The 228130-nt window shown below is 38.4% G+C and overlaps 1 protein-coding gene and 1 long non-coding RNA gene across 18 annotated transcripts; both read right to left on the minus strand.

Moving 5' to 3' along the window:
* Positions 1–55901: 55901 nt before the first annotated feature.
* On the minus strand, positions 55902–83090 carry LOC145522652 (uncharacterized). The gene is made up of 2 exons (XR_014066089.1): positions 82971–83090; positions 55902–56709 (listed from the first exon to the last, which is right to left on the minus strand). It is a non-coding gene; the product is annotated as an uncharacterized LOC145522652 (long non-coding RNA).
* Positions 83091–91103: 8013 nt separating this feature from the next.
* On the minus strand, positions 91104–224988 carry TBC1D19 (TBC1 domain family member 19). 17 transcript variants are annotated; one of them, XR_014066298.1, is made up of 23 exons: positions 224772–224988; positions 218495–218654; positions 203064–203136; positions 202063–202108; positions 194810–194885; positions 180005–180079; positions 178895–178958; positions 177661–177707; positions 174054–174164; positions 165962–166034; positions 161744–161782; positions 159806–159918; positions 150948–151022; positions 147602–147664; positions 130456–130540; positions 125296–125340; positions 107932–107964; positions 105891–106000; positions 103737–103828; positions 103460–103651; positions 97137–97252; positions 92319–92389; positions 91104–91311 (listed from the first exon to the last, which is right to left on the minus strand). XR_014066298.1 is itself a non-coding variant. In XM_081532353.1 (22 exons), exons 5-22 carry the CDS (start codon positions 194822–194824, stop codon positions 91237–91239), a joined length of 1302 nt encoding a protein of 433 aa, XP_081388479.1. In that variant the 5' UTR covers positions 194825–194885; positions 202063–202108; positions 202520–202710; positions 203064–203136; positions 224772–224988; the 3' UTR covers positions 91104–91236. The 17 variants fall into 17 exon arrangements, 11 of the variants coding, with proteins under 11 accessions (XP_081388479.1, XP_081387801.1, XP_081387724.1 ...); XR_014066238.1 differs by lacking the exon at positions 218495–218654 and having other exon boundaries at positions 103460–103482; XR_014066228.1 differs by lacking the exon at positions 218495–218654 and having other exon boundaries at positions 103460–103513.
* Between the last annotated feature and the right edge of the window lie 3142 nt (positions 224989–228130).

Genomic DNA, 228130 nt, shown 5'->3' on the forward strand with positions numbered 1-228130 from the left:
CACACGGAATTTATCCCGTCCGCCTGTGATCTGGATTTCTCAGCTTCCATTCCTTGTCGCTGGAATATCGGGGACTGACTGAACATCATCCGAGAGCTCACTTCATTTGCTCATCCTGGTTAAACCCCTCAGAGAAATTCAAAGAGTTTCCGTTGATGGAAGCCCTTTTGCATAACAACTCTTTATGTTTTCCCACCGACTCCCCACACTAGCTTGCAAGGGAATCGATGTCCTGAGAACTTTGGAAACATGTCCAAAGTGATACTGCTTATGTGATGGCCCCAGAATCTGATCAGTGAAGCCTCCGCATATAAACATGGGCTTCAAATTGATCAATAAATTAAAGCACTATAAAAAAGGGAGGTAACTCGTTAGCAAGATCCTTTCTTTCTAAAGTCAATAAGGCCAATAAGCCAATAAGGCATGGAGTATTACTCAACTAGTTCAATGAAGGCGGTAAACCTCATTACATCTTTCTCCTTGAGTGGAGGAAGGAAGCCTCCTGAAAGGTGTCAAGCATCCAGAGTAGAAAATCAAAAGCTAAGAACTGTTAATTTATTAACATTTTTTAAAGCCACCCATCAGAGCAAAGGGACGACAGAGGATGAGATGGCTGATGGCATCACTGACATGAGTTTGAGTAAACTCCGGGAGTTGGTGATGGACAGGGAGGGCTGGCGTGCTACAGTCCATGGGGTCGCAAAGAGTCGGACACGACTGAGCGACTGAACTGAATCAGAACAAAAGCAAGTCAGCTTTCCCCACCAAAGCCACGGGAGTCAGCGGGCTCTAGAGTCATTTTTTATTAAAGATGTTTGCTCTGTTGCTGCTTAATTTGAGGCGCTACATGAATAATAATGATCACATAGTATCTGATAGATACAAAAGCAGCAGGAGTGCTGATAGGTCCTGTAAAAAAGAGGAATAGAATTATGATGGAGATAAAAGAGGAGATATTCACAATTGAAACTGATGAGAATGAGAATTGCTTCATTTGCACACAGATGACTTCTTCATAGTACTGACAATTCTGAAAAGCAAATCATGCAACAGGTAAAACATGATATGCCTATGCTCTTGACAGCAGGAGACTGGGAAAGTGATTGATGGAATGGAAAATCCTTGGAGTATAATCCAAGAGATAAGCTTCTAAGTCAGATGCTTACTAACCTAATCTGAAGTTAGTTAAGACCAAGTATTGGTTCTAGATCTAAAGTTTAAGATGGTAAAATTTGTGTTTTGGGGCAAAATGTGGTTTCATAGGCTCAAAGCACTAATCAAATGTTCAAAATATCTGTGAGCACAAAGCTGCTAAACAGTTCCTCTTCACGCTTGAAGAGATTATCTAGGAGGGAATTACCTACCCTCAATTTCAAAGTATACAAAACATGTCTCCTTTAGAAAGAGACACTATAATACTTCCCTGGTGGTACAGTGGTTGACTTCTTGCTCTTGCTGCAGGCGGCATGGGTTCAATCCCTGGTTGGGGAACTAAGATCCCGCTTGCCACATGAAGTGACCAGAAAAAAAGAAAGAAAGGGATGCCATAGGACATACATGAGCAAGGACGAGAAAAGTTGACATCTTTTAAAGTTTCAGAGGGTTGCCCATCTCCCTTTCCTTTTGTGGAAAATTCATCTGGAGACTGGAAATGTAAACCCCTTCGTGTTAAGTTTGAATGAATTAAAGCCATGGCCATAAGTATAGCCATTTGGACTCTAAACTCTTTGTAAAGAGAGAAGGTTCTGTATCTTGGTTCCAGGAAAGCCAGGTCCTCGATGGAGGCTTATTTGAGCTATGATGTCTTTAAGAATATGAATTCTGGAGTTCACATAGCCATTTACTAACTGTGTAGCTTTGACCAAGTCACTAAACACCTTAATCTCAGTTTCCTCTTTTGTAAAAAAAAAAAAAAAAAGTCATAATGCTAGTACCTAGACAGAGCTGTTTCGAGATAAAAATGGTTGTAAAGGTGCCTGGTGCATAATTAGCTGTTATTATCTGGGCCAGTGGTCCCCTACTTTTTTGGCACCAGGGACCTCTTTTGAGGAAGACAGTTTTTCCTCAAACCAGGGTGAGAGGATGGGTGGGGATGACTCAAGCACATTACATTTATTGTGCTGCTCTGAGAATCTGGTGCCACTGTTGATCTAAAAGGAGGAGGAGTTCAGGCAGTAATAAGAGTGATGGGGTGCAGCTGTGAATACAGATGAAGCTTGCTCACTTGCTGCTACTTACCGCCTGTTGTGCAGCCTGGTTCCTAACAGACTGGTAGTGGTCCGTGGCCTGGGGGTTAGGGACCCCTGATCTAAGCCCTTAAGGGTGTTAAGGATAAGAGCTTGTTTTCACTTGAATTGTGCAAAAGAGGAACATGGAAAGAAAGAACACAAGAAACATATGAGAGCACATACCACAAAAGTAAACACATAAAAATCTTTACAAGGCCTATGCCTGAGGAGATGTTCAATGGTGATATTTGAATCCTGGTTGTCTAGAAAACAGAACCTGAGGTAAGGGCTTATATAACAATTCCTTAGGGAGTGCAACCCCGGGAAAGCAAGAGTGAGGGGAAAGGGGAAATGAGGTAGGCAAGGAGGTTAAAAAAAGAGAGAAAGATAACCACGGTGATGAACTGAGTTGGCCACAAAGAGGTCTGGCTGCTCAGTCTCATGTGATTTCTCCATGGCAGACCTGGGAGACTGCAGTGTTCTGGAACAGAGGAAGAGAGAACAGAGGAGCTCCCTTTGGGCACAGGTTACTGCAGGAGCTGTGGACTACCCCCTACTTCTGAATCATGCCTCCTGCCTCCCCAGGCAGCTCTAGGGAAGCGAGACTCTGAACAGCAGTGGCATTATCCATGCATGAGCTGAGCCAGCAAGTGAATGAGAGCCAATAGCACTCCCCAGCTGTCCACCCGCAGCCTGCAGCTTCCAGCAGTGACTATCACCGCTGTAGCAACAGAGAAATTCCAGGAAAAAAGGCTGGGTTTTCAAAGTATTAAGTAGAACATTACTAAGTCATGTCCAAAAGCAACATGAGGAACCTGAGCAAGCAGAGCATCAGAGTATCTTGGTCACTATCACCAAGGCAGCCAAAGATTCCAACAAGCCTCCTTCCAAGGAAGACTGAAACATCCTTTTCGCAACCTAGAAGAGTGCTCTACAGTGGAGTCATATTACTGGATGGTAAGCATAGCATCAAACAGAAGACTTTGGCCAAGCAACCTCAAGGAGGCACATAACCTGGATTAGACATAATAGTAATGGCAGAGACATAGGAGGACCAAGGCTTAAAAGGCAATATGAACTAACAGAAGCCCTTCATGATTCATGCATCAAACACTGAATTTATTTTAGGGGTTAGATGATAAATTAAGTGCTAGAATCAAAGATGAATAAAATAACCCTTAGGTCCAGGACTGAAGGAGCTCACAGTCACATAGCAGCAATAAAAAATAGATATTTCACTCATTTATCCATGCTTTGTTAACTGTTTAATAATATCTGCCATCATTAAATGCTGGTTCTACAATATCTGGTGTGGTTAAAATTCCCAAGAAAACAATTTGTTTTTAAAGTTCTTCCCCCCAAAAATTAATATCAAGGGAGTTTGTGAATGATCTCATACTTCACATAATACAACTGCCAGGAACTGGAAAATTAGGCATTTGTCTGAAGGTTTTAATGTTTACACAAAGGTGTTCCAGAATGTGTTTGCAATCAGGTGAGTGGAATGATAAAAGCAGAGTTTGGGAACAAGCCGCCTGACATGGAAAAGAATGAAAACAGCCTGAGATGTGGAGGTTCAGATTATGGAGGAACACATTCTCATAGCATTATTGCAAATCCAGAAGGAAGAAGATGAGAGTTCAGTGTTATCTCTCTAAACAGGACAAATTAGTGCTGTTTGTCCAAATTTTATTGAGTCCTTGAAATATAAGAGGAAAAGAAAAACACACCTCATGGGAATTATGTTCTAGCTGGGGAAGCTGACGATATGTGAGATAAATAATAACATGTCCAATGTTAGATGCTAATAAAGATGGGGAAAAAAAGTGAAAGAAGATTTTTGAGTGAAGTCTCAAACAAGGTGAGATAATCACACAGATATCTGGGGAGAGAGGATCCTGAAGCAAAAGGTTTGAGGGAAAACAATACATGTGGCTTGTTCCAGGAATAACAAGGACATAACTGTGGTAGAGTAGGCTTCCCAGGTGGCTCAGTGGCAAAGGATCCACTTGCCAATGCAGGACACACAGGAGACACAGATGCAATCCCTGTGTTGGAAGATCCTCAGGAGAAGGAAGTGGCAACCCACTCCAGTATTCTTGCCTGGGAAATCCCATGGACAGATGAGTCTGGCAGGCTGCAGTCCATAGAATTGCAAAGAATTGGACATGACTGAGCATGCATGCATGCACACACAAGTGTGGTAGAGTAGACATAGGGAGAGAATAGTGGAAGATGTAAGAGAAGTAATAGGAGCCAGAAAATGCAGGGTCTCTCAGGTCGTAGTGAGAATTTTAGCTTTTCCCTGTGAATGAGTTCAGAAATGAGTGGAAGGTTTTGAATAGCATGATGAGATCCAATATACATTTTTATAGGATCACTCCAGTTGCTTCATGGCAAGAGCAGGGACAATAGTTTGGAGTCTCCTGCAACAACCCAGACAAGAGGTGATGGTAGTTTGGGCCAGAAAAGAGGCAGATGTGGTGGTAAAAATGGTGAAATTCTTGGTACATTTTGAAAGTAGAATCAGCTGGCATTATTGAACCAACTGAAAATAATGTATGACAACAAAGTCAAAGATAACACTGACATTTCTGCCTTAAGTGACGAAAAGAGTAGAGTTGTCATCAACCAAGATGGTGAAGACTATTGAAAGATCAGGTGGTGTGTGTTGGAAAAGATAAGGAGCTCAGTTTTGGATCGGTTCAATTTGAGATGCTAACTAGGTATCTCAATAGAAACACCAAAGAGCAGTTGGATATACAGGCCTGGAGTTCAGAGGAAAAGCCCAGGCTGGAGACCTACCTTTAGTGGTCATCAGCACATAGGTTGACCATAAAACTGTGAGATTATCCACACACACTTTACCAAAATATATCCATCCTGTCTTTTGTGTGTGTGTGCACTAGCCAGGTACAAATCAAAGAAAAATTACTTATTACAGCAAGGAATGCATTTATAGACTGTACTGCCCTTAGAAGCAGTATGAAATAAGTACTAAATAACTGCAAAAACTTTGTTAAATTAATGGCCAAATGGTCCAAAGTGAGCTTATTAAAGAAAATTCAGCAGGTTAGGTTTATATTCTTGTACCACTCACCTAAAGTTTGAAATGCCGAGGAGTATATTTCACAATAAAAGAAAAAGTTTTTGAAACTAATCAATCCTGGAATCAGTCTACTCTGTTTGTCATTGAGAAAATAAATACATTTCTGTATTTGTTCACTTGGGCTACCATAACAAAGTACCACACACTGGCTTAAAAAACAGAAATATGAGTTCTGGGAAAGAATTCTCAGAGTTCTAGAAGTCCAAAACCAAGGTGTTGGTAGGGCTGGTTCATTTTGAGGACTATGGGAGAAAGATCTGGCCAGTCCTCTCTTTGACTTGTGGATAGACATTTTCTCCATATGTTTCTTCATGTTGCCTTCTGCCTATGCATGTCTGTCTCCAAATATCCCCCTTTTATAAGGACACCAGTTATACTGGATTAGAGCCCTTCCTGGAGAAGGCAATGGCAACCCATTCCAGTATTCTTGCCTGGAAAATCCCATGGACAGAGGAGCCTGGTAGGCTGCAGTCCACGGGGTCGCTAAAAGTCGGACACCATTGAGCGACTTCACTTTCACTTTTCACTCTCATGCATTGGAGAAGGCAATGGCAACCCACTCCAGTGTTCTTGCCTGGAGAATCCCAGGGACAGGGGAGCCTTGTGGGCTGCTGTCTATTGGGTCGCACAGAGTTGGACACAACTGAGGTGACTTAGCAGCAGCAGCAGCAGAGCCCATCCAGTAACCTCACTTTAACCTGATGACGTCTGTAAAGACTTATCTCCAAATAACGTCACATTCTGAGGCACTGGGCATTAGGACTTCACCATATGGACTAGGAGGAGGACACAGTTCAACCCAATGCAGTGACTATGAAAATAAGAAACCTAGGTTTCAATACTATTTTGAAGTTTAAATAAGTCCAGTATCTGATACAATACCTGGCATATAGTAGGCTATCAAATATTTTAGGGTAACAGAAATTACAGTTTGGCAAACAATACTGACTTAAGTACAATCCCTGAAAAACACACACACACATCCGAAATATTAACATAGCACTGGTTTCCTTTGTGGCTCAGTGACAAAGAATCCTCCTGCCAATGCAGGAGACACAGGTTCGATCCCTGGGTTGGGAAAATCCCCTGGAGAAGGAAATGGCAACCCACTCCAGTGTTCTTGCCTGGAGAATCCCATGGACAGAGGAAACTGGCAGGCTGCAGTCATGAGGTTGCAAAGATTCAGGCACGACTAAACAACAAACAACAATTAGCATAGTACCAGACATGAGCTGGCTTTAAAAATAATGAAAATGTCACTGTCCTTCAGAGCCAACCAGTAATTGCAGCTATAAGTGTGTTAGGTTATCCTAAAACTTGGGAAATGATTTAGAAGCCCACTCAACAACAAGAGAACTTTAATTTTTCTGCACAGTCATTAAGCTTTTTGATTTGCAAAGGGCCTTAATTTTGTCACCATATTTGTATTAACTGATTACTAATGCCAGTCATTGTGCTCCTAGCTGAGTATCAGAGGTTAAAAAGATAGACTGCCTGCTACAAAAACTTCCTATCTAATGATAGAAACATATGAATAAAGATTTATAGTAAAAAGTGATAACAGGGGTAAAAATGTAGTAATAGGTGTAAGAAGAGAATGCTGTATAACCACAGGCCAATTAGGGCACTAAAAAAATACAACAGAGGGACAATTGTCCTACAGGAGACAACAATTGAGATGATTTTGAAGGTCAGGAAGCTGTTACCATACCATCTAAGGGTAACAAGACGAAAAGAAAGGAGAAGACATTCCAAACAGAAGTACTAGCAGATAAGTAAAAACTTCCTTATAGAAGAGTAAACATACACTTTTTGGAGAACCATTTCACTCAACATTAGCATATAAATAACTGAATAATAGATTTTGACATCATGATGCCTCAGATCCATGATGCGCACACTCACACACACACATGCATATTTTAATATTGAGCAATTTGGGAAGTTCTTAGAATACCACATTTTAAATGACAAGATCTAAACCTAAAAAAATTAGTGAAATTGACTTCCCTGGTGGCTCAGAGGTTAAAGTGTCTGCCTCCAATGCGGGAGACCTGGGTTCGATCCCTGGGTCGGGAAGATCCCCTGGAGAAGGAAATGGCAAACCACTCCAGTATTCTTGCCTGGAGAATCCCATGGACGGAGGAGCCTGGTAGGCTACAGTCCACGGGGTCGCAAAGAGTCGGACACGACTGAGCGACTTCCCTTTAAACTTTAAACCTAAAAGTTTATTTCTGCCTAATAAGCAATGAAAACCACAGTCGTGTACACCCACTGGAGCAGAAATGGGTGGGAAAAGATCTTTAGAAAAGCTAGTGGCTTATCATTGCAAAGTAAAAGAAGTAACAATGGCAATAAGACTTCTGAGAATTTGATGAGCAGTGTTATTCCTTGGCTGCCAGGAAGCTCAAAGAGAAATGTGCTGTGAAATTTCAATAATCATATAGAAACTTAAACCTATATAACAGCTTGCTGTTTCCTCTCAGTTTTTATTCCTCTGTTCTATGAAAATTGTGATTTTATACATATACAGAGTGCCTGGAGCTCAGTGCGTAGAACGCTTCTCTAGCTATATTCATTCTTTAATAATTTCATCTAGTCTCATAGCTTTAAATGCCATCATATTTTAATGAATCCCAAATTTCTCCAGCTCAGAGCTGTCTTGTGAACTCCAGACCCATACTGACATCTCCACTTGGATCTCTAATTAGCATCTCCAGTCCACATGTTCAAAACCCATGCTCCTGACATTCTCCCCAATCCTGCTTCTCTCTAGTCCCTAGCTCAGTCAGTAACTGAGATCCTTCCTCACACTCCCACATCTAAGCACTCAGTAGATCCTGTTGACACTGCCAATTTCTCATCGCCTCAACAGTTACCACTCTGGTCCAAGCAATCATCACTTCTCACCTGGATTATTGCAACCAATTCTTAACTGGCTTCGTTGCTTTGCCAATGCTCTCCTAAAGTCTATTCTTGACACATCTGCCAGAGATCATGTTATTTCTCTCCTTAAAACTCTCAAACAGACAATTTTGCTTGGAGTAAAAGCAATAAATGACTGACAGGTCCCAGCGTGATTTGGCCCCAATTGCATCCCTGCCCTCATTTCCTTTTGCCTTTGGATTCAATCTGTATAAGCCTTTCAGTTCCCTCACTCCTTCTGGAACAAACCAAGTACGACACGCCTCAGGCTTTTGTATTTGCTTTTCCTTCTGCCTGGAATTTTCTTCTAACAAATGTCCTCAATGATTGTTCCCTCATCTGTCTCCTTCAACTCCTTGCATATACGTCCCCTTCTCAGCCATGCATTCCAGGACCACTCAATTTAAAACTGCAACCCTCACATCCACCCACAGGCACTTTTGAACTTGCTTGCCTGCATCAGTTCTCTATAGCCCTTAAATACTGTATATTGTATGTACTTAGAATATTGTCAGTCTCTCCCTTGTAAGTTCCATGAGAGAAGGCATTTTATCTCTTGAGCTTAAAAAAGTGCCTGGTAGAGTAAATGTTCAAGTAATATTTGGTGAATATTAAATGATCTAATGACTGAACTTATAGATCTGGGCAAGAGTTTCTGCCAAAGAATTAGAAAAATGGGAAGAGGTTATCATTGACATATGGGTCCAAGAGGCTAATTACTCAGAGAGCATGTACAGCATGAGAAGAACAAATGATTGAAATCAATCTTAGGAACAGGTAGGAAAAAGGTGCAGGGAAGGAGCCTGAAAACCAGTAACAAGAATGTGGAAGAACCAGGAAAACAGTGAGTAGCAAATTGTAGGCATAGTTTCAGAAAGAGTGATTAGCAGCCAATGTAGCAGAAAGATAAGTAAGAGTGGCCATAAAAAGTGCCCACAAAAATTGCTTAGATCATCTTACATCATATATCCAACTCCAGATGGATAAAATGTTGAATGAAAAAAATCAGTGAAGAAATATGCTCTTGATGGGGAAGACTTCTCTAAGCTTCAAATAAATTATATAACTTACAAATGTACTAAATGATTAATTTGACTACAATAAAATAAAAAATATTCTCATTATCAAAAACAAGCCTAATCAAAATGAAAAGGCTAAAATAAACTGAGAAAATATATACAGTAAATTTGACATTGGGGAAATATTTTTAAATTTAAAAAACTCTTACAGTTAGAAAAATCTTAAGATTCTAATATATATATATATAAATATATGGGTGAAAAACATGAACAGACATTTCACAAAAGTGGAAATATAAACCATTGAAAATGCTCTACTTGACCAACAAATGGAGACATATCAATTAAAACAACGCTAAGACATTTTTCTTCTATTAATTAACAAAGTTTTAAAATATTATGGCAACTAAGCTGTGAAAAAAAATTACTTATATACTGTCAATGGACCTAACCAGGTATAATTTATTTTAAAACGAAATTTAAAAAGAAAATGAGATATACACAACAGCCAAAAGGTAGAAGCAATCCAAGTATCCATCAACAGATGAAGGAATAAACAAAATATGGTATATATACACAATGAAATATTATTTAGCTTTAAAAAGGAAATTTGATACTGCTGTATTGTGAATGAATTTTAAAAACATTATGCTAAGTGAAATAAGCCAGACACAAAAGAACAAATATTATATGATTCCACATATACCAAGTACCTAGAAGAGCCAGATTCACAGAGACAGAAAGCAGAATGGTACTTACCAGTGTCTTGGGGATAAAGTAGTGGGAGATTGTCATTTCATGAGTAGCTTCAGTTTGGGATGAGAAAAGCTCTGGAAATGGTTAGTGATGATGGTTGTACAACACTGTGCGTGTATCTAATACCACTGAATTGTACATTTAGAAGTAGTTAAAATGATGTTTAACATGCATTTTACCACAAAAGGCTCAACACATATATACCAGACCCTGATAGGAAATGCTGCGATATAATAAGTGAAAAAAAGCAGAGTAAAACTTGTATATACAATTTGATTTCGACTATGCAGAAACAAAGATTCTTGTTATGTGAGATAATGAATTCCCCTATTGTTTAAGTCGATCTGAGTTGGGGCTTTTTATGACACCTGAAAGCATTCCAGCAGATCTTTACACCCACACAAGAACTTTACTCATCTAGAATTCCTCATGCTTTCCCAGAGCTTATTAAAGAGTGATGTGGAAAGTAAAAAAAGTAATGGTACCATTAATAAAATTACCTACCAGCAAGGGAGAAAACTGAAAAAATACCTAAACAAACCACAAAAAAGTAAATGTAGTATCATAAAAACACAGCTGGCTGTAGAGTTTAGGGCAGGATCAGACGGTTTTATAGACTTCATAATTTTTAAGCTATTCTTATAATAATGGATATTTGTAATAATGATCCTGAGTCATCCATAACGCTGCCTAATGTGTATAATATATTCTGTTTGAGAAGATGGTGCATTATATAACACAGTTTAGAAGGATTTTCATTAAAATGTTTAAAACACTGAAACATTTGGGGGTAAACTGAAATTAAATTCTTTTGGGAAACTCGGCTGGAACTTCTCATTTCCCCAATATTGTTAAAGAGAAAAGAAAATTTATTTTATTTGACAATTTAAAATTCTTGTGTTCATGTTGGAAATCGGGTTTTCCTAAAATCTGGAGTGCCTAATGATCACTTGAGATGGTGGGGAGGGCTTGTTAAAAAGGCAGTGTTCTCAGTCCTTCCTCCAAAGTCCTAATTTAGCAAGTCTAGGATGGGACTTAAGTATTGGCATTTTTAACAGACACTTCAAATGATGTGATCTGGACATCCTGAAGCAGTGGAATCAAGCTATGAAGACTTAGCTTAGGAATTACTAGTGAGTTCTCCACTTTATCAGGCCTCCAGCTGAGAACATATCAATGCTTGCTGCTCTGCGCAGGAAGAGGTAGAGAACCTCACTTGTTAGATTAAAGGAAAGTACTAACCTACCCAGAATAATTGGCTGCATTTTTCAAGGCAGTTGAAGACCACACTTGCACTGCCTTTAATTAAGGTTTTATAATTCTGGGTTTTGCTAACTGAAGTACAGTTGATGTACAATATTATATAAGTTACAGGTGTACAATATATTGATTCATAGTTTTAAAGATTATATTCCACTTATAGTTACTATAAAATATTGGCTATATTCCCTGTGTTGTATAATATTTTTATAGCTTATTTTATACACCATAGTTTGTACTTCTTAACCCCCTACCCCTATATTGCCTTTCCCCACTTCCTTCTTCCTACTGGGAACTATTAGTTTGTTCTCTATATCTGTGAATCTATTTCTTTTTTGCTTTATTCTCTAGTTTGTTTTTTTTTTTTTTTTTGGATTCCACATATAAGTGACATCAGGCTTCCCAGGTGGCTCAGTGGTAAAGAATCCGCCTGCCAATGCAGGAGGCACAGGAGATGTGGGTTTGATCCCTGGGTCAGGAAGATACACTGGAGAAGAAAATGGCCGCCCACTCCAGTATTCTTGCCCTGGAAAGTTCCATGGACAGAGGAGCCTGGTGGGCTATAGTCCATGGGGTCGCAGAGTCGAATGAGCAGACACGAATGAGCAACTGAGCACACATGCGCACATAAGTGATGTCATACAGTACTTGTCTTTCTCTGACTTATTTCACTTAGCATAACACCCTCCAAGTCCAAATTGTAAATAATGCTGCTGTGAGCACTGAGGAGCATGTATCTTTTCAAATTAGTGTTTTGTTTTTTTTCAGATATATATGTATCCAGGAGTGGAATTGCTGGGTCAAATGGTGCTTTTATTTTTAGTGTTTTCAGAAACCACCATACTTTACCAATTTACATTCCCACCAACAGTGTATGAGGGTTCCCTTTTCTCTGCACCCTTGCCAACAATTGTTTCTGGGTTTTTTTTTTTTTTTTTTTTTTTTTGAGGATAGCCATTCTGACAGGGTACAGATGTACGCAGAGTACACCATGAGAAATGCCAGGCTGGATAAATCACAAGCTGGAATCAATATTGCTGGGGGAAATATCAATGACCTCAGATATGTAGATACTATCACTCTAATGGCCTAAAGCGAAGAGGAACTAAACAGCCTCTTGATGAGGGTAAAAAAGTAGAGTGAAAAAGCAAGCTTAAAGCTCAACATTCAAAAAACTAAGATCATGGCATCTGGTCCCATCACTTCATGGCAAATAGATGGGGAAGATGGTAGAAACAGTGACAGATTTTATTTTCCTGGGCTCCAAAATCACTGTGAATGGTGACTGCAGCCATGAAATTAAAAGGTACCTGCTTCTTCGAAGAAAAGCTATGACCAACCCAGCATATTAAAAAGCAGCAACATCACTTTGTCAACAAAGGTCCATATAGTCAAAGCTATGGTTTTTCCAGTAGTCGTGTATGGATATGAGAGTTGGACCATAAAGAAGGCTTAGCACCAAAGGCTTAGCATCCAAACTGCGATGCTGGAAGACTCTTGAGAGTCCCTTGGCAAGGAGATCATACCAGTCAATCCTTAAGGAAGTAAACCCTGAATATGCATTGGAAGGACTGATGCTGAAGCTGAAGGTCCAATATTTTGGCCATTATGATGCAAAGAACTGACTCATCTGTGGGGACCCTGATGCTGGGAAGGGTTGAGGGCAGGAGGGGTGGGGACAACAGAGGATGGGATGGTTGGATGGCATCGCTGACTTGGTGAACATGAGTTTGAGTAAACTCTGGGAGTTAGTGATGGATGGGGAGGCCTAGTGTGCTGCGGTCCATGGGATCTCGGAGAGTTGGGCATGCCTGAGTGATTGAACTGAACTGAACTTATATGAAGAGCCGACTCATTGGAAAAGACCCTGATGCTGGGAAAGATTGAGGGAAAGAGGAGAAGGGGGCGACAGAGGATGAGATGTTTGGATGGCATCATTGACTCAAGCGACATGAGTTTGAGCAAACTCCTGGAGGTAGAGAAGGACAGGAAAGCCTGGTGTGCTGCAGACCATGGGATCACAAAGATACACAATTTAGTGACTGAATACCAACATTCTGATAGGTGTGAAGTGATATCTCATTGTGGTTTTTATTTGCATTTCCCAGGTGATTAGTAATGTCGATCACATGATTTTCTTTTTAACTTTAAAAAACACTCACTCTGCTATTATTAAAGTTTAAAGTTTCAGTTAACAACAGACCTTGTCCCAGAGTTCTTAGTTAATGTTGATGAAAATATAATAGATGCTAGCAATGGTCTTTGGTGTCAGTACAACATTTTATCATAGTGTTTTCACTAGAATGCTTTTGCACCATATCACTTTTCCCTAATTCCTTAATCCTAACATCTGGATTTGTAAAACACTCAGTAAGACTACGTACTGAATATAGAGAACTTTTGATCAAACGTATGCTATGACTAAGATGTCTGGGGAGACATGAATTTACTTGTACACGGGATTGATATTTTTTCCTTGTGTGGACTTTGAATAAGCATGAAGCTTTAAGTGTCACAATACCAATTATGAGATGAATATAAAATAGTCAAACTCTTAGAAACAGAGAGTAGAATGAAGCTTGCCAGAGAAACAGGGAGGTATTAGCCAAAGGGTATAAAGTTTCAGTTATACAAGATGAATCAGTTCTAGAGACCTCCTGTACAGCATAATACCTAGGGTTAACAATATTATTCTGCATACTTCAAATTTTGCTGAGAAGGTAGATCTTACATCTAGTGTTCTCATCGCATAGTAATAGCAACAACAACAGTAATAAATACTTTTCAAGATAAGGGACATGTTAATGCACAGATCATGGTGACGGTTTCATGGATATATGCATTCGTGTTCAGTCGCTTCAGTCATGTCTGACTCTTTGTGAACTTATGGACAGTAGCCCACTGGGCTCCTCTGTCCATGGGATTCTCCAGGCAAGAATACTTGAGTGGGTTGCCATGGTCTTCTCCATCACAGATATATACTTATCTCCAAACCCATCAAGTTGTATACATTAATTATGTACAGCTTTCTCTATATTAAAATTTTTTAAATGTCATATTAACATGATATGCTTTCCAAAAAATTTAATACAGGAATATTTCATTACTGATTGATTTTCATTATATAATGCCCATCACTTCACAGCAAATAGATGGGGAGACAATGGAAACAGTGACAGACTTTATTTTCTTGGGCTCCAAAATCACTGCAGATGGGGACTACAGCCATGAAATTAAAAGACGCTTGCTCCTTGGAAGAAAAGCTATGACAAACTTAGACAGCGTATTAAAAAGCAGAAACTATTACTTTACCAACAAAGGTCTGTCTAGTCAAAGCTATGGTTTTTCCAGTAGTCATGTATGGATGCAAGAGTTGGACAATAAAGAAAGCTGAACGCTGAACAATTGATGCTTTTGAACTGTGGTGTTGGAGAAGACTCTTGAGAGTCCCTTGGACTACAAGGAGATCCAATCAGTCAATCCTAAAGGACATCAGTCATGAATATTCATTGGAAGGATTGATGCTGAAGCTGAAACTCCAATACTTTGGGACCTAATGAGAAGAACTGACTCACTAGAAAAGACTCTGATGCTGGGAAAGATTGAAGGCAGGAGGAGAAGTGAGGCGACAGAGGATGAGATGGTTGGATGGCATCACCAACTTGACCGCCATGAGTTTGAGCAAGCTCGGGGAGTCAGTGATGGCCAGGGAAGGTTGGCATGCTGCAGTCTATGGGGTCGCAAAGAGTTGGACATGACTGAGTGACTGAACTAAACTGAATGCTTTTGCAAGTAACAAATTTTTTTCTTGCTTTTTCGCTTTTTCTTCTTCATGACAAGTCTGTGTTTGAAATGAACCTTTAGCTATGCAGATATGGGGTCTGCCTCCATCTTCTGTCCACTGAAGCCCAGGTATTCCTAGAGAATAGCTTTATTCTGTATAAGATTCTGCTTTTTCTGTCGCCCATAAATTCTGTCATATTTTTCCTGTGCTATCTAATCATTTTCTGAGAGTGTCCAATATACTATGACATAAAAAGTATGAGTGTGTGTGTGTGTGTGTGTGCTCAGTTGTGTTCAGCTCTTTCTGATCCCATGGAATATAGCTCACCAGGCTCCTTTGTCCATGGAATTTTCCAGGCAAGAATACTGGAGTCGGTCACCATTTTCTACTCCAGATGATCTTCCCAACCCAGGGATAGAACCTGAGTCTCTTGCATCTCCTACATTGGCAGGTAGATTCTTTATCACTAGCACCACTTGGGAATTTAGAGCTAAATAAATATATCCTGTCTTTGGCTTGCTCCCACTCCAGTAAGGGAGACAGATATATATACACAAATAATCATAATATAGCAAAATAAATGTAAAAGCAGGCTATAGGATTACAGAAAAAGGAATGACAGATTCTTCCTGGATGGTTATGAAAAGGCTTCCTGGAGAAGGTGATATGTGATCTGGGTTTCAAACCAGAATTAAACAGATATTGTGGGCAGCATGTACCATATGTAGGCACAGAGACATGAGAAGGAATGGAATGTTTGGTTAAACTGATAGAACTTGATGACCAATGGCATACTGGAAACTGAGACAAAGGAGAGAACTGAAAATGCTTCTAAGATTTGATTCATTCATTTAACAATTTTAGGACTTCCCTGGTAGTGCAGTGGATAAGAATCCACCTGCCAATCCCTGGTCTGGGAAGATTCCACATGCTGCAGAGCAACTAAGCCCATGCACCACACCTACTGAGCCCTTGTGCCTAGACCCTATGCTCTGCTACAAGAGAAGCCACCAGAATGGGAAGCCTGCATACCCCAACAAAGAGCAGACCCTGCTCGCCACAACTAGAGTCTGTGCCCAGAGAAATGAAGACCCAGCCTAGCCAAAATAAATAAATAAATATATCAAAAAATTGTATTACCTCCTCTGTTGTAAGAGAAGGAGTGGATTAACAGAAAAAGGAAATGTAAGGGGAGAAGCAGTTTAGGGGAATGAGATCAGATGAGAATATGTTGAATTTGAGTTGCCTGCAAAACCTCCAGGTGAACTGACCAATTGTGCCCTCAGAAATGTGGGTCTGAGAGGAGGAGGGGTGCCCAGGCTGAAGACATAGGGTGGAAGCCATCAGCAAATGAAGGCCTGGATAGGACCAGATTTACGATTTGCAGGGCGTGGTGAAAATGAAAACGTGGGCCTCCTTGTTCACAAAGCAGGGAAAGAGTGCCATTAAAGTTATTAAATAAACTTGTACTAAAACACAAAGCATTTTCTTTTTTCCAGTCTCTTAGTATGTCATGGTGATTTTCATTTGCTATTTAATGTTCTTCTAAATAAATAAAAATTTAAAATCATTGGCATGAATTTTACCATTCATCTTTATATTGTGCGATGCCAGTTCTAAGTGTAGATATCAGAATGTTTAGCTTACATGGAATCACTGAAATTATGCAATTTATATTTCTGGCTGGACCCTGGAGGGTGCCTCAAGCTGCTCAGAAAAAAATAAATACTAGCCAGATTAAGGAAAGTTAAGAAGAAAAGGTTCCCCCAGCACATCGTGGACCCTAAGGATCTGGAGGTACTTGAAGGGTAAGTTCAGTGCCTCAAAGGTCCTGGGGATTCTGCCTTGGGACTGGAAAGTTCTGTGTCATGGCTACCATATTTCCCTTCCCACCAGTGGACCCTCCCATCCCCCTGCTTAAAGGCCATGCCTCAATAGAGAGCTGGGAAATCAAGTCAGGCATCTCCCATTTCCACAGACCAACCCACGGCAGAGAGGGTACCACTGCGTTAGTGTCAGGATATGCTGAGTATTTGAATTTCAGATGGCAAGAGGTTGGCTCTGGCCAATCACCTACTGAAGGAGCTGCAGAGCCACCAGCCAGGCTGTACCCTCGAGATACCACTGATTGTGACCCCAACCCTCTTACACCTGTGCTCAGATCCCTGCCAGGGCGGAGGGCAGTAGCAGTTTGGGGAGAAGGGGAGGAAGAGGAGAGCAAGCAGGACCCAGGGTGTAAGGGTAGGGAGCCGATGGCCAGGAACCCTTCCTAGGGAGGCAGAGGAGGAGAGAAGGCACCTAAACTGAGATGCCAAGCCCTCAGCACAAGTTCTGTTGTCCCCTCAGACTTCACTCCCAAACACAAATTCAAAAACGGCATAAGATTCTCAAGAGAGTAGCATGAAACCCCAAGTGGGGGACTCTTTGCAAATGTACGATTAATAACTGCAAACCTGTAGAGCCAGCCCTAGGCCTGTGGCATCACCCAAGAGGACGAGAAAATAGAAGAGGCCAAGAAGGAAGACTGGGGAGCCCTGACATGAGAGAGTAGATGAAAATCAGACACAGAAACAAAAGTGGAAACAAGGCAGAGATGAACAAGGAGAGAAAGGTAAGCGCAGATGCCAAGAGCAGAGGAGGACCATCTCCAGCGGAGGCTTCTCTCGGGAGGTCTGCTGATATGGTTGCTTGTTCCACACTCATTTTAAAATTTTGAGCCAATATTTAGAAATGGGAAGCATTCTCATAACAAACAAGTTTTTCTTTAACAAATTTAGAGCTTTAACAACACCGTGTCTCCACTCCACCATAGCCAAAATCAATCAACGATGAGCTGAACCTGCCTCCGGCGACTCACTGGGCTCTGCTTGTACAACCTTGCCAGGACCCACTTCTCCCAACCAATCACCGTGGGCGCTGAGATCAGAACCTCGGCTCCCACATCCTGTCCAATCTGCAGAAAGGTCAAGTAGGAGGGGGCCTAAAAATGGGTCACTGGATTCGGCAAGTAGGAAACCACTAGTGACATCTGCATCAGAACAGTCTGAATGGGGCCATGGGATGGGGGCCAGATGGCAGTGGGTTGTGAAGTGAATGGGAGGTGATGAAGTTGAGTCAGCAAGGCTAAGAACTCATTTTTCAAGCACTTCTTTTTTTTTTGTCATAAAGGAGGGTGATAGAAAAGTGGTTTGAACCCACCCAGCTCTCTATATCCCTCCCTCCTCCTCCTTCCCACACACTCTCTATATCTAAATAAAGAAGGAAAGCAACATGACATGAAGCAAGATCTCTGTTTGAAATTTTACACTTGGGGAAAAAAAAATCACTTCAAGACCATAAGTGGAAATTAACTGAGATTTTACTGCTCAATGTTAAAATGTCATCCGCAAAGATACCAATCGTGAGTGTTTATTGCTTCATATTGGCAGTTAGAAAAAATAAAATTATGCCATTTGAGAGGAATGCAGAGGTTGTGTTTTTTTTTTAAGTTACTTTAAAATATTTTACCCCATGGCAACATAGTGTTGTATGGAAAAACCTGATTTTCTTTTTAATATGGCAGGACAACGCAGAGTCTAACATTTAGGCACTGCTTTAAAAATCTAGAAAACTATTTGATAGCCCTGTATTAAAAAAAAAACAAAACAAGTAAACTACTCAAATCTTAAGCTGTTATGTAGAATAAGCAACACTCTCCGTTTCAATTGCTGAATAAACTAATCTTAAAATAAATGATGACATCTGTTTCCACCTACTGCACCATTGTTGGGATATTTTGCAGGCTTGTTTTTCCATACAGAATGAGTCTTAGAGGCTGATATTTTACCATGAACTAGTTAGGTTTGGATTTAGTGGGTTCTACATTTCATGAAAGGTCTAACTTGGGCAAGTATACTTTACCCCTAAAGCGGAATTTACCAGAATCATGAGGATTGAATACCTCTGGCTCAGTGTTACTGGAGACGCTCTGATTTGTTAATGGACTTGTGTGAGGTGATTTAAGTCAAGTTTTGAAATCCTTGAAAAGTAATCAGATTTTAACCTTGGCTTCCTCTAGTCTCAAAATACAGGAAGCCTGCTCACTCCCTCCGTGGCCTCCTGTCACCAAGTATTTAGAGTGTATTCTTCAGAGTTCAGCCGGGTCTTGTACACAGGCAGCTTTCGGCACTTAAAAGTGTGCGTTGATGAGATTTTTGTGACTTTGAGTGGATGTCAAGTACATGAGACAAGCTACACTTTAAAAAACAAAGGAGGGGAGAGGAGAGCTGCATAATTCTTCTGTTTGTTTTTAATGAAGTTGTAGAAGGCAACCAGTCTTTATTTAATAAACTACTAGTTATCTTTAGGGAAAACCTCTAAGCATAATTTTAAGGGTCATTAATCTACAGCTTTGAGCACCATTCTTTGATGCTAATAAATGGCTTTGGTGGTGGTGGTTTAGTTGCTAAGTTGTGTCTGACTCTTCCGACCCCATGGACTGTAGCCTGCTACGCTCCTCTGTTCATGGGATTCTCCAGACAAGAATACTGGAGTGGGTTGCCATTTCCTTCTCCAAGGGATCTTTCCGACCTGAGTCTCCTGCATTGCAGGCAGATTCTTTACCAACTGAGCTATGAGGGAAGCCCAATAATAGCTTTGGCTTCCACAATAAGCTGATACTATCTACATGAAGTCTAAAGTTGAAAGTCAGTGAGCTGACTTCGTATGCATAATTCCAACAGTTGACCCATCCTAGACTTGGATGAAGGTGGTGTGGCGAGCTGTGGGCAAGGGGCTGAGGTGTGAGAGACAATGGTTTTGTGGTAGACAGAGAAAATGGATGCAGAAGGGGTCAGGAGGATGCTAAATACGCATTCTCACTGTCTTACTTCCTCATTATTCAACCACTCTCACCATTAGAAGTGGGCTTTCCCAGTGGCTCAGTGGTAAAGAATCCACCTGAAATGCAGGAGCCGCAGGAGATGCGGTTTTGATCCCTGGGTTGGGAAGATCCACTGGAGCAGGGCATGGCAACCCACTCCAGTATTCTTGCCTGGAGAATCCCATGGACAGAGAAGCTGGTGGGCTACAGTCCATGGGGTTGCAGAGAGCGAAACGTGACTGAATCCACTTAGCACACACACAGCCATTAGAAATCTAGATTCTGTCTCTGCTATATCACTCAAACTGATATGTGCAAATCCCAAGGATTTTTCTTCAACCTTTATGCTTTTTAACACTTTGCAGGAGGTAACAGTCTTGGCAAGTCCCATTTTTCATCAAGCCTTCTTCTTTCTTGACTTGTGTGGCACAGAACTGCCTTGGTCCTCCTGCCATCTACATGCCAACTACTTCTCTACTTTGCTTCTCTCACATCCAACAACTCATTCTCCTACCCACCGGCCCACAGGCATCCTTGTGGGTCTGGTTTCTCCACTCTCACTCATCTTTAGTGATCTCACCCAGCATTAGGTTTTTGATTCTCTCTCCTGTGCAAATGACTACCAAGTCATGTCATGTAAACCCAACCTCTTTGTCAAGCTATAGACTAAGATCAACAAGCAGTATAGTGGAAGATCAACGAAACTGGAATTGAAACCAAATGCGACCACAGGTGAAAACTCAAACTGCTTTACAGATGCCAGTTGTTATTTTCTGCCTTCTGCAGCTTCCCAGTCACTTTAATTCTGTCTTCTTGACTCACCTAATACCTCCACTTTTCTCTTAATTAAATAGGGGGAAATTGTGGTGCCATTTGGTTTTTCCTCTCTCGTTCACCTCATCCAACAAAGCCTCACAGCCTATAAATACTACGTTTCTGCCAGCTTTTGGAAATGGCAACCCACTCCAGTACTCTTGCCTAGAAAATTCCATGGATGGAGGAGCCTGGTGGGCTACAGTTCATGGGGTGGCAAAGAGTTGGACACGACTGAGCGACTACACTCACTCACTTCTTTCCAACTCATCCCACCCACCACTAAGCAGAACAGTTGTCTCATGCCCATCTCCAATCAGAGCACTTGACTCAAAGCCTCAGTGAAACTCCTTGCTCACCAGACCCAGTGCAGACGTTTCTACCAGTATCTGAGTTCTTCCACGCCATAGGCTTTGTATGCCTCTGTGGCTTTTCTCCTTGCTATTCTCCCATTTAATCACTATACCTCAGCCAAAAGAAGTGAAAGTCACTCAGTTGTGTCCGACTCTTTGTGACTCCTTGGATTGTACAGTCCATGGAATTCTCCAGGCCATAACACTGGAGTGGGGAGCCGTTCCCTTCTCCAGGGGATCTTCCCAACCCAGGGATCAAACCCAGGTCTCCCGCATTGCAGGCAGATTCTTTACCAGCTGAGCCACCAGGGAAGCCTAAAAATACTGAAGTGGGTAGCCTATCCCTTCTCTAGCAGATCTTCCCAACCCAGGAATTGAACCGGTGTCTCCTGCATTACAGGTAGATTCTTTACCAGCTGAGCTATACCTCAGCCAAACTGGACTATTTTGTGTTCTCCAAAAGTTCCTCCAAACTCTTCCAACTCTGGACTTTTGCTCATGGCAATCTCTCCCAACAGAATACCTTTCTGTCTTCACCCTCATTCTGATTTTTAGGCAATATTGGTCTGGATCCAGCCAGGAGAATGGGAACTACTCTAGGTGTTTCAAACACAAGGAATTTTAAAACAGGGCACTGGTTGCAAAAATGCTGAAAGTGGTGGAAGAGCAAAAGGTGAAGTGGGGGAAGCTGAAGGAATGAAAGAGAAGCCACAACTAGGCACCCTTGGTCTCAACCCCTCAGTCCATACCTGCTACTGTGCTGCTTGTCAGTTGCGGGTTTGCCAAAGGGGTGCTGCCTGGACCAGTCTGGAACTGCTGAAATGATGCTGCCTTCGTCTGGGCTGCCACAGTCTGGACCTTCATCCCTGCAGTGACCCCAGCAACTCACTCTCAGATCCAGAGCAAGACTCCTCTCTCTCCTGCCTTTGGATTCCCTTCTGGGCCCTGCTTACAAGAGAGTCTAGGAAATAAAATTTTCAGGCACTGAAACTTACCTCTCTGGAGCAGAATGGGGCTGTGAGAGCACAGGCAATAACTGGACAAGAGCCCTGTGCAAACTCCATGCATTTCCTAAAGGAGTTCTTAATTTCTACCTCTCTGCCCCTTCACCATCCCTAGCTAAAAGAAACACTCCCTCTTCCAAATCTTTTCTGCATTGTATTTGTCTCTTTGACTCAACTTAAAGTATATCTATTGAGAAACCACTCTGTGCCAGGCACCATGCTAGATGCTGAAGATACAGTTATGAGTAGGACAGCCTGCACTTTGGTTCCCCTGAAGCTCCATAGAATGTAACGTCTCACTGGGGAGACACACCGTTAAATCTGCACTTATCATACAATGTGGGCTTTCCTGATAACTCAGTTGGCAAAGAATCTACATGCAATGAAGGAGACCCCAGTTTGATTCCTGGGTCAGGAAGATCCCCTGGAGAAGGGAAAGGCTACCCAGTCCAGTATTCTGGCCTAGAGAATTCCATGGACTGTATAGTCCATGGGGTTGCTAAGAGTCGGGCACAACTGACCGTCTTTCACTATCATACAGTGTAGCTTGATGAGCACTAAGATAGGGGAAGTTCAAGTGTGGGAGCCCACACAAGAATGGTGTTTAAAGCAAACTGGGAGGGTCAGGAAGTGCTTCTAGAGGAAGCCAAAGTCTGAAGCCAAAGAGGTAGGAGTCAGGGGAAAAGGCTCTTGATAGAAAGAAACTCACGCACAAAGGTCCAGAGGTGAGAGAGAGTGGACTGCGAGCGAAAGAAAGAGTATGTGGGCAGAGTGGACAGCACAGAGATTCTGAGGTGGAGAATGGAAAAGAGGAGAATGGGGAAAGACGGGGCTGGAGAAGGCAACAAATGTCATTATCAAGGAAGGCCTAGTAAGCTACATTCTAGAATCTGGATTTTATCTTAAAAGACAATGGGAAACCATTATGGTGGTATTCATTTTAGGAAGTTTGTGTGGAAATAACATGCCTGCTGAAGTTCCATTATCCATGGCAGATTTTATGGCACAGGATACCTTTACCAATTGCTCCGTCTGTCTTAAGATGTTTTATAGACATTTGATCTCTAAAATACTCCTCTTTGCTTGAGATTAAAATTTCACTTTTTCTGCTACCCACTGGATGTTCCCATTTATCTGATATTCTGGAAAAGGCAAAAACAGAGACCCCATATATATGTAGGGACACAAATCAAATCAGTGTTTGGGAGGGGCTGGGACTCCGCAGAGGGGTTCACTACAAAGGGCACAAGAGAATATTATATGTTTCCTGGTTGTATGTGCTTGTCAAAACTCACAGAATTGTACTCTCAAGAGGGTGATTTAACTGCTTGTAAATCATGCTTTAATAAGCTTAACTTAAAAAAATCTTTCCTTTCTACTGACTCTTGCACCCACATTGCACCCCTAATTTCTCTCTTGTACCCCCTTCTACTTTGGCATGTGTGAAGTCTGGCTACTCATGTCAGCTTAAATCTGTTATTGGGCAGTGCATTGTAAAAATCGGGCTTCCCTGGTGGCTCAGACAGTAAAGAATCTGCCTGCAACGTGGGGGACCTGGGTTCCATCCCTGGGTTGGGAAGGTCCCCTGGAGAAGGGAATGGCAATCCACTCCAGTATTCTGGCCTAGAGAATTCCCATGGACAGAGGAGCCTGTCAGGCTACAGTCCATGGGGTTGCAAAGAGTTGGACACAGCCGAGAGACTAAGCACAGCACAGCATTGTAAAATTCTCCCTTGTTTGTCTCTTTGTGTGTTTGCAACTGCTGTTTGCTCCTGTAGACGATGGGCGGAGCTTACATATATTTGGTTGTTTTTCCTGTAGGTCAGTTAGCACTCACTCATTTTGAGGGAATCTGTTTTCCAGAGAGAGTGATTTCATTTTTGATGGGCTCTGTGATGGTCTTTCGATTGACTTGCCTGTGATTCATTTGGTGCCCATTTCAGCCCTTTCCCTTAACCTCTTAGCTCATTTGTTCAAACCTCACAATCTGATACTGTGCAGGTATGAAATGTTCTAACCAGGCAGCATGCAAAACTAAATATTAAACAGGAAGATAAAATGACTCATTATTTCGAATGCAAAAAGTAAAAAGAGGTCCAGGGTTTCTGTCATCTTGCTTTAGAAATGAAAGAAACTGCAGACTTTGGGAGCATCACAAGGATTTCCTTTCTCCCCTGTTGGACAAGCAGCAGCCTGAAGCCTGGCAGGCGCTGTCTGCTTGTGTTTGTGATGCCAAAAGCCTGTGATTCTAAAGGATATCAGGTTTCTAGAAAAAACAGAAGTCTACCTGTGGAGGATCAGGGAGGGATTTCCCACCTGGAGTGAGGCCTGAGGGTAAACCGGTTATTTTACTGTCATCATTTGCCAACAATACAATTTCCTTGAGGTGCATGGAGACAAATCATGGTTTAAAGAATCCAGTTTTATTTTTGTCTTGTGCCCCGGAAAAATCGGACATGTCTAAATCTTTTGTTCTTTTTAAGCTATGTCTTTTATTTATCTTTTTTTTAATTGAAGTGTAGTTGATGTACAATGTTATATTGGTTTCAGGTGTCCAATGTGATGGTTCAATATTTTTATAGATTCTACTCTATTTAAAGTTTTAATAAAATATTAGCTATATTCCCTGTGCAGTACAATATATCCTTGTAGCTTCTTTATTTTATACACAGTAATTTGTACCTTTTAATCCCCTACCCCTATCTTGTTCCTCCCCTCTTCCCACTCCTCACCGGTAACCACTAGTTTGTTTTCTATATCTGGAAGTCCATTTCTATTTTGTTATATTCATTCATTTGTTTTGTATTTTGGATTCCACACATAAGTGATATCATGTACATAATATGTATGACTTATTTCACTTAGCAAAATAATTTCCAGGTTGCTCTGCATTGTTGCAAATGGCAAAATTTCATTCTTTTTTCTGATTGTGTGTGTATGTATGTATATCTTCTTTATCCATTTATCTCTTATATCTCCTTTTAGTTTTTTGAAGAACTTCCCCATACTGTTTTGTACAGAGGCTGCACCAATTTACATTCCCACAAACAGTGTATGAGGGTTCCCTTTTCTCCACATCTTCATCAACACTTGTTATCTGAGCTCTTTTTGATGACAAACATGAGGCATGTCATGAGGTATGAGATGATATCTCATTGTGGTTTTGATATGCATTTCTCTGATGGTTAATGATGCTGAGCATCTTTTCATGTGCCTGGACTTCCCAAGTGGGCTAGTGGTAAAGCCAATACAGGAGACGCAAGAGATACGAGTTTGATCCCTGGATCAGAAAGATCCCCTGGAAAAGGAAATGGCAACCCACTCCAGTATTCATGCTTGGGAAATCCCATGGACTTAGGAGCTTGGTAGGTTACAGTCCATGGGGTCGCAAAGAGTCAGACACAACTGAAGTAACTTAGCATGTACGCATGCATGAGTTGTTTATATATTTTGGATATTAACCCCTTATTGGCCATATCATTTGCAATTATTTCCCCCCACTTGATAGGTTGTCTTTTTGTTTTGCTGATGATGGCATGTGGAGTTATAGATTTTAATTGTCAGATGTTTAATGTAATGCATAGCTTGCCTGACTTGCAGAATAATTTGTTGAAATTATTTTCTTTCCAATGCAACAATCAATATAATAATATAATCAGACATTTCATTTTTTGCAAAGTAGCTTGACATTGGTATATATCATAAACCTGGCAAATATGTGAGCCTTATTATTTTCATTCAATAGCATCTTTAAACCTTTAAGATAGGAATCAGCAAACTGCTGCTATGGGCCAGATCTGGTCCACCACTAGTTTTTGTAAGTAAAGTTTTATTGAAACATCACCACTTCCATTTGTTTCCATATTGTCTATGGCTGCTTTCCACAAAGCAGCACAATTGAGTAGCACAAAGCAGCAGAGACCACAAGGCCCCAAAAAGCGGAAAGCATTTACTACTGACTCTTTACAGAAATTTGACCACCTCTGTTCTTAGAGATAACATTTTCCAGAATCAGGTTCAGAATCCTCCTTAGTCCTGTACTCAGGCCTTACTTTTGAAGTGAAGAATGAAAAGGTCACATCTGTGTTGTGATCAACTCTCTCAAGAATGCAGATATTTTGTTTTGAACAAAGAATGAGAGCAAAGCTAATAAAATCATTGTTTGTTTTTCTAGAAAATATCTTAGGCAAAGTTTCCAGTTGGCCCTCTTTGTGACATATAAAATTTATGATTGTCTTTTCATTTATGTGTTTTCCAGAACATTCAATAGTAAATAACTTAAAACATCTTACCAGAAAAAGCAATTATTCTTAAACTTTTGGGGGAGTTACCGATACTTTTGAGAACCAGCAAAGACCTAAAGTGCCTCTCTTCAGGGCTAAAAATGGGCAAATGCATACAAACTCTGTGTATAACCTCAAGAGCTTACAGAGGTCTGAAGTCTACCTGTACAGTCCAGGTAAGTTACTCCTTTACTGACCAATGAGTCTCGACAGGCAGAACTCCAGGCATAAGCTGGTTTGAGGAGGGGTATGTGGAGGCTCTTGGGCAGTCCCAGCATTAATGGAAAATCACACCTCATAGGCAGTCACTTTGTTTTATGAAACTAAAGCCTTAAAGGGTTTTTAAGCTGCAGATACTAGAATTTGAATGGTTGTGCTATGTGATCTGAGGTACAAACAAAAACTTTTGTGAGCCCCTGAATTGCAGAAGTTGCAGTTTGGTGGTTAGGGAATCCCCAGTAATAGAAGGCAACTGCAGAAGTCAGAGGTGATAAACATCCCAGAAATATGCAAACACTGCACAGTTCTGAGAGTTGCACATGGGCCCCATGCTTAACTGCAAAGACCTATCTCTCTCTTATCTCTTTCAGTTTTGTCTACCCATTAGCATACCAGGGAAGTCAGGTTGGCAGAAACATCTAAGCAGGGGTAGGATGTCGCATATATTTAAAGAAATCAGAGTAACTGGATGATAACCCACCAAGTTAAAGATGGGAGACGGAAACCCTCCAGTGAAGTCTCTACTGGCATGAGAATTTACTGGCATAACATTTACTCAGGAGTCTTGGTCAAACACAGGGTGTTCACCATTTGCATACAGGCTTTATTCACAGAAGGAACAGAGCAGGTGATTTGCAAGTACCTGCTGAGTAAACAGTTATGTGATCTTCCCCATTGATATGTGAGACTGAGTGCTCTATGATAGGGTCTACTTCTTACAGAAATCTCTTTTGTGGATGGTGGACACCTGAGTTTGGGAAGCCATAACTTCCTTGGGATGGAGCGACCCACATTTTCGAGTCCCTATTCCTCAAGTCCCTATTCCCTGAGTCCAGCTCCCATATGGTTCCTGTAGGGTTTTATGAGTGTGGTAGGGGTGCAGAAGGAATTGCCAAAGATAAGCTATAACCACCCATAGAGCTCTATTATACCTGTGTCAGGTTACATTGTTCGCTAGAGTAATTCCGAGAGAGTGAAACCTCACAGCTAGCTATGCTGTTTGTCCACAGGCATCTCAAAATGCTCAGGTTTTTGTCCTGAAGAAGTAAAAATCAACAAACAAGAAACATGCCTGCGGCCAATAAACTTGCTCCTTGAATGCTTGTTGATCATTGCTTAGCCTCGACACTTTTTCTGGTAAACCATAATTGTTCCTACAGGTATGTGATCAGTTTATCCTTTTTTCTGTGTGAAAGGGAAAAACTTGGGGTGCTCCCCATCTGCAAGTTGCAGCATCCTCTCCCCTCTACCACACCCTCTTTCCTTCCTCTCCTCTCTCCTGAACTAAGAATTAAAGAAAGTGGGGGTTGACTTTAGCTTCGAGGTTGAAGGTTGCCGAGTTGCCTCAGGCAAATCCTTTAACCCTGTTGGGTTTGTTTCTTTAGCTATAAAAAGAGAGCTTAGAAGGAGATGGTTTCTAAATTTCCTCCTGTTATAGCTCTGAAATGTGATTTTGTGATTGTTTTGGAATACCTTGAGACAGTCAAAGAAATCTTTGACTCCCATAGCGGGAACAAAGTCTCTCAGAAAGAACATGGCCTGTGTATTATTTAAACAACTGAATTGCAGTAAGGTTTTTCCCATTAAGGCATTTGGTGCAGGCAAGCATTTTATAATAAACTTCCCATGAGCTCATTTAAAGCTCCATTAAAAAGCAAATTTTTTTTTTAAGTGAGCTCCTTCTAATTACCTGTTATTAGAGCTTCATGTTTGCTTCCAATTTTGAATTCTGGGCATCTCTGGATGCCCAGGCAAACGTTGCTCTCAAGAAAGGTAATTAGTTTGATAAATGTTGTACATACAATGGCTAAAGTGTATTAACTAAATGGATTTGTTCTAATCTCCCTTCTTGAGCTCTTCCCACTCTCCTGCATCACAGTCTCTATCATTTAAAACAGTAATATAAAAGCTAACATTTACTCAGTGCCTGCTAATTGCCAAACACTGTTCTAAGGGCTAACACTAAACACAGCGCTTACAATATTCTAAGTATTCTACATTTGTTAATTTAGCAAACTCTCCCTACAATCAATCCTATGAGGTGACAGTCACTCAGTTGTATCTGACTGTGTCCCCATGGCCTATACAGTCCATGGAATTCTGTAGACCAGAATACTGAAGTGGGTAACCTTTTCCTTCTCCAGGGGATCTTCCCAACCCAGGGATGGAACCTAGTCTCCCACATTGCAGGTGGATTCTTTGCCAGCTGAGCCACAAGGGAAGCCTATCCTATGAGGTATATACTTTGATTCATATTTATTCATATTTTATTCATATTTAACAACAAGGAAACTGAAGCACAGAGAGCTTTAGTAACTTGTCACACAGCTAATAAGCGGCAAAAGCAGGATTTGAAGGTGGTAGGACTCCAGAGCTCAGACTCTTAACTTCTTTAGCATAGTGTATTGTACTTGGGCATGCATGAATTTGGGGAGAAATGTTTTATAATAGAAGTTGTAAAAATGTCATTTCATCTAGTGTTTTATCATCCAAACAAAGGCTAATCTAGAGATGATTTGGAATGACAAAATGGTTCCTATTAAATCATCTTTCAGTATAAAAGCAACAGCTCCAAGATTGTATGAAACAGGCAAAGATGTTTCAGTACTTTCTGTCTCTGATCCCACCGTGAATTTCTGAAAAAGCAAAACAAAACAAAAATCTACCAGAAAGAGTCTTCTTTAAACCAAGCTAGGGTTCACAGGTCAGGTTTCTTCCTTTTAAGGCAGTTGAAGCTACAGTCTTGGAGGCCGAAGTTTATTTCCCCAGGTGATGAACATTATGTCTCCCTCAGATGTAATAAAATAATGGGTATCCTTTATGTTTACACATATAGCCCATGGATCCTCTGCTGAGCCCATTTTAGAGAGGAGGAAACCAAGGCTCAGAGGACTTGATATCTCTCCTGGGACCACACACAATGTGAGTCAGAGCTGAGGTATTCGGACTTATGGTGTTGGGGAGTTTCCATCTTACCCTTTAAACTCACAGTCATCAAAGCTTCTGCCATACTAGTTCTTGGAGGAGTCGTTACAAAGTTCTTTGTTTTACAAATCTTCGGGTGTGGATTTGTCAGATGGCCTCTGTCCATCTCAAAGCCCAGTGAAGTGGTCCTTTCCTCAGAACACATTAGCTTGGATTTAGGGCTGGATAGATGGGTGCCAGCCTAATGTTTTTGACCCAGATGATGGGTTTAGTGACTAAGATGAGAGATCGTTTGAATAGTAATACATTTAAAGCTGAGTATTTTAATCAAGTGAAAGGGAAAATAAACTGTGTTCAATTTTTGTATTTATCATGTATTATGAAGGAATTTGTGATGAGGAGTAAAAAAAGGTTATGGAACAGTAACCCCCATTGGTCCACCAGAGTGATCATGGAAAGGTCAAGCCATCCTGGTTAAAGTTAAAAATTAGTTACCTTTCCCCATGATACGACTGAATAAGCACATTAACAGTTTATAAAAGAGGTTGTGAAACTTCCTAAGGGGAAAAAAAATATTATGTAATCGGTTTAGGAGAGAGACTTGCCTGACCCCACCTCTCAGTAGGGGGTTGAACTGACTGGGAGGTTCATTCCTATTTCAAAACTATTATTATTTCTCTGGAAGAGCTTGTCTTTTATCGCTAATAACGCTTCACTCTCCACTTTCTCTGCTCTCTCCTCTCAATCTACATCACCACTCACACCCTGAACCAATATAAATATCTACCCAACATTGGAGCACTAATCTTTATTAAGTAAAAGCAGTGCCGTCTTTTCTGCCTACCAACACGGTTATAAACTGAAATGTCATAAGGCCAAGCTTTCCTGGACTTTGTGGTTAGAGGACTTGAGTGTCTAGTTGAACCCAATCTGACAAAATGCACACAGACATCAATTACAGCAATGACTCCCAAAGGTATATTGAAAAGCCACAATAAGTCTGCTAAGAATTTAAAACATTGAAGGAGGGGAGAGGAAGGTGGGACAAATTGAGAGAGAAGAATTGACATATATACACTACCATGTGTAAAATAGACAGCTAGTGGGAATCTGCTATATAGCACAGGGAGCTCAGCTTTGTGCTCTGTAATGATCTAGAAGGGTTGGATGGGGGCGTGGGAGGCAGGATCAAGAGGGAGGGGATATGCGTATACATATAGTTGATTCAATTTGTTGTACAGCAGAAACTATCACAACATTATAAAGCAATTATATTCCAATTTTTAAAAGTTTAAATTTTTTTAAGAAATTAGAAAAGAAAACATGGTTAATAGTGTTTTCCATTCTTATATTTTTTCTACAAAATGTTCACTGTAACCAAACAGCATATATATATATGTATATATATATATATATTAGCTTTATATATATTATATATTACATACATACATGTATTATGTATATGTATATATATGTATTAAAGTTTCATATGTACAGCTATATATTATATATATATTAGCTTTAAACTGTTTAAAATTTTCCTGCCTTTTGTGATACTTGGCATCATTAAATATGTATTAGGTTGCTGGGTAAAAATGCTCTAATGCTAGATTTAAGTGATAGGCAGACAGAATGCAAAGTTTTACCTGCAAGTGGGAATTCAATTACACTTTTATAACAAAAGCACTGCTTTCAAATTAAAAAAAAAATTTAAATGTGAACCACCTGCCCTCTATATTCTCCCAGAGGTAATGTAGATGAATTTTAGTCCCAGTTCCACATGTTAACAAGGAGATTTTGGCTAAGTTATTTAACCCCTCTGCACCTTAGTTCGTTTGTAAAATGAATATAACAAAAGAAATTGATTCAGAAAGTTGATGAAGATAAAGTTGGATTTTTTTTCTTTTGTATCACAGAAAACATTCAATATAGTTTAGCTATAATTATATTTCAGCACTTATGGTTAATACTTATTGAGGGCTTAACTTTTATCAGGAGGTTTTGTTACAAGTACTTTACTCACTTTACCTTAATGATATAATAATCCTAAGAAGCAGGTAGTATCATTCTAAAGATACGGAAAATGAGGCACAGAAATTTGGAGCGATGTTTCCAATGTCACACAACTGCTGTCATAGGGCTGGGATTTGAATCCAGAAAGTCTGGCTCCAAATCCCTTTTTCACAAGTAGTGTGCCTAAACAATAGTGCTTTTCAAGTCATTGTACTTAACTCATGGCAGGTCAGTAATACAGAAAATTGTCAGAAAAAATTTGAAGCTATGGGCAATGGGTATTTCCAACCAAAATGCATCCATTAGAGCCTTGAGGGTTTTTTGTTTTGTTTTCACCTCCAGAAAAATAACTAAAATAACTGAATAATGAGGTATTCCCTTATCTACCCAGTTCCTCCTGAAAAAAAAAGTAAAAGAATTCCAAATTTTGTGTTGCAAAGAGGCAAGTCAAGAAAAATCAAAACATGGATTTATTTACAAAACAGAAACAGACTCACAGACTTAGAGAATGAATTAATTGCTACCAAGGGGGAAGAGTGAAGAGGCGGGTGGGAGGGATACTTGGTTTGGGATTGACATGTACACACTGATCTATTTAAAATGGGTTACCAACAAGGGCCTACTGTACAGCACAGGGAACTCTGCTCAATATCATGTAACAATTTACATGGGAAAAAGAATTTGAAAAACAATAGATACACATATATGTTCAACTGAATCACTTTGCTATATACCTGAAACTAACACAACATTGTTAATCAACTATACTCCAATATAAAATAAAAAGTTAAGGAAATATCAATGCAAATAGCCAACCAACATATGAAGAATATGTTCATCTTGATAGTAATGAGGTAATAGTAACATGCAGTGTGTGTGATCATGGGGAGGAGCAGCAGAGGAACAGGGTTAAGTAAACTTCCACAGGGCGATTTGATCAAAACCTTCACCAAGCATGCCCTCTACCTGGTAATTCCACTTCTAGGAGTTAATTCTGTACGAAAGAATACATAAATGTGTCTATGTAAGCATTATATATAATAAAAACTGGGGAGCAACCTCAGGAGAAATTTATTATGCATATGGCAATGTAATTTTTTCTAAGGAAATGGACATGGATGTGTGCAAAGATTTACTAAGATAGACGTTTATGTTAGTAAATAGTAAATAACGGGAAAAAGAGAAAGAAGGAAAGGAAGAAAGAAGATTACTTCAGTTTTAAAAAGAAGAATTAAAGAAATTACAATGTAACTGCATAATTTGGAAATTATATTGTAGAATACCATAAATATGCATATGAAAAAGACTCAAAGAGCATATGTGAAGAGGTTAGCAGTCATTACAGAGTTGTAGTATGAAAAGTGCTTTATTTTCTTTGCTTTTTCTTTTCTTTTCCAGATTTTCTGCATTAATCATGTATTACTTTTGTACTAGGGGAAAATAAGAATATTATAATAAGTAAAAATATTTTAGTGTGAAAAATCAGGTCTATATAATCAATATTCTAAACTTGAGTGACAGAAAATGCAGATCAAACTGTTGTTAACAAGAAGGAAGTTCTTGCTGAACATGCTTCAGGCATGGTTGGACCAGGCCTCAGACAATGAATGTTAGGACTTGGTCCTTCTCTTACCATCTCTTTATCTCTTGTTCTTCTTTTCTTTCTATTGCTTCATTTTTAGGAATATTCTCTCCATGTGGTGGCACATATGTCCCCTTCTCCCTAGGCATACCCAACAATTGCCTTTTTAATAAGACCTAAAATTCCTGGATCTTATTTTCATTGGCCATCCAGGAATACCACACCCATCTGTGATCCTATCAAATAGCCCCGTGAGCTGAAATACCATTTTATGCCTGGGTCACAGGTTCTCAACTGGAGCCAGGATGTGGGGTTAGCTAGGATGGCTGGAGTGAGAGTTTGGGAAGTAAGAAACAATGGGGTTCCATGTGAAAAAAGAAGAGTGGAGTATGCTGGTGAGGTAAAAGTCACAAATGCAAAGAAACAAAGACACAGTCACCACAAGATTGCCATTTCTTCAGAGGCTGGCTGGGCATGGCCAGGAGTAGCTTTAGCAGCCTTAAACCATTTAGATTTCTTGTGGTTGCAAGTGACAGAGAATTCAATTAGACTTGGCTTAAACAACAGAGAGAATTTATTGTTTTATATAACTGACAAATCCAGAGGTAGGGCTGGTTTCACTGAGGCTAAGTGAAGTCAAGTGGGCCTTAGAAAGTATCACTACGAACAAAGCTAGCAGAGGTGGTGGAATTCCAGTTGAGCTATTTCAAATCCTCAAAGATGATGCTGTGAAAGTGCTGCACTCGATATGCCAGCAAATTTGGAAAACTCAGCAGTGGCCACAGGCCTGGAAAAGGTCAGTTTTCATTCCAATCCCAAAGAAAGACAATGCCAAAGAATGCTCAAACTACCACACAATTGCACTCATCTCACATGCTAGTAAAGTAATGCTCAAAATTCTCCAAGCCAGGCTTCAGCAATACGTGAACCGTGAACTTCCAGATGTTCAAGCTGGTTTTAGAAAAGGCAGAGGAACCAGAGATCAAATTGCCAACATCCGCTGGATCATCAAAAAAGCAAGAGAGTTCCAGAAAAACATCTATTTCTGCTTTATTGACTATGCCAAAGCCTTTGACTGTGTGGATCACAATAAACTGTGGAAAATTCTGAAAGAGATGGGAATACCAGACCACCTGACCTGTCTCTTGAGAAACCTGTATGCAGGTGAGGAAGCAACAGTTAGAACTGGACATGGAACAACAGACTGGTTCCAAATAGGAAAAGAAGTACTTCAAGCCTGTATATTGTCACCCTGCTTATTTAACTTCTATGCAGAGTACATCATGAGAAACTCTGGGCTGGAAGAAACACAAGCTGGAATCAAGATTGTCGGGAGAAATATCAATAACCTCAGATATGTGGATGACACCACCCTTATGGCAGAAAGTGAAGAAGAACTAAAGAGCCTCTTGATGAAAGTGAAAGAGGAGAGTGAAAAAGTTGGCTTAAAGCTCAACGTTCAGAAAACTAAGATCATGGCATCTGGTCCCATCACTTCATGGGAAATAGATGGGGAAACAGTGGAAACAGTGTCAGACTTTATTTTTTTGGGCTCCAAAATCACTGCAGATGGTGATTGCAGCCATGAAATTAAAAGACACTTGCTCCTTGGAAGGAAGGTTATGGCCAACCTAGATAGCATATTTAAAAGCAGAGACATTACTTTGCCAACAAACGTCCATCTAGTCAAGGCTATGGTTTTTTCCAGTGGTCATGTATGGATGTGAGAGTTGGATGGTGAAGAAAGCTGAGCAGCGTAGAATTGATGCTTTTGAACTGTGGTGTTGGAGAAGACTCTTGAGAGTCCCTTGGACTGCAAGGAGATCCAATCAATCCATCCTAAAGGAGATCAATCCTGGGTGTTCATTGGAAGGACTGATGTTGAAGCTGAAACTCCAGTACTTTGGCCACCTCATGCGAAGAGTTGACTCATTAGAAAAGACCCTAATGCTGGGTAGGATTGGGGGCAGGAGAAGGGGATGACAGAGGATGAGATGGTTGGATGGCATCACTGACTCGATGGACATGGGTTTGGGTAGACTCCGGGAGCTGGTGAAGGACAGAGAGGCCTGGCATGCTGCAATTCATGGGGTCACAAAGAGTCGGACACTACTGAGCGACTGAACTGAACTGAAGCCACCCAAGTATCTGGCTCTTTCCATCTCTCCAGTGGTGACAGATTCCACATCAAAGCTGCCTGCAGCTTTGGGCTCTCTCCGCAGGGTTGAAGTTTCTCATCCTCACACCACACTAGGTGTGATCCCGGGAGAGAGAAACTCTTTTAATATTTCCACATAAGTCCTGTGATTGTCACCTCTCTCACTGGCCCATATGGGAGGAGTCTGGGAAGGATTGGTATTAATTCTTTAAATATTTGGTAGAATTCACTAGCGAAGCCATCTGCTCCTGGACTTTTCTTGTTGGAGGTTTTTTGACTATTGATTCAAACTCTTTACTAGTAATCAATCTGTTCATATAGTCTCTTTATTCAGGATTCAACTTTGGTAGGTTGTATAGGGCTTCCCAAGTGGCTCAGTGGTAAAGAATTTTCCTGCCAATGCAGGAGATGAAAGAAATGTGAGTTTGATCTCTGGGTCCGGAAGATCTCCTGGATCTTCCTGGAGTAGGAAATGGCAACCCACTCCAGTATTTTTGCCTAGATAATCTCATACACAGATGAGCCTGGCAGGCTATAGTCCATGGGGTAGCAAAGAGTTGGACAGGACTAAGTGACTAAGCATGCACGCATGCGTGCTTTTAGGAATTTATTCATTTCTTCTAGGTTGTCTAGTTTGTTGACATGTGATTATTCCCAGTGATCTCTTATAATCCTTTGTATTTCTGTGGTATTACTCTTAACATCTCCTCTTTCACTTCTAATTTTATTTATTGAGTCCTCCCTCTTTTCTTCTTGGTAACTAGTTAAAGTTTTGTCTATTTTATTTACCTTTTCAAAAAACCAGCTCTTACGTTCACTGATATTTCCTATTGTCTTTTTAGTTTTTATTTCATTGAAAATCTCTTCTCTGATCTTTGTTATTTCCTCTTTCCTAGTAACTTGGACTTAGCTTGTTCTCCTTTTTTATTGTTCCTTGAGGTATAAAGTTAGGCTGCTTTTTTGAACTCTTTCTCTTTTCTTAATGTCACTGTTTATCACCATGAATCATTGACCTAAATTGAATCATGAACTCATCCCTGACCAACCCATACGGCCTGAGGAATAGGATACACTGATTGGTTTCAGTCAATCATAGTTCATTCCTGGAGCCAGGGCTGGGGTCAATCCCAACTAGACCACCAGTGAAGGTGGAATATGTGTATCCCCAGAGTATATCAACATGGAGAAAGGAAGACTCCATGCTGGATGGGTGAGTAGCAAATGTCTACAAAAATTCTTTAGGAGTCTGATGTGTTTAAACACTATCTAGCTTTCTAGATAGTGTTTCCGAATAGGAAATATTTGTTAACTGTATCTATCATATTTTAACGCATATATATGGAACCTAGAAAAATAGTACTGATGAATCTATTTGCAGGGCAGGAATAGAGATGAAGACATAGAGAACTGACTTGTGGGTACAGGGGGAAAGAGAGGGTGGGTCGAATTGAGAGAGAAGATTGACATATATATATAGTACCATGTGTAAAGTAGCTAGCTAGTGGGAGGTGGCTGTATATCACAGGGAGCTCAGCCTGGTACTCTACGATGACCTAGAGGTGTGGGATGGAGGGGTGGGAGGAAGGCTCAGGAGAGAGGGGATACATGTACACGTATAGCTGATTCCTGTTGTTGTGCAGCAGAAACTAACACAACATTGTAAAACAACTATGTGTGTGTGTGTGTGTGTGTGAAAGTTGCTCAGTCGTGTTCAACTCTTTGTGATCCTGTGGACTGCCAGAATTCTCCAGGCCAGAATACTGGAGTTAGTAGCTGTTCTCTTATCCAGGGGATCTTCCCAATTCAAGGATCAAATCAATGTCACCCTCACTGCAAGTGGATTTACTGTCTGAGCCACCAGAGAAGCCCCAAAGCAACCATACTCCAATTTAAAAAAATAAATTGAAAAAACTGTATCTTGCTTGCAGCTTAGTTGCAGAATATTGCTTATCTACGTGTCTAAATGAAAAAGCAGTCAATATATGGCAAAAACCACTACAATATTGTAAAGTAATTAGCCCCCAACTAAAATAAATAAATTTATTTTAAAAATAAATAAAAGAAAAAAAGAAAAGAAAAAGCATACATGGATCCCAAGTCTTCAAACATATCTCCATTTTAAACCTTTTAAACATGCCTGCTGTTTACCAAGAGAGGTAGAGAGAATCAGAGCCTCTGTAAACTACCTTCCACAGCCACAGGCAGTCAGCCTCTCTCCTCTTGGGTTGTAATAACCTAAAAACCATTGTATTATTTTTTAATACATATTTTCATGAAGCTTTGTTTAGGGAAACATGGGAGGATGAGATGTTTAGATGGTATCACAGGCTTAATGGCCCTCTGAGCAAAACTAAGATCATGGCATCTGGTCCCATCACTTCATAACAAGTAGATGGGGAAATAGTGGAAACAGTGGCAGGCTTTGTTTTTTTGGGCTCCAAAATCACTGCAGATGGTGACTGCAGCCATGATTTTAAAAGACGCTTGTTCCTTGGAAGAAAAGTTATGACCAACCTAGACAGCATATTAGAAAGCAGAGAGATTACTTGGCCGACAAAGGTCTGACTAGTCAAAGCTATGGTTTTTCCAGTAGTCATGTATGGATGTGAGGGTTGGACTATACAGAAAGCTGAATGCCGAAGAATTGATGCTTTTGAACTGTGGTGTTGGAGAAGACTCTTGAGAGTCCCTTGGACTGCAAGGAGACCCAATCAGTCCATCCTAAAGGAAATCAGCCCTGAATATTCATTGGAAGGACTGATGCTGAAGCTGAAACTCCAATACTTTGGCCACCTATACGAAGAACTGACTCATTAGAAAAGACCCTGATGCTGGGAAAGATTGAAGGCAGGAGGAGAAGGGGACGACAAAGGATGAGATGGTTGGATGGCATCACCGACTCAATGGACATGAGTTGAGTAAACTCTGGGAGTTGGTGATGGACAGGGAGGCCTGGCGTGCTGCAGGCCATGGGGTTGCTAAGAGTCGGACAGGACTGAGTGACTTAACTGAACTGAACAGACTCAATGGACATGAATGTGAGCAAACTTCAGGTGATAGTGAAGGACAGGGAAGCCTGGTGTGCTGCAGTCCATGGGGTCACAAAGAGTTGGACAAGACTGAGCAACTGAACAACAATAACATGGGGTTTTGAAATGTCAGCATTCTGGGAGGAAAGTAGGAAGTGTAAGGAGTTTTGTGCTCCTGTCTCTTTTATTTATGGAGTAAGTTTAAAGTCATGCAGGGTTAGCAAGAGAAACAAACAAAATGGTCCATGCCTACTTTAGATGACATCTGTCCCCTAGGACAGTCACTAGTTTTGGGTTTGAGAAGGTTTTCAGTGGATGGCACAGGCTGGGAATGAGAAGTTTTCTTTTCAGCTCCAGAAGGAAGTTTGCACAGATCCTTTCAGAGGCAGGCTCTTCTGTGATAAATAAATGTGCCTCTGCCAGAGAAGGCAACAAGAAAACCTCAACCATTGACAGCTTAACACCAGGCAAAAAATTCACCCAGGCTAACGTCATTGCAGATGAGGAACAATTTTGAAAGTTACATGATTAAAAATGCCCTGCACAGACAACAGCCAGGCTTGGCAGACGATGTGACTAATAGATCTGTTGCCCCGGGTGGCAACTGCTGCAGAAAAATCCCCCATCTTGTCTCACATGAGTCAACAATTCTGCAGAAGAAGTGTCATAAAACGTCAGTGAAAATATTTCCTTCGCCAGAGCCCAGGAGGTGATGGAGACAAGGGTCAGGAGGGAAGTGGTCTGCCTGGCCACCAGAGGTCTGCCACACATCAAGAATGGGTGCCCGGCTCGTGCATGACAGCCTTCTAGGAAGACTCCTAGCCCAACCACGACGAGCCCAGCCACAGCCACTGGCTCCTCACCATGCTCACAGAACGTCTCCTACCAGCCAAGGACTCACATTATCAGGCAGTAAAGGGACACTTCCATTTTCTAATCTTTGATTTTTGCCATGACTATTTTATCTGTTGGATTTTCTAGGTCCAAGACCTGGGTGCAATGAGATTCCAGGAGCACGTAAACCTGGCTGAGTCCCCAAAGAAAATGATTATCTGCTCTCATATTGTAAAACCTGAATTCACAAGGCTTACATAAACGCCCACAAAGCATAGCATTATCCCCATCTCATTAACTGTTGAATTGATTATTCAGAAAAATTTCATGACATTTGGAGACCATTTGAAGGTTAGATTTTCCTTGTTCTGAAGAATTCCCAAGTGCATAACTGCTGAAAGTCAGAGCCAAATGTAAATTAACAGTGTCACTCGCTGCCAAATGATTTCAAAAGCAAAATTATAATAGTCCTTTAAAAAAATTTAAGCCAAAATTATGTTTAATGTGGAAGGTAGGTGTATTTAAATAGATTTTCTAAGATGTAAGAATTTTCTAAGATGTGGGATCTTCAAGAGAAAGGGTAGCTAGGACTTGAAGACCTTTCAAACACTCTGAAGCTTCTGAGTATTTAGTCACATGCATGCTTAAGTCCAGAGGTCCTCTATTCTATACTCCACATCAGGACCAATGCATTCCTACATCAAATTCAACACCAGGAGCAAGACATGCAGAAACCTGAGTAGAGTGATTCTCGTCCATTTAGCAACCAGTCAACAGACACTTATATGTCTACTGTATTCCAGGAGATATTCTGGGCACTCAGAATACAGTCTTGAAAACAAATAAATCCATTTACTGATGGAGCTTTCAGTCTAATGGGGTCAAAGATTATCACCAACTAAGTTAAACATATAATGTCAGTATGTTAGGTTGTTGTAAGTGCTAAGAAGAAAAGTCAAGCAAAGGAAGTGTGCTGAAGGTTGCAGTTCTAGACAGACATAGTGGCAAGAGAAGGTTTCGCTGAGAAGGGTTATTTGAGCAAAGAGCTGAGTTTTAAAAGGAAGAAAGTCAGGCAGATATGTCAGCCCAGGAAAAGCATTCCGGGCTGAGGGAAGGGCAAGCACAGATGTCCAGAAGCATGAAATGTTTGGGTAGCTTGAGGAAGAGTAGGAGGTCAGCACAGTTACAGAGAAATAATCAAGGTGGGGACTAGTACTGGTTAGTTTAGAGAGGCATCTGAGTACCAGACTGGGAAGGGTCTCATGAGCCATTGTAAGGAGTTTCAACTTTACTCTGAGTAAGATGGGAAGCCACTGGAGGTGAGAGTGTGGCATGATCTGATTTCTATAGTATTAACAAGATGACCACAGCATCAGTGTTGAGCACAGAATGAAAGTGACAAGAGCAGAAGCAGGGCAATCATGGGTATTGCTGTTGCCACTGCCAAATCTATGGCCATCGCAGTCATTTAGATGAGATGACATGGGCAGCTTCCACCAGTGTGTGTGTGATGGAAATGAGAAATGGTAAGGTGATGGGTCCATTTAGACTTTATATCTTTCCTTCTTTTCATATTAATATGTATTCCTTCTTTTCTGTGTGTGTGGTTCCCTCCTCTCTCCATCATTCCCCACTCTGTTCAGGAAGCAAATCAGAGCAGGAATGGGTGACCCAGAAGCTCCAGCACCCCTTCCAGGCACTCCCAATGGCAGAGATTCTGACCCAGCCATCTTGATCTCCAGGTGCCATCTCTGGTTCCTAGAATGTCCGTGGGCCACTACCTTGGGAGAGGAAACAGATGCCCAAGTTTAGAGCAAGTTGCAAACACTAAGGAAAAAAATCCAGTTATTCTTTCTTCTAGGAACAGTTAGTTGCTGGGGATTTCTTTTGTCCTGGCTTCCAGCAGCTGCCCTGGGAGGTCACAACCCGCCTTTGTTGTACATTGGCCTCCCTGGCATCCATTTCTTTGGAGATGCCACAGCTGTGGCTTCCAGAAGTTCTGATGTGTTTTCTACATATACTTTAGCCCCTGGGCTTATCTTAAGCCTGGTATCTGGAAAGACTCACTTTTACAGGATGGTCTCACAGTGCTCTGGTTCCCCTGGGATCGGAGTCTCCACTGCCAATAATGGGCTGGTCTTGAGTCCTATAGCTGTCAGGTGGCTGTGGGGTGTGGTCAGAGGACTGGGGTCCAGGCAGGGGTGAGAAATAGATTTTAAATGTATAAGAGTGATATATGCCTGTTTAAAAAATATTTACACAATACGAATTTTTAAGTAAAAAGTAAAAATGCCTACTCTCCAGGCATAAAATATTAGAAATATTAGAAATAGTTTGACAGCTTTTCAAATTCTAGGTGCTTGTTGGAAATGCAGATTCATGGGTCCCCTCCTGGGCTACCAGGAACAGAGTGTGATATTAATACACAGTTTATTAATATCAAGTTCACCAAGTGATTCTTATGAATGCTAAAGTTTGAGAAGTCTTTGGTCATTTTTATTAACACAAAATGTGTGTATTAATATGTTATTAATATATTAATATATATTAATATGTATTAATATATAGCTTTACACACACAGTAGTCATGTATGGATGTGAGAGCTGGACTATAAAGAAAGCTGAGCACCAAAGAATTGATGCTTTTGAACTGTGGTGTTGAAGCTCTTGAGAGTCGCTTGGACTGCAAGGAGATCCAATCAGTCCATCCTAAAGGAGATCAGTCCTGAAGATTCATCGGAAGAACTGGTGCTGAAGCTGAAGCTCCAATACTTCGGCCACCTGATTCGAAGAACTGACTCATTGGAAAAGACCCTGATGCTGGGAAAGATGGAAAGCAGAAGGGGATGACAGAGGGTGAGATGGTTGGATGGCATCACTGACACGATGGATATGAGTTTTAGCATGTCCGGGAGTTGGTGATGGACAGGAAAGCCTAGCGTGCTGCAGTCTATGGGGTCACAAAGAGTCGAACATGACTGAGCGACTGAACTGAACTTAACACACACACACACACAGATTAAACATATACCTGCATGCGCAAAGGGATTCACATAACACAAACTGAATGTAACTCGATCAACTAATTTAACTCAGTAACATCATCAACAGCCTTCCCATGTATCATTATATGCAGCAGTTGTTCATATCTTTAAACAGCCACTTTCTATTCCCCTGTAGGGATTGACTTGGTACAGTGTTTAACTGCCTACCCCCGCCACCACCTCATCTAGCCCCACTATTAGGCATTTGTGTTGTCTTCTGCTTTTACACCTGGTTTTCATCCCTCTTGTAGCTTGTGTTCCATTAGTTAAGTATCTAACTCTTTCATGACGTTTTCCTTTCATTTGTAAAAAGGTTTCTGACAGTCACTGTTGGGATTGTTCTGAGGACTGAGAGAGTATACCTGAAGGAAAGTCTTAGGAAACTATAACACAAACTGAATGTATAACACTTTCAGTTATTTTCCAACTTGCCTCTAACTCTTGTATCTAAAAGCATGGCATCAAAGACAGGTTTCTAGTGTGTTGGCTAGGGTGCTGCAGGGCTTCCCTTCCCCTGAAGTCAAGGTGGCTGCTATTTGAGTAACACTCCACAACCCAGAGATTCAGATCACCATGGCTCCTACATTGGGCCGATGTATTTACTGCATGCGTGCTTGGTCCTGTCCAACATATTTATTCCTCCGACAGCAAAAACACATTTGAATCTACCTAGGAGGACATTTCTTCAAATTGCGCCTGCCATGTGGGAGACCTAGGTTCAATCCCTGGGTCAGGAAAATCCTCTGGAGAAGGGAATGGCAACACACTCCAATACTCCTGCCTGGAGAATTCCATGGACAGAGGAGCCTGGCAGGCTACAGTCTATAAGGTCACATAGAGTTGGACACAACTGAGCAACAGACACTTTTTATTTTCTTTCAACTTTTTAATTTTGCTGTAATTTTAGACATACAAAAGTGGCAAGAATAGTACAAAGGTTCTTCACTCACATCCCCCAAATGTTAACATTTACCACATTTGTTTTATGTGTGTACATACACCCAGACACATACACATAGACACACCCAGACACACACACATACACATTTTTGTTCTGAATCATTTTGAGAGTCCACTGCAACTGGGGTGACCAAATCCTCCCAGTTTGACTGGACCTTTACTGATTTTGGTATTAAAAATCCTATGTCTGGGTGGGGAGGGGCTTCGCTGGTGGTTCAGTGGTAAATAATTCTCCTCCCAGTGCAGGAGACATGGGTTCGATTCCTGGTCTGGAAGGATCCCACATGCCTCAGAGCAACTAAACCCATGTGACACAACTATTAAGCCTGGGCTCTAGAGCCGGGGAACTGCAACTACTGAGCCCACACTCCACAGCTACTGAAGCCTGCACGCCCTAGAGCCTTTGCTCTGCAACAAGAGAAGCGACTGCAATGAGAAACCTGGCACCGCAACTAGAGAGTAGCCCCTGCTCGCTGCAACTAGAGAAAAGCCCACATAGCAATGAAGACGCAGCATAGCCAAAAATAAAGAAATAAAATTAATTTTTAGAAAAAGGCTTACATCTGGGAGCTCCTTCGGTCCCAGGCAAACTGAGACAACTGATCGCCCTTGTTGCAGCTGTGATGTCCTTTTACTTGTAAACACTAAAGTGTGTATTTACTAAAATCAAGAACATAACCACTGTACAATTATCAAAATCTGGAAATCAACTTTGATGTAATCTGCAGAACTTTTTCAGGTTTTGTCAGTCTTCCCAGTAAGAAGGATTTTATAAGGATTTTATTTCTTAATAAAAAGAAAACCCTGGATTATGTGTCACCTTCACTGATCGTGTTTCTTTTCTCTTCTTCAGTCTGAACCAGTTCCTCAGTCTTTGTCTTAGTGGCACTGACATTTTGGCAGGGGGTGGCGGTAGGGAGTGGTGAAGCAGTAACAGATAGCTTTATTGCTTTGCCAAGCAAAGGGAGACACACGACACACCAGGCTTCTGCCTCGAAAAATTATGTCTCCTGAAGCAATGATATTTAGAAGGATACAGTCCAAGTATTACGCAGAATGCCCCTCAGTATGGATTTCTTTGATATTTTCGCACAACTGGACTTGGATCATTTCTTTTTGGCAGGAATCCAGATTATTTCTTTTTGGAAGGAATCACACAGAAGTGAGACATATGCTGTTGATTTACCCCATGACCAGGTATTTTAACTTTGATATCACTTGATTGAGGAGTTTTTTGTCAGATTTCTCCTTGGTAAAATAACTATTTTCCCCTTTGTAATTAATAAGTATGTCGTGGGGAGATATTTAGAGACTATATAAATATCTTGTTTCTCATTAAACTCTCCCACTTGTTTTAGTATCCACTGATGACTCGCCTGAATCAATTTTTTTTATGAAGGGTTGTCCAAAGATTGGACTTTATTTTTGAAAATGTTTAACAGGGGAGAATCTGCATTAGAAGTATATAGGTTTATGGAGGAGACAGACAAGTTTCAGATAATTATAGTACAACCTAGCAATTGCTCTGAAATAAAGCAAGGGACGGCAAGCTAAAAGACCCCAGGTCAAATCTAGCCCAACACCTACTTTTGTAAATAAAGTTTTATTGAAACACAGCTATGCCCATTTACTTGCCTATTATTTCTGACTACTTTAACACTATAATGGCAGAATTGAGAAGATGCAGTGGAGACCACATGGCCCTCAAAACCTAACATATTCACTACCTGGCCCTGATAAAAAAAGAGTCTGCTGATCCTTGATAAAAGGGCCTATGGGGACAGCTCTGCTGAATTGGACTTCTGTTTAACTTACAATAGGCAATATTCATTCATTCTGTGGCCCTGAGGGGTATAGCAAGTCTAGGAGGTGGGGGTACATGCATTCCTGCCCTGGAACCCAGGCATGTGTAGGACTTCCCCATTTGGGTTACCACATACACTACAGAGGTGTCATGCAATGTCTTACCAAAATAGAGATTAATTCTGGTCTTTTGTTTGTTTGTTTTTGGTATATAACTATAAATTCTCAAGAAGGAAAAGTTTATTAAGTCACAGAAATTAAATATAATTATCATAATTAGCATGATTAAAAGTTTTGCATATCAAAGTGTTTCCAAGTCCTGTAAGAATGTCCTCTTTATTTCTACTAAATTTGGTAAAAGGAAACTCAGGGATCAAAAGAATTTGAACAACACTCAAAGCTGTTTTGACACTAGATTTGGTAAAGATAAATAATAAGGGTTGTGAAAGTCACTCAGTCACGTCCGATTCTTTGTGACCCCATGGACTGTAGCCTGCCAGGTTCCTCTGTCCATGGAATTCTCCAGGCCAGAATACAGGAGTGGGTTGCCTTTCCCTTCTCCAGGGAATTTTCCAACCCAGGGATCAAACCCAGGTCTCCCACATTGCAGGCAAACTCTTGACCAGCTGAGCCATAAGGGAAGCCCAGGAATACTGAAGTGGGTAGCCTATCCTTTCTCCAGCGGACCTTTCCGAACCAGGAATCGAACCGGGGTCTCCTGCATGGCAGGCAGATTCTTTACCAACTGAGCTATGAGGGAAGCCCCATATAATAATAAGGGTTATTGGGAGGTTAAAAGTGTCAACTGGTCATCTATATGTGAAGTCACTTTTATTTCCAGAATGTATCCTGTTCACTGAAGTTCCAGGCAGAATTAGGCAAAACTGAATGTGCTGCTCAGGCTATGTTTTGTGATAGGAAGAGGAAGTTCTGGCAAACCAATTAAGAACTCAAAGTAGCTTAATCTTGTTGATTGTTCCCTTTTATGGGGAACACCCATGTAGTGCTGGAATGACCAACTCCAGGAAAAGAGCAGATTTTTAGGCCAAGTCTATATGACTAAAGTACAGAGTAAAATCTTTCTGATGAATTTTGGCCACACACAAAAAAATTGATCTAGATTTTTCTAAAGCCAAAGCACAATTTCTTACTGATTTAAAAAAAAAAAAAATCCACAGGAGATTCTTGTCTGAAATAGTTTTGGATTAAGGTGGTAAAGAGAATTTCAGTGAGTGATAGAGGTCTTTTTTTTAAAGAAAATTATTTATTTATTTATTTATGACTGCACTGGGTCTTCCTTGCTGTGCGTGCTTTCTCCAGGTGCGGAGATTGGGGGCTACGCTCTGCGTGTGGTGCCTGGGCTTCTCATTGCAGTGGGCTTCTCTTGTTGCGGAGCACGGGCTCTAGGGTGCAGTCTTAGCGCTCATGGCCCACGGGCTTAGTTGCCCGGTGGCATGTGGGATCTTTCCCGACCAGGGACTGAACCCATGTCCCTGCATTGCAAGGCAGATTCTTAACTACTGGACCACCAGGGGAGTCCGATAGAGTTCTTACTAAAGATTATTACTTTATACTCTAGGGGACATATGTGACTTTAAAACAGATAGAGAAGTCCCTCAAACAGGACAAAATATTAAAGATCATAAAAATGAAACCCAAATAATTACAAAACGGCAAAAGATGGACAAGAAGAATTAGATTTACCCTTGTAAGATCAAAGCACAGAAATTTCTGCCTAAGACACTCACTGAAGCTGGATGACAAAAATTAAGTTTAGGCAGCGAAGAAGGTGCACAATTAGGAAGAGTGAGGACAGGCTGGGAACTTTCCTTTTTCTGGTCACCTCAGTCTCAGCACAGGGCACAGGTAGACTTTGCTTTAACGAAGTGCCATGAACTTAATGTCTGTGTTCCACCACCCCCACCCCCCCTCACGCAATTCATAGGTTGAAACTCTAACCCCAGTGGGATGGTAGTAGGTGGTAGGGCCTTGGAAGGTACAGAGTTAGGTGAGATTATAAGGGTGGGGCTCCAGCGGTGGATTCATGCCTTTATGAAAAGAGGAGAAGATATGAGATCTCTCTCTCCATCAGCTGAGGATATAAGGAGTACATGACTATCTGCAAACCAGGAAGTGTCCCCTCACTAGACACTCAATCTTCCAGAAACTTGATCTTAGACATCCCAAGATGTTTGCTGCTTAAGCCACCCATGCTGTTTTTGTTATTGCGGTCTGAACTGACACAAAGCAGACATTCTTATCCAGAAGATCTGAGAGATTAGGCTATTTGGAATAACTGCATGTTCTAGTTTCCTCAGCATTCTTGAATTCTTAGCATTTCTATAGAGTTTCCTGGACACTTTTACATACACTGATCTGTCTTATTACCAAAGAATGCTCTTAAAAAAGCATTATCAGCCCCTTTGAAGATAGGAAAACTTAGGAGCAGAAAAGTGAAGTGACTTGCCCAAAGTCAGTCAGCCCTGAAACTTGAGCCTCTTGATTCCAGATCAGTGTATTTTACAGGGCATTACGGGGACTCTGATTTGTCAGTGTATTGGCTGGGGTACAGCAGGAAACAGCGTTCACTCCAGATGGTTCAAATGGAGAGACTCTAATAAACGGCTGCTTGTGAGGTGTGGGCAGGGTACAGAGAACAAACACGGAGGTGGGTGCATTCACTTCCTGCAAGAGTAGGGAGCGAATACTATCTCTAAGACCTGAAGGAAGGAGTGAGTGGGGGATTTTAGTGGCTGGAGCTGTGACTGTAAATTGGGCTACCCAGCAGGAGCTGACTTGGGGAGGGAGGCAAGTAGTGCCTGTGATCGACACTGAAGTGGGAGGAAGTGGGGAGAAGACACTCCAACCTCCCTCTCCTTTGGTTCTCCAGCCAGCCCCTGACACTGGCCACCCAGAGGCCATCAGAAATGAGGCCGTCCGCATGGCTGGCCACCTGTGACAAAGAGCAGGGTGCTGAAGTATGGGTCCAGCAGGGGACAGGAAAGTGGCGGGAATTCAAAGGGAATGCCATTATTTCCACTTCACAGAGTCGAAATAAATGTCTAACACTAAAATAAACATGAGTACAATTTATATGGGTTCCGGTTCGTAATCCCTTATCTGAAATCCTGTGGGCCAGATGCATTCGGGAATTGAGAGTATTTTTACTCTCATGAACTATATGTTACATTACGCCCCCAGCAGAGTCGAGGGCAGCACCCTGTAACAAAATACATTCATATGCCTTCAGCAAAAGGCATGAATATTTACTCTAAGTGAGACAACGAATATAAATAACTTATCATTAGTTCAAGTCAAGTTTTGCTACCAAATGGTTTTTTCGAACTGTAGATAAGAAATTATAACTAGTAGTTAAATTTTTCCTGGTAATTCAGCAGTAAAGAAGCTGCTGCCAATGCAGGGAATGTGGGTTTGATCCCTGAGTTGGGAAGGTCCCCTGGAGGTGGAAATAGCAACCCATTCCAGTACCCTTGCCCGGGAAATCCCATGGACAGAGGAGCCTGTGGGGCTACAGTCCATGGGGTTGCAAAAGAGTTGGATGTGACTGAGCAACTGAGCAAGTTAAATTTTCAGAAGTCATCCTAAGAGTTGTAATATTTTATTGTCATTATCATGAATGTTGGTTTTTTTTAGTCTTTCTTTTACTGCATAGTTTTATATACATACACACACACACACACATATATATACATATATATAGTCTGGATTCTAGAAAAATGGAAATTTACCTTATATAGGTTTTTTTTTTTTTCAAATTATTAATCAAAAAATAGAAAAGAATGGCAATTCACTTTACAAGAGTCTCTGTCCTGGAAATGATTCATAGCAGGATTCCTTTAAATAGCAAGCATCCTGGTCATTACAATTTGGCTTTGGGCAAAAAGTGGAGGGCACAGAACTCTTCCTTAGTGGCCTTGAATTCTCTATCAAGGATGGACCGCCACAGTGAGGAGATCAGCTTAACCCCCTGGAAGGCTGGTGCTCCCTAGAGTGCCCAGGTTAGCAGAGCGAGGAATTGTATCTTGGAATTCCTGGGGATCTTCAGTGGTGATTTTGCTGGCAGGCATTCCTGGTCTCCGAAGCTATGAAAACCGCAATTCTCAGAACGACTAACAGGAAACCTCACCCACTAACAGAGGAAGCTGAGGAAGGAAGGAAAGATGGCAGAGCCGGGGGAGGGTCAGTATATGAAACAATAAGTAAAGTCACACGTTTGGAGACAGTGTCTACATGGTCAGAGGAAGCACCCCCATCTGCACCTTCCTCACTGCCCCCCCCAAAAGCTCTCCTGAGTGCTGGCCTGGAATCTCAGGCCATTTGTGCTCAGGGCTCCCTCTCTCTGGAATGACTCCTCTCCCTTCTCCTCATCATCTCCAGTTCCGCTGCCTGTTTATCACCATCTTTGATGACTTTCAAAGCCAAAGTTCACCTCTTTTACAACAAAGTCATCACTGCCTTGTCTCTATGCTGGCTGCCCACAAAGTGGTTTAGACTTTCCTCATGATCTCACCATATCATACCTTGTATTAGAGGATTTGTCTTATTCCCTGGCCAAAATTAAAAACTTTGTTCATTTACTACTTTTTTCCGTATTAATTCATCAAGCATTTTTCAAAGCCTATTCTGTCTAGGTATGGTGCTCGACTTTGGGATTTGAAGGTACATAAGATGAGTTCCTGCATGCCAGAAATTACAGTCCAGTGGGAGAAAACAGGCAATATGAGGATAGAGTGGTCTGGGAGCACAGAAGAGGGACAGGTCACCCAGCTTGTGGGAGGTGGTCAGGGAAGCCTGCAACCTCTCACTCAGCCTAGTGAGAGGGAGACTAATGAATGGTGGGGATGGGTGTTCCTGGCAGAGAGACTAGCATGGCACAAGACCAAAGGCTTGAGGATTGGAATATTTTCCAAGAACCACACATAACTGAGCATAACTGGTATGTGGGAGTCAGGCGGAAGGATGTGGTGGGGAAAGGATTGGGGAAAGGTGAAGCTGGACAAGACCTTGATAAGATCTTGGAGGACCTTATCCATCTTGCTATGGAATTTAGGCAGTTCAGTCCATAGAGCCATCACCCACACAATGATGCTGGGGTCAGTACCTGATTACTTGGGGTCCTAGGTTGAGTCCTCACAGAAGCAGATTCTGAGACAAGGGTTCAAGGGCCAGCAGGTTCACTGGGAGATGATCCCAAGACAGACTGTTAGGGGGTTGGCAAAGTGGACAGGGAGAGGGATGGCGGCCAACACAGGGAGCACCAACCAGCAGTTACCGCCCTGAACATTTCAGCTCAGACCCCCGGACAACTGAAAAACGTGCTTCAGAGTTATTCCACTCCAGGGGCGAGGAGGCCAGGGGACTGTCCTCTGTCATTGCTGGAGAGCGGCTCCCAGGGGCTTTGATTCCCGACACTGTGGCTCCGAGTGAGTGGGAGTCACAGCAGAGCCTGCAGCCTGAGAAGCCGGCAGGCAGAACCGTGGGTGCGCAGAGCTGCGGCTGTCGGAACTTTAGTGACCGACCGAGGGCTGGCCGGGGGCGGGGGAGCGAGGATCTGAGCCCTCTGGTTATTAAGATAGAATGATCTGGAGAAACAAGGCGAGTTTAGTCAGGGAGGGAAGATAAAGCGCACCCAGGGGGTAAAATGCAGAGAACTGGATGAAGGGACGGTCGGGCAGAGGTGTGGGCCGGTCAGGCTGGTGTTCCTGGGCAGCCAGTGAGCCCTTGCATACCCGAAGCAGGACCCCAGCCTACTCACCGTTCCGCGGGACAACTCTGAGGCCCTTGGACCCTGTTTTCAAAGGTCTGAGCCCAGTAGCTCATCAGTGCTCCCTGCATCGCTGCCTTCCCTTTCCTGGCTCACCTCCCCACTCGCCTAAAAGTCTTTAACCAAAGAACGTTCTTTAGAGAGAAGAAGGGAGAGCTGGAGCCCAGGGAAAGTGGTTGTCTGAGGGCAGTGTGGTCTTACCTAGAAAACTGCAGCCCCGCCAAGGGACAGCTTGTTAGACTGGGAGCTGAAGGCAGGAGCTCCCTGGTCCCTTCACTTGCCCAGTCCACCAGCCAAAGAGCCAGGAAGCCCCAGCAACCTGGTGGGTCTCAAAGGAAGGGTCTCCAGGGCACAGAGCAGGGAGGGAACAGGGAGGGTGAGACAAATAGAGGATGTCCAGTACACCTGTCTCCCACCAGGATGTAGTCCATAACTTTCACTGTTCAGATTGATGTCTGTGCTGCTGGAAACCTCACCATTTCATGACACAGCTTTATCCAACAATGCCTTATACTTATGAGCTTCTTAGAGCTGCAGTTACTTTACCTTGAACTCAGACTTCTTTGTCTCAAAATAACTGGGCCAGCTGGGCAGAGCAGGTATCAATACCCATTCCCTACTGAGCCAAGAGCCTAAATCTAGTCTGCTTCAACGTCCAGGGTTCACTCCAGTACACTATGTCTTCCCAGAAAGTAAGGTTATTGGTGCTCAGCAATGACTACATTCTGAGTGTTTACCAAACACTTTTATAATTGTTTAGTTGGTGTTTAGAATCAGTAACCAAACTTCCTGATCTTTGGTTCCTGGAGGTCACTTTTAGATTCCAATATCAGTTTAATGGGCTTCCCTGGTGGCTCAACTATAAAGAATCTGCCTGCAATGCAGGAGACACAGAGACTCGGGTTTGATCCCTGGGTCTGGAAGCTCCCCTGGAGGAGGAAATGGAACCCACTCCAGTATTCTTGCTGGGAAATCCCACGGACAGAGAAGCCTGGCGGGCTACAGTCCATACAGTCCTAAAGAGTCAAACTTGACTGAGTGACTTAACAACAACAGCTACGATCAGTTTAATAATAATCTCAAATTAGATGTGAGCTAAGGTAGTTTTATGGATGGGATGTTTGCACATGCCCCCAAATTCATGTGTTGAAATTTTAACCCCTAAGGAGATGGTATGAGGAGGTGGGACTTCTGGGAGGTGATTAGATCATAAGCATGAGCCCTCAGGAATGTGATTAGTGCCCTTAAAAGTGTCTGAAGAGACTGGAGTTCTCCCTTCTGTCCTGTGAAAATATACCAGGAAGCAGGCTCATGCCAGACACCCAACCTGCCGGCACCTTGATCATGAACTTCCCAGCCTCCAGAACTGTGAGAAACAAATTTCTGCTGTTATTAAGCCACCTGGTTTGTGGAATTCTGTTATAGAGGCCAAAATGGATTAAGACAGTGGGTATATCATGTCTCCTAAACTGTGGGATTTCATGTAAAATCTACCTAGGCAGAGTGAGCTGACAGAACTTTAAGCTGAGTACCTACCATGTGCCAGGCAACTTGTAAATGCCATCATTTTACAGGTGGAGAAACTAGGGTCCAGAGAGACTAAGTAACTTGCTCAAGGCTACATATCTAGTGAGGGCAGAGCCAGGAATGAAATCTATGTCTCCCTGACTCCACATTCAATATTCTTTTGTGCTTCAATACAGGTTTCTAGTGGATTATTGCTAACAAAGTTGATACTAGCTATTTTAAGAAACACAGCAAACAAGGTAAGGACTCTGAGGAATCATTTTTGGGTCCTCAATGATAGCATGATATGCTTCTTCCAAAGAAGTGTCCTTCAGCTCTGCTATCAGCAGTGGCTCTGGGGCCAGACCACCATCATCACACTCTGGCTTGTTACTTGTCCTTTATTTACTGCGTAACTTTGGATAAGTTTTTCAACATCTCTGTGCTCCAGTTTCTGCATCACCGAAGCAGGGTTAATAATAGTCCTTACCCCTATGGGGTGTAATGACAGTTAAATAGAGTGCATGGTGCCTGGGTATGACTAACTGTTATTATTTTTTATTAATCTCCATTGTTCTATCAACCTGATATAGTCTATAACCATGTCTCACCCTGTGACCTGCCCTAGAGAATGTAGGAGTTGACCTTAAAAGGCCAAGAATCTATGATCCAGAGAGAGAGAAAAACCCACTGGACTGTGTGCTCTTGTGTCCTGTGTGAACTGATGATGTCCCACCATGGATGGGAGAAAGAATGGACTTACCCTGCAAATCACACATTGAGGGGTGGGCAGTTCTCATCAGAAACGTATTTTGGTCTGTGGTTTTTGCCAAGCCATTTTTATCTTTGCCAAATGACCCCCTTGGGAAAATGAGGCAGCTCAGTTTATATAAATAGCCAAGATTCAAGAGAGGAAGTGAGAGGTTTCCCAGGAGAGAGCAGAGCAGTGTTTGTGGGATCCAAGAATCAGGCTCAGTACCTGGCACTCAGGGGTACTCAATCGATGTCACCGAACAAATGGATGGGTTTTAACCACTTTTGTTGTGGAAGATCCTCCTCCCACCTTGGACAGAGGCCATTGTCTTGATGGCAGGTGGTGGCTCAGTTTATGTTGGGCTAACCTTGGCTGAAGCAGGGCAGTTACTGGTCTCCCCACTCCAAGTGGAAAGTGGGAAGGACTCTAGGTCCCCAGCTCTATATCCCAAAAGGACTGCCAACGCCCTGCAGAGCTCCCTGGTAATGTTACAGGGAAAAGGAGAAGAGTAGCCTTTGCCTTCTCTTGGGAGTCAGTGTGCCAGGGGAATCTGAACAGTGTGTCTTCGAATTATTCTCTCTCAGTCAGCAGTTACCAGCAGTCGTAATCATTTCCTGGGACTGCCATAACAAAGTACAATTTTGGGTGGCTTAAAACAACAGAAATTACTCTCACAATTCTAGACGATAGAAGTCTGAAATCCAGCAGGAATAATCCTTCCGTGCCTTGTCCTAGATCTCTGGTGTTCCTTGGCTTCAAGTTTCATCAGTCCAATTTCTGCCTCTGTCACCACATGGCTTTCTCCCTCTGTGTCTGTGCCTGTATGCATCTTCACGTGGCCTTTTAGGAGGACACCAGTCATTGGCTTTAGGGCCCGCCCTAATCCAGTATGATCTCACCTAGTTGCATCTGCAAAGACTGTTTCCAAATAAGGTCCCTCTCTGAGGTTCTTCATGAACATGAATTTTGGGGTATATTATTCAACCCAGTAGAGATGTCTTTATGCCAGACACTCTGCCAGTTGGCCCGAATATTAAGATGAGTAAGACCTCCTCATAATCTTATAGTCTGCAGAAGAAGTTGGCACATAAATAAATTATTGTAATTCAGTGAGACAAATATGAGCTCACATCTGACATTTATTGAGCAGTTACTAAGTGCCTGGCACTATTTCAAACAATATACATTTTCCACTGAGGAGTGAATAAGGAAAATGTAAGATATGTAATTGCTTATCTATAAAACATTATACTATTTAATTTATTTATATAAAATATATTATTAGGTATATAATATTATGTGTGTGCTCAATGTTATTGAGCCATAAAAAAGAAGTGAATCCTGTCATTTGTGACAACATGAATGGAACTTGAGAGCATTATGCTAAGTGAAATCAGTCAGAGAAAGACAAATATCACATGATCTCACTTATATGTGGAATCTAAAAAATAGTACACATGAACTTACTTACAAGACAGAAACAGACTCACGTACAAAATAAACTTATGGCTACCAAAGGGCAAGTGGGGGGAGGGATAAATAGAGAGTATGAGATTAACATTCAGTTCAGTTCAGTCACTCAGTCATGTACGACTCTTTGCAACCCCATGGACTGCAGCACGCCAGACTTCTCTGTCCATCACCAACTCCTGGAGCTTGCTCAGACTCATGTCCATAGAGTCGGTGATGCCATCCAAACATCTCACTCTCTGTCATCCCCTTCTCCTCCTGCCTTCAATCTTTCCCAGCATCAGGGTCTTTTCCAGTGAGTCAGTTCTTTGCATCAGGTGGCCAGAATATTGGAGCTTCAGCATCAGTCCTTCCAATGAACACCCAGGACTGATTTCCTTTAGGATGGACTGGTTGGATCTCCTTGCAGTCCAAGGGACTCTCGAGTCTTCTCCAACACCACAGTTCAAAAGCATCAATTCTTTGGTGCTCAGCTTTCTTTATAGTCCAACCCTCACATCCATACAAGACTACTGGGGAAACCATAGCTTTGACTAGATGGACTTCCCTTGTGGTTCAGCTGGTAAAGAATGCACCTGCAGTGCGGGAGACCTGGTTTGATCCCTGGATTGGGAAGATCACTTGGAGAAGGGAAAGGCCACCCACTTCTGTGTCTGGCCTGGAGAATTCCATGGACTATATAGCTTATGGGGTCACAGTCAGACACGACTGAGTGACTTTCACTTCACTAACAGATGTTCACTACTATATATAAAATAGATAAACAAGGATATATCTATTATATAAAGCACAGGGAACTATATTCAATATCTTGTAATAAACTACAATAGAAGTGAAATTTTAAAAGAATATAGATATATACCTATATATGCATAGTTGAATCACTTTACTGTATACCTGAAACCCACACAATATTGTAAATCGACTATACATTAATAAAAATAAATAAATACAGAAAACAGGTTGATGGTCACTAGCAGTGGGAGATGGGAAAGTGGAGGAAATGAGTGAAGGTTGTCAAAAGGAATGAAATTCTAGTCATAAAATAAATAAGTTATGTGTAGGGATGACTATAGTTAACAATGTGTGTGTGCTGAGTCTTGTCCAACTCAAACTGGAGTCACCTTCATCTCCTTGCTTTGGCAGGCAGATTCTTTACCCCAGAGCCAACTGGGAAGCCCATAGTTAACAATGAGTATGTGTGAATGAAAGCTGAATTGAAATGAGGACCCCTGGGTTAAGAATCCTGCTGGCATCCACTGTAGGGGCTGGGGCCACTTCTGTGTGAGGTCATGAGACCCTGATCTCCAAACCTGGTTACCTATAGAGCATATTCAAAATGCAGATCCCTGGGCCTTTTCTCCGACAAACCGAATCTTCATATAAGGGGGAGCCAGGAACCTGTAGTTTCCTAGGCCTCTTGTAGAATGAAGTAATAATAGCTTACTTTTATTAAGCACTTCCTCTGAACCAGCACTTTACATTCCTGTTTTTTTTTTAATCTCACAAAAGTTCTATGAGATAGGTACTTTCCTGTCCATCTGTAACAGGTGCAAACAGCAGGGTTGTGAGCTCCTCAGTAATTCTCCCAGAGTCTCATGGCAAGTCCAATGAAGCATCTGTGGGCTGCGGAGCTGGGCCACATGACCTCTGACTGTACCTTGATTTCCTTAATCTCCTGAATCTTCATGCTTTCTTCCTTTCTACCAGTGGGGTTCCTCTGTGGCCTGTGGTTGACTGCAGAAAAGCAGTCTTCAGCCTCTTGTCCTGAGTCTATGTTAGAATGCTTCAACTGTCCACAGATCTCCTCTCTGAGTAAATATTTAAATCAGGTTTAAATTTTTCCTCTTCAACCTTTCTAAATAAAAATAAATCTTGCCCTCTGGACTGTGTCTGCTGCTTCCCGTTTATTTAAGAGCTCCATTTATCGCACAAAGAGCGAGCACTAGTGAAGTGGATGGCTGAGCTCAAGGAAGGGGAGAGCGGCCCCCAAACCTGAGCTGACCTCTGCTGCAGCTGCTCAGGCCACGCTGGTCTCCGTTGTGCCTGGTCGTCATGGTGATTAGAGCCGGCGCCCCTCTTAGTGGACCAAGGTTGGAAGGTGGCTTTCTTGCTCGCTCTTTCATGATGCTCTAGTTTAGCCAAGGTCTACCAGCTCCCCCAAGAGAAAGGCTGGGGAGGAGTCAGATCACATGTAGACTTTCAGATGCCAGGGTAAGTACCCACGACCTGCTGTCAGAGATTACCAGTTATTAATTTTTTAATAATGCAGAAAAATTCAGCTAGCTACTTGCTTCCCCTGCTCCCCATCCCAATTTAGATCGGTGGGTCCTCCCAGACAAATCAACTGAAAGAGAAATTGAGCCTGCCTATTGAATTCCATCTGAATTCATTAGAATCCACTGAATTTCAGAAAATTTCACGTTTCCTAACTTAACTCCCCCCTACCCTTTATTTATAATGTAGCTGCATTTTACTGAGGGCAGGCAGAAAAATTATTCTTCAGAAGGCCTTGCAAAATCAAAAATGAGAGAGACATTTCCATCTCCTTTCCCCAACCATCCTCTCTCCACTGTTCTGCCAGAAACCCCTCCAGTTTGCCAAGAGCCACCCAGGAACAGATTTCCTCTCTAATCTGTTGCATCTGTTCACCCACTCCCACTCCCTGTTAATCCCTCCAAATGCACCGTTTGCCACAAATGGGCCGGAGACAACTGGGAGCGGGACTGTGGGGCTGATTCACATGGCTCCCCAGCCACAATCGCATTTGTTCTATTTCTTTCGGAAATGCAGAGAGGCAGCCACCTTCACCTCCACCTCCACCCCCGCCAAAGGACACTGGATTACTCTCTTAAGTCATGGGGCCAGATCCAAACTCCCAGGCTGTAAAGCCAAGCCTTTGTCATTTATATGTTTATGTTCATCGATTTCATGCTAATGACTTGGTTATATTTATCTGGGAATGGTTCCGATTCAAGTCATGGGAAAGTCAGGAGCCTTGGGTGGTATTTATGGTTCAGTATTTGCCTCGCTGTGGGGCCCTGGCTCAGGAAATAATCCTCTCTGAGCCTGCCTTTCTCCACATTGAAAACAGGGAGAAACTTTCCATGCCACAGCTGTTGGTCAGGTGCACTGAAATCTGCTGGTGCAAGATAAAACTTTATTTTAACAGATAATTCCTGTGATTTATTTTCTTCTTTATCAACGCTTCTCCTTTTTAGTTGTACTGAAGCATCCCCAATGCATCTTTGGTACCCTAGGCAACCTGTATAGACAACTTAGGCCATACTTGTTATTTACTGTGTGTATGTCCTTCCAAATTCATGTTTTGAAGTCTCAACTTTGTGTGATGGCATTAGGAGGTGGAGTCTTTGAGAGGTGATTAGAGCTAAATGAGAGTGCTTACCAGGAACCGAATCTCTTGATCCCTTGGTCTTGGACTTCAGCCTTTAGGACTGTGAGAAGTCAATGTCTGATGATTAAGCCACCCAGTCTATGTATTTTGTTATAGCAGCCCTAGCTGACTGAGATATTATCCTTTCACTATTGTGTCCATGTTCATATAATCATCTGTAAATATCCATGTATACTGACACAGGTGCCCGTTTGTTTATCATTGTTTTATTATTTTTATATTTTTCTGTATCTTACCTTCAAAAACAATCTTCAAAACCTAATGGGATCTCTTTTAATTCACCTGCTTTATCTTCAATTTATTATTTTTAATGGCTATATACAACTTTATGGAGTGACAGAACTATAACTTATTCAACTATTCCCATATGGATGATACTCACTTTATTTCCAGTTTTAGGTTTATTTTTTTACCAGTGTTTACAATGCAGTCCACTTTTGTGTAAATACGTTCTTAGGTTTGGAAGCTTTCATTCCTAATAGATAGATTTCTGGGAATAGGATTTCTGAGTCAAAGATGTATGTATTTTTAATAATTAACAGATGTTGTCATAATGCTTTCCAAAATGACAACATTAATACATATTTCCAACCAGAAATGTAAAAAGTCTCCACAGCCCCTTTAGCAATATGGATTGTTGGTCTCTAATTTTTCCACCTGACCCATGTAAATTGATGTCTCTTTGTGATTTTATTCACAAAGAGATTTTGTGATCTCTTTGATTGCATGCGAGTTTGAGCCTCTTTTCACATATTTGTTTGGCCACCTGAAATTGCTTTTTTGTGAATTTCCTATTCATATCCTTGGCTTAATTTTCTGTTGTGGTGTTCATCCCTGCTTTATTTATTTGTTTTGTAAGAGTTCTTTGTATATTATAGCCATTTACTCTCTGATCTCTGGGTTGCCAGCCCTCCCCTGCTCCCCGATCTAGTATTTATCTGTTGACTTAGTTCCTGGTGTCTTTTCCAAATGTTTCTCAATTTCATTTTATCTGATATATGTATATGTCCTTTAAGGCTTTCGTGTTTCCAGTCTTGATTAAAAATCCTTCACCCACCCTAGATTTTACTTGTGATGGTCTAGTATTATTTATTCTATTTAATTTTTTACATTTAGGTCTTTAATCCACCCATAATTTATTTTTGCATATGGGTAAAAGAGAGGTTCATTTTTATTTTCTTCTGGCTGGAGAGTCAGTTGTTTTAGCATCCTTATTTAATACCTAATCTTTCCCTACTGGATTGAAAAATCACTTTAAAAAAAAAGCTTTTTGAGGTATAATTTACACACCATAAAATTCACCCATCATTAAATGACTTTTAGTATATTTAGTGTGTTTATAGTGTTTGGCAACCATCACCACAATCTAGTTTTAGAATATTTCCATCACCTCAACATGTTTTTTTTATGCCTGTTTACCCTCCAGCCTAGGCAACCACAGGTCTGCTTTTCGTGTTTATAAATTTGCCTTTTTGATTGGTGAAATCTCACTTTTGTCCTACCTGAAACTGTAAATATATGGTTAAATCCATTCAGGACCCTGTTTTATTCCATTGATTCATTTGTCTATCCTTCAACCCAGTAGAAATACGAGCAAAGGATATGAAGAGTTTTGAAAAGAAAGCACAACTGTCGTTTAAAAGATGCTCAATCTTACTCAATAAGAAAAAAATACATGCTGTGCCAAGATACTGTTTTCTACCTCTTAAGTTGGCAATAATTAAAAAGCTTGCTAACCCTCTGTGCTGGTGATGCTATGGGCAAATGTATTCTTACTCATTTCCGGTTAAGAGCATAACTCCTTGGCATAACCCCTTTGTAAGGCAACTTGGCAATATGTCAAATGTATATTCCCAGCAGTTGTACTTTTGGGAAGTTATTTTACAGATACATTTTCTTTAAGGAGAAAAGGTGTGCATATACACACACAGAGACACACTTTGCAACACTGTTTTTGGTAACAAAATATTAGAAACAACCTCAACTTTTAATAGTAGAGGAATAGTTAAATAATTATGGTATATTCATACAATAGAACATGAAGCAGCTATATAGTAACGAATGTGCATGCATGCTTAGTTGTGTCTGACTCTTTGTAACCCCATGGACTGTGGCCTGCATGGCTCTTCTGTCCATGAGATTTTCCCGGCAAGTATACTGGAGTGGGTTATCATTTCCTCCTCCAGGAGATCTTCCTGATCCAGGGATCAAACCTGAGTCTTCTGCATTGGCAGGCAGATTCTGTACTACTGAACCACCTGGGAAGCTCATACAGTAAAGAACAGAAAAGCTGTTTTTATACTGCAAATACCTTGGAGTCTTAGTAAACAAAAAAACATGATTCAGAATGAATAATATGCAACTCTTTATGTAAAAGATGTGGGAAAAAACAAGATTCTGTATTTGCTTCTGCTTATACATATACAACCTGGAGAAGGGAATGGCTACCCACTTCAGTATTCTGGCCTGGAGAATTCCATGGATTGTATAGTCCATGGGGTCACAAGGAGTCGGACACGATTGAGCGACTTTCGCTATACATATACAAAGAAATTCTGGAAGGATATGGTGGGGGGTGAGGTGGACCTGGGCAGATAAGGGACAAGGATGGGAAAAAATTTTTCACTGTATAATTTTCCCCTTAATTTTAATTTAAAATTTTGTCTATTCAAAATTTTTTCTTAGCTATCCTAAGGCACTTATCTTTCTGTACGAATTTTAACATAATTTTAGCCAATTCTCATCTTCCCAATACTGCTGGCATTTCAATTGTAATCACATTAGATTTATATGTTAATTTTGGGAGACTGGATTTCTAAATTATGTTGTCTTCTCAGCCAAGACTATGAAATATTTTTCTATTTGTAAAGATTTTGGCTTAGATACTTTGATTTATGGTTGTGTTTTCTTATTAAATTTATTTCTAGAAAAGTTTTCACTTTATTGTGGATGAAACATTTTTCCTCATTTTGCTTTTCAAAAGTTTATGTTTATTGCTTGAAGAGAGAATACATTCGTTCTTTTATTAATTCCTGTAATATTTTATAAGATTATCTTGGGTCTTCTAAATATATAACCATATCATCACCAGAGATCATTTAGACTCTTTCAACATTTATATCAGTTATTTCATATTCTTGTCTCAATGAGCTTGTTAGAGCCCTAAGACATTGTTAAATAATAATGATGATGATTTTACTTCCAAATTCCTAGTTTTCTTTTTTCTTAACTAATTTATTTTAATTGGAGGATAATTACTTTACAATATTGTGATGGTTTTGCCATACATCAGCATGAATTTGCCACAGGTATATATGTGTCCCCCCCCACATCCTGAATCCCCCTCCCACCTCCTTTCTCACCCCTTCCCTCCAGGTTGTCACAGAGCACTGGCTTTGGGTGCCCTGCTTCATGCATCAAACTTACACTGGTTATCTATTTTACATATGGTAATATATACGTTTCAACGCTATTCTCTCAAATCACCCCACCCTTGCCTTCTCCCATTGAGTCCAAAAGTCTGTTCTTTACATCAGGTTTCTAGTTTTAATGGAAATAGTTTCAGCACTTCACATTTAGGTTAATATTAGGTTGAATCATTCACACCTAATTTATAGGTCTAAAAGAATTAAAAATTAGTTATTTCACATGATTCAATATAAATATTTGTTCTTGATTTCCACACCTCTTTCACACCTCTAGCTTTTTTTTTTTAATGGCTGCTAAATTTTATCAAATGTGCTTTGGCACTCTTGGTAGGGTCCTATGATTTTTCTGTTTTAATATTGCAATACTGTTGCATTGGTAACCCCAATGAATACCCTTCCCAATATTCCCACCCCTGTGTAGTTCTGCATGCGACTTCAGCCAATTGGACATTAGCCAGCATGCTGCAATTAGAGCTTGATAAGCACCTGCACAGTGGAATTGGTCCTCTTGAGAACTCCCTCTTAGAAGCCAGGCACTGTGCTACAATAAAGCGGAGACTAAACTACTGCATGATGAGTGTCCATGCTCCAGGCCCAGCTTAACTCCCAAAGACAATCACATGAGGGCCTCAACAGCTCCATGGGAAACTGAACCACCCCTCTGAGCCCAAACTACAGAATCACAAGCAACACTACATTGTTATTTATTTAAGCCACAGGTTTTGAGGTTATTTGTTAAGTATTAATAGATATTGGGAAAATATAGTAATGAATTATGTTGATAGATTTTCTGATACTAAACTAGCCTTGAATTATTAATAAAAACTCAAGTCATGAGGCTGTTATTCTTCTGATTCCCTGCTGGATTATATTGACTGATTCATTTTCAAGTTTTGCATTTAAGTTTAATTGATTAATTTTATCTTTTAATACTAAATTAGAGAACTTTTTACCTTTTTCTATGACTTAGAACTATTTAAGTAACATTTAATTATCCATTTGAGTCAGTTCTAATGAGGTGGATGAACCTAGAGTCTATTATACAGAGTGATGTAAGTCAAAAGAGAAAAACAAATATTGTATATTAACGCATATATATAGACTCTAGAAAGATGGTACTGATGAACCTCTTTGCAGGGCAGCAGTAGAGGTGTAGACATAGAGAACAGACTTGTGGACACAGTGGGGAAAGGAGAGGATGGGACAAATTGAGAGAGTAGCATAGAAGCATGTACATTACAATATGGAAAATAGATAGCCAGTGGGAATTTGCTCTATGACTCAGGAAGCTCAAACTGGTGCTCTTTGTCAACCTAGATGGGTGGAATGAAATGGGAGATGGGAGGGAGGTGACACGTAAATACCAATAGCTGATTCATGTTCGTGTATGGCAGAAACCAATACAATATTGTAAAGAAATTATCCTCCAATTAAAAATAAATAAATTTTTTAAAAGTTTAAATTTTTGATGCCATCTGATGCTAATGTCTATTTCAATGGTGGTTTTAAAATCACCTTTTCTATCTCCTCTATGGTAATTAACATTTGACTTTTCTAGTTATTTTATGATTAATTTTGATATTTTTTATTTTGCTTAAAAAATCATATATTTCTTTCATATTTTTCATTGTACATCCATTTTATGACTTTTAATCTCTTCTGTACATATTGCTATGTTTCCTTTCTATTTTCAAATATATATTTTCTCTTTTTCATCCTTAATAAAGCTCATAAAGTCTGATTATTAGTCTTTGCAAGTAAGCCAACTTGGGATTTATTTATCCTTTCATTATTTTGTTTGATTTCTTTTTCTATAATATTAGATTTTGTCTCATTAATTTCATCTTCCTAGTTCAGTTGGCTTATTTTCTTATTAAAAAAATTAATTTTAAGCTTCAAAGCATTAACAAAGCGGGATGGAAAATGTGAAGAGCTAAGCAACAATACTTCCTAACTAAATTAGGTATTTTCCCTTCAAAAATAAATTGAAATTGGTAGTGTAGAATGGACCTCAATATTTATTTTTGCTCCTATAATATGCATCCCCGTTCTTTTTGGCAACAGAACATCAATTTTCTTTTGAGGACAACATCTCCTTCATCCTTAGGCAATGAGATCTCACTGCTAAGCTCAAGGATGGAAGCACATGACTCAGGTCTAAGCTAATCAGAGATCCGTATCTACCCGATCACGTGACTGGTTCAGGAATGTGCAGAGGACACAAGATGAGCCAACTAAATATCTTCCCAGGGCTTGCTAGTACTATTGGGAAAGAGAGAGCCTGTCTTTCTGAGATTTCAGGTGCTATGAAGCAAGAGAGTCTGGAGCTGCGGGTGACTGTCTTTGTTGCTGCAAGAAAGAGCCTGAGAATGAAGTCAACACAGAGGAACACAGAGACAAAAGCAATGGATTCTTAATGACACTGTGTCATGTCTGAGCTGATTCAGCTCCTTCTAGTTACAATAAGCGAGTAAATTCACACTTTTGTCTAGTGAGTCTGGATTGGACTTCTGACACACACCACATGAGGACTCCTGATAGACGCAGTCTGTGTCATCACTGCATGTCGCTTGGTAGAAAGGGGTCAAGTTGCCACTGGCAGAGATACCCCATATACTCGAGGTTTTCTGGGTTGCATCCCTCGCTCTTCCTGCCTCCCTCTTTCTTGGCCCACTCCCTAGGCCTCCTTAGTGTGTAACTTCTACGTTGTTTTGGTTCCCCAAGTCTTCTGGTTGTCTGTTAAACTCTGGTATTTTTTAAGGGTAACAGAAAATAAACTCTTTTATTTAAAAGCTGGCTAGAAGTTTAAATGTTTTGGCTTGGGAGAAAGGTAGAATGGCTTACTTTTTTGGGTCACAGAACTGCCTCCTTAATGGACCCATTTGCCTGGATAGTGTGTGTTGGTGTGAGAGTGAGGGAGGCCAGGAAAGGAGCTGTGTTCATGGGGGATAGAAGTCCTGGAAAGCCAGGCTAAACAGCCGGACTTTGGTCTAAATTCAGCTTATCATAATGGAGTATGTATATCTTTTGAGTACTTGAGTACTTGCAGGGCAAAAGGGCAGACACAGAATTTTTTTTTTTTGGAGGTTCAATTTTACTCAAAGATTTTGAGAGGGTAAATTGCTTGTAAATTAAAACACATTCTTCAGAATAAAAGGGAAAGTTGATGTGAATCTTTAAGACTTCAAAGAAGTTTAGTGCTTATGGCAGGCTGCTTCAGCCAATGTACTCCCAATTTTCTGGTGTCACACAATTAGGATGCAATTTCTCCCATGTTCAGGAAAGCCCTCTCCTGATCCCATACACTCTTCCAGCTCTAGCCCTTTTAATTGACTTCCTTAATAGCCAAATTCACTCAAAATGCTGTGTCTAAATTCATTGTCTCTCCTTCTCCTAATCCTAGTCTCTCTTGAAACCACCTCACCAGTGATTTGCTCCCACTTCATCTTGCCTAGCAGCTTCCACGTCACTAAAATCCAGCAGTCAATTATCTGCCCTCAGCTCCCATGACCACAGCAGAGTTGAATATAGTTTACCAGCCTCTCCTCCTGGAAGCACTGTCTACAGTTGGTTCCCAGGACCCCACATTCCTTTGCCATCTCCCTTGCTGGTTCTTTTTATTTCCCAGACCACTTTGCATGGAATTGTCAGGGGGCAAGTGGTGGAGCATTCCAGGTCTCAGTCCTTTGATGCCTGCTCCATTCGCATGCTTTGGTGTGGTGACCTTAGTCAGTCTTATAGCTTTAAATGTGCTTCCCTGGTAGCTCAGATGGCAAAGAATCCATCTGTAATGCAGGAGACGTGAGTTTGATCCCTGGGTTCAGAAGATCCCCTGGAGAAGGAAATGGCAATCCATTCCCATATTCTTGCCTGGAAAATCCCATGGACAGAGGAACCTGGTGGGCTACAGTCCATGGGGTTGCAGAAGAGTTGGACACAACTTAGAGACTAAACAACAACAACAATAGCTTTACATACCATTTACATGCTTGTTCACGTTCAAATTGCAGTCTTCAGCTTGGACCTTTCCCCTGAATTCCAAATGCTTACTTAACCTCTCTGCTGCTGCTGCTGCTAAGTCGCTTCAGTCATGTCCGACTCTGTGCGACCCCATAGACGGCAGCCCAACAGGCTCCTCCGTCCATGGGAGTCTCCAAGCAAGAACACTGGAGTGGGTTGCCATTTCCTTCTCCAATGCATGAGAGTGAAAAGTGAAAGTGAAGTTGCTCAGTCGTGTCCGACTCTTAGCGACCCCATGGACTGCAGCCTACCAGGCTCCTCCATCCATGGGATTTTCCAGGCAAGAGTACTGGAGTGGGGTGCCATTGCCTTCTCTGATTTGCATCTAATATACATCTCATATTTAATGCACCCAAAAAGGAAATTCCTAATCTTCCCACAATAAACCTGTTCTTCTCCCATCTCATTAAATGACAACTCCATCTTTGACATTTTTAGGCTTCAAACAATGGATTGGTTCCTCTTTTACACCCCACATCCAATCAATCAGAAAATTGTCTTGCCTCTGTGTTCAGACTACACCCAGAATTTCCACTGGTGCCACCCTGGTCTAAGCTGCATTGATCCATCGTCTCTTGCTCATGCTCCCTTAGGCTTCTTACTGATCTCCTGGTTTCTGCCTTTCCTCACTTTAGGCTATTTTTCACCTAGCAACCAGAGCTATCATTTCACTGTGTAAGTCAGACCATGCCATTTATTCCTCTGTTTGGAACCCTCCAATGGCTTTCTAGTTCACTCAGGGGAAAAGCCAAACTTCATCTGATGGGTTTCATATCTTCACTTGATCTGCCGTCTTCTTTCTCCCCACTCATTCCATGCCAGTCCTGAGGGATTCCTTGTTGCTCCTCAAACAAACCAGGCCTGCTCTAGGCTCAAATTTCTTCCTTTTGGAATGCTCTTCTTCAGCTCTGTACATACCTTGCTCCCTCATCTTCTCAGATCTTGGCTTAAACATCACTTTTCAGTGAGTCTTTTCCTGATCACCTTATTTAAAATAGCACCCTACTACATCTACACCTTGTACCTACTATTATTCATCTCTAACTTTTTTCCTTCTGCTCATCACCATGTAATTTGCCATGATTTATTTTATTCATTTATCCTCTATCTTCCTGCACTCTAATGTAAGCTCGCTGAGGCCAGAGGGTTGTTTTTTTTTTTTGCCTTTTTTTCCCCACTGTTGTATCCTCTGGTTAGTAGCAGGTACTTAAAAGTGTTATTAGAATGAATTGACTCAATGACTGAAGAATGGGTGACAGAGTTTCTTCTCTTCTACCACTATGGCTATATGGCTCTTCTTTAGAACAGTCTGAGAGAGGATGAGATGGTTGGATGGCATCACTGACTTGATGGACATGGGTTTGGGTGGACTCCGGGAGTTGGTGATGGACAGAGAGGCCTGGCGTGCTGCAATTCATGGGGTCGCAAAGAGTCGGACACGACTGAGCGACTGAACTGAACTGAACTGATAGGAGGCAAGAGCCGTGCAGCGTTAGAGCAGGAGAGAGAGAAGTGACAGGTGAGCACTGGGGGTAGTCGTCTCGGGGAAACTGTGACGGACGGATGTAGGGGCGGGCAGGGTGGCGTGGGGAGGAAACTGGGGGCAGGTTGGCCAGAAGAGTGTCATTTTTATAATCAAGAAAAGAACTAATGATGATTTTGGGGTTTAAGCCTTTGTGACTGGGGCAGAAAGACAGCACTGCAAGGGAAACACCAACATTTGGAAAGGGAGATATTTCTGAGGTATGCTCAGTTATGATGTGGCTTCCTTCTTATTTCAATAAGCAAATGATTTTAATAATTATTTGAGTTGAAAAGTAAAAATACTGCTTTTTCATAAATATCATATTTGGTTGAAAAAAATCTAATTGTCTCATCCATACTAGATCTCTTTGAGGAAAGCAGTAGTCTTTTGTATTTCTTCAAGAAACATAAGAATGTACTAATAAATGCCTCACCGTATTTTTCTACAATGCCATCTTTTGCCCCCAAATGCAAACTCTACAGTTGTATAGTAAAAATATATTTTTAACATTATCTTGGCAATAATATATGAAGATTCTGGCCTAAATGAAATAAGGCAAATAGAGAAGGACAAATACTGTGTGATCTCATATACTGCATCTACCAAAAAAAAAAAAAACCAAAAAACCCCCAACCAAAATTATAGAAAAAGAATCAGATTTGTGGTTACCAGAGTGTGAGGAGGGGGAGGAGGAATTGGCGGCACTAGTGATAAAGAACCTGCCTGCCAGTGCAAGAGATGTAAAACATGTGAGTTCATTCCCTGGATCAAGAAAATCCCTTGGAGAAAGAAATGGCAATCCACTCAAGTATTCTTGCCTGGAGAATCCCATGGAGAGAGGAGCCTGGTGGGCCACAGTCCACAGGATCACAAAGAGTCGGACACGACTAAAGTGACTTAGCATGCACGCACAGTCAGCTGGTACAGGCTTCCAGTTATAAAATAATTAAGTTCTAGGGATATAATGCTCAACATGATGACTATCATGTTCAATACGGAAATCAGATTGATTATATTCTTTGCAGCCAAAGATGGAGTTCAATACAGTAAGCAAAAACAAGACCGGGAGCTGACTGTGGCCCAGACCATGAATTCTTTATTGCGAAATTCAGACTTAAATTGAAGAAAGTAGGGAAAACCACTGGACCATTCAGGTATGACCTAAATCAAAGCCCTTATGATTATACAGTGGAAGTGACAAATAGATTCAAGATAGACAGAGTGCCTAAAAAACTATGGCGGAGGTTCATGACATTGTACAGGAGGCAGTGATCAAGACCATCCCCAAGCAAAAGAAATGCAAAAGGGCAAAATGGTTGTCTGAGGAGGCCTTACAAACAGCTGTGAAAAGAAGAGAAGTGAAAAGCAAAGGAGAAAAGGAAAGATATACCAATTTGAATGCAGAGTTCCAAAGAATAGCAGGGAGAAATAAGAAAGCCTTCCTCAGCAATCAATGCAAAAAAAACAGAGGAAAACAACAGAATGGGAAAGACTTGAGATCTCTTCAAGAAAATTAGAGACACCAAGGGAACATTTCATGCAAACATGAGCACAATAAAGGACAGAAATGATATGGCCTAACAGAAGCAGAAGATATTAAGAAGAGGTTACAAGAATGCACAGAAGAATTATACAAAAAAGATCTTCACAACCAGATAACCACGATGGTGTGATCACTCACCTAGAGCCAGACATCCCGGAATTCGAAGTCAAGTGGGCCTTAGGAAGCATCACTACGAACAAAGCTAGTGGAGGTGATGGAATTCCAGTTGAGCTATTTCAAATCCTGAAAGATGATGATGTGAAAGTGCTGCACTCAATATACCAGCAAATTTGGAAAACTCAGCAGAGGCCACAGGACTGGAAAATGTCAGTTTTCATTCCAATCCCAAAGAAAGGCGATGCCAAAGAATGTTCAAACTACCACACATTTGCACTCATTTGCTAGCATCACACGCTAGCAAAGTAATGCTCAAAATTCTCCAAGCCAGGCTTCAGCAATACGTGAACCATGAACTTCCAGATGTTCAAGCTGGTTTTAGAAAAGGCAGAGGAGCCAGAGATCAAATTGCCAACATCCATTGGATCATCGAAAAAGCAAGAGAGTTCCAGAAAAACATCTATTTCTGCTTTATTGACTACATCAAAGCCTTTGACTGTGTGGATCACCACAAACTGTGGAAAATTCTTATAGAGATGGGAGTACCAAACCACCTGACCTGCCTCCTGAGAAATCTGTATGCAGGTCAAGAAGCAACAGTTAGAGCTGGACATGGAACAACAGACTGGTTCCAAATCAGGAAAGGAGTACGTCAAGGCTTTGTATTGTCACCCTGCTTATTTAACTTATCTGAAGAGTATATCATGTGAAGTGTTGGGCTGGATGAAACATAAGCTGGAATCAAGATTGCCAGGAGAAATATAAATAACCTCAGATACACAGATGGCACCACTCTTATCGCAGAAAGTGAAGAAAAACTAAAGAGTCTCTTGATGAAAGTGAAAGAGGAGGGTGAAAAAGTTGGCTTAAGGTTCAACATTCAGAAAGCTAAGATCATGGCATATGGTCCCATCACTTCATGGCAAATAGATGGGGAAACAGTGGAAACAGTGAGAGACGTTATTTTGGGGGAGCTACAAAATCACTGCAGATGGTGACTGCAGCCATGAAATTAAAAGACATTGGAAGAAAAGTTATGAGCCACCTAGACAGCATATTAAAAAGCAGAGACATTACCAACAAAGGTCTGTCTAGTTAAAGCTGTAGTTTTTTTCAGTGGTAATGTATGGATGTGAGAGTTGGACTGTAAAGAAAGCTGAGTGCCAAAGAATTGATATTTTGAACTGTGGTGTTGGAGAAGACTCTTGAGAGTCCCTTGGACAGCAAGGAGATCCAACCAGTGCATCCTAAAGGAGATCAATCCTGTGTGTTCATTGGAAGGGCTGATGCTGAAGCTGAAACTCCAATACTTTGGCCACATGATGTGAAAAACTGACTCATTTGAAAAGACCCTGATGCTGGGAAAGACTGAAGGCAGGAGGAGAAGGGGACGACAGAGGATGAGATGGTTGAATGGTATCACTGGCTCAATGGAGATGAGTTTGAGTAAACTCCGGAAGTTGGCGATGGACAGGGAGAGCTGGTGTGCTACAGTCCCTGGGGTCGCAAAGAGTTGGACATGACTGAGTGATTGAACTGAACTGAACTGATGATGACTATATTTAACACTGATATGTGGTATATTTAAAAGCTATTTAAAAAGTGGACCCCAGGAATTCTCCTCAAAAGGAAAAAAGTTTTTCTGTTTCTCTTTTTATATCACTGTGAGATGATGGATGCTAACTAAACTTACTGTGGAGATCATTTCACAATATATGTTAGGCAAATCATTATGCTCTACACCTTAAACTTATACAGTGCTGTGTGTCAGTTATAGCTCAGCAAAACTGGGGAAAGACTCTTTGCAACCCTTAAATGTAATTCTCTGGCTCTCTCCCTCACTCTCAATGTCTAATTATCCATCCATCCATCCATTCATCCACCTATCATGATAATAGCAATCATGTATGTAGCCTATTTATATATATTCCAGGCATTGTTTTGAGCTCTGCATACGTTACTTCATTTATTACAACCACCTTATGAGGAAGGCTAACTGCTGTAGAAACCTACTCTAAATTCTCAGCTTCTTAACACAGTAAAAGTTTGTTTTTCAAGGCAATGGCAGCCCACTCCAGTGTTCTTGCCTGGAGAATCCCAGGGACGGTGGAGCCTGGTGGGCTGCCGTCTACGGGGTCGCACAGAGTCGGACACGACTGAAGCGACTTAGCAGCAGCAGCAATAGTTCATGCAGGTGTTTGGCAGGCAGCCTCCCCTCAGTGACTCAGGGACCCAGGCTCCTTCTTTCTGGAAGTCCATCACTCCCAGTGCCTCAGGGTCCTCTTAGGTACCTTCAGCTAGTGGATGGGATAAGAAAGAATGTGGAGTATCACTCAGGAATTTTCCCTGGCCCGGGCCTGGAATCAGAGCACATCACTCCCCTTACAATCCATTCACTGAAGAATTCAGTCCCACAGCAGGCCTGCCAGGAGGGAGACTGGGATGGAAACAGTCTGGCTGTGTGTGAACAGTGGGCACTGAGCTTTGCCAAAGGTGGGCACTAGTGTGTTGTTTTACATAGGAGAAGACCACAGTCTAGAAGGTTAAAAAATCTCCCAAGATTATATCAGTAAATAGTGATGGAGCCAGGATTCAAAACCAAGCTGTCAGTCCCCAGAGTATATGCTCTTTATCACTATAGCTATAATGATGCTCCATGGAGGTTAGGGCAGAGTGACAACTAGCCACCCACATAAATGAAGGGGAAAAAAAAAGCAACACTGACTCCTAGATCCCCAGAGTGCTCCCATGTTTCTGCTTACTCTCAATCTGCTGTTTTCTCTGAGTGTACAGTCAAGAATGCCAGAAACCCAGCAAGGATCCCATCCCCCACCCCCACCCCTCCTGTCCCCTCCTCTCCCTGCCAGGTGCTTAATAGTCAGGGAGGCAGCCTCAGCAATTCTCCCATCACAAATGCTTGTCAACGAGAGCATGCTGTCTTCTTAATAAGAAGCCAGCCTGACAGGTGGGTGGTCTGTGGGAAGAGGGGTTCACCGGAAGGGGGAGAGGCCACATTTAAAGTCCCATTAAGACTTGCAAAGTAGTCCTTCTTCATACGCATAGTTTCCATCCAGGGGGCCCTGTTCAAAACATCACAGGCTGTCCTCTTATTTTTGGCTCTCTCTTGGGGCCAGGGAGGCCCTGGAGACCTCGCTTCCACCCTTTTTCTCTGCTGCCCACTGGTGGAGTAACTTTAGGAAGTCACTCATTCATGCTCTCTGGGCAAAGTGAGGAGTTGAGATGTGATCAAGACTTCCAGGGGGGATTTAGAACCAAAAATATCTAGCTAAAACTAGGGGTCCCCTCCCCACAAAATGCACATAATCACCTAACTCTGCAGGAGCTGACAGACTTCCTGAAGGGTGTCCCTGAACCGCTCGTTAAGATTTGCTGACTCTGGGCACTTTGTAGCTTGCTGAAAGCAGTGAAGGACCGCTGTCCCTTGACTCTGTCTCCTATGGAAGGAAACCTCCCTAGTACCTTCTAGCTCTGGGGTTGGCCCCCAGGAGGTCTGCGTGGCCCTGTCCAACACAGCCCCTCCCAACAAGCCGAGGCCTCTGGTTGCCTGGCAGCAGGCCCAGATCTGCTGGCAGACGGCCTTCTTCTCCACCGAGCCTCGTCTAAGAGTCACCTCAGGAGCTCTTCTGATTCACAGGGTGCATTTATTTGACAAAGGAGGTGTAAGGGGCCTTGTTTCTCTTTGTGGTCACTAATCTTTAAAAATCATTTGCTTCTTCACTGTCAGGGGAGGGTTTGTGTGGTAAGCAGCCTGTCAGCTGCTCCCCTGGAGATGGAGAGGCCGGCTGCTACAGTCCTGCAGCTGTGCTGGGCACAGGAAGTCCAGGGGCTACTGGTAAAAAGTAAGGGGAACTATAAATACTGCAAAAACCGAGAGCCTCCAAGTTCAAAGGCAGTCCGGATGTTGTCAAGGTCGGGCTGACGAAGAAAGGAGGCCCAGAGGGAGCCTTTCTGCTTCCTCTGAACATCCGGTATTCCCTGCCAACCTCCAGGGAGAAGCCGGAACTCCTTAGCATGGCAAATCCTCTGAGCTTGGGCCTCAGAGCACCTTTGCCATCTCAGGAAACTATGACTCCAGGTGGCTTCCTTTAGTGACGCTGAACGTGCTCCAGCTTTTCGAGGTACAAGCTCTCTTCATGTGATTCTTCCATCAGAGGGTCCTTTTCCTCCTGTCAATCCATCTCAACCCCATCCTTTCTCCAGGCCTGCCTTTATTCCATGTTCACCTAGAAACATATCTAGATCATTATGAATACAAATGTCACTTTTTATTGTGCTATGTCGCTTTAGTCATGTCCGACTCTGTGCGACCCTATGGACTGCAGCCTGCCAGGCTCCTCTGTCAATGGGATTCTCCAGGCAAGAATACTGGAGTGGGTTGCCACACCTTCCTCCAGGGCATCTTCCCAACTCAGGGTTCGAACCCACATCTGTTACGTCTAACCTGTGTTGGCAGGCGGGTCCTTTACCACTAGCGCCATCTGGGAAGCTCACTCTTTATTGAGTGTCTACCATATACAAGCTGCTTTACAAACCTTAGCACATTTGATTCTTTCCACAATCTTGCAAGGTAAGGATTGTCATCTTATTTTATAGGTGAAATAATTTGAAGCAGTTAATTAAATCTCCTAAGGTCATGTCACCAGTAAATGACAGACCAGCCACTCTGGCCTAGTTGGCTTTAAAGCCATTGTTATGCTGTGATACCCATGCCTGTATGCAGGCACCCATCTGTCTGCCCACCCATCCACCCTCCCATCCACCCATTCAGCTGACCATCTGCTAAGTCGCTTCAGTCGTGTCCCACTCTGTGCGACCCCATAGACGGCAGCCCACCAGGCTCCGCCGTCCCTGGGATTCTCCAGGCAAGAATACTGGAGTGGGTTGCCATTTCCTTCTCCAGTGCATGAAAGGGAAAAGTGAAAGTGAAGTCGCTCAGTCGTGTCCGACTCTTAGCGACCCCATGGACTGTAGCCTACCAGGCTCCTCTGTCCATGGGATTTTCCAGGCAAGAGTACTGGAGTGGGGTGCCATTGCCTTCTCCAGCTGACCATCCACCATCCTTCTATTCCTTCCCCCGAACACCTGTGTGAAGGAAGGCAGTTCTCTGCCACCTCCAGTATCCCGTGACACTCAGTATCTGCTCCCCACCCCCCACAACAGCTCAGTGTGATACTAATTCTTTCCTAGTGTAGACATTACCTTTCTCACTGCACTGGAATCACGAAGGACAGGGCTCAGGTGTCCTTCATAGAGACTACCACAGCACTTTGGACATTTTGAATACTTACTAACAACTGGATAATGATTGAATATTTACCCTGCCCTTTTATGGGCAGGTTGTGAAGATAAAAGCCATGTTTCCAGATGACCAGGAGCCAGGAGGCCAAGTCTTCAAGTGATTAGGGCCAGGGAAGTCCATTCAAGAAAGGTCAACAGACAAGAGTCCAGAGCAAGAGTCTCCTGAAACCCAAAGAACCCTAGTTTTATATTTTTTCAAAAATCTTTTGATTGGTATACCCTGATGTCAAGAAAATCCCACAGTGAGCATGAAACTTTAGCCTTGAGATTGTAATCACAGGAAAGAGTGCTCTGTCTCCTAAGCAACCATAATTCTTTTTCTTTCCATCCTGCATGCCCCTTTATATAACAATGAAAGCTCTAATGACTGGAATACACATCCAAACTACTCTTCAATAGCATCCTAAAGTGGCATTTTTTAAAGCTCCTGGGATCCTGGCCTTATGTAGCACAAGGAAGAGGAAACAAATAAAGCAGCAGTTGTCTAAACCCAACTCTGTTCCTGTTTACACAGACAGATGGACAACCAAGCGATCGTTTGACAGCCGCTCATGCACATCCACACTGCACATCTGTGTGTTGATTGAATGGTGTGGTTCCCACCTGCACCCTTGCCCCCCATTCTTGGTGGATTTCTCTCTTTAGTCCTGATCACCCTTCATGCGTAATCTCGTTGCATCATATTATGACCACCTGTTTACTAGAATGCTCCCCTAGACTGTGAATGTCACCATGTCATCATCACCATTGTCATCATCACCTTCACGGTGATATTAACATCTTTCACTGCAAACTGTGCAACAGACATTGTGTTAACTGCTGTGCGTGCATTATTGGAATTATTGACGATTGCATGGAATCTTGGGGGGAGCTTCCTGGAGATGCCAACCACCAGAAGGCGTGCTCTGGGAACATTTCTGCCACTGCTGGTGAGCCATCCCTCTTAGGGAAAGTATGAGGAACACCCATATCTCTAAATTAACCCAATTGATTCACCCTGCCTCCATTCTGCTATCTTATATCCCCCTCAATGAGCTATTGTTTTGACATTGTATTGCCAGCCTTTACACTTTAGTTCAGAAAGCATACCCACTTTATTTATCAGGGCTGACAATTTCTTTTGCATTAAAGGGGGAAAAATAGGATTGGCTAATATTTCCACCAAATAGTTTCTTTTTTAAAAAGTGCTTTTTTTAAAAAAAAATCTTGGAATAAGATATTCCAATTTGTTCTGCTCTTCCTGGTCTGTTCAAAATGTTTTCAGTAGACCTTCAATCTGAAACCAAGATTTTCTTCCCTCACAGATTTCAAAGGTTTCTCTAATGCATGGCAAGTCATCTTCCCTGATCAGCATCTAGAATCCATCACTCCTCATGCCCTTAATTAAATCTTCAATTTGGGGCTTACGTACTAAGATTCTTTATTCAAAAATACCAAGGGAAACATAAGCAGGCTTCATTTCTTGTTGTAACAATGCCAGTTTTCCATAATCTGACCTTCACTTAACACCAGTGGACCAGAACTTTTCTTCAAAGTAGTGTATATATTTTTATAACCTAGATGCACATGATGACGACAGAGGATTATCTTCGGTCATTAAAGATGCTGGAACATTCTTTATTACAGATGGAAAAAATAGCCCTGCGGTTAGTTTTGATTCCTGTTTGAAGCTGACTTGAGCTGTCTTTTGTTGTCACAAGGTGTGGACTCCAACTGTAGGATTATAAGTACCTATGGTCTTTAGGCCCAATATTTAAAAGCAGATTAGATATGTGACTCACACATTCTGTAGAATGTAGGATGTGTGATCATAAAAATGCAAATATACTCACAAGCAAGAAAATTATTTGTATTCTCTTCCCTGGGCAAGCTGTATTCATTTTCAAGGAAAACTTATTAATGTCTTGTTTTCAGAATACATGCTATGCTTTATTCCTTAATGATTTTTTTTATTGTTTCAATTTGCATCTTATTTTTTATTTTTAATCAATTTTAATTGAAGTATAGTTGATTTACAATGTGCTAGTTTCAGCTGTACAGCACAGAGATTCAGCTTTATGTATATGTATATTCTTCTTCAGGTTCTTAACCCATATAGGTTATTACAAAATATTGAGTGTAGTTCTTCCCTGTCCTGTACAATAAGTAGGTCCTTGTTGTGCATCTATTTTATATATACTAGTGTGTATATGTTCCATGATTTTTTAAAATTTGTTTTATAAGAAAAAAATCAATGTTGTTTTTAACCTACAGATCCTTCTGGAATATGGGTAAATAAACTATCAGTTATATGGAAAACTCTCATTGCCACAAGATACCAGTGTCAAGAGAAATTTGACAATAAAGCTTTTGGTCTCTGTTAACCGTATAATACACAATGCTGAATTTAAGACAGAGATACAAACCTGTGAGAGTGATGGAGTCTAACTCCAGTTTTGAGGTTTTTGTGATGCCAACATGCAAGTCCCTCTCACCTTTTCCTGTTTGGCCCCAGGCTGGGCAAATGGAGTAACCCAGCCCAGGTTCAGCCTCCTTTGGCACCAGAGGGAAGTTTAAACCATTCAACACCCCAGTCTCTATACAGGAACCCTGACACAGCGCCACCTTCCAACCATACAAAAAGCCCCCAAGCCAGTCTCATTTCCCTGCTCTTTCGAGCCATTTTTGGACCTCATTGGCAGCCTGCCTTGCATTCCCCAGAAAACCTCATATGTGAGTAATAAACCTTTTCATATCCTTCTGGTGTGTTTGTGGCATCATCAGTTTTGACGCTGAAGCAAATTTTGAGAGGGAGGAGTCCCTCTTCCCTGTAGGGTGACCACAACAGCACAGTATGATCCTAAGAAAAAGTTTTTCTATATGCCCATCTATTAATAATTACAGTTGCAAGCAGAAAACCAAACCTTGGAGAAATATACTGAAACCTTAACAGTGATTAAGTGGTAATCTCTAAGCAGTAGGATATGGGTGTTTTTCTTTCTTTTTGCATTTTTCTGTATCTTCTAAAATTCTTGCTATAAAGATATGTAAGTAAAAAATAATGTGGCATGCAATGAAGAGTCAAAAGTATGGTGCCTTAAGTAAGAGAAAAGAAAAATGCTTCAATCAAATGCACAAATTAACTTTGCCTGAACCTGAATTACATATACAAAAAGCCCAAATCAAGCCTCGCATGATCTGGCCTTCTCTCTCTTAAAATGAAGAAGAAGAAGAAGAAGAAAAAAAGGAACATCATTGTATAAAATTAAGTTTCGATTTTTAGGAAAATTTTAACCTAAGCTTTGAAACTAGTTGCATGAAAGTCAGCATGAGGAAATTTATTTCTCAAAAAAACAGGCTTTCCTCAGGATTCAAAGGCTGAACTGAACTTTTAAACCTAGAATCATTAAAAATGTTAATTAAACAGTATTATTAGTACCCTGTACTATCTTACAGACTTTTACTCTAAGGACAGTAGTAGGTCTTGTTCTGTAAATTTCCTATCAGACACATAGGAATGGGAAAGAGAAATTGTTGTGTGCTCATGGTCTCTTGTGGAAGAACTGTTATTTCCCCCGTCTTAAGCGCCAAGAGACCCATCTGCAGGGTCACATGACTAGGAAGTGGCAGAGCTCATATTCAGACCTTGACAACTTGACCCAACTCCCTTACCTCTGGATGGTCCCAAAGCAGCCTGATTTCAAGGGGCTGAACTAATGATGAGCAGTGGTCCTCAAACCTGAGCCTGCACCAGAATCACCTTGTTAAGTCAGGGATTGCTGGATGCCACCACCAGCGATTCAGACTCAGCAGGTCTGGGACAGTGCCTGGGAATGCACATTTCTAACAAATTTCTCCTTAGTGACACTGAGAACCAGTGGGTGCAAGTAGAACCTTAATTCTGGGACTTTCCAGTGAAGAGGGTTCAAGACCTGGGTCTTAGAGCCCTTAAGGAGATCCGCTAATTTATTGGCTACTTAGGACTTCCCTCGTGGCTCATCTGGTAAAGAATCCGCTGGCAATATGGGAGACCTGGGTTCAGTCCCTGGGTTGGGAAGATTCTCTGGAGAAGGGAAAGGCTACCCACTCCAGTGTTCTGGCCTGGAGAATTCCAGGGACTGTACAGACCATGGAGTCACAAAGAGTCGGACATGACTGAGTGACTTTCACTCACTAAGGCTGTCAGAGGGTCCCAGCGGCCAGGCTGAAACCTCCAGTCCCATAGAGGCCAGTCTTCACACACTGGGCTGTTTCTCCATGATAAGGACTTACAGCTTCCTCCTCTATTCTCTGTTGGTTAATTCGCTACCCCTCAGGTGAGATTTCACTAAGCCAATTACTCACCTACCAGCCAGGAAATTTCTTTTGTTTCCACCCTCCAATGCCCTATATTTCAACAGTGCCCCTGAAGGGGTATTGTTAGGCTTGAGGAAATGACAAGAGAAACCTGTCTACTTAGATTAGTTGTGGGAGACCAGAGGCCCTTCTGAGAGGATCTGGCCGGGATGTGAGGTGGGTATCTGGCCACTTAGTAGCTAGGGCAAGAGCCTAGGGGAGGCTGCTGAACCCCCTCCTCTGGGGAATGAACCACTCCATTGGCTATCCTTCAGGGAACAATAAAGATTAATTATGCTGTCAGCAGAGAGGAGAAACCTGCTCCTCCTTTGCGCTACATTAACTCTTTTAGGTCCCAGAGTGGTTTTCTTTCAACGCTTAGAAACTGACAGGAAATTAAAGAGAGTCTCAAGAATCTGGGGGTGGGGGTAAACGTTGTTGCAGAGGGTAAACAGGTTGTGTTCTGACGACGAGTTTTGCATGGCACGTGGTTGCCTTGTAAGTAGGGCTTAGAAAAAAATGTCAGTGAACAAGCCCCAAATAAAAAAACCCCGGGATAATCCCAGTTAGAAAGAAAGAATGCCCTGCTTGGCTGCTTTGGACCTACACATTCTGAGGTCTCAGTACCCCCCTTCCCTTCCCACTGTTCTTCCTGTCAACCCCAGAGGAACATGAACTAGTTTGCTCTAATGTATAGGTTAATTTGAAGGCCACTGGAATTTGAAGTAAGCGTCCTGTCGTCTTAGAAACAGGGCCAGTTAAGGTTGTCAGGGCCTTCCTCTGCTGCAGCTTGTCCAGAGGGAAGCCCTTACTTAGCCTTTGTCTCACAACCATCCCAGCGCTGACTGCTGGAGGCCAGGGAATTTGAGTCAAAACTGGGCCACAGCTGAACCCAACACAGGCCCGCCTCAGACTCAGCTAGTCCCTTCCGACCTGCTGATGACAGTGTTTGGATCTTGCCAAGGGAGAAAAATATGTAAATTATAAGCTGGAGAAAACACGGTGCATGTTAAGTCCTGCCAACTACAATCATCAGACCAAATCTTGCCTGCCGTGCGTGGAGCTAGGATGAACCGCAGTCAAGTTCCGTCATGCTGAGTGTCTCAGGGACCCATCCCTGTGGCCCTTGTTCTGGCTGGAGTTCCTTGGTGTTACGGCCTGAGCTCTTGCAGCTTTGAATTGGTCTAAGGCCTGAGTAAGCACACAGCAGGGCGAGCAAGGCCTCAGGGGCTGTGGTAAGGCTACACAGAGGCGCCTAGGGTGAAATGAAAGGATAGGCAGGGGAAGACAAGGGAGACAGCCCATGAAGGCATGGGCAACTAGAAAGAAGAAGTGTGTGTTTACAAGAACTCTGCCCTGAAGCCCAAGTGCTGCACCCCGATGCTGGCTGGCCCACTCAGCCTGGCTAGGCATAGTGGCCCTGCCCAGCCTGGCACCAGGTGTGAAGCAAGTTGGAAGGCCACGGAAGAGCCTGCGGCACCCCACTTCCTTTCTTCCAGAGTTCCTTGTTTTATCTCACTCAGTGATCAGCAGGCCAAGGCTGTGCCTTAGATAAGCTTGCCTTGATTCTGTGCTATTTGCATTTATTGGTATTATTGAAAGAAACCCTAGGTAGTTTCATTTTGCTCCAGAAACTCCTCAGACCAGTAGCACTTGCCATTTGGGAACTTATTGGAAATACAGAATCTCAGAACCCCTCACCCCAGATCCTCTGAATCAGCATCAGTTGTTTAAGATGCTTCCAATTGATTCCTAGGACCATTAAGGGCTAAAAAGCTCTGCCATAAGCACTGGTTTCTAAACTGGGCTTTACTTTGAGGGAGTTTTAAAATACAATATACTGATGTGTGGGCTCTATTCCAAGAGATTCTGACTTGTTAGGAGTTGTGGCCTGGTTATGGGATTTTTAAACGTGTACAAGGGGGGGCTTCCCAGGTGGCTCAAGTGGTAAAGAATCCACCCACCAATGCAGGAGAGGCAGGAGACACAAGTTTGATTCCCTGGGTTGGGAAGATTCCCCTGGAGTAGGAAATGGCAAATCACTCCAGTATTCTTGCTTGGAAAATCCCATGGACAGAGGATCCTGAGGGACTGCAGTCCAAGGGGTCGCAAAAGAGCCAGACATGACTGAGTGACTGGACATACCTAAGATGATTCTAACATACAGTAAAATTTGAGAACTACTGAATAAAGTGCCCTCAGACTTTTTTCCTAGATCAGTGCTTCTCAAATTTTAATGGCTCAGGAATCACCAGGGAATCTTGTAAAAATTCAGATTCTCATCCAGTAGTCCTGAAGCAAGGGAGATTCTGCTGTTCTAATGAGTTTCCAGGTGATGCTAACACTGCTGGTCCAAGGACCTCACTTTGAGAAGGAAGGTTTTGAGACACATGAGAGTGACCATGGGAAAGAAAGTCAGTGAAATAAACACAGAGAAAGGCCAATTGTGTAACATCTGGACCCTAGCAGCAGGGTAGTGCTGCTCAGGATTGAACGCTGAGCAGGCCAGAGGTCTAGTTCTCTTTCTACAAGCTGTGGAGACTTGACGAAATTGCAGAACCTTTCTGATCATCAGTTTCGTTAACTGAAAAGTAGAGATAAGATGGCCTGTCTGGTAGAACTACATAAAGATACCATGTGACCTACTTCTCCAGGGTTTCCTGTAGAAGAAAACCAAAATAAGGAAACAGAACAAATACTAAATACTGTTTGCCTATTTTTCTGTAAGTAATTGACAGAGGAGTGCTAAAATCGCTGTGGTTTTAAACTTGTCTCTTTCCTTGTACTTCTGTCAGTTTTGCTTCTTATTTTTAGAAACTGTTTTGTATATAAATGTTCAGGACTGTTGTATCTTCTTGATGAATTCACCTTTTATCATTATACTAATATTCTTTTTTTGCAAATATACCTTCAGAATAATGTCAGTTAATTGAAAGGTCTTCATTTTTATTAATAAATAAAATAGTTCTTATTAAAAAATAATTGTTCAATGTTTTTTAAAAATCCAATCTGACAATCTCTCTCTCTTGATTGAAATGTTTACATTTACCATTGCAGCTTTTATTTTCTTGGCTGTGCTGGGTCTTATTTGTGGCATGTAGGATCTAGGTCCTCACCAGGGATTGAACCCAGGCCCCCGTGCGTTGGGAGCACAGAGTTTTAGCCACTGGACCACCAGAGAAGTCCCTGAATTGTTTACATTTAAATCTTACATTTTAGTGTGATTATTGATTTGGCTGAATATTTTGCTATTGTCTCCATCTGTGTTTTATATCTTTTCTACTCCTTTTCCTGGCTTCTTTTGAACTGCATATTATTATGATTACACTTTATCTCCTTTGGCTTATTAATTATAACTTGGTGATTTTATAACTTGGTTGCTTTAGGATTTATTGTATACCTCTTTAATTTATCATAGTATCCCTTCCAGTGATATTCATACCACTCGTGAGGAGAACTTTAAACTGCATGTTCACTACATTTCTACCCTACTTGATGTTGTGCTATTGTCATATATTTTACTTCTATATAACTTCATAATTTCTTATTATTCTTGCTTGATACGGTTTATTTTAAAAAACAGATAAAAGAAAAAGGTTTTATATTAACCTAAATAATTATTATTTCTAGGGCTCTCCATTACTTTGTGTAGACCCAGGTTTCCGCTAATGTCATTTTTCTTCTGTTTGGTTCCATTTACAACAAAAAGATCCTTTTGTCTGAGTAATTAAAATAATCTCTCCACAAGCCATGAATAAGTTGAAACATGAACAGACAAAAGCCCACAGAAGAAGAAGAGAACCAAACTCTCTGGATGCGGGAAAAGATAGCTCAGTCACCAAAGCAGAGCAGTACTAATGCAGGGGCAACCACAAGTGTTGCTGTCTGAAGCAGCAGCTGACTATAATTAGACCATACCAATCTCAGGCTGCCTGAGGAAGCAGCTGCCCCACCACAGAAAATAGTCTGGTACAGAGCAATCACCACTGAGAGGATTCCCTGTTTGTTCTACTCTCCATCAGAATATGAAGCTTCCCAGTTGTCACTTTCTTACCTAAACTTTCTTTCCTTATTCTGACCTAATTCCCACCAATCCTTCATTCCTCTCCCTCTTCTGTCTCTAAAATTCCCAATGCCCTGTGAAATCAAGGAGCTCTTATAATTTTTAACCTCCTCTCTGAAGAATGTATTCACTTCCTAACGAAAAGCAGGCTGTTTCCTGGAGACATGGTTTCTATGCAGCCCTCTCAAATGGATTCTTTCTTTTCTCTCAGACCCAAAGTACTTCTGCACCAGCCTTATTCCTCAATGCTAGTTGACTTTTACTCCCCTTTCCTTCTTGCAACCCCCTTCTGCTCCTGAGGCTCACACCATCTGATTATATACCACTCTTCTTCCTCCATGGTAGAGTCACTAATTAGTAGCCTGTGGATCTTTCTTCCTCATTCTCAGTAAAACGAACTTGCAGTTCAATTTTCTTTTTATCTCTACCCATGTCATCTTTGTCAATTTCAACATGTAGGCTGATTGATTCATCCAGTATCACAGACTCCTGGTTTCTTGACTTCCCACATATTCAATGATGTGTTCTTTTACTCCACCTCAGATATCTACCATACCTTAGGTTTTGGTATCAATTAAATTGGCACAATCTCCAAGATTTCAAATGTAAATATCTCATTTGGCTACAAAGATTACCCTTCCAAGCTACATGCTGAAGTACCCTTTCTTCAAAAGTGCTTTTACTTTTTTGTTGTGACTTTCAGTCCATTCACCTCTCTTTATCCATACTTATTGTTAACCCCTCCTTACCTCTCACTTCTTTCCTAGTTTATATTCCATGACCCATTGTTATAGTTTCTGCCTTGCAAACCTTGACTTCTTTGCCCTGTTGAATGAAGTTTGGAGGTTCAGTAAGCAGCACCTTTCTTCCTGCCTGAGTTCTAAGTAGTTAGATAAAATCTAGGCAATAAAAACAGATGAAGATGATGCATCATCTTTCTTACTGATAAAGTTAATCCGGGGGAATGTGACTTAGTTTTGCCACAAGGATAGGTTTTTCAAAACTGTGTCTTGGACCTATCTGCCCAGCGATGAACTGAACAACTGCAGCTGCTCCCCTCACCCCGCTTCCTCCCATACCACGGGATCCAGACTTTCTAAAGCTAGGGCACAGAGGAACAGTAAAGAACATATGTTTGCTCTGGGCTGCTGGATCCCCAAAGAAAGGTGAGAGAAAGGGGCTGGCTTTATTTACATGGCCACTCATTGATCCCAACCTCATCAATAATACAATTCACTCCTCTCCACGGGAAGAGGGAGTGAGGGGTGTTACACCAGTGAACTCTCTCTACAGGGAAACAAACATTAGGATTTGGCAATGCATATCCCTTGAAACCTCTGTCTATTACACTTGCCTTATAAAAGTCCAACTTTGGGGAATCTTTTCCCTGTCAGCACCAGAGTGGTAGAAGGTAGTGTTCAAAATACTTTACAAGTTTTATCTTATTTGAATACTATAAAAATCATGAGAGGAATTGGACAGGTAGAATCATAGATCTTATAGGTAAGATAATTCAAGTAATGTGGACTTATTGTCATAGGTAACAGTCAATATGATAAACCCAATTCATCTGAGAGGAGGTGGACTAGGTTTCTGTTGTTGCTGTATTAAATTACCACACACTTAGAGGCTTAAAATAACACAAATTGATTATTGTTCTGAGAGTCAGAAGTCCTAAAATGTGTCAACAGGGCTGAGTTCCTTCTAGAGGCTCTAGGGGTGAATCTATTTCCTTGCCTTATGCAGCTACTAGAGACCACTTGCATTCCTTGACTCATGGCCCCTTCCTCCATTCTCAAAACCAATAGCAAAGCATCTTCAGACCCTTCTCTGACTCTGAGACTCCTGCCTGCCTTCCTCTTTCCCTTATAAGGACCCTTATTACACTGAGCTCACCAGATAATCCAGGATAAGAGCTCATCTCAAATTCCTTAAGTTATTCACACAAGCAAAGTGCCTTTTGTCATGTAAGGTAGCAGATTCACAGGATTCAGGGACTGGGACATGAAAATCTTGGCAGGACCATTATTCTTCATAGGAGGGATAGCACCACTACTTCAAAAAAGAGGTGTTAGTATTCTAATTCCATAAGAAGCAGTCTCTTACCACATTTATTACTGAAAAAGCAAACATACAAATACATATAAACATTGAGCACTCAGAATAGTCTCATGTTCTGAGTAAGCATTTAATGCTTATTGAATAAATATATGCATATCACATATCTAATAAAAAAGTTTTAGGGATAAAGAATAGTTGAAGTAACATGAAATAATTACCTAATTAACATAACAAAGACATTAATACCTGGGGCCAATTGCTTAAGAATTTGAAGAAGCCATTTGGATCATCAGCAACATAAAACTTTGAGCAAAATTATCTTGACTTTGCATGTCTTCCCACCTCATCCTGAATCTGTTTCATTCCTTTCCATTATTTTATCCCTAAATTGGTCAAACTAGTAAATTGACATATATTGAGAATATTTGTTGCATTTATTCAAGAAAGAAGTATATGATGAACTGCAGCGCTTCTGTATTCTATTGCAGGTTCTAGTCAGTGAACTCGGAGAAGGCAATGGCAACCCACTCCAGTACTCTTGCCTGGAAAATCCCATGGACAGAGGAGCCTATAGGCTGCAGTCCATGGGGTCGCGGAGAGTCGGACACGACTGAGCGACTTCACTTTCACTTTTCACTTTCATGCATTGGAGAAGGAAATGGCAACCCACTCCAGTATTCTTGCCTGGAGAATCCCAGGGACGGCGGAGCCTGGTGGGCTGCCGTCTATGGGGTCGCACAGAGTTGGACACGACTGAAGCGACTTAGCAGTAGCAGCAGCAGTCAGTGAACAAAGGAAGAAAAATAAATAAAAACATAGATTTGAAAAAAATGTAAAAGCATCTTTATTTATAGATGACATTGTATGTGTAGAAAAGCCTAGGGCAGCTACAAAAAGAGGTACTAGAAGTGGTAAGTTTAGCAAGATCTCAGGATACAAGGTCAATATTTAAAAAGCAATTGTATTTCTGTATATTAACAAACCATTGGAAATTGAAATCAAAAATATCATTTACAATAGCATAAAAAAGTAAAATAATTTTAACAAAATATGTGTAAGAACTCTACATGGAGAACTACAAAATACTGCTGAGTGAAACTAAACAAGACCTAAAGAAAATGAAGACACAGTCCATGTTCATGAATTGGTAGACTCAATATTGTTAAGATACCAATTGTCCCCAAACCTATCTATAGATTTAATGCTATCTAAATATAAAAAAAAAATTCCAGCAGCCTTTTTTTGGTACAAATGGAAAAGCTGATTCCAAGAGTTATTTAGAAATCCAAATAACTTAAAATAGCCAAAATAGTTTTGACATAGGTGAGCAAAATCAGAGAATTTATACTACTTGATTTCAAGATTTACTCTAAAGCTACAAAAATCAAGACAGTGTGGTGTTGGAATAAGTACAGAGATAAATCCATGGAACAGAGTAGAGAGTACAGAAATAAGCCCACAGATAATATAGTCAATTGACTTTATACAGAAGTATGGACGTAAAGGGATAGTTTCTTTAGCAAGTGGTGCTGGAAAAAATTGTGTATTCATATGCAAAATGTGACCCTCAACCTTTACTTTGTACCATACATGAAAGTTAACTGAAAAAAGGGAATCAAAGGCCTAAATGTAAGAGCTAAAACTATAAAGTTTCTAGAAACAAGTATAGGAAAAAAAAATTTTGTGACCTTGAGTTATACAAAGATTTTGTAGATGGGAGACAAAAAATATGAACCATAAAAAAATTGATAAACTGATTCAACAAAATTAAAACTTTTGCTGTTTAAAAGATGGTTAAAATGAAAAGACAAGCCACAGGCTGAGAGAAAATTTTACATAACAGAAGTGTAAACAGAATAAAGAATTCTTACAAGCTCAGGTAACTGATTAAAAACTGGCAAAAGATTTAGACACACTGTGAAAGAGTATTATAAATGTCACATAAGCATAAAAAGGTGCTCAACATCCTAAGTAACTAGAGAAATGCAAATTAAAACCACCTATTAGAGTGACTAACATGATCATATCAAGTGTTGGTGAAGATTTGACGCAACTGGAGCTCTTATACACTATTAGGAATGTAAAATGGTAGAACCACGTCAGGAAAAATTTGGAGGTTTCTTACAAAGTTCAACTTATGCTTACATATGACTCAGCAATTCTACTCCCAGGTATTTACCCAAAAGAAATGAAGATATTCCATGTAAAGGCTTGCACACAAATGTTTTTAGAAGATGTATCCATAATACACCAAAATATGAGAACAACGTGGATATCACTAACCATGATGGGTAAACAAATTGTATGAAATCCTACCAAGTCATAAGAAGGAATGGAAAACTAATCAAATAACACCACGGATGAATCTCAGAACATCATGTTAAGCAAAAGCTGTCAGACACAAAAGAGTACATATGCATGATTCCATTTACATAAAACTTAGAAAAGACCATTCTAATATTTAGGAACAGAGCAGATCAATGGTTGTTTGGAGTGAATGTGCATATGGAAGATCGAATGGGAAGGAGCATAAAGAGAATTGTTCCAGGTGATGGAAATGTTCTGTAACTTGACTGCAGTGGTGGTGATGTGAGTATATACATTTGTCAAATTTTACAGAATTGTATAATTAAAATGCATACATTTTATTGTACAAAATTATATCTTAATAAAGTTGATTTAAATGAAAAAACTTGAGTGACCCCAAGCATTTACATTTTTTTCTCTCAAAATACTCCTTTTTGGATTTCCAGAGGCAACTCCACAAATCAACTTAGTAGGTAAAACAGCTGAGTGACACTGGAACAAGCAAGTTATTCCTCTGAACTGAGCAATTTTCCTCATCAGTAAAATGAGTGAATTAGGTTAGATGATTTCATTTGTTCATTCAATAAGCATTTACTAAAGCCCACTATGGGCAAGCACTATGCCAGGTTCTAGAGATATAAAGCTGAAAAAGAAACCAGCTTTCCCCCTTAAGGAAACAGAATGAGTCTAGTGGAAAAGAAAGACAAGCTAACATATGATTAGGATATTGCTTATGTATAATTAAGATATGAGGAGAATTCATAAGAGAAGCAGTCTTCCCTGATGATTCAAAACCTGAGTTGGGTTTTGAGGTACAAGTAAGAATTAGGTAGAGACGAGAAGGCATTCCAAGCAAAGAGTGCTGTGTGGGCAAAGAGCCAGAGGTGAGAGAGACATGGCAGGTGTGTAAGGTACTGCAGGTAGCTTAGTAGGTCTGGAACACAGAATTCATCCTTGTAAGTTCACGGAGTGTCTTGACTGAAAAAAAGTTCTAAAAGATTCCTCTAGTTTAACCAGCATGCAGATAGGAGTCCTGTACCAAATAGTGATACTCAGGTTGTAGAGGATCTCCTAAAAGGTAAAATTACTACACCGTCAGTTAGGATCCTTTTTGTGGCAAAGATAATCTTTTGGCTCATGTAACAAAACAGTCCAGGGGTAGATTGGTGGAGTGTGACCTGGGAATTAGCAAGGTCAACAAAGCAGCTTCTCACTCTTTGCACTCTTAGGCCACAGCAGCTCTAGATCTTATATCGTCTTTTTTTCATATCCAGTTTCCTTGAAAGATTAAACCAAAGCCTCATAATCAAGTTTCACTAACTTTGCACAACCTTAGACTTTGCACTGGATCTCTGTAGCCAGAGGGATGATACATAATGATGGTTTGGCCAGGACCCAGAGGCCCTGGAAGCAGGAGTCAGCCTCATCTGAAGTACATGGAGGAACAGATAGATTTCTGGATAAAAATTAGAGTCTTTGTAGAAGAAGGGAGACTATATGTCCTGAGGAGGAACTAACAGATTCCAGCAATTTTTAGAACAAGGCAGGGGGTACAAATACATGGTCAGATTTCTTCTTTCATCATCCATTCCTAGCACTAGTCAATGAAAACTGACTTCAGAATAAAATGATGTGAGACAACATATATGCAAAAAACTATCACTACTCTAAGCACTGTATTATTAAATGAGAAGTTTTATGAGAATAAAGAGAAGGGTGTAATTAATTCCAGTTTATAGGCTCAAGGTTATCTTCACGGCAGAGGAGAGCTTTTTTAGTGGGGCCTTGAAAAATGGAGGTCCACTGGCAAAGATAATGTACGTGGCCATAGCTGGTTGAGGAGCAGCATGTAATCTGGTGAGAGTGAAGCAAGGATAACGGATCAATGTGAGAACACAGGAATGGAAAGATCAAGTTGTGGCAAATTCCCCCCACTCTGCTACAGAGCCTGAACTTTATCCTTTAGGCAATAGGGTATTGTTTAATTTTTAAGCATGTAAGTGACACAATCGAACTTGTATTTAGAGAGCTGTAGGAACAGATTAGATACTTCCTGAGACTGGGAAGAAGGAGATAAGTATAGGGGAATAAAGCTAAGTTGTGAAGTGGAAGGCTGAGGGAGTTCAAGCTTAATGTTCTCTATTTTCTCTAAGAAATAGGTAGAGAGAGGATGTGCTAAATGTAAGGGGGTACTATGCAGTTAAGACACTCCGGAAATTTCAATTAGCTAGAAGGTTGCATTACCAAAACATTCTGATCAAAAAGGTTATTCAATAAACTCTTCCATAATATAAGGTCACACGTACTACATTAATGGGCGAATTGAAATCCAGAAGAGCCAAATACAATCTATTAGGCTATTTCACCCCAAGTGAGAACGCCACAGGTAGAATAACAATGTAATTATCACTTGTCACTCAGATCCTTGTGATCACTGGCAGAGCCTATGTGAGGCAGTATCAGGGGTTGGTAGGAGATGGCGTGGGAGAATTCTGGAGGGAGGAGGCAAAGAGAAGCAGCAAGAGGAGTACAGCGAGACATGGAGTGGGCAAGGCAACCTGTCTTCCATGCAGTATTTTAACAAGCAGCCAGGAGCAGCACATGGCTGAGAGGGTATGTGTGGCAGCCTATCAGGTTTGGCTTTCGGATTCAGAACCACTGGCTAGAGCCACCCCTTCCAAATGAAAGGATCTGCTATGCCATGGTTCATTAAATTATTTTTTCTTATAGATATAAGGTCTCAAACTATCAAATGAAGTCACACAAATGCTAATGAAGCTGGGCACTCTTCACATATTATTTTCCACAACTTGACCTTAAAATGTCATATGTAAAATCAATTATTGACAACCTCTTATATTTGTGTGGTGCTTTGAGTACTATAATAATAATAAAAAAATAACTTTCAAATATATTTTCTCATTTGGTTTTACTCAACTCTGTCAGGTAAACAGAGCAAATAAAAAACTTCTGGTTGCCTGTCCTGTCTCCCATATCCCACAGCCAAATTACAGATAAAAGAGATTAAATTATCTAGGGATTTAAAGCTAGGACAAGAACTCTCCAGTCGAATGTTTCTCCTAATAGATTACTACATTGCTATGTTTAAAACAGCTTATGAATATTCTCCTAAAGAAAGAAACCAAAGGTAGGTGTATCTGTACACATTTGACCTTCATCATTCAGAACTCGCTTCCTAACAGTCACAGGTGTGTGCTTGTCCTTGTGATGAAAGTGCATTTGTGTACATAGAATGGCAAAGCATATGATCATAACCATATTGCCTTCAAAAGCAATAAAGTGGATCTTATTAAGAATCAATTACTGAATAAATGGTTATATACTTCTTCTAGTCGTTATTTAGCCCTCAAAAGTCAACAAGTACCTGATGAATAAAAGCATTTATATAGAATTTCAAATTAATAACGAGTAGTTATATAAAACTCCACCACACTTGTGGTGGTGTGCTAAACCTCATACATTTCCTAAAATATACTCTCTAAATCAAAGACTCGGGAAATAGATTTGGATAAAACTTTATATAATTCTAGACATTTAGTAAGACTATCAATATATTGATTCAGAATTTTATTGAAATGATTAGAATTTTGAATTTGAGAATAAAATTGAAAGACATTGATTTCTGGACTTCTTCCCCCCACAATCTATTATTCCATATTACAGAAATGCTAGGTTTATAAGAAGTAATATAAAATAAGACCCTCCACTTATAATAGAACCAAAATAAGATTGATGCCGTGCACAATGTCTTTAGTCTCTACTTCTGGTCTCTCTAAGCTGCTCTGCCCTAGAAGTAAATCTTGTTAAACCAAGCTTCAGCCAAAGCGCACATGGTTTTGATTTTTCATTCCCTTCATTGAGTTCTTGGGTGTCCCTTTGGATACTTCCGAAGTAAGAGAATTTGGCAACACACCTCAGCAGTGTCAAGTCTTCTAACCAAAAGATGGAAAGTTGAGAAATTTGAAGGGATCATTCCATAATTTTTTTTCAGAAAATGATGACTAAAACACCGTCAGGTGCAAACAATTGTATTTGACCTTCTCCAAGAGAGACCTTTAAGGGAGAAATAAAATGGAGGGAGATCTAGAAGACCTCTGATGAGAGGCAAGTTGTTAAAAACACCAAAGTACTTTTGCATTCCTACTAAAGAGTATTATCGCATTATCTTTTTCAAGTTTTCTCACATCTTACCCCACCCCTGCTCTGAGTGAACAGCAATTTATAAGACAAAGTGATTCATTATCTAGAGATAAATTTACCAACTGACATAAGAGAATTATCCCAGAGGCTACATTACCTATTCAAGTTTATTACAATATCTTTAGTTCTTATTGCATATATAATTACATGCCTTTTACAAGTCAGGATTATCTATATAGTAGGCTCAATTTAGCAGAAGTTATGTCTATTGCTTCTCTCTTGAAAATCAACAGCATGCAGTGCAATACATGGTGTGCAGAGTTATCGTTTCAAAAAGTGAAAAACTACTTAGGTTTAACTGAGAAGGGAACATGATCTTTATTGGCTTATACGCGAAGTTTAATTTTGGTTTTATGCAGAGTTTGCATAGTTCATGATTACTTTCTAATGAAAAACTAGATATATTGTCAGTGACCTTGTAGAAGATCAGGTGACAGTAGCAAACAGAAAAATCTGAAGAAGAGGCATAACTTTTAAAGTAGAAAGGTCAGCAAGAACTGCCTGAAACAAAAAACAAAAGGAATGATTAGTATTGGCATTCTGATCAGCAAAGTGAAGCCTCTGAAATAAACACAGAAAAACCATTACAATGCACTTCTGACATCAACACACTCTAAGTGTTTCAGATTGGTCCCAAAACTGAAGCTACAACCTTCTTTCTCTTTTCTGAACATCTTAATGTTAGAACGTGTGCAAAATGCTCAAATGTGCAGTAGAAAATAACCTGGACTTTAGCCTTGAGGCTTCTTCAAATACACAAAGTAGCAAGAGTTTATAAGAGGTCTGATATTTCAACTTGCTTCTATAAATAAACATACATTATGAATCCTAGTCTTGTTATACTAGTGTAAGGAGTAACTGACTTTAGGAAATCATTTTAAGAAGGAATTAATGCTTATTCAGTTGCAAGATGCATAAACATCCTCTTCTCTTTAAACAAAGAATGTAGGCAGCTATTTTAAGGATAAAATTGCATTTCTATGAGAGATAAAAAATAGAGTAATATTGTAAGTCACTACTTAATTGAACCATGTTTCAGGTATAAGTTATACTATCGAAAAGAAACCAGCTTTAATAATTAACTCACTACTAAAAATAACCAAAAACCATTTATCTTTACTGTATCAACCAAATGTATGCTCTTTAATTCTTTCAACTAGTGTGTGTTTGTTCTATGAGCATAACACATGGATGTGAACAATTATAAGAAAACACAATACAAGCCTCAATAGTTTCTATCAAAATTACTAGGTATCTTGTTTCCCATAAAAGTTATAATGGTTTCTCATAATAACCTTGTTTATGACCCCTTCACAAGAACATTGTTTTCAAGTAATTAAGGAATTCTGAATATTTAATATTACTTAGCTTAAAACTTATAGGCATTACTCAAGTTAAAAAATTAGGCTATGAGTAATGTGTGTCCTATGCATTGGAGACTGAAGTACCCAAGCCTGGCAATCTCTCAGAAACTATTTCCATCCCATCTCAGCGAAACTTATCCTTACTTCAGCTGCAGCCAGTGATGTTACCTCCATCAGGTTCACTGCTCGGAAAGAAAACACAGCAGCTGCCAGGACTGGAAAAGAATGAACACTATTTTAACTGCTGGCCTACTCATCAGCTTGACAAGTTTACTGCTATACCCAAAACCCACAGTGAGAACTCAGACCTAGTGCTTAACACAACTGCATTCAGTTAAGGTGTGGTGAGGAATGGAAATTTTCTTCTCTGGAGATCAGTATCAGAGGGCATTTCATTTTCTTTGGAATAAATGAAAAGTTTAGTGGTCTTTAAAAAGCCATTTTATAAATTGTTTCTTTTGTACCTACGGCTTCAATTATAACAGTTTTTTAATGGTAGATATAATGACTGCCTGATGAAGATTTATTTTGATGCTGCTGCTGCTAAGTCGCTTCAGTCGTGTCCAACTGTGTGTGACCCCATAGATGGCAGCCCACCAGACTCCCCCATCCCTGGGATTCTCCAGGCATGAACACTGGAGTGGGTTGCCATTTCCTTCTCCAATGCATGTGTTTCTTATTGATGCAATGGAAAGGCTTCTGAAAAGTTACAAGTAGACTGAATTTTTAAATATATCAGATAATATTTCATATGTATCAAGGTGGTATCTATATAAAAATGTGGCAACAAGTATGTCTTTCCTTAAAAATGTTGTTATCCTATTTTGTTATTTATTGACTTTCTTAGAGTGTCATAAATGGGTATGTCTGTTGGGTGGGCTACTGTGGGGATTGACCCTGACATTTACATTAATGTTGGTTATAGGAAAAGAGAAGTTGAAACTTTGAAAAAAAAAAAATAAACCAAACCATCATAGAATATCTTGAAGGTCAATAATATATACTGAGTAGAAACATCTAGATTTTTGTTCCCATTAGTCATATGCATATGAAAAGAGAGTAAGGCTGATATGCATTATGTCTTATTATATAATCTACCATAAAACCTCACGAAAGGGAATGAGTCATCATGAACAATGGAAGGACCCATGTAAGAGGTTCTGGCAACTCTGATAAGGAAACGGTACTGCCCGGAGGTGACCTGACGTCTCCCTATTATTTTCATCATCGTAGTGGTAGTGCATTCCCTACCCAACAAGTCCTTGAAGTTTAGGAAATGAATGGTAAGGAATCTTTAAAATTATTTGGAAGACTGGTTCCTAAATATATTGCATAGATAATGCAAATAATTGTTAAAAATACATTTCTACTATGGAAATAATAATCATAAGAGCAGTTAATTCTCATATCAACTCTATGTGTTTATTGCCATTGTTAGCCCCATTTTACTAATGTAGAAACCAAGGCACTGTGAGTTTGGATGACATATTCAGAGTCATAGAGGTAGAAAATAATAGAGAGAAAACTCAACTCTGGTCCCAGAGGCCAAGCACTTAACCATCGTGTGATGAAATTTTTGAGACTGAAGGTAAGCAGTAATGACTCATCCCTGACATGGAAATCAGTGTGCTTTCCTAAGGACTGTCTTCTCTTCTGCCCCTCACAATGGCTTTCCCTTGGGATAAACCATAATGTAGAAGAATATAAAAAAGAATGTATATCCATGTATAACTGGTCACTTTGTTGTACAGTAGAAATTAACATAACACTGTAAATCAACGATACTTCAATTTTAAAAAATAATGGTTTGCCAGAGATGGACTGAGGATGGTGCATGGTGATCCATGGTCTGGACCACCTGGTAGGTGGCTGTTCCTGCGGAGTAGATGTCAGGATCCAGGTTTCTTAATTTCCCCAGGTAGAGGCTGACTGACTGGGAAGCACAGGTAATTTTTGAGGGGACAACAGGTTTTGGAAAGCTTGTCAAAAAAGCATTAGAACTAGTTAGGAAAATTCTGGAGGAAAAAAGATGGTTGTGGTAAAATGAATAAATTTATTTAAAAAGTCAAGTCAGCTGGAATTATTTAATATATAAAGAGGGATACAAAAGATCTGGAACAAAGAATTTACCCTTTAATTGCGAATGGTGAAAACTTGAGTACTTTAAAGTCCTTGAGCTTCCATTTTTACAAGAATATCCAAGAAAACCATTTCTGTGGACCAGCAACTTCTTTATAGTTTTCTAATATCTAGAATCATATTTGACAATGGAGACATTTTATAAGCTAAGGGATGTGGTCACTATTTCCTTTTTTGTGTGTAATTTAATGGAGTTGGTGAAAGCTTGACAGGATGGTCAAATTTTCTGCTGTAGCAGGAAAGAGTTTTACATGCTGGGAAATAGTTTTTCCAAAGGTAGATAAGAGGGAGAATAAAAGAGTAGTTACTAATTAACTTCAGCATCCAAAATGCTTATGTGCTCATAACCTTTATTTATCTTGGTGTCACATCACAGAAGTTCCTTTCTGTCTACTTCATGTTTGGATTGCCCAGCCCTTCTGCAGAGCAGGCTTATCTGCCAAGGAGAAAAGCTCTATACTTTGGGATATTTTCAACTGAATTCATGCTTTATATTAAATATAGAAGCTCAAATACTTACTTTTGGTCTTTTAAATTGTTCTCATTAATTTTAAGCAACTCTATCATGAACATTAAGATATCCATGCTTTAAACTATTCTTCAAAAGGCCCGAATAAGTTCACAGTTGAAACCAGTAATATTTACTAACATACTGCTAAAGATTATATAAACTCACTTGAGCAAAAAAGTTGGTCCCAAAATATTCTATTCTAATATACTCAGATGAAAAAAATGTATAAAATGATCAAAACTAACTTGTACACATGTGTGCATGCAGTGCAGCCCACAAGGCTCCTCTGTCCATGGAATTTTCCAGGCATCTACATGCAATTATTTGCCTTATGTCTCTTTATCTGAATTCCATGGAAGGAATTCCCATTAGTCTAATTTCATTTCTAGATGTTCTACAATTCTTCCCTGTTGGTTTTTTAAAACACACTCTGAGAAAGTGAATGGATGCAACTGCGGATTGTCTTTCTACCTATGTATCAATAACTTATTAACATATTAAGCATGCAGCAGAGTGCCTGGCTTAGAGCCAATGCACCATTCAACATTCATTTCTCTTTCACTTCAGTTTGCTGAGGGCATGATAAGTCACAGAAAGGGAGAATTTAAATTGGAAGAGGCTTTGAGGGCTTCTAGTTTAACATTTCTTTCATGATAGAAAATCTCTTAACCCTTCAGATGACAGTTAAAAAGCCCATTCTACTTTTGTAAAGTCCTAATTATTAGAAAGTACTTTCTAATACTTAGCCCATTTCTTTAACATGCTCTAATATCTTTTTGAAGTGATACAAAAAGTTATATATTAATACAATCCTCTTCAAAATTTATGAACACCCAGAAGAATTATTTGGTGGAAAATCTTAAAATCCTGTCACCTGAGAAATGTTAGCAAAAAACAAGACTACTTAACCTGGAAAATAGTAGACTTTGAGGAAAGAAGCGGGTGAGAGAGTAGAAAAAACATGATGATGATCCTGGTGCAACAGTAGTACATTTTAACAAGTTATATTATCCAGAAATGAAATAGGCCACTTAGTAAGACAGGGATTACCCAACACTGAATGTTCAAACACAGGATAAGTATTACCTGCCAGAAATATTTAAAAGAAGCTATACTTGATGATCTCTAGGATTCCTTCCATCTCTAGATGGTATGTATCACAGCCATTCAGCCAAAAGAGGTGATGACAGACCTTTTTTTTTCCCCTAACTCATATTTATATTGGCTTTAAAAACAATTGAGATGGAAGGATACTGGGAGTTATTAAAAACTTCAGTAAATGATAACTCTGATTACACCAGGGACAATGGTTATCTTCATGGCACTTTATTATTACACTAACTTTCCTTTCAAAAATACCACCTAATTACTCTAGACCTCTCAGCACTCAAAAATATCTTCATATGGTACCTAGAGAATCTTTTCCAGGAAAAGAGTCTTCAATTAAGCATTATTTCCAAGTGGCCAGAGAGGTGACTTTACAATGCTGTCACTGGGTAAAGAAATAAAGGCTCTCACAGCTTAAATAATTTGCCCAGTATCACACAACTGGAGAAGGCTGGAACCAGCACTCTGGCGACCTTTCAGCTCTCCACCCATGTGAAAACCCTGTAATATTTATTTGAATTCCCTGATAATCCTGGTGATGGAAACAATTGAATCTATTTTACATGCAGAGAAGCAAAATAATATAATAAGAAGTCTGTGCCATATGTATTGTCATACAGTTGCCCTCTGTGTATATCTGTTTTAAGAACTGCTTAATTATTAAATAAGAGATGAGTTTGTGGCTTTCTGAAAAAATGTTCAATTTTTTTGACTTAAGAGAATAAGTAAAAGGGGAAACTTTTATGTATTACTCACAGACAGAGATTTCAACTATGCAAGGAGGCTCAGTCTTGGTTTGGCTTTTGGGTAGTAGCTGAGAAGGGGCACAGAACAGAACTACTAGATAATCAGAGGAGTCAGGAGAAGAACGGAAGTAGACCTACATTCTGCTGCACAAACCTCATAGGTGCTGAGACTGAATAAACACCCTGGCTGGACTAGAAGCAGGGGAGGGGAAATCGACATTCCTGGAAGCAATGAAGAAAGACTAGGAATAGACTGGTGATGGGCAGTTCCACAGGCATATTTAAATTGCAGAACATCAGTCCTTGTCTTCTAAGGCAGATAAATCGACTAAATGTTCATGAATTAGAAATGACAGACAACTGTAGATTCCAATTCCAATTATAGATGGTAAATGTTAGAAGAAAAGAAAGGCTTTACTATAGAAACAGCATGTTTTATAAACAAGCAATTCCTCTTACCAGCAAGAATTTCCAGAGAGTTGTATCCTAGGATTCTGTCCCACAAAAGCAAGAGTTGATCTGTAGCTAAGTATCCAGAGAAAGCTCGAACCATCCATTTAAATGATATGCGAAGTCTATAAACAAAGAAAAACAAGATATTTTACCAGTGGAATTTTTTCTCATCAAAAAGCAATTATCAGAAGATCTCAACGAGTTACAATGACAGTAACTCCTTTGTGGGTTTTAAAAATCACAGTCATTTAAAACTCAAGTACTCTACACATATACAATGAAATTCTACTCAGCCTTAAAAAAGAAATAAAATAATGGCATTTGCAGCAACATTATTAGAGATTACTATACTAAGTGAATTAAGTCAGAAAGAGAAAGACAAATATCATATGTTACCACTTATATGTGGAATCTAAAATATGAATCTTAAATGAACTTATCTACAAAACAGAAACAGACTCATAGAGAATAGACTTGTGATTGCCAAAGCCAACAGGAGAAGGATGGATTGGAGTTCAGGATTAGCAGATGCAAACTATTATATTTTGAATGTATAAACAACAAGGTCTTGCTGTATAGCAAAGGGAACTATATTCAATATCCTGTGATAAACCATAATGGGAGAGAATATGAAAAAGAATATATATATGTATAACTTAATCGCTTTGCCATACAGTAGAAATTACCACAACATTGTAAATTAACTGTATTTCAATAAAATAAATTTTAAAAAACTCAAGTAGTCTATTAACAGCTGTAAAAATTCAGCCTAGAAAACTTGAGTTCCCAAATTACTGGTCTCAAAAGTATTAAGAGAAAGAATTATATTCCCGAGCCCTACTTTATGTTGTAGTTCATTCTTTAGAAAACTCACTTCTACATTTTGTTTTTCAGAGTGTGTACTAATTAGCTATCAACGAGGTGATCTTATAGTCTTAACAGTTTCAGGCAAGCCAAGATTATTTGAATTTTTATTCAAGATACTTAAATAAATACTTATAGCTGCATATTTTTCCAATTCAATAAATTATATTCCTAGATTTCACTCAAATGGCTACTAAGGATACAAAAAAGACAAGGAAAAATAGTTTTAAAGCTATAAGGGCTTCCCAGTGGTGCTAGTGGTAAAGAACCCGCTTGCCAATGCAGGAGACATAAGAGACATGGGTTTGATCCCCGGGTTGGGAAGATCCCCTGGAGAAGGAAATGGCAACCCACTGCAGTATTCTTGCCTGGAGAATCCCACGGACAGAGAAGCCTGGCGGGCTGCAGTCCATGGGGTTGCAAAGTCAGACATGACTGAAGCAACTTAACAAAAGAAAAATAAAATAGAAAAGCTATCAGGGAACTTAGAAACAGATTTCTGATTTCAACCCTTTAGTTTTTAAAAGGAGGTCATCAGAACTCTGAAAGATCAACCAGAAAATTCAATTAAATTCTATTTTGTGAAAAAAAAAATCCTAAGAAGTATGAGATCCTACTGTTTCATAACAAGGTTATGTTACAATAATATTTTATCTCTAGAATCAGGAAACAAATCTGGCTTTGGTGCCTGAAGACATAAAATACTCTCTGATATTTCTCTACTATCTATTTGCAATTAAATATCACTTGACTTTGTTCAAATTGTCATAATATTATATAAATATTGGTACTTTTTCTTAAAAGAGAAAATGGGATCCAGAGATTGCCTTTGTGGATGTATTAATTTTCCTAAGATTGAAAAAGGACCCTCAAGTTTCAGAAATTCCTCAATATTATATAACTATTCCTCTAATATAAAAAAGTACATGTAGGCAGTAGTATTATAAGTCAAGTTTCTTGGTTGGTTTTAGAATATCAGTTTATAGATGCCAAAAAACTTTTGGCCAGTGAATGTTTTAAATTTAAAAAGTTCACTAATTCCCTGGCATGCCATTAGGACTCCATGCTTCCACTACAGGGGACCTGGGTTCGATCCCTGGTCGGAGAACTAAGATCCCACAAGGCATGCAGCACAGCCCAAAATAAAACAAATTCATTTTAAAGTCTAAATTATTAACTTCAACTAGTTTCATTTTATGGATCTCTCATAGCGTCTTATTAAACCAACAGTACCACATACCATGCCTCCCTGCTCCCTAGTATATCTAGCAAAGAATCAGTTTCTTAGAAATAAAGCTTATTGAGGTATAATTCGGAGAAGGCAATGGCACCCCACTCCAGTACTCTTGCCTGGAAAATCCCATGGACGGAGGAGTCTGGTAGGCTGCAGTCCATGGGGTTGCTAAGAGTCGGACACGACTGAGCGACTTCACTTTCACTTTTCCCTTTCATGCACTGGAGAAGGAAATGGCAATCCACTCCAGTATTCTTGCCTGGAGAATCCCAGGGACGGCGGAGCCTGATGGGCTGCCGTCTATGGGGTCGCACAGAATCGGACACGACTGAAGCGACTTAGCAGCAGCAGCAGTAGCAGAGGTATAATTTATATACAGTGGAATTTGCTTTTATTAATGTACAATTCTGAGTTTTGTTAAAGCCAAATAGAAATTTTAGAACTAAAAAATACAAAAACAATAACAACAACAAAGCAACTCTCACTGGATGAATCCAACAGCAAAATGGAAATAAATGAGAGAGCCAGTGAATTTAAGTATAAGTCAATAGAAAGTGTCCAATCTGAACTACAAAATAAAAAGAATTGAAAATAAAATGAAAACAGCTTTAGAAACCTGTGGGATGAGACCAAAAGTTTTAATATTTGTGTTCCAGAAGAAAAGATGAATGTGAGTGGTACAGAAAGAAAATATTTGAAGAAATAATGGTTGCGGGAAAATGGATACATGTATATGTATGGCTGAGTCCCTTCACTGTTCACCTGAAACTACCACAACATTGTTAACTGCGTATACCCTAATACAAAATAAAGTTTAAAGTTTGGAAAAAAAAAACAAGACATGAAACCTAAAAAAAAAATAATGGTTGAAAACTTCCTAAATTTGACAAAAGAAATAACCCTCAAATTCAAGATGTTCAACAAACCCTGAACAGGATAAACCCAAGAAATCCATGTCTAGATATATCATAAACTGCTGAGAAACAAAGACAAAGACCTCGATAGCAGTCAGAGAAAAACAATAATTGATATTATTTCTCCCTGAAATGTTTGGCTGAATTTGCCTGTGAAGCCCTCCAGGCTTGGAGTTTATTTGAAAATAGAATGTGATAAATTAAAGATGTATATTGTAAATCCTGGATAAAGTATTTTTTAATTAGGGCATGTACATTTTTTAGTGATAATGCTATGGGATTTCCCAGGCAAGAATACTGGAGTGTGTTGCCATTTCCTTCTCCAGGGGATCAAACCCATGTCTCTTGTGTCTCCTGCACTGCAGGCGAATTCTTTACCTGCTGAGCCATCAGGGAAGCCCAAGGCACTGTCATAGCCTGAATGCTTGTGTCCCCACCCCTACCCCAAATTCACTGAAACTACCCGCAAAGTGATAGTATTAGGAAAGAGATGTGAGCTTTGGAAGTTAATTAGGATTAGATAAAGTTATGAAGTAGGTTCTCATGATTGAGATTAGTGACTTCATAAAGTCATGTGACAGCTTGTTTTTCCTCTCTGCTCTCCATCACATGAGGATACAATGAGAAGTCAGCAGTCTGCAACCTAGAAGAAGGTCCTCTCTGGAACTCGACCATACTAGCAATTTGATCTTAGACTTCCAGTCTCCAGAACTGTGAGAAATAAATTTCTGTTGTTTATAAGCCATACAGTTTATAGTAATATGTTGTACCAGACTGAACTACAACAGACATTATCAAAAAATATTTTTTAAAAGGTATAAATAATAACTCAATACTGGAGATAAAAATGGAATAAAAAATATTCAAAAGTAGGCAGGAAAAGAGGAAAAAAAAAGAATAAAGAGCACATGGAACAGACAAAAAAGTCTATCAAAATAGTAAACAGTATCAACTGTTATTATTTTAACCCAACATCAATTACATTAAATATAAGTGGAATAAACACACCAATTAAAGATACATTGCCACAATGAAAGACATAAATAGACTTTTGATAAGAAAGCCACTTGAAAAGTAGAGACATTGATAATCAATACACTAAAAGTAGGACAGAAAAGAATACACTATACAAATTCTAATAAAAAGAAAGCTGGAATGGCTATATTAGACATAGTACAGTCATGTCCAACTCTTTGCGACCCCATGAACTATATGTAGTCCATGGAATTCTCCAGGCCATAATACTGGAGTGGGTAGCCTTTCCCTTCTCCAGGGGATCTTCCCAACCCAGGGATCGAATCCAGGTCTCCCACATTGCAGGCGGATTCTTTACCAGCTGAGCCACAAGGGAAGCCCGAGAAGTAAAGACATCAGTACACTAAAGATAATACAATAAAGATAATCAGTATACTAATAGTAGAAGGACAGAAAAGAATACACTATATAAATTTTAATAAAAAGAAAGCTGGAATGGCTATATCAGACATAGATTTATTACTAGGAGAAGACATTATATAATGATAAACAGATCAATTCTCCTAAAAACAGTATCAAATACATGAAATAAATATATATATGTAGCAATGTAGAAACAAAAAGACAAATTCACAGTTATAATTGGAGACTCTAACACTTCTTTCTCAATAATTAATAGAAATAGTAGACAGAAAATTAACAGTGAGAAGTCTTGAACATTATAAAAAAAAACTTGACTTTATTACCACTTATAGACATTCTGCTCAATGCTAGCAGAAAATGAATTCTTTTCAAGTATACATTAAAGATTCATTAAGATAGCTCATATTCTGGGTCATAAAACAAACTACAACAACATTTAAAAGAAGTAAAATCTTAAGAAGCACATTGTCTAATTGTAATAGAATTAAAATAGAAATCAATACTAGAAAGATATCACATTTTTTCAAATATTTGGAAATTAAACAATGTACTTTTATATAAACTATGGTCAAACAGGAAGTCACAAGAGAAATTAAGAAACATTTTGACTGAATGAAAGTGGAACCATAAAATATCAAAATTTGTTGAGTGGAGGTAAAGCAGTGCTTTGAGGGAAATTTATAACATTACTGTTGCTTATATTAGGAAAGAAATATATGAAATAAATTCTCTAAATTTTACCTTAAGCAAGAAAGATGAGCAAAACAAAGCAAAAACAAGCACTCAGAAGGAAAAAACAAACAAAAGAGGATAAATCAATGAAACTGAAAATAGAAAAACAGAAAATCAATGAAACCAAAACTGATTTTTTCAAAGAATAAAATAAATAAGCCTCTGACCAGAATAATCAAGAAACACAAGATACAAATATCAATCTCAGGAATGAGACAGGTAGTGTCACTTTGATTTTAAAGATAGTAAAAGGCTAATTAAGAATAATTATGTAATATTATGAATAATTTATGTCCATACATATGATAACTTAGATAAAATGCACAAAGTACTCAAGTAGAAGGAGATATCCTGAAAAGTCTTATATCTAGTAAAAAAATTAAATTCTAAATTAAAACTTTCCAATAGCATTAGTTTTAATTCATGAAAGTCTTTTAATAATTGATTTCTAGCCTGACAACTGAATTTTTATACTTTCCTTTCATTAGAATTTTGATGTTTACCATAATTTATTGAAATAAGTTTGTTCCTTTTAATGATTAAAGTATATGAATAGACTAGGAAAATAACAGGATTTTAGTTCTAACAGTAAACTAAATGTCTAGTACAGAAAAGCATAGATATATATAAATATTCGTTTCACAGTAATAAAAAATGAGGTCAGTTTACCACAAGAAAAAAGTACATGTGTAATATAAGATATTTCTGCCACAGTTTTGCTTTATGATAATGATTATTAACAGAATTCTATTTTTTTATTGGCTATAAAAGAAAAATTGTCAGGTATTATCAGTAAATGATATGAGGTACACAGAGAGGAAGGCAATAACAAAACATTGATAAATCATTTGGAAATTTCTGTTGCCATGGACATTGTTAATTGAAAAAGAGAAAAGAGAACCAATAATAATGAGGTCCACAGGTACCCGACCTATTAAATGATAACTCGTACTGGGATATTTACTGATAACTCATACTCAGATAAATAAACAAAAATTCAAGCTTTTGGAAGGAAAAATCACAGTGTACCACCATTGATAGATAATTGATTTAGTTTTTATTTAATGAAAGATAGCAAACTTTAACCGATCTGGCTTTCAAAGTTGTCTTCTGAAAAATCTGGCCTAAACTGACAATTTTAGTATTATCATATTTCTCAGTTAGTATTTGTTTCCACAGATTTTTACCTCAGTTTGGTCACCATCTTTCACTATGAACAGGAATTAGTTCTTCTGGTGATTCTTGTACCAAGCACAAAAATCCAAGCAAATAAGAATTTATCAGGAATTTGGTAAGTCTTCCAAGAATTTCTGGCACAATGTTGAGTTATAATTTACTACTTGACAATTATTGTTTTACTGGGGGAAATGTTAATTTCTCTGAAAAAAATCACAGCATCTTTGATGATTAAAAAGAGCCTTCTGATGTCGATCTATTCTTCAATTAGGAGAGAAAAATACTCACGGTTGAGCCCCAATTTCTCGCAGATGATAAAAGAGTTGGGGGAGATAAGTTTGCAGAAGAGTTTCAAACAGCAGACAGAGTGACACAATACCCTGGATACAATAAGTCACAAGAGAAATGCATAACTTAGTATTCAAAAATGAACTCTGCCATCAAATTACTCAAATAGAAATGAGAAAAAGATTACGAGTATCAGTATTGTTTAAGAGCCAAAGATGCACCAATGATCTCTAAAACATTAAAAATAAGTTTATCCCTCTTTATGGATACTCACTCATAAATATGCTAAGGAGCCTCCTTTTTAACAACAAGAGGCTCCCTGCATAAGCTGGCATATAGTAATGTTCAGAATTCAAGAAAAACATCATTTTCTAGAAAGCCTGCTACTCTGTAAGTCACACATTTTCACATAGGCTCAGCAAAATTAGTTTTTTCGGGATGCAGTCCAATTTCCAGGTATTTCTCTAGCGCTGTAGCCACACCCTTCAGTTTCTTCCTCCATATGTTCCTTTCTTTCAGCTGCCTCACCCTTTAGGGAAAATATTTCCTGCTTTTTTTATTCTTTCATTGAAAACCATCCCCAGGGAAAGATTGACTGCTTTAAATTTCTGTCAGGAAGTCATCAAACAAGAATGTTTGATTACTGAGTATAAGGATGGTTTTTTAAAAAAATGAAATCTACTTTTTTTAAAAGGGCATTGTGGAGTACAAAGCAGATGGGTTTTCAAGTGCATTAATTACTTGACAACTCTGAATAAAGTCTTTCTTGCAGTTCAGCATTCCTCAGGGTTGTTCTTTGTAAGGAAGTTCTAATCCTCTTTTTGAGTTTCTGAAGAAGTAAGGCTGTGGTGGTTCTAAACAGTTCAGTCTGGCTGCAAGCCAGAAAAGGAGATGACCGCCTGTAAGTCTTTATTTCACTGAATAAAGAAAGGGCAGAGGCAGGGCTGTCCCAATCAGTTAGCTGGAAGAGGACAGCTTAGGGTCAGCATGGAGGCACAGAAGGAATAGCCAGAGTTTTAAAAATTAAAAAAATATTTTTTTTAAAGTCTGAAGTGTGAAAATAAAACATGAGAGTAAGAAATATGATGCTAGGTATGACTTATTAGAAAAGAGAATTATTAATATATTTTTGGTTATTCTAGATTAAACATTATTGCAATATAAACACTAAATCAAGTTATCGCAGAAAGATGAGACCCATGATAATTTGGTAGCACTTCATTTGCTCATCTGTAACATGCTGGATTTCTGTTATTTGCCAGCTTTCATCAGCAGTGTTTGAGAGCAACGCTAGAGACAGAGGAAGGTGGACTAGGAATACACAGGATTAAAACGGGGAGGAGGTATGATGAACTGCTATTTAGTTTAATAGCAATGTGACAATCTTCTCTTTCAGGAAACTTGGTAGCCCTGACACATTCCAATTTTAATGTTTCTTTGGGAGTGTCAGTCAAGTTACTCACAAGCAGACCAAAGCAGGCCCAAAGGCAGAAAAAGTATAATTGAAATAACTACTTGTTTTTACTCAGGCTAAGGGGGTAGGAGTGGGGAGGGAAGACATGATAAAGGATCGGCCAAAATAAAACAGATACAAATATTCAATTTCCAATATGTTTCTCCTTGAATTTCTTGTTAAGGCTAAGGAGCCATCTATTGAATAAGCACAAAGAAAATATCTAGTTTCATAAAGGATAATTAGTTAAATATGATATTGAAAAATAAGGGACAAATAAATGTTTGATTTTCATTAACAAAGATGATGATGATGATCATAATGACAATAAAAACAACAGCCATCTATTTACTGAACACCTGCCACAAGCCAAGTAGTACCCAAGTGCTTCATACTCTTCTTTACAGCACCACAGAAACTCAGCATTAACCTCATTTCAGAGATGAGGAAACCAGTGTTCAAAAAACGTAGCCATCTTTGTCAAAGAAAACAATACAGACATTGCTATGTTTATTCTTTCAATATATAAAAGATAATTTAAATGCAAGTGATAAAGGACTTTTTCTTATTACTAAAACTATTTAAGTATCAATTAATTCTTTCATTTTTTCCATAGGAAAGTGATGCTTGACAATTTGTTTTTCTTAAGGTAAAAAAGAACAAATCAGAGTCTGGTTTGATCCAATTTTTTATGAACTTACAGAAGGATGAGAAGAGATGGAGTGAAGCCTGAAGAAAAAACGTACATACATCTCACGGAATATCTGATACAGTTTGGAAGGTTCATGGTATAGAAAACAAAGTGGTGCAACTGAAAGAACAAAAAAAATTAATTGATAATATTGCAGAACTTCTATAATTGAAAAAATAAGTTCACAAAACATAAATAAATATTTTATAGTAATAATATTCATTCAGAGACAAGTTTAAAATCATATATATTCTTTTTTCATGTTGAAAAGGGAATATATGCACATGTAAAAACTGTCATTAAAAATTTAAAAAAATGGAGTAAATTATAAAATGTTTTGTAATCCCAACAGTAGAATAACACAATGGAACCATATAAGGGTATTAAAAATTCAAAGTAACTTTTAAAAATTACATAAAATCTCTCTTTTTTTAAATTGAAGTAATAAGAAAGTGACATCCAGGCAATTCGCTTTTACTTTGTCCCACAAAGGATCTTTCAAAATTTTTAATTTTTGACATCAGCTAAGTAAAATATAAGATGATTTATGACTAGCTTTTAGAAAGTTGGTCTTCAACTGATGGAATTTGAAAATTAAAATTCTGATTAACAGGCTATTGGTCAACATTGGCATATCCCAATATATTTCTAGATAGTTTTCATAGGCTTAAAGTAAAACAACTTTAAGAATTTATCTCTCTAATGAATTTTTTTGTGTTTGTGATAACAATCTCTATTTCTCTAATGAATTTGAATTCAGTTTTCGTTTGCAGTTTGTGGCAATTAAGCACAGGTGGGTCAGCTCAACCAGATAGCCCACAGCTGAATGTCAGAAAGGCAGATTTTAAAATCAGATGCCAACCTGACAATATAATTATTTCATCTGTGAATAGGCAGGAGTCAATGATGTATTTTGTACCCTGAGAATTGTTAGAAAATTTAAACTTCCTGACATCATTAACTGTTCTCTAAATCGCTCAAGTACACCTTTTAAAAACTATTTACTTGAAAAATGCTTGCAGTTGCGATAATTAAAATAAAAGGATTAAAGGGCTTATATTTTATTATTAGAGGTAAAAATTTATATTCTTAACCTTGCTAGGTTTTCTATTTTAAATTCCTCACATATTTATAAAAGAGAAATATACTGGAACCTCACTATAACAATATGTATTATGTTATGAAATTTTGGTGGCTCAAGAGAATAAAGCCAAGGGAAGCATAATGCAAAATTCCTAGACACTCTGAATCCTTTTCATTGTATTCTGGTTTCAAAAGTTTTATATTATGTCATTCACCATGACGGTCTGATGCTGAACACTTGACGGTTTGTTTTTTTTTTTTTTACAAAGAAAAGTGTTAATTTATTGCTGATTCTTTTTACAAAGGTAAACTTTATATTTCTGTTTAGTCTAAAGGTTGGGGAGGAGGAATAGTTGGGAAAAGATCTCCCACAAGTTCATATGTAATGCAGATAAATAAAAAATTTAAAGGCATTAAGGCCGAGAGTGTTCTCCCTCTTGCTTATCTTCGTGACGCTTCCTGCATTCCTCATTCAAAGACACATGAGGCAGAAAGGTGCTCAGGGCTCTCAAACCTGCACACGTGTTTGTCACGTGTGCTTCAGGATGACCGCGCGCTTCAGTGTAACTGTTGCTCTGCATACCAGCCAGTCGGAAGAAATCATGAGCTCACTTGGTGTTGTCCTTCCCTTTGCATTTTTTCTGATCTAGTATTTTTTAAAAAGACTTACGGGAATTAGTTTAGGAATTTTTACAGCTATTAAAACTAAATATCAGCGTGTATTTCTAATTTCTACTGAATTAGAAAATGGTAAACCATAGAACCATTTTCATGGTATGTTTAATTTGACAAGCAATCATCATCTCAGCAAAATTTTAATTGGACATATAAACAAATACCAAACCCGATGTTTAAAAGTTCACAATAACATTGTTGAGTGTGTGGGTGATGCAATATAAAGTGTGAGGTTCATGTTTAAATTTTCTAAAGTGTAATAAAAACAGTGAATATTTTAAAGCCTAACTTACCATACATTGAAAATCCATGAAAAGGGATTACACCTAAAAAAAAAAAAAGTATTTCTTTTCAATTAGAATACCCACTGAATTATTTATTAGGTAAACTTTAGGGGATTAAAACCAAAAATAGAGAGCTTTCCTATTTTTGCTTCAACTTTGTTCATGAATGTCAGAAAGACTTAGTGATGGTAACCAACAAAATGATGTGCTTTTTAATAGCTTTAGAGAAGCAATCAAGAGGTTTTCAATACATATCCAGTTAACTTTCTATTGATAAAGCTGGAAATTAAGACTATGAATATATGTGTTACAAAAACAGAACAAGGCAGATCACAGAAGCAAGTTTAAGAATTAACTAATGGTCTCAGGAAGTCAATAGATTAAGTCCTTCTTGAAACAACTTCAACCTGTATATTAAATTTGTTAAAAGATAAGTGACCATTTCAAGGTACCTCTTGTATAGATATATTCCCTTTAAACTTACCAAAAGTTACATCATAGGATGTGATTTGGAAAAAAATATTGGTAGGAATATAGTACAAATTCAGTGTAATCGTTGGCAAGAATTATACAAAAGAACACATCCGTTTAAAAGAAATACTTGAAGACTGACTTGGTGTGCTAAACATCTTGTCACATTCTAAGTGAAAAATTAGAACTTGGACAGCTTAGGTTCAAAACAGAAGTTCTGTAATATATACACCACCATATAGCTAACACAGTATTAGATCAGGCTGCAAACACAGAAGAAAAATGAGTTTACTATTTTGAAAAATAGTACGGAAATGCTTTATTCATCTGACATTTTCAGAGGCAAAAACATGGTATCGGCAGAGCCTTTAGAGGTCATCTAGAGTAAGTTCTAACAAATGTTTGTTCAGTCTCAGTTTAAAACACATTCAGCCATAGGGGACACATTAATTCCCATTGAAACCAGTTAAAATTTTGAACAGGTTTAATTTAGGGGGAGTTATTTCTCATACAGAGTCAAACTCTGGCTCCTAGTAATCCCCACTTAGTACTCCTAGTTCTGACCACAAAGGTCACATGGAACAAGCCTAACTTATCTTCTATGAAAACTTTCAGAAACATTGGAGGACACTGACTGTTCTTTCCCCCGCTCCCAACACCATCACCACCAGGTTGGGTTTTCTGTGTGTGTTTTTTTGTTTTTCTTGTTGTTGTTCTGAGACTTTATGAGTTCCTCTAACAGTTCCTCAGATGAAGTGGCCCTGAATAGTTTCTCTATTCTATTCTTCTCTAGACAAACTGTAGTTCACCACAGTCAAAGTGAAGTGACAAAAGCCTTCAAGCATTTTTCTTCCCTACACACCCTAGAGCTAAAGCATAGCACACTTGTGCAGTTGTTTCTGACATAAGTAAAGGGCTGTATTATTATATCTATTACATTTCCTCTTTGGTGAACCATTCCAATTTGAGACAATCCTGGATCCTCATCCTGTTATCTAATGTATTCCCTCTTCTTTCTGGGTGTGCATTGCTGGAAAGTTTGATAAATGCACTACCTATGTCCTCATCTAGACCATCAAAAAATGCTGAACAAGATAGAGGACAAGACTTGTCACTAGAGACCTCCTTCCACACTGACAGTAGTCCATTGATCAACACCCTAATGAGGTACATTAAGAGCACAGACCAGGTGTCAGACAGACTTGGTTGGGTTCATATAGCTCTATCATCTAAGAACATTGTGTGCCTTGTTTCTTAACTCCCCTAAAAACCTAAGATATGCAGATGACACCACCCTTATGGCAGAAAGTGAAGAAGAACTGAAGAGCCTCTTGATGAAAGTGAAAGTGGAGAATGAAAAAGCTGGCTTAAAGCTCAACATTCAGAAAACTAAGTTCATGGCATCCGGTCCCATCACTTCATGGCAGATAGATGGGGAAACAGTGCAAACAGTGGCTGACTTTCTTTTTCTGGGCTCCAGAATCACTGCAGATGGTGACTGCAGCCATGAAATTAAAAGATGCTTCCTCCTTGGAAGGAAAGTTATGACCAACCTAGATAGCATATTAAAAAGCAGAGACATTACTTTGCCAACAAAGGTCCATCTAGTCAAGGCTATGGTTTTTCCAGTGGTCATGTATGGATGTGAGTGTTGGAGTATAAAGAAAGCTGAATGCCGAAGAATTGATGCTTTTGAACTGTGGTGTTGGAGAAGACTCTTGAGAGTCCCTTGGACTGCAAGGAGATCCAACCAGTCCATCCTAAAGGAGATCAGTCCTGGGTGTTCATTGGAAGGACTGATGTTGAAGCTGAAACTCCAATACTTTGGCCACCTGATTCGAAGAGCTGACTCATTTGAAAACACCCTGATGCTGGGAAAGACTGAGGGCAGGAGGAGAAGGGGATGACAGAGGATGAGATGGCTGGATGGCATCTTCGACTCAATGGACATGGGTTTGGGTGGGCTCTGGGAGTTGGTGATGGACAGGGAGGCCTGGCGTGGTGCAGTTCATGGGGTCACAAAGAGTCAGACATGACTGAGCGACTGAACTGAACTGAACTGAATTCTCAATTTCCTCATCTTGTAAATCAGATAATACTAGAACTACATAAATGAGTAAATGAGAGATAATGACTACAGTTTGGGCTTCCCAGGTGGCTCAGTGGGTAAAGAATCCACCTGCAATGCAGGAGATACAGGAGATGAGGTTTCGATCCCCAGGTCAGAAAGATCCCCTGGAGAAGTGCATGGCAACCCACTCCAGTATTTTTGTCTGGAGAATTCCCATGAACAGAGGAGCCTGGTGGGCTACAGTCCATGGGGTCGCAAAGTGTCGGACATGACTGAAGCGACTGAGTACACGTGCATATACAACTATAGCTTAGCCATTCATAAATAAAGAGCTTAGACTCTTAATAAAAGGCAATTATTGATATTATTATTCACAAATTAACTCATATTTCTATGATGATTCTAGAAGTAATTTTATCAAAAAAGAGTATAAGGAAAACAAAATATTATTCTGAACTAATATGCCAGGCCAACCACCTTTAAAATTTTGTGCAGCATCACTCAAACTTCATAAGCTATAATTCTCAGGATCTACCTTTTCCCATTTTCCCCTTGTCTTCCAGAACACAACACAGATTCATGTTGTTCAACTCTGTCTGAACCCCACCATGTTTATCATTTTCCTTATTTACCTCTATGAAATTAGCTGTCCTGTTCTCTCAGAACTGTCCTACTCTTCAAGTGCTTCACATCCAACTACAGAATTCATTTCCCCCTACGCTGAGGCTGATGCCACTGAAATAAATTCTCTTGCTTGTCTGTTCTTTACCTCAAAGGTTTTGCACATGTTTCATCTTTTTTCTCATTTCTCTTTAGGGAGGTCTTCAGAGGGAGACATCTCCTTTCCCTTTTTCAGAGCTACCATCTTCACCTTTGTTCTTAATCCTGTTTCCTTCACTTTTTCTCACAGAAGTTAAGGTCAGATCTGTGGCTTGTCTATGTGTGGTCTGTGGGCTAAGAATGGATTTTACATTTTTGAAAGATTATTTTAGAGAACAATAAAGAGTATTCAGAAGTAGAGACTGTTTGTGGCCAGCAAAATTTTAAATATTTACTATTTGGCCTTTTACAGGAAAAGTTTGCCAACCTCTGCTTTGGAATCCTGTCCCACCGATTTTCCTCCCCCCTCTCTTATGTTCATCATTTAACAAATATGTACTGAGTTTCTACTATGTGCCTAACACTGCTCTGAGATTTGGAGCTTACTTTTTATCAAGGACAGGAAAGTCATGATGAAATAAGAGCACATGTCAGACAGTGATAAGAGCCATGAAGAGGAATAATGGAGGCAAAGGGGGTGGAGAGGACAAGGCCAGGGGAGGGAGGCGGTCTTAAGAGGCACTGAAGCTCTGGAGGTGAGAGTCACCAGGTAAGGGGTGACCTGGAGGCCCTGGGCTTCGTGTGGTGATTGTCATGAACTGGGATAAGTTTCCTGAGGTGGATGGCCCGAAGGCAGAGAGTGGTGGCATCGGCTCTCACTCCTACTAGTGGAAGAGCAGAGGAAAGGGGTGGCTAGGTCTTATGGAAGTACTCCTTTCTCCAGTCTCTATTTTCACTGCAACCTTTCAGCCAAAGACAGTATAAATGCCTTCACTAATAACAAGAAGATGAGGAGAAGGAGGACTTGTCCATTTTTTTCCTGGACCTTACATTCCTGTCGAACAAATGTCCAATCTCTCTCCTCTTGAAGTCAAGCTTAATTTTAAAAACACGATCTGAATTAACTTCCTTTACCTTCCTCATTATGTATCCCCAATTCCTTATAATCTGGCTTCCCCTCCTCTCACCCCAACTTCTGATTGCTAACGTCTCCTCTGTGTGTATGTGTCCTGGCCCCCAGCAACTGAAAGTCCCTTCTCTAAATTGAGCCTGCCAGGCCCCATGAAGATCAGGCTCCCTACCTCAGAAGCTTCCACTGCTCAGTTTTTGGTTTTGTTTTGTTGTCTTTCGGGCTAGTTCTCTCTTTGGCGCACTTCTTAAATATGGCTACTTTCCAAGACTCTGTCATACTTGTTTTCTCTTTCCTTCCACTAGCATTCTCCTTATTAACCCACAATTCAAACAGTAAAAACCCAGTTTCCTGCGCCTCCTTCTGGACTGCCTAGTTCTGTAAACAACTCCATGCCTCCCTAGGCTTCAAGAAAGAATGCCTTGCTTTCTAGTCCTCCCTCAGCCCTTATGTCTAAATGTGACTGTGTTCCTTTCTTGTCCCTTTACGATAAAGAAGGCTTAACTCTTCCGGATTCGGCCACTGTCTAGCACAGCTTCATTTTTCTTCCCTATGAGCACAATTCTGATCCTGCCAAACTGACTGCCACCCTTTCAGCCTATGGACCTTAGGAAAAGGGCTGTAAATGCTCCTCTACACTTGCAGCCACATCCCAGCCCCACCCCTTAGAGATCTTAAACAATACTCCTTCTAGAAGTATCTAGAAAGATCTCTCTGACAGACTCCTACTTTCCATCCACAATCATTCATTAATCAGTACTCTTGTATCAGCTGATTTGCCCTGACTGATTGAGGTGCCCCTTCTCCTCTGTGCGCCTAGACAACCCTGCACAATTCTGGCTCCACTTCCTACCTATGTATACTTAGGTTGCTTATTTCTCCTTTTTCCTTATCCAGTACTGTTCTTAGACCAAGGCAGGGGGACTTGGAGTAAGAGGCCTGTTATGGTCCTCCTCTGACTATACCCCTCACCCAGAATCCATGTCCCTCCTTTCAGACCACAACTCAGGTACCCACGACTCTGAAATCCCCAGCTCAAAAGCCCTTAGCCAGCTTCCAGGGTCTGCACAGCCTCTTCAGTGGAGCCACTCTTCTGATGGATGCTGTCCTCAGGATGGAGAGGTAAAGGGTGGTCATTTGTGGGGGATGTGAACAGAGCTTGGACCTGTCTGTCCAGGTATGGGGTAGAGCCATGGTAAGAAGTGGGTGGGAGATACCACAAGCTAGGGACTTCTGAGGAGTCTTAAGAATTCTGAATTTGAAACTCACCTCCCAGATTGTTATAAAGGTATATTTTTCAAGACAAGAAAACCAAGTAGAATTTACTTAGCAGTTTATTAGCTTGACTTACAACTTCTGAAAATCTAGACTTATAGTAGGTGGGCTTCCAACTGTACTGGGCTTCCCTGATAACTCAGTTGGTAAAGAATCCACCTACAATGCAGGAGACCTGGGTTCAATTCCTGGGTTATGAAGATCTGCTGGAGAAGGGATAGGCTACCCACTCCAGTATTCTTGGGCTTCCCTTGTGGCTACCCATTCCAGTATTCTGGCCTGGAGAATTCCATGGACTGTACAGCCCATGGGTCGCAGAGTCAGACACAACTGAGTGACTTTCACTTTCACTTTCCAATTGTACTCATTGGAGGGCCTGGACCCTTCAAGTTAGGAACAGACTTATCTGCAAGAGGAGGACAATATCAGTGAGGCTGTAAAGATTAAATAAGAGGATGTATGTTATATGCCTAGCACAACACTTGATGCAAAGTCAGAACTTAACGAATGATGTTTTTGTTCTCTTATATTATAATTACTTTTGTTTTTCTCTCTTCCAATGTAATAAATCACTTGAGTACAAAAACTATTCCTTATTTATCTCTATCCCCAGAGGCAAGCTTAATGCCCAAAATATAAAAGGTATTCATTCAGTGTTTGTGGAATGAATATATGAAGTCCTCGAGAATCTACCTCTACTGTTTTTCAACTGTTCACTTCCTTCTGACTGCCAGGACTGAGTTCAGGCTCTGATGAACTCTTACCTATAGTCTGTAAGAGCCTCCAAAGTGGTAACCCTTTCCCAAAACTCTTTGCTTTCCAACAAACTTTTGTAATGGTTCAGATTATCTTCTAAAATGTTGATGAGATCATGAAAAAGACCTCTACATCCATTGAGGATTTTCCCCTGACCATTCATCCACACACCAAATATTTGCTGAGTTTCTACTCACTCAATTAGCCAATGTTTAAAAACCTACTCTGTAGCCTCTGGAGAAATTAAACTGAATATAACATTTTTTCTATTTATGGAATTAACATTCTAGCCTTATAATATAGGTTAAGTGTCTACAGAGTGAAATTCAAAAACTTTGATCTGGTCTTCACCATTCATGATGGCAATCTGAGATTTATCTGCCTCTCCTTTGTCATCTTGATTCTGTACCTACTGTGGTACAGCCATGCTAGATTACCCATCATCAGAACACATCATGCATTTTCATACTTTGGTAGCTTTGAACTTAGTAATTCTGTACCATAAATTGCTTTAGTGTCCATCAAAACCTTGCTAAGAATAAGAATAATCTCAGAAAAACATACCACAATCTCTTAATCCTAATTAAATGCTGATTCTTCTGCAAAAATTCTTATGGCACTTTGTTCATATTTCCATCACTATAATTTCACTGTATTTTGTGTTATAATTAACTGTTTAACAGATTGCTCCAGAGGGCAGTAAATACATTTTATTCATCTTTTATGCATTTTATGGTGCCACAAACATGGTTAATAATGAATATACTTTTGCTGAATGCTGCTGCTGCTCCTAAGTCGCTCAGTCATGTCTGACTCTGTGCGACCCCACAGATGGCAGCCCACCAGGCTCCTCTGTCCACGGGATTCTCCAGGCAAGAATACTGGAGTGGGTTGCCATTTCTTTCTCCCTTGCTGAATGAGTGAAGGGTAGATGAATAAGTAAATGATGAATAGAGAAGGAGCAAGAAATTTATTGGTCTCTAGTTGGGAGATGAGGATTCCATTGTGGGCTTATCAAACTAGCTGGATAACTTTAGGAAAGTCATCAAACCTCATGAGCTTCAGTAATTGATTGTCATTAAAAGGGACTAATTGGAAGGCCTGATGTCATTGGAAGGACAGATGCTAAAGCTGAAGCTCTAATACTTAGGCCATGTGATGCAAAGAGCCACCTCATTGGAAAAGACCCTCATGCTGGGAAAGATTGAGGGCGGGAGGAGAAGAGGATGACAGAAGATGAGATGGTTGGATGCCATCACTGACTCCATGGACATGAGTTTGAGCAAGCTTTGGGAGATAGTGGAAGGACAGGGAAGCCTGGTGTGCTGCAGTCCATATGAGTCACAAAGAGTCAAGCCAGACTTAGCGACTATACAACAAAAAAAGGGACTAAGATTGTCTCCGAAATATCATCAGACTCTAGAATTCTACATTTAACAATTATGTCTAGGGAAAATACAGAAAAATTTGTGAGATCTGAAGAAAACTGAACATATAAGGATCGTACCAGGAGAATGGTAAAGATTCTTTACCAACTTAAAGGTCTTTTAAGGACTTCCCTGTAGCTCAGATGGTAAAAAAAATCTGCCTGCAATGCACAAGACCCAGATTCAATCCCTGGGTCAGGAATATCCTCTGGAGAAGGGAATGGCAATCCACTCCAGTATTCTTGCCTGGAGAAGCCCATGGACAGAGGAGACTGGCGGGCTATAATCTGTGGGGTTGAAAAGAGTCGGATACAACTAAGAGAGTAACACTACTACTACTACTAAAGGTCTTTTGCTTTCTAAAAACAAAAAATTGAAAACCAGATTAGATACACGCTGAAAGTCAATATTCTTATTGATACTATAGCCACCAGCTTTAGTTCAAGGGAACACTTAGGAGGGCTCAAAGACAATTTTTCTTCTTTAATCTCTCCCTCTGTTTATATCTTTGGTTAAGTCTCTTTTTTCTCTTGTGAACACCCATCTTTTTCTATCTTTCCTAAATGCAGCTTCATTTTATTTCCTTTACTGACTATAAACTTAACAAATAATTTTAAAAGTTCATCTTCGTCTAATCATGTTAACATGTGAAAGAAAAACTAAGCAAGAAAAATAAGTTCATAAATAGAAGGCATATTTTGATACCTTACAGAAATAGAAGTATGTATTATATCCTTCTAAAAACTAGATATCATACAGTATACTAACACATATATATGGAATTTAGAAAGATGGTAACGATAACCCTATATGCGAGACAGCAAAAGAGACACAGATGTATAGGACAGTCTTTTGGACTCTGCGGGAGAAGACGAGGGTGGGATGATTTGAGAGAATAGCATTGAAACATGTATATTATCATATATGAAACAGATCGCCAGTCCAGGTTCGATGCATGAGACAGGGAGCTCAGGGCTGGTGCACTGGGATGACCCAGAGGGATGGGATGGGGAGGGAGGTGGGAGGGGGTTCAGGATGGGGAACACATGTATACCCATGGCTGAGTCATGTCAATGTGTGGCAAAACCACTACAATATTGTAAAGTAATTAGCCTCCAATTAAAATAAATAAATTAAAAATATAAAAAAAATAAAAATAAAAACTAAATATCAAAGCCGGCTGCTATTATACAAAACCCCTATATTCTCACTGAAAAAACACTTTTTACTTCCCCTGTTCAGTACTGCAGAAACATTTGAGCAAGCAAGTTAAGGTAGAAAGAAATGAATATGTTACTATCATTATCTTTGTCTTCTACAGGTAATAATTAAAGATGTCCTAAGTGTAGGAATACCTTAATCAGGACAGAGCACTTTTCATTATGAAGCTTAGAGTGAATGAATTAGTCAACTGCCAAACAGAAAAAGGAATGCTGTTTAAGATGACTCATGATTAATCACACTTTTACCACATTTCCCCCAAGTTCTGAAATCTATAGCTGCTGTATAAACAGCTAGGTAATAACATATTTGAGGCAAGGGCCACAATTCATACTGTGTATTATCTTCAGCATCCAGCATACCGTCTTCTACAAGCGAGATTCTCAATATATGCTGTTAATGATGGGAATTTAAGCAATTATAATCATGGCTTATATATTATATTAAAGTATAAGATTCATTTATGAATAAACAATTAATATATAAGACAAGAGGCTCTCAATAACTCAGTGTTGAAATTACAAATGGCCCACAAAGTCATACAGACATGAATTTGGGTCTTGTGTGTCTCCAGGAAAGTTATTAACACTCTGAGTCTCTATTTTCATTTTTAAAAGTGAGGTTAAATAATACTACCTTCCCTGGGCTGTATAATACTAAAGCACCAACGAGTTAATGTATTCAAAGTGCATCACAGTATAGTATTTAGTATAAAGCCAGTGCTCACTAATTATAGTATATTGTATACTATAAAGGGAGAGTACCGCATTTGAGCATCAGCTTAAACCTAAGAAAATCTTTCTTTCATCAGTATTAAATAGAGGTTCACTTCTGCTTAATCAAGATTAACCTGGGCTTAAGATTCCAGAAAAGTGTACATAGACTGCTCTGTTGAAAAAGGACAAAGTCAGATTCCAACAAACAAAAGTAGGAGGCATAAGAAGCAATGAAATCATTAACACTCTAGGGCACATACCACCTAAAACATTTCTTTGATCTCAAAGCCTGTCATGTCCTTGGCCAATTTTTCAAAATCCTTTCCCTTGTCTCTCACCACTTCAGTGCTTCAGTGGTCAAGTGTCATCCACCTGGCCTTCATCCAAGAGTGTACTTCTAACCAGCATCAGGATGCTTGGGACACCATCTCTAATCTGGCCTCAGAGTTCTGCAAGTCTGCTATGAATGGTTATTTTAAGATCCTAGCCTACCTTTATCTAACTGAAGAAAGCCTAAATTATTAACTGCCTACTCCATTCAACAGAAATAACTTTATGAAGTAATGATTCAATGGGCCTTTGACATAGCCCAGAATGGTAAACATCATCAACAAAAATAAATCTTGAACCAGATGAGATATAAATAGTAAATATGACTCAGAAAATACCCCAAATTATTAACATGCTTTGTACTTACTAAATATTTTCCCATAATTTTCTCATTGTCTCTATTAATATTTAGCATTTATAGTTGTACCATAACACTAACATCCAATTCACTTTAACATCACTTCAGTTGAGAGCAAATTTTCACACTCTTTCATTTGGGATTACTTAGTACAGTTTATTTAATTCATTCACTGAAATAATCATTTCCTTTGTTTATTCTCATTCCACATGGAGCCTACAGGTCAGTAAGTGTAAGCACTAGGACAGTGGTCAAATTGTTTTCTACTATTTCTGCTATCTTTCTGAACTGGAATTTCAGAATATGATTTTGTTACTTTATTTTAGTAGTTAAAATTTCCCAAAACATCAGAACATAACCATATTTAAATATACATCTAGAAATCATATTTTAAACAACCAGTTTTTCCATTAATGTCCAAAATTACACGTGAAATTAATTTGGATTATGAGATGTTTTTAATTTATTTAATTTAGATAACAAAGTATATTGCTATTTATCAACCTGACAAGATTTAAAATGATATGTTTTTGTTATTTCTTCCAAGAATCTTTCCTGAGAAGACTCAGTTTTTGTTTCTGCCTGACTTCTGGGCTCTATGCAAGTAGGAAGTGAAAGCTAAGGAAGAGCTGTAAATGGCCTAAGCCTTGGCAGACCCTCTACACGGTCTAATCAGCAAAGGTTGGGAAAATTTTTTTTGGTTTGAGAAGGAAATCTCTGTCAAATTTCTAACTGGTCACTAAGCTAACAGAACAGAGACTTCATGGGGCACTCAATACCAAAAAAGATAACCTTTACAAAAGCAGTTCAGAAAAGGCATAAACGACTACATCCCACAAGAGCAACAAGTTCTGGGAGGGGAGAAAATCTGATTTTCAGAGTTACCACATTGTAATAGTCAAGATATCCAGTTATCAACAACAAAAAAATTATTATGCATGCAAACAAATAAGGAAATATAATCCATTCACAGGAAAACAATAAATTAATAGAAACTGCCCCTAAAGAAGCCCAGACATTGGACTTACTAGATAAAACTTAAGATTGACTGTCTCCCTACCTGACCTGGCCCCTGGCCCGTTTACCTCTCCTACCTCATCTTGTACCAATTTCTGTTTTGCTCACTGTCATCAGTCACAGTGAACATCTGCTGCTGTTCTTTAGATCATCGAGTATGCTCCTCTCAAGGCCTATAAAAATGCTGTGCGTTCCCCGTGGGGTGTGCTCTCCTTCTCCTCTGCGTGGCTCCCTCTGCGTATTCTGGGTTCTGTTCACATTCTACTTCCCCAGAGGCATTTCTCCTGACTCCCTTCTCTATAACAGCTGTACCCTCCCCACCTGCCTACCTCCTATCAATTTCTATTCCCTTTAATTGTTCACGCCATCACTCTCTGAAATTATTTTCAGTTATTTATTTACGTTAGCTACTTGTTCCCTTATGGCAGAAAGTGAAGAGGAACTAAAGAGCCTCTTAATGAAGGTGAAAGAGGAGAGTGAAAAACCTGGCTTAAAACTCAACATTCAAAAAACTAAGATCATGGCATCTGGTCCCTCACTTCATGGCAAATAGATGGGGAAACAGTGGCTCACTTTATTTTCTTGGGCCCCAAAATCACTGCAGATGGTGACTGTAGCCATGAAATTAAAAGACACTTGCTCCTTGGAAGAAAAGCTATGACCAACCTGGACAGCGTATTAAAAAGCAGAGACATTACTTTGCCAACAAAGGTCCGTCTAGTCAAAGCAATGGTTTTTCCAGTAGTCATGTATGGATGTGAGAGCTGGACCATAAAAAGAAGGCTGAACACTGAAGAATTGATGCTTTTGAACTGTGGTGTTGGAGAAGACTCTTGAGAGTCCCTTGGATAGCAAAAAGACCAAACCAATCAATCCTAAAGGAAATCAACCCTGAGTATTCATTGGAGGGACTGATGCTGAAGCTGAAGCTCCAATACTTTGGCCACCTGAAGCAAAGAGCCGACTCATTGGAAAAGATAGAAGACAGAAGGAGATGACAGAGGACAAGATGGTTGGATGGCATCACCAATTCAACGGACATGAGTTTGAGCAAACTCTGGGAGATGGTGAAGGACAGGGACGCCTGGCGTTCTGCAGTCCGTGGGGTCACAAAGAGTCGGACACAACTGAGTGACTGAACAACAACAACAACACTTGTTGTACTGGTTTATAGGCTGTCTCCCTCACTAGAACGTGAGGTCCTTGGTAGCAGGTACTTTATCTGTGCCCTTTACTGTGGCTCACCCACCTAGACGAGGGAGCCAGAACAGGGCCAAATAAGTATCATTAAATGAACAGGGACAAGTTACACATGTTGAACTAAAAACAAAAACAAGAAAGGCTTAAAAATTTCCCATGATGAGTCTCCTTCAGCTCAGAAATTTTTGCTCACTAGTTGTCTAATGAACCTACTAGAGAAAGTCTTTCCACCGTAATGTCCAGTGCCACAGGCGCCTGTTATTTATTTCCATCCTAGGAAAGGAGACCACAGGAGGGGAAGCGAGTGAGCAAACCTCTGCCCCCTGCCAGGTCAGGGATAGAGGGTGTGTCTGTGAGCTGCAGACAAAGCTCTCTAGGTGAGGCCTGTGACCATGAAAGCCAGGCCACTTTTGGTGGTGGTGGTGGCAGAGGTATCCTTGAGAGTTCAAAGTAACCCTGTCTTTGGCAGAGGATGAAAAACAGGGCGGGTAATATAAAAATGTGGCTTAATATTGTCTTAAGAGTAAACAGACAGTGACTGATTGCTCCATGTCTCTTTTTATCGGAAATTTCAGACTCAATCCTCAGAGAAGAGTCCTCTCTGATTCTGGTAAGTTTCTAAAACAACCCGAGAAAAGAAGTGATCCTTAAGTATTAAGTTTATGAACAGCTGTGGGTTTATTTCATTAAGCATTAAGCTATTTTTTTTTTTTTTCTGGATGAGACTGTTTCTAGAACCTATTACATACACTTACCTTTTCAGTCTCAGTTCCCTGGTGGCTCAGACGGTAAAAGAGTCGGCCTGCAATGCAGGAGAGCGGGTTCGATCCCTGATGCTGACCCTGATGCTGGGAAAGACCCTGATCCTGGGAAAGACTGAAGGCAGGAGGAGATGGGGACGACAGAGGATGAGATGGTCAGATGGCATCACCGACTCAATGGGCATAAGTTTGAGCAAGCTCTGGGGGATGGTGAAGGACAGGGAAGCCTGATGTGCTGCAGTCCATGGGGTCGCAAAAAGTCGGACACGACTGAGCGACTGAACAACAACCTTTTCAATGGGGCTTCCCTGGTGGCTCAGGTGGTAAAGAATCTGCCTGCATACAGGAGACCTGGGTTCGATCTCTGGGTCTCAAAGATCCTCTGGAGAAGGGAATGGCAATCCACCACAGTATTCTTGACTGGAGAATTCCATGGACAGAGGAGCCTGACTGGCTACAGTCCATGGGGTCGCAAAGAGTAGGACACAACTGAGTGACTAACACACACACCTTTTCAATATATAAACCCCTTAATTTTCTAAAAGATACTCAATGAATTCAGTAACATTTTTCTGAGGCAGTAGGACATGATGATTAAGAATATTGCTTCTGGCACTTCCCTGGTGGCTCAGTGGTAAAGAATCTGCCTGCCAATGCAGGAGAACAGAGTTCAATCCCTGAGCTGGGAAGATCCCACATGCTGCAGAGCAACTAAGCCCATACGCCACAGTTACTGAGCCCATGTGCTCTAACTACTGAAACACCTAGAGTCTGGGCTCTGCAACAAGAGAAGCCACTGCAATGGGAAGCCTACATATCGCAACTAGAGAGTAGCCCCCACTTGCCGCAACTAGAAAAAAAAAAAGCCCACACAGCAATGAAGACCCAACACAGCCAAAAATAATAAAAAAAAGAATATTGCTTCTGAAGTCAAAGAGCTTGTGTTCAAAGCCTGGCTTTGCCACTCACCAGTTGGGGAAGTTAACATTCTGTGCCTCAGCTCCTCTATCTGTAAGTAGGGATAATGCTAGCAGTTGCCTGAGAAGGTTCTTATGAAGATTAAATGAATTAATACACGTAATGTACTTAGTGCACTCCCTACTACATAGTTCTGCATGGAAAATGTTAGCTGATCCTGATGACTGCTATTACGATTGTTGCTATAACAATATTTTTTTTCTTGGTGCCTTAAGCTCACTATAAATGTCTCAAATTACTATATAATATGTTACAACCTAATGATACTTTTTTAAAGGGAAGAGGGTTATTGGCTTTTACATAAAATGGTCCCAGACTGGTTTGCAGGTGTGCTTTTATATTCTGTTTTATAGCTTTTCTATTTTCCTTTGTGAGGTCTCTGATTTTCATTTCTACTGTTGTTAGTCATTTTCCTATCTATATCAGCTTCTTTTCACTCTTCTTTTTTTTTTTTTTACAGGGGCATAAAAACCTATAAACCAAGTTTGTTAGGCATGTGTGTCAAATAAAAGCTAATATATGCTAAACTAAGTTGGAAAAGCTCTTCTATGAATGGAGGAAAGGAACTTGATTCCATGGACATCTCATTTGACCCTTCAGAGATAATTATTTTTTATTTCTTAATTCTTATATAACTGTAAATTAAGTTTCTGGGGAGACAGATGTAACAAAGTTTACACATACATGTTAAAATTAAAAAGCCTCTAATTTGGCTTTTTAAATACTCATTAAAGTCCTACTACAACGAGATCCTGGAGGAACAAAAATGAACGCCACAGTCCTGAACCTCACAAGGCCTGCAATGTAGAGAGGGTGATAAAGCATAAACAACCAATGCCAAGAAAATATAATAAGAGATAGCAAAGATTTTCACAGTGGGTACTATGAGAGTCTAGAATAAGAGCCCTTAACCTCACCTGGGGATCCAGGAAAAGTTTCCTGAAGAGGATCATGCCTGACCTGAACCTGGAGGACAGCCAGGTGAAGAAAGTTTGAGTGGGCTATTGCAAGCACAGGAACAGGAGAGGTAATGAGGAAGGAAGCAGCATACTGCTTCTGTAAGAGTATGTTTGTGTAAAGAATTACTAATTTGATATTTTGTGATTTTTAAAAAAGTAAAATGGGAAATTGAGAGAAATGAAGCTAGGAGTTAGATTGAATAGGGGCCAGAATCAAGAGGGCCCTTCTTATGCTTGCTGAGAGGCTTGGATATTGCTTACAAAGAAATGAGGAGCCATTAAGAAAACTTTAGAGAGAAAAATGACAAGTTTCAGATTTTCCTTTTAGACATATAACTCAGACAGCACTGCAAAAAACAAAACAAGGCTAGAAAAGCCTGGAGGAAGGGAAACCAGTTAGGTGTCTGCTGCTGCTGCTGCTGCTGCTAAATCACTTCAGTCGTGTTCGTGTCTACTGGTGTCTAAAGGCTGAATGAGGGCAAGGTAGTAGTTATGATGATGCCACGAGGGTCCCAGATGGGTTTTGAAGATAAAATTGGAATATCCTCATGATTTGTTGGAGGAAGAGGATCCAAGACTGAAAAGAATCATGATGACTACCAGATGTTAGGCCTTGAATGACTGGCAGGCACACTTAACTGAGAGAGAAATAGTTCAGTATTTGCGTTTTTGTTGTTGTTGTTCTGTTTTTTTTTTTAATTTAATTTTGCTTTTTTTTATAAATATGAAAATTAATTTACTTCAGCTTAAGATATGTTAAGTTTGAGTTAAATAATGTAGAAGTCAGAACTGAATTAACAAATAGAAGAGCAATTAACAAACAGAAGCAAGAGAGCAGATAAGAAGTCCTAGGAAAATCTGTGAAAAGAAGAGCTGCACAGGGGAAAAAAAAGAAGAGCAGAAGAACGAGGGTGGGGTGGGCCATTGGAACTCCAGTGCTCAAGGAGGGGCAGAGGAGGTTGGCCTGGGACAGAAGTGGGACAGCCACACTGAGAGGTACAAGGAGACAGCCGTGTACTTTCTCAGCACTGTCTGGGAGTTTCATGTGGGCTGGTCAATAAAGAAGCTAAGCACAGCTTTGTAAGTCGCATTTGTTGAGCATTCACTACACATCCAGCACTGTGCTGTTTCATAAAGTGTATCTCCTTTAATCTGTTACCCATGTGCTATAGATGATGAATCTGAAGTCTGGCGAAATGCGTAAGTTACCCAAGGTCATAGGGTGAGCTGAAAGAACTGGGATCTGAACCCAGGTCTACAGGATTACAAAGCCCATGTTAACTCTGCTGGAGTAAAAGAACTTCTTCAGGATGCCGCTTTATATTATCATAATAAGGACTGCTATATAGTGCTTTTCCAAGGAGCGTATCTTTAAAACTAAGAATTTCAAAAGGAAGTCATTATACATTTGATCACTTTAATCAAAATACACGTTTTTGGAGTTACATTTCTTGAAATATCTTTTATTTCATAAATACTACACTTGTCAAGAGGTTTCCCTCCTAGCTCAGTCGGTAAAGAATCTGCCTGCAATGCAGGAGGCCTGGGTTTGATTCTTGGGTAGGGAAGATCCTCTGGAGAAGGAAATGGCAACCCACTCCAGTTTTCTCACCTGGAGAATCCCATAGACAGAGGAGCCTGGCAGGCTACAGTCCATGGGATCTCAAGAGTTGAACACGACCTAGCGACTAAACCACCATCGCCACCACCACACTTGTCAAATCATGAGAACAACAAGGTATAACACACGGCAATCCACTCATTAGGGCACTACTTCAATAAAGCCACAAGGAAGGTATTGGACAGATGAGTTAGTGTCCTTCAGAGGAAAGCTAAGTGCCCTGGACTTAGAAACCTGAGTCTTCTTAGCTTGCTCACAAATGCTGTTACTGGTCTCAAGGGAAATCAGAAAGGATATGCACAGTTCAGCACAAACCTACCACAAATATGGAAAAATTTATTAGAATAGTTATTCTACAGAAGGTTTATTTTAGATGATAAATTATTGCTCACTTAAAGACAGAGAATAATCAAGTCACATTCCTATTATAAAAGTTGTAATTTTCCTATTTTTCACTAGAGGAAGCAATAACATTACTCTTACCATTTGGTGGATAAAAGACAGCATATTCTTCTAGTCCTAGTTTTCCTGTAAGAGAAAAAACACACAGAGTTCCAATATTGTTAAATAAAATAGAAAAAACTTTAAAAATTAACTAATTTTGTGACAATACTAATAATTAATAGAATTTTAAAAACTACTATAGTACAATCTCCTTTCATTTCAAGATAAGAAATTAGTCTGAAAATATGCCAGCCAATCTTTTGGTATCAGCAAATCCTTTCATCAACGAAGGTTAATAATGAAAACTTAAGTACAAGGTAAGTGATGCAAATAATTTAAAAAACAAATGTTTTCAAGCTCCTTAAGCACTTAAGAAGAGCACCATCTATTTGTAAGCACAGAATTGTTATATTAATTATAAGTAATTCTATTTTTGTCATTAAGTCTAAGCTTTGTAATACCTCATTAGTTTATCATTTTTATGGTATAGGCAGAAGAGTTTAAATTAAATATCTATCACTGGACAGTGGTCATATTTTCTGAGTCCTTAAACAATTAATATGGTCTGAAGTGTGAAAGTCACTTAGTCATGTCCAACTCTTTGTGACTCTATGGACCACAGTCCTCCAGGTTCCTCTGTCCATGGGATTCTCCAGGAAAGAATACTGGAGTGGGTTGCTATTCCCCTCTCTAGGGGATCTTCCTGACCCAGGGATCAAATCAGGTCTCCTGCACTGCAGGCAGATTCTTTACTGTCTGAGTCACAGAATAAATATTTGAAATCAAGATTGTCTCAGAAAATTAAAGTATATTCACCACAACTAAATGTTTAAAGGAGTTTAAAAATTGTTTTCCTCAAAACATTTAAAGGTCTGAGGTTTTTCCCACCTTCCACTGAAGTGTGAAAAAGTAGGTAATGTTTATCTCAACAGTTTTTCCAACACTGTTGAGTCTACTGAAAAGACATATGCATTTTTGCATTTGACTTGAAGGCAAGATTTTAATTAAAACAATTTTTGTATTTCTTGTTGGGAATGGTGGCAGAGAAAAAATGGAGAACTAGACGAGCAGTTTAGGTTAAGGTGGAGACAGGGATTGATTTTGTGAGGAAGAAGAAAATGAAAAGATAGATAGATGGTAGGTTGACAGGTATCTAGAGAGACGGATGATAGAGAATACCTGCTGAGTACTCAATACTGGGCTAGGTGCCAAGAGGCAAACAGAGTAGGTGTAAAATATGGTCCTTGAACCACAGGGTGTATAATCCAGACTAAAACAGGGAACATTAAGATATGTTTGCTAAATGTTCTGGCACAGGCTTTAAGTGTTTTAGAGGTTTAGAGGAGAGGGAAATTGATGAGAGATTAGTGGACTTGGTGAGTAAGAGATAATAGAGAATGTATAATTGGTCTCTGCCTCTGGTTGCTGGCACAGAGCTCCTGAAATCCTTATTACCTAGGTTTGATAAGAGCATTAGGAGCATCTCTTATGCTAGTATTTGTCTTTGATACTGTCGCTGATACAAGGCTTCTGAAACCCTTGTCAATTCCTAAATGAAACTAGCATTAAGAGTGTCTTTTGTTCTATTGGGGTGACCTGAGTGAGCTCCTGAATGGGGGCTTGTCACCAGAAAGACCAAGCTATGATCAGAAGCTAGGAATTTTCAGCCTCACCCTCTCATTCTCTAGAAGGACTGGAATGGTATTTAATAATTGATTATGCCTATGTGGGCTTCCCTGGTGGCTCAGATGGTAAAGAATCCACCTGCAATGTGGGAGACCTGGGTTTGATCCCTGGTTGGGAAGATCTCCTAGAGAAGGGAATGGCTACCCACTCCAGTATTCTTTTTTTTTTTAATAAGTTTATTTATTTTAGTTGGGGGCTAATTACTTTACAATATTGTAGTGGTTTTTGCCATATATTGACATGAATCAGCCATGGGTTTACATGTGTTCTCCATCCTGAACCCCCCTCCCACCTCCCTCCCCATCCCATCTCTCTGGGTCATCCCATTGCCCCAGCCCTGAGCGTTTGTCTCATGCATCGAACCTGGAACGGTGTTCTGTTTCACATATGATAATATACATGTTTCAATGCTATTCTCTCAGAACGTCCCACCCTCACCTTCTCCCTCAGAGTCCATAAGACTGTTCTATGCATCTGTGTCTCTTATTCTGTCTCGCATATAGGGTTATCGTTACCATCTTTCAAATTCCATATATATGCATTAGTATACTATATTGGTGTTTTTCTTTCTGGCTTACTTCACTCTGTATAATGGGCTCCAGTTTCATCCATCTCAATAGAACCGATTCAAATGTATTCTTTTTAATGGCTGAGTAATATTCCATTGTGTATATGTACCACAGCTTCCTTATCCATTCGTCTGCTGATGGACATCTAGGTTGCTTCCATGTCCTGGCTATTGTAAACAGTGCTGCGATGAACATTGGGGTACAAGTGTCTCTTTCAATTCTGGTTTCCTCGGTGTATATGCCCAGCAGTGGGATTGCTGGGTTGTATGGCAGTTCTATTCCCAGTTTTTTAAGGAATCTCCACACTGTTCTCCATAGTGGCTGTACTAGTTTGCATTCCCACCAACAGTGTAAGAGGGTTCCCTTTTCTCCACACCCTCTCCAGCATTTATTGCTTGTAGACTTTTGGATAGCAGCCATTCTGACTGGCGTGAAATGGTACCTCATTGTGGTTTTGATTTGCATTTATCTAATAATGAGTGATGTTGAGCATCCTTTTCATGTGTTTGTTAGCCATCTGTATGTCTTCTTTGGAGAAATGTCTGTTTAGTTTTTTGGCCCATTTTTTGATTGGGTCGTTTATTTTTCTGGAATTGAGCTGCAGGAGTTGCTTGTATATTTTTGAGATTAATTGTTTGTCCGTTGTTTCGTTTGCTATTTTCTCCCATTCTGAAGGCTGTCTTTTCACCTTGCTTATAGTTTCCTTTGTTGTGCAAAAGCTTTTAATTTTAATTAGGTCCCATTTGTTTATTTTTGCTTTTATTTCCAATATTCTGGGAGGTGGGTCATGGAGGATCCTGCTGTGATTTATGTCAGAGAGTGTTTTGCCTATGTTTTCCTCTAGGAGTTTTATAGTTTCTGGTCTTACATTTAGATCTTTAATCCATTTTGAGTTTATTTTTGTGTACGGTGTTAGAAAGTGTTCTAGTTTCATTTTTACAAGAGGTTGACCAGTTTTCCCAGCACCACTTGTTAAAGAGATTGTCTTTTCTCCAACACTCTTGTATTCTTGCCTGGAAAATTCCATGGACACAGGAGCCTGGCAGGCTACAGTCCATTGATCGCAAAGAGTCAGACATGACTAAGCGACTTTCAAAAAATGTGAGGAAGACTTAAACCCCAATAGTAGGGGGTTCGAAGAGCTTTCAGGTGGGCAAACAGGTCAACACTGGGAAGATAACACACCCCAATTCCACAGGGACAGAAACTCCTGTGCTCATGACCCTCCCAGAGCCTGCTCTCTGTATCTCTTCACCTGGTTGTCCATTTGTATTCTTTATCATATCCTTTAACAAGCTGGTAAATACAAGTACACGTTTCCCTGAGCTCTGTGGGCCACCCTAGAAAATTAATCAAACCCCAAGAGGGGTTTGTTGGAACCTCCAACCTATAGCCAGTTGGTCAGAAGCACAGGAGACAACCTATGCTTGTGACTGGTGTCTGAAGAGTGTGAGTGTGTGTGTGTGTGTGTGTGTGTGTGTGTGTGTGTGTGTGTGTGTGTGTGTGTGTGTGTGTAGGGGGGGCAGTATTGTGGGACTGAGTCCCTAATCTACGGGATCTGACACCATCTCTAGGTAGACAATGTTAGAATTGAGTTAAACTGTAGGATACCAGCTGGTGACAAGACTTGCTTGTTATTGTGGGGCAAAACTCCCACATACATGTAAACAAAATTGTCAGAAGTGAAGTGTTTTGTGTGAGTAGTAAACACATTACTGGGAAACACAGTAGAAAGAACTGGGTTTTTCCCTACATAGAAGGAAATAATCTCAGTTTTTCTGATACTGTGAGATATAGACTAGTTCTTTAAGAACCTATGATTTTGGAAGTGATGGAAAAGGAGTCCTTCCATGTGTAGGGAATATATAGAGATTTAGAATGAATATGCGGTAATGTGGAATAAACAGGGAGTCAAAGTTTGTTAGGTTAAGCTGCTGCTAAGTCGCTTCAGTCGTGTCCGACTCTATGCGACCCCATAGACGGCAGCCCACCAGGCTCCGCCATCCCTGGGATTATCCAGGCAAGAATACTGGAGTGGGTTGCCATTTCCTTCTCCATGTTAGGTTAAGACAGGGCCTTAAAATCCTGGCTGAATTTAGAGGTGAGTCCATTACATAATTAAGTTCTACAATCAGTTTTTCAGCAGATGATGTTAAAGAAACAAACAAGCAAACCAAATGTTTCTATCAATTCAGTGTAGAAGCAATGTAACTGAGAGAGCCCCCAAGTTTGGGGGGAGCCTGATCCTAGCAGGGAATGTGGGCTTGTCTTAGGGCAGGGGTTGTGGTAATCAGGCAGACAGTCGGACTTAGGAGATACAGGCAAATAGCTTCTTTCTTTATGGGAACAGCAGAAAAACCATACACAATAGGTTAACAAGCTTTCAGTGCTGGGAGTTCACTACTTAATAAATATGAGAAATCAGGGGAAAGTCTTTTAGCTGACAATTAGCTCAGTTGTCAGGTGACAGCAGGATACTGAAATAGTATTATCTTGTAGGTAGCTAGTGATGAAGATAAGAAAGCACTAAATAGAAATCAGAATGCTAACTGCATATAAATTATATCAAACTTTTAAGTGTGGTATAACATTGGGAGAAGGAATAAAGAAGGCAAAAAAAAGTAGAAAAAGCAAATCCAAATGATAAAGTCATAGTGAGAAGGGGGAATAAATGTCAACATACATGACAAAAACTGCAACAGAGGATAGAGCAAACAGGAAAAATAAAGAAGGTAACTTTAAACGCTGTTTTGGGGATCCACTTTCCTGTGATTTGTAATAAGTTGCTTGGGAGTAAAAAGATGGTTACAATAATTTGAGAGACATCTTTTTAGATAATTTACAATAAAAAATCTTGACAACATAATATATGCTATAAAATGAACAGTCTTGGTATGATTATGTAAGTGCTAAAGAATACTTCCTTTAATTAAGTAAAGTTTACCTCTTATGTATGATTTCGGTGGTGAAGCACTGTTGTATGCAAAATGACTCAATACAGATGTATCTCGGGAAAAACAAAGTAATACCTGGGTACAACATTGGAAAAAACAAACAATTAAGCACTGTTTTATAACAGGTAATTCATTGCTATGTCTGCTTATGAGATACTGAGGTAGATAGACTCCCTTAAGTTCAGTACAGTACCTGCCAATGGGAAGAGTGCCCTCTACTGGTACACCTATGGTAAGTGTTAAAGTAGATAACCAAGTGTGATGGCCCAAGTTCATCGAAAGGTTTCTCACTGTTAAGTCACCTAAACCTTGAACAACAAGAGACAATGCTAGCTGTTACCTACCAGTTGATTCTGTATTATCCAGTTGATTAGTGTATTTTCTATCTGGAAAAAATAACCAACTGGGAGAAATTTAATAAGATAAAGAATGTAGAGGGGGGACCCTTGGTAACCATAGTGGCATATAGCAGTTTGGAAAGTGCAGGAAACTGGAACTAGGCTCGTTGCTGGGATGTGGCAGCTGGCAGTGGACATGTCAGAGGTCGGGGGAGGCAACTCAAGGTATATAGAAGAGATTAGCAGCTGTAGAACAAGTGGCAGTTCAACACACGTCAGAAGCTGGCTGTCCTGACCACTCTACCTGGAGGTGGAAACAGGTAGGACAGACAGTCAAAATTAAAGATGTCCCGTAGAGGATCTGAACTGTTGATTTCAGCTTGGAATTTTGGCACAGGGGACCGTGATAGGAAATCTGGATCCTGGTATTGAAAGATGTTGGATTCAAAAAATGTCACTGAGAAAAGAATTCGGGAATAACAGAAAAGGCAGAAGCCCAGTTAACAGAACATAGGCACAAAGTAGGGCAGGACTAGCAGCAGGAGCGAATGGAGAGAGGAACCATGGTTTCAAGACACGAGGAAGGGGCTCAGCTTTAGAAACAGGATAGATATGGAGACTGGGCATCAGTCAGGCCCAAAGGCAAGACGTATACTGACCACTGCCACTAATTTATTCTTATTTTAAAAGACTATACGAGCAATACATGTTTATGACAAAAATCAGAAAAAGTTAGAAACACAAATAATCAAAGGAAAGAAAAAACACCCACAATCCCACCAGTGTTAATATTTTAATGTATATCCTTTCAGATTGTTCTTACACATACACATACACATTTTCAAACAAAATAGGATAATGCATACTGTACTCCATTTCAATATTATAAAATAAGTATTTTCTATCCACATTTTCAATGCTGCAGAATATTCCACTGTGCAGATGAATAATATATAACCTTTTATTGTTGAACATTTAATTATTTCCACTTTTCCCCAGCGATAAACAATGCTGCAGTGGACTTCTTTACAGCTAAATATTTATGTACAACTTTAAATTTCTAAAATTGGACTAGCTGTCTGGTCAAAGTGATGAGCATTTTAAATCTAAAACTCTTCAGACACATAGCAAAACTGCCCTTCAGAAAGATTTTGCTTTTGTTTTTAACATGGACAGCAGTAAGATAGTACACATTTTCTCTTACTCTCATCAAAATGGTTTATCATCATCTTATAGGTAAAAAATGGCACCATGCTTTAGTTACTAATGAGGCTGACCACTTTTCCATTTGCATTTCTTTCATTATTTTCCAGTTCATTATCTTAGTCCATTTTAAAATTGATGTTTTTTAAATTACTGATTTGTTTAAATTTTTACATATTAAGGACACTAACACATGGTCAAATTATATGTTATAAATGGTTCTGCTCAATGATTTCTTAATTATCTTTGACACAGGTATTTTTAACTTTTATATGCTCAAATCTACCAATACTTTCATGCTTGGAAAGTCCCTTCCCGCATTTATAACAGTCTACTATACATATTCACCTAAACTATGAAGTAAATGGTGTTTATCATCAAATATTTCTGGTTCTTTCCCTTTGAGAACATATGTCAGCTTATATTTTTCGTCCACTTTGGTGTTAGGTATGGCCATGAGATTTGCTCTTTACTCAAATCTCATATGTGTCATTTGAAAGTTCCCAAATGGAAGCTCTAAGAACCAGAGTAGTTAACCAGGTCCCTCTTTCCCTCTGCACAAAAACCATCAGTGTCCCAGACAGCGGTTATGCCGTTAACCTGGGTCCTGGAGTGAGGATGACAGAGCTACATCCCCGTCTTATCTGGGATGAAAATGACCATGAGCAAGAAATAAACCTCTGGTGTTTTAAGTTGCTGAGATTTTTGGATTCACATGTTGTCACAGTATCCCAGGTGGCTCAATGGTAAAGAATCTGCCTGCCAGTGCAGGAGACTTGGGTTCGATCCCTGGGTTGGGAAGATTCCCTGGAGAAGGAAATGGCAACTCACTCCAGTATTCTTGCCCGGGAAATCCCATGTACAGAGGAGACTGGTGAGTTACACTCCATGGGGTCACAAAGAGCCGGTCATGACTTAGTGACTAGCCAAACAACAACCAACAGAATAATCTAGTGCCTCCTGACAAAATCAGGAAGTTTTGTTTAGCAATTTGATAAAATCATTTGGTAATAAAATCATTAGCTCATCTGAAATTTATTTTGAAACTAAGTTGCTGCAGTCCAAAATATAGCCCCACCACTTACTGTATGTGTGATACCAGGCAAGTTACTGGACTTCTTAGAGTCTCAGTTTCCTCTATGTCATACATATACAATATTAATACCTACTTATAGATGGGGAAACAGTGGAAACAGTGTCATACTTTATTTTTTTGGGCTCCAAAATCACTGCTGATGGTGATTGCAGCCATGAAATTAAAAGACGCTTACTCCTTGGAAGGAAGGTTATGACCAACCTAGATAGCATATTGAAAAGCAGAGACATTACTTTGCCAACAAAGGTCCATCTAGTCAAGGCTATGGTTTTTCCAGTGGTCATGTATGGATGTGAGAGTTGGACAGTGAAGAAAGCTGAGCGCCGAAGAATTGATGCTTTTGAACTACGGTGTTGGAGAAGACTCTTGAGAGTTTCTTGGACTGCAAGGAGATCCAACCAGTCCATCCTAAAGAAGAACAGTCCTGGGTGTTCATTGGAAGGACTGATGTTGAAGCTCAAACTCCAATACTTTGGCCACCTCATGAGAAGAACTGACTCACTGGAAAAGACCCTAATGTTGAGAAGGATTGGGGGCAGGAGGAGAAGGGGACGACAGAGGATGAGATGGTTGGATGGCATCACCAACTCAATGGACATGGGTCTGGGTAGACTCCGAGAGTTGGTGATGGACAGGGAGGCCTGGTATGCTGCGATTCATGGAGTCGCAAAGAGTCAGACACGACTGAGCGACTGAACTGAACTGAACTGAACTACAAAGTCTACTGTAGGACTTAATTAATACACATAAAGTTCTTAAAGCAGTGCCTAGCACATGGTGAGTATTATTACCATGTTAGTTGCAGTCATTACTACTACTCCTACTACTTTAAATTTTATCCCATATTCTGTAGTTTTCCCCCCAGTATATTTAATTTTGGGTTTGTTTTTATTTCTATGGCTTAAGACCACCATGTTTCTTCTTCACTGTGAAATTTTGTTTATCCTCATTTCTGGAAAATTCTCAGCCATTATCTTTTTGAAAGATGCCTCTCTCGTTCTCTAGTCACTCCTACCTGACTCCTACAGATCGAAGACTGACCAACACTTATTCAACCTGCCTCAACTCTTAATCAGTTTCACCCCTCTGTGCTCTGGTGCTTGGGATATGTCAAAGGAAACAGACAAACAGATAAACAAAAAACCTCCCTTAAGGAGCCTGATTGGGGTGGGCGGGTTGTGGGGGGGGAGATAAATAGCAAACACTGTATATAACATATTGGTTGCTAAGTGCTACAGGAACAAAGTAAAGGGGGGATAAGGAAGGGCAATTGCCATTTCAAAGAGAACAATCAGGATGAACTTCATTGAGAAGGTAACATCTGATGGAAGACTTGAAAGAACTTGGGGACATTAACATTTAGATATCAAGGGGAAGAGCATGCCAGGCAGAAAAGCCAATAATCGCAGCGGTGCTAAGGTAGAAGTGTGCCTGATGTGCTGGAGAAACCAAGTGAGGCTGGAGCAGATAAGTGGAAAGAGATATGTGAGAGAGGAAAAGAGGCCAAATTATACAAGGCATTGTCAGGATCTTGGCTTTTATTGGGAGTGAAGTGGAGCTCCAATGCAAAGTTTTCGGCAGAATAGTGAAATGATCTAACTTAGTTTATAAGGATTCCTCTGGTTACTATGAAGAGAACTGGCCATGGAGGGGAAAGGGCAGAAGCAGGGAAGCCCTGCAGAAGATTATGACAATGATGGGAACTAAAATGGTGGCAGTCTGTAGTGGCCACTGGAATGTGCGGCCCAGACCCTCTTCAGGAATAAAGGACTTGTGTTGCCTGGCTGTTTACTTTCCATCCAGTTGAGCTATTTCAAATCCTCAAAGGTGATGCTGTGAAAGTGCTGCACTCGATATGCCAGCAAATTTGGAAAACTCAGCAGTGGCCACAAGACTGGAAAAGGTCAGTTTTCGTTCCAATCCCAAAGAAAGGCAATGCCAAAGAATGCTCAAACTACCGCACAATTGCACTCATCTCACATGCTAGTAAAGTAATGCTCAAAATTCTCCAAGCCAGGCTTCAGCAATACGTGAACCGTGAACTTCCAGATGTTCAAGCTGGTTTTAGAAAAGGCAGAGGAACCAGAGATCAAATTGCCAATATCCGCTGGATCATCGAAAAAGCAAGAGAGTTCCAGAAAAACATCTATTTCTGCTTTACTGACTATGCCAAAGCCTTTGACTTTGACTGTGTGGATCACAATAAACTGTGGAAAATTATGAAAGAGATGGGAATACCAGACCATCTGACCTGTCTCATGAGAAACCTGTATGCAGGTCAGGAAGGAACAGTTAGAACTGGACATGGAACAACAGACTGGTTCCAAATAGGAAAAGGAGTACGTCAAGGCTGTATACTGTCATCCTGCTTGTTTAACTTATATGCAGAGTACATCATGAGAAACGCTGGGATGGAAGAAACACAAGCTGGAATCAAGATTGCTGGGAGAAATATCAATAACCTCAGATATGCGGATGACACCTCCCTTATGGCAGAAAGTGAAGAAGAACTAAAGAGCCTCTTGATGAAGGTGAAGGAGGAGAGTGAAAAAGTTGGCTTAAAGCTCAACGTTCAGAAAACTAAGATCATGGCATCTGGTCCCATCAGTCCATGGGAAATAGATGGGGAAACAGTGGAAACAGTGTCAGACTTTATTTTTTGGGGCTCCAGAATCACTGCTGATGGTGACTGCAGCCATGAAATTAAAAGACGCTTACTCCTTGGAAGGAAGGTTATGGCCAACCTAGATAGCATATTTAAAAGCAGAGACATTACTTTGCCAACAAAAGTCCGTCTAGTCAAGGCTATGGTTTTTCCAGTGGTCATGTATGGATGTGAGAGTTGGACGGTGAAGAAAGCTGAGCACCAAAGAATTGATGCTTTTGAACTGTGGTGTTGGAGAAGACTCTTGAGAGTCCCTTGGACTGCAAGGAGATCCAATCAATCCATCCTAAAAGAGATCAATCCTGGGTGTTCATTGGAAGGACTGATGTTGAAGCTGAAACTCCAATACTTTGGCCACCTCATGCGAAGGGTTGACTCATTGGAAAAGACCCTAATGCTGGGTAGGATTGGGGGCGGGAGGAGAAGGGGACGACAGAGGATGAGATGGTTGGATGGCGTCACCGACTCGATGAACATGGGTTTGGGTAGACTCCGGGAGTTGGTGATGGAAAGGGAGGTCTGGCGTGCTGCAATTCATGGGGTCGCAAAGAGTTGGACATGACTGAGCGACTGAACTGAACTGATATATACCAAATGATTATTTCTCATATTTAAAAGAATAAATGATTTCAATATTTTATTTACTAAACAGGTATTTAACTGAATTATAATTCTAATGGTTTTCAGTTAATTCCTTTGAATTTCTATATACCTATATTTGATAATAATTTTGTATCCTTTCTGGTATCTATAACTTTATTTTTCTTATTCAAAGAAAGGTACTCTTTTCCAGAGCCTCTGGAAGAAACACAGACAGCCCTGACAACAGCTTGATTTTAGCCCACTAAAGCCCATTTCAAAAAACTTCCAATCTTCAGACAGAACTGTAGGAGAATATATTTATTTTGTTTTAAGCCACTAAGTTTACGTTAATTTGCTATAGCAGCACCAATCAGCTAATACAACTAGTATAACTAATAAAATTATACAATTAATGTAATAATAAATAACTACTAATACTAATACAAATAAAATAAATAAATACAGATAAATAAAATAAATAATGCAAAAGGAAGTATACTTACAAATATCCTTCTATCATTGCCTAGAGAGAAGACAGTTCTTAAATAAACATTTGTATTAACTTTCCCTTTGAAACTGGTGGGGACATAGTAATGTTAGGAGAAGCTCTGTGCTTAAATACATACCCCTCAAATCCCTATTGCTTAGAGAAGACAAGATATCTGAAACTGCTCTTGAGAGAACATCAGTGACAATAGCGTGACTCTGATGATAAGCCAGAGATGGGATGTTACACATTATGTACTGACGTGCAACCCCAGCATGCAAGCAACGAGCTGCCAACTCCTATCTTAAACTAAGCTGTTTTAACTTCTGAGATCCAATTTTGTATCTGTAATGAAGTTATAGTTCAACTGTAAATTTTCTAGAAATGTTGTGACTGTATGAAGATGACAGTTTCAATCAAATTAACTAGAAAATTCAACTTTGATTACTCACTAAAATTAAGTAAAAATTGAACTTTATGTGGATGAGATTACATATGTAATGATTCACTTTATTTAGAAAAGTTGGGAGTGTAAGTATAAGCTGGATGTATAAGTCTAAACTACAGTTTTATAGCAGAATTATACCTAACATTTCTACATACAGCTGCAGAAGATTTACATGGACTAAAGCTTCCTTTAGTTTTTGAAAAGATATTTATAATGAATGTTTCTGAGAAATAAGTTATTTATGTAATAAAAAGCGTTTAAGAAATGATGTATGTCTGTTGGAAAAATCACTTTAACTTACATTTATTGTGCAATTGTAAAATTTGTGGTGCGTCTTGTATTTCTATCCAAACTAATCTGGAGAATTTTAAAATGATAAAATTTCAAGAATCACTTTTTGAAACCCTCTGCCTGATTTAAATTTTCAAAAACCAAAGAGCAATTAGGCTTACAAGGCTTTGAAATGGAATAGATCTAGCCTGGGTCCTGGTAGCTATAAGGCATAGTTTGAACTCTGAGCCTCTGCTTCTTCATCTATAAAACAGAAATAAAGCTACCTGTTGTAAGAACTGGCTATAAAGTACATAAAGCATCTAGAGCAGTTCTTGGCACCTAATAAGCACTCTCTAAGTAAATGATCAAGATAGTGCTGATAATCTCACTTCCAATCAGAGAATACTGGGAGAAAACTAAACAAAGACTTGTTCTGGTTTAGTTTCATGCTTGGCTAAGGACTCTCATCTTCTTATCACATTCTTACAGAGAAAAATACACTTTAAAAATCCTTCTCTGACCTGCTCCTTGATTTTCAACCTTATACATTCTTCCTGTGTTTCTGATCTTAACTTCCATGCATGCTAAGTCACTTTAGTTGTGTCCAACTCTTTGCAACCCTATGGACCATAGCCCATCAGGCTCCTCTGTCCATGGGATTCTCCAGGCAAGAATACTGGAGTGGATTGCCATGCCCTCCTCCAGGGGATCTTCCTGACTCAGGGATCAAACCCGCATCTCTTGAGTCTCCTGCACTGGCAGGAGAGTTCTTTACCACTAGTGCCATCTTGGAAGCCCAAGACTTATAACTATCCAAAACCTGCAAACTCAGTCATTCTTGATTCTTCCTTCTCGCTCAACCTGCATATTTAGCCAGTCACCAAAATCCTCGTGATTCTACCTTTGACAGTTCTTCCTTCTCTCCTCTCTCCCTCCCTTCCTTCTTTCCTTCCCCTTCTCTCCATCCCTATATCCCTCCCTCCTTTCCTTCCTTCCCTCCTACTTGAACATCTACTATGTGGCAGGAACGGTTCTAAAGACTGAGAATACAGCCATGAATGAAAAAAAAATCCCAAATCCCTGTCCTTACAGTGTTTATGCTTTTGTGAAGGGAGACAGAGGGGAAAAAAGTAAAATATATTGTATGTTATTTGGTGGTAAGTGCTACAGAGGAAAATAATGTGGACAAGAGGGATAATGCATGCTCACATGTATATATTAGTAAAAGTTTGATGTGTACTTTAATTAGGAACCTAAAAGTGGTCAGGAAATGGGTCTAGGGTAATAATAAGAGTTTGGGCAGACTGGGACTAGGTACACAAGCCTGGAGTTGAAGGGAGAGGTCCAGAAAGACCAAAAAGACAAGACAAACATAAATTTGGGAGGTGTCAGTGTATCAGTTCAGTTCAGTTCAGTCGCTCAGTCGTGTCTGACTCTTTGCGACCCCATGAATTGCAGTACGCCAGGCCTCCCTGTCCATCACCAACTCCCGGAGTTTACCCAAACTCATGTCCATCGAGTCAGTGATGCCATCCAGCCACCTCATCCTCTGCCGTCCCCTTCTCCTCCTGCCCTCAATCCTTCCCAGCATCAGGGTCTTTTCCAATGAGTCAACTCTTCACATGAGGTGGCCAAAGTATTGGAGTTTCAGCTTCAACATCAGTCCTTCCAATGAACACCCAGGACTGTTCTCCTTTAGGATGGACTGGTTGGATCTCCTTACAGTCCAAGGGACTCTCAAGAGTCTTCTCCACCACCACAGTTCAAAAGCATCAATTCTTTGGCGCTCAGCTTTCTTCACTGTCCAACTCTCACATCCATACATGACTACTGGAAAAACCACAGCCTTGACTAGATGGACCTTTGTTGGCAAAGTAATGTCTCTGCTTTTTAATATGCTATCTAGGTTGGTCATAACTTTCCTTCCAAGGAGTAAGCGTCTTTTAATTTCATGGCTGCAGTCACCATCTGCAGTGATTTTGTCAGTGTATAGATGGTATTTAAAGTCATGAGAATAAACGAGACCACCAATGGCAAGAACAGGGGGGAAAAAAGAGGTTCAATGGCTTATCTTGAGGTACTCCAGGGTAAGACAGGAAAATAAAGAGAAATCAGCAAAGGTGAATGAGAGTGCCAGCTAGTAAGATAGAAGGAAACCAGAAAGCATGATATCCTAGAAGTCAAGTGAAGAGAGAGAATCCAAGAGAGGGTGTGATTGAGTGACCAAACAGATAAAGTAAGGTGAGAACTGGGAAATGACCACTGGATTCAGCAACATGAAATAAGTTTAATGGGATAGGTTGGCAGAGAAAAAGACTCACTAAGGAAGGTTCAAGAGAGAACAGGAGGATAGGACTTAGAAACAATATCTACAGATTTTTAAAAAAGAACTTTCACCAACTCAGAGAATAGGGGAATGGGGCAGTAGCTGGAAGCGATGAGGAATCAGGGAAGATTTTTGTTTCACTTTATCTTGCCTTTTTTTTCAGATGAGAGAAATAATAGCACATTTGTATAGTGAGAGGAGTGATCCAATAGAGATGGGAAAACTGACTGGAAAAACTAACAATTTCATTGCTTTTGAGTACCAAGGGGAAATGAGTTTCAGTGTCCAAATGCAGGAACTGGTTTTGTTATAAATTAAAGAATGGACAATTTATCCATAGTAAGAGGAAGGGAGCTGAGTATATTGGTGCAGATGCACGTATGAGGAATAACAGGTGGTGGTGGGAGAATGTGTGTGTGTGTCTTTGGGGGTTGTTCTCAGAGCTTTTACTTTTTTTCAGAAACAGGACTCAGAGTCATTAGCTGAGACAGAAGAGGTGGAGATTTGAAGAGAGATGAAGTATGAGAAGTCTTCCAGGAGAATGGATGAAAATTGGACTAGGGAAATGAAGTAGAAATGCCAAGGGAAAGTAAGGATTTTCTTGAGGTTCTTAGTCATGAATTTAAATAAAACCAATTATCATGGTTGCCATGTTTTTCTCCAGCCACTTTCAAACGCACACTGTAGCCACAGAATTGGTGGATAGCTGTACTTAACCAGGATTAAGTTTTTGTCAGGTAATTACTACTAGAAAGCAGGAGAAGGGCAAGGGAGTTGAACATGCATTCAAGATGAAGTGATTATAATGATAAGTCATGGTACTGACATGTCTCACATTTGTTCTCTCTGTTCACACAGGCCTCACTCTACATCAAGTGCTCGTTAAGTCTAGCCTGAACTGCCAGAGCTGTTCACCACCATGCGAAGCTAATCTCTTCTCATTAATCACCATGTGCATATGGCTCATGCTTATTTTTGCTTTTCCATTCTCCTAATTCTTTGTCTTTTAAGAACCAGACATTTCCTCAGAGGGAAAAAAATACCAAATGATTTCATTTATATGTGGAATCTTAAAAAAAAAAAACCCACAAACGGACAAATAAACAGCAATAGATTCATAGATACACAGCCAGAGGGGAGAGAGGTGGGGGGGCTGAACAAAATAGGTGAAGAGGATTAAGAGGAACAAGATTCCAGTTATAAAAATAAATAAGTCATGAGGATGTAATGTATAGCACAGGGAATACAGTCAACAATAATTGGAATAACTTTGTACAGTGACAGATAGTTACTAGACTTATTATGGTGATCAATTTGTAATGTATATAAATGTCGAGTCACTATATTGTATACCTAAAAATAATATAATATGTCAACCACACTTCTATAAAAAATTACAAAAAAGTTTAAGATAAAGGAAAAAGAACGAGACATTTCTTATAACATTTCTATTCTAAAGCTACCACTAAGCTGAACTACTCCCAGAATTTATTTCCCCTTTAATTGTATTTGCATGGAACATTGCATAAACCTCTATCAGAACATTTATCAAATTATATTATAACTGTGTATTTGCCTTTCCCTCATTTTTCACTAAAATGTGAGCTTAATAAACATTTTCTTATGCAGTGCCTGTATCAGAAGAGACACTCAATAATTTGACATGAATACATGAATAAAGGATATCTGACTGCACCTGGGCCTTTCTTAAACTCCATTCAATGGCATTAAAATATTTATAACTATGGCATATTCTAGCTTCCATGGTGGCTAGGTGGTAAAGAATCCACCTGCCAATGCAGGAGAAATGGGTTTGATTCTTGGATCAGGAAGACCCCCCTGGAGAAGGAGATGGCAACCTACTCCAGCATTCTTGCCTGGGAAATCCCACAGAGGATCCTGGTGGCCTACAGTCCATGGGGTTGCAAAAGAGTTAGACATGACACCGACTAAACAGCAACAACAACAAAATGGCATATTCTAATATGTCAGTATTTCTACTAAGCGTATGCAAGATAAGCCAAGCATATGATAGAGAATTTGTCAGAAAACAGAAAGAATAATTCCTATGTCTTCTCTTTACTATTTAAAAGTTCTCCCCTATAAATACTTTATATACTTTGGACAATAAGTTAACTTTTATAGGTTGTCACGATATCATTAAATACTCAAATCTTAAACTAAATTGTCAAACAACCCAATTTACTTACATGGAATAAAGGGTTGTCTTCTGTTTGAACACATTTTAAAACTGACATAATTTAAAATTTTCAGCACAACTGAGTATTTTTAAGAATTTCACGCAAAATAAATGCTAAACTTTGGAATACTAAAAAGTTGACTTATTACTCAAAATGTTATTTCTATAATGCTCAATGTTGTTGCTGAAAAAATTCAGGTAGCTAACATGAGTCACTCAGAAGACAGAAGAGTACCTGTGTATCCGTGTAACACCGGCCCAGATCTTTTTGAGGAGGAACTACTGGAGACTTTCTCATCTATATATATGGACACAGCAATGCCACATGCTGTCAAATTTTGTAGTCTAGTCACAAAATCCAATACATGGGTTATGACACAGAGTGTGCTAGAAAATTAAGTTCATTCTATTATCATCAACAATTTTCCCATTGAGTAGTTATGTTGCTAGGCAGCTCTGCCAAAGGAAAGCCCATAATTAGTGATAAGAAAAGGCTTCCTTCTTTCTTATCTCATACATACATACACATTTGAGGGCATGTGCATACATGTATAGGGATAAAAATTTTTTTTCAGAAAAAAAATCACAACTCAATTTCTGATAATATTGTTTTCAATGCAAACAATTACATACACTTTTACTACTTAAAATGAACTTCTCTATGACAAGTCAAACTAATTATAAAATTAGTTATGAACAAGTATGATCATGAAAAGTATTTTCTTGGTAACTATCCATATGAGGAAAATTTTGTTCTGCAAAATTCCCAAAGACAGAACTTAGGTGTTACAATTATCCATTTATTTATGTTGTAAGGACAAAGATCTACATTAAACCTTTACAAAGTACGGAGAATAGCAGAGGCTATGAGATCTATGACTGAAAAAATTAAAGGAAATCTATAAATAATATAATTTGGACTAAAATATTGATAAAAATGGAAAATAAAGGTTAAAGTATACTTCTAGAGTACTTACTATCTGTGATATTGATTAATTTAATATCTAATGCTTTACACACATACTTTAAAACAATTTCAAAACATTTTTGCCTCTTTAACTAGAATGTAAGCCCATCAAAGGTGGTATCATTATATATAAGGATCAATAAATATTTACTGATGACCATTCAGCTTTTTCTCAGAGAATGCATCCATTGTTTATAAATAGTTAGGTTTGTCAGACTCTGTCACTTATAAGTTTCCCAAGTTTATGTACACAAAGATGACTATGTCTTCAAGGGTTAATTCTGGCACTATGTGGAGAAACTGTAATGACTTTAATTTAAAATGTTATCCTTACAGACCCTGTGTATCAAATGAGGTAGGTTTTTTGTCTGGCAAGTCCCTTTCACTACCACCAAAAAGCCTTTGTAGCTGTGAATTTAAATTGACAATCCTCTTCTCTCCAGCCACCAAAGGGGCAGAAATTGTGACATTTCCACTTTCTCTACTCACACACTGAAGTAGAATAGTCAACACACTACAAACTATATGATTATTGGCCTTTGGCTGATATTATAATTTATGTATTCATGTTTAGTGTCATAATAGTTTCATGTTCAGGATCTAAATAGCTATCATAGGGAGGACCAAAAACTTTTATTTGTTTCATATTTTTAATATTGTGTAACATTAACTAATTTGTTTCATTTAGAAGTTAGTTCATAAAAAGATCCTTCACATCTAGAACTAAACTCTTAACTAAAGAAAATCTACAGCCCTCTACAATGACAATGTGTAATCACACAAAACACAATGCCATGACCCTATGTATGTGTCCTGCTGAGAAGCAGAGTAGGTCAGGAAAGGTATTTGTGAATAAGTGATATTCTAGTTGAAAGCTGAAGGAAAAATAGGAATTTAGTAGAGGAAGAGGGGAGGGTAACAGTCTTTTACATCAAAGGAATTGCAGGTCTGATGACCCTGAGGTAGAAAAAAGCATAATGAACACGAGGAGTAAAAGATCAGAGTGGTTGGAATGCATAGCGCCACAGTGTTAGTGCAGAGGTGAACCATGAGGCTAGAGATGTGAACCAGCACATGCAGGGTCATGTAGGCCTTGTGAAGGATTTTGGTGTTTGGGATTTAATCTCACAAGTAACATGAATTGATTGGTGTTTTTACAAGACCACTTTGAGCAATCAGGCAAGAAAAAGAAAATAAAAGCATACAAGTAGGGATGGGTATCCCTGGTGGCTCAGCTGGTAAAGAATCTGCTTGCAATGCAGAGACCTGGGTTTGATCCCTGGGTTGGGAAGATCCCCTGGAGAAGGGAACAGCTATCCACTCCAGTATTCTGGCCTGGAGAATTCCAAGGACTGTATAGTCCATGGGGTTGCAAAGAGCTGGACTTGACTGAACAACTTTCACTTTCACTTTCAAGTAGGAAAGAAAGAAATAATCTCTACTTACAGATGATATGATCTTATATATAGAAAATCCTAAAGGCTCCATCCAAAATCTGCTAGAATTAATCAATGAATTCAGTAAAAGTGCAGGATACAAAATCAATATACAGAAAACAGTTGTGTTTCAATACACTAAGAACAAAACAAATAATTTCATTCACTATAGCATTAAAAAAGACCAATAAAATACTAAGGAATAAATTTAACCAAGGAGGTGAAAGATCTGTACACTTAAAACTACAAGACTTTGATGAAAGAAGCAGAAGAAGACACAAATGGAACAATATCCTATGTTCATGGATCAGAAGTTGCACTGTTAAAATGCCATACTACCCAAAGCCATCTACAGATTCAATGCAATTCCTATTAAAATTGCAATAGGCATTTTTCACAGAAATAGAAAAACGATCCTAAAATTTGCATAGAGCCACAAAAGAAACTGAGTAGACAAAGCAATCTCAATAAAGAATAACAAAGCATCACACTTCCTGATTTCAAGCTATACTACAAAGTTATAGTAATCAAAGCAGTAAAGCACTGGCATAAAAGTAGACACAGGAACCAAAGGAACAGAATTGAGAGCCCAGAAATAAACCACACATACATAGTTAACTAATATTTAACAATGGAGCCAAGAATATTCAGTGGAGAAAAGATAGTAGCTTCAATAAATAGGGTTGGGAAAACCGGATAACCACATGCAGAAGAGTGAGATTAGACCAGTACCTAATACCACTCACAAAAATGAACTTGAAATAGACTTAAGACTTTAAACATAAGACCTGAACCATAAAATTCCTAGAAGAAATCATAGAAAAAAGCTCCTTGACTTAGGTCTTCATGGTAATTTCCTTTTATGATAGTAAAATACAAGCTAAAAAGCAAAAATAAATAAGTGAAACTATATCAAACTAAAAACCTTTATAAAGCAAAAGAAACTAAAAACAAAATGAAAAGGCAGCCTACAGGAAGGGAGAAAATATTTGCAAATTTTATGTCTGATATGAGGCTAATATCCAAAATTTATTAAGAATTCTACAATTCAACAGCAAAAAACAAACAACCCAATTAAAAAGTGGGCAAAGGAAATTAATAGAAGTTTTCTAAACAAGACATACAAATGGCCAACAGGTACATGAAAAAGTATGCAACATCACGAATCATCAGGGAAATGCAAATCAAAACCAGAATGTTATCACCTCATACCTGTTAAAATGTCTACCATAAAAAAAAAAAAAGACAAGTGTTGGTGAGGGTACAGAGAAAAATGAACCCTAGTGCATTGCTGATAGGAACGCAAGTTGGTACAGCCACTATAGAAAACAAGTCATAGAGGTTACTCAAACCTGCTCTTGACAGAGGGCTACCCTCTGAGTGGAGGCAGGAAGCCACTGACTTCATGGCAGCATTCTCCTGAAATTTTGCATCTACAACACAGAGCTGAGGAGAATGAGAAATACTGGTTACCTGAACCTTTATGGGCTTCCCTGGTGGCTCAGATGATAAGGAATCCGCCCATAATGCAGCAGACCTGGGTTCGATCTCTGGGTTGGGAAGCTCCCCTGAAGGAGGGCATGGCAACCCACTCCAGTATTCTTGCCTGGAGAATCCTCATGGACAGAGGAGCCAGGCTACAGTCCATGGGGTTGCAGATAATCAGACATGACTGAGTGACTAAGCACAGCACAGAGGCTTCTATAGAGATACTGCAGTCTTTGACTAGAAATTATATGAAAAAGGAACCTCATCTTCCTGGCCACACTCAGTTGAATTGAAGCTTCCATCATGATGATCTGAGGCTAAGAGAGGGAGAGAGTGCATCATGGCTCAAATGCTACAGACTGTTTTGAGACTTCGTCACTTTTCCTGAGTAAATGTTTTTATTTGCTGACTTGACGTCTTATCTTAAGACAGTTTCCAGATACTTTAAATCTTTTTTTTTTTTTTTTTTGCTTTTTAAATAATGTTCACTGGTTTTGATTTTTCTAATAGGGATGGTTCTATGGACCTCCTTATGCTACAATACCAAAAGCGATCATTTCTACTCAGTATTTCAGTTCAGAAACAAAAATTACTATATAAATGAAGCTTTAACTTTATTGTACATTCAAAATTTGAATGAGTACCAAAAAATAGGTATCAGGCTACATATTTGCCACATAAGTAAATAAACTTTAAGGTTTTTATATTGTCCAAATTTTAATTAATAACAATATGTTAAAGAATGGGATTTTAAGTCTTAACTGTTTTTAAAATTTTAAAAATTAATGGGATATTTGAAATCAAGGTTATTTCAAATTTTAATTTTATAAATAAATTTTATAAAATCTTTTGGACTTTAGTTCTTGGAATATACAATTATATAAACCTTCTAGGGAGATTCTTATTTAACTCTTTTCTTAAACAGATATACAACTACAACAACTATCACCATCAGAGATCTACTAATTTGACATCTGGAACTGCTTTACATTTAGTCAAGCAGAAACTGCCATGTGGAATCTAGATGTTTTTTCCATGACACATATTGACATTCACTCAAAATCATATCTATCTATCTTCTATTTATCTATGTGTGTGTGTATGCGATCTTTAAAAAAAATATATCATGTAAGCAATTCTACATAAATCACATATTTCCTAATTGTGAAATTTCTATTTTGTTTCTATTTTATCAGATATGAGAAAGACCTAGGTAAATCCAAACATCCACAGTATCACCATATGATGTGATCAAAGAGTAATCACAACTCTTCAAGCTGATTTCAAAGACTTAATTATTTACTCAAGACCTTTAATAGAAAAGTATCATGTAAAAATGCCTTCTCTAAACATCTTGGGACAGCTGATATATGAAGTGGACACTCAATTTACGAATCTGTGCCTATACCTTTCCTGGTTGCAACAGAGATGTAGCTCTTATCCTCTCACCTAGTCCCTTGTAAGAACAAAAGTTAACCTGACCCCAAACTTTGAAAATTTAATTTTACAAAAAAGAAACATGGTATGGATTTGAGGAGGATTCAGTTAACAACAGAGATATTTCCTAAAGTAGCCTGAGTTAGAGAATTTAATACAAAACATTATATATTTTAATTTTTCAACTTACCTGATATAAATAATCTTCAAATACAAAATAATAATCATCATTGCTTGCTGTCAATTTCACATCCTATAATTAAAAGTAGAGAGCACTGAAAAGAACTTAAATGAGTATGTTTATAGTACTAAGACATAAAAATGTAACATTTAGAAACAATACTGAAATGATTTTATTACTTCACATATGATTATAAACTTCTCAACTAGATTTTATCACTGGATTTATCAGAAATAAATTTATAAAGTTACTTGACTAATATGACATTACTTGACTCCAAATTGTTTACACTTGTTTGGGTTCCATTAGTAATTTCTTATTATTTATTTCAATTTTATCTCCTTTGAATCCAATATTTAGGTATCTTAAAATTAGAAAAGCATTTGCAATCACAATGTCCAAAAGCAACTGTAAAAATCTGGCCTTAAATTACTGTTCAATCTGGTCCTCCATTGTTCAAGCCCGCATTCATGCCATGCCATCAAAATACCAAAAATCTTTTATGTTTTTGTAATTATTCATTTGCAAGTCATCACTTGTTAGGAAACAAGACAAACTTTATCTTCAATCTCACCAGCAAGAAAACATACATGGTAGAAATATTGGAGAATGAGAAATACTGGTTACATGTCCCAAAGAAATATTACAGAAATCTATGCAAAGAAATATTACAGAAATCTATGAAAATATTGCCCAACCTACAAAATTCAATTGGGCTATTGATTAAAACAGCAATAAGAGGAGGATAAAATGACTTGTGGATGACCCTGGAGATAGTGAATATGTGCCGAGCCTAGGAAAACTGAAAGACACAGATTAAGAGAAAAGAAAAGAGCCAGTCTAAGTCACAACATGGGCAGAAGTAGAGATCACGCAATTTCAAGGAGGATGATGTTGCCTCTAAGGGGGCTTCATTCCTGGGGATCAAAATTTTTTACATAGTACAATGGCTTATGGACCTCCAAAGCTTGTTCTATCCAACAGAATCTTATTCTTTGGTATTTAATTTTTTATATTAGAGAAAATTTTCTCTTTTATGAAGAAAAGGTTGAGAAACACTGATATAAACTGTCAGATCACAGTAAGTGGTGGGAAATTGTAGATAGTGTGGATTCAAGGCAAGTTTGTGAGGAAAAAAATATAATCCAGAGAGAATCATTAGATATTTTAGCTTAGGGAGGGTTTGATGATGTTCTGTACTTAAGCATTGCCTTGTTTCCTTCATTTCTTTAACCACTAAAATAATTCTACTTTATTTTCAGTTAAATTAAAAATGAATCTTTGCCAAAGGGAGTTGTAATGAAATTTCAAATGATTATTTTTTTAATGCTCATTCCCTTAAGGGCTGACTTTAATAATATTTGGAGTTGCTCCAGTAAGATCAGCAGAGTTTAACTAAAATAAACACTCATGCTGTGGATAGTCAGGACTGATTCTACCAAAACTTACATTCAACTGTTCAGACCCAAGCTGTTTACCTCTTTCTCATGACAGATTTGCTTTACTAATTCTAACTGAAATTCATGTTGGCAGCAAAGGGAACTCTTATGCTAGCACGCTTGGATTTTTTGAACTTCTCTTGTGAGTCTTCTCTCATTTGAACAGAGACGAGATTAAAAGTCTTAAAGCCCAAAAGATCTCTTAGGCTGTTGCTAAGATAATTCCCCGCGTACAGTCATTTGACCTGAAAGTCGATAGCAGTACCTGTGATCCAAATCTATGTAAAAACTTCAAGAGTTTTTCAAAAGAGTCAAGACTTTTCATCAAAAGACTTCATCCTCTTAACTCTCCTCATCCTCCTCCCTGTAGAGCATAGTGGTTAAAGGTACCGTTGTGAAGTCAGATTACCTAGATTCAAATCTTGGCTTTACTACTTAATATACGAATTTAAACAGATTTCTTAACTCTTTATTTACCTTAGTTCCCTCATCTGTAAGACATAAAGTAATAGTATTAATACTTCCTACTTTGCTATAATACATGTATCAATATGTGGCTGGTGAGTAAGGAAACGATGTCAGTATGAGAATTGTGTTGGTTCACATACAATTTTCCTTTAAAAAGAGAAGTCAGAACAGCAGAAGTAGAATTATATTCTTCAGCAGGAAAGGGCAAAGCCTTCTGCAGGCATGAGCCCTTTGCCTATTTCCAAGAGAATGGAAATTTCAAGAGAATGGAAAATGAATAATTGCATGGGGTCCCTGTCTCCAGAGAGGCACACCCCCAGCCTTGCACATCTCTTAACTGCTGCGCTTCCTCTTGTGCCCACCTGAACAGCAGCCCTAGTGGCTCTGTGCAACTGAATTATTTTAGCACTTACACTTTGTTATTTTTGTACATTTTTAATAATTCCTGCAGGAGCAGCCTGCCTGAGCTGTCCAGTTCATCTCCCAATGATTGTTTCTGTTAGCATTTTGGCTATAAAGTTGCAAAAGCTACCCAACCCTATGTTTTCTATCAGCTCTATTATTTTTAATACATGATCTTGTAGAATGCAACTTTTTTTTGAGGAAAAAAAAAGAATCATCATTTATAGCCCAAATGCCAGTATCTACTCCCCTGGGGTGGCTGTCAGGATCAGATGCCAATCTATGTAAAGAGTCTGGAGCATTGTATGGCACACAGTAAGCAATCATTAAACGCTAGCAGTCACTGTTATTATTAACTTCTGTTATGTTCTACCCAGACAAATCTTTGGTTCTTTTTTCCCCTGTTTCTGAGATCTGGAATAATATGCCCTTTTTCCTCTATCTTACAAGTTCTAAATCTAAAATCCAAGTCTTTTAAACAATCCTACTATGAATCCAGAATCAGTCAAACCCTATGCCATACTTTCAGCATCTACATCTCAACTCTCAATGACAGATGCCTAGAAACAAAAACTCAATGAATCCCTATCATAAAACTTGAGATGTGTTTAACTCTATGTCTAGAAATCAAAAGAAATTAAAAATAAGCTGTGACTTCAATATAATAAAATAAACAAGCAGGACCTAAAGAATTGTGAGGTAAATATGATGAAGAAATCCATAATCTGACTTTTTCTTTTAGTAGATTTTCTGTATAGTTTGAGTGGAAAATTGGAACTTATAAGCACAAGAAATATCATTCACTTAATCAATAAATGGGAGGGTCAAGAAAGGATTGTGAAGACAGTTGCAAAGTGAAAGAAGATAACATTGAATAGAAACTACAGATTTTGAAGGTCAACCTTATCTTCATAAGTATAATGATCACTTAAAATTATTTTTCAAGGTTAATATGCATCATCATAGATAGTGCAATACCTACATTATGAAGACTCTTGATAATTGCTTAATGTTAATGAAATGGAAAAACTTATAGCTTTACTTACTTTATAAATTAGACTGTCCACCAAAAGGTCATGTTGTATCACATTTGTCTTAAGCTGCTCATAATATAAAATATCCTAGATTTAAAAGAAAATCAAAAACATTAAAAGTCAATCATTTATAAAGTTAGCCTCAAACTTTAATAAACAATGATCATTAATAGTATTATATACACTAAGAGAATAAGGGTTTTATTTTATTCATTACTATAGTCTCCATGCCTGGCTAATAGCTGATGATCAATAAACAGACTTAATCCCATCCCTTAAGATAAAATCTGGTAACTGGTAGGTATTTAATCAATGTTTGCTAAATTGATTTAACTGTAATTTAACTTTAATAGCAAATATAGTATTTATTAAGTAATTATTAGGAACTGTTTTACCCAATATGCATGTTAATCTATTTAATCTCATATCAACAAAATAAACCTGTTCAATGATTATTATTCCCATTTACATTTGAGAAATTGAGGTCCAGAGAAAGAAGTAACTTTCTGTTCAAGGCCACAAAGGTAGTAAGATTTGATTCCACGAAACCCCCAGAACCTAATATAAAAACCCAGAGTGACTACTCTATACTGCCTTTCTATATCCTAATTATTGTAAGATAAAAAAATTTAAGCATACAAAATCATCCCTGGTAGTAAAAGCTATCATATAGCATATGAAAAAAAAATCAGGATTTTCTTTGAAGAAAATTTCTTTAATTATTCATTTTTAGTTCAAAATATAATGGTTGTAACTATATAGAATGCTATGTAGCTAACTTGTACATGATTTAAACATAGGTTGGAAAAGTATGTAAGTTTTTAAGAGATAACGTCAAACATTCTCATCTCATCTGGCCAATGGACAATGATAAGGGTTCAGGACTTTTAATGACATTGATCAATAGAATCAGTAGTGTACTTTTCTTTAAATCTGAGTCAAGGCTTTTAAAAATTAAATAAAAATCAGCTATAGCACCAGGAACTCTGCTCAATATTCTGTAATAATCTAAGCGGGAAAAGAATTTGAAAAAGAATAGATACATATATATGATGCATAACTGAATTACTTTGTTGTACATCTGAAACTAACACAACATTGTTAATCAACCATACTCCAATATAAAGTAATTTTTTTTTAAATTGTAAAGAATTTAGCAAAATTTTAGCGAAAAAAATCAGTTAAAAAATAATATGGTACCATGATATTAGAAAATTGAATTAACTCTAACCAGTGGTAAGATTAGGCTGAAAGTGAAGTGAAAGTGAAAGTCGCTCAGTCGTGTCCAACTCTTTGCGACCCCATGGACTATACAGTCCATGGAACTCTCCAGGCCAGAATACTGGAGTGGGTAGCCTTTCCCTTCTCCAAGGGATCTTCCCAACCCAGGGATCGAACCTAGGTCTCCCGCATTGCAGGCAGATTCTTTACCAGCTGAGCCACAGGGAAGCTATTTAATAGAGAATAAGAAATAAGAGAGGAAGGGCAGGAAGGAGAGAAAAGAGGGGAAGGAAGAAGAAGAAAAGACAGAGGAAAAGAAACAGGGAGGAACAACATAAGATGTAATCCAGTTAAGGGACAGGCTAATAGTTGGTCAGGTGTTCATAATAAAGATTGAAAAAGGTCAAGATTAAGTGGGTAGTAGCTGTGTTAAAGAGAGATGGAAATATCATCTGACTACTTAAGCTGATCCCTGCGTTTCTCCAAATCCCTCCATCCATCTCTCCGGGACTCTAGCCCTGGTTTCCACCCCTATCCAAATACTGCTTGGCTCCCTCAGTACACCACAGTCTGTGTGATTCTTTCTGAAGACAGTCCCTCAAACAAATAAGAGTTGTGGGACAGGATCACCTGGGACAAAGAAGAATATCTGATGCATGCAGTGGCCATGGCAGGGTGGTGTCCAAACCTATGTTTCCTGAAATACAATTTCTTTGTCTTAAAAAATGCTTGATACACAGTTCTCTGGTTTGAGTCAAAATGCTCATCACATAAAGATAATCTGGGGACTTCCTGGCTATTTTTAGTCATTTTAATTAAAAAGCCTTATTATTTTCTCATTCATGATGTTTTGACTTCTTACCTAAAGAAAAATTATTTTACTATTTTATTTACCTTCTATTATATTTATTAAATCTACCTCTCTAGCTAGAATAAAAGAACATTTTTAAAGGTAGGAACAGCACCCAACTCAAACACCAATCCTGACAGATGGCAAAGGGCATAATATTATACTTTAGTGATTTCTAGTGAACATAGCAGAAAAGCTGTTTAGAGTTATGTCGCTTTTTAAAAATAAAAAGTTTAAAATTACAAACTGATATATGACCATTAAAATAACTGAAACAATCTAGAGCTGGATAAAGAAAATTAATACTTTTTTTTCTTCCCTCTCACCACACTGAAGAAACTAATGTTATCTATATTTGTATTAATAAGATTATTTGTAACTTATATCCTTCCATACTTTTCTCCATGCTTATATAAATATATAATCATACTTAAGGGTTTTAGCTGTTGTTTGTTAACATAAAATGGAATCATACTATACTTATTTTCAGTTTCTAGCGATGTATCATGGTCATCTCTCTATGTCTTTTAAATAACTATCAACACATAAACTTTAATATTTTTAAAAGTGTACTACAGATATGTCACGATTTATTTAACCATTCGCCTATAGATGGCTACTCAGGTTGTTTCTAGTTGTTTGTTACTACAAATACTACAATAAATATCCTCATGCACATATGCCTTTACTGAGTGACTTTCACTTTCACCACTTTAACTTTTCCATGGGTAAAAATAATGGTTATCTTATTGTTGTATTAATTTAGACTTTCTCAAATACTAATAAAGTTGACTTTCTTTCATATGCTTATTGGCCATTTGAACTTTCACTTCCATGGTTTACCTATTTTTCTGTTAGACTACATTTATTTCATTAATTTGTCAGATTCTTTATCTATACTGAGGATTAACATTTGTCATTTGTGTTACAAATACTTTTTCTTCAAATTAATATGTGTTATTTATGTTTACGGTATACACTGACAAATTTTTCAAAATTCTTTATGGATTTGGTTCTTGTTTGCCTTAGGCAAGGCTCTCCTACTCCACATATTTATGTAAATATTTTCCTAATTTTTTCTAAAATTGATATTTTAAATTTACATGTTTATAACCTATCTGGAATTTATTTTTATATTTTGTAAGCCAAAGGTCTGATTGTTTTCTTTCAAAAGGATGGTTATCAGCATCATTTATAAAATAAACCATGCATTTCCAATTGAAATAAAACTTCAACATTTCTCTATCAGAAATAGATTCAGTAGGCAGAAAATCAGTAAGGTCAAAGTTGAACTCAACAACTCCACCAATAAACTGGATATGATGGACACCTATACGCTACTTCATCCAACAACAGCAAAACACACATGATTGTCAAGCTCACATGGAACATTCACCAAGACAGACCACATTTTGGGTCATAAAACATAGCTTTAACAAATTTAAAAGAATAGAAATCCTACAATGTCTGCTCTCAGACCCACAGTGGAATTAAACTAGAAATCAATAACAGAAAGATAACTGGAAAATACCCAAATACATGGAGATTAAACAACATACACATGGGTCAAAGAAGAAATTTCAAGAAAAATTTAAAAGTATTTTGAACTAAATGAAAAGGTAACATCAAAATTTGAGGAATGCAGTAAAAGCAATGCTTAGATGGAATTTATAGAATTAAATGCAGGCATATATTAGAAAACAAGAAAGACCTAAAATAAATAAACTAAGTTTCTACCTTAGGAAATTAGGAAAAGAAGAGCAAATTAAGTTGAAAGTAAGCAGAGGAAGAGAAATGATAAGAATAGAGCATAAACAAATAAAATTGAAAACAGGAATCAATAGAGAAAAATCATTGGAACTAAAAGCTGGTTCATTGAAAAGATCAAAAACACTGATGAGCCTTTAGGCGGGCTAATTAAGAAAAAAAGAGAAAGGACATAAATTACCCAAATCAGAAGTGAAAGATCCTTTGAACATTAAAAGGATAACAGAGGAATACTTCCCTGCCCACAGATTTGATAACCTAGATGAAATGGATCAATTACTTGAATAAGATTTTGCTGAAAATTTGCTGAAATTCACACAAGAAGAAACAATGTGTATAGGCCTAGATTTATTAAAGTAACTGATTTAATAATTAATAACCTTCCAAAACAGTACGAAGCCCAGAGTGGTTCACTGGTGAATTCTACCAAACATTTAAGGGAGAGATTCTGCCAGTCTTCTACAATCTCCTTCATAGGACAGAAGCAGAGGGAATACCTTTTAATTCATTCTATTACCCTAAAAGCAGACAAAGACATTATAAGAAAACAATTTATAAAATAAAACAATCACCAATAATAGAATATTTAAAGAGTACTTTGTATACGCTCTGGCAAATAGACATTTAAGAGCAATAAATTATGATTTATAAAAGCAATCTTTGAAAAGCAAAGTAGCCCAAATTTTTAGCATCAGAGAATAATTTTAATATATGTATCTACTTGGTATTTTATTCAGACTTAGACTATCCATTTAACTAAAGAGAAGAAGAAAATATATACTTAAGAAATCAAAGAACTCACAAAGAGTCCTAAAATTTTATACTTAATTGTTCAGTGAGCATTTAGATGAGCCTACCATTTTTAGACACTGTACAAGATACTGACATTGAGATAATGAAGAAGAAAACAATTCCTGTTCCCAGGTACCCAATCTAGAAAGACCGTGAATTTGTTAGTTGCTCAGTCGTGTCTGACTCTTTGTGATTCCATGACTGTAGCCTGCCAGGCTTCTCTGGCCATGGAAGTCTCCAGGCAAGAATACTGGAGTGGGTTGCCATTTCCTTCTCCAGGGGATCTTCCTGACTGAAGGACTGAATTTGGGTCTCCCACATTGCAGGAAGATTCTTTACCATCTGAGCCAACGAGGAAGCCCCAATCTAGAAAGGGAGGCAGACAAATAAAGTAAGAAGTATGGTATATGTTTCTTTGACTTTAGGTCTTTGCTCCTGCCCTGGTTATGGCAGGAGGAAAAAGAAGGAAGTTCTTAACAGTAGCAGTGATGGAGTTGGGAGAACACAAGGTAGAGGAGAGGTTAGGAAGGTTTCTCAGGAAAGGTGATGGAATAAGCTGCACATGAAAGAAGAGCAGAGTATCCAACAAGAAAAAAGTCTGAGACTTTTTGTTTTTTTTCAGGGAGAGAACAGCATGGTAGAAAGAGAGACAATTCAACATTTCTTGGATGACCATAAATGCATCGAGGTAAAGATTATGCCTTTTCTTTTAGACATCATGAGTCTGAATACTTTTGGAGCATGTATTAAGAGTTCTGTAGGAAACTGGAAATAAAAGTTTTAGACTTAAGACAATGTTTGATTGAAAACAGAGTTGAAGCCATTACAGAAAAAATGATTGGTGAATCAGACAGTCTAAGGAAAATGTGCAGAATGAAAAGATCAAAATTGAATTCTGAAAAACACAAGCACTCAAGGTTTGTACGGGAACCCAAATGCAGACTTGAAAACAAAAAAGAAAGAAAGAGGGAAATAATTAAAAAAAGGATGAACTAAATTAAAGACCAAGAATATTTCAAGGACAGAGTAGATAATAGTATCAAATGCAGTAAAATGTAAAGACTAAAATGTGTCCACTGTTTTTGGTATCTTTAGCTAAGACAGTTATCGTCATTTGGTAGAACGTATACCAGAATAAGGAGAAGACAATGGCACCCCACTCCAGCACTCTTGCCTGGAAAATCCCATGGACGGAAGAGCCTGGTAGGCTGCAGTCCATGGGGTCGCTAAGAGTCAGACACGACTGAGCGACTTCACTTTCACTTTTCCCTTTCATGCACTGGAGAAGGAAATGGCAACCCACTCCAGTATTCTTGCCTGGAGAATCCCAGGGACGGCGGAGCCTGGTGGGCTGCCGTCTATGGGGTCGCACAGAGTCGGACACGACTGAAGCGACTGAGCAGCAGCAGCAGCATACCAGAATAAGGTAGACTGAGTGATTATGGGATTAAGAAAGTAGGAGCATTCAGCATAGAATTTTCTTTCACAAGATTTAGATATAAAAGTAGAGGAGGCCAAGAACAGGTGCTGATACAATAAAGTTCACAAGTTTCGTGGAAAGAATTTGGGTAAGTTCCTTCTGATGACTTATGTTTTCTCTGGTTAAGAGAAAGTGATATCTTTTGCTAAGATTCTGAAAAGAAGTGGTTGAGAGTGAAGAACAGAAACAGACACTGGGAAGGCGACGTAAGTGTGACCAGAAAGATCTAGGATGATCAGGCATTGCTGGAGATCTTTAGGTCAGGCTGTGGAGAACCTTGTTGTGAAATCACTAAAGGAAATCTTAAATGTTAATATTCATCTTGACTATTTACCAGTAAGTAAGAACTTAGAGCAAAGTGTAAGAAAATTTTCTATCTTCTTTCAATTAGCAAACTGAAATTAAGCAAAAAATTAAATATGAATGTTTGCTAAATACGGATATTTTGATCCAGAAATCTATAGAAAATATACAAAGACAATGCTTTTAAGCTTATCACGTAATTTCTTAAAAAGAGAAAAAAATCAAAGTTAAATAATGCTTTAATAAAAGTATTAAATAAGCTAACTGCTAGGAACTCAAAGCATCAAATACCAAGCCCTTCTAAGGAGGTAAGATTTTTAAAATAGGTTTATGAGTGTGAAATTTGAAATATTCTGTTTATGTATCTCCTTAACTATGATACATTTGCATGTGTAGCTTATTTTAAGTGACTGAAAAGTAATTGAACAAAACATTCTGATACAGAATTCTTTGTAAGAAGTACTCTCTCTGTCTCCCTCCTCTAATGTACCACCTACAACAATTATTTTGGAGCCGCTATAGTGTGTGCAGGTCACACTTTTACAGTGAATATAAAAGTGTAAGGTACAGAAAGTGTTTTATTTAATAAAATCAAGATTGCCTTTCTGATATTAATTTCTATTTACAGATCTGTCCATTTTGAGTACAGAAAATCAAGATCATTATTAACTCCAGAATGCAAGTGTAAAAACAGCCATTGAACACACTGTAACAAACAATCATTATTTGCGATTACTACTTTTATTCTACAATGATACTTCTGGAAAAATTCTAAATCTATTTTTGAAATGGAAGTAGTTAGTTCCCCTGCAGAGACAGGACTTGTTAACTTAGCTGCTGGTCGATGAAATTGGTAGGTGATCTACACAGTTAGATCAGAACAAGAATTACTACTTCTTTTACAAGAGCTGATACACTAAAAAAAAAGGCCCAAAGTACACTCTAAACTGTTTTGTCAACTGTTACTTTTAAAGTGTCGCCTCAAAGTGTCACCGCAGTATCATTTGGTTTAAAATTGCTCTAAAATAAAGCACAAAACTTAGTCTTTCAAAAAGGAAGCAAGTGATTTTTGATAGTGCTGTTCACAGAGGGAGATTTAAAACACACATACATGTGTGCACATACACACACATAAGCATACATACATAATTTGCAAAGGCCAGAGGTATAGCTTTTATAATATTTATGTTAGTGCTTAATTTTCTTAAAAACAGCATTATTATAAATTATTATTAATTTATTAATAACTATTACTATTATAATTATATGAAAATTAAAAATATATGTATATAATTATATGTGTATATAACTATAATATACATGCATATAATTATTAACTATTATAAATTATGATTAATTTATAATTATATGTAATATATAATTATTACTGCTACCATCAATGGTGGCCTGTTATATCAGGTACTGTGTTAATAAAAGACTCACATTTTATTTAATTCTCACACCACTCTGTGATATAAAAATTATTACCCATACTTAAGCATAGGTAAGTTGAGGCTTGAAGAAATTTATCTCACTCAGCAACTTATTTCAAATAAGTTGGGGGAGCTAGGAGTTGAAACTAGGTTGTATGATTTCAAAGAAAACCCATGTTTTTAACCACTGTCTAGTGAACTATTGTTCTTGCCTGGAGAATCCCAGGGACGGTGGGCTGCCATCTATGGGGTCGCACAGAGTCTGACACGACTGAAGCGACTTAGCAGCAGTAGCAGCAGTGAACTATTAGTTTGCTGTAACTATTAGTTGGCTATTTATGAAAATATTTAAATCAATGATCTGTAGGATCAATGGGCTTAAGCAAAAAAAAAAAACATTCTCTAAAATATTTCAAAAAGAATGTGTTACATATTTTTTCGTTATTGAATCTATTACCTGTCTGTTGGTGATTTCTCTTCATTTTCATTTTATTTCCTAAAATAAAATGTTCTTATACTTAGAAAAATAACATTCTCACATAAAATGTCAATTTTTAGAACTATAAAAATGGTACATATATTCAAAGTAACTGTAGGGACAAAGTACTCATTTACATATACTGAGTAGTCTATCTTTATTTCACCCTATTCTAATTCCCAATTCTACCATACATCCTCACTGACCTAAACCGGTGGACTCCACTTATTAAAATTTTATGGAGTTGGCCAAAAAGGTCATTGGGTGTTTCTATAAGATGGTACAGAAAAACCTGAATGAACTTTCTGGCCAACCCTACACTTATTGTTTATGTATAGGTTCACACTATCCAATTAATTATTAATAATAAAAACATTTATAGTGATTAAATCATACATTAATCTTATCTTAGAACTCTAAACTACAGTGAATTTGAAAATTTAAAAAGGGAATAAATATAAGACTAAGAAAAAATATTTCTGTTTTGAAACATGGGTCTTTGAAGAATAAATATCAAATTTGGCTCATCCTTCTTCTTCTTCTTACCTCAGGGTGACTGGAGATATTCAAAATGAGAGCCCATAGTTCAGCTCTCAGGGCTGTGGGACTTCCTTGTCTGATATACTGTTGAGCAGCAGCACTATCTTGTTCTGTTAGAACTGTCAAAAGTATATTAGAATCTCATTAGAAAATGTGTAATGTAAGAAATACATTGAAATCTTTACAATTTTTTTTAGGATGCTAATATTTCATCTTTGTATCTTAGATAATTAAAACATATCTTGGCAATCTTCTTTACTCTCTGATTTTTGATGTGGTCTTATTTACAGTCCTGTACGTTTTAAGCCTTAGGCTCCTCCACCTCCTACCTTACCTGAAAGTTTTTTAATGTAAGTACCTTGAATTCCTGTGCTTTAACTATAGTTTCATGGATCTGCAACTAGTGATGCACTTAATATATATAATTTAATATATATAATATAATTTAATATATAACTTAATATATATAATAAATTTTGGATTTGAAGATCACATCAAATCATATCTACAGAAACCTTAAATTTCTTAAGCATATTCTACTAAGTCATGAATGTTCTAGTATTTGGAAGTAGTATGTTATTTGAAGTATTACGATTAAGAATTCTACAAACGTATATATCCATTCTATTAGATGATCTTTTAACTATCTGCCAAAATCAACAGAAGAAGTGAAGTTGCTCAGTCGTGTCCGACTCTTTGTGACCCCATCAGGCTTCTCCACCCATGGGATTTTCCAGGCAAGAGTACCAGAGTGGGTTGCCATTTCCTTCTCCAGGAAAATCAACAGAAAAGAGGAATTTTTTAAGAACTGAAAACAAAAAGGATCCAATAACATTTTAAGGCCCCAAATTATTCACAAGTGGTCAAGTTCACAAAATTAATATATTATCCTTTTGTTTTAATTTTTATTTTAATGAAAATATTAACTATTAAATCTAGAAATTAAGCCTCCTTCCAAAACAAACAAAACCAAAATATAAAAAAATAAAAGCAAAAGAAGAAATACTAGACATCTGCTAGTATTTGTCCAACAGTACTGTTTTCTTATATTCTTAAAAGAAAGAGGAAAAAACCTCACACTAAATGAAAATGAGAAAACCAAAAGAAACAAAGGGACCACATGAAATAAAGAGATGAAATGTATTCTTTAACTTGCAATTGTGTTTAATGAAAATATCAAAGCACATAAACACAGTCCTCTAGATTCTGAAAATCGAACTAGGGAGTTTAGACCATGATAATACAACTGTCAGAAGGTTCATTCTGACACGAAGACTTATCTGCACTTCATATTTTAAAGACTAAACAGGATTTATATAAACAAGGAAAAGAATCTTCAAAAGATGGGGAAAATTTATTCTCCAGAACGCTGACAGCTGCTCAGTTATTAACTCCTACCACTGTGAACAGTCACCAGAAGTGTGGCAGTCATTACTTTCTCCTGATGCAGGAGCATATTCCTATTAACATTAATGAGAAGGGTGTGGGCACATCAAAGAGAGAACCTGACTCTGATTTTAAAATGAAATTCTACTGTTGAATGGATTAAGCTAATATCCTTGAGAAATGTGTGCCTGCATTTATCTTTTCCTTTTAGTGAACCATCTGTGTACTTCTTTATCTGCTGTTTATTGATAAAGCCAAAATGATGCATTTCCCCTCTTTATAAAGATTCTTATTGTTTTATCTACATTGTTAATTATGATTCCTTTTTAGGTCTTTAGCTTTTCACGGATTAAATTTCAGATGAGGGTATATGATGCAGACATCTACTTAAAACTGTCTCATTTTCAGAAATTAAAATAAGTTTAATCAAAAGCTTATCTTTTTCGCAAGAGGGAGGAGATATATGTGTACTAAATAGCTGATTCATGTTATTGTACAGCAGAAACCAACACATTGTAAAGCAATTATCTTCCAATTAAACATTTTAAAAAAGCTTACCTTTTTGCCCAATACGTACATGTTCATTTTCAAAAAGCTCTAAAAATGATAAAATAACACTTTTACACAACAAATATAATCAGCCACATTTAGAATAATATTATATATATTTTTCTAGTATTGATGCTTCTAATTATTTTCAAAGCTGGAATAGCTCTACAGGAAACTATCAGAATATTTATATGTAGAAAAGTCTTTTTTCTGAGTTGTTTAAAGTTTATAGAAATTTTAAAAAAATTAAGTATATTTAATAAGAAAAAATTGCTAAACTAACTTCCTTTGTTAAAATAATATAAAACATCTTCTCATAACACAAGTTTCTTTCCATTCATCTTTGACTTTTTCCCCTAAAAACAAAACTTATTGACAGCTTCATTTGCAAACCCCTACTTCCACTCTAAACTAACATGAAAGCATACCCAATAAAAGTGTTAATACTATATAGGTAATCCCACTATAAAAATGCCATTTTAAAAGGTTATATGGGGAAAAGAAAAATTTGTTTTTAAAGTACCAATCATAACAGAAAAAAAAAAAACCTCCTAAACTTGGTCATCAGCATATTAAAAAGCAGAGACATTATTCTGTCAACAAAGGGCCGTCTAGTCAAGGCTATGGTTTTTCCAGTAGTCATGTATGAATGTGAGAGTTGGACTATAAAGAAAGCTGAGTGCAGAAGAATTGATGCTTTTGAACTGTGGTGTTGGAGAAGACTCTTGAGAGTCCCTTGGACTGCAAGGAGATCCAACTAGTCCATCCTAAAGGAGATCAGTCCTGGGTGTTCATTGGTAGGACTGATGTTGAAGCTGAAACTCCAATACTTTGGCCACCTGATTCGAAGAGCTGACTCATTTGAAAAGACCCTGATGATGGGAAAGATTGAGGGCAGGAGGAGATGAGGACAACAGAGGATGATATGGTTGGATGGCATCACTGACTCAATGGACATGGGTTTGGGTGGACTCTGGCAGTTGGTGATGGACAGGGAGGCCTGGCGTGCTGTGGTTTATGCGGTTGCAAAGAGTCAGACACGACTGAGCAACTGAACTGAAACTTGGTCATATTCAACCCAAGAAACTTCTGTTCATTAAAGACCTTTCACTGAGATGAAAAGGTGAGTCACAGAGTGGGAGAATATATTTGTAATATATATCTATCCAGCAAAAGTCTTGTACTTAGAACATAGAAAGCACTCCCAGTAAGTCAAATTAAAAAAGACAACTATTCAATACAAATATGTGGAAGGTGTGAACAGGTTCTTTACAAAAGAGGTAATCCAAAGGACCAGTAAACATACGAAGAAGTGCTCAACCACGTTAGTCATCAGAGAAATGAAATTAAAACCATTATGAAATACACAACCACCACAATGGCTAAATGCAAAGGAAATGGAGCAAATGAGCTTCTCATACAAAGGTGGTAGGAGTGTAAATCAGTCCAACCACCTTGGAAAACCATTTGGCAACATCACTAACACTGAATGTATGCACATCCTACAACAGTTAGCAGCATTACTCTCACATATGAATCTTAATGTGTGTCTATGTATACCAGGAGACTTACACAAGAATATTCACAGCAGCACTACTGTAATATAGTCAGCCCTCCAAATCTGTGGGTTCCACATGTGTGGATTCAACCAACCTCAGACTGAAATATTTTTTAAAAATTTCAGAAAATTCCAAAAAACAAATCTTGAATTTGCTGTGTGCCAAGTTCTAAAAAGCAAAACTTGAACTCAAGTGAATGAACTGATATGTTGGCATACCCTGCTGTAGTCTCCCACCATGTCATGGATTCATGCTGCTTGCCAAGGTAAGCTATAAGGTCAGTAAAAATGAACCAAGCATTTGCAAAATAAAGCAGAAAGAAGCTGAAATTTGTGGAAGTATTAGTGCTGCCCCTACAATTGCAAAAATGGTCTCTGGTTCATGATAAAATGTTTGCAAAGGCATTAAGTGTGTGGCTGGAGGACATGTCACAGAAGCACATTCCTGTTGATAGCAAGATGAGGTATGAAAAAGCACTTAGCCTCTGTGAGCACCACTGTGAGGGGCTGAGAGCAGAGTCTGAAGCTCACAAGGGATGGCTGGCTAGCTTTGTGAAATGCTGCAACCACAAGAACTTAGAGATCATGGGAGAATCAGCATTGGCTGATGCCGAGACAGCTTCAGCATTCCCAGAAGAGCTCAAAAAACTTACAGAAGAGAAAGGCTACCTTCCAGAGCAGATCTTCAATTGTGATGAAGTGGGCATGTTCTGGAAGGAGATGCCCAATAACACCTATTTCCATAAGAATGTAAAGCAAGCCCCAGGGTTCAGGACCTGGAAAGATCACCTTATTCTGGTGCTGTGTGGTAATGCAGAAGGTCACGTGATCAAGCCAGGCTTCATCTACTGAGCAAGCAATCCCCAGGCCCACAAGAACAAAAACAAAAATTGCCGGCCCATGTTCTGGCAATACGAGAAGGTTTGGGTGAAGGCCATTTTGTTCTTGGAGAGGTTCCACCAGTGCTTCATCCCTGAAGTAAAGGGATGAAGAGAAGGGGCTGCCATTTCAAGGTCCTCCTCTTAGCTGAGAATGCTCCTGGTCAACTCCAATCTCTCTGCTTCACCAACGACAATGTGGAAGGCTGCTCCTGTTTCCTAACTCTCTGTCACTACTGCAGTGGTGCATCCAGGTGACTTACATCCACCTCACTTGCAGAAGGTTCCCCACTGCCCTTGATGCTAACCCTGCATGCAGTAGCAGCAGCAGCAGCCGCCACAGTAGCGATTTACGAAAGAGCTTCACAATTGCAGATGCAATTTTGCTCACTGCAGAGGCTGTAGATGCCCTAAAGCCTCATGCATGCTGGAGGCCATTCTGGAATGAAGCAATCAGTGACTCAGGAACTTCCCCGATATTGATGTGGAAATCAAGAATATTTTGAATGTTTCAAGGAAAGTTTGGTAGGGAAGGTTTCTCTGACACAACTGACTGATGACAATGTTGAGGACCACACAGAAGAGCATAGAGAAACCATTACCAACAAGGAACTTGAAGATCTGCTGAAATCCTATAAACACAGATGGTGATGATGATAATGATGTAGAAGATTTAGAGGAGGCAGAGTTGTCAGTCTAGACACTTGAAAAATTTGCAGCAGTTTTTCAAATATAACTAGAGACAGAGAAGATGTGTGTATGTAGAAGTGGGGATGGAGGTGGCAGAAGGGGAAAGGAAAGAATGAGGAGGCAAGAGATGAGACTTGAATAGTAAAAAAAGGGGTTATCTTTGACACAGGGTATCAAGATTGAAAGGTGGTAGGAAAGGACTTCATTTTATTGATCTGGGTGGTAATTTAATAGGAGTATCCAATTATAAAAATTTATTGAGAATGCTCTTAGGATACATGTACTTTTCTATATGCATTACACAGTAACAAAGGTTTTAAAATGATAATAATACATAGCTACATCTAGAGTTGCTGAGATAAAACACATATAACACATAGTATATGCTCAATAACTGTTTATTATTATTATTATTATTATTATTAGCAACAATAATAAGTGGCCAACTTCCTTATCTTACAGTGGAAGAAACAAGTCCAGAAATACAAAGTGACTTTTCCAGGTCACACAACTATCCAGTGGCAGAGGAAAAGACAAGAACAGTTCTATGACTCCTATCTATTATGATTAGTACAACAATATAGACCTTCCATATTTTAAGTCAATTTTTACTCCCTGTTTATTGTAATTAAATATTAATCCAGCCTTTTATGAAAATATTGGCATTTAGGCACAAGAAGAAAGATGTTGGGGAAATGTTCGAGATGAAAACACACCAATTTTAAAACCTATGTTTGTTTATACAAGATAGAATGTCAGTGTTCACTTAACTTGGTGATATGAAAAATAATAAAGATAGTGACGGAAAATAAAGAGAACCATGAGTGCTGCCAATGAAAAATTTTGTCAACAAAATGACTTAGGTATGTCTTATGAGTTTCAAAATTGTTTTAAAGACCCTCAAACAAAAAGACAACATTTAACTGAATGCTAATAAATATACAAGATTCTATACAATAATGAACAGTAACCAAGGAGAGGCAAAAAGCATATTAGTTGACAGATATTAAAAAGTTACTAGATTAATTTGGGAATGACAAGATAGACCTTAACCTAACTCTCATTTTCATTTATTACATGCCATATGGGAGAAATACTAACCAGGAGGCACTTGTGTAGAATCATCTATACCCAGCTGTCCTGTAGTTAAGCCAAGTTCTACAAAGAATTCTTTCTGAAAAATAACACACAGAATTACCATACATCTCAGGCTTTTCTACGCATTATTTAAAAAAAAAATCTCCACCTAGACATCAACTTAAATGAAAATCACAATGGCAAATAAATCTTTGCTTCATTCAAATACCTAAAAAAGAAAAGGACATTACTGAACCTTTAAATAGTAATGCTTTAGTCCAAAATTTTCCCTTTTTAGATAACAAACTAGTCAGTAAAAGTAAAGAATAATTATTCTTTTGAGTAAAGAACTAATAACATTCAACTCTTTCCTTAAACATACATATACAAATAGCACATGCAGTACTTATAAATTTTATTTTCTAAATTCATTGTTTAAAATTACCAATATAATTCTGTATCTGTGCTTTGTATGGTACTGCACTTCACTCAGCTCTTAATCAAATAAACACTGTAAATATCCAAAACAACTTAAATTAATTTTTAAGTAAAATTAGACTATCAAGTGCTCTGCTAAAATAAGAATAAATTAGATTTATTCTCCAGACTTCCTCTACTTATCTACTAATGTCTAAGGAAAGTAACCCTGTTTGTCTGTTTTTTTTAAATACATAAGAACCTCATAGTATTCACATTATTTTTATTCCCTAAGTAATTAAATATTTCTATTAATACTTGCCTCAGTCTTTTGTTACTATTCTAATTGCTAAAACCAAACTTCCTTCTTCTTTAAAAATGGAATTAGTTTTAATCCTTCATAATTATTTATGATTATTTAAATTAGTGACTTGTGTCCCTCATAAAACAGTTATTCAGCATAACACACATATTTTATTTTTGAATAGATTTTAAATAACTGTCATTATATTTCAATCTTTTAACTAAAAACTTGATTTTTATCTGTATCTTAAAAACACTACAACTTATGTTACCAATTTTTGATAACTAAAGAGGTAAAAATTTACTGCTTTGGACTATTTTTTTTTCTATATCAGTAGTGTAAGTGTTAGTCACTCAGTCGTGTCTGACTCTGTGACCCCATGGACAATAGCCTGCCAGGCTCTTCTGTCCATGGAATTCTCCAGGCAAGAATACTGGAGTGGGTAACCATTCCCTTCTCCAGGGGATCTTCCTGGCCCAGGGATTAACCCGGGTCTCCTGCATTGCAGGCAGATTCTTTACTTGTCTGAGCCACTAGGGAAGCCCTGGGCCCTAATCTCAGATTTTCTTCTTTATGAACATGTATTACCTTTTCTGTAACCTCTATCAAAGCATATAATTGTATCGTATTGAAATTATCTATTTACTGTCCATTTCCTCAGTAGCCCGAAGCTCTTGGAAGACAGTCCTATCTCTTACACACACTTGCACCTCCAGTACTTAGCACAGTGCTTAGTGACACGTAACAGAGGGGAGTTAATAAATAGTGAACAACTCTACTGAGCACTAGTTCCAACCTGCTGCCTGTACAGGACTGAACAGGAATTAGTCTGCAACTTCTCTTTAGAGTTAATACATTTCAGTTTCAAGAAATTCCCTTTTGGCAAGATAGAGGTACAGGATTAACAGATAGAAACTACTACATACAAAGTAAATAAGCCACAAGAATATATTGCACAACACAGGGAATATAATCAATATTTTATAACTATACATGAAGTATCACCTTTAAAAATTGTGAATTAATATGTTGTGCATCTGAAACTTATGTAATATTGTACATCAACTATACCTCAAAAAAAATCCTTTTTAATATGCATGAATCTGTATAACACTGTGAGCTAGGTTTGAGGGCGATCTAGTATAGGATCATATAAGACTCACTGAGTCTCACCAAGCTGGTACTCACACAGACAGACCAGGGTTACAGATAAACCATGCACTCCGGAGATGGAACCATTATCACCAGCCACATGATTCAGGAAATGGGGACAACTATCCCTAACGCCTGAAGATATTAAGTATGGTCATAGTTTTTTGAAAATCAGTCACAGGATTCTGATTCTCCAATAGCTAAGAATGTATTTACACCAGCTCCAGGTCCCCTCAGACAGACAGAAGGCATAATTAGCCCCACTTACAACATGCTAAACCTTTTCATAAATCATCATTCCCTGCTTCTTTACCTAGCAAACGCCTTCAAACTATTTCAAATGTCAGTACCTCTGAGAAGATCTACACTTCATGAGAAGAATCTGCCACTTCCTCTTCTATACAGCCATATCACTTTGTACAAACCTCTCCTAAGAGGACTTCTAACATCTTTTAAGATAACGTCTTAAAAATTGTTTTTTATGAAAGTTGTAGCACTAATGCTTAACATTTACTGCTTACTATGTTTCAAGGACCACTTACATGCTTTATATTTATATATTAATTTCCTAAGGCTTCCATTTTAAAAAGTACCACTAATTGGCTAGCTTTAAAAAACAGAAGGGTGCTTCCCTGGTGGCTCAGACAGTAAAGCGTCTGCCTGCAATGCAGGAGACCCAGGTTCGATCCCTGGGTCAGGAAGATCCCCTGGAGAAGGAAATGGCAACCCATTCTAGTATTCTTGCCTGTAAAATCCCATGGGCAGAGGAGCCTGGCAGGCTACAGTCCATGGGGTCACGAAGAGTTGGACACGACTGAGCAACTTCACTTTCACTTTAAATAGAAACTCCCAGTTTCTCACAGTTTTGGAGGCTAGAAGTTCAAAATGTTAACAAGATCATGCTTTCCCTGAAGGTTCCAGGAGAGAATCTGTTCCATGTCTTTCTCTTAGCTTCTGGTGTTGCTGGCAACTGCTGGTGTTCCCTGGCTTATACATGCAACACTCCAATCTCTGCCTGTCATATGACATTCTCCTTCTGAGTCTCTCTTCTCCTCTTCTTTTAAGGACATCAGTCATATTGGATTTTGAGCTCACCCTACCACCCTACTCCAGTAAGACATCATCTTAATTTCATTGCACCTGCAAGGGTCCTATTTTAAATGAGGTCACATTTACAGGTACTGGAGGTCAGGATTCAACACAACTTTTGCGGGGGGCTACAAGTCAACCCATAACATATCTTAAGATATTGATCAATACAATAATTTTATGAGATACTATTATCCATATATTGAATAAGAAAACTAAAGCTCAAGGTTAAGAAAACTTGCCCAAGTTCACACAACCAGTGAGTGGTAAAGCAAGAGGTTAAACCAGGTTAGTTGGCTTCAGAATCTAATTATCTAACCACCATGCTATGCTATCTTCACATACACTAAACATAAGTCAAATCAGCTAAAAGACTTAACAACAACAATAACAAAACATTAGTTCCCCATTTATGCACTCCTCTCCAACACACAAACACACACAATTATAATTATTCCACTATGCAGGAACAGCCACTTTCAGCATTTCTCCTGGTATTTACATCCATATTTTAGGAATCCTCTGGTAGCCCAGGGGTTAGGACTCCACCCTCTCACTGCCAAGGGCCTGGGTTCAATCCCTGGCAGGCAACTAAGATCCCATAAACCATGCAGCATGGCCAAAAAACAAACAAACAAACATATATCCATATTTCAAGTAACAGGTACATTCTGCTATTTTAAATTTAGCAGTTTCAAATAACTATTAATTTTTTTAGTGATAAGTGTGGATTTTTAGCTCAGTATATTCTCTTTTCCTCCCTCTATCATTCCAATATAAGTATATATCAATGCTTAATTACATCTATATTAAGAGTTTGTTATTATTATTATTTAAATATTACTCACTGCTGAGGAATGTAGTATGCTATAAATATGTTTCCTTTCTTGTACTTTTTTCCATACAGTTCATAATTAAACCACTTTTTCACTTATGCATTTTCTCTACTTACCTCTTCCTCCTCCCTTTAACAGTTCTGGAAAGACCCTCCACAATAGTTTTGCACGTGATTAGCACATCGTCAGATCATCTACATTTTTGGTGTTTTCCTTGCAAGTTCTCATCATGGAACTCTACAACCTCTTCTTCCAATATGGATTGCTCTGCTCTGGTGCTGTTGCACAGACTGGCCTGGAAATTCTCTTCACTGGCATTCTGGAACTTATTCTGCTCTTAGGTTGGAAATCCCATTTCCTAGATCCTCTATTTTTCTCTTTTTGTTTATGATCTTGTTTTAGAGCATTTCTACCAATAGTTCCATGAATTAGAATATTTTAGATCATGTACATCTGAAAACAGCTACTTCAACTTCACATTTGATTGACTGGTGGTTATATACAGAATTCTAGGCTTGAAATCATTCAGATTTTTAAAGGCTTTACTTAAAAATCCTCTGGCTCTCAGTCTTCCTGCTGAGAAGTGGCATCAGATGCCACTCTGATGCCTGAAACATTATATATACTCTGTTCTACCATAAAAAGCTTTTAGTCTTCTCCTTTTCAGGTGCCTTGCTATGGGTCTTCTTTCATTCATAGAACTGGGTACTGGGTAGGTCTTTTCATAATGAAGATCCCTGTCTTTCAGTTCTTAAAAATTTTTTAAATTCCTTGGCTTCTGTATTCTCTTTCTGGAACTCCTACTGGCCAGGTGTCAGCCCATCTCGACTGACCATCTAATTAAAAAAACCTTTTCCCATTTATTTTTCATCTCATTGGCTTTTTGCTTTTACACTGTCTTCTGATAGAGATTTCCTGGGCTTTATACTGATTTTTTTCGTACACCATATTTTTTATTTCCCTAACTCTCTACTCATTTTTTTTTGCACATCATATTTTTTATTCCTAAAAGCTCTTTTTCACTTTCTAATGTCTTGTTTTGTTGTTCTAATGAAATTCTGTTCCTGTTTCATGAGTAATATCTTCTCTCTGAGAATATTAATGTTTACTTTAAGTCTTCTGTTGGGAAGATACAGTTAACAAAAGGTTAACCTCTTTGTCCACGTGAAGATTACTTTGGATTTACCTTCTCTCAGCACTGTTGCCCTGAAAATGTACTGGATTATGAAAAAAAAAAATTGTGGAAAGGAAAGCCAGCTACATAACCAGCAATATAATTTACTGAAAAAAAAATATGACACTTGACTGGTAAATTTCATCTGAAATGGAGGACTGTAAGTGGACTATAGAAACCTATTGGAAAACACAGGCCTTAGCTACCTGGTGTGCCTCTTGAGAGGACTTGGAAACTATGCTCATGTGCATTACAAGAAAACAGTTCCTATTGCGCATGAGATTTTCCTATGCTGTGCCTATGTAACCTTGTTACTTCCATTTGTAAGCATTCCTTGTAGGGGCTGGGAAGTAGCAGCCGGTAGGCTGTAAGGACTTCCAATGAAGATCTACATGATACATTGACATGCTATGTTTTCTGTTTTGTATCTCTCTACAAATCTAATTGAACTTTACACCAGGTTTTGGCCTATTGTATCTTGCAAGTGTAGATATAACTTCAAACCTGAAGTAACTATATTGGTGGTCATAATAATTACTCATTTCATAAATTGGCTATTTCTTCTTCCTTATTTTTCTCTGCAGGGTCTGTTTTAGTTTTGAGCTGTGCTTTCAAATTGTAAAATTTCAAATATCTGGAGAGCCTAGGCTGGTCAGACATATTTCGGACTGAGGCAATGAACAACTGACTGGAAGCTCTGTCTTTGAGGCCTGGGCAGAGTATGATAGGCTTTACTCTGAAAAATTTTTATAGACAGCCAGCTTTCACGTTCTTTCTTTTGGTCAACCTTCACTAAATCCTTCTGTTTTCAATACAATGCTTCATTCCTATTCAGCTCTACATTTGAGGTCTCTGAGTTCATGACCTTTCTGCAATGATTATATATACCCCTGGTCTCCTGCAGGGGAGGAGTCGCCGCCAGAAAATGAAGGATGGGACAAGTCTGGGGGTCTAAACCCTTTTATACAATCTCCCTTTTCAGCTCTATGTCTCGTCAATGCCTTCTATCACATGTGGTATCTCCAATTCCTCATTCTTTGAGAAGTTCCAGGGAGAAAATCATCTGGTTTCTTGTATCAGTCAGAGTCCAGTCAAGAAATAGAAACCATATCAGAAGTGTGAACAGGGAAAAACAGATTTAACAAGTGCAGAAAGCAACTATGGCTTCTAGGCTGAAGGAGAGTGAACCAAGGAATGAAGAACTCAGGAAAGGTCCCCCATGTCCTCAAGACTGAGATTCAGACTTTTAAGGAGAGGTTGTGCCTGCCCCAGGAACATGCAGATCAGAAGTGAAGAACAATCTTGCTAGTGAGTACAGGCTGGAGCTGGTTGACTAAGGGCTGCCAAGGTGAATACTACTGGGTCTTCTGTTTGCTGATCTGTTGGCTTCTGTACCTGGAAAGTCCCTTTATCCTACTACGGTCTTGCAATGTCTCTCCAGAATTCTCTATTGACAAAGCCTAATGTCAAGCTAGTTGGCAAAAAGGAAATGTTTACAAGGTCCAGCTCCAGTATAATAAAACAAGGTTAAAAAAAAAAAAGGTAGGTTTGCAAACCACAAATGGTCAGAATGGTCATCATCAAAAAGTCTATAAATAATAAATGCTGGAGAGGGTGTGGAGAAAAGGGAACTCTCTTACACTGTTGGTAGGAATGTAATTTGGTGTAGCCACTATGGAAAACAGTATGGAAGTTCCTTAAAAAACTAAAAATAGACTCATGATATGATCTAGCAATCCTACTCCTGTGCATATATCAAGAAAAGACAAAAACTCTAAATCAAAAATGTACACACACTCCAAGTTCACAGCAGCACAATTTATAACAACCAAGACATGGAAGCAACCTAAGTGTGCATCAACAGATGAATGTATAAAGAAGATGTGTTATATAGATATACAAAGCAATATTACTTGGCCATGAAAAAGAATGAAATATTGCCATTTACAGCAACATGGATGGATCTAGAGATTATCATACTAAGTGAAGTAAGTCAGACAGACAAATACTATATCACTTATATGTAGAATCTCAAAAAATAAAACAAATGAACTTCCTTACAAAACAGAAATAGACTCACAGACATAGAAAACAAACTTACAGTTACCAAAGGGAGAAAGAGAGAGGTAGGGATAAATTAGGAGTATGAGATTAACATATATTCACTACTATATATAAAATAGATAAATAACAAGATTTACTGTATAGCACAGGGAACTATATTCAATATCTTGTAATAACCTATAATGGAAAAAAATCTGAAAAACAATATGTGTGTGTATCTGTGTGTATGTAACTGAACCACTTTGCTGTACACCTAAAAGTAATACAATACTGTAAAGCAACCATAGTTCAATTGTTTAAAAAAGGTAGATTTGGAGCTGAAAGGTAATAAATTGATTACTTCTCATCCATACCTCCCACCTTTCAGAAGCAAAAAGGCTTGACCTTCTTCTTCACATCTGAGTCATTCCTCATTCTCCCACCAGTTCTCTATCTTAATACTTTAAAATTTAGTTGTTTCTTAGTTTCACCAAAGACAATATTTACATTTCTGCGCTCCTTACTATTTTGGGGTAATTAACAAAAGAAAGACTGATGGTAATTTCTTAACTTCTTTGTAAGGAAATCTCTCCACTTTACTACAATTATTCTATTTTAAAACTAATTTCCTTACCAAAATGCGACCATCTGCAGAGCAAAGATAGTCTTTAACTCATCTTATGTTCTTTTATCTCCCTCAGTGTCTTCCATATTAGGAGCTTAAAAAAAGGTTGGTTGAAATAAATGAAATGCATATTCCTTAAAATTTTTTAATAAAATTCACAATTTGTTTCAATCAGTTTTATAGCTATACATCAGGCACCCAAATCCCAATAAGAGGTCTTATAAGTCTATGCTGTTTATTAAAATAAGAAATAAGCAAAAGCATTTATAGATCAATGAAAGCTCACCTTTAATCCTACTAGCAAAGCAACTCACTCTCTATAGAACATATTTACAATAAAAAAGAAATTTTTTCACTTTATTCATTTATTTAATGAGCAGACTGTCCTACTACTTTAGATATATGTTGAACTAAAATATTCTTCCAATGGTTACTCTCTAAAATATGTTAATTTATTTTTAAGTACCTATACTTACCAATTCAGGGATGTCTTTTACTTTGAGAGGAACTTGGATTAAACCCAAATGAGTCCTGAAACTAAGAGAATCACTATTTTCATAATTTGGGTTGCGAAGATTAATCAATACCTTTAAAAACAAATCCAATGAAATTGGTTAGTTTCTTTATACAAAATTTACACTTATAAAATTGGCACTGATATTCTCAGTATATCATCACAAAATTAAAAACTATTTGGGTTATGCACATACTTCGATTACATTCTGAAAGCTATAAAATTGTGTTAAAATACCATAAACATGTTTTCAGTTTAATATTCCAACAGACGATCTATCAAATAAAATACTAAAAAGTTAAAATTTCAGTTATAAAGAAAAACTTTTTCATGTTAAGAAAAAATAAAAATTGTTTGAGTATAATATTTTGCAAGGAAAAATGACAGAAAAATTTAAACTGCTTGATTTCAGTATTTTAAGACATTCAATATTAGACATTGAAGATGTTTAAGACTATTTAAACATTCTGGTAGAGGAAATTACCTATATAAATTATGTTTATATAAAATACAGTCTAATATGCCACAATTAATAAGTACCACAATATGTTTATTAAATTAAAAATTACAGTAGTGTTTATTGCTATATGATGATATTATGAGTAATTTTTGTTTTAAATTTTCTTATATATGTTTTCTCATTTTTCTAACAACATGTATTTTCGGAAGAAAATAATAATAATTTCCAAAAATATTTTTAAATTGCAACTCTGAACGAAAAGAAATCAAGAATTCAGTGAAGAAGTTTATAATGACAGAAACACCAGCATATCTGAAGAACGCATTAATAACCTGATAATTAGTGGGTGACAAAATGAAATATACCACAAGTGCAAAAGAGTTTCCTAAAATTTCAAACACTAAATTGAAGATAAAAATATCAAAGGAATTTATTTAAAAAAATGTTTTTGCAAAGAGCCAACAGTGTTAAATATAGAATAATATAGCACAATACAATTTTAGTCTAATCATGCAAATAAGGGATCATAGTGCATGGAAAACTTAAAAACACAGAATTGAAAAGAAAAACTATGAATACATGGGCAACAGAAAAAAAAAATATTAGAAAAGCAGAAACTATAAGGAAGTGATTATAGAAAAATTTTCTTGAGCTAAAGAAGAATCTCAGCATGACTAATAAAAGAATCAATTCAGCAACAGTCCTTAAGGAAACAGAGTGCTATGATTATTAAGGAGAAAAGATAAAGTTAATTATATAAAAATTATATGAAATTTAAGTGTTAGGAAAGGGATGAGTTTGAGAGAAATCTTTAATAATCTAAGAGAAATAACACTAGCAGTATAAAGGCAGTTTCAAACCAAAGTAACTTCTTTTAAGTTAAAAGGAGACTGTTTATAATTCTAAAAGGCCTGAAATAATTTCTAACAATGCTGGCAAACTTGTATCTGAGAAAACAGGTTCAGAATAAAAATAAAATGCAAAAGATTAAATCATTCATTTCCTCATTCACTCAACACTTATTTACTGAGCAACTATGTGCTAAGCACTGTTACACCTATTTGAGAGAGAGCGTTAAGGACAGGATCAACTTGCAGCTGGTTTGTGGTAGCTCCTTTCTTAGCTTCAGGGTCATCCAGCAGTGACCCTTGGCCAAAATGGGATGAAATGCACTAACTAGTCATTTATAATGTGCTACTTAATGTCCCCTGGAGGCATTCCATATCAATTTATTCACAGTTTATTGAAAATGTATAGAGTGCTAGTTTGCACCTGAATTACCAGTAGGGTATAAAAGACTCATCGGAAAGCTTGTGCTATAACTTGCATCTTGCATGTACCTTGGTGATTCACAACCCAAAGGTAAAGTGCATCCTGTGTAACTGAGAAAGGAGCTGGGTCTGGAAATTTCTCTCTCTTTATATTTGCATGTGCTTTCTTTCTCTTGCTGAAAGAAAGCTTTATGTGGGTGTATCCTTGTGGCTGAAATCTTGTATGTCTTCTCAGTTATCTGATTTGGCTCTGTGTAATTGTTGTAGCAGGGAACAAAGCTTCCATATTATAGAATAAAGGTGGCAATAGGCAAAATAGAAAATCAGTATGTTACATGATGCTAAAGGTTATGGAGAAAAACAAAGCAGGAAAGGGTTATAAGGAGTTCCAAGCAGGAGAGCCAGGGAAGGATTTGGTGAGAAGGTAACATTTTTGTGTGTGTGTATATGTTTGAATTTTCCCCATGAATGTTCTTTTTTTAAATTGAAGTACAGTTGACATACAATATTATGTTAGTTTCAGATTGTACTAACAGTGATTTGACATTTGCATACATTATGAAATTATCACCATGATGTCTATATCCCTCCAAAGTTATTACAATACTATTGACCATATTGTTTATGCTGAGAATATGACATTTAAGCAAAGACATAAGGGAATGTGAGGGAATGGACACACAAGTATCTTGGGGAAAAGCAGTGCAGGCAGAGAAAACAAGGAGCAAAGGCCCTCAAATGGGAGAAAGCCAGGGGAAAGTAAGCAAGCTAAAGCAGCTGGAGTAGAACAAATCAGGAGGAAAAGTAATAGGAGATGAACTTAGAGAGGTGATGGGTATCAGATCAAATAGGGTGTTTTAGGCCACTGTCATGACTTTGGGTTTTAAGTAGAATGAGATAAGAAGCCACTGGATACCAGAAGAGTGGCTTCTTCACAATAGTATTTATAAGGCTTCCTCTAGAAACTCTGCTAAAAACAAATTCTAGGTGGGGAAGTGTAGAAGCAGTAAGAGCAATTAAGAGGCTACTGAAATAGTCCAGACAAGAGATGACAGCTTGGATCAGCAACATAGGAATGGTGGTGATGAGAAGTGAATGGATTCTGGACATACTACAAAGGTAAAGCTGAAAGGATTTCCTGGTGGATTACATACAAAGTACAAGAGAAAAAAATGGAATCAAAGCTGGGTGAATTAAAATAATTAGTGAGTTCTAACTGCCTACTAAAGAGTTCCTCTTCAATGTCAATATGCCTCTCAAACTTAATTAAGGGCGTCATCTTCACTAATGGACCTGTGTCTCTTTCTGTATTCTGTATCTTAAGTTAACTTTGCCCAGTTATCCAATCTAGACACTTAAAGGTCATCTTTATCTTTTCTTTTTCTCATACTCCCTAGATCTAATAAATTCCCAAATCTTTTAAAAAATCTGTTAAATTCACATCTTGTTAAATTCAAGTCTGTTGATGTCTTTACATTTTGAATGCTGTTCTCTTAGTTCAAACTTTTATCATGCCTTGCCTGAACTACTACAACAGGGAGAAAAATAAAGACAAAGATTCACTGAGCACCTATTGTGCTAGCCAGCAGGCTACATGATTTACAGTCACTATTTTTTAATCAAATCTTCTTGATTTACTTCCCTCTAATCTTTCCACACTACAATGTATTTTCCCAGAGCAATTTCCAAACACAAATCTGATCAGGTTATTCCATTGCTTTCAAGGCTCTGGGGCTTCTTACATGGTGATTCTTCTGCCTGGAGATGTTTTTTAATATTATCATTTCTTTTGCATTTTTACCTCATTAATATACATATATTTAGCCAATAGAACCTACCTCAAGAAAATCCTTAGGTGCATAAACAGGTCTGAAAAGGCTTAAATCTAGAATTAATAAAGCAGATTAAAACAGAATTTCAGTTATAATATACAAATTCTTATTAATAATAAATTATAATGGTTCTTTCATATTATTATGCAGCTAGGTTAATTCAAACATTTACCGAATATCAATTATTTGTCATACACTGTATTAAGTACTGTACTAACAAAAATAAAAAGAAAGTCCTTTCCCTTGACAGTCTAGATGACATATTCTAGAAGAAATTAAAGGGTCCTCTCTTCCATAAATTTGTAATGGAGCATTTGTAATTGAATTGAAAAACAATGTCAATATAATATGAAAGTTCTACCTGAGAATTCTCAAAGTACTTAGAATACAAACAATAAATTCTCAGTAAATCTTGCAGTTGTACTGAACTGCTCTCCCTTTTGAACTTTCTATAACACACTGCTTCCTTTGTGCATGCATGCTTAAATGTGTCTCCCCACTCAGGGATCGAATCCAAATCTCCTACATTGCAGGAGAATTCTTTACCACTGAGCCACTGCAGAAGCCTCAGGTTATATTGAACTATTCTCCCTTTTGAACTTCTATAACACACTGCTTCCTTTATGATAGCTCAAAATTTCTTGCACCCTACCCAGGCCCCAACTTTTTTTTTAAGAAGGAGTGGTGAAGAATTATGTACATGTCTACCTAAACAATTATTTTATATATATTTTATACATATATTTATCACAGTAAATATTTCACAGGTGTCACTCATTAAATGTTTTTAAAATTGATAGACTCAATTTTAAACATTAAAATGAACCAAAATAAATTCTTAAAAACATTTTAGAAGTCTTAAAACTTTTCAAAATGTAACACATTTTAACGTTTCAATGTAATTAAAGCTTGACGTTTATCTTAATTATGAGCCTAAGAAACCCACTGAATGATTCTAATTTATTCTTTCATAAAAATGTTTTCAAATGCTGATTAAAAAAATAACTGATTTAAATATTCTCAAAGTAATGGAGAACAGTGACTAAAGCTGGGAATTTTTAAACTGAAAAGTAGAAGTTTAAGCAAAAAAAAAAAAAACCAGATGATAATGAATTAGTGAGAAGGGAAAGTTGCTATCTTTCAAAAAAAAACTTGTTAATATTGTTATTTTGGATCCACAATTAAGAGGACAATTTTTTTTCCCACTACCACATTATGAAAATACTTTTTTCATATGTACCTGGTTCATCAGTTCCCATTTCATTCCATTTATTGAGAAGTTCTTTCTGTTCTCCAACTGGCCTCTAAAAAAGGTAATTTTAAAATTGGTTTCGTTTTGTGAAGTTAAGCAATGCAGCTGAAAAATAAGAATCAACACCTTATCTAAAAGCTTATATAAGCTACCATAACACAAGAAAAAATAGTTTCATTACATATGATTAGCTCTTCTGGGAATTATACTTAATATTATTTAACTATTACATTGTATGTAGTCTTAATGGCTCAGTTAGAATATGGTGTTAATGAGTCTAAAATAGGTAAATGATATGTACTGGCCAGTAAAATTTCACAAAGAACTGCTCCTCAGCCACATACTACATCTCTTACCCCATCCAGCAATCTCAGAAATGCATTGCAAGGGGGACTGGCCAAGAGAGTTTGACTGTGAGTCAGTAGCATCATCTTCCTATATGAAAGACAGTATATTACACAATACTACATATTTAGACAGTTTTTCATATAAATTTATCCTTTTTTTACACCATCTTTCTGGTGCCTTCAGTGACTCGTGCTTGGATATTATCCAATGTACATTCACTACATCTTGTCCAACAGCAGGGAATAAATAGGTGGTAGGGAGGATGAAGTGAAGAGAAACTTGTTCTCTCCTACTCTTGAACAGCTATAAAAGATCCACAACATTCCTCAAGTGGCTCTTCTCTCCTTTTTCATCTCTCCCCTATCAAAGCCCAGAATTACAGATACATGTTGAGTATTATATCTAAATAGTTCTGGAGAGATGAGAAATCATTCAAGTAAGGAGACTAAAGGTAGTTAAAATCTTTAAGGTGCATTTATAACCTTTATAGACAAATCTCCAAATAATATGTACTATACAGCCTATATTTATTCTCAAGATACAGTTTTCTTTTTTTTTTACAAAAAGCATTATAACATATGTAATAGAAAGCTATATAAACTATACCCACATAATTGACATTTTATAGACTTTGGTTTCAAAAAGCTGTATACCAGTAACAAAAAAAAAGATAAATCTGCTTAACAGTTATAAATTCATGATAATTTCTAGTACATGATTCACAATAAAATACTTAAGTGTTAAAAGTACCTTTCGTGCCAATGGGATACTCAGTTCAGTGCACATACTATTTAAACTCTTCAAAATTCTTTTTTCCCAACTTCCCTGAAACATAAGGAACAGTCTATTGTTATTTTTGGTTAACAGTGCCAAAAGTGATTTTTAAAAAATTAAAGACATTATGAGTTCTATAGAAGTGGTGAACTTGCTTGAGATTGGTTATCTTTATTCACTAGATTACTCAACAAATATTGATTACTGCCTATTATGTGTCAGATACTGTCCTTAGTGCTGTGAATAACAAAATGTCTCCATCCTCATGGAACTGACATTCTAGTGGACGATAGGAATGAAGATAGATTAAAAAAATAAATCAACAAGTCAGATGGGGAAATAGCAGATTAAAAAAAAAGGTAACCTATATTTAAGCACTTTATAAATCTTTGATACTTGGGACTCCCATTAATGACCTAGTAAAATAAAATTTTATAGAAATTGTTATATTGTAATTTTTCCAAACATATTTCACCCTAAATACTTCACTCTGAATTTTTTAAGAATAAGAACCTTCTCCTACATAACCACAATACCACTATGACACCTGAGAAAACTAACAATAATATTTCATATCATCTTAGTCCATATTCAAAAATTTCCAATTATCCCCCAAAATGTCTCTACAGCTTTTAAAATCCTGGATCCATTAAATTGATGCATTACATTTGGCTGTTATGTCTCTTTCCATGTAGCTTAATCTAGAGTGCTTTTCTCCTTTTCTTTTCCATACTGGCTTTTTTGAGCAGTCCAGGGCAGATGTCTTTTGGAATGTGTCACAATCTAGATTGGTCTTACTGTTTTCTCACCATATCGATTACATTCTTCTCTGTCCCTGATATTTCTCATAAACTTGAAATAATAAGTTAACTTTAATGGTCAGTCATAAATTGATCATCCATATATACCATACTTTAGTAAATTATTCTTTTTAATGCCAAGTTAAAACGCCATAATTTTTTGGTCTTTTAGCACAGGCCACTTCTGACTCACAAAAAACAGAATACCAAAGCTCCAAAATTTAGACCAAATGAGGAGAAATGGAGATAAGTATTTAATATATTATCCATAAAGGACAGTTAAAATCAGTCAATAAAAGTAGAATAATAATACCTCCTTTATGTGATTGCTATAAAAATTAAAGATGTAAAGTACTTTGAACAGTGAAACAATGATAATAATCATTCAATAACTGATAGTTTTTACTACAGCTATCATTATTCAGAGTTTCTTCATTAACATACATATCTAAATACATTACTCTCTACCTGGAATAAACTCTCCATGCACTACTCTTATCCAAACATACTTATTCCTACATTATCTGAATAAATTATATTCACCATTCAGGTCTTCACCTCTATTAAGCCTGCTCTTACCTGGCCCCCACTCAGATAATATTAGTGCCTTTGCCTATGGATTCTCACAGCATCTCTTCCTTCACCTATCACAGCACATATCACACTTTATCAAGCACATAATAAGTTTTCAATAATTGAACAGATTTCTACTCTTAGTTATGCTGCAAGCATTTAGAAAAATTTTGGTACAACTGCCAAAGCAATGAATGAACAGAAAAAAAATCATCTATAAGAGAAATACAGAGCTATGTGAAATGCATAAGACTTAGTTTACTAAATTTATAGAAATAGGTTTTCAAGAATAAAAGAATAAAAAACAGTCCAAACTAATTCCATTTACTGGTTTGTTTTCAATTTTTTCTCTCTCTTTTCTTTTTTCCTGTAAAGAGTTCTCTTAGATTCAGGACTTCAAATATATTTGGGTATATTATTCATGACCAAACTTTAGTTAGTGCAATACAACCCACTTCCACCCTCAACATTCTTATCCCAAATTTATATGGTTAAATCTTATTCAACTTTCATATCTCAGTTTAAAAATAATTTCCTCTAATAAGTTTTCTTCCACTTGTTCCCTCAACTCCAGATTGTGGGGGTGGGGGGAGCAAGTATGAGAACCTTAACAACATAAGAGAAGACTCTACATATGGACGGCACGAGATGGTCAATACTGAAATCAGATTGATTATATTCTTTGCAGCCAAAGATGGAGAAGCTCTATGCAGTCAGCAAAAACAAGACCGGGAGCTGATTGTGGCTCAGATCATGAACTCCTTATTGCCAAATTCAGACTTAAATTGCAGAAAGTAGGGAAAAGCACTAGACCATTCACGTATGACCTACATCAAATCCCTTACAATTATACAGTGGAGGTGACAAATAGATTCAAGGGATTAGATCTGATAGACAGAGTGCCTGAAGAACTATGGACTGAGGTTCATGACATTGTACAGGAGGCAGTGATAAGACCATCCCCAAGAAAAAGAAATGCAAAAAGGCAAAATGGTTGTCTGAGGAGGCCTTACAAATAGCTGAGAAAAGAAGAGAAGCTAAAGGCAAAGGAGAAAAGGAAATGATATACCCATTTGAATGTAGATTTCCAGAGAAGAGCAAGGAGAGATAAGAAAGCCTTCCTCAGTGATCAATGCAAAAAAATAGAGGAAAACAATAGAATGGGAAAGACTAGAGATCTCTTCAAGAAAATTAGAGAAACCAAGGGAACATTTCATGCCAAGATGGGCACAATAAAGGACAGAAATGGTATGCACCCAACAGAAGCAGAAGATATTAAGAAGAGGTGGCAAGAATACACAGAAGAACTAGACAAAAAAGATCTTCATGACCCCGATAACCACGATGGTGTGATCACTCACCTAGAGCCAGACATCCTGGAATGCGATGTCAAGTGGGCCTGAGGAAGCATCACTATGAACAAAGCTAGTGGAGGTGATGGAATTCCAGTTGGGCTATTTCAAATCCTCAAAGATGATGCTGTGAAAGTGTTGCACTCAATATGCCAGCAAATCTGGAAAACTCAGCAATGGTCAAAGGACTGGAAAAGTCTATTTTCATTCCAGTCCCAAAGAAGGGCAATGCCAAGGAATGCTCAAACTACCATACAATGGTACTCATCTCACACACTAGCAAAGTAATGCTCAAAATTCTCCAAGCCAGGCTTCAACAGAACAGGAACTGTGAACTTCCAGATGTTCAAGCTGGATTTAGAAAAGGCAGAGGAACCAGAGATCAAATTGCCAACATCTGCTGGATCCTAGAAAAAGCAACAGAGTTCCAGAAAAACATCTACTTTTGCTTTATTGACTATGCTAAAGCCTTTGACTGTGTGGATCACAACAAACTGTGTAAAATTCTGAAAGAGGTGGGAATACCAGACCACCTGACCTGCCTCCTGAGAAATCTGTATGCAGGTCAGGAAGCAACAGTTAGAACTGGACATGGAACAACAGACTGGTTCCAAATCGGGAAAGGGGTACATCAAGGCTGTATATTGTCACCCTGCTTATTTAAATTTATATGCAGAGTACATCACGTGAAATCCTGGGCTGGATGAAGCACAAGCTGGAATCAAGATTGCCGGGAGAAATATCAATAACCTCAGATATGCAGATGACACCACCCTTATGGCAGAAAGTGAAGAAGAACTAAAGAGCCTCTTGATTAAAGTGGAGAATGATGAAGAGCCTCTTGATGAAAGAGGACAGTGAAAAAGTTGGCTTAAAAGTCAACATTCAGAAAACATGGCATCTGGTCCCATCATTTTATGGCAAATAGACGAGGAAACAACAGAAACAGTGACAGACTTTATTTTGGGGGGTTCCAAAATCACTGCAGATGGAGACTGCAGCCATGAAATTAAAAGCCACTTGCTCCTTGGAAGAAAAGCTATGACCAACCTAGACAGCATATTTAAAAGCAGAGACATTACTTTACCAACAGAGGTCCGTCTAGTCAAAGCTATGGTTTTCCCAGTAGTCCTGCACGGATGTGAGAGTTGGATTATAAAAAAGTTGAGTGCCAAAGAATTGATGCTTTTGAACTGTGGTGTTGGAGATGACTCTTGAGAGTCCCTTGGACAGCAAGGAGATCCAACCAGTGTATCCTAAAGGAAATCAGTCTTGAATATTCATTGGAAGGACTGATGCTGAAGCTGAACCTCCAATACTTTGGCCACCTGATGTGAAGAACTGACTCATTTGAAAAGATCCTCATGCTGGGAAAGACTGAAGGTGGGAGGAGAAGGGGATGACAGAGGATGGCATCACCAATGTGATGGACATGAGTTTGAGTAGGCTCTGGGAGTTGGTGATGGACAGAGAAGCCTGTCATGCTGCAGTCCATGGGGTCGCAATGAGTCTGACATCACTGAGCGACTGAATTGAACTGCACTGAATTTTAATTCAGTCATTACTATAAAAATAAAACTTGCATAAAGATTAAAAATCCAATCCCTGACTTTTTATTATGTATCCTATTATATAAAAGAACTAAATTTCTAGCTATTGAATTATGATTACAAAAATTCTCATTTTCAACCACTAATAAGAGGACTCGAGTTGATAAAAAGAAAATAACTCTCAGATATAAAAATAAAAGTTACAACAGACATCAATGTGTAGCTCATAATATATGCTGTACATATGTGTAAGACTGCAATACATAATTTTAATACAGCATAAAACCTACTAAAAACTCAGACATAAAGTCCATTTAAAATAGAATGATACTTTCTATAATTATATGTTAACAAGATATTTAACATATCCTTTAAAAAATCACTCTGACAAAAACATCTCTTCAGGTGTTTTGACAAAGCAAAATTTTAAGTGATAAATCACAGTTCTCCTAAATGACTATCCCACTTACCAAGTATTTCAACTTACCAAATTTAAATTTAATGTTAGATGTAATATACAGAGAAACTATTAAAGAAAAAAAATTCACAGAAAAGAAATTACAGAAAACAAACTTATGGTTACCAGGGAATAAGTGAGGGGAAGGATAAATTGGGAGATTGAGATAGACATATACAAACTACTACATATAAAACAGACCTGATACGAAGAGCCAACTAATTGGAAAAGACGCTGATGCTGGGAAAGATTCAAGGCAAAAGGAGAAGAGGGCAGCAGAGGATGAGGTGGTTAGATAGCATCACTGACTCAATGGACATGAATTTGAGCAAACTCCAGGAGACGGTGAGGGACAGGGCAGCCTGGCATGCCACAGTCCATGTGGTTGCAAAGAGTCGGACATGACTTAGTAATTAAACAACAACAACAAACTAATAAGGACCTACTGTATAGCATAGGAAACTCTTCTTGATACTCCGTAATGAACTATATGGGAAAAAATCTAAAAAACAGTGGATATATGTATATGTATAGAACTGATTCACCTTGCTGAAGAGCAGAAGCTAACACAACACTATAATCAACTATACTCCAATAAAATCTTTTAAAAAAGAAATCAGATATTAGAAGAAAGCATCCTGAATGAAAAAAATAGAGCTAAGTGATTTACATGTCTTTACAATATGTTATTTTATTAATCCTGTGAGTAATGTATCATTACTCTCATTTTACAAATGGGAAAACTTTTTAAAACAACACATGAGAGTAGAATGGGAAAGAATATTAAGAACTGAAGCAATGCTGAACAAAGCTTTATTCAATTATCATTTTTTACTGTGTTCCACAACTAAAGCAAAAATGTGGAAATGATCCAGAAGAGAAGAAAGAACAAGACGAAAAACTGAGAGAAAGAGGAAAAGGATGTTCAATTCAGAAAATTCAAAATTTTAAGGCTAGAACAGGTGGACATGAGGTTAATAGCTGAGTTTTCAAATAATGAAAATATATTGATTCAACAAATATTTATTGGGTTCTTATTAAACATGTGCCATTAAAAGATGAATAAAATAGCTATCCTTATAGTGAGGGTGAGAAGGATAAGACAGAAACAAACAATATGGGATAAGCTGCAAAAAGTTCATAAGGGCTATATCAATCTATACATCAAAAACCATAGAAAATGTAAAATAGGCATGCAATAGGAAGCTAGGTATATCAAAACTTCTAGCTGACAACAGAACACATACCACATCCTGGAAAATCCTAAGAATAATGAAAGAAGAGTGACCCCAGTGGTTGGCCTTGTCTTCCCTATTCCCTGTTTCATATCTATGAAAGGCTGTCAGGATTTTTCCAAGGTACTCTGCAAGAACTTCAGTCAGATGGTCAGAAGTCATTTCACAGAAGTCTTAGTCAAAAAAATCATTTCCACAGCATCAGAAACAGTAACAGAATTTCCTGACAATGAGGGGAAATCCAAGATGAAGCAAGTGGCTGCTTTTAAGTGGGGTCATCCTTTAGGTTCCCTAAAGAACTTTAATCTTGATTAAGTGGTATTTATTCATTCCTTTGTCTCACTGATTATCATGTATTCAATGCTTTATATCTACAAAGCACAAAGCTCAGACCAGTGAGTAAATGTTATAAGGAGCTTATAACCATTTAACACAAGCAAGAAACTTTCCAACAATTAAAAGACTTAATCAAAATGGGTTAAAATTGTGAATTTCTTGTTTCCAGTTCTCCATCAAAAGGAGATGAGCTCCAGAGATTAGACTGGATAAATGTGAAGGTCCACTTTAGCTCCATCTCCAGTTCTATAGGTACATAATTTTTCTCTACCTGTGGAAATGAATAAATAAGCCCTATGTCTCAAAGATAAATGCTAAAAAGTCATAGTTATTCCTATGCTATTATTTAAATAAAAATGTCAGTGTGTACCTAGCACCCAACAAAAAGTGGAAATAGCAAATAAGTTACTGAAAAATGATAGTGCACCAATATAAAATAAGAAAGTAAAAATTTCTATCTCAAAGACTTACAAAATAAAGATCTTTTAAAATGTTATTTAAAAGGAAAATGGATGGTCTTTTACATTTAAAATGTTTAAATAGGAAGACATTACCTTTTACTTAAACCCATATCCTCTCTAAATGAAATTATTGTTGCTTTCTAATCAGTTTCCCTAATAATTGAAAACTATGGTATTAACTCAAAGGATTTCAAGAATTTTATAAATAAGGTAGTTTCTAAGCCATGAGAGGTAAAAGATTCACAAAAGAATCGCAATTCTACTGAAATCTTTAAATGGGCATTTATTATCATCTTGCTACTTTTTCATAGTAATGAAAATAAATAAGTCATTAAAAACCATATAAAAAATATATAGCATGAAAACTTATGAAATTATAAAATTTAAAATTCTTCACGCTGAAACGAATAAAGTAAAACAAAATAATAATAACACAGCTTTCTAATGGAAAAAGGCTTTAGTAATTCTATGATAATAAAAATTATACATTTATTCAAGATAATATGAAAAACCATACAATATGTAAAGAATAAATTAATAAATAAGCACTCATAAATTTCTACCACTCAAAATAACCACTGTTACCATTTTATTCTCTTTATTTTTTCTATGCATGTATATGTACAACTGAGATGTATATGTGTGTATATGTGCACTTGGATATACATACATTTAATTAAAGTAGAATTATATTGTTTTACAGTTTGCTTTTTTGAATTGAGATTATATCGTATGAAATTTCACCTCATTATACTTCTCTAAAAATGCCATTTTTGACGCCTGTGTAAAACTGTCTTTTGGAGACTCTACATTATATTTAAGTAGGCCCTATTGCTTTCTTTAGATGCCTTTAAATTTTTTACTATTATCTCTGATTATTTTCTTTAGATAAGGCTCAAGAAGTGAAATTACTTGAAATAAGGGTATAAATATTTTTCTAAAGGGAACATTTCCATTTTTTTCATTATCCAATTCATTCATCATTTAAAAAAAAATCTATTGAGCATCTACCATGGGCTGGGCACCATGCCAGAGGTCACAGATACAATGTGGGAAGAGAGACACTGGTTCTGCTCTACAGAATCTAGTGATGATACAGACAACCCAAATATTGTGGTAGGAAGGGCAGGGTGCCTCTCATGTGGAGGACTGGAGATACAGGAAAAGTATCTGAGCATCTGAGAGTGAGGGGTCAGAAAGCCTTCCTAAAGAAACCATCATCTAACCCAACACCTGAAGAATGTGTAGAAGTTAGCCAGAAATATGTGGGGTTTGAGGGGAGGCAGTGTGGGGTAGGAGTGACGGTATGAGCACAGGTTCTCCTGCTGGAGGACACCAAGGAGATGAAGAGAGAGAGAAGGTACATGTGCATGGAAATGGCAGCAGGAGTGGCAGGAAGGGGAGGGACAGTAAGAGGAGGCAAGAGATGAGACTTGAACAGTAAAATGGGGCAAGATAATGTATAGATTTTTAGGCAAAAGTAAGGAACTGAAGCTCTATCCTAAAAGTCTTGGAAGTGTTAAGAAATGGAGTGACAATACAGAAGGCAGAAAGACCAGTTAGGAAGGAGATGAGAATTGAAGTAATATGAAACTAGCAAAATTCTCAACTTTACTAAGGTTACTGGATTGACAGAAAACAGGATAAATTCAACCACACAGCTCATCCTGAGTTTGTCTGAACATTTCTGGACTAGATACAGAAATAGGCTGAATAGAATCAGGTAGTGCAGATTCTGGAGTAGCTGTCCAAGTTCAAATTCCAAGTCTTCCACTTAGTAGTTCTGTGAAGCTGGCACTCTCTGAGACCATAAATGTAACTCATCTCATAGAGACGACATAAATATTAAATGAGTGAATACTTGAATGGTACCTGGCACATAATTAGAGCTCTATGTGCTTACTACTATTATTTCACATGAAAACTTGTGAATTTATATTTACCACACTGCATATAAATTCCTTCAAATACTGCTTTCTGTGAAAGGTGTAGCAAAGTAGTTCCCAAAGTACTTTACATGGAAGTAGGTCACATAAGTCTGAACAGCGCTAGGTTAAATAAAAATTTAACTGTTTCTCTACTGAATAACCTCTCTGAGCCATTAACACATCAAAAGAAATTGTAAGCAACAAAATTAAGGAGCATTAGATTAAAAACCAAAGTATACAATAAATATTCATGAGTCCATATTGATACAAATAAATGAGTGAATAAGTAAATAAATGGGGGAGAGAAGACAACTCTTCAATGAAAAAGAATTCTAAATAATTTTTGTAGATACTCCCCTGCCCAGGGAGGTGGAACATAATTTCTCCTCCTTAAGTGTGAACTGTGACTTCCTTCCAGAGAGTGTAGTATACATCTAAGGTGGGAGAGGGGGAGTAACTTTACAGTGGAAAAACCTCACAAATACTACCTCAATCAAGCAATAAAGATCAACATCAACAGTGATATATCATGTTGATACTATGAACGATGATACAATTTAATGAATATAAATGGCACTTTATGTCTGTAATCTTCCTTCAAAAAACTCATAACCACGGTCTAATCATGAGAAAAACATCTGATGAATTCCAAGAGAGGGATATTCTACAAAATACCTGACCAGCACTTATCAAAACTGTCAAGGTCATCAAACACAAGGGAAGTCTGAGTAAATGTCATAGCCAAGAGGAGCCTAGGGAGACATGACAACCAAATGCAATGTGGTGTCCTGGATGGATTTCTAAAACAGAAAAAGGACACGAGGTTAAACCTAAGGAAATCTGAATAAAGTATGAACTTTAGCTATGGTATTAATATCAGTTCACTAAGTGTAATAAATGTACATAGTAATGTAAGAAGTTAATAAGGGAAACCGGGTATCAGATCCTTGGGAGTTCTCCATAGTATCTTCTCGATTTTTCTATACATGTAAAACTCTTGTAAAAAATCAAGTCTATTAAAAATAAATAAAATAAATTGTGATTCAATAAGAGGAAGGTAATGTGTGCTTCCATTCCCAAACTTACTTGTCCGTGGAACCCCCTTTTGTGGAGCCTCTCTCAGGGTGAGGAGTCAGCATAAAACACTTGGGAAGAGGCTGACGCAGTAAAAGAAGCCTCTTCCCCCTTATCAGCCCAGATTTCCTGGCCACCTTCCCTTTGGCAGGCAGTACTTTCTACCTTGGTTACAGACACATGTGTCCAAGTCTTATTTCAATTATTAAATCATGTAGTTTCCTGAAGGCAGAATCTCTAATTTATTTCTGAATCTCCACAGCATACAGCAGAGTGTCTTCTACTCACAGGCATTCAGTAAACATCCGTTAAATAAATACTGTAAGAAAAGATGGGAAATGCCTTTTCTTAGTGATTCATTATAAACTTACTAAGTTTCTGCTACATAAAGGTCTGTGTTGTCATGCCCTCCTCCAAGGGATAGTGTGCTACCAGAGTTCAAAAGAGGGAGAAATCCTTTCAACAGGGGTAATAACAACCTCAGAGAAGAGATTCCATCTAAGCTGACACAAAATAAATGGGATTTACATAATACAGAACAGGCAGAGGGCTTTTCATGACAGCAAAACAAAAAAGTGTTAAAGATGCAATAGGAAAGGCAAAATGCTTCACTTGGATGGGCACAAAGGGCAGTTATAAGACAGCAGAGATTGATGGAGTGGAATAGTCTCTGCTGGGGACAGACAGGAAAAACCCTTCAATCGTGGGCTTTGGAGTAGGAAAACCATTTACTAGGCAACTGGCAGTCATTGAAGGTTTTCTAGAAGGCAGTGAGAAATATTATAAGGGTAAATCCTGGAGAAAGAAATGGCAACCTAAAAACATAGCCCCCCAAAATAAAGTTTCCACTGTTTATTTATTTTTTTTAGTAGACTTGATTTTTTACAAGAGTTTTAGATGTACAGAAAAATCGAGAGGATACTATGGAGAATTCCCAAGGATCTGATACCCAGTTTCCATCTATTTGCCATGAAGTGATGGGACCAGATGCCATATTTTCTGAATGCTGAGTTTTAAGCCAACAGTTTCATTCTCCTCTTTCACTTTCATCAATAAGCTCTTTAGTTCTCCTGCATTTCCTGCCATAAGGGTGGTGTCATCTGCATATCTGAGGTTATTGATATTTCTCCCGGCAATCTTGATTCCAGCTTGTGCTTCAACCAGCCCAAGATTTCACATGATGTACTCTGCATATAAATTTAAATAAGCAGGGTGACAATATACAGCCTTGATGTACTCCTTTCCTGATTTGGAACCAGTCTGTTGTTCCATGTCCAGTTCTAACTGTTGCTTCCTGACCTGCATACAGATTTCTCAGGAGGCAGGTCAGGTGGTCTGATATTCCCACCTCTTTCAAAATTTTACACAGTTTGTTGTGATCCACACAGTCAAAGGCTTTGGCATAGTCAATAAAGCATAAGTAGATGTTTTTCTGGAACTCTCTTGTCTTTTCTAGGATCCAGCAGATGTTGGCAATTTGATCTCTGGTTCCTCTGCCTTTTCTAAATCCAGCTTGAACATCTGGAAGTTCACAGTTCCTATTCTGTTGAAGCCTGGCTTGGAGAATTTTGAGCATTACTTTGCTAGTGTGTGAGATGAGTACAATTGTATGGTAGTTTGAGCATTCCTTGGCATTGCCCTTCTTTGGGACTGGAATAAAAACAGACCTTTTCCAGTCCTGTGGCCACTGCTGAGTTTTCCAGATTTGCTGGCATATTGAGTGCAACACTTTCACAGCATTGTCTTTTAGGATTTGAAATAGCTCAATTGGAATTCCATCACCTCCACTAGCTTTGTTCGTAGTGATGCTTCCTCAGGCCCACTTGACATCACATTCCATTATGTCTGGCTCTAGGTGAGTGATCACACCATCGTGGTTATCTGGGTCATGGAGATCTTTTTTGTCTATTCTTCTGTGTATTCTTGCCACCTCTTCTTAATATCTTCTGCTTCTGTTAGGTCCATACCATTTCTGTCCTTTATTGTGCCCATCTTGGCATGAAATGTTCCCTTGGTTTCTCTAATTTTCTTGAAGAGATCTCTAGTCTTTCCCATTCTATTGTTTTCCTCTATTTCTTTGCATTGATTGCTGAGGAAGGCTTTCTTATCTCTCCTTGCTCTTCTCTGGAAATGTGCATTCAAATGGGTATACCATTTCTTTTTCTCCTTTGCCTTTAGCTTCTCTTCTTTTCTCAGCTATTTGTAAGGCCTCCTCAGACAACCATTTTGCCTTTTTGCATTTCTTTTTCTCGGAGATGGTCTTATCACTGCCTCCTGTATAATGTCAGGAACTTCCATCCATAGTTCTTCAGGCACTCTTATCAGATCTAATCCCTTGAATCTGTTTGTCACTTCCACTGTATAACTGTAAGTGATTTGATGCAGGCCAAACCTGAGGGGTCTAGGGGTTTTTCCTACTTTGTTCAATTTAAGTCTGAATTTGGCAATAAGGAGTTCATGATCTGAGCCACAATCAGCTCCCGGTCTTGTTTTTGCTGACTGCATAGAGCTTCTCTTTCTTTGGTTGCAAAGAATATAATCAATCTGATTTTGGTATTGACCATCAAAAGCAGATAATTAATAATAAAAGGATTGAGACGCAGCAAAATGAACCCACTGAAAGATAAATAAACGGATTTAGACTAAACTAATGATAAACATAGAAGTTACGTGATTTGTTCCCTAAGTACTCAACAGTTTAGGGGAAGAGAGATAGTAGACAGTAGAGGCAGCCTTAGGCTGAGGACTAAAATGCCAGTCTGAGTAGAAATCTGATGGGGTGAAAGGTATGAGGTGGAACAGAGAACATGATAGAACAGCAATCATTCAATCCAGACTAGGTAGCTTTCACACAAAGAAGAGAACTGCCTGACAGATCAGGAAGGTAAAGAACTAGGCAACTAGAGAAGAACAAATGGGAAGACAAGCAAACTGGTGGAGGAGGTATTTAGTACGACCATGGTTAAAGAACCAGTTACAGTTGACCCTGAACTTTTTGGAGGTTAGGGATGCCAATCCTTAACATAGTGGAAAATCTGAGTATAACCAGATAGTTGGCTCTCCATACCTGTGGTTCCACATCTGCAGATTCAACCAACCCAGGATAGTGTAGTATTGTAGTATTTAGCACTGAATAAAAAATCCACATATAAGTGGATCCATGTAGTTCAAACCCATGTTGTTCAAGAGTCAACTGCATTTCAGCAAACATTTACTGAGAGTGTTCTATGAGCTAGGAATTGTGCTGAGATGTTGACGATAAAGGCACAGTTCATGCTCTTAAAGAACTGAATAATTTAATCAAGGGATTTGCAAACTTTCTGTAAAAGGGTAGGTGGTAAAAATTTTACACTTTACAGGTCATAATGTCTCCAATGCAACTACGTCACTCTGACACTGTATTGCAAAAGCAGCCATAGACAACACGTAAATAAAGGAGCATGACTATTTTCTAATACATTTTTTTAATTCCTATAATTTTCATAGGTCACAAGATAGTATTCTTCTTTTGATTTTTCAACCAGTTGAAAATGTAAAAAAAAAAAAAAAAATTCCTCGCTTGCCCACGATACAAAAACAGGTAGCAGGGCAGATCTGGCCCATGGGCTGAGCATGCCAACTCTTGATCTAGTGGGTATGCCTAGAAAGAAGAGAGAGGAGTACCATCCATATACATACACTTACCATTCATATACAGTCTCAGCAACTAGCAGTAGATTTTATGAATAGACCTATTATTCACCTCTTCCGTCTTAATAGGAAACCAACTTCTGTTTTTTACACATGCTAAAACTGATACTTTCTCTAAAATGTTCAAAAATTTTCAAAGTTTGCCAAAAAAAACTTAGAACTAGATATTTAGTTTTATTTTCTTGAGTTCAGACCTTTATAATAAGAGACCAAACAATTCTTCCATACATGCATCATTTCAGGACTATGCTTTATGACACACTCACAGTAAATACCATCTGATTGCTGGCCCTAAAGTATTAATACCACCTAGAGGCAGAAATATACTACACGTTAATATTTCCTCAAATATCTCCATGTTTTTTGTTTATATAGCTTCCTTCCACCCTCCAATTTTAAGGGTTTTTAAAATGAAAATGAAAGCAGAAAACTAAAAATCTGCCTAACATCCAGCACGTGAAACATAGTAACTCAAAGCAGCAGAACACTTGTCAGGAGCAGCAGACCCACTGTGTAATTGCTGAAGCTGGGAGATGGGTTCATGGGAGTTCTCCAGGGTGTATTTCAAATTTTTCTTAATAGTTTCTGAGACTACAATGGAGAAAGAAGGTCAGCTTATGATGTCCATTAAAGCCTCAGCAGTGGCAGTTAGAGGGTCCCCAGCACTGTGAGGAAGGCTCATGAATAGTCCTACCTCACAGGCGGGAGACCAGGCTGGGCCAAGGCAAAGGCCAGCTAAAAGAATTAGGGGCATTTAGACAGCTTATTGTTTCTACTTTAACAGCTTTTTATAGTCTTTCTGTTTAAATTCTTTTATTTTATTCTTTTAAAGTTACTTTTTGCTGTTTTTCAGTTTATCTTAGATTACAGGATTCATCTGGATTCTGCAACTGAATACAACTAGTATGTAACAACCTGTTGTGAAAACAAATATATTTCAAATACAATATCAGTAACATTGGTGTCCAAAGCCAAAATTTTAGGGGAAGAGTGAGTCACTTCATTCCCTATTCATTCCTTTAATATCACAGAACTTGAGGAACAAATTGGTGCACAATACTTTTATCATATTTTAAATCTTAGGCCAGTATGGTACAAGATTTTTTTCCCTTCTACTCAGTATTTTCAGAATTACTATAGGAATTAAGTAAGTGTAATCCTTGGTTACCAAACATAAAGAGCATGCAAATACTATTTGCATCACTTTAATAGTCCTTATCCAGTCCTTCATATAATAAATATAGTCCTAATGTTAATAAGGTTCTTTCATTCTGCATTATATAACTTGGTATGGGATAATAAAATTAAAATGAACAATAGCCAACCTGTGCTTTCCTCATGTATACCAAAGGTTCTTTAAGATGTTCAGGAGGTGCAGCAGGATGACTAGGTAAAGAAAACCTGAGAACAAAAAGAGGGAGCTAAATATTATATACTACTCTGGATAATTAATCAGTTTGTTTGGTTAGAAATTACTTACCTCTATAGTCCATATGAAACAGAACATTTGCTAGCAGTTCTATGTACTTATACAAGGTACAACAACCTAATAAAACTTTAATTCTTATCCTACTAGCATTGTAACTTTAAATTAGCAATTTAATGACATTAAAAGTTAAAGTGGAATTCATAGATTGAGGTAACTTTTAAATTATTTAGTTCTGTAAGTGCTCATATGAAATTTTCACAACTGTTAATTTTAGTATATAAATATTATAACAGAAATTTTTAAAATCTGAAATCTAAACAAGTCCATTAACTTACTAAAATATCAACTTTTCTCATTTCTCCCAACTTCCTTTTCCACAGAATTGAAATGACAGTATAAATACTCTTTGGTAATAGCCATATTTTAGCATGTAATATATTACATACTATATTAATTCACAGATTTAATAAAATTTTTTAAATTTAATGTCATAAATTCTGTTTTCTGTGTAACATGACATTTTATATTCAAAATATATTGTTTTTATTAAGAAAACAGATTCATTTATTCAACAAATATTTGAGCCATTTTAGGTATATGGTGAGATTAAGACAGTGTCTCCTGTTCTCATGTACCTAATATTCTAGTGAAGAAAGACAGTCAATATTTATAAAAAAACAAACAAATAAATAGAATAACATAAAAGAGTAGTAAATGTCATGAGAAAATGAGAGCAGGATAAAGTCTAAATGATTTGGAAGGGCAGGGAAGGTGTCTAGGAAACCTAATGTTTGAATCAAGACATGAGTGAAAAGGAGCCAACCAACATCCCAAGCAAAAGGACAGCAAGCACAAAACTCTGAGGTGGGAAAATGTGGCATGTTTAAAAATCAGAAAAAGCCAGGATGGTTGAAATGTAATGACTGAGGCACAGAGTGATATAAAATCATAGAGAAGGCAATAGTAAAACACAACAATTTAACATTTCCTTAGAGGTTTCAATCTCTTTCACAACTTATACCTCCAATTAAAATTAGTCATAGAAATTGTGCCCATGTAAAGCAACCATATTCTAACAATCAAGAACCATGCACTGAATTCTCAAGAAATTCCTCATCTAAACAGGGACATCTAAAGGGGAACTTTAGACAGTTTCACTAACTGATTGTTTCTTTCTAATTGCTTTTTCTACTAAAATCTGCATTCCATGTACCTTAACAAATCACCTTTCCCCACTCACAAAAAAAAAAAACCACTGGTAATTTCTATACATTTCCGTATTTCTTATATGCAAGATGGTTTAAAAGTTATATATTTTATACTGCTCACTATATTACTTGTAAAGATAGATACGTTTTATAATGAAATGTAATTCTAAGATCCTCTCATTTTAACAGTAATTATTTCTAAATTTAATAAAACTTAGAAATTTAGGAACGGAAATTTAGAAATTTGAGACCATTTACTGATGATCTTAAGGGTTATTTAGAAAAGATCCTGGTGGTTCAGATGGTAAAGAATCTGCCTGCAAAGCAGGAGACCCAGGTACAAACCCTGGTTCGGGAAGATCCCCTGGAAAAGGGCATGGCAACCCACTCCAGTATTCTTGCCTAGAGAATTCCATGGACAGAGGAGCCTGGCAGGCTGTAGTCCATGGGATCACAAAGGGTCAGACACGACTGAGTGACTAACGCTTTCTTACTTTAAGGGTTATTTAAGCTCAATGAAATTTATCCAGAAAAAAAAGGTAAGAAGTGGTCACCCCAAAATTATTCATATTAAAATCAAAATAAAGCTATTTATTCAGTTATAAATATTTAATGAGAATCTACCAAGGTTATAGAAATACAGCAGAAAATAAAACACATTAAAATCTCTGTCCTCATGGATTTCACATTTAGTAATACAAAGAGATGAGGACCTTGAGAGCTTGTTTGGAGGTTCTAGGAGGGGAGCGCAGCTACTCGTATACCCTTGACCGAAGACCGGTCCTCCTCTATCGGGGATGGTTGTCCTCTTCGACCGAGCGCGCAGCTTCAGGAGGGACGCACATGGAGCGGTGAGGGAGGAAGGGGACACCCGCCTAGCCAGCCAGATCAGCCGAATCAACCCTGGCGATCAATGGTGTACCGGGATGACCCAGAGGGATGGGATGGGGAGGGAGGTGGAAGGGGGGTTCTGGAAGGGGAAAACATGTACACGCATGGTGGATTCATGTCAGTGTATAGCAAAACAAATAAAAAATAAATAAATTAAAAAAAAAAAAAAGAAAGGCAGTCTGTAAACTTAAAAAAAAGAGAGAGAGAGATGAGGATCAGTAGATAGGAACAGTACAGAAACCTGGATGTCACTCTTTAGTCCTCCCTCTTCCTGTCTCTCCAAATCCCTCTAAATACTACTCATCTTTTACTACCTCACTGACACTGATTTAGGCAGTGACATTACTTGCTTGCATTCATCTGACATATTCATAAGCAGTCTCCCCTGCAACTACACTATCTTCAACCTATTTGTCAATTTGCTTGGCTGTTAGTCAGGAGTAGTGTGTTCTTTATTCACCAGTGATTGTATTTCCAGTGTCTAGCATAAGACCTGGCACATACTAGATACCCAGTACATTATTGAATGGGCTTCCCAGGTGGCTCAGATGGTAAAGAATCTGCCAACAATGCAGGAGACGTGGGTTCAATCCCTGGGTCAGGAAGATCTGGAGAAGGAAATGGCAATGTACTCCTGTAATTCTTGCCTTGAGAATCCCATGGACAGAGGAGCCTGGCAGGCTACAGTCCATGGGGTCACAAAGAATCAGACACAACTGAGCATGCACATAAGCACATCGTGAAATAACTAAAATGCAAATGTGATCATGTTACTGCTGCTGCTGCTGCTGCTAAGTCGCTTCAGTCGTGTCCGACTCTGTGCGACCCCATGGACTGTGGCCTACCAGGCTCCTCCATCCATGGGATTTTCCAGGCAAGAGTACTGGAGTGGGGTGCCATTGCCTTCTCCAGATCATGTTACTACTAAATCCTAAAGTGGCACCCAAATGCTTTTAGGATCCAGTCTACAAATCCTTGAGTAAAAGGCACAACCCTGCCTACAGATCTAGCTTCATTCTTTCCTATGGCCCTTTGCCCTCTACCATCCAGCCATACAACTTTTGTTCTTCCAATATACAACATTCTTTTACACCTCTAAATATCTGTGGGCTTCCCAAGTGGCACGAGTGGTAAAGAATCCACCTGCCAGTACAAGGAGATGCAAGAGATGTGGGTTTGATCCCTGGGCCGGGAAGATCCCCTGAAAGAGGAAACGGTAACCCACTCCAGTATTCTCGCCTGGGAAATCCTAAGGACAGAGGAGCCTGGCAGGCTACAGTCCACGGGATTACAAAAGAGTTGGACACGACTAAACACTCATGCATATGTGAAACATCTGTACCTGTTGTTCCCTTGTGCCTAAAGCATTTTTCTTCTCTATTCCTTCCCCTAACTGTAGCTTTGCTTTCTGATCTCAGTCTGAATGTTATTTCCTGTGACAAGTCATCATGACACCTCCAATCGGAGTTAAGCATCTGTCCTATGTACTGCTTGCACTTACCCTATTATAGCACTTACTATTTTGTACTGTAATTGCGTCTGTAAAGTCTCTGTGCCCCACCGGGATGTAAGCTCCATAAAAAGCAAACACTGTCTACCTACTTGTGCATTATCCCAGCACCCAGCTCTGAACATAACATTTGTTATGTGTAACATTTAAAACTAAGAGGGCAAGAAGAACTATGATTAGGACATTTTAGAGGTGCCCAGGTCTACTATCTGAGGACTCTTTTAGAGAACACTGTGAATGTCTATAAAAGACTGACCTAGTCTGGTGGTCTCGGAGAAGGCAATGGCAACCCACTCCAGTACTCTTGCCTGGAAAATCCCATGGATGGAGGAGCCTGGTAGGCTGCAGTCCATGGGGTCGCTAAGAGTCGGACACGACTGAGCAACTTCACTTTCACTTTTCACTTTCATGCATTGGAGAAGGAAATGGCAACCCACTCCAGTGTTCTTGCCTGGAGAATCCCAGGGATGGCGGAGCCTGGTGGGCTTCCGTCTATGGGGTCGCACAGAGTCGAACACGACTGAAGTGACTTAGCAGCAGCAGCAGCAGTCTAGTGGTCTAGTGTAAGGTACTCATTAATCTAAAAATCTTTCTGTTTTGAGGCCCACTATCATTCAACATTTATACCTCTCCAAAATACACTAGACACTTGCATATATATATACTATAATAGCCGATTGTGGTATCTGTTTTTATAATATATACATATATGGAAGGTTAAAAAGGTTTATATAGTCTTTTAATTTGTATACCATAAGGAAAAATAATATATCTTCTAATTCTTTACATCATGCTCAGTCGCTTCAGTCATGTCTGACTCTTTGCAACCCCATGGACTGTAGTTCCTCCAGCTCCTCTGGTCTATGAGATTCTCCAGGCGAGAATACTAGAGTGGGTTGTCATTTCCTTCTCCTACCTGCTCTACATAAAATATAATAAAGACTAGGAGACAAAGAAATTGGTACATTTTCAATGTAAAGACTTTCTTAAATATTTACAGTAAATATTTAGGATTAATAGTTTCACTGTTTTCTCAATACAAAAAGATATTTATTGTGTGCTAGCCCTGGGGGTGGCTCAATAACTATTTGATGACTCAATGTCATTTATTTGATGCTATAGGAGATACTCAAAGAAATGTAAGACATAATTCTTGATTTAGAACACTTTTAATTTAGGTAAAAAACAAGATGCAAGTATATGTGAGAAGTAGTAAAACGTATGGCTTTAGAATATGTTTTACTAGAGGTGAAACCCCAGAACTGCCATTTACTAGCTACATGATTTTCAGCAAGTTACTTAAGTGATCTTAGACTCAGTTTTCTCTTCTGTAAAACAATTAGAATAATAAAATCTACTTTGTAGGGTGTTATAAAGACTACCTAATATAGACAATGCCTATAAAGTGCTTATTACCACAGTGCTGGACATAAACATTCAATCAATGTCAATTATCATTAATATAATATTAAATAGTTCTTAACACAATAATAGTTAAACAAAGTATGCAGTTTTGAAGTGGAAAGAGCTAACCTGGGCTAATGATATGTTTCGTGTAATAAAAGACTGTAGAAATTTTTCTGCTATACTTGTTAAATAAAAATCTGACGAAAATCTTTGGAATGATTACTAAAATAAGTATGACATGAGCAAATTCCAGGTATGATATATATAGCTCACGTGGCCACACTTCTATTAGGAATGAGAGTACGTGCATTTTTTTTTTCAGTTCCAATCATTTAATTTAATAGATATTTCTATCTTACTTTTGCTTTATATACCTATGCATCTAATGGTTTCTGCCAATGAAAAATGGACCAGAATACGCTAAGTCCCCTTACTTTTCTGATTTGCATGAGGAAACACTTCTTCCCTGACTCCAGATGTGCCCTTTCATATGAAACGAACTGCCTCCCTGTAACATACTTGACCTCTTTCCAGGGCTTTGCTCACTATACCCCAGAAGAGAAGAAATGCCCTCTCCAACTTTCAAATTTTGGAAGAATAAACTGAATATGCTCACAGTGCTATTTAACTAGAAGGTTAAGTCTGAGTCGAGTTCAGTTAAAGAATTTACTTTGCTCTTGCACTAAGCTATGTCCTCCTACCCAATCTTTACCACAAGTAAAAGTATAGTTTTGATCTCCCATTTGCCTTTATATTTTATTTTATTTGTTCAGAACCCAAGTGAGGAAAACAGGCAGTTTTACTGAATTCCTTCAAATATCCCAACAAGTTATTGAATATTTATAAAATACTTATTTAATGTCTATTATGTAGGATATCAAGGATATGACAACGAATGAAATATTGTCCATGCCGTCAAGTAAAAAGGCACTCTGTCTCACAGAACAATTATCAGGAATGCATTCTACCACAAAAATAGCAATCATCAGTAGTATCTACTGAGATGAGAATCTAATATCTGGAATTATACACAACAGATGCTATTATTCTGCCAGTATCAGAGACAAAGACACTGAAGTTACAAGCTTTAACAGACAGAGGTAAATCACCATGTCCATATTAGTTAATCAACTCATGGTATCTCTACTACATTTGGGGAATTTTAAAACCTTACTTGTCATGATAAATACCTTTTCCTTTAGTGACTAGAACCAAAGGTATGATCACAATCAGCTTTACTTAATAGATAGCACTTTATATATGAGTTTAAGAGCTCAAAAACCAACTCAAAAGATAGCAATAAGCAAAGAAGCAAAGAACTAATTTTAAAAACATGTGTCTAAGCACAAATCCACAAGCATTCATCTCTTTGTTTTAGAAACAATTCTGGTAAACCAGGTTATCTCCTTTTCCAAGTAACAGCAGATTAGAAGGAGCAAATTGGAAACAGGAGTGTGAGAAACTGGAGAGGCTACAGACACACATACATTGATAGCAGGGAAAAAAGACTTAAGAACTCAATCAGATCATAAACCTCATGAGGGCAGAAACTGTGTTCACTGTTCTATGCTATATCCCCAGTGCCTACTGTAGTGCTAGCAACAAATAATCGATGAATAATGGAACATTAAATAAACTACAAAGGTTAACATTCGGGATCTATATTTCTTGTAATGACAAATAGTTCTACACACTTCAGCAAAATCTGAGAACAAATTCAGATAAATAAAAATAGTAATATTCTTAATAATGAATATTTCAAAAAAGAGTTAGTTGTGTTTAGAATGGTCAGTATATAAAGACAGAAAATGGATAATGTCCAATATGGCAACAATAAAGAGAACACTGGTAAGCTTAAATTATCTGAAATACTAACTTATGAGAAATATCATATTCCCTAATTACACTGAATTAATGAACTGTTACTATAAAAATTTTGTTGGTAAAAACCCCCACGTATTAATTCTCAGGAAGACTACAATTTTTAATAGTATAAACTCACTTGAAATGCTATATAAATGCGAGTAAGAAATAATAACAATGAGTGCACATAGTAAAACTATATTCATTACTTACAAAGCAAATATAGCTAAATGTAATAAGAGTATCGCAAAATAGGGAAGAAAAACTCACACATTCAGTTCACTATACACAGCATTCTGAAGTTTTTTCTCCCAACCTATTTTAAAAAAAGGAAAACATATACAACATTAGTTTTTAAAGTAAACATACATTAAAATTAAATTTATCTCACAAAAACTTTAACATCATTTACTGTGAAAGAACTTTATCAACTGCCAATTGCTAATGTAAAGTGTTATCCTAAGGAATTATTTCTCATATATTTACCAATATTCCCTTGGCTAACACTAGATACAAAGTCATCAACATGATTTATTACTTTGTAAGTAAAACTATGGCGCCATTTTCTTAAGATGAGAAGAATATTTCCTTCTTCCACTGTTAAGCCACTCAACAAATGCCAAAATCTTTGGCAGTTGTACTGTCAGTGCTATGAGGAATATGCCAACGGAAGGGCGAGAAACAGCCAGGCACTTGACAAAGATAACAAGTAATTCGCGACAATTACCTAGTCAGTAAATTCCTAAACAAGAGAAGCAGACTATTAGAAGGCATCACCAGTCAGATCAGTTCACTTGGCTACTACCTATAACGTTTGATCAACTTATCTGGGTAACTAAACCACTTAGTATTTCAGTTCCCAAGTGCAAAGGCTTCTTAACAGCTTGCTCTAAAAAAGCTGAGATTTTCTTCTGTTTTCTTTGAAGGGTAGAAAAGAGAGAAAAGAAGCAGAGAAGGCAAAAAGTCATAAATGAAAGGTAAAAGACAAGATACTTAACTAAGGAGATGTTAATACATTCAGGATATATTTTGACCAGGAAAGTAAACACTATTTAAAACTGATCAATGTAAAGCAGTTATTAGCAGTGTTCCTGAATTTCTGCAGAAATGTCTGAAAGTTCTAACTCACTTCAAATAAAAACCTATCCTACCACTCTTTCACAGTTTTAAACAAGTAATTGACTGCAGATACAATATCCCCTCAAAATAAAGTCTTTCCTTATTTTGCTTTAAAGAATTAGAGAAAGAAAAATAAAAAGCAACCTACAAACCTGATATTTTAAAGAATTCCTTAATATCTTCTTTTAGTGATTCAAGTTTAATCTCAGGTCTCTGAAGACTGGCCTGATTTTAGAAAGAAGAAGAAATGAAAAGACAGGTCAAAAGTAGTCATTTGGGGTGATAATGCTAACAAGATGTTTAAAAAGGAATGTCCAAATGTGCGTGCGTGTGTGTGTGTGTGTGTGTTAGTTGTTCAGTTGTGTCCAACTCTGAGACCCCATGGACTGCAGCTCACCAGGCTTCATAGGAATCTCCAAGCAAGAATACTAGAGTAGGTTGCTATTTCCTTCTCCAGGGGATCTTCCCAACCCAGGGATCGAATCCGAGTCTCCCATATTGCAGACAGATTCTTGCCATCTAAGTCATCAGGGGAGCCCCCAAATATGCATACTACCAATTAAAACACCCCCTTTGAGATCAGAGCACCTGAGCATCTGGAACAGCTCGTAAGACCGAACACTTTCATCTACTCTTAAAACAAAGGATCTGTGATAGGACATTAGAATCTACTTAAAATATTAAACCTTGTAGCTAATGAATAGTTAACATCTTCATCTATGACTTTCATTTTTATGAATATTTAACAACTATTTTTCTAACAGGAAAAATGCTTTATAAATTCGTTCTCTTTATACTTAAAATATATGGAATCTACATACACCTAATAGCCAAAAACCCTGATGCATCCATATAACTGGAGCTTTGAAGAGTGTCATCCCCTTTGGACTGCTGCTCTGTAAACCTGCATTTATTGTACATATTTATGGAAAATACATAAAACTGCTCACAAATGCTTATTAGTGTCTCTTTCATCTTCAGTTGAATGCTTTCTATTCTACTGGCTTTTCACACTGTAATTTTTACCAAAATAATAATTTCTCCAACTTACAATGGCCTCAATTACCTTCAAAGTGTTGATCTTTCATCACCTAGCTCTCTCTATCAAATTCTAGAGACATACGTCTTAAGAAAGCATTTCTCTTAGGGTATCTCACAAACATTTCTAATCTAAGAAATCAAAAACTGATCTTATATTCCAGTCACTACCTTTCTCCTTCTCTCCTATTTTTAATCTTCATCCATGAAAATTGCCATTCACCAAGTCAGAAATTTCAGTTATTCTCAATTCTACTCTAATTCTTCCAGGATTTTAACCTCTCTCTGGGAAGATGACATTGGTAGTAGGGAGATTTTTTTGTTTTAATCTCCATGATCTCCACAATGAAACCAAGCAACTAGACAACAAAACCAAAATCCCATGGAAAACACTCACAACCAAATTTAGTAATAAGGTAATCCCCACAAACCTAAAATACAAGCAGTTCAGGACAAACCAACAACCACAAGACTTGTATGGTTTAGCAGCTATAAAAGGAAAGAGCAGAGGGGTTGTTGATGAATATGAAAAGAGGAAGACCCCAAAATTGCCAGCAAGTATTCACTGGAACATATGAAGAGCTCATTTTAGAACAGGACCTGACACTGGGAGGGTTGTTCTCTAATCCAAGATAGCAGATGAGGTCTGAAGACACTGGAGCAGCCTCGCACCTATGAACACTTGAAACTGACCAGACAAGTCTCCTTTTCTCCCTTTCTAAAAAGAAAAACTTGAGATAGAGTAATGAAAATTAAAGATGACAACGAACCAACTTACTACCTTGAAAACTGATAAATAAATGAAAAGGCATCTATCTAGCCTGACTTTCCTATAGGAACTATTGTTTAGTCACTAAGTCGTGTCCGACTCTTTTGCGACCCCAGGAACCATAGCCCGCCAGGCTCCTCTGTCCATGGAACTTCCCAGGCAAGAATACTGGAGTAGATTGACATTTCCTTCTCCAGAGGATCTTTCCTACCCAGGGATCAAACTCATGACTCCTGCATTGGCAGGGGAATTCTTTACCACTGAGCCACCAGGGAAGCCCTACAGAAACTATATCATTTGGTAACCAAATAATAGATAAGGAGAAATGTCTCTTTATAAAAATATTCCAGCTAAAATAACTAAAACAGGTATGATATAATTAGAACACCATCATTTTGCAACTCCTAATCAATTCTAGGCATTGAGGAGAAACAGCTATTAACTTTGCAAAAAACAACCAGCCATTATGTGCTTCTCAATGAAAGAGGACTCCAGTGAAAATAGTTGTGGTCACTGAGATGGCACCTGAGTTTGATCAAAACCCCTGAATCCAACCGTCAACTTATAAGTCATACAAACGACAGAGGAACATGTTAATCTGAATCACAGAACTTCAGCATCAGAAGGGATTATAGAGTTCTTCTAGGTCAACTAACCATTTAATAACAGATTCACCTCTCCTCTCCAAGGAGCTTTTTTAGCTTGGAAACTCACAGTTTGAAACTCTATGCTAGCTTTTCCCTACCTTTAGTCAATTCTACCTTGGAACTATTCTGTTAGAAAATCCTTATTATGAACTAAAATCGATTGCCCTTAACATCTGCTACTATCATGTCTTCCCCTCTGCTCCACCTTACCCCAAGTTCACAGAAAATATGCCAAATCCCTTTTCTGTGAGAGATCTTCAACTACTCAAAGTTGGCTATTGTATCTTCCCAGAAAGTACTCAAGGTCACATACGTTTTCAGGTTCTCCAAGTTCTCTTCATATGACATATTCTCCTTACCACTCTGGTCATTTTTTCTAAGCAAAGTCCAGTCCAACTTGTCTTCTACTGTAGTAACTTCCTAACTTAACTCTCTATTTCACTTATTCCACTATACCACCTATTCTCAAACTTTTAAGTCTCAGGACCCTCACTCTTAAAAATCATTGAAGACCCAAGAGTACTTCTGTTTATGTGGGTTAAATCTACTGATATTTATAGTACTGAAATTAATTCCTCAAAAAATAAAAAATTGAATTTCCATATGGTCCAGCAATTCCAATTCTGCATACATAACTCAAAAGAACTGAAAACAGGGACTTTAATAGCTACTTGTACACTCATGCTTATAGCAGCATCATTTATAATAGTTAAAATGTGGATGCAACCCAAGGGTCTACAGATAAATGAATGGATAAAGAAAATGTTGTATGTACATACAATGGAATACTATTCAGTCTTAAAAAAGAAGACAATTCTGGAACATCTACAACATGGACAAACCTTGAGGACATTATGCTAAGCAAAATAAGACAGTCACAAAAAGACAAACATTGTATGATGCCACTTATATGAGGTACTAGAATAGTCAATTTCATGGAGACAGAAAATAGAATGGTAATAACCAGGGACTGTGAAGAAGGAGCAATGGGAAGTTAGTGTTTAATGAGTACAGAGTTTCAGTTATGGGATGATAAAAGTTCTGGAGATGGACACTGATAATGGTTGCACAAAAATGTGAATGTACTTAATGTCACTGAACTGTACACTTAAAAATGGTTAAAATGGTAAATTTTATGTTTACTTTATTATAATAAAAATATTTGTCAATTCATTTTAAAATAATAACTATAAACCATTATATATTAACCAAAATATTTTTATTTAAAAGAGATATATTTTCAGAAACAAAAATTAGTGAGAAAAAGAGGCACTGTTTTATATTTTTGCAAATGTCTTTGATGTTTGGATTAGTAGAAGACAATTGGATTCTTCAATCTGCTGTGATATTCCATCTGTGGCAATGTGTTGTTTTGGCTAACATATATGAAAATCAGTGTGAAACAGATAGGCAACTGGAAAATGATATTTTAATATCCTTTTCAGATATTGTGGATATTCTCCTTTGATAGTATAGTAAATTGGACAACTAGTAGTTTCCTATAGATTAGTTGCAATGTGGAATTTGAACATCAATGGACTTCTCATACTTTATTGGAAAAACATGTATCGATCTGCCTTGCACTTTGAATCAATCTTCTACTTATACATGATTTTGTAACATTATGTACTGATCATTTCAAACATATTAACAAGCGATGCAGTGGACATATTTCATTAAACAATGTCAAAAAGTAACATTTGTTAATATCACCATCAATATCATCAGAAAAGTATTTAAGTATCAGGAAGCCATCAAATTCACACTGATGAATACAAGTTTTCCAGAATCCAATTTTTATTTAAAGCCTGAATTTTATCACTGGCAACACATAACGGTTTTCCTTTAAGTGATAGGCTCACTTTGCTCATTTTAGAGAAAATATCTGCCAAATATTCAAGTTTGAATAACAGTTTGTCAACAGTTTATGCTTACAAGTAAAGATGTTTCATTTTTTTAAAAAAAGCAATTCAGTTTGTAATTGAGTTAATCACTGGAGTGGTCTTCCTCTAGATAATCATCTTATTTCAATATACAGCAGTAGTGTCTTACTCATAATTTCCATTTCAGCAAACAGAATATTTAAAAATTAGTATTCAAGAAATGAGATTTAATAAAATTTATACTTGTTTACTGTCAATCAAGAACACTTAAACATTATTTTTTACAACTGTGTGTTGGTGAAAAATACAGTGACTACTAGTATAGTTTGGTACTAGTTCCCCGATTTAAACTCATCGCCATTGCTTTTGTACCATCAGCAAATGTCAGCACAATGAATATTTTTTAAAAAGGCCTTTGTAGTATACAAAATAGTTTGGACCTGAAGGGGTCTTAGGGCCCACCAGGGGTCTGCAGACTATACTTTGAGAACCACTGCACTAGGCTTCTAGAGCATGTGTCTTTCATCTCTGAACCAGCATAATGCTTATCACATGGAAGTACTTCATAAGCGTGTTTTCAGTGAACACATTGCACTAAAGATTACTTAGGCTTCAGCTCAGTTCAGTTCAGTTCAGTTGCTCAGTCGTGTCTGACTCTTTGTGACCCCATGAATCACAGCACGCCAGGCCTCCCTGTCCATCACCAACTCCCGGGGTCCACCCAAACCCATGTCCATTGAGTCGATGATGCCATCCAGCCATCTCATCCTCTGTCATCCCCTTCTCTTCCTGCCCCCAATCCTTCCCAGCATCAGGGTCTTTTCCAATGAGTTAGCTCTTCACATCAGGTGGCCAAAGTATTGGAGTTTCGGCTTCAACATCAGTCCTTCCAATGAACACCCAGGACTGATCTCCTTTAGGATGGACTGGTTGGATCTTCTTGCAGTCCAAAGGACTCTCAAGAGTCTTCTCCAACACCACAGTTCAAAAGCATCAATTCTTCAGTGCTGAGCTTTCTGTATAGTCCAACTCTCACATCCATACATGACCACTGGAAAAACCATAGCCTTGACTAGATGGACCTTTGTTGGCAAAGTAATGTCTCTGCTTTTTAATATGCTGTCTAGGTTGGTCATAACTTAGGCTTACAACTACAAAACCCCATGGGAACGGAATTCCCTGATGGTCCAGTGGTTAGGACTCGGCACTTTCACTATTGTGGCCTGGGTTCAGTTCCTTGTTGGGGAACTAATATCCCATAAGCTATGTGGCGCAGCCAAAGACAAAATAAAAAACACAAAACACAAACACAAATAGGAGGGGGGAAAATGGCTACAAATAAAAATGCATTAAAACAAAAAACATAAAAAGATAGCCAATAAAAAAAAAATAGCTAATTCCACTATGTTATGACAGAGGTATCATCCACAGAACAATTAATTCTAATTTTAGAAACTAGAAAAGGGGAGAAAAGGCATATAGGCTGAGTGGATGAACTGAACAGAGGTATGGTAATGTTCTGGTGCACTATTAGTTTGTAGAAGGGTGGAAGCTCCAAGAGAATACAAAAAGGAATAAAGTGGAGGATGAAAGTAGAACACTCTCCCCATTTCTATTTAACCTGCTCACCAGTGCCTGACTAGTGTCCCCCAAAACCATCTCAATGTCTTCACCCTCAAAATACTTCAATGACCCTTTCACTGACTACGAAATAAAGACAAACTGATTCTGGCATTTCAATCCCAATTTATATAATCTTACCTCTCTAGAAGCGCCCTACAACAAAAAGCTACTTAGCCTTGTCAGCATTCCTACATCAGGAATTCACTCCCATCTTCCCCCCTTAAGTGCCATCCAAGCCTTCTCCAAGTCCAGGGGTCTCTTTTCAATATAGTATATACACCTATTCATTTGCATTCTTCCTTCAATAATTAACTGAACACTTCTTACATGCTAGTTGCTCAGTATAAAGGGAAAACCAACACAAAGTCACCCCTTACCCTTGTAGAACTCAAAATGTATTTAGTGAGGTAAAAAAAAAAAAAAAAGCCAAGAGAGAAGTATGATTTTTAAAAATAATATATATATATAACCCCCTCCCCATATCAAATGCAAACATTCTCATCACTAACATAATTGCTTTGGACTTAATCTAGGTTTTCTCAAGAGCCCATCACCACTACAGAAAAGAGTAGCACAGAAACATATACGTTACCATATGTAAAACAGACAGCCAGTGGGAATTTGCTGTGTGATGCAGGGAGCTCAACACAATGCTTTGTGACAACCTAGAGGAGTGGGATGGGGTGCGAGGGAGGTTCAAGAGAGAGGCGACATGCATATACCTATGGCTGATTCATGTTAATGTATGGCAGAAATACCAATACAACATTGTAAAACAATTATCCTCCAATTAAAAGTAAATAAAAATTTTTAAAAAGATGCCCTGGGGCTCTAGGGGACTTCCCTGGTTGGTCCAGTGGTTAAGACTCTATGCTTCCAATGTAGGGGTGTGAGTTTGATCCCTGGTCAGAAAACTAAGATCCCACATGCCATGCAGTGTGGTCAAATTTTAAAAAAAACAACACCAGAAAAACCCCCGATGCTCTGAGGTTCTAGTCTCATGACAACATCCTATCAGTTATATTATTCCTTCTCTCTCCAAAACCTATCTCCTTTCAAGTTCCTTCCTTTACAACTCTTACAACTCTATTATTTATAATAACAATCTGAGCAACAAGACTTATTAAGCACTTAATGGAATGGAGATAGCATTTAAGGTTTTACACAACATCTATTTTACACAAATAACACATGATACAAAATAACAATGATGACCTGGTGCTAGACATCAAATTTGGAATCAGGCTATCACTCTACTATCTAGAGGATGAATGAGCAAATTCAATTTTAAGATATAGGTTGATTTCATAATTTAAGAAAACACAGAAATCAAAAACCTTATGCTTTTTCTAGAAACACAAAGTTCCATGTTATTACACCAAGATTTTTAAATAAGTAAACTTTAGTATATGAAAGGATACATTAAAATACTACAAGAAAAGCACTAATGACAAGGGGGAAATCTGAAAATCATTTATATTTTGCTTTGAAATATTCTGTGTGATTTTAATTTTTCTAATTAAGTTGGGCCAACACTGCCTTGCTGCTAAGTCGCTTCAGTCGTGTCCGACTCTGTGCAACCCCATAGACGGCAGCCCACCAAGCTCCGCCATCCCTGGGATTCTCCAGGCAAGAATACTGGAGTGGGTTGCCATTTCCTTCTCCAGTGCATGAAAGGGAAAAGTGAAAGTGAAGTCGCTCAGTCGTGTCCAACTCTCAGCGACCCCATGGACTGTAGCCTACCAGGCTCCTCCGTCCATGGGATTTTCCAGGCAAGAGTACTGGAGTGGGGTGCCATTGCCTTCTCCGAACACTGCCTTAGCACTTTCTAAATATACACAGACAAAATGAAGGCAGTACAGAATATGCTCATGGCAGGAAAATGTCCTCTTGATTAAATTTTTAAAGGCCTGTTACAAACAGCCAGTTGTTTAAACGTACATTATCAAAGCTGATTGTAAAGCTGCCTTTTAAGACTTAGCTGACATTTCTAGCAAATGTCTAAGCTATTGGATATAAACTAAGACAAAGTTATCACATATATTTTCAAGTCCAAGACTATATTACATTACTTTAAAAGGATCTATAATTATATTCTTTTAAAGTAGGAATCTATAATATCATAGATTTCCTATTTTATCTTAAGAATCAGGCAAATACATGTTTTTGAGTTTCCTGTGTAACCATCTCCTTACAGTCCTTTATCAGTTTTGCTTCCTCCACTTTTTATTACCTCAAGGCAATTAATTCCCTGATGTTATATGTACAGATACATAATCCTTTATTTCAAATCCTACAACCTAAAAAGCTTAGAAAATTAAAGCTTTTTTTTTTAAACTGAATTGATGGCAAACTCTGTCCTGACTTAAACTCATTTGGTGGAAAAAATCTAGTGAAAATTCATACATTTTGCTGCATAAATATTAATGTGTAATTACAAGGTGCAATAAGACAATAAATAGTAAGGATTTAAATAACATACAGAATATGCAGGAACTACCTTTCTAAAATTTGAGAAATGTGAATTCCAAAACATACCTGCCCCTAGGTTTTGAATAAGGGATTGTGGACCTGTATTTACGTGCAGGTCGGTACAAAAGTAATTGTAGTTTTGGACCATGAATTTTAAATCATTATAACTAGGCTCAAACACATCTTTATTAATCAAAATAGGAACCATTACAATCAACACATCTTTGCCAATGAGAAAAAAGTTTATTTCTGTAGCCCAAAAAATCCATGCTTCAGGATTCAGTGAACTCTTGGAAAGCATTTTCTGCCTCTTGCTGGTTGTGGAAGGGTTTTCCCTACAAAAAGTCATCAAGATGCTTGAAGAAGTGGTAATCCATTGGTGAGAGGTCAGATGAATATGGTGGATGAGGCATAACTTCATAGTCCAATTTGTTCAACTTCTGAAGTGTTGGTTGTGTGACATGTGGTCGGGCATAGTCGTGGAGAAGAACTGGGCCCTTTCTGTTGACCAGTAACTGTTGCACACATTGCAGTTTTCTGTGCGTCTCACTGATTTGCTGAGCATACTTCTCAGATGTGATGGTTTCACCAGAATTCAGAAAGCTGTAGTGGATCAGATCGGCAGCAGATCACCAAACAGTGACCATGACCATTTTTTGGTGCATGCTTGGCTTTGGGAAGTGCTTTGGAGCTTCTTCTCTGTCCAACCATTGAGCTGGTCACCTCCAATTGTACAAAATCCACTTTATGTCACATGTCACAATCTGATCGAAAAATGGTTCATTGTTGTTGTATAGAATAAGAGAAGACAACACTTCAAAACATTTTCGCTTCAGTCGTGCCCGACTCTGTGCGACCCCACAGACGGCAGCCTGTCAGGCTCCGTCAGGATTCTCCAGGCAAGAACACTGGAGTGGGTTGCCATTTTCTTCTCCAATGCATGAAAGTGAAAAGTGAAAGTGAAGTCGCTCAGTCGTGTCCGACTCTTCGCGACCCCATGGACTACAGCCTACCAGGCTCCTCCGTCCATGGGAGTTTCCAGGCAAGAGTACTGGAGTGGGTTGCCATTGCCTTCTCTGCTGGGCTATACTAACATTAGACAAAACAGACTTTAAGGCAAGTTCAGTTCAGTTAAGTCGCTCAGTTGTGTCCAACTCTTTTCGACCCCAAGAATCGCAGCACGCCAGGCCTCCCTGTCCATCACCAACTCCCGGAGTTTACCCAAACTCATGTCCATCAAGTCAGTGATGCCATCCAGCCATCTCATCCTCTGTTGTCCCCTTCTCCTCCTGCCCCCAATCCTTCCCAGCATCAGGGTCTTTTCCAATGAGTTAGCTCTTCGCATCAGGTGGCCAAAGTATTGGAGTTTCAGCTTCAACATCAGTCCTTCCAATGAACACCCAGGACGGATCTCCTTTAGGATGGATTGGTTGGATCTTCTTGCAGTCCAAGGGACTCTCAAGAGTCTTCTCCAACACCACAGTTCAAAAGCATCAATTCTTCAGTGCTCAGCTTTCTTCACAGTCCAACTCTCACATCCATACATGACTACTGGAAAAACCATAGCCTTGACAAGATGGACCTTTGTTGGCAAAGTAATGTCTCTGCTTTTTAATATGCTATCTAGGTTGGTCATAACTTTCCTTCCAAGGAGTAAGCGTCTTTTAATTTCATGGTTGCAATCACCATCTGCAGTAATTTTGGAGCCCAAAAAAATAAAGCCTGACACTGTTTCCACTATTTCCCCATCTATTTCCCATGAAGTGATGGGACCAAATGCCATGATCTTAGTTTTCTGAATGTTGAGCTTTAAGCCAACTTTTTCACTCTCCTCTTTCATTTTCATGAAGAGGCTTTTTAGTTCCTCTTCACTTTCTGCCATAAGGGTGGTGTCATCTGCATATCTGAGGTTATTGATATTTCTCCCGGCAACCTTGATTCCAGCTTGTGCTTCTTCCAGCCCGTTTCTCATGATGTACTCTGTATATAACTTAAATAAGCAAGGTGACAATATACAGCCTTGACATACTCTTTTTCCTATTTGGAACCAGTCTGTTGTATGTCCAGTTCTAACTGTTGTTTCCTGACCTGCATACAGGTTTCTCAAGAGGCAGGTCAGGTGGTCTGGTATTCCCATCTCTTTCAGAATTTTCCACAGTTTATTGTGATCCACACAGTCAAAGGCATTGGCATAGTCAATAAAGCAGAAATAGATGTTTTTCTGGAAGAACCTTACTAGAAATAAAGGACATTTCATAATGATTAAGGGAATAATCCGTCAGGAAGTTACACAATATAGATCTATGTTCAACCAATGAAATAGTCTTAAAATTTAAAAATTGAGAGAAATAAAAGAAATAGATAAATATACAGTCATGATAGGAGATTTAAATATATTTCTTTGAATAGTTAGTAACAAACAGAAAAAAATTCAGTAAGATTATATAAACGCTGAACAGTATAATTGACACCTGGATTTCAGTGACATATATACAGATAACCTGACCCAACAACGACGTATACACATTCTTTCATTCTTTACAAGTGCACATGGGATACACAGCAAAACTGACTATACACTAGATTGCAAAGCAAGCCTCAACAACTTCTGAAAGATTTAACCAGTCAGAGAATGTTCTCTGACAACACTGATATTAAGCTGGAAATCAATAACAATGACATGGTATTATACATAGAAAATGCTAAAAATGCCACCAGAAAACTATTATAGAAGAGCTCCTTCAACAATAAAGTTGAAGAATACAAAACTAATATACAGAAATATGTTGCATTTCTATACATTAATAATCAACAATAAAAAAAAAAATTAAGGAAACAATCCCATTTACCATCTCACAAAACCAATAAAATACCTCGGAATTAACCTACCTAAGAAAAAAAAATCCTATGCCCAGAAAACTGTTAGACACTGATGAAAGAAACTGAAGATGATACAAACGGAAAGATATACCATGTTCTTGTTTTGGAAGAATCAATACTGCAACATGGATGCATTATGCTAAGTGAAATAAGTCAGAGAAAGACAAAATGCTACATGATATCACTTCTATGTGAAATCCAAAAAAAATTTAAAAAATAGTGAATAAACAAAAAGAAACACACTTACTGATACAGAGAACAAACTATTGGTTACCAGTGGAAACAGGGAAAAACAGAGGGACAATACAGGAGTATGGGATTAAGAGGTACAAACTATTAGGTATTGTTTGTAACTAAAGCTACAAGGATATATTGTACAAACAGTGAACATAGCCAATATTCCATAATAACTATAAGCGGAGTATATGTGTGCTCAGTTGCTTGGTCATGTCTGACTCTTTGTGACCCCATGGACTACAGTCCACCAGGCTCCTCTGTCCATGGTATTTTTCAGGCAAAAATACTGGAGTGGGTTGCCATTTCCTTCTTCAAGGGATTTTCTTGACCCAGGGATTGAACCTGCATCTCCTGTGTCTCCTGCACTGGCAGGTGGATTCTTGACCACTGAGCCACCTGAAAGTACAGCCTTTAAAAACTGTGAATCACAATATTGTACACCTGTAACTTATATAAATATTGTACATCAATTAAACTTTAGAAAGTACCAAAAAAAGACAGAAAATCCCAATAAAAATTACAAAAAAAAAAGAAAATTTCAATCGCTTGGAAATTAGGTAATATACTTGAGGATAACCCTTGGATCAAATCTTTAAAGTGACAAAAAATATTAGAGAATGTTTTATACAAAATAATATTAAAAAATATGACTCATTAAAGCTGGAATACAGTTAAAGTAGTGCTTAGGGGGAAATTATAGCTTTAAATGGATATTTTAGAAAGGAAAAAAGTCTTGAAACTTATGTCCTAGTTTCCATCTCAAGAAACTATAAAAGGATAGCAAATCAATCTCATAGAAAGTAGGAGAAAATTAATAATAAAGATATGATCCAATATTGAGAGAAAAACAGTAAAGTCAAAATCGGTTCTTTGATGGGATTAATAAAATTGATAAACACCTAGCAAAACTGTTCAAAAACACAAATGCACACAAATTTTCATTATAGGAAACTGATAGATTTTTCAGACATTAAAAAGAAATAAAAGTTTGTTTTAGACAACTGGACACCAATGATTTATATCATTTATTTTTAAAATTTTTATTTATTTAACTGCAGATAATTACTTTACAATATTGTGATGGTTTTTGTCATACATGAACATGAATTGGCTACATCTAAATGGGCTTCTCTGGTGGCTCAGACAGTAGAGATTCCGCCCAGTGCAGGAGACCTAGGTTCGATCCCTGGGTTGCGAAGATCCCCTGCAGGAGGGCATGACAACCCACTCCAGTATTCTTGCCTGGAGGATCCCATGGACAGAGGAGCCTGGCAGGCTGCAGTCCATGGGGTCACAGAGAGTAGGACATCACTGGGCGACTAAGCATGCATGCACATACATTTAAATAAACAACTTATCAAAACTGACAATAGAAGGAATAGAAAATCTGAATACTCCTATATCTATTAAAAAATGAATCTGTTCTTTAAACACTTGCCAGTACTAAAACAAAACAAAGTTGCAGGACTGACAACTTCAGCTTATTATAGAGCTACCAAGATCAAGACAATGTGGTAATGTTAAAAACATAGACAGTAGATCCCTGTGCTATATACACATTATTAGTTATCTATTTTATATGTTTCTACATATATGTGTATATGTTGAGCCCAATCTCTTGTTTATCTCTCTTCCCTGTCCCGCCTACCCCTACTGCCCCTGGTAACTATAAAATTGTTTTCTACTTCTATAACCCTACTTCTCTTTTGTAAATTAGTTCACATGTACCGTTTTTCTGTTGTTGCTGTTGTTCGTTGTTCAGCTGCTAAGTTCCTTTGCAACTCCAAGGACTGCAGCATGCCAGGCTTCCCTGTCTTTCACTATCTCCTGGAGTTTGCTTAAACTCATGTCCATTGAGTCAGTGATGCCATTCAACCATCTCATCCTCTGTTACACCCTCAATCTTTCCCAGTATCAGGGTCTTTTCCAATGAGAAAGTTCTTCACATCAGGTGGCTGAAGTATTGGTGCTTCAGCTTCAACAGAGGTCATTCCAATGAATATTCAGAACTGACTTTCTTAAGGATTGACTGGTTTGATTTCCTTGCAGTCCAAGGGACTCTCAAGAGTCTTCTCTGACACTACAGTTTTAAAGCATCAATTCTTCAGTGTTCAGTCTTCTTTATGGTCAACTCTCACATCCATACATGACTACTGGAAAAACCCTAGCTTTGACTATACAGTCCATTGTTGACAAAGTGATATCTCTCCTTTTTAATACACTGTCTAGGTTTGTCATAGCCTTTCTTCCAAAGAAAAAGCATCTTTTAATTTCATGGCTGCAGTCACCACCTGCAGTGATTTTGGCCCAAGGAAATAAAATCTGTCACTGTTTCAACTTTTTCTCCATCTATTTGCCATGAAGTGATGGGACCAGATACCATGGTCTTAGTTTTTTAAATGTTGAGTTTTAAGCCAGGCTTTTCACTCTCCTTTTTCACCTTCATCAAGAGGCTCTTTAGTTCCTCTTCATTTTCTAATGAAAGTGAAGATACCATTAGAATGATATCATTAGAGTGGTATCATCTGTATATCTGAGGTTGCTATTTCTCCCGGCAATCTTGATTCCAGCTTGTGATTCATCCAGCCTGGCATTTCACATGATGTACTCTGCATATAAGCTAGATAAGCAGGGTGACATTATACATCCTTGACATACTCCTTTCCCAATTTGGAACCAGTCTGTTGTTCCATGTCTGGTTCTAACTGTTGCTTCTTGACCTGCATACACTTTCACAGAAGGCAGATAAGGTAGTTTGGTATTCTTAACTCTTGAAGAATTCCCCACAGTTTGTTGTGATCCACACAGTCAAAGGCTTCAGTGTAGTCAATGAGACAGAAGCAGATGTTTTTTCTGGAATTCCATAGCTTTTACTATCATCCAATGGAGGTTGACAATTTGATCTCTGGTTCCTCTATCTTTTCTAAATCCAGCTTGTACATCTGGAATCTCTCAGTTCACATACTGTTAAAGCCTAGCTTGAGGGATTTTGAGTATTACTTTGCTAGCATGTGAAATGACTGCAACTGTACACTAGTATGAACATTCTTTGGCATTGCCTTTCTTTGGGATCGGAATGAAAACTGACCCTTTCCAATCCTGTGGCCACTGCTGAGTTTCCCAAATTTGCTGGCATATTGAGCACAGCACTTTAACAGTATCATCTTTTAGGATTTTAAATAGCTCCACTAGCATTCTATCACCTCCACTAACTTTGCAGTAATGCTTCCTAAGGTCACTTGACTTCACACTCCAGGATGTCTGGCTCTAGGTGAGTGATCACACCATCGTGGTTATTTGGGTCATTAAGACCTTTTGATACAGTTCTTCTGTGTATTTTTGCCACCTTCCTTAATATCTTCTGCTTATGTTAGATCCTTGCCATTTGTCCTTTTCTGTGCCCATCTTTGCATGAAATGTTCCCTTGGTATCTCCAATTTTCTTGAAGAGATCTCTTGTCTTTCCCATTCTATTGTTTTCCCCTGTTTCTTTGCGTTGTTCACTTAAGAAGGCTTTCTTATCTCACCTTGGTATTCTCTGGAACTCTGCATTCAGTTGGTTACATCTTTCCTTTTCTCTTTGCCTTTCACTTCTTTTCTTTCGCAGTGATTTGTAAGGCCTCCTCAGACAACCACTTTGCCTTCTTGCAATTCTTTTTCTTGGGGATATTTGGTTGCTGCATCCCATACAATTTTATGAATCTCTGTCCATAGTTCTTCAGGTATTCTGTATACCAAATCTAATGCTATTTGTCACCTCCACTGTATAATCATAAGGGATTTGATTTAGGTTATATTTGAATGATCCAGTGGTTTTCCCTACTTTGTTCAATTTAAGTCTGAATTTTGCAGTAAGGAGCTCATGATCTGAGCCACAGTCAGCTCCAGGTCTTGTTTTTGCCAACCCCAAAACTCCATCTTTGGCTGCAAAGAATATAGTATAAGAATATAATATAGATTGGTATATAATATAATATAACTATTTTTAGATTCCACATGTAAGTGATATGTGACATTTGTCCTTCTCTGACTTACTTTACTCAGTATGACAATCTCTAGGTCCATCCATGTTACTGCAAATGGTATCATTTCATTCTTTTTTATGGCTGAGTAATATTTCTTTCTATACATCTACCACATCTTCTTTATCCATTCCTCTGTCAATGGACGTATAGGTTGCTTCCATGTCTTGCTACTGTAAATAGTAAACAGTGTAGCAATGAATATTAGGATGTATGTATCTTTTCAAATTGTGGTTTTCTCCAGGTATATGCCCAGGAGTGGGATTGCTGGATCATATGGTGGTTCTATTTTTAGTTTTTCAAGGAACCCCCACACTGTTCTCAACAGTGGCTGTACCAATTTATATTCCCACCAACAGTGTAGGAGGGTTCCCTTTTATCTATACCCTCTCTAACATTTATTATTTATAACCAATTTATCTTTGACAAAAGAGCAAAAGCAATTTAATGGAGCAAAGACAGTCCTTTTAACAAACTGTCCTAGGACAACTGGACATCTGCATGCCAAAAATATATATATGTGTGTGTGTGTGTGTATACACACACATATATATATATATATATAAATGGATCATAAATGTAAACCCCAGAACTATAAGGCTTCTAAAAGATAACATGGGTGAAAATCTAAGTGACCTTGGTTTTGGAGATTAATTCTTAGACATACTACCAAAAACATGATCCATAAAAGAAAAAAACTGGTAAGTTGGACTTCATTAAAATTAAAACTTTCTCTGGAAAGTTACTGCTAAGAGAATGAAAAGACTGGCTACAGATTGGGAGAAGATATTTGCAAAGCAAATATCTGATAAAGGGCTTGAACCTTAAACACACTCTTAAAACTCAACAATAAGAACACCCAAATAAAAATGGGAAAAGACCTGAACAGTCTTAGCACCAAAGAAAACATACAGATAGCATATAAACATATGAGAAGATATTCCTTATCATATGTCACTAGGGAACTGCAAATCAAAACAACAGTGAGATATCACAACACACCTATCAGAATGGCTAAAATCTAAGCCACTGGTAACACCAAATTCTGGCAAGAACGTGGAGCAACAGGAATGGTCATTCAAGGCTGGTGGGAATGCAGAATGGTACAACCACAACAGAAGACAAGCTGTCAGTTTCTACCAAAGTCTTACAAACCAGAAATTATGCTGCTTGGTATTTAGCCAAATTAGCTGAAAACTTATGTCAACACAAAAATCTACCCAGGAATGTTTATACCAGTTTTATTCATAACTGCCAAACTTGAAAGCAACCAAGATGTCCTTCAAAAGATAGTGAATGTACAAACGAACTGATATATCCCCACAATATAATATTACTCAGAAAAAAAAGCTGTCAAAGCACAAAAAGATATACAGTAACAAAAGGCACATTGCCAAGTAAAAGAAGTTAATTTTAAAAGCTACATATTGTATAATCACAACAGTGAGACATTCTTTTTTTTTTTTTTTATAAATTTATTTATTTTAGTTGGGGGCTAATTACTTTACAATATTGTAATAGTTTTTGCCATACATTGACATGAATCAGCCATGGGTTTACATGTGTTCCCCTTCCTGGACCCCCCCACCCACCTCCCTCCCCATCCCATCCCTCTGGGTCATCCCATTGCCCCGGCCCTGAGCCCTTGTCTCATGCATCGAACATGGAATGGTGTTCTGTTTCACATATGATAATATACATGTTTCAATGCTATTCTCCCAGAACGTCCCACCCTCACCTTCTCCCTCAGAGTCCATAAAATTGTTCTATGCATCTGTGTCTCTTATTCTGAGTGAGACATTCTTAAAGGCAAAACTACAGAGACAGTAAAAGCCAAGTGGTTTCTGGGGGCTTGAAAGGAGGAGGAATGAACAGGCAGAGCACAGAGGATTTTCAGGACAGTGAAGTATGACCAACCTAGACAGCATATTAAAAAGCAGAGACATTACTTTGCCAACAAAAGTCCATCTAGTCAAAGCTATGGTTTCCCCAGTGGTCAAGTATGGATGTGAGAGTTGGACTATAAAGAAAGCTGAGCACTGAAGAATTGATGCTCTTGAACTGTGTTGTTGGAGAAGACACTTGAAGTCCCTTGGACTGCAAGGAGATCCAACCAGTCCATCCTAAAGGAATCAGTCCTGAATATTCATTGGAAGGACTGATGCTGAAGCTGAAACTCCAATACTTTGGCCACTTGATGCAAGAACTGACTCATTTGAAAAGGCCCTGATGCTGGGAAAGATTGAAGGCGGGAGGAGAAAGGGACGACAGAGGATGAGATGGTTGGATGGCATCACCAACTCAATGGACATGAGTTTGAGTAAGCTCCGGGAGCTGGTGATGAACAGGGAGGCCTGGCGTGCTGCAGTCCATGGGGTCGCAAAGAATTGTACACGACTGAGCAACTGAATTGAACTGAACTGAACCGAAGTTATTCTGTAAGATACTGGAATAGTAGATACATGGTATCAAACATTTGTCGAAACCCATAGACCTGTATAATACAAAGAGTAAGCCATGATGTAAAATGTGGACTTTAACAGTAATGTGTCACTATCAACTGGTTCACCAATAATAACAAATGTAGCACACTAATGCAAGATGCTAATAAGGAAAATTGTGCGTTAAGGAGAGGAGATGTATGAGAACTCTGTATTTCTGCCCAATTTTTCTGTAAGCCTAAAACCGTCCTAAAAAATAAAGCTTTACTAATTAAAAAAAAACCTTCTCAAAAGAAAATCTGAGATGCAGGCTTCAATGGAGACTTCTTCTAAACATTTAAGAAAGAAATAACACTGTCTTGTAACACTCTTGCATCAAATAGAAAAGAAAAAAGGAGAGGAACACTTCCCTACCATTTTATCAGGCCAGCATAACCTTGATACAAACTTGTCAAAGACATTACAAGAAAGGAAAATTACACACCAATCTTTCTCAATGACATAGGTTCAATCCTTCAACACTTATTATTGGATTTCTGCTAATGTATAGGATGTGGAAAGTCAGAAGAAAATACTACTCCCACCCTAACAATTTTGAGAAAGAGTGGTATAATCTACAAATCTTAACTTTTGAACTCAACAGAAAAATGAAATTTTAAGACAATCAAGTGAATTAAATTCCAAACAGTAACTAGCCCCTCCAAAGACAGATGGGACTACAAACTATTCAATATTTGACAAAGCACAAGAGGAAAAGGAGGCTACCGTACAAGCAAGAAAGAAAAATTTAGCTATAATTAACTGTTACAGATTAGATGTGGGCTAGAATGTCAGTTTAGAAACACTGGGAGCTCAAAACACAGGAGAATTCACACTTGCATGCTCTTTTCCAAAGGTCTCCATCAGGGCTGAGGGTAGAGCAGGGAACGGCAAAGGGTTCCTTTCCGTGGCACAGGTGTGCAAGAAAGGATAGGCCACCACTACAAAAACAGCACACAACCATGCCACATTGCCCAAACTTCCCTTTCATTTGAGCAAGAGGCCTTAAACCTCTGGAAGAGGCAGAGGCTCTGGGTGTATGCGTGTGTACTCAGTTGTGTCTGACTCTTTGTGACCCCATGGACTGTAGCCCACCAGGCTCCTCTGTCCATGGGATTTACCCGGCAAGAATACTGGAGTGGGTTGCCATGCTCTTCTCCAGGGGATCCTTCTGACCCAGGGATGAAACCCACATCTCTTATGTTTCCTGAACCAGCAGGTGGGTTCTTTACCACTGAGGCACAGGGGAAGCCTCTGGGGATTATGAATGATGAAAAACTACCTTCCTCATGGAAACATAAGAAAACTCTCGCAGCCCCCAAATCCTATACCAGTACAAAGCAGAGGAAAGTCAGCACTAGGGAGAGGGAGGAATTTCTCACCCATTATGTGCCACAAGAGTTCAGCTGCCAAAAGTGAAAGAGAAAGGAGCACTGTCAAAAAGCAACTGTACTTCAATAAAAATTAAAAATTAATTTAAAAAATAAAAAGCAAGGCATTGGATGACAGGTTGGCTGTTCCTTATAAACTATTCTTACATATAATCCAGCAATTACAATCCTTGGTATTTACCCAAATGAGCTGGAAATGTCTCCACATGAAAACCTTCACATGAATGTTTGCAGCAGCTTTATTCATAATTGCCAAAAGGTGAAAGCAGCCAATATCTTTCAGTGAATGGACAAGTGGTCGTACATCCAGGCAATGGAATATTACTCAGCACTAAAAAGAAATAAGCTATCAAGCTATAAACAGACAGTGGAAACTTAAATACATGTTACTAAGTGAAAGAAGCCAATCTGAAAAGGCTACATATTGTATGACTTCAACTACATATCTGACATCCTGAAAAAAGCAAAACTATGGAGACAGTAAAAAGATAAGTGGCTGCCTGTGGTTCAGGGGGAGGAAGGGATGAGCAAGAGAAGCACACAGTATTTTTACGGTATCAAAAACTATGCTGTACATTGTTAGATACATGTCATTATTTATTTGTTAAAATTCATAGAGTCCACAACAACAATAAACTATAAACTATGAAATCTGAGAAAAAAATTCAACCCCCATCAATTAGCAATAAAACTCTCAGAAAACAAGGAATAGAAGAGAGCTTCTTCAACTTAACAAAAAGCATCTAGACAACATCACACTGGAATCACTAGCCAGTGTAACAAGGCAGGAAAAAGAATTAAAAGGCGCACTGATTGGAAAGGAAGAAGTAAAACATCTTTATTCACAAATGACACATGACTTGGAAAATCCTAAGTCATCTACAAAAAAAGGTATTATAACAAATACATAAGTTTAGTAAGGCCCCAGGATACATGGTAAATATACAAATATCAATTATATTTCTGTATACTAAGAACAAAAGAAAAAAGAACAAATTGGAAACTGAAATAAGAAAAAAAATCAGCATTTTAATAGTATCAAAAAACATGAAATACTTGGGGAAATTTTTAATAGAATGTGTACAATAATCATATGTTGTTTAGTCACTAAGTTGTATCCAACTCTTTCACCACCCAGTGGACTGTAGACCACCAGACTCCTCTGTCCATGGGATTTCCCAGGCAAAAATACTGGAGCAAGTATTTCCTTCTCCAAGGTTCTTCCTGACCCAGGAATCGAACCCACATCTCCTGCATTAGCAGGCAGATTCATCACCACTAAGCCACCAGGGAAGCCCCATAAGGGACTTATGTCATACATAAAGAATCCATACAATTCACCAGTATGAGAACAAACATCATTTTTTTAAAGGCAAAAGGTTTGAACAAACACCAATTTTTTTAAAGGCAAAAGATTTAGAGGGGTATAATTACAAATAAAAATTAATTAATTAAAAAACTAACACCAAGCACTAGCAAGGATGCAGAGCAATCTTCATAATTGCTGTGGAAATGCAAAATAATACAGCCATTTTGGAAAAGTTTGGTAAATTCTTATAGACATATACTTACCATACAACTCAGTTAATTCCACTCCAGAGTAGTTATTCAAGAGAAAAGAAAATTTTTAAAGAAAAAAAAAAACTATACCAGAAAGCATATATCAGCTTTACTCATAATGTTTATAAATGGAAACAAACCATAACTCTGTAACTGAAAGTGCCCAGCAACCAAGGAATGGACAAACAAATCGTGGTACATTCAAACAATGAAATACAACAATACAACAATAAAAAGAAACATAACTACTGAAATAGCAGCTACATGAATGAATCTCAAGTTATGCAAATTGACAGAAACCAAGCACAAAAATTCACATACTGTATGATTCCATTTGTCACATTCACTCAAAAAGGCAAAGGTCTCCTGATCAACCTCTGCATCCAAAGAACCTAGCACATTAGAAAATAATGAATGCCTGGTGGGCCGTTAGAGGGGGAATCATTGCACGGAGGGTAGACATTAAGGTCATAGAAACCAAAGTCAGAAGGAACCTGGGGGCTCAAACACACCTACAGGATGGAAAAAGCGAAGGAAGGCATACTTCAACCTACCTCCAACGATTTCAGCAGCTTAAATAGATTCTGTAAAGCTCTACATTATGAATGAATAACCTCAGCGGTTCTCTGGCCTAAAAGAAAGGCATGATGTGCCCCACCCTACTTTAAAAATAAATCTATTACTCGACGCCTGAGACTGAGCAAGTGGAGCTTACAAGGGTCAGGGAGGATTTTCCGTGCCCAGGAGCGGAGCTGAAGAGAGCCGAGGCGGGCTCGGGCTTAGGTCTGCCGGAGGCAGAAGGAGCCGGGGCATCGCCGCGGCCCCGCAGGTCTCCACCCCTTCCCACAGCCTCACTTACCCAGGCCTGCCGTTCCAACTGAGCGTACAAATTGGAGCCTTTGAGCTTTTGGACTATCTGGGCAATAATGAGAGACAGATCTGACTCCTCCTGCAACATTTCCCCTGTCCTACCCCGCCAAGTAGCGGGGGCCGCTAGCGCAGAAAGCACTGGCTACGTTCGGGGTCCCACGCTAGACCAGTGACACTTCTCGGGGACCTTATTACGCTGGGACTCCTCCAGCGGGCGTTACTAGGCAACTGCCAGGCCGTGAGTCCGTTCCTCTCTGGTCCCCCCTCAAGCCTGAAGGCCCAGCACCTGCGTTCCGCTGGCAGAAAACGATCTGCGGGGTGGGGGGAGGGGAGAGTAGCTTTTCAATTCCATTGTTCCCGCTTAGTCTGTGGTGGAAAGGCAAGAACAGGGTCCCTTTCCTCTAGACCTACAGAGCCTCTGATGCATCAGGGGAAATCAGAAAGTGGTGTATTTTTGTGTTTTATTATAAAGGATCATTCCTTTTCCACTTTCCAGTCTCGGCAGAAAACAGGGCAGTGCACACGATGACATGGCAAATGACTTCCAAAACTTATGAGGCTCTGACCCTAGATGCGTGAACTGGGGCTAGGTGCTTAAAGTTAAGAACTCGGTTTCAGCCTCAGTAAAATAATACCCAGCTGACAAGATGCTGTGATGATTAGCTGAGATAACAGTTGTGAGGGTGCCTAGCACTGTACTTAGCGCTCCGCTTTATTTCCTCTTCTGTTTCTATTCTCCGGGGTCTTATGTCAGGAAAAAATATACAACATCTCCTCACCTAACGGCTACAATAATAAGCGTTTTATTGATAGTTTTTTTCTGAAGCATTGGCAATTCAGTGGTAGCTAAGACATTGTCCAAGTCTTAAGGAATGTGCCATCTAAATAGATTCCTCTTCTTCCATGCACTCACTCATTCAATCAAAACTCAATTCAAAATTCATTCAGCTTTCAACGTACTGAGCTTTTACATACAAGAAATCATGTAGGCACAAAGGTAAATAAAACATGGGTCTTGGCATCAACGTAACATAGCAAAAATTTTAAAGAGAACTAGAAGTATCTAATTAATTGAATGACATTCCAAAAGGCAGCTAATTTTGAAAGGCCTGTGGAATAATACATGTATTAGAATAACCTCACCAAAATAATCAAGAATTAAATTCAAATCTGTGCATGCATAAATTTTAAGCAGAGAAAATGTAGGATTCCAAGAAAAGAGACCAAGATTGCCAGCAAAAACTATGCTAGTATAACTACATCAGACTCTAATGTGCTTAGGCATCACAACAGATCTTCTGATTCAATAGGCCTCTGAAAGGACCTGCTAATCACACTTTTAGCAAGTTTCCACGAGATGGTGACCCTGGTGGCCCAAGGCCTGTATTCTAAATAGCAAAAGACTAGAACAGGTAAACAATAGAAATTCAAAGGGACCAGACCTCTGGCATCTATGGGCAGTACCCCAGCCTTCAGAATATTATGATGATAAATACAGATCCCAAATAACCCCTTTGGTCAGGTTTGTTTCTTTGGAGTGAGGCAGGCAAGCGGAAAAGTGTGTTAGTCGCTCAGTCATGTCTGATTCTTTGCGACCCCATGGACTGTAGCCTGCCAGGCTTCTCTGTCCATGGGGATTCTCTGGGCAAGAATACTGGAGTGGGTTGCCAGGGGATCTTCTCAACCCAGGGATCAAACCTGGTGCTTAAGGCAATTTGCATACTCTACAAAACATGTAGCTTCTCTGCAAAACGTTATCCCACAACTCAGAATTTGCCAGACTTGTATATGAGTGCATCTCCTCAACTCTCTCGGAGAAGGTAATGGCACCCCACTCCAGTACTCTTGCTTGGAAAATCCCATGGACGGAGGAGCCTGGTAGGCTACAGTCCATGGGGTCGCTAAGAGTCAGACACGACTGAGCGACTTCACTTTCACTTTCCCTTTCATGCACTGGAGAAGGAAATGGCAACCCACTCCAGTATTCTTGCCTGGAGAATCCCAGGGATGGCGGAGCCTGGTGGGCTGCCGTCTATGGGGTCGCAGAGGGTCGGACACGACTGAAGCGACTTAGCAGCAGCAGCCTCAACTCTCTACAGTCCGTTTATCCCAGCATCCCACCCATTCAAGAATTTCTGCATGAATGTCACTATGAACAACAACAAGAACAACAACAAAAAACTGTGGAGACAGTGTTTCTGAGATTGAAAAGGGTGACGTGATTAATAACTGAAGAGATAGGGATGCTTAGGTTAAGAAGGGTCATAAAGTATAGAAGGGAAAGAAATGAAACTGTGGAGCTGGAGAAAAAGCACGGTGCCTTGAGTCAGAAAAGTCTGGGTTCCCCTCCTGCTCTGTTCCCTTGGAGCTGCTCGAGTCCTGCATCATCAGAGTTTCCACTTTCTCCTCTGTAACAAGAGGATAAAAGATCCACCTGAGGGGATAGTGTACCAAGTATTAAAATATCAGCAAATAATAATAAATTAAATATTCAAATTGGATAATTTGACAAAACAGTCCCTGTTCAATTGACAAGGGAATAGAAAGTACCTGAAGAAATGCAGCAAGACATATGAAAGTACCCAGCACAACTCTTGGCACACATAGAGGCTTTAAAAGATTTTCCTTTAAGGAGAAAAAAATTTTCAGTCTTAAAGCAGAAACTAAAAAGTTCAAATTTTATTTTTATGGCATGCTCAAGCAAAAATAAAATTTAATCTTAACGTTAAAAAAGTGTTTCTCACATCCATAGAAGCAGATGTGTTTGGAGTATAATTCAATCCTAGAGTGTCCTCTGTTCTTTTTTCAATTCAATTTAGCCAAACTTTTCAGAACACTTCTCTGTGCTAGGAACGGCAAGGAATACAAATATGAGTAAGCAATGGTCCCTTCTCTCAAGAAATTCTCAGTCCCAAAGGAATGGTGAGCCCAATACACAAAGGGCTAAAATGGTAGACAGGCCCCTTTCACCTGTGTATCTGGAAATTTTATTACTTTAAAGTAATTGTTTCATAAGAAACAGAAGGTACTGCTTCCTATCTCTATCCCTCAAGGGAGAACTTTGCCTTGGAAAGTCTTACTTTACCTAATAGGGTCGAGGATTGGGGAAATACACTATTTCTGACATTTTCGAGTGAACCATGACCCACACTAACAGATGAATAGCCAAAGGGGTCCAAATCATCTGAATAAATAAAACTGCATAAACAGAGACAACAGCAAAATAGATGCACAGTGAAGTCTCCTCAAAGTTGCCTCAAATTCAGAGCAGAGGTACTCCGGGCCAACATGTGTAAGGCCCTGTGCCCAGGCATGACTGACTTCCTCAGAGCTGCTCTGCTTTGATCG

This window comes from Giraffa tippelskirchi, chromosome 1 (assembly GCF_054371585.1).
Source record: "Giraffa tippelskirchi isolate mGirTip1 chromosome 1, T2T-mGirTip1v1.2.pri, whole genome shotgun sequence".
NCBI lineage: Eukaryota > Metazoa > Chordata > Mammalia > Artiodactyla > Giraffidae > Giraffa > Giraffa tippelskirchi.

Coding starts and splice junctions, on each gene's coding strand:
- TBC1D19 (XM_081531598.1), bottom strand. CDS start 224,870: ATGTTGCAGGAGGAGTCAGATCTGTCTCTCATTATTGCCCAGATAGTC. Junction 166,035..174,053: donor TAAAAGACATCCCTGAATTG/GTAAGTATAGGT, acceptor GTTATTTTTCAG/AAAGAATTCTTTGTAGAACT. Junction 147,665..150,947: donor TGGACAGTCTAATTTATAAA/GTAAGTAAAGCT, acceptor TTTTAATTATAG/GATGTGAAATTGACAGCAAG.